The 283,787-nt window shown below is 43.4% G+C and overlaps 9 protein-coding genes, 2 non-coding genes and 2 pseudogenes across 45 annotated transcripts; 9 read left to right on the top strand and 4 right to left on the bottom strand.

Annotated features, from left to right (window-relative positions):
* The first annotated feature begins 7,265 nt into the window (after positions 1–7,265).
* Positions 7,266–43,415, top strand: Galnt6 (polypeptide N-acetylgalactosaminyltransferase 6). Of its 4 annotated transcripts, none has more exons than XM_020161954.2 (12): positions 7,266–7,438; positions 16,471–16,567; positions 21,293–21,887; positions 23,559–23,731; positions 31,325–31,474; positions 32,495–32,729; positions 35,888–36,005; positions 37,437–37,637; positions 38,180–38,311; positions 38,892–38,993; positions 40,481–40,633; positions 41,600–43,415. In XM_020161954.2, the coding sequence occupies exons 3-12, from the start codon at positions 21,397–21,399 to the stop codon at positions 41,711–41,713; spliced, it is 1,869 nt and encodes a 622-aa protein (XP_020017543.1). In that variant the 5' UTR covers positions 7,266–7,438; positions 16,471–16,567; positions 21,293–21,396; the 3' UTR covers positions 41,714–43,415. The 4 variants fall into 4 exon arrangements, with proteins under 4 accessions (XP_020017543.1, XP_073939512.1, XP_073939511.1 ...); XM_074083411.1 differs by lacking the exon at positions 7,266–7,438 and adding an exon at positions 9,295–9,388; XM_074083410.1 differs by lacking the exon at positions 7,266–7,438 and adding an exon at positions 9,318–9,388 and having other exon boundaries at positions 16,353–16,567.
* Positions 43,416–46,189: 2,774 nt separating this feature from the next.
* Positions 46,190–61,573, top strand: Cela1 (chymotrypsin like elastase 1). The gene is made up of 8 exons (XM_074083405.1): positions 46,190–46,434; positions 47,110–47,192; positions 48,366–48,466; positions 49,965–50,093; positions 51,701–51,837; positions 52,927–53,072; positions 60,319–60,468; positions 61,339–61,573. Exons 1-8 carry the CDS (start codon positions 46,395–46,397, stop codon positions 61,354–61,356), a joined length of 804 nt encoding a protein of 267 aa, XP_073939506.1. The 5' UTR covers positions 46,190–46,394; the 3' UTR covers positions 61,357–61,573.
* Positions 61,574–64,412: 2,839 nt separating this feature from the next.
* Positions 64,413–95,143, top strand: Bin2 (bridging integrator 2). 5 transcript variants are annotated; one of them, XM_074083400.1, is made up of 13 exons: positions 64,413–64,567; positions 73,646–73,726; positions 80,551–80,605; positions 80,864–80,958; positions 81,558–81,653; positions 82,386–82,493; positions 82,793–82,878; positions 83,459–83,534; positions 84,339–84,421; positions 88,498–89,263; positions 92,072–92,152; positions 93,853–93,927; positions 94,685–95,143. In XM_074083400.1, the coding sequence occupies exons 1-13, from the start codon at positions 64,487–64,489 to the stop codon at positions 94,712–94,714; spliced, it is 1,713 nt and encodes a 570-aa protein (XP_073939501.1). In that variant the 5' UTR covers positions 64,413–64,486; the 3' UTR covers positions 94,715–95,143. The 5 variants fall into 5 exon arrangements, with proteins under 5 accessions (XP_073939501.1, XP_020017555.1, XP_073939500.1 ...); XM_020161966.2 differs by having other exon boundaries at positions 92,072–92,161; XM_074083399.1 differs by having other exon boundaries at positions 88,495–89,263.
* A 3,787-nt stretch (positions 95,144–98,930) lies between these two features.
* Positions 98,931–99,036, bottom strand: LOC141426044 (U6 spliceosomal RNA). The gene has a single exon (XR_012451156.1). It is a non-coding gene; the product is annotated as a U6 spliceosomal RNA (small nuclear RNA).
* Positions 99,037–100,260: 1,224 nt separating this feature from the next.
* Positions 100,261–122,067, top strand: Smagp (small cell adhesion glycoprotein). Of its 4 annotated transcripts, none has more exons than XM_074083403.1 (5): positions 100,261–100,412; positions 101,344–101,405; positions 103,147–103,278; positions 119,114–119,197; positions 119,863–122,067. In XM_074083403.1, exons 2-5 carry the CDS (start codon positions 101,372–101,374, stop codon positions 120,039–120,041), a joined length of 429 nt encoding a protein of 142 aa, XP_073939504.1. In that variant the 5' UTR covers positions 100,261–100,412; positions 101,344–101,371; the 3' UTR covers positions 120,042–122,067. The 4 variants fall into 4 exon arrangements, with proteins under 4 accessions (XP_073939504.1, XP_020017559.1, XP_073939503.1 ...); XM_074083402.1 differs by lacking the exon at positions 100,261–100,412 and adding an exon at positions 100,434–100,597; XM_020161970.2 differs by lacking the exon at positions 103,147–103,278 and having other exon boundaries at positions 100,268–100,412.
* Positions 122,068–122,633: 566 nt separating this feature from the next.
* Positions 122,634–126,513, bottom strand: Dazap2 (DAZ associated protein 2). The gene is made up of 4 exons (XM_020161969.2): positions 126,360–126,513; positions 125,245–125,363; positions 124,214–124,459; positions 122,634–122,904 (listed from the first exon to the last, which is right to left on the bottom strand). The coding sequence occupies exons 1-4, from the start codon at positions 126,370–126,372 to the stop codon at positions 122,776–122,778; spliced, it is 507 nt and encodes a 168-aa protein (XP_020017558.1). The 5' UTR covers positions 126,373–126,513; the 3' UTR covers positions 122,634–122,775.
* Positions 126,514–142,268: 15,755 nt separating this feature from the next.
* On the top strand, positions 142,269–170,303 carry Pou6f1 (POU class 6 homeobox 1). Of its 8 annotated transcripts, none has more exons than XM_074083373.1 (11): positions 142,269–142,565; positions 151,055–151,147; positions 152,477–152,672; positions 157,092–157,213; positions 158,005–158,230; positions 158,748–158,998; positions 159,637–159,765; positions 160,375–160,578; positions 163,283–163,424; positions 164,090–164,258; positions 165,230–170,303. In XM_074083373.1, exons 2-11 carry the CDS (start codon positions 151,094–151,096, stop codon positions 165,573–165,575), a joined length of 1,839 nt encoding a protein of 612 aa, XP_073939474.1. In that variant the 5' UTR covers positions 142,269–142,565; positions 151,055–151,093; the 3' UTR covers positions 165,576–170,303. The 8 variants fall into 8 exon arrangements, with proteins under 8 accessions (XP_073939474.1, XP_020017560.1, XP_073939473.1 ...); XM_020161971.2 differs by having other exon boundaries at positions 158,745–158,998; XM_074083372.1 differs by having other exon boundaries at positions 150,991–151,147; positions 158,745–158,998.
* LOC109685234 (ATP synthase peripheral stalk subunit d, mitochondrial pseudogene) lies at positions 146,368–147,253 on the bottom strand (annotated as a pseudogene).
* Positions 170,304–170,563: 260 nt separating the features above from the next.
* Tfcp2 (transcription factor CP2) lies at positions 170,564–241,081 on the top strand. 9 transcript variants are annotated; one of them, XM_074083385.1, is made up of 16 exons: positions 173,042–173,180; positions 173,619–173,752; positions 212,032–212,183; positions 212,961–213,037; positions 214,082–214,187; positions 218,390–218,496; positions 220,140–220,292; positions 221,619–221,729; positions 222,268–222,356; positions 225,431–225,479; positions 225,971–226,064; positions 234,063–234,153; positions 236,080–236,204; positions 236,602–236,744; positions 239,215–239,266; positions 240,356–241,081. In XM_074083385.1, exons 2-16 carry the CDS (start codon positions 173,631–173,633, stop codon positions 240,391–240,393), a joined length of 1,509 nt encoding a protein of 502 aa, XP_073939486.1. In that variant the 5' UTR covers positions 173,042–173,180; positions 173,619–173,630; the 3' UTR covers positions 240,394–241,081. The 9 variants fall into 9 exon arrangements, 8 of the variants coding, with proteins under 8 accessions (XP_073939489.1, XP_073939485.1, XP_073939483.1 ...); XM_074083390.1 differs by lacking the exon at positions 173,042–173,180 and adding an exon at positions 175,767–175,953 and having other exon boundaries at positions 173,238–173,752; XM_074083388.1 differs by lacking the exons at positions 173,042–173,180; positions 173,619–173,752 and adding an exon at positions 170,564–170,727.
* A 6,669-nt stretch (positions 241,082–247,750) lies between these two features.
* On the top strand, positions 247,751–264,853 carry Csrnp2 (cysteine and serine rich nuclear protein 2). 3 transcript variants are annotated; one of them, XM_074083380.1, is made up of 5 exons: positions 247,751–248,658; positions 253,572–253,796; positions 254,789–255,048; positions 259,834–260,130; positions 261,546–264,853. In XM_074083380.1, exons 2-5 carry the CDS (start codon positions 253,646–253,648, stop codon positions 262,467–262,469), a joined length of 1,632 nt encoding a protein of 543 aa, XP_073939481.1. In that variant the 5' UTR covers positions 247,751–248,658; positions 253,572–253,645; the 3' UTR covers positions 262,470–264,853. The 3 variants fall into 3 exon arrangements, with proteins under 3 accessions (XP_073939481.1, XP_020017546.2, XP_073939482.1); XM_020161957.2 differs by having other exon boundaries at positions 247,752–248,558; XM_074083381.1 differs by lacking the exon at positions 247,751–248,658 and adding an exon at positions 248,767–251,393.
* A 699-nt stretch (positions 264,854–265,552) lies between these two features.
* Positions 265,553–275,191, bottom strand: Letmd1 (LETM1 domain containing 1). 8 transcript variants are annotated; one of them, XM_020161962.2, is made up of 9 exons: positions 275,055–275,191; positions 274,379–274,530; positions 272,306–272,421; positions 271,590–271,672; positions 269,369–269,555; positions 269,144–269,245; positions 268,892–269,044; positions 267,608–267,704; positions 265,553–266,710 (listed from the first exon to the last, which is right to left on the bottom strand). In XM_020161962.2, the coding sequence occupies exons 1-9, from the start codon at positions 275,174–275,176 to the stop codon at positions 266,640–266,642; spliced, it is 1,083 nt and encodes a 360-aa protein (XP_020017551.2). In that variant the 5' UTR covers positions 275,177–275,191; the 3' UTR covers positions 265,553–266,639. The 8 variants fall into 8 exon arrangements, with proteins under 8 accessions (XP_020017551.2, XP_073939492.1, XP_073939494.1 ...); XM_074083391.1 differs by having other exon boundaries at positions 274,379–274,502; XM_074083393.1 differs by lacking the exon at positions 272,306–272,421 and having other exon boundaries at positions 271,590–271,638.
* Positions 275,192–279,269: 4,078 nt separating this feature from the next.
* Positions 279,270–279,376, top strand: LOC141426008 (U6 spliceosomal RNA). Its single transcript, XR_012451122.1, has one exon. It is a non-coding gene; the product is annotated as a U6 spliceosomal RNA (small nuclear RNA).
* Positions 279,377–283,497: 4,121 nt separating this feature from the next.
* LOC141410594 (small nucleolar RNA SNORA42/SNORA80 family) lies at positions 283,498–283,639 on the top strand (annotated as a pseudogene).
* Positions 283,640–283,787: the final 148 nt, after the last annotated feature.

Raw genomic sequence — 283,787 nt, 5'->3', positions numbered from 1 at the left:
CAGCACAAATACACCAACTCCCTGCCTGGCAGTGGGTTCCAAATCTGAGAAAACTTATACACATCCCTATTGTGCCTACTATTTTACCCACTATCACAGTTGGGGGTTTATAAAACTTTGCTGATAATCAGTAGCTCTTCAAAGAGTTCCCATAAATCCCTGATTTCAAACAATAAGATCTATTTTGGTCTGCTCTCAGAAAACAGCCCACATTCTATTCATGGAGAAAGACAAGGTTATCCTAGTTTAGGGCTTCCTTTTCAGCCTCTCCTGCTGATTTCTAGATACAGATTGGGAGAAATCCTTGAGCTCTAGGCTCTCTGGACACATCCACAGGCCTAGCTAGAAAAAAACCCTGGAGAGGGAGAAAGGGCCGAATGCCTCCCACCATACCTGGGAGAAGGACCATTTTGTATCTACATGCTGCCTTTTGACAGTGCCAACATTTTTCAAAGGCTGCATTTAAAATCAGACAGCTAGCTGATGGCAGAATCAGAATTCAATCCAGGTCTCACTCCAAAACTATTTGCATTTTGCCAAAATCATATGCTGTTGGGCTGGAGGTATAGTTCAGTTCTAGAGTGTTTGCTTAGCATTCATGAAGGCCTGGATTCCTTCCTTAGCACCATGGTGTGTGTGTGTGTGTGTGTGTGTGTGTGTGTTAGGGGAATCATATGCTGTTGAAATATCTGTCTACCTAGAAAACTCAAAAGAATCAACTGGAAATCTATCAGAGCCATAAACAGAGTTCAGTAATTTGGTTGCTTTAAAAATATCTCTAGCTAGGCACACATCTGTGGTCCCAGCTACTCCAGAGGCTAAGGCAAGAGGATTACTTGAGCCCAGGAATTCAAATGTAGCCTAAGACAATATAGTAAGAATATCACCTCAAAAAAAAAAAATCGGAGAATACAAAGGAAAAAAATTGCTTAACATACTTGACAAAATCAGGGTGACTTTTCTGCATTATGTTCCTAAAAAGAATAAGAAGAAATCAGCAACAATGGCTGTCATCAAGGCAGGAGAGAAAAACTAGGTAGCCAGTGACAGGAGTAAGAGGATGACTTACATTTCACTATACTTTGGAACTTTGGTGTGTTGCGCCATATGCACATATGACCTAGTGAAATAAGTGAATAAGATTCCATGAGATTTAGTAATGAGGCACGGAGTCTTTGCTCCCATTTCCTGTGTGGAAAACAGGAAATGTCTCTCTTTCTCTCCCCCTGACCTTGTTGCTCTCACTCTAGAGATAACCTGCTATCAGTCTGTTGAAAGTGTATTACTTTTCTAATAAACTTTACTATTACTTTTACTGAATGAATCTTTTTGTCTTGCTTGAATTCTTCTCCTGCCAGATGCAAGAGCCAAGTTACATTTTCAAAGCCAAATTTTCAGGGCCATTTTTCCAGTAACATATTTGGTGCCCTGACTCAGATACTAGATCTCACGTATAAGAGTTTGCATCCTTCTCTAAGGCATTTACAACCAAGCTCCAAAAAAATGTCTCTAGCAGATATCTATTTCTTAAACATTTATCTATTTACATATTTACTATCATAGGTTTTGTTTTGTTTTTTCCTTGTAAAACTTTTACCTGTTCTCTATTGAGAAAAGTTTGGCATCTCTGTCTCCATTTGGTATCTGTTGTCCTTTGCTCTGAGCTGTTCTCTCCTGCAGCCACTTTGGAATCAGGGAAGGACAGAAATGATCAATAACATCTTTATGACAAGGGACTGAAACTACTCCTTAGGAACAATGGAGGCTTGCAGGACAGAACACCCCTCCAAATGAAGACAATTATCTATAAGGATGAGGCTGATGTCTGGACCAGGAGCAGTCATGTCTGGAAAATTAGATTACTGCCCTCAAGTGATGACAGCCATAACAGCTTCTCCAGAATCCTCAAAGAACAAGGACTAGGATAATGGTCAACCAGGCCCCAATAGACCACCGAAACACACCTGTGACTGGGACTGTTTAACTATGCATACCTTTTACCCTCTGCCCAAATTCTTGGTCCATTTAAAGCTAAAGCTCATCTCTACACCTCAAAAATGGCTGATGATGGGTTGAGTGCTTATTCTGCCTCTTCCTACGGTGTGTCCCAAGCTGTGTAACAAATCTCCTTTCTCTACCCTTCCAAAAAAAAAAAAAAAAGTAATGAGGCAAAGCTAGGCACTAGTGGCTCATGCCTGTAATCCTAACTCAAGGTTTGAGACTAGCCCCAGGCAAATAGTTCTTGAGATCCTATTTTTTTTTATTTATATGTGCATACAATGATTGGGTCATTTCTCCCCCCTTCCCCCCGCACCCTCCCTTACTCCTCACTTATTCCCCCTTTACCCCCTCTAACCCCTTACTACCAGGCAGAAACTATTTTGCCCTTATCTCTAATTTTGTTGTAGAGAGAGTATAAGTAATAATAGGAAGGACCAAGGGTTTTTGCTAGTTGAGATAAGGATAGCTATGCAGGGAGTTGACTCGCATTGATTTCCTGTGCATGTGTGTTACCTTCTAGGTTAATTCTTCTCGAACTAACCTTTTCTCTAGTTCCTGGTCCCCTTCTCTTATATTCTGAAAAAAAAAAAAAAAACCTTCACAAAAAAGAGCTGGTGGAGTGGCTCAAGTGATAGAGGGCCTACTTAGCAAGTGTGAAGCTCTCAGTTCAAACCTTAGTATCAGAAAAAAAAAAAAGTCATGAGGCAAAAATACAGGATATTATATGTCGATTCATTGCAAACACCAATTAGTTATTCTTTTGCCTCTTCTCTACTTTCAACCCAAAGCAATATTAAATGATATTCTGATGTTATCAGATAGATTTCAGCCATTTCTAATGAACTTTGTAATTTCAAATATCTGAGAAGGCTTTGCTTTTAGCTGGAGGATACTTTGCTTGGTGGGATAGTTTATTACCTCTTACATTACTCCACCTTGGGCAAAATGGTAGTCAGATTGAGATCTAATTAAACTCAGAGGGTTAAACATTCTTTCTTATCTTTTTTTTAAAAAGAGGGATGTTTTCTGGGTATAGTGGCCCACACCTGCAATCCTAGCACTTGTGATCTGGAGTTTGAAGCCAGCCTGGGCTGCATATTAAGACCCTGTCTCAGGGATGGTAGCATTGGCTTAAGTTGTAGAATGCCTGCCACACAAACACAAGGCCCTGAATTCAAACCAAGTGCTACCCAAAAAAATAAAAAAGGACCTATTACAAAAAAATAAAAAAAGGGTTGCAGGCATGGCTCAAGTGGTTGGTAGAGCATCTGGCTAGCAAGTGAGTTCAAACCCTGGTACCACCAAAAAAAAAAAAATCAAGGAGGGATATTAAACAATAAGAAATCATAATTTGGGGCAGAAAGTTCTCTCAGCAAAACCTTCAATTTAAACATTTGATTCATCGCAATTATGAAATTCTTCTTCTGCAAAAGGTATACACAGATCTTAAGCTTCTTGACAGCTTTTAAAGAGATGATTTTGTATAATAGCAGATCCCAGTCACAGTTTGCCAGTTCCATGTGTTCCCCAAGAGAGAAAAAATTACTGATTGCATGATATTAGGAGACTTCTGTTATATACAGCAAAAATGACCAAGATTCTCTTGGAATAAGTAATATTTACAACAGCAATCAACATTTACAAAAACAATTCCAAAGAATCATTTTAACAAGAATGATTCAGCCAGGTGTGGTAGAGCATGACTATAAACCCAGCACTTAGGAGGCTGAAGCAGGAAGATCAAGAGTTTGAGGCCTGCCTGGGCTACATAGTCATGACTTTATCTCATAAAACCAAAAAATAAAAAGAATAATTCTCTCTCCCCACCATGCAGATTGGGAAGAGAGAACACCAGAACTCTTTTCTGAGCATCATGAATTAGAGACTTGAATAAATGGAAAGGTTTGCAGAAAGTACTGGCTAAGAGCTGAAACTCTGCCATCATAGGGACCTGCTGTGCTTTTAAACTTGCTTGTAAAAATGGGGTATTCAGTACCTACTGTAGTATAAAGCAACAGAGAAGTGCTCATCCTACCTGGGGGCTTCATGAAGAAAAAAGACACCAGCATTTTCTGTAGATGGGATAGAGGCCTGAACAGTTTGGGCCTAAACTAGTGACAAGCTCTCTTTTCTAGTGCAGTATCCACTATGAGTACTTGTCCAGCATCCATGGTCTTACCTCATGCCTGGCCACTGCATTAGTCAGAGTTCCCTAGAGAAACTAGAACCAGTGGGCAGAAAGTGGGAGAGGTAAATGGGCGCAGGGGGTGGGGGTGGGAATTCATTTTATGGCTCACAAAATCATGGTGACTGGCAAATCCAAAATGGTAGGGCAGGCCAGCAAGCTAGGAATTCAGGTAAGAGTCTTGAGTCCAAAATCTTCAAGACAGACCAGCAGGCTGGAAACTCAGGTAGGGTTTCTATGCTGAAGTCTTGAGGCTTCATTCTTCCTCTGAATGCCTTTAACTGATTGGGTGAAGTCCATCACATCTGTTTTACTTAAACTCCTTTGATTATAAATGTTAATCATGTCTACAAATACCGTCAGAGTAACATCTATAGAGTAGTGTTTGACCAAACAACTGGATGGCACTACCTAGCGAAGTTGACACACAGAATTACCATTACAGTCACTTCCCAGGGCCTTCTGGACCTTCCACTCAGACTCTCTCTCCTCCTATTCACCTCTGGGGAGTTAGTATGCTAGGCATGCGCTCCACCACTGAGCTCTACCCTCAGCCCTCTATTCTTTATTTTAGAATTTTGATCTTTGTTCATCAGATACATTAGCATTATTTTTATGCTTTTTAAATATTGTATTAAAATATTATTAATCATGATTACTGGGTATTTTGGTGTCCCTTAAAATTTGCACTCAAGGCAAATGACCCTGAGGGGTGGTGTGATCCTAAGTCGGGATCTAGCATGACCTGAGGTAAGTAGCCTCAGTTCTTCCCCAGGGCAGGCTCATGACCACTGAGCCCAGCCTACAGCTCCTGAGAAACTGTGGCCAGTTTCCTAGTCCTGTCCCTGTCTCAGTCAGAACCCTTTTTACATTTATCAGCCTCCCCTGATTGCCCACGGGGGTCCAGAGGCTTGTCTATCCTATTTCTGTACATCTGACCCAGACCTCGCAGAGACTAGAGCTTCTACAGTATTTAAAAGCCAGGTGTGGTGGCCCACATGTGAAATCCCAGCACTCAGGAGACTGAGGCAGAAGTACTTGAATTCAAGACTAACCTGACCTCCATAGCCAAGACCTTGTGTCAAAAACAAAACAAACCAACAACAGAAAAACCAGTGTTTAGTTGAAGGAAGAAGGAAAAGTTGATGACAATGACAAACTTTCTAACTTGTACTTCCTGGAGTGTTTTATAGTATACCAGGTACTGGGTTAAACACTTGGCTTATTTAATTTAAGAACCCAATAATTGAAATAATATATCTATTTTATAGATGAGGAAATTGAGGCACACAGAGGTGAGTAAGTAATAATGCACAATGACTATAGCAGAACTTGGAGCACTTCTGCCGGAATTCCTAACACATCTCTTGCTTGGACTGTTTCTCTTCTGGGCACAGGAATGAGACAAGGAGGAGGAAGTGTGAATATGGAAAGAAAAGAGCGGAAAAAAAAAACAAAAACCCAGAATTTAGAAGAACTGAACTATCACTTTCACATCAGTTATCTCACTTAAGCTTTATAACAATCTTAGGCAGCATCACCCCACTTTGAAGATGCTAGGAGGTTAAAGGGACTGCCCAATGCCATGGGGGGGGCGGGTGAAGTGAGGGGAAGAGGTAGGTGTGGGGTAGGCCAGCTGGCTCCCTCCTGGCCTCCTTGGCAAGCTGGTGGCATCCTCTAAGTGGGGAGCTAAGTAGGGCCAGCTCCTCTCCCTGCAGGACAGGTCTTTACCTCCTTCTGTCCCAGTGGGAGTCACCACACTGGGGACTGGGAGTGGGAGGAAGAGACTGAGGTCATCAGCCCCACAAAGCTGTCCTTGTCTCAGCTCATTTCAACTCATCTCCTTTGCACCATGTTTCCTGCCCTGTGGTGGGAAAAGCCTCTAAAGCACACTAATGTGAAAAGTAAAATTCAGAACACCCAAAACCAGAATCTAAAATGGCCAAGAAATAAAACCAAAGTTGTGAGAAAAAAATAAATTCTCAGCCAGGCGCCAGTGGCTCACGCCTGAAATCCTAGCTATTTAGGAGGCAGAGATTGGGAGGATTGCAGTTCGAAGCCAGCCTGGGGCAAATAGATCATGGAAAATATCCATCACAAAAAAAAAGGCAGGTGGAGTAGCTCAAGATGAAGGCCCTGAATTCAAGCCTCAGTACCAGAAAAAAAAAAAAGAATTCTTAGGACTTCTTGAGAAGGGGTTGTCTTAGGTCTTTGCAGCTAGGGAATCCAGTCATGTCCTCAGAAGCCCTTAGTGATGGAAGAGTTTTGATGGTGAGCATGCATAGAGGATTTCCAGGTCTAGGGCGGCAGGAGATGGCGCTTCCATTGCATAACTTTTTGTAATGCCTGACATTTTTCTTTCTTTCTTTCTTTTTTACCATGTGCATATATGGCCTTGTCATTTAAAGAAAACCATTTTCTAAGTGGCCTGCCACCACTGGAGGCTCATCTCCAGACCTTCCTGAAACAGTGAGAAGGGCACCCAAACATCCTTCCTGTTGGAAGAGAGCAGCTCAGTGCATGACACGTCAGGGGTGAATTTACTGCTTGTGCCTCCAAATCAGGCAACTAATCATTGTGAGGACTCAAAGTCACATTTAAATTCAGAGTCCTTATGGGCTGGAGGTGTTGCTTAGGCAGTAGAGCACCTGCCTAGCAAGTGAGTTCAAACTCCAGTACTGTTTAAAAAAAAAAAAAGTCAGGCGCCAGTGACTCATGCCTAGCGACTTGGGAGATAAGGAGGATCAAGGTTAAAGGCTAGGGGTTCAAGTGGTAGAGTAGCTGCCTAGCAATAGGGAAGTCCTGAGTTCACACCCCAGTACCATCAAATAAATAAATAAATAAATAAATATACATATAAATAAATTCAGAGTTGTCTGAAGTAAGATGGGATGAGTAATTTAATGCTTCTAAAATGTGAGGCACACAACAGACTGATGCTGCTTTGTGAGAAATTGGCCAGTTTCCCAGGAGCTCTAGGCTGGGCTCATGGGCCTGCCCTGGGGAAAGAACTAAGGCTACTTACCTTAGGTCATGCTAGGTAATGACTTAGGATCACACCACCCCTGAGGCTCACAGAGTGATGTGAGCAGGAGGATGGAGCAAAGGCAGTAGGTCAAACCTGTATAGAAAGCATCCCAAGAAGAGAGAAATGCGGAGCAGCATCTCATAATCTTTCCCATTAAAGATTATGGGATCCTGAGAAAGAGCTGTGGAAGAAGGCAAGCAACAAGAACCATGGCAGCTGGAGCAGTGAGTTAGCATGAGCCCTGAGGGTCTGTTAAGGGGCTATAAGGGGTCACCAACAAGGCTCTGTAGAACCTGTCTCTTTAGAAGCTCAAACCCCCATCCTAGTCCTTAGCATGAAAGGAAGGGAGCTGGGAAGGAGGAGAGGGTTTCTGAGCTGCTAAGAGTTAGGGGAGGTGGGTGGCCATGCTAAGAGGGAGTGATGCTTTCCTTTCAAAGCATCACCTCCTGAGGATGCTGTCCTTCACTGTCCTCCCTCACCTAGTGTAGCTGTGTGGGGAAGCTCTTCTTCCTTGCACACTGCCAGCCTTCTTTCAGACTCCACCACCCAACACTTCTGGCCTCCTTCTGAACAGCACAACCCTACCATGGGGTCTAGAAAACAAGATTACTTTTTTTTTCTTTTGTTGTTGTAGTAGTACTGGGGTTTAAACCCAGGGCCTTGCACTTGCTAGGCAGGCACTCTACCACTTGAGCCATGCCTCTAGATAGATTTTTGAATATTTGCACAAATATTTTACTCTTCCTTGCCAGAGTTGTCATTAAAGAGTTACAAAGTAATTCCTTACTGTTTTAGAAATTATTTTCTTACTTGGGTTCAGTGGGAGGCTTTGGTGTAAATTTAAGGCCAAACTAGAAGATAGCTAAAGGTTTTGATTAGAAATGGAGTATCTATGAGGCTTGAAGAAAAGAAGTGACATATTTTTCTTATTTTAAATATTTGTTATTATTATTACTTTTTTGTTACTGGGGTTTGAACTCAGCACATTGTATTTGCTAGGCAAGTAGGTGCTCTACCACTGAGCCACACCTCCAGTTCACATTATTTATTGATTATTATTAGGTTCTGACTAGTTCTTTTTCTTCTACCAAAAGATTTAGGTTTGGGCTGGAGATGTGTCTCAAGCGATAGAGCATATGCCTAGCAGGCAGAAAGCCCTGAGTTCAAACCCCAGCATGCTCATCCCCCAAAATAGATTTCATGTAGTTATAAATGGGCAGTTTATAACTACTCTAGAAAAAGTTGTAACACTAGAACTTTTTTTTTTTTTTTGAGACAGGGTTTCACCAATACAACCGCGGCTCGCAATTCTCCTGCCTCAGCCTTCCCAGTGTTGGGATTATAGACGTGAGCCACCACACCAGGCTTAGAATTTACATTTCTAAAATTCTCAGGTGAGGTCTGTTGGCATGGCTCGAGTGGCAGGAGCGCCTGTCTAGTAAGCGTGAAGTCCTGAGTTCAAATCCCAGTACCACCAAAAAAAAAAAAAGCCCATTCAAGTGAGGTTGATGCTGTCGGTTCGGGGACCACACTTAAGAAAAACATTCTCTAGCTGTGTGCTCAGTCATATCCCACCTGTACTGCGGACAGTATGAGGAATGTGCTTAGGCTGGGTTTTAGCTGAGACTTGGCACTGGGCTGGTGGCACCCCGCTTCTACTAGCTCTTGCTGCAAGGGGAAAGGGGTTATTAGTCCAAGACCACCTCTGCCCACTGAGGCAGAGCCTCTGGGCCCCTCATCGCCCCGCCGCGTTTCCGCTCCAGCGCGGGGACTCCGGGCTCCGAGCGCTCCAGCCACTCTGCCAGCGAGCCGGCCCGCAGCACGTCTCGGCTCCCCGCGCTCGCCGCCCGCAGCTCTAATGCCTCCGGCCTTTAGGGTGACCAGGAAGGACCCTCCAATCTGACAGTCTGGCCACGGAGACTGCACGTGAGGGTGGGATGGGGTCCGGAGAGGCCGGGTACCCCTCCATCCCGCCGCGGGGATCTCCCCGGCCCGCATCAGGCGTCGCACGAGGTTCGCTGCACCTGGTCCGGGAGGGGCGGGGCGGGGCGAGGCGCCGGGCCTCCTGACAGGCCACGCCCACTGCCACGCCCCCTCGCCACCCCCCACCCCCGCGTTGGGAAACCCGCGATCGGCGCGGCGGCGGCGGCGGCGGCTCTGCCTGGAAGCTACAGGTAAGCAGCAGCAGGAGCCCATGACTTTGTCCCTGACCTCGGAACTCAGAGCTTTCCGGCTCCTCCCGAAGTCCAGGCCGGCTCGCTCCTGCCATGTCCTCGCTGCCCATCACCCGCTCCGCCTGCCCTCCTCTCTCCTTCCTCCCCACCAGCCCCCACAGTAAAATGAAGGGGCCGGGCCAGACTGGTCCCTCCTGCTCTCGCCTGTCGCGGTGCCCTCGAGCTCCTCCTTTTGTAGGACCCCCTCCACTTTGGGGTTTAAGGACCTAGCTCAGGGATTAATGGGGAATCCAGATCTCTGGAACTTGGAAGGTTGAGATGACAATAGCCCTCCCTCCAGGGCTCTTAACCCTCTTCCTCTCACCTACCCATGCTTGGCATTCCTTCTCCCCAGATTGGGCCACCCCATTTATTTCGGTGCAGAAAGTTTTTCAGAGGTTCCCTCCTGCCAGTGCCACGTCACTCCTGAGCAGAGGAGAAGCCTTGCTGGTGGGGGTCCCTGCCTGGTTGACCTCCCCTTGGAGGCTTGGGCCTTTTGGGGTTAGGGAGGGAGTTGCCTGGTATTGCGTGGGAGGGGTCTGATGGGTGTACATGATTATGACTGTCACCAACTTCCTGATGTCTCAGCACTTGTTCCACGATGACAGATAGGAGAATCAGCTTGCAACCCGTCCCCTCAGGGCCAGTCATCCCAGTCCCAGACCTCTGCAGAGAGTAGCTCGGGGCTCTCCTGCCTGTGTGGGTGCCACTGGTGACCAGTTTGCTAGCAAAGCCAATAACCCATTGCAGTGGTCCCAGGAAGGGCTTCCACACTGTGTTTGTTCTCAGCTCACCCCGAGATCCGTGAATGCGGTTTACAGGCACTGGGTGAGGTTGATGACTCCAGACATACCAACGAGCCTCCAGGGCTTATGCTCATTTTACCCAAGACTGGAGTACACTTCGCAGACCCCATTCTCCTCTCCAGATAGGTGAACTGTATCACTGCCCATTAGAGAAAGGGTAAGAAGGATGAGATGGGCAGTTCATGAGATGACCAGGAGGGAAGACAAGGGTTTTGAGATACACCCTCGTTCATATTATCCAGCATAGCCAGTATCATCATGGGCACTCCCCTGTTCCAGCTCCTCAACGATGGCATGCACTTTAGCAGCCTAGAGCAGGAGAAAACTGCTTCCAGGGAAACAGGAGACTAGATCAGGACAGGCCTGGGAAAGGGAAAAGGGAAGTCTAGAGCTGGGAACCCTGAAGGAAGTGGGGTTCCCAGCTCTAGACTTCCTGCTGAGTAATCACTACCCACGGTTGCTTGGCAGGACAGCTGACTTCTTCCTGCAGCAGCACGGAAGAGCTCAGGCCTGAAAAGGGGAGGTCCCGATGTGTGTCCGGTGCCCTCTGAGATCCAAAACATCTTAACCCAAGTTCAGCTGAGAGAAACCTGGACAGGAGATGAGCCCATAGGCTTAATCCATGCCACCATTGCCCAGAACAGAAGTCAGGACTGGGAGGGGCAGCTCATCCTTGGGCTAAGGGCTTCTTAGGCAGGGAGACAATGGTATAATGAGGGCGGCAGGAGGCTGACTCAGCTCTGTCACTAAATTAGCTGCATAACCTTGGCCAAATCACATAAACACTCCCTGGGTGGGGAGCAAATGAGAAGGTGTATGTGAAAGTGCTTTGGTGGAACGCCAAGCATCAGCCAAGTAGAAGACAATACCGTATCATGGTTAAGAGAGCAGGCTTTGGACAAATTCAGTCTCTGTTACTTCCTGTGCAATCTTGTTCATGTTCCTTAACCTCTCTGAGCTTCATTTTCCTTCTGTGTAAAATAGTAAAGATACCTGTAATTTGATTTGATGTGGTAAGTAGAAATTTTAAAAATGATGGTAGTCAGGCACAGTGGTACATACCTGTAGTCCCAGCTACAGGCTGAAGCAGGAGGATCACAAGCTCAGGAGTCTGAAACCAACCTGGACAACATAGCAAGACCCCATCTCAAAAAAAAAAAACAAAAAAAAAATGGGGATAGTATTGTCCTAAACATCCTCTGGCTTCCATGAACATATTTCAACATCTCTAGCTTAGAAGTGAAGATGAAGGTAAGAGTGGACATCTACTTGCCAGAGGGACCCAGTGAATGGCCATGTCAGAGCTTGATGAACTTGACTCTTCATATAGCCTCTGCCCCTCTTCTGGGAAGGCCCAAAATGTCCATTCTCACTTGATGGGGATGAGGGTGAGGATTGGAATAAGCAGGAGGTCAAGTGCAGGGCAGTGCCTGTCTCTGTGTCAGCTCAATGCAGTAATTGTGCTGTGTAAAAGGCTTGTGTGGTGAACAAGGATGTGTTCAGTCAGGGAGAAAAAGGGCTTTTAGAAGATTCTTTCCTGGCACCTGAGAGCCCTGTGGGGTCCGGTTATTGTCTAATACACTGCTCACCCTGGTCCTGAGTCCTAAGTAGAGATTTGAAGGAGAGAAGAAACCCAGACCTCACTCTCAGCTCTGCATATGATAGAGAACAAAGGACAGACATCCAGGAAGTGGCCTAGCCACTTACCTCAGGACAGAGGAGTGCCTTGGGGGATCAATCACAACAAACATTCTGGATGCTGAAGTTTGGGGACCAAGATTTAAAGATTGAGAACGTGAAGGAAAACAGGATTGAGCTGTCTGGGCCTGTTGGCTCACCCCTTCTATGAAATCTAGTGGGAAGTCCCACACAAGGCAAGCATGAGTAGTGAGGAAAACTTGGAACCAATAAACACACCTAGATACTAAAGGCAGTGAGACTACATGCCCTACGTAGTCTAGGAAGGCTTCTTGGAAGAAGGGTTATAAGTAGGAATTTGAAAGGACAGAAACATGGTCTACTTAGCAGGAACATAAGGGCAAAGCTTTGAGGAGGGAGAAACAGCCAGTGCTAAGCATCTGGTCAGGCTAGAGGGTGAAGGCAGACAGGAAGCAGACAGTTCCTTCGCATTTCTGACATAATCAAATAGCGCTAAAGGAACATGAAGGCGGCTGTTGTAATTGTGTAAAGGAAGAGAAACCTAGGCAAAGGAGGCTGGCTGGCAGCTACTGTAGGTGGCTGCTCATCCTACAGGTGCTGGGCTGGGTGATAGGGCACAGTTTCAGATGATGGTTTTGAGAGTGGGGAGGGAGAGGAGGATCCAAGAGGCAGGGAGTAAATCAGCAGGACTTGAGAGTGAGTGTGGGGTGAACCCCACATTGAGAAGGGATTAAACCCTACACAGTTGAAAATGGGCCAGGGCTGGGGAAGAAGTTGGAGAGTCTGGATTTCCGTGCTTCTAGGTGGGGAAACTGGGAAGGCCAACTCCCTTAGGGTTCTACGCGAAGACCTTTAAGGCAGGCTGTGGCAGGTTGAGTATCCTGTTGCCATCCGTGAAAGTTCAGTAACCGAGGATAGACCGGAGGGAATGGGGGTGAGGAGAAAAGGAAAGAGCTCAGTTGCACTCTCTCCCTCGACCCTCTCATCAGAAGATTGGCCCCATCCTTCGGAAACACCCTTCCTGCTATCCTCAGATCTTGAACTCCCCCGCCCTTGCTGTAACCAACAGATGGTAAAACTCAATTCACATTCCTTTTTTGGGGGGGGAGGGGGATAGAGGGGCTTTTCTCAATCCCAGGCTAAGAAAATCATTCCTGAGTGATTAGAGACCCCTCATCCCTACCTGGGGCCGTCCTTCATTCCTGCGGTCCTAGGGATAAATAGTGGCACACCTCTGCCTCACCTGGCAGAGCCTAGAGGTCCTCCAGAGAAAAGCTTGTGAGCTGTTGAGCTTCCTACTTGACCACCTATTATTTTGATTTTCAGTGATTTACTCTTGGAATAGATCAAAAAAGACTTAGTGAGTGCCTGCTAGTTGCCAAACACTGATCTGGGTGTACAGGGGTGAGCAAAATTGGGGTTGCATTTTTAAGTTGAAAAATCCATATTTGGATAACTCCAGCTTGCTATCTTAGGTAAACATAAAATGAACCTAGATATGCTGGGAGGAAATTTGATAGACTGGCTACAGAAATAACTTTCAACACATCTTTCTGGGAAAACAAACCACAGTAACAGCAGCTCCGGTCTTAGGGAAAAGCTGAAGAAGTGTCTTGCCAATGTAATTATGGGGGAAGTGAAAACCTCCCAGCATTTCTGTGATCAAAAGGGTCAGAGGTCGGAGGAGAGCTTTGGAGGAGATAATTTGCTCCTCAGTTCACAGCAGGACTGCTGAGGATGTTAGACAAGTGCTGTGCTTGGTATGGAGAAAGTATTAGAAAGGACACCCAGCCAGTGATGGTGGCTCACACCTGTATTCCTAGCTACTCAGGAGGATCTTGGTTCGAAGGCAGCCGGGGCAAATAGTTTACAAGACCCTATCTGCAAAAAGCTCATCACACAAAAAAGGCTGATGGAGTGACTCATGGTGTAGGCCCTGAGTTCAAGCCCCAGGACTGCAAAAAAAAAAAAAAAAGGGAATGAAAAGAAAGGACACCCATTGAGCCAAACAGCCTTGCTCCCCCAGTCGGAGCTTGAAATTGACCTGTCCCCTTCGCAACGTGATGTCCAGCTCCACACACCTGTGCCTCAGTGAGAGTACTGATAGTCATCACTTTTCCCTTTTGGAAGAGACCCGTAGTTGAGCAATAGTCTAATTAACTTGAGCAAACGTCCCTGTGTGATGGTGGTGACAGCAAGCTTCCTGGCTGCCACGTTTCTCCCGGAGGTGGGAGGTGAGCAGCTCATTTGATAAACAGGAAGAAACTTTGTTACAAAGAGGCCACCTGGCCAGTGAGGGTGTGTTCTGGGTGGCTGACCCTGGCTTTCTCATAAGCTGAAACTTTGCCTAGGACTTGCCAGTTTCAGCATCTTTTAGCATTTCAGTCCCTTGGGTGGGAGCTAGGTGAAGACCAATGAAGACTCTAAGAGAAGAGTGGGATGTCAGGAGAGCAGATTCAGGAAAGCCAGTCCGCATGTGACCTCCAAGGGGGAGGTGAGAGTCTGGTGAACTGAGTGGTAGTCTGGCAGGTTCTCTTGAGAGCCACTAGCTGTGTTTCCAGCGAAATCACCTAATTAAGTTATCCTTACCCTTAAAATGAGGAGGCAAGACGGCAAGCTAATTGTAACAGCAGAATATCACTAACTCAAATATATGTAGTAAGTGCATTCAGAGCATCATTTCACTTAATAAGAGTTTCTAGACACCTGCTGCGTACAAAATATACCTTAGACTTTGCAAGTGATAAAAAGGAGGAAACAATGTCACCTTTCAGGTCCAGAAGTTCAGGTCCCAGGAGGGAGAAGAGCTGCCTTTGATATAAGATAGGCTGTGATGAGGCTTAAGTACAAGTGAAAGAAAACGGGAGGCCAGGGTGGGGAATGTGACCTGGTGATAGAGCACTTGCTTAGCAGGCTCAAGCCCTGGGTTTGATCCCCAGCACTGTAAAAACAAACACCTCCACCACTAACAACAACAACAGAAACCCTAAAACAAAACAAAGAAACAGGTAGCTAAGGGAGTAAGGTGGGGGAGATCTGAGAATGCTCCCTGTAGGAGGTGAGGGTATAAAATGGAGAGATTAGACTGTATCACTGACTTTTAAATTTGTGATTTGTGAAGAAAGACATGTGACAAGACCTAGTACTCACATATGTTAGACAGGATAGTCCAAGAGTCTAAGAGTAGTTTTATACTTTAGTAACAGCAGAAGTATAAATTATATAAAATAACTTTAAAAATCACTTGAAAATTTAATCAATTAAACTTTTATCTTTATTTAGTTTATAAATTTTGAATAACACATTTTTAGGTTTTTTTGGTTTTGTTTTTTGTGGTGCTGGGGATCAAAACCAGGGCCTAGTACATTCTAGGCAAATGTTCTACCACTGAACTATATCTGCAGCCCTAAATTTTTAAGTTTAATTTTGTATCAGGCAGTATTTGTCATCTTCAATAAATATTAAAATAAAATTTGTTTATTCAAAATTCGTAAAAGTCAAGGTAAATCATGTGCAGTGGGATATATCTGTAATCCCAGCATTTGGGAGGCTGAGGCCGGAGGACTGAGAGTTCCAGGTCAGTCTGGGCTAATACCACAACCCTGTCTCTCAAAAAAAAAAAAAGAGAAAAAAAGTAAAAAGCTTTCCAACATTGTTCTTTATTAAAATGTAGTACTTATACTTGTAAAGTTATTAAAACTGACAACTGCACTAAGACTTTTGGTACTTTCTATTTATAAACAACTGAAATGAAAATTTAATAAAACAGTATTACATTACATGTGATGGAATTGGATATTTCATTTTTCACCCTACTCTAGTCTTTTGAAGAATTTTTTTCATGCTGGTTTGCCACACTGTAAGGTTATTTTGCAATAATGGGTTGTAATCCGTGCTTGAACAGGGCCTGGTCTCTGTTCCTTACATCAGTAAGACAAGTTAAGTCATGCTTTTGCTGGTAGGGGCTATGAAGCTCGACCCATTTGATCTGTCTAGGAAAAGAGGATCTCTGGCATCATCTCAGCCCTGGCGTCTGATAAGTTGCAAGTCCAGGGGTGGCTGAGAAAGAGGACTTGGGAACCAAAGCTCGAAGCAGCAGGAGGAGGATGCCTGGATGCCAGGCTGGGGGGTCCCCAAAAAGGAGATCTTCAGGACTTGCTGGGGAACAAAGCAGGGAGGATTCTACCAAGCCCTGCACCAAGTACTACATTAGGGACTATTTCTTCTCCATGGTGGGTGGAGGGACAGGGTGACCTCCCAGCCCTTGCTAACCACACTTCTGGGAACTGTCTGCTAAGTAGAGAGCAGGAGTCCTTGATGCCACAGCCCTGTGGCTCCATTGGACTGTGCCTCTCTTCTGAGGGACACTTCCCTATTGCCTGTATGTGGACGGAGCAAACACACTACAGAACCAGTCCTTTACTGCCAAGCCTAATCACAGGTGTCTCGTTTCATTTCAGGATGTGGTTAGCACCTTGAGGAACTGCAGGGTCCAGAGAGAAAGCATTAAACAGCCAGGTTGGATTGAGAGAGCAGATGCCTGGAAGGAACCGTTTAACTCCACATCTCTTTCTCCAGGGGAAATAAAAGGAAAAGGACCACCCCTTCTTCGAGGGACCACAGGCAGAGCCCAGACAAAGAGAGTTGGAGTGACTTGAGTGATTCCCATAAAGAGGTGAGTCCTGAGCACTGGCTCTTGCTAGTAGCTATGGTGTTACCATGCCTGTTTCTAGCTGGGCTCTCTTGCTGGAGTGGTAAGGTAGACAGAAAATAACCAAAAAAAAAGCAGCCTGCAGGTAGTTCAACACCACCCCCCAGCCCCCACCCACCATTCTGCAGCCTTCTGTCTGGGCTTGGCTGTTTCAAATTGAGATTCTAGCTCGAGAGAGTCCCTTGTGCTGGCCCAGCATAGCTCAGCCCCTAGGACAGGAAACCACCTCCACATGGAACCCCATTTCTCCCTTGAGACCATCATCAGACCTATAAGGAACGCCTCCTTTCTCAGCTTGACACTCACCAGTCTGTGCTATTGTTCCGTTTTCATTTATTAACTGTCGAATAGGTAAGGCAGCCACGGTCCAAAGTACAAAAGGGTATTCAGTGAAAGGCCTTTTTCCTGTTCCTTCCTCCTCCCGGAACAGGTGCAACCCGAACCCAGTGCTCCTACTTTATGTTCTCCAGTGAGACGTTCAAATCCCTTGGGGAAAGGAATGGAGTCTCACACCCCTTTGTGTCCCTCTGTGTCCCACCCTATCACCCAAAGGAGCTTTGCCAAAGCACTACATGCCCCCTCTGCCATCAGTACTGCTAGGGTCTTGAGTCAGATCCCCAAGGCCCTTTCTAACTGGCCATCCAGCTACCAAGCAGGTCCATGTGCTCCACATCCTCCACCAGTTGTCCTCGTGCTGTTCGTTCCTGCAGTGCTGGGCTTCTGGCTAATCCTGAAGCCCAGCATTCCTTATACCTCAGGACAACAGCAAACTCCACAGCATGGTGAACACGGACCTGATGACTTGGCTTCATGCGCTACTCCAGGGTCATCTTCTGCTGCTCCTGTCAGATTTCATATTCCCACTTTCCTCCTGCTCGAAGTTCTCTGATTGGCCATGCCATCTCCAACCCCTGGGCCCTGGCTTGTGCTCCTCTCTCTGCCTGAAATGTGCTCACCTCACCCAGGTGACTCCTGCTCTCACATTGTGACCAGCCCCAACTTTTTCTCCTGTGGGACTTCTTTGCCTTCTCTAGGTTGCTGAGTTTCTTGTACCCTTCCTCCTTCAGCACTCAAGGGAACCATTCTAATGCCGTCTTCTTGCTGAGTATTCTCTGTTTAGAAGCTGCCTCCCCCAACTGGGCATCCCTTGAGGGCTTGCTCACCTTTGACCTCGCCACATCTTGCAGAGCCCCTGGCAGACAGCAGGTATTCCATAGATATCTGCAAAGTGAACAAATCTCTCATCTCCTAGACAATGATTAATACAAAGTAGATGCTCAAAGAAATTTATTTCATTTTTGATGAAATAAATCTGATGTTATAAAAGAAATTACCTGCCCTCCCCAGTCTATAGTGTACCCTGCCCCCCACTGAGATCAAGATGGCTACATACTCCCCAAATGTAAGCCACTCCTGACACCAGGCTCCCCACAGACAGGAGATTGTGGGTTAATGTAACAGCGTTAACTAGCTCAACCAGAGTCACTATAAGCAACCCAAGGGGTGATGAGGTTGGCTTTGGCCAACGAGATGCTTCAGGATAATTGCTGGGAGGCTGAACAGGCATTTATTAATTATGATAATGAAATACTTGATACTATTCATTGAGGCTTAGTGAATGGCAGGCACTCTGCCGAGTGTTTCTCATACATTATCTGACTTAATCTTCAGCACAACCCTGCAAGTTAGGTATAAGTTACCCCCACTTTATAGTTGAGGAAATTGAGGCTTAGAGGGATTAAGTAAATCACCCAAGGCTCATACATGACTAATGATAAAAGCTAATGCTTTTTGAGAACTTACTGCATACAGAGGTTGCCAAACTTTCTCCATGAATATTTTTTCATACTTAATCCTATAACAAACCCTAGGAGGTAGGCGCTATCACTGGAAGGGACAGAACTGGGACAAGTGCCCAGGTCTATCACCACCAACGTCTAGTACTCAGTCATTGAGACTTACCCTTCTACAGCTCCCACAGAAAGCTTTGCACACATTCATCCTCCAAGCTGGTACCACAAGCCTGGGGGTAGAGGCTGGTGGGTCCCCAGGCCTGTTCTGCCTGGAAGGTGTCATAGAATCTTAGATTTACCAAATTTATTAGAGAATACTTGCTTTACAAGTACGAAGCCCTGAGTTCAAATTCCAATCCCATTCAAAAAAAATTATGAATAAGTAGTTTCAGAAAAATATAGTTGATCCCTGGACATGAGTTTCTACTGTGAGGGTCCACTCATAAGTGGATTTGGGAGGGGGTAGATATTCAACAATTTGAAAAAAACTGAAAGATAAACCTGAAATATTGAAAAAAATTAGGTATGTCATGAATACATAAAATATATGTAGATAACTTTATCGCTAGCATAAATATATACAAAGCTGTTAGTAAAAGCTAAAATTTATCAGAATTCATGCACACAAAGACCACCTGTAGTACCACTTGAAGTTGAGAGGAATGTGGTGGATGAAGTAGTCAGTCATAACTGAGGGCTGAGGGAAGCACAATGATAAAGTATCTGGTTAGTGTGTACTAGGCCCCGTTTTCAATTCCTAGCACCAAAATATAAAAGGAAATAAATCATAACTGCATCAAATTAACTGTAATACATAGTATCCAACTATAATTACTTCATAGCCATCTCCTGTTTCTGTCATGGTGAACCCAAGTGTTGGGAGCATCACCTTAAAACACTGTGCAATGCTAACCATCTCCATATGAGTTCACCTTTCCAAAAATGCAAGTATCCCAGTAAAAAATGCCCTTCTGTGCTTTGCGAGTTTTTCACCGTGTATAATGCATACAGCATACTAAATGTGTACTAATTGTTTTTTTTTCATTTATCAAGGAGTTAACTTTATTTTTTTTCAATAAAAATGCATTTTTATTTTATCTTGATCCTGTACTTGGTTAAGACTTTTTTTTTTAATTCATATGTGCATACAATGCTTGGGTCATTTCTCCCCCCTCCCCCACGAATTGATTATTATCAGTGAGTACAGAGGTTGGCAAACTCACCAGTTAACAGCAGGCTAGGAGTAGTTAAGTTTTAGAGGAGTCGAAGTTGTATTTTCAGTTCTGTAGGAAGTTGGCACCTCTAAACCCTGCTTTGTTCAAGGGTCAACTGTATTTATAAAATGTGTGTAGGGTGGGGTGGCCCATGCTCGGAATGCCGGCTACTCAGGAGGTGGCAAAAGGAGGGTCAAAGTTCAATGTGACCTCCAGCAAACTTAGTGAGACCCTATCTCAGAAACAAAATAGGGAGCAACCTGAAAGGGTGAGAGGTATGGCTTGAGGTAGAAAAACACTTTATTTCTAAGACCACTATTGTCCATCTGTAATCTGTACCTTTTCCTCCCTCTTTGGAAACTTCAGTTTTTATTGTTCCTTTAGGTTTTTTGTTTTCTTTGTTTTGAAATCAAGTCTCCCTCTGTAGCGCAGGCTCATCAGGCTCACCTCCAGCTTGCAATCATCTTGTATCTGCTGCCCCAGTGCTAGGATTACAGGCATGTGCCACCAAACCCAGCGTGTTCCTTTGGCTTCTTTGTAGCTTTACCCATGTTTGTAGCCACAAACAGCATGTTTAGTTTCAGCAGGTCTTAAACTTTTCTGTCATTGGAATCACATGTGTCTCTCTGTTCTCCTCACAATATCATGTCAGCAGTGTTGCATGGGCAGGTGGTCCACTCTTTGTGTTGCCACAGAGAGCGCCATGGTCCATACCCTCTCAGTAACTTCATGTGTTATTATTCATTCTACAGCTGATGGACCTGTAGGTTGTTACCAGTTTGGGGCATTTTATTTTATTTATTTATTTATTTACTTATTTATTTTGGTGGCACTGGGGTTTGAACTCAGGGACTCACACTTGGTAGGCAGGCACTCTACCACTTGAGCCATTCCACCAGCAGTTTTTGGCGTTTTAGTCAGTGCTGCTATAAACATTCTTATCCGGTCTTCCTGGTTTGCATGTACCGAGTTTATACTGGAATATAGAAGTAGGAGTGGGCCAGGCATGGTGTCCAACATCCGTAATCCCAGAACATGGGAGGCTAAGGCAGGAAGAGCATGAGTTTGAGGCCAGCCTGGGCTACATAATGAGATCCTGTCTTAAAAAAATAAAACAAAAAAGAGGCCTGGGGGTGTGGCTTAAGTGGTAGAGCACTTGCCTAGCAACTGAAGCCCTGAGTTTCAATCTCCAGTACTACAAAAACAAAAAGAAAAACAAAATGAAAAAGAAACAACAAACATTGAGTGTGGTGGTGCCTGTAATCCAGCACTGGGAATCAAAAGTTCAATGCCAACAAGAGCTACACACCTAGACTTTGTGTTAAAAAAAATAAAGAAAAAGAAAACTAGGAGTAGTAGTTCTGGTTCCTGCAGTGTGTTTGTTTTAAATTTTACTTGTTAGTGCCAAGCTGTTTCCCACAGTGGTTATGTCATTTAACTCTCTTCATACAGAGTCTCAGAGATCCTTACCCTAGTCCACTAGTGTCAGAACCCTAGGGCAGGAGCGGAACACTGAATCCAGTTTCCTCAGTTTACAAATGAAGGAAATTCAAGCCCTGAAACATTGTCACTGTGTGACGGTGATGTCACCATTCAGACCAGAACCTGAATGCACCCCTAAACCCCTGATTTCCTGCCTGCTCTGGCTTGGCTCATTTCTCTCCCATCCCTTTCCTTCTCAGGCTGAGGCTCCAAGGTGTGGGCCCCACGATATAGCCAGCTGATTTCACAGTCAGGCCCGGGACTTGGAGCTGACCCTGCTGAGGTCTCCGTTGGTGGGTGGAGGATGAGGCTCCTCCGAAGACGCCACATGCCTCTGCGGCTGGCCATGGTGGGCAGTGTCTTCATGCTCTTCCTCTTCATTTGGCATAAGGACGTAAGCAGCAGCGATCAGACCATGGAGAAACCATGGTTGCAGTCCCTGGTGGGCCAGAAGGACCACGTTTTGGACCTCATGCTAGGGGCGGTGAACAACCTTCGAGACTCAGTGCCCAAGCTGCAGATCAGGGCTCCAGAGCCCCAGCAGACACTGGTCTTTGTAAACCAGACCTGCCTCCCCGGGTTCTATACCCCAGCTGAGCTGAAGCCCTTCTGGGAAAGGCCGCCACAGGACCCCAACAGTCCCGGAGCAGATGGGAATGCATTTAAGAAGAGTGAGTGGACCCCTCAGGAGATTCAGGAAAAAGAAGAGGGCTATAAGAAGCACTGCTTCAATGCCTTTGCCAGTGACCATATCTCCTTGCAGAGGGCCCTGGGGCCAGACACCCGGCCTCCTGAGTAAGTACCACCCAGCATCCCTCCCTGAAAGGGAGACCAGGGCTTTCCCAGAGGTGTGACTAGAAGAGCTATGACCACAGACCAAGTGCCAGGGTCAAAGTTGAAGGATATTTGAGAATGTAGGCAAGGATTTCCTTTAAGCCTCCTTTTCTTTTGCTGACCAATTGCCATGATACCAGGGGCTGAAATTGAGGAATATTGTGGTCAGGTTAGAGGCCCACAGAGACCTGTGAGAGTGAAACACAGCTATGGAGGTGACAGGATACAGAAGGAAGTCAGAGCTTGGGACCAGAATCCTACACAGGAGCACCTGGCCATGGTTTCAGCAGCCTTGCCCTCTGCAGAGGTCCACTGCAGAGACTGTTGGGCTGTGATGCTGAGCTTCTGGGAAAGGGGACATTTCCTGTCTGCAAACCACCCAGTCAGGAATATCCACACCCCAGCTGGTTTCCTCCATTGAAGGCCACAAGACCAAGAAGTCATTCCAACCTTGATTTGAAGCTGCCCATTTTCTCAGTCTTAGACAGGGAAAGCAGCACTTAGCTCTTTGAGCTGCCGCCACCTCACTCTAATGTGGCCATGGCTGTGTTCACCCCATCCCCAAGTTAAAGTTTTTGTGTCTTCCCATTTAGCCTTTGTCTTTTTCAACTCAGGATAGACACTTCTTGGCCTTTTTTCTTATGGCAGCCTGCCCTCCCTTCCTCAATTCATGATTTTCTTTTCCTTTTTTTTTTGAGACAGGGCCTTACTAGGTAGCTCAGGCTGTCCTTGAACTCACCATCTTCCTGCCTCAGCCTCCTGAGTGCTGGGATTATAGGTGTGCACCACCACACCTAATTAAAATTCATGGTTTTTTTTTTTTTTTTAGGATTGTGAGCCTGGGATTACTCAGGTTTGAACCAAGTATTACAGTCCTAGAACAAGGAGCCACTTGAGGTTATCAGGAACTCTTCAGCTGAGGAGGGCATTGGCCTGGGGGTAGCCATTGGAGGAAGGTGCAGAACCTCCCTGAAGGGCCCATGAGAAATCACTCTCACCAACTAAGAGGCTAGAAAGGTGCTAAGCCACATGGTCACAGGGTCTAGGCGGTAGTGTGGCTAAGTGCTGCAGAAAGCCTGCAGGAGTGGATGAGGGTAGAGACAAGGTCACAGGAAGTTGACTGTGAGAGTAGAGTCATATTGCAGAAAGTTAGTGAGGTAATGGCTTGGAGAGGAGCTGTAGTTTGGAACTGTAAATTGGAACCGTGAAGGGAAGAGCATTTTCCTCATGTTGAGTGGAAATTGTAGTCACTTTTCTCAGGTGTCAGATTTGCCCTTTATTACTTAGCCCTCTGGGATCTCAGATTGGATTACACTTTATTACAGAGGGAGAGTCCTGGGAACTCCTAGCCTGATGGTAGTGAACAGATGAGGGAAGGGATAGGGGATCCTGAGCATCACAACTGGGGCCCCAAGCCAGCTCTGGGGGGTGGGTTTTGGAGTGGCTGACTAGAACCTGTGCAGAGGCTCAGAGTAGATGGCAGGGAGCAGCTGTTCCCAACTACAATAGGGAATGTCAGCTGATGGTTCAGAGGTATGTGGAATGGTTTAGGGGGGCTTTAGACAGACCCCCTCCCCACTCCTGGAACTCCTGGTGACTTTGAGAGCTGTACCCATACTTTCATCCTTCCAGGTGTGTTGATCAGAAGTTCCGGCGCTGCCCCCCTCTGCCCACCACCAGCGTCATCATTGTGTTCCACAATGAAGCCTGGTCCACGCTGCTGCGAACGGTGTACAGCGTCCTACACACCAGCCCTTCCATCCTGCTGAGGGAGATCATCCTGGTGGATGATGCTAGCACAGAGGGTGAGGCCGGAGGGGCCCTAAGGAGGGGTGGGGCACTCTGAGAAGGAGGGCAGGTTCTGTCAGGGCATTGGGCCTGTTGCCTCAGCATCAAGGGGGAACAGGAGGAAGGCAGGTGGGGGCAGGGGACAGGTAGACCATATTCTTAGAGCCTGGACTTTATTAACACTTCACCTGGAGAGTTCCAAGAGGTTTGAAGCTTTGGCCTCCAAGATTCCCTGAGAGGGCTGTGAGTGTAGCTCAGTAGTAGAGCACTTGCCTAGCATGTGCTCTGGCTTCAATCTTCAGCGTCACACACAAAAAGAGTCTCTGAATGCTCCCAAGCCGAAGTCCATTCTGAAATACTGGGAAAGGTCAGGACCAAGGGCAGGGGGAGGTCTTCCCTCATGCCTTGCCTGCTAGACCACTCTCTTCTGCTGTTCCACCTCAGAGCCATTTTGCTCTTAATGGTAATAAGTTAATAGGTAAAGCAAAATTGCTCACTAAACCCACCCTCCAATCAGTTCCACAAACATCCACTGAGGATTCTGTACCTGGCACTGACCCAAGCATAGTGGGCACCATGACAAATAGACCCTACCCTGAAAAGGTTAATGACTCATAGGTCAGACAGCTATACGGCCATAACATTCCTCTAACAGATGTGAAAGGACATGAGCTGGAAAGGGCATCACCAAAAATTCAAATCCTAGCTCTGATTCTTCCAAGCTTTGTGACCTTGGGCAAGCACTTAGCCTCTCTGAACTTCAGTTTCCTTTTCTAAAAACAAGGACAGTGGACTCCTTCATGTGACAAGTAAGGGATCTGAGTTAGGTGACAAATGTGGTAATTCAAGTGGCACAGAGTATTTGGTATCACATAAGAACTACATGAGCACGAGCTTAGTTTTGTTCATCGTATGGGAACAGTGCACTAGGGGCATATGTACCCAGGAAGCTTTATTTCTTCTTGACATGGCTGGGGTTGGTCCACAGTGAAGGCCAGATTAGGGTTAGGCTAGAAAGGATGAGGGTGCAGGGAGGCAAGTGTGAACACTGGGTATCCCTAGCAGACTCCAAGAGATATGAATGTGCTTGGTGGGGAGATGTGGTGTGATTAAGCTTAGATTTATTGTGGGAAATGAGACTGAAAGGATGTTGAATTGACATTCATGCCAAGCCAAGTGCATTTGCTTAGGAGGAAATGAGGAGTCCTTAAAGGTGTCTAAGCTGAGTGGGCTTATTTCAGAAGGAGACACCTTTGGAGGAGGGGAACTGACAGGAAGAGAGGCAGAGGACTGAGTCTGGAGAGCAAGTTGTTAGAACCATTGAGAGTGAGATGATGGGGCCAGAACTAGGAAAGGGGCTATGGGGCTGACATGGATAGGCTGGAGAATGTCCAGAGCCAGGCCCTCCTCCCAGGTGGCACGTGGTATCTGTGGGCTCTCCCGAACTGGTTTCCTATGCTCCCGTATCAAGGGCAGTAACCAACTCCTCACCTCCCAGTGTCTGCCATGGGCCACTCTGGTACATCTGTTGCCTCTTCTTACCTTCCCCAGCCTTCTCCTGCCCACTGGCTTAGGGGTGATGCTAGAAGAGGATGAGGGCAATGGAAGGAGGGGCATGCTCCCTGAGTGTGCTTCAGGGAGTTCACGTTTTCCCAGAGAAGACAGACACGTGGCAGCACTTAGAAAACAAAGACAAGCAAGCATCAGGGATGCAGAGAGAGGGCCTGGTGGACAAGGACTGTATAGACTAGGCTTGTGAGAAGGAGAGACAAAAGGTTTGGCAGAGATGGGAAGGCTTGGGCGTGGCCTCCAAGGACTCTTAGTAGCAATGGAATGATAGCAAGTGTTATTGTTGCCTTCCTCTCAAAGTAGGCCCTTCAGGGCTGGCGGAGTGGCACAAGTGGTAGAGCTTAGCAAGCATGAGGCTTTGAGTTCAAGCCCCAGTACTGCAAAAAACCAAAATAAAACTGGGCCCTCCCTTTCATTACTCTGTTTTCCAGCCCTCTGCTACCCAGCCCTGAGAGGCTCCTCCCTTGAGCCACATGTGAGGGGAGTTCTAAACTGCTTTCACCACTGCCCCAAACTCTGTGAGGTACAAGTGCTCAGTTGGGCAGCAGCTCTGACTAAGCTGAACAAGTGACACAATGCCTGCCTGGCACAGGCAGCATCTGAAGGGCAGAGCAGCCTATGCCTGGTAGGATGGACCTTACAGTAGCCTCAGGTGCCCCTTCAAAGCACCTGCTCCTAAAAGCCAGCAGGTGTGTCATGTTTTGCTTCCCTTTGTTGTCCTGTACTCACTCCTCCTCTGTACTGGGGTTGAATTCAGAGCTTCACTTTTGCTAGGCATGTACTCTACCACTTGAGCCACTCCATCAGCCCATTGGACTCACTCTTAATGCCACATCTAGCATCTTAAGTCACCTGCCTGAAAAACCTGAACCTTCTTATTTTTCTGAGTCCTGGCCTGCTTTGAAAGTCTGTTGAAAACTATCCTCTGATGCAAGCTGTGGTGGCATATGCCTGTAATCTCAGCACTCAGGAGGCTGAGGCAGGAGAATCACAAGTTTGAGACCAGCCTGGGCTACAAGGCAACACCCTGTCTCAAAAATAAGCTATCCTCCTCTCCCTGAGTAGGGCCTCAATTGCCCGTAGCAATTACACCAGCACATTTCTACATGTAATTCCAGGGAATTTGGGCACACTAGAATAAACACCCCCAACCTGAGGGCTTTCAGACTCTATAGATACTTTGAGCTCTGTTCAGTTCAGTGGGGAAAGGAAAAAATCCTCAGATCCATGATCAGAAATCCACAGCAGGATAAAATTTCCTACACATTTGGTTGTTTGATCAGATTAACTGGCTCCTGTTACACATACACAAACAAGGGCTGTGTCTCTGAAAGACAATGTTCGCACTCTCTGTCCTCCCAGCAGCAGCCCTGTGACCTTGATAGACCCAGAGCCAGGCTGGGAGACTTTTTCTTCCCCACCACAAGTCAAAACAAGGGCCCAGACTTCACTTCTGAGTGGAGTCTTGAAGCTTCTTTTTTTAGGTGAAGAGCTAAAAAAAAAAAAAGTTTCAGATAGTAAGTGCTGTGAAGAAATTACATACAGGGAAAAAAGAACAGAATGCAAGGTAACGGACTAGTGACCAATTAGGAATCTGCTTTAGCAGAGGTTGGACAGGCCACTCTGAGTGTTCCCCATACAAAGAACAGCTGGTGCAAAGGCCCTGAGGTAGGGCATTATAAAGGACCAGAAAGCAGTCCTGCACAGCTGAAAGGAAGTGGGCAAAGAAGCAGAAAGAACACTGATACAAAACGAGTTTGGAGAAGTGAGAGTACACTGAAACCTTTGTAAATGATGGATTACAAAGGTGTTTGGATTTTTTGTGTGCTGAGTGAGTAATATATACATAACATAAAATTTACCATCTTTGCCAAGTGCTGGTGGCTCATGCCTGTAATCATAGCTACTCAAGAGGCAGAGATCAGGAGGATCAGTTCGAAGCTAGCCCAGGGCAGATATTTCAAGAGACCCTGTCTTGAAAATGCCCAACACACAAAAAAAGAGCTGGCAGAGTGGCTCAAGAGGTAAAGCACCCACTAAACCCCAGCTCTGGATCCTTCCTATCCCTCACCCCTGGCAACCACCATTCTACCTTCTGTCCTATGAATGTGATTCCTTTAGTTACCTCACATGGTGGAATAATGTATTTGTCCTTTTGTGACTGGCTTCTTTCACATACCATATCTTCAAGACTCATCCAAAGTCCTGTTGGACTTTGTTGCTGAAGTAACAGTCGGGATGGAGAGGGAACTGGCAGTGCTTGCTGATGGGCTGATGGTGGAGTGACAAAAGGATGGTGGAGTGAGAGAAAAGGAAAAGACCTGGGAGCATCTGCACATAACCTTCCATCCCCTCCCCTTTCCTTTTCTTAACTTCCTTCCTTCCTTCCTCCTTCCTTCCTTCCTTTCTTTCTTTCTTTCTTTTTTTTTTTTTTGTGGCACTGGGGCTTGAACTCAGGGCCTTCACCTTGAGTCATTCCACCAGTCCTTTTTTGTGAAGGGTTTTTTGAGATAGGGTTTTGAGAACTATTGACCCAGACTGGCTTGGAACCACGATCCTCCTGATCTCTGCCTCCTGTGTAGCTAGGATTACAGGTGTGAGCCACCAGCACCCAGTCCTCCTTCCTTTCAATAGCATCTTGCTACGTAGCCCAGGCTGGCATCAAACTCACGCTCTTTCTGCCTCAGCCTCTCAAATGCTGGGATTATAAATGCATGCCACCATGCCCAGCTACAAATGGTATTTCAAACAACTGGACTGAATGAGGCATGTATGTTGGGGGTCACCATGGTCTTGTGGACTCCAGTGCTAAGGAATGAAGTCAGACTGCTGAACCTAAATTAAAAGGAATGATGTCTCATCTGAGGGACATGAGAAGAAATGGATGGGCTTGCCTGTCTCCATGCTTAGTTGTGGTATCCCTTCTGTGCACATATGCAGTGCACTCAGAGGTAGGACAGGTGAAGGACTATTGGGAGACATTTCTTAGGGGAGTTGTCTAACTCCTCTAGTAGGGCCTGAGGCCCAGAGCTGGGAGCCTCTTAGGCTCAGAATCCCCATATTCAACCTGGCCACCTGAGCCTGGAAGGAAGGCGTGGGAGAAGAACTTTGTAGAGCTCAGACCTCCCTGACGGTCACAGCTCAGTGCTTCTCAGTCTCTTACCACAAAACCCACTTCCTGTGATGTTTTGTCTCTGGGTTATCTCCACTACCACTCCTGTGAGCATAGTTAAGAAAGTTCTCAGGGGATAGTCAGTCACACTGAGAGGGTGACACTCCTGGTTGGAGTTCCTCCCTCCTTCCTGTCAGAGCAGCACTTGGGGCTGTGGTTGAGTTGTGAGTCTGTGAGCTCTTTCATGGCAGGCCCTCCCTGTACAGGTCAGTGTCTGGCCTTTAAGCAGTGTGTTAGAAGGTGTTTGCTAAGTGACTGTTGGGCTAAAGCTGCCACATGAAGCTCATTTTGACTCATGAGGTCCTGACACCAGAAGCAAACAGCTTTACTTACTCTTTTTAGAAGTATTCATTTATTTTTGTAGTAGTAGAGTTTGAACTCAGGGCCTCACAATTGCTAGGCAGGCGTCCTCCCATTTGAGCCACACACCCAGCCCTTAATAGCATTTTTTTTTTTGGTTGAACTGGGGTTTAAACTCAGGGCTTCCCACTTGCAAAGCAGGTGCTCTACCCCTTGAGCCATACCTCCAACCCTTATTTACTTTTCTTAGAATAAGATTCAGCCCCCTTCTCAGGTGACTGCCTGCACAATTTCATTCACAAGGGTACCATGTCAGGAACACCTGTCTATCCAGAAGAACTGAAGAAAAGAGAAGAGTTGAAGTTCCAAATTATAGTTTTCTTCCCCTGGGTTCCATGTAGATGTCTTGGAAAGTGACCAAAAGAGCAGCTCGACCAAGTTCTTTCTCTCCTGGAGTCTCACATGGGAAAGTGGCAAGGTCTTACATGACTGGAGGCTGCAGAGACCACCTTAAAAACCAGTCACATTAAGTCCTGGATGAGTGGCCTTGCTGCTCCTGGAGGGGGAGGTGAGAAGTGTTCAGATATAGACTGGTTAGGACCCCACTGCTGTCCTTCGCACATGCTGTAACCCTGGGATCATTGCTTCCAGTCCTAGTTTTCCTTCTAGTAACTATGGGGTCAGTGCTTGCTTCCTAATCCACAGAGTTGTAACCTTCATAGAGAAGATTCAGGAAGGAAGTCAACATGAAAACACCTGGTCAGTGACTGGCACAGAGTAGGTGCTCAAATGTTTGGATATAGTGCATGTGTGTGAGTATGTGACAGAGAGAGAGAGAGAGAGAGAGAGAGAGAGAGAGAGAGAGAGGAGTAGCAACCCATTAAATTGGTTTTAGGACCCACAGTTTGTAAAACACTGTTCAGAGCAAGGCCTAAGAACCACCATCTGAAAGACAAAGGATGCACACATTTGTTTCAGCTTCCTCACCTCTGACACTACAGGCGACTCCACTCTGCACAGCCAAGAATGGAGCAGAGGCATAGATAAAACAAAGTAGCACTTAGTAACACATAAGATTCGGAGTGTATTTCAAGATGGATTCCTTCAGAACAGAGCTATTATTAATGCCCTGAGGATTTCAGGTGAAATGCCAGAGTCATTAGAGCTCTTTTAGTCACAGTAGCCAGGAAAGGCCATAAAGGGAACAGTCCTAGCAAAGGCCCCGAGGCCTGGCGTGTACTTGGGACAGAAAGAAGGCCAGCATGGCTGAAGGGAAGACCACACGAGAGAAGCAGAACATCTCCTGGGAAAGAGCCAGCGGCCAGCTGAGATCTCCCTTCAAGAGGCTTTTCCTCAAAATCTGTCCTCAAATCTGGAATGGTTGGCTCTTTCCAGTCCGCGCTACTCTGCAGATCAGTGATCACCTGCCCCATAACCACCTGTTTGATAGTTGGCCTTGCTTCTGCCATCATACTTCCGCTGTAGCACTAGTTCAGGGACTGGCACAGAGCAGTGTTCAAGTGTTCAGGGATAGCGCATGGATGTGTGCACGTGTGAGGCCCCTGATCCCCAGGGCATTCATGCACAGTTTCTTTCTTCCTTTTTTCCTCCCTCCCTGCTTGCTTGCTTGCTTTTTTCTTTTTCTTTCTTTCTAACATATATATAATATATATGTATATGTGTTGTGTGTACATATGTGTATATATATATATGTATATGCATGAAAGCAAGTGTCCTACCACTGAGCTACATCCCTAGCCCCCCCCTTTGGGGGGTACTGGGGTTTGAACTCAAGGCTTTGTGCTTATCAAGCAGGTGCTCTACCACTTGAGCCACACCTCTAGCCCCACCCCCAGCTCTTTTTAAAATATAATTTAAAAACTGCTTGGCATGTTTTCATCTCCTTAAATAGTTCCATATGCAGAGGAAGAAATCAAGAGGATTAGGGCTGGGGGCGTAGCTCAGTGATAGAGAGCTTACCTGGCATGCACAAGGCCCTGGGTTCCATCCCCAACACTGAAAAAAAAAAAAATCAGAGTAAGATTTCTTGCTGCTGATCTAGCAAACGAGAAGTCAACATCTATGTGTGCATGTATTCTGCCAGTTGAGTTAACTGTGAAAAGTCTGGGTGACAAGAAGTCACAGACACAGAAAGATGCTGACAGCACCCACCATGTGGAAGAGCAAAGAGGCCTGGATTCAGCTCTGACAGAGGAGAGACTGAGTGAGGCCTCTGAGAGCCCTTGTCAGAAGTGTGGGCTCAATTTGAGATCAAAGAAACCCAGCTCTGAGGTGCTATCTTGGTTGACAGAGAAGACATTAGAGAATACAGCAGACACAGCAGGGCAGAGCCATGGCCTACTGGGGGCCTGGCCAGAAACAGGGCTTCCTTCTTTCTCCTGCTCTCTTCCCTCCCCCCTTGTGTACAATGAATGGCTCCCTGCAGGCTTGTGGGAGGGTTGACATTCAGGCCTGTTGGAACCCTGGGAACACCAGGGCTTGGTGCCCACAGGGGATTAGGTTTGCAACAAAGTGGCCAAGCTGGCAACAATGGCCTTATTCCTTGCAGAGTACTTAAAGGAGAAGCTGGAGCAGTATGTGCAGCAGCTCCAGATTGTGAAGGTGGTGCGGCAGAAGGAGCGGAAGGGGCTGATCACTGCACGGCTGCTGGGGGCCAGTGTGGCACAGGCAGAGGTGCTCACCTTCCTGGATGCCCACTGTGAGTAGACACAGGAAGCGTGGGCCACCTACTTCTTCTTCCCCTGGTAGAAATGAAGGGTTGGAACTGTCCTCTTCTATTGTTCTAGGCATGAAGAGGCTTGTGACCACCTTCTATTTTATTCCTTACCGCAATCCCAGGGATGTTATCAGGAGGCACAAACAGCTTAAAACAATTGGTGACCCCAAATCCTGGGAGTGTGCCCTGGAGCCCTATTTCTGCATCTCTCTCCCATTCCCCCATCTATACCTGATTCTGAGCGCTGCCCCTCAGAGAGGCCTCCTTTTACCACTGGGAATAGGCTTGGGAAGAACTTTTCTGTAGGGTTTTATGGAGCCAGAAAGACAAAATACCTCCCCACTGTTGTGTATGTTGGGGGAGGAGGCGTGGTAGAATTGTTCCCTGAGAGCTGTGATAAACACTGGGGAAAGCAGCAGACGTAGAGTCAGAAACCCTAGTTCCTATTATGACTCTGTCACTAACTGAGCCCAGTTTCCTCATTTGTGAAATGGGAATGAGGAGACCGCCTACTCACCTAACAAAATTAGTACTCTGAGGGCCAAATGAAGTAATGTGTATACAGAAGTTCATTGAAAAGTTCAAAAGGCTAGAAAAGTAAGAGAGATTCTTGTACAATTGGAACAAAAGCTTGATGTGCTGATACCCTGGGGGAAGGGACACTCCCTTCCGAAATCCATACTCGGATGAGGAGCTGGTTCCATGGGTAAGGCTGGAAACCCTGAAGAGCTCCATCCAGGTTCTTGCATCTTTTGAGTTGAGTATGTTACTCCCCTGAGACCTCTGTTCTCCCTTCCAAAGCTACCTCCATCTTTCAGGGATTGAGGTAGCTTTTTCAGGAGATTGTTCCGTGCTCCCTTCAGCTGTGGAGCTTACTGGTGTTTCACTACAAGTAATAAGGGAATGGGGGAGGTCTTCTGATTCTCCTGTGTCTCCTAGAAGTGTTGGGGGGGAAAGGTGTAGAAAAACCACTAATAGCTACCTCCTGGTCTGGGTGTGCAGGTGAGTGCTTCCATGGCTGGCTAGAGCCCCTCCTGGCTCGAATTGCTGAGGACAAGACAGCAGTGGTGAGCCCAGACATTGTCACCATCGACCTTAACACTTTCAAGTTCTCTAAGCCCGTGCAGATGGGCAGAGTCCATAGCCGTGGCAACTTTGACTGGAGCCTGACCTTTGGCTGGGAGGTTCTACCTGCACATGAGAAGCAGAGACGCAAGGATGAGACCTACCCAATCAAGTAAGAACCACAGCCTGGTGAGCCCCAACCTAGCCTCCACCCACTCAGTTCCTATAGGTGCTGTATCAAACACTTGACATGTTTTATTTCATCCTCTGTCCTTATGATGTAGTTGCTGTGATTAGCCCATTTGACAGGTGAGAACACTGAGACCTGTAGTGATAAACAGGTGACCTCAGATCATGCAGCTAGAAAATGGATGAGCAAGGACACCCCTCCCTGTGTGACCAAGGCCTTAACAGGGTGCCACACTGCCTCACATTGTAACAGCTTGCTCTTATTCACCCTTGACTGTGACATACTTCGCCTTATTTATTACTCCCTATCCCTAAAAGGTCATGATTGGTGCTTACACAGCAGAGAGATGGTGGGTGGAGGCCATTGTTGAATAGGCTTGTAATAAGTAGTAGTGGTGACTGAGAACATATTTAAAAAAAAGAAAGAAGAAGTAATTTTGCTGCAGTTGCCCTGTCCTTTTTCAATAAAGGACCAGATAGTAAAGCTCTTAGGCTTTGCCAGCCACATTTAGTGTGTTGCATGTTCTTTGGTTTTTGATTTCTTACACCCTTTAAAAATATAAAAACCAGGTGGGGGCATGGCTCAAGCAGTAGAGCACCTGTCTAGCAAACCCCAGTACCACCAAAAACAAAAAAAAAGTAAAAACCAATCTTTGCCACAGAGCCTTATGAAAACAAATAGCCACCACCTCTTGTCCACGGGCTCTAGTTTTTTGTTTTGCAGTGCTGGAGGTTGAACCCAGGGCCTTGCACATGCTAGGCAAGTACTCTACACTCCCAGCCTCAGAGGCTCTAGTTTGCCAGTTCCTGTGCTATAGGATAGAGAACTGGAAGTTAATCTACTCTTTAAAGCCCAGTTGGGCTTGCCTCCCTCACGTGCTGCCTGCCCTGACCTCTGCAGATCACCTGCTGGAGTTTTTGGGGGACCAGAGTATATTTTAACCATTGTCTCAAAACAAATGAGTTGGGAGTAACTTTCAGAGCATCCCTTGCTTTTGGATTATGAGTGCCATTGTTTTTCTGTTCTGGCCAGGGGACTTAAGGCTCAACTAAACACACATCAGGGCTGGAAGAATGGGGAGGCTGGGGATGCAGTAGCCAGAGATGAGGGGGGAGGGTTTGAAAGGAAAAAGTTGAGCTTCTGCCCTCTCCACATGCTCAGAATCCTAAGAAATGCTGCTCAGAGTCTCAGCTGAGAGGGCTTAAGTGGCCGCCATATGGAGAAATCCCAGCCAACTGCTCTGTCTCCATTAGAAAGAGAGAAAAGAGAAGGCAGGAGAGAAAAGAAATCACAACTCTCTACTAATCCTTTGCTTGTTTCATATAGATGCCTTTTGTTTGGTGTGGACAGCAATAAATCCCGCCCTCAGATTGGGGCCAGGCACCCAGAGGCACGGTCAGGGGCAGGGCACCTGGCCCCCACCCATCACTGACGTCGGCTCCAGTGCCCAAAGACCGTACTAGAGAACAAAGCTCCAGTGTTTGAGGAGCGAATTTGCTCCTTGGTCCAAGTGTCCGGGTAGCGTGCCTGCTTTGCCTGAGGCACTTCATATGGTGGTCTACCAGGAGGACCACGAGCAAGACTTTGCACTCTCCCTTTCAAGCCTGGTGGGAGGCTAAGAGATGAAGTAGAGAACCCACGGGGTTCCAGGAAGTAGGCCAGAAATATACAGTGTTGACTAGAGGCTGCCTATTGATGGCAGATCTACGGTGAAGTTCCCCATGGAGGGTTTTATCCTCATAGCTAACTTGTCAGTGACTTCTCAGACTGAGAGGCCTGTCAGCATAGAGACAGGCCCCAGTGTGAACAGGTTAGCTTCAAAGTGCTCATCTGTAGCTCCAGGACTCTCTGAGCCTCTCTGGTCCTTCTTGGGCTGGCTTTTGGATGCCTGGGAGAGGACAGAACCAATAACAGGAAGCCAGCATTAGCAAGAGGGCTTCCCAACTGAAATTCCTTCCAGAAAGAGGTGGCAGGAGCCAATGTCAGGGAAACAAGAGCAGTCACAGGATAGCATCAAGGTCAGTCTCCTATGAAGTTCCTTGATAGATAAGTCCGGTGAACACTGGCTGGGCCCTCACTGTGTTTAAGGCACTTTATAAATTCTGGGATTACAGAGGTTTCGGCTTGGTTGTACTGTACGAAGCCACCCCCTGAGGGCAGCAAAGCCCCATCCAAGCCAGTCTGGTCCAGGCACAGAAGCTGACAGCTAATGGTTACTTGTTCCTGCTCCTGCCTCCACTGACCTTGACCCCTGCCTTCTATTTTGCTTCTCCTTCCCTTTGTCCACTTGGGTACCATACGCCTTAGCCTAGCCCCTCTTATAAGCAATCTGGTCCCTAACTTCTAGGAGGAAATGTTTTTGTCAATTTATGTTAACTTAAGTCTGTGCCTCCTTGCCTTTGTCTGGAAGCCAGATCTTTTTATAGTCTTCTAAATTCTCCCTGTAGTCCAAACATTGAGCTTAATCTCAATGTCCTCCCACCCTGCTTCCAGGAAGGCCCTCTTATCAGTGTCCCCTGTTCAAGGCAACTGCCCACTTTAACCCAAAATTTAAGTTTCTCAGGCAGTCAGTATAAAATGCCACGGCTAGGCTCCTAATACTGGGGCCTTAAGAGTCCTGAAGGGTGAAGGACCCTGACACAGAATGGGGTTAGGCCAGCCGATAATCTGCATTCACTCATTCATGGTTTGAATCTTGCCTGTTTTCAAAAGCAGTTTCACATGGCTCCTGCAAATTACGCATCTGCTCTGCTCTAGTCACATTGCTGTCAAAAGGTGAGCCATGAAGCTCTTCCCCCTGCTGCCAGACCACGAGCTCAAGAATGGGTTGTCTTTGTCAGCTCCAATGCCCACCGGGCAGCACAGGCCCTGGTGCTGGGGTTGCGGACATCTTGGTTGAGTGAATGAATGAGTGAATGCCTTTTAGAGGTGCTCAATAACCTGTTCTAAAAGGGGAAGAGGCCATAGTCAAATCTCAGTAAGCAAGTGGCTTAGCAGAAGAGGCTGCATGACCTGAGAAGGAGGAAAGAGACGGGGGTAGGCTAGGAGGATTCAAGCCGAGTCTGCAAGCAGCTTTCCTCACCAGGCACCCGCTCCTCCCCATGCAGAAGATGCACATACTTCTCCCTCTGTCTCTCCAGATCCCCGACGTTTGCTGGTGGCCTCTTCTCCATCTCCAAGTCCTACTTTGAGCACATCGGTACCTATGATAATCAGATGGAGATCTGGGGAGGGGAGAACGTGGAAATGTCCTTCCGGGTGAGAGTGACGCTGGCTTGGGGGAATCACCACATCCTAGGGGATAGCATGAGGAACTCTCTCTTGAATAGTGACAGCCACAGTAATGTCACATCTGGACCCAAACTTGAAAGGGTGGCTATTTTCTGCCTTGGCTCCACCCTTCTGCTCCTTTCCCTGTCCACAGCAGTGGGCTCTAGCAGTCACACCACTTGAGACAAATAACTGGGCAGAACTTCTCAGAGGGAAGGGTTACCAGGGGTGATCAGGGCTGGACTTCTGTGAAATCTGTGGGAAAGGGTCAGGGTAAAAGTGGAAACAGATTAGTAACCAGTCACCATCCTTTCTTTTTTCTTTTTTTTTTTTTATTGGCAGTTCTGGGGTTTGAATTCAGGGCTTTGTGCTTGCAGGTGCTCAGGTGAGCTAAGCGATACCTTCAGCTGGGCCACAGTCATTTTTGGGTGCTTTTTTTTTTGTGATACCAGGGTTTGAACTCATGGCATTTCACTGGCTTAGGCAGGTATTCTACTGCTTGAGCCATTCCTCCAGCCCTGAGTCACCATCATTTATTTTTTTTTTTTGGAAAAATCAGGCTCCCTTCCAAGGTCAAAAGACACACGCCCTAGCAGCTTTTGGGTTTTCCCTATCAACAAGCTCTTCATAAATGTGGGACAAGGGCTCGACCCCAGTTCTGGTGGACGAAGAATTCTGAGGGGTTCCAAGCATTAGGCAAAGCAAGATTAGGTCAGGAAGAAAGGATCGCCTCTATGGGAAAGTAATCACAAAGTAAACCAGCTTGTTCACGATGTCCCCTCACAGTGTTTCGCACATACTAAGGGTGTGACTGACATCTGTCACTGTAACTATGATTGCGTACTTCTGTTACTGACACACTAAAATGAGTAACATGTGTCTCCCAATATAAAACCCAGAAGAAGAGACCAGTGGGAGGGATATCTTAGAAACATCTTCCCTGGCGTGGAAAAGCATCATCAGCCAGTTACCGTAACTCCCGACATTCTGATTCATGCTTCTCCATGAGCCTCTGACCCTTGTGCAGTCTCTTTCCAAGAAAGCTAAGGACCCAGGTGACTACCACAGGTCACCTGACAGTTGGTTGTCCTTGCAATTAACCAGTGCATTGATTGTCCAGTCTGGGTGAATTAGAGTTTCCAGTAACCCCTGGGTGAACTGATAAAATCACATTTCCAGGAGATTCTACAAACCTCCATTTGTTTAAACTACAGTGAACTAACATCAGAGAGCCTGGAATTGTGTGGTCATGACCTAGAAAGAAGCCGGGTCAATGCCCTGTTTTCCAGGGAGAAAAAGAGCCTCATTTACCTAAGTCCTTGGGCCTGGGGTCTGGTGTCCTGAGAACTGAACAGAGCTGCTTGGGAGTAGATAGACCACCACACCCTGAAGTCTCCATCTTATCTCTTCTTGTGTCAGGTGTGGCAATGCGGGGGCCAGCTGGAGATCATTCCCTGCTCTGTGGTAGGCCACGTGTTCCGTACCAAGAGTCCCCACACCTTTCCCAAGGGCACAAGTGTCATTGCTCGCAACCAAGTGCGCCTGGCTGAAGTCTGGATGGACAACTACAAGAAGATTTTCTATAGGAGAAATCTGCAGGCAGCAAAGATGGCTCAGGAGGTGAGAGGAAGTGGCACTTAGAAGGTGTTTGGAGGGAGAGAAGCACAGAATCTCATGCCTAGCCAGGAGCCCCAGGGCAGGGCCACCCATCTCTACCTTTGGGCTTCCCTTCATCCCTCAGCTCTGTGAGCTAGAGCCCAGAGGATGCCCCAGGACACACAGAAAGCTAGAGGAGGAGGAGAGAAGACTTTGTTGTCCCTACTTGGAGAGTCCCAGCATCACTTAGGAGGGGAGGGGAGGGAAGGGAAAAGTTTTTGTGAGGAACCTCTTACAGGAGGAATGGTTCTGAGAGGTTTAGAATTGAGGACCCTGAGGATTGACTGGGGAGTCAGAGGACATGAGGAGTGGGGGAATTATGAGGGAGTCCTCAAGTCAAGACAGGGAGTCTAGGATTGGGTGTGAGGCTGAGCCAATAGCCCACCTGCAGGAATGAGCAGATGACAAAGTAGCCTCAGGAGCTCCATGCTGTCTGAGCTGCTTCAACCCAGACAGGAAGGTCAGGAGTGTGGAACTGATCCTTAGGGGGTTGGTTTGGTTGACAGAAATCCTTTGGTGACATTTCGGAAAGATTGCAGCTAAGGGAACAACTACACTGCCACAACTTTTCCTGGTTCCTGCACAACGTCTACCCAGAGATGTTTGTTCCTGACCTGAATCCTACCTTCTATGGAGCTGTAAGTTTGAGAACGAATCCACTGTACCTTCTAGAGAAGTTAAAGGTCACCCACCTCACCAATGGATGACTGTTACTCTCCACCCTCCTTTATCCAGAAGGAGGATAGAGAGCCCACTTTGGACTTCCTGAGATGGCTTCAAAACCTGAAAACGGGGGAAAAACCCTTAAGCAATGGTTCTTACATATTCACATACATTGAGTCACCAGGAAGAAGAGCTAAAACACAGACTGCTGAGCTCTGTCCCCAGAGGTTCCCATCCAGAGCTAGGGTGGAAAATGAAACTCTACATTGCTCACATGTCCCAGCAGCTTCCTCTCTGATCCTAAGAGAACTCCCTTGTGCTGGGGGCTTCCTCAAGGGACCTGGCATCCTGAGAGGTTGCCCCCATCCTGCCTCACAGAAGGTGTCCAGTCCTGTTCTTCCCAGCGTCAGGGGTTCTGCACCTCACCTTGATATTAACTCCAGACGTCTTGGTTGATGAGCAGAGAAAATAAGCAGAGGGGAAATTCCAGTTGGGCCCCATATCACACACTAGGAAATGCCATCCTGGTTTTCCTCTCTGCTCACCATTCTGCAGATCAAGAACTTCGGCACGGATCAATGCCTGGATGTGGGAGAGAACAACCATGGCGGGAAACCCCTCATCATGTACTTCTGCCACGGCCTTGGCGGTAATCAGGTAGACAGCCCACCAGGCAGGCCCAAGAGAAACCAGGCTCCAGGCATCCCAGAGGCCTGGGATGGAGGAAGTGTGGAAGGAGGAGGGGCTACCACCTCTGGCTCAGGGAGCTCCCAGTCTGAGGTGGAAGGCAAAAGACAGTCTGATGTCTGGACTAGGGACTGGGAGAGAGCACTGGCATCCGTGCCAGGTGCTGGAAGGGGATGAGAGGGAACACTGTCCATCAGAGAAGGCCTGGGTGAGCACTTTCCCTAGCCCACACTCAATTTTTACCTTCTGTGTCTTCCCTGCCCAGAAACCTCTACTCTTCTTCTATCTACCCCTGCCCCCCAAGCAGTGATCTTTCATACGACCACCTACTGACATCTCACAGTTACCCTGGGAATTAATCCCACACCCTACAATGTCCCAGCACATCCCTGAGGAATCACTAGTAGCCTCCCATCCGCCATCCCTCAGCCTACCTGGGGATTGAACCCAGGGCCTTAAGCATGTCAGGTGAGCACTGTACCACTGAGTTACATCCTCAGCGTGTAAGAGGTACTTTAAACAGAACTGAAACAAAGAAAGGAGGGTCTGGGACACTGAATAGGCTGCTGTTACATGCAAATGAAGACAAAGCCATTCGAAAGCAGTCTCTCACTCCTGGCCTATAAGCTAACTTTAGGTGGTATATCTGAGCATTTTTTATTTATTTTTAACTTTTTTGGTGGTACTTGGGTTTGAACTAAATCCCTTTTGTTTTAGCTTATTTTTCAGATAGGGTCTCCTGTTTTTGCCCAGGACAGGCCTTAGACCTTGACCTTCCTACCACCAGCTCCTGAGTAGATGGGATTACAGACTGTACCACCACACCTGGATTGTTTTTTGAGATGGGGGTCTGCTTTTTTGCCTTGGCTAGCCTGGACTGAGATTCTCCCATCTTTGCCTCATCTGTAGCCGAGATTACAAGTGTGAGCCACCATACCTGGCAACATTTTTTTTGATGGTATTGGGGTTTGAACTCAGGACTTCACACTTGTTAGGCAGGCACGCTGCCACTTGATCCACACCTGCAGCCCATTTTTAAAATTTAAATAGTAATCTACTAGCAAAAATAGAACTAGCAGCTGATTGTGGCAGTGCATGTCCCTTAAACCCAGAATTTAGGAGGCTGAAACAGGAGGATTACAAATTCAGGGCCAGCACAGGCTACATAGGGAGAACCTGTCACAAAAAAAGTAGAATTAGCATATGTAATGCATGTTTCCACAGACGGTGCGTAAAATGAGGCTAAAATAAACTTTTAGTTAGTTTGAAGGTTACATGTATGAACTATTACTCCAGTATAACCCAGATTTGGCAGAAGTCATGAGGGCAATCCATAAACTACCAAAAGTCTTGGCATAGCCTTGTCCTCCCCAGGAGGCCATTTGATTGGGTGGCTTTGGAAAGAGGTGGGCAAAGGCCCAACCTGCTCCTCAGGGTGTCCTTGTCTTGACTTGCAGTACTTTGAGTACACAACCCAGAGGGACCTTCGACACAACATTGCCAAGCAGCTGTGTCTACACGCCAGCACCAGCACACTGGGCCTTAGGAGCTGTCACTTCACTGGCAAAAACAGCCCAGTGCCCAAGGATGAGGAATGGGAATTGACCCCGGTGAGTCAGTAGCCAGAAGGGAGGGAATTGAGAATCTGCATCTTCCACCTGAGTCACCATGGGTAGATCAGAGCCTCACAGAAAGGGAAGCGAGTGGGGGCTTGGTCACAGCAGGGCTCTCCATGATTTGAGGAATGTTCAGTGACAGCTGGTTCTAGCTGATATAAAATGAGGCCAAAGTATGGTCCATGGCTAGTTCTGCTATAATTTAAGCTTTTTAGGATGAACCCAAGTAGATGAAAGGGTCACTCATGGCTCCCGTCTGCCTCTGTGTGCCAGGCGCAAAGCAAGGCACTCACAAACAGGGCTTGGTTAATCTTTCAGGGGCCCTTTCCCAGTAGACACCGCCCCCATTTCAATAGATGAGCCAGATGAAGCTCAACAAATTTGCCACAGGCCCAAGACCCATCACTAGAAAATGATAAGACTAGGATTTGGGCCTAGATACTGGCTCTTTCCATTGTACCACATTGCGCCAGTATATATGATGTAACTTCCACATCACTAAGTCCAAACCCCACCCCACTGCAGTCCCCCTCAAAAAAATCAGGAAAAGAGGAACATAGCCTTGAGGATGCAGGGAAGGGAGGAGTCAAAGTACAATCAAAGGCAGGAAATTGGTGATTGGGCAGCAGTGGGCCTCGGTCCTTCAGCCTGACTAACTAGGGGAGGGGGAGGCCCTTGAAAGCATTGTATTTTTCTTTTAGCCCATGGCCTTGCTTTCCTCTGTTACAGCCACTCAGGCTAAAGCCAGGGATGGGGAATGGGCACCAGACACAGAGGGGGAAGAGAACGCATCTCATCAGCGTTTACACCCCAGGGAAGGAATTGGAAACACCCTCTTTGTGCCTTGTTGGGTTTCCTTTGCCGTTTATCAGTTGTTCCCTGTCCCATTGCCGCCTTCCCCCCTCCCCCATGAGTTAAAGGTCTGTGCCCGCGTTGACCCTTTGCTGTGTCATTTTTTAGGATCAGCTCATCAGGAACTTAGGATCTGGTACCTGCCTGACATCCCAGGACAAAAAGCCAGCCATGGCCCCCTGTAACCCCAGGGACCCCCATCAACTGTGGCTCTTTGTCTAGGCTCCAGTTGTCCCCAGGGCCAGCCCTGCCACTCCTTTCAGGAAACAGGATTACCAGACATCTGAAAATCTGATCACCAGCTCCTCTGCAGGCCTTAAAGATGGATCTTTAAGTTCAAAGGATGTCAAAGCAGGAACTTCTTGCTCCTCGCGACATCGGGCCCATTTTCTTTCCTCCACATTGATGGAAGAATCTGAGGACACATGATTCAGGCCTAGGGTTTATCTTCTGTCCTAGAAACAGAGGCCTGCAAAGCAGAGAAGGCAGCTGGAGGAGACCCAGGACAGCAAGGAGGACCTTGGCAGCTGTGTCCCAAAGCCCCAGGCATCCAAAGCATCTGCAAAATCTAGCAAAATTGTGTGTTCTGAGAGAGTAAGCCTCCCTTACTGTGTTACCTGAGCGAATAGAAGGCCATTTTGTAATTTACAGAAAGTGCCCTGCCAGGTGTCCTCTATCTTACTTCATTTGCACAATAATCCTGTGAGAAAGAGAACAGGAACCTCCATGCTGTATTACAGATAAGACAGCTAAGGCCGGCTGGAACATAGCTCTGTTGGTAGAGCACTTTCCTAATGGCAGTGTTCCCAAGATTCCAAAAAAAAAAAAGAAAAAGAGAGGCAGGAAGTAAGGAAAGGGGGAAGAAAGAAAGAAAAGGAGGAAGAAAGCAAAGACAGATATAAAGGAGCTGGTCTGTAGCCGCACAGCTCTGGGTGGCTGGAGCCAGAACTGAGGCTCACTCAGTCTTCAGTGCTGAACCACGGCTCCTCTGCACACCACAAGAATACTAGACAACCAGCTGCCACCTTGCCATTCCCTCTCCATCCCATTCTGATCATTTCTAGCTGCCTGGCCTCCATGAAGCCAGGGAGCCAGGTAGGAAGAGACCACATTAGGAATCCTGAGAAGCAAGAAGCTTGTGGAAGCAGTGGTTCTCAATTTAAGTCCCAGGACCCTCCCCCACCCTTTTTTTAATAGGCCTTCTATAGAAGGTAGATAAAAAGCAAAGTAGCGTGGTGAAATTGAGGGAGGGGAAGGCCATGCCTCCAGCCCACAATCTTTCTTCTGTAAGTATAATTTGAAAGCTGGTATTTTGGTCCAATCCTTTAATTTCATATTAGGAAACAGGCTAGATAAGTGAATTTGTCCAGAGTCACTCAGCAAGGTATCAGCAGCCCTGAGGCTAGACCCCAGATAAAGCCAGCCAGAGTCCTGGCAAATGTGAGTCAGAAGCAGGGACAGGGTGCTGTGGAGCGTGACTGCAGGATTGACCCACCTGCTGTGCTTGCATGAAGTCCCCATGTGGAACAGACCTGATGTGCATATCAGCTCTTCTCCAAGCAAGTTGGACCCCACTGCACATGGCTATATTCCCCGAGGTAGGAAGCACCCCCTGCCTGGAGAAAAACAAGCTCTGTTTGGGAAAGCTTTTTTGGACTTCAATAGTAGGCTGCCACCACACGAGGGTGCCACAGGACCACAGCTGCCTCCTGTTTCCTGCACCTCAACAATGCTAGAGGCCACCCAGGTCCCTGGGAACTTACACAGGACGCCATAGAGAAGACATTCTGGGGTGCTCAGACAAAGGGAAAGGAGAGGGTGACCAGGCTTTCCTGTGGGGTGGGGAAAGGGAAAAAAATTGGACATGAACATGGCATCAATCCCAGTGGAAATAAAGGTTTTATGGAATTGGTGAGGAATTTTATGTTGGCTCTTCTTTCCCTGTATTGTCCCTTAGCTGAAACAGTTATTTGAGGCTGGGAAGGACCACATTCATTTGAAAAGCTTAGTTATAGCCATGTCTCTTGTCCTCATACATCCCAAATCTAACCCAAGTATTGGGTGTCAAACAGGTAAGATGAGGCCCTTCTCCCACACAGCTCCCACTCTAAATGCAAACAAGTCACAACAAGCTTGGAGATGTCCAAAAATGTGCTAGGTGAGTTAGAAGGAACTCTAACTCCCACCCAGGGAGATCAGGAAAGGCCTCACAAAGATAGTAACATTTGACCTCATCAAAAGATGACTCCTTAGGTGGGAAGGACTCAAGCAGGGATGTCACACAAGCAATGATCTAGCATGAGCAAAACCACAGAGGGACAAAGGCAGAAGTGGGTCTGGGAAATCCAGAGGGCAGCAGAGTGAAGGAGTGATGGATATAGAAGCTGGAGGATGAGGGTCACATATTGGTTTTGGTTGGGTTGGTTTGGTTTGGTTTTTTGAGATAGTTTCTCACTGTGTAGCCCAGACTTTTTCTCAAGTTCTCAGTCCTCCTGCCTCTACCTCCCCAGTGCTGGGATCACAGGCATGTGTTACCACACCTGCTGGGCACAAGAAGTTTTTTGTGTTTTCCTTGCGGTCTGGGGATGGAAACAAGGTCCTAAGAGCATGCTAGGCAAGCTCTACTACTGAACTACATCCCAGCTCTGAGGGCTGTGTTTTGACTTTATTGGACTCTAGCACTTTTGTCTTTATAGGACCCTTGCTCCATTAAAAAATAATTATTTTATCACTGCGTTGGTATAAAGGCAGATATCCAGATTCTATTTATTTCATTTCTCCTGATCTTATAAGAAACTAAAAACTGGGTGTCAGTTCCTCATGCCTACCTACTCAGGTGCTTCCTACCTACTCAGGAGGCAGAGATCAGGAGGATCTTGGTTCGAAGCCAGCCTGAGCAAATAGTAAGCGAGACCCTATCCCGAAAAAACCCTTCGCAGAAAAGGGCTGGTGGAGTGGCTCAAGGCCCTGAGTTCAAACCCCAGAACCACCCAAAAAAAAAAGAAGCTAAAACATTTCTGTAGGACCCTGAAAGTATTCTGTGCCCTAGGCACTGTGCTTGCTGTCTATGTCTGCCCTATAGAAGAATGGGTTGGGGCCCAATTGAGAAAGGCTTTGAATGCCATGCTGATAAATGAAGTTAGCCATGAGAAGTCAGAATCACTAATCCTGCACCCACTTCTGGTTGCATTAAACATCCAAGCAGCACTTATCAGGTATGGATTATTTATCTTTTATCCCAGAATCCCTCATGGTGTCTATAGCATCAACTAAAATTTCCCCAAGCCTTATCATCTGGTGCCCAACCAAGGTGCCCTGACTGGTGCCAAGTAGCTTCCTCATGCCTGCCCAAAATAGCGGAGCATTTCCCTAGAGCAGCCAGCTAAGAGTAACTCACAGCAAGCAAAAGACGTGGCAGGAAGGGAAGGGAGGTGGTCAAGAAGGAAAGGGCACTAACCAGGTCATGGAAGGGCTAAGAAACCAGCTCCTTGGCCTTCCTCTTAGCTCACCCCTGAGTTCTTTCTTAAAACCTACTCCTGACCATTCTCAGAGCTAACCAAGGGCCTCTACCTCTTCAAACCTGTTGCCCTGTGCAACTATTTTCTGACACCTGAGCACTGAAAGCACTGATCCCTTTTGGGAATCTGTTTCCCATTTGAAGAGTATTGCACCATTGTCAAAAATAGCTAACTATCCTAGATTTTATTCTTGTTTTTAATTAAAAAAGAAATATGGTACAGAAAAGTGAAATAATACAGAAAAATGTAAGGTTAAAAAAGTAAACATGGTGTCTCAAGTCTATAAACAGTTCTTGAGATTCCATCTGATTCAAAACTGGGCACTATGTACATGCTTGCAATCCTAGTACTCAGGAAGCATAAATAGGAGGATCATCATCCAGGTACACCATGAAACCCTACTTGAAAAACAACTAATGCAAAAAGAGCTAAGGTCATGGCTTAAATGATGGAACACCTACTTAGCAAGTTCGAGACCCTGAGTTCAAACCCTGTCCTGCAAAAAAAAAAAAGTCCTGTGCTTTGCTGCCACCAACGGTCTGGGGCCTGCAATGGCTCTGATCACCTCAAGGTGCACTGCACTTTCCTCCTTCCTCTATTGACCTTGAGTGTCCAGCTCTTCATCTCCTGCAGGACCTGCCTGTCTTTCCTTGCCTCCTGTGCCCTTTGCCCTCCAGCCTTATGGGCTCAGCCTGCCTCCCTGTCCTGAGGGTTCCCTCTTCTACCCTGTCCTTCCCTCCACCCCCCTCCCCCACCCCCGCCAAATTTTCCTGCTCTTTGGAGTGCTCCATTTGAGAATCAGCCCAAACCTGGTTCTCAGAATTCTCTTCACAGCACCCACTTTGCTTTGGTCTCCCGCTCTCACACCTGTGTGTCCGTGCTGGGCGTGACCCTATCTCCCTCTTTGGACAGGGAGAGAGAAGCCATGTGCCTTCCTTCCTCTTGCTAACCACTCTCCCCTTCTCACCCCTCCTCTTGCCTTCACCTCCTAGTGCACAGCACTGGTCTCTGCATTTATGGTGCCACTGAAGGCAGTGAGACAGTGACAATGAGGGTGGGATGATGAGAGCTGCACCCTAAGAGAAAGATCATCCTGGCTCTCCATTTTATTTCTGAAAAAAAAAAAAAAGTTTGTTGGATGCTTTTCAACTAAAAGCAGATGATTAACTGAGCTCCGACCTTGTTCTGTCTTTGAACAACAGATAAATGAGTTGGCTTGAAAAAAGTCTTTTCATTTACACTTCCATGTCACCTGCGATTTTCCCTGCCTTCCACCCACAGCCCTGGCAGCAGCAGGAAGAAGGTCAGCAACACTGCTGATAAGAGGAGAATAAAGAGGCTCGGCTCATGGCAAGGGGGCATTGGTGCACTCTACAGACATCAGCATGCTGTGCTTCCTGGTGTTCGCCACACTGGTCATTTGTGGTAAGTGGCTCATTTGGCAGAGCTCTCTAGGGAGGGGGGTTGGAGCAGGAGGGTCGGAAAGCCTCCCCTAACCAGGCCAGCTTCCTATCCCAGAAGAGGGTGGGACGCTCTGCTGTAGGAGTCCAACCAAAACTTTTTTCTTCTGAAGTGCAAGACAGGAAAGAATCAGGGCCACTGGCAAACCTTGCAAGACCCTTCTGGGTGGCAGATTCTTGAGCCATGAAGCAGAAAAAAGCCCCCTCCAGGAGAACCTGGGCTTCCCCATCACCCCCCCTTAAAAGGAGGCTATCCTTAGGTGTCTGGCTAGATGTGCACTGCTGTCCCTGCCCTGAGAGACTTCTGCAGAAGCCTGGGGTGTTCCCTCAAGTCAAGGGGTGACCTTAAACAAGCTAAGACCACAAGGTGCCTCTGGGACACTAGCCTGGTGGTTTTGGCTACGTCTTTCACAGCATACCAAAGCTCCAGGACACCTGGGGGACGCAGATGGCTCTTAGACACCCCTGCTTTCCAGAGGGGCTCAGAGAACTCATGGCCGGGCCCCTCCTTTGTCAGGGGAGAACTGTGAATTTGCAGACAAGGCTGCAAAATTCCTCAAAGGACAACTGCCACTCCCCACCCCCATCCTGGGCTGACCCCATGCTTAGTCATCACTCACTTCTCTTCTGCCCCACAAAGGACACAGCACGCAGGACTTTCCAGAAACGAATGCACGGGTAGTTGGAGGGGCTGAGGCCCAGAGGAATTCCTGGCCCTCTCAGGTGAGTGTTCCTTCACAGCCAGGCTTTTTCACCAGTACAGGAGTTGCCGTGTGCCCATGAAAAGCACCCCGGGTATTTTGTATGTCCTTATCAACAGGCAGCTCACCAACTGCCTAGGTCCTGGATTTTCAAGTTGGATGGGGAAGGCTAGATAGGTCTCTAAAGGCAAAAGGCTTGGAGGGCAGAGTTTACACACCAACCACACTCTCTCGGGCAGACGCCCAAACTCAAACTGCTTTTTCATGTGGTCTGGGAATCGATCCCAGAGCCTTGCCTGTGCTAGGCAAGTGCTATACCACTGAGCTACATCCCCAGCCTTCAAACTACTTTCATACTCCCAGCTCTACCTCTTGTAAACACTCACAAGACGATGTGGCCCCCACATGAAGCTCTACATACCTGAAACACATGTGTTCTCACCACTCTACTCTGTGTCACACAAGTGTACCTACACACACACACACACACACACACACACACACACACAGCATGTCGCTTATTTGGCTAAAGAGTTTCCACATTCCTAACAGGGCAGCTGGACACTAATTTAAGTAAATTTGAATGTTCAGAACTGGCAAGTTAACTAGTCCCACTTTGACAGGCATCCCTGTAATCACGATTAGATTCAATTTATAACAGTTTGGACCCCAACTTTCAGGAACAGAGCTTCTGTGCAATATGAGGAAACACAAACTAATACAGATCAACATTCCATTGGCATTCTAGGTATTCCTGGAAGCAGGGGGACAGGATAGTTCTAGAAAACATGGAGGGAAAGCTCTGGAGACCTAAGCTTGTGGGGTTCAGATGTCTACATTTCCTTTCCAAGAGTGAGCAGAGGCAAAAAGACCAGGCTTCTAGGCCCATTGCAACAAAGCAGAGTGAGGGTGCCTAAGACACCACGCCTTTACTGCCCCAAATATCCCAAAACAAAGGAGCACAATTTCCAGCTGACCCCAGAGGCATCTACACACCTCTTCTCAGCAGCCACTCCTAGTAGCTACTATCAACCAGTTCCTAGCAAGTGGCAGGTCAAAGGAGACCGATTTGCTATTCCCAGTCCAGAAAGTTGGAGAATGTTTTGAAGGATGTCAGGAATTTAAGGAGATGTGTTTGGGGCAAAGCCTTTTGGGAAATGCCAACCTGTCCCTTCTTTCTTCCTTCCCTATCTAGATTTCCCTCCAGTACTCTTCTGGGGGGTCCTGGTCTCACACCTGTGGAGGGACCCTCATCAAACGGAACTGGGTGTTGACAGCTGCTCACTGTGTGGACAAGTAAGGAAAACAAAGATCAGACTATCTGAGCCCCTGGGAGAGGGAGAAGCTGGCCCTTCTAGAGGAATATGTGATTTTGACTTCTCAGGGCAGGCTTTAAGGGGGGCGATGGTTGTGAGACATCACCCAGCCCATTTGTGTTTGGGGGCCAGTGAAGGGGTAATACAGAGAAAAGTACAAGTTTTGCAGTCAGGCACCTGCAGTCAGGTTTAAATCTCATTCCATGTGTTCCATGGGTTGGTGGAGTGGCTCAAGTGGCAGAGCACCTGCCTAGTAAGCGTGAGGCCCTGAGTTCAAACCCCAGTGCTGGAAAAAAAAAAAAGAAGGACAAGGGCTGGCAGAGTGGCTCAAGTGGTAAAGCACCTGCCTTAGCAAGCATGAAATTCTTCCTGAGTAGCTAGGATTATAGGCGTGAGCCACTGGCACCCAGCTAAGCATGAAGTTCTGAGTTCAAACCTCAGTACTGCCAAAAAAAAAAAAAAAAAGGTAGAATCTTGTTCCACCATGGTCTAGCTATGTAACCCTGGTCAATTTAGCTTCTCTATCTCCCACTCACTTAACTCTACGATGAGGTGGTAATACCTCCTTGGTAGAGTTGTTGTGAGGACTGAGTAAATATTTAAATGCCTAGTCAATATAGGACTGCTAATTATTTTCATATTTGTAATAAGTGGTTCTCAAATTTGACTGTGTATTGGAAAAACATGAAAGGTACAGATCTCTGGGCCCCACCCAGCAGTTTCTGATTTGGCAGGTCCAGCATAAATGATTTGTAATTTTTTTTTCTTTTTGCAGACTAGGGCTTGAACTCAGGGCCTACACCTTGAGCCACTCTACTGGCTCCTTTTTTGTGATGAGGTTTTTTTTTTTTTCGAGATAGGGTCTCTCAGAACTATTTGCCTGGGCTGGCTTTGAACTGTGATGCTCCTGATCTCTGTCTCCTGAGTAGCTAGGATTACAGACGTGAGCCACTGGCCCCGGGCTAATGATTTGCATTCTTAACAAGTTTCCAGGTGATGCTGGTCCCAGGACTATGCTTAAAGAATTACTAGTCTAAACCAGGCATAGTGGTTGGCTCTCTTGAGACCGAGGCAGGAGGACCTCAAGTTCCAGACCAGCCTGGCTGGGCTACATAGGAAGATCCTGTCTCAAAAAAAAAAAGAAATTTTTTTTAAATGACTAGTCTAAAAGCATATGGTTTCCCTTAGTTGGGAGCCATCATTTCACTAATACTCACCACCCCTCACCCAGGTTATGAGATATTCAGCCTGTGATGTTAGCTTAATATACTGTGAAAATGAAGCTGATAGTTGTTTCTTCCATGCCCACAAGTTAGTAAATTAGGGAATGAGAGAATTGTTCCTTGCTTATTTTTGAGGGTCTTTCTTCCTCCTCTGCCTGGGTCAAATAAGATGGGTTTTTGTCCTAAAGATAGCTTATAAAGTGGCTTTCCAAGGACAAGAGAGTCCCTGGATCACTCTGGGCTTCCTTCTTTCAGTAGCCAACTGACCTTCCGTGTGGTGGTTGGAGACCACAACCTGAACCAGAACGATGGCACCGAGCAGTATGTGAGTGTGCAGAAGATCGTGGTGCATTCAAACTGGAACAGCAACAATGTGGCTGCCGGGTAGGGACAAGACTGGGCTGGCCTGGGCAGGGAGGTGGAGGGCTGCCTGGCCAGCACGGGGCTTGGCTTCCTTCATGGGTGCTTCCTGTTCGTTACAGGGACTGTGTCACATTAAACTTGGCCTGTGGTTCATGGCCTGGCCTTTGGCCGAGGAGCAGGTTAGCCTGACAGAGGGAACCTTGTTTTGCAGAGAGCAATGAATCTGAGACCTTCTGAGGATATTTAGGATTTATTTGATGTAGGCAGGTTTGCAAGCCTGGATTACCTGAAGCCTCTTCTCTAAAGCTTAATGTTTTCTGTTTTTTTTTTTTTTTTGGGGGGGGTGGGGGGGGAAAGTTGGGAGAAGAGGTTGGTTTTTATTGTTGTTTATTTTACACTTTATGGAATAGACTCCATTAGTAAAAGGAAATTTCCTGTTTTGTTCTCCGGTGCTGGGGAGACACATCTAGACAAATGGCCTACTACTGAGTACACCTCCAGTCCAAAGGAATTTTTTTTTTTTTGCCATACTGGGGCTTGAACTCAGGGCCTACACCTAGAGCCACTCCACCAGCCCTTTTTTGTGAAGAGTTTTTTTGAGATAGGGTCTCACGAACTATTTACCTAGGCTGACTTTGAACCATAGTCCTCCTGATCTCTGCCTCCTGAGTAGCAAGGATTATAGGCATGAGCCACCAGCACCTGGCTAAAGAAAATTTCTTAAAGTGAATCTTACACAGGACAGCGTGGTATGGTGTGCATGCCTATATTCCCAGCTGGGCATGTGATGGTGATCCCAGCTACGCTGGATGCCATAGGTAGGAGATCAAAGTTTGAGGCTGGTGGGGGCCAAACCATGAGACCCTATCAGAAAAATAGCTAAAGCAAAAAAAGGCTGGGGGCATGGTTTAAGCGGTAGAACACCTGCCTAGTAAGAGCAAGGCCTGACTTCAAACCGAAATACTGCCCTCCCTGAAAAAAAAAAAAACACAAAAAACTACACATGACTACTACAAGGCCAAGTTGTAAACTTTTGGAAATGAAATTATATATATATATATATATATAAAACACTTTTTTGTTTTGGTGGTACTGGGGCTTGACTTCAGGATGTCATGCTTGCTAAGCTCACTAGGCAGGCACTATACCACTTGAGCCACTCCACCAGCCTTTGAAAAGGAAATCATTAAAATGGTTGTCAGGCCCATGGCAGAACATTTGCCTAGCTTGTGCAAAGCCTTGGGTTCAATTCCCAGCACTGGACAAAACAAAAATAGCTGTCAATTCTGTAGTGTGATGGGATGGCGTCAGGTAATTGGAGTATTTGTGCAGAGCGTTCAGAGCCACACAATCTTTTGCATCTTTCTGCTTCAAGAATTCTGCCACCAAGATCACTGGGTCTGCTCTTTTTTGATTCTGGATTCTCCACTTCCTGAGTTGGAGAGCGGCACTAGGCTACAATACCAATACTCTACCAGCAGGTGGTGCTGTTGAACACAGAATGTCCTACAGTTAACTGCTTAGCAAGTTAGCCCCCTCCCTCAAAGTCATGACATGGAGGGGCCCTGCATGTGTTGACCTGAGGGAAGGCCTGATTCCCCAGTGAGCTGTCTCCTTTCCTCCTGCAGCTATGACATCGCCCTGCTGCGCCTGGCCCAGAGTGTCACCCTCAATAGCTATGTCCAGCTGGGTGTTCTGCCCCAGGAAGGCACCATCCTAGCTAACGACACTCCCTGCTACATCACTGGCTGGGGCAGAACCAAGAGTAAGTCATGAACAATTGACACTGTCCACCACTGGGATCTTGATTGGGTAGCTGAGCTTTTAGGTCCTATTTTTCTGTGGTCCTAGATGTGTACAGCCAGACAACCAACAAACTAAGGAACCACAGGTAAAATAACTGATACATTAAACCAAGCTAAGAGTAGGCTGTGGAACAGTCAAGTCAGAGATTCATGGAGTCTTAATACTAACAAAGAGGAAAAAACTTACCAAAGAGAGAGTTTTACCAGTCCCTTATTTCATACATGCAGAAACTGAGGCCCAAAGAAATTAAAGAACTTGATCACATGACTAGTTAGTGCAAAGATGGGCCAGAACCCAGGCACGCTGGCTCTCACATTGGTGGTCATTACAACATTGTGTTACCTCCATAGACCAACACTGGGCTGACTTGGAATGAACAGATTATCTTTTTGAGACAGGGTCTTACTACACAGGCCAGACTAGCCTCAAACTCATGATCCTCCTACCTCAGCCTCCTGAGTGCTGGGATTTCTGCTGCATGCCACCACACCTGGCTCAAGAAATGGAAACGGGGGCTGGAGACATGGCTCAAGTGGCAAAGCACCTGCTTAGCAAGCATGAGGCCCTGAGTTAAAACCCCTGTACCACAAAAAAAAAAAAAAAAACATGAAGAAGAAGAAAGAAACGTAAATGGGATCACAGCTACTCAGTAGGCTGAGGCAGGAGGATCTTGAGTTTGAGGCCAATCTGGTCTACACAGTGAGACTCTGCCTAAAAAAAGGAAAAGAAAGAAATGGAAACACACGTTTACAATGCTAGTTCTACTTTGTGGAGCTGACAATGTAAGGAACAGAACAGGTAAGTTACCAACATACAAGACCATTTTAACTACTTAACTAAGTTATCCGTGAGGGGAAAAAAAAGGAGTAGGACTGGTGGTTTAGGGCCTGGAAACAGTAAGGAAGAGGCCTGTAGCTGACACCCAACACACAGAGAGAAGCTTGCCCTGAGTTCAGGTTTCACTGCTTGGAAAGGTTTGGCAGGGTGGGAAGGACTTTTCCTTGGAACAAATCTGGGGCTGACTTCCAATGCTGTCTGTCCTGTTCAGCCAATGGGCAGGTGTCCCAGACCCTGCAGCAGGCTTACCTACCCACCGTGGACTATGCCACCTGCTCCAAGTCTTCCTACTGGGGCTCCACAGTGAAGCAGACCATGGTGTGTGCTGGTGGAGATGGAGTTCGCTCTGGATGCCAGGTGAGCACACACAGAAGGTATTAGAAGTCCCACCCCGTCTCTCCCTTTTGACCCTGCACCTGTGGTACACCTACTCTGGCACCCATGTACAGACTCAACTTTCTACTTTGGCGTCTGAATGAGAATGATTCTGTGCTGGTAATTCTATTCTCACAGAATCTCAAATGGAAAACAGCCTCAAAATTTGTCTTGTTCAATGGCCCCATCTCAAAAGCCCAACATTTGTGTGTAGATAGGTGTGTTTTTTAGAAGTTACTTTTTTTTTTTTTTAACCTTCCAGGCCATGACTGGGCCTGTAAAGGTCATTGTAATTAATTGTATGTAAGGTAGCTCCAATCCCATCAATCCCAACTTTTCTTGGATTTATTCCACTACTGTGCCTTTACAACAGTATTTACAGCAGTAAGTACAGATGAGTACAGTAGGGGGACACACAAAGCAATTTTATAACAGCCTTTACATAATAGAGAGATTTCTCTACTTAGACAAGATTGATTAGACAGATTGCTTAACACAGTTCAACGAATGCTCATTGCATGTCTGCTGTCTGCCAGGCACTGTGCTAGTGCTTGGGTAAAGATGGATCCAACACTAAGCGGAGGAACAGAGGAGCAGACACATAATTAGGATCTTCTAACACCACCTGGCTAGCTGTTACAATAAAGATGTACGTAGAACGACACAGGAGCCCAAGGATACACACTACTTCCACCTGCTAGAGTTGGAAAGCCTTGTCTCCCCCCAAGAAAGAGGAATCTGCAGTGAGTCCTGAATGTGAAATAAGAAGTAAACTAGTCAAAAAAATAAATAAAATAAAAAACCAGCGATGGAAGAGGCAGGGAACAGCATGAGCAAAGGCATCAGGCCAAGAAACCACTTAGAACACACAGAGAAATAGTGGGCATTCCCTACAGCTAGAGCAGAGCAGAGGTTGGAGGCCTACACACCACATCCAGCCTGCCGGCTGTTTTTCTATGGCCCACAAACTAAGAATGGTGGTTACATTTTGAAATGATTAAGAAAAAAATTAAAAGAATAATATTTCTGGGCTGGGGGCATTGCTCAAGTGGTAGAGTGCCTGTCTAGCAAGCACAAGACCCTGAGTTCAACCCCCAGTACCGGAAAAAAAAAAAAAAGACAGTATTTCACTCATTGAAAGTGACAAGTATGTGACACATGCTTGTAATTGTAGCAAGAGGATTGTGAGTTCAAGGCTAACCTGGGCAAGAGATAGGGCAAGACCATGTCTCAAAAAATTTTTTTCATGACATGTGAAAAATGTCAAGAAATGTCAAGAGGGCTGGGGGTGTAGCTCAAGTGGTGAAGTGCTAGCCCTTAGTTCAAACCCTAGTACCAAAAAAAAAAAAAAAAAAAAAAATATATATATATATATATATATATATATATAGAGAGAGAGAGAGAGAGAGAGGGAGAGAGAGAAAGAGCAGCAGAAGCCACATGACTTGGTGCTTCAAATTTCAAATGTCATGTATGTACATGATCTTCATCTCATAGGCATGGAAATCATTGAAGACTTGTAAGCAGAACAGTAAGATTAGACTCACCTGTTAGGCTTTTTTTGTGGTGGAACTGGGATTTGCACTCAGGGCTTCACACTTGCAAAGCAGGAGCCCTTGAGCCACACTTCCAATCCATTTTACTCTGGTTATTTGGGAGATGGGATCTCAAGAGCTATTTGCCTGGGGTGGCCTCAAATCACAATCCTCCCAATCTCAGTCTCCTAAGTAGCTAGGATTACAGGTATGAGCCCTCAGTGCCCCACAATTTAGGCTTTTTGAGGAGGGCAAGAGAGGGAGGAAGACTGATCAGGCAAGAAATTTACAGCCTGAATTCAGGCAGTGGTATTAGGAATTGAGAGGAGGGAGAAAAGGAAGAAGATCTGGAATGATTTCCAGGCATCTGATTTAAGTGATTTGGGGTCAGGAGTTTCTGCCTCCAATGAAACAAGATTTGTGGGATTTGGATTCCCAGGTATAACTAGTCAGTAAGTAGTTAAATATAAGAAAGGAGCTGTAGGGGAGAAAGCTGGGCTAGAGATACCCTTGAGAACAATGTGATTTCCCACCCCTTTCCAGGGAAATGATGAAGAACGAGAAGAGAGTGGTGGGTTGGAGATGAGCTATGGGAGGGAACATTAATGCTTGAGTTCTTCAGGTAGGGAACAAAGAGCCCCTAGGATCTAAGAAAGGGCTGCTGGAGGTAAGAGGAAAAACGTGCCATAAGGATTTACAAAATTTCAGAAAATAGGTGATCACATAGCATACCCAGAACCCCGGTGGATAGAAACTGAAAGTGACTACTTTGGCAACTGGTGAATCGCTGTTAGTCATGTCAAGAGCCATGTCTGTAGAGTGGAGAGGGCAGAGGCTCAATGGACGAGTAAGAGATACAGAAGCAGTAAAAAATGGTAAACAGTGTAGATTACTTTTCCAAGAATCTTGGAAATCAGAGACAAAAAAAGTCTGGTGACTTTAAAGACTGTAAGTCATGGAGATGGCTGCATGGTTAAAGTGAAGAAAGTTGAGTGCATCGATAGACAGAAAGGAAAGTACCCTGTGGAGCCACAGAGAGGGAATAATGGATTGTACAGATCCCAGAAGAGATGGAAGAGGTGGGACCTAGAGCTCAGGTAGAGCTGGGTTTCACCAGGAAGAGGGATACCATGTGTGCACAGGGATGTGGAAGAGTTTGCAGGTTGAGTAGCTGAAAGTTGACGAGAGTTCTGAATTGCTGCTTCTGGTTACTCATGAACTAGGAAGCAGCAACTTGACTGCAGAGAATGAAAGTGCAAAGGTTGCGTGTGTCTGGAATAATTAAGGTGAATGGGAGAAGGATGGTCCTCCAAGGTGCCGAGGTGGGAGACCAGGCCGTAACCATGTGGGTGTATTCATCAAGGACCAGGGTGTTGGGAATGGTTTGACTGAGCGCTGGATTTTCCTACACACCTGCAGCAATAGGATAGGATTACAGATCCACTGCAGGTCCAAGACATGTGGAAAAGAAGAGAAGTTCTTTGCAGGAGGCTGCTAGGTTGGCCAAAATAGTAAAATGAAAGGATTAAAGGGATTTTTGTGAACCCAAAGAACTATGGAAATGAGGTGACCAACTCTTCCCAGTTTTCCTTTGTTAAAACTTAAAAGTCAAGAGACAGAAGTAGGATATGGTGATATTTGCCTGTAACCTCAGCTATTCAGGAGGCAGAGGCAAGAGATCGTGAGTTCAAAGCCAACCTGGGAAAAGTTAGCAAAGCCCTATTTCAAACATAGAATAAGAACAAAAAGGGCTGGGATGTGTGACTGAAGTGGTAGAGGACCTGCCTAGCAATGGAGAGTCCCTGGATTCAATCCTTAACAAGCCACAAAAAAAGGGGTGAGAGGGGGAAACTGACAGAGTGACAGACAAATGCATAGTGCAACCTCTTCCAGGTCCTTCTCTGCCAGCATCGCTGAAAACCTCCTAAGGTTTAGCCTTTCTGAGTTAATTCACATCCCTCTGCTCTCTCAAAGCTTTCAGGTCTGAAAAACTAGAGCACTTTTCTTCTAACTGCCACTTCAAACTGATAACACTCTGAGACAAATTTGTCTTGGGTCCCTTCCCGCTGCAGTGTCCAAAATAGCTGGTCTTAGGGGTTTTCAGAGGTCTGAGCCCTTTTCTCCTCAGAGTAAATTATCTGGGCCTCTCCCAGTACAATCAACCCATTCCCACTAAATTCTTTTCCAGCTCTTCCTCTGCCCTAAAATTCCCATTCATGCTTCTACATCTTTTAGTCATGGTTTCTTTTTAGATCAATTCTCATGAGACAACAATATCATGTACAACTCAGTTACCTTCCATCTCTCTAGCTCTGAGATGCTCTGAAATCCTCATCAGGATATGAGGAGAAAAGTTTTAGGTTGTCTTGCTTTGAAAACAATAATTAAAAAACAACCTTTTCAGAAGTACTTGGGATGGGGTATGGCCAGTTCCTCTTTAAAAGAATTACCTCCAATTTGAACTTTTGGTCTTTTTCCCTAGTTCTTCTTTTTTAGGTTTTATTTTTATTGAAGCTATACTTATTAACTTGCTGAAATTAGCAAATCTGACTATGGGGCTCAACAGTGGAGCAGTCTTTGTATTCTCTCTACTCCTCTGGTTCTCCTAGAAGTACTAGGGTTTGAACTCAGGGCCTTGCACTTGTTAGGCAAGCACTCTACCACTGGGGCCACTTCCCCAGCCCTTTTCTTTAGATTTATTTATTCATTCATTCATTCATTTATTTAGGTGGGACTGGGGCTTGAACTCAGGGCTCCCAGCTTGCATAGCAAGTGCTCTACTGCCTGAACCACACCTCCAGTCCATTTTGCTCTGATTATTTTGAAGATGGTGTCTCGAGAACTATTTGCCCCAAACTTTGATTCTTCAGATCCCAGCCTTCCAAGTAGCTAGGATTACAGGCATGAGTCACCAGTGCCTGGCTGGTTTAGTTTGTTTTTGGTAGGATCTTGTGATTTTGTTCAGGCTCCAGCTTCAGACTGCAATCCTCCTACCTCCACCTCCTAAGCAACTGGCATTCCAGGAGTGTGTCACCACACCATACCTGTTTTTTAGAGTCTCATCAACTTTTTGTCTAGGATCTCCTCAAACTATGATCCTCCTATCTCTGTCTCCCAAGTAGCTGGAATTATAGGCATGAGCCACCATACGGGTTTTTTTTTTTTTGAGACAGGGTCTCTGTGTAGCTCAGGCTGGTCTTAAACTCACCATCCTACTACCTTAGCTTTCTGAGTGTGTGAGCCACTATACTCAGTTTACACTCAGTTGATCTTTTTCTTCTTCTTTTTTTTTCTTGGCAGTACTGGGGTTTAAACTCAAGGTTCTGTGCTTTCTAGGCAGCCACTCTATTGTTTGAGCCACACCTCATACCTCCAGTCCTTTTTTTTTCTGTCTCTGCTTATTTGGAGATAGGGTTTCACTTTTTGAGTGGATTGGTGTAGACTGCAGTCCTATTTTATACGTTCTACCAGAGCTGGGCTGACAGGCATGTGCCACCCTACCCAGCTTTCTTTCCATTGAAATGGGGTCTCATGAACTTTTTGCCTAGGCTGGCCTACAGCTGCGATCCTGACATCAGCCTCTGTGGTAGCTAGGATTACAGGTGTGAGCCACCAGTGCCTGCTCAGCTACGTTTCCAGGTCTGTCTCCATACCTTAAAATATATATATTTAGCATTGCTGCTTCTTTTCTAGTCCAGGTGTTATGGGAGATATGGACCTCTCTGTGCATACATGTCTGAACCCACCCAAGCCCAGCATGCACTTTTCCCATCATCTCCTCAGATAATTTTGTTTCCACTAACACTCAGTGTTGATTATGATTGCATAAAATACTATTCACAACTAACTCATGTAGTATCTTAGTATTACTTTTCCTTGCCTGCTTATTCTGTTTTCCCTGGAATTAATAATTACATTTTTCATTAGCTTATTACATAGTCAGTTCATAACTAATTCAGCTCCACATTCTCCACTAACTTGTAAGTGACTTGCTTCATCTTCCTTTGTCCCTTGTGGTCTGTCTTGGTGGGGTCAATTTGCATTCATCGTGAGGACACTTAGTGGGTTATTTTCTGTCTGGAAACTCCAGACACTTAGTTCTGAAAATGTTATTTGTTGATTATTTTCTCCCTGTCATTTTTAGCTTTCTCTTTCTAGAATTTTTTTCAGTGCTGGGTGTTGACCCCGGGGGCTGTGTGCATGCTAGGCAAATGCTGGTACCAGCCCTCTTTCTAGACTTTCTCTCGCCTCCTGGTCCTCTTTTCTATATTCTGTTCTACTTTGTGTTCTAATTCTTCCAACTCTTTATTTCTGCTGTCAAATTTATAATTTCCAAAGACTCTTTCTGTTCTCTTCGTGTTCTTGTAACATGGATTTTATAATATTAATGCTGTTCTTGTATTGTGGATATAATATTAATCATCATCTCAAACTCAAGATCTTCCTCCCCAATGCTGGGATTACAGGTGTGCACTGTCACACTCAGCTCTTAATTATAGTTTTATTTCCTCTTCCTGCGTAGACTTGGTTGCCCTCATTTTTTTTTTCTTATTACTTGGTCTCTTTGTTTTGATCTTTATTTATTTTTTGTAGTGCTGGGGATTGAACTCAGGTACTCATGCATGCTAAGCAAGTGCTCTACCACTGGGCTATAGCCCAGCCATGATCTTAGTTTTTATATTAGAACCTTATGTTGGATGTTTGGTGACCCTTGGCCATCTGCTCTTATTTCAGTGTGGGTGGTAAAATGCTGTTTGGTAGTGCTGAACCTTAGGTGGAGTTCATCATTATGGATGTTTTTGTCAGGTGGCTGGCTAGGCCAGTGTCAGTATCTTTGCATCTTTCCACTTGGCTGGTCAGATTTTCTAGAGAAGTATCTTCCAGTCTTATGACTGACCTCATAGACCTGTCATTCTGAGAGCTGAATAAGAATGGTGTTGAGCTCATATTCAATAAAGCCCACTTTAGCTGGTACTAAGCCTGAGTACATAACCACTACCCACATCACTTTCGCTCTTGTCACTCCAATTACTTTAACATGTGTTGACTACCTATTCTGACTCTAAATACTTGATCTAATTAGACTCACTGGTGTCAATGCTGGGATAAAGGAATTATTAGAACTCTATACTCTTAGGTCCGTAAGAAGTGTTGAATTTAAGATGTTAAAGTTCTGTGCTTAGCAGGTATGGTAGTGCACATCTGTAACCCTGGGACTCGAGGAGGCTGAGGCAGCTTGATGATGTGTTTGAAGCCAGCCTGGGTTACATAGCAAGACCCTGTTTCAAAACTCAAAGTTCTATGCTTGGACTAGGCTGCACCTCGGTGGCAGAAGTGTATGCTTAACGCACAAAAAGCCCTGGTTCAGTCCCCAGCACCACAAAAACAAACAACAGCAAAAAGGTTCTATGCTAGCATTGTGGAGAGGAAAGATATTAGCAAGACATCATAGAAGCTCAGAGAGATGTGTGGGAGGCAAAAACAAATTATGAAACCAAAATACAAGGCAGAACACAACAGCACTGCAACAGAGAGGAGGAAGAACTGTGGTTATTTAGAAAGGAAGAAGAGATTCGTTTTGATTATGGTGACATGAAGGAAGTGCAGATTTGCATTAGACCTTTAAAACAACAGGATTTCACAAGTAGAGATGGGGGTGGGCTGGGGTTTTAAGACTGCTTCTCTTCCTGCAGGGTGATTCTGGAGGCCCTCTCCACTGCTTGGTGAATGGCCAATATTCTGTCCATGGAGTGACCAGCTTTGTGTCTAGCCTGGGCTGTAATGTCTCTAAGAAGCCCACCGTGTTCACTCGGGTCTCTGCTTACATCTCTTGGATCAATAATGTGAGTCTTCTCAAAGGATAGGTGAGGCAGGATGGGTTAGACAAATAGAGTTGGGCTGGGAAAACAACTGTCCTCCTTCTCTGTTCATGGGTTTATTCCTTCCCTTCCCTCTCAGTGTACGTGCCCTCAATAACCTGCCCTTCGAATACCCACTGAGCAGATCTCACCATGTTACCTACTGCTAAATAGCAGCTGCAGATCTGAACTAGTGCTGTCCTAAGTGAAAGCCAAGGGAAAAAATAACTTCAGAAAGTTCTGTTTCCTGAGCATTCTCCTCTCCCTCAAGGTCTAAGACACCGTGAGAATTTGCTTTAACTTTTGAAAGAAGTTTTATCACCTAAACAATGCTTGAGAGGCTGGCAGAGTGGGTCAAGAAAGTAAGAACACCTGCCTTGTAAGCATAAGGCCCTGAGTTCAAACCTCAGTGCTGCCAAAAAAACAAACAATGCTTGAGAGTTAGGTGAGACTCTGCCTATACTGACCTATCAGTAGAGCCTCACTACTGAAGAGCCCTCCAGACACATTCTGGAGCCTCGTTGCATGAATTTTGGTTCACAGCCATCTCAAGGTCTGTCCTTGTCCCTGTGTCCTGGGTATGCGCCTATAATATTGAGACACATCAGAGACCTACTTTCTGCCCCCCTTCCCATAAACTCAGTATGTGGTTGTACTTAACTGGGAACCCTGAGGAAATAAGGAGATGGACAGAGGTTACTGACTGTGGACCAGGGCATAGCTCAAGTGGTAGAGCACTTACCAAGCAAACAGGAAGCCCTGAGTTCAATCCCCAGAACTGCCCAAAAATGAAAGAAAGAGGAGCTTTAAAAAAAAAAAGTTACTGACTGTGAATATAACTATCTTTTCTTTTAGGTCATTGCCTCCAACTGAACATTTGCCTGAGTTTAATGGCCTTCTCAAGATGGCTCTTGAACCTGCAGTAGGACTTGAGGTCAATAAGAAAAAAAACAGGGCTGAGGGTAGCTCAATGGTAGAGTGTTTGCCTAGTATGCAAAAAGCCCTGAGATGGGGCAGAGAGTGGGGGGAGAAAGAAAGAAAAAACTACTGAACCAGATATAGAAAAACAAATAAAACTAAATGTATATTATCATACTGTTTCTATTTAAAATCAAGCCCTCTAGAGGAAATGCAGTTATAGGACCCAAGCTAGATTTCACTGCATCTTAGTCTGGTTCTTCCCTTTACTGCTATCTTTACCAGTCCACAAACTAGGCTCAGTGGAGTGGTTTTACATTATCCATTCTGAGTTATTTTAGGATCTACTTATCCATTAATTTGTCCATCTGCCCACCCTCTCCTGTGTATATCTGCTGTAGTCAAAGGCACAGAGAGTGCTTTAAAAACTTCCTCTGTGACTAAATGTGTCCTAACTTTCCAAGGTAGACAGTGAGCTTATTCTTCTTTTGTTTCTCCCCTTCAGTGCCTAGAACAAGGGCTCACTCCAAACTCCTGGGAGATAGGTGCTTCTAGGATACCTTAGAGATAGGAGTGTAGGATTGCAAAGTAGGTCAGATGCCAGCAAACTAAGGAAGTGACAAATTAGAAAGGGGGGGGGAGCAATAGAAAAAAGGAGAAAAGAAGATACTAGACAAAGAAAGGAAAGGGTTGAGAGGAAGAGACAGAACAGAAAGGAAGAGACAGCAATAGATACAAGCCTCAAACTAGTGTGAATCAGCACTGTAAGGCTGTGACTAAAATAGGCAACCGGATCCAGAGTTTATACACCACAGGGAACTGGGAGGCTGATAATTCCGCTCTATCCTGACCAGAGTTCCATTTGTTAATAGTGGCCTAGGAGAAAATGAAGGGGAACTGAAAGAAGAAGTCTAAGCAGATGAGAAGCAGCTTTTCATAGCAAAAGCTAAAGACCAGACAGGAGGGGCTAGGGTCTGAAACATCACAGCAGGAGAAATTGGCTGAGACAGGCCCTAGAATTGATCCTACTGCATAGCAGAGTCCTCAAACATGGGATATAATAAAGCGGCTGGGGCTCGAGTTAAGACAACTGCATTCCTGTCCCGAGTCCACCAGTGAGGGGCGGGGTTACCTTGGGCAAATTATCAGCCTTTTCTGTGACTCGATTTCCCTATCTAGTTAACTTTTAAGGGTTGTTCCTGTTCTAATACTACATAACCTGGTGTCCATCAATTTCAATTCCCAAGGTATTATACTAAAGAAGGTTTCTTAGGAGGTAGTGACTAAGATGCATTGCTGAGGGTGCTGTGGAGCCCTGGGAGTGACACAGGTACCAGCCTCCTGCCAGTGACACACCAGTTGTCATTGCCATCTTCTCTCAGTGTCCAACAGTACCACTGTCCTCTGGGTTTCTTCCACTCCTTTCCATCCAACATGAAGTCCTTCCATTTTTTTTCTACTCTGCCTCTTCCAGACCATCACTAAAGTTAATATTCAGAATAAATCCCAACTACCTGTTGCCTGAAAAATTTGCATTTGTTGCTATAAATGAATTAAGAATATTACAGTATAACCATCTGGTTAGCAGCCTAGCTCTGCCTTTTGCATGTTGAGGTCAGGGATTGCATTTTATTCATTCTTGACATCCTAAGACTTTGCAGTGCCTGGCACACACTTCACCTTGAGTGCATCCATCTATTTTGGGAAAAGAAGCAGAAAACAATGGTAGGTAATTTTGTGGCAGGTCTCTAGTTTCCCTCTGCAAGCCATAGGAAGTATCTTTCCTTATTGAAGGAATTTTACCTGCACTGTAAAACCCTTGAAGGCAGCTCCAGCTATCCCTTCTAACAGGTCAGGATGAAACTTCCATTTGGAGACCTTTTCCCTAGAGAAACAATAGTTGTAATCTCAGTAGCCCCGCCCCAATTTGCACAATCTATGTCTGAGTTCACATTCTACTTATCTAGAGCACTGTCCTCCCACTAGAAAGCATGCTCCCCACCCCCACAGGCTTTCCTGCTCTCTTCAGTGCCTTTTCAATGAGCTTATCTTGCTGAAGACCCCTGCTTCTCTCTCCAGCTGTTACTCCTCCCTTTCAAATCCAGGTGGAGAGGTCTGCTCTCTTTCTGCACTCTACCCCTACCAGTTCCCCTACCAGGTTGAGAGTCAATCTCTCTGACTGTGGCTAAGCTACAACCTGGCGAAGAAAAAAAAAAAAGTTTCTTTGGCCACTCAACATCAATACCCCTAGAATTAAAAGTTGTGTTCTGATTCAATAAACATTCTCAGTAAGTGGGACCCAACTCTGTCCTCTGTGTCATTTCAGTTATTTCCAGTGCTGGTTCAGTAAGATAGAATTTCAATTCCCAGCATAGTGGTATTAAAGAGAGTTTCTTTGGACATGGTGGTGGGATGCATTGCTGAGGGTGCTGGAGAGCCCTGGGAGTGACTCAGGTGCCAGCCTCCTGCTAGTGACACACCAGTTGTCATCACCATCTTCTCTGTGTCCAATAGTACCACCATCTTTGTTTCTCCCACTCCTCTCCTTCCAACATGAAGTCCTTTACTCTGCCTCTCCCAGGTCATCACCATCTGGTACTAATGAGTCTTGGCTCACATTTGAAGAGCCTGTTCAATGGGGTTGCTGTTACCCTACCACAGGGTGGAACTGGGAAGTTGGCTTAGAGTGAGGCCAACTTAGAGTGAAGGCAGGTCCAAGTCCTGACCCTCCCACTGGCCTCCCGGGAATAGCCCAGCCCTCCCCCCACCAGCTCCAGATGTGCTCATGAGCCCAACCTGCTGCTCTGGGCTGCACCTGGAGCCTGAGGTGGGCCTGGAGGAGGAAGGAGGCGGTACTGCTCTCTGGGCCTGGTGGGGTGGCCCATGTAGACCTGAGCTCGCAGTGGGTATCAAGGCAGTCCTCTGGGTGGTCCTTGGGTGGTCAGAGAGGCCTGTAGGGCGAGGGAGGCGTGGCCCGCCCCCCAGGCCGGATGCTAGGCATGCTGGGAGCTGCACTTCCTCCTCAGGGGACTCTTAGAAACCACAGAGCACAGCCCAGGCCAGCCGTCCCTGGGGAGGCGGCAGGATGGCAGAGGGCAAGGCAGGCGGTGCTGCCGGCCTCTTTGCCAAACAGGTGCAGAAGAAGTTCAGCCGGGCCCAGGAGAAGGTAGGCAGCTGGGGGGGCCTGGGCTGAAGACGGGAGGTCTTGGCTGCCCCAGGAGTCCAAAGGGAGGAGTAGGTCTCCATGAAAACTGGTGGATTTAAGGAAGAACCGAGAAGCAGTTGAAGAGACAACGATCTCTCAGGAACAGCCCTTAGGCTGACCCAGAAAAGGTAGAAGAAAGGTACTAACACTGGCAGACAACTATGTAGCAGGCTGTCCTAGCAATACAGTCACATCACGTCTCACAGATGATGAAACTGGAGGGTAATTTACCCAAAGTCAAAGTCAGTGACAACCAGCTGTGATGCCATTGAGTACTGCCACTTAGCTTGGGCTGGGAATCCACTGAGAACTAGAATAACTCTATGTGGTTCCCTCGGTACCTACCCCTGCCTAGCCGCTGGGTGTGGTTTAAAGCTGATATAAGCAATGGGCCCTATCTGCTTCCTGGACTTTCCCTTTGACATTGGCGAGTACACAGCCAGGATGACGAAAGAGCATCTCTCTTCAGTTTGTGCCCTGCATTAGTGCTGGGTAGTACTATTCAGCATCATTACCTGGCCTGCCTATCTAGGTCATGCAGTCACTCTCTACACATTTTAATGGCATTTTTGTTTTTACCTGTCCAGAGTGTTTTCTTCGCTTTTAACCTCCGCCCACCAATACCTTAGTAAATAAGGTGGCATGGAAAGAGGCATAAACCAGAAGAAAAGAAGGGAGGGAGGAAAGGGCCACAGGTTTGGGCTGGACTCCTACAATCCCAGATACTCTGGAGGTAGAGGTTGGGAGGATCAAGTTGAAGTCCAGTCAAAGCAAAAAGTTAGGGAGATCTCATTTCAACAAAAAATCTGGGTGTGGTGATTCACACCTGTAATCCCAGCTAGGTGGTATGCATAGGTAGGAGGATCATGGTCCCAGGCAAAAATGAAAGACCCTATCTGGAAACTAAAGCAAAGAAAAGGGGAGAAGGAGAGGAGGAAAGAAGAAGGATTTCAGAAATGGAATTGGTAACAATGAAAATATTTGTATTATCGTCTGAAGGTGGAGCACTGACTTGGGCCCTGGAAAGGATTAGGGGCCACCAATTCTTGAAAGTGGGATTACGGAGGGAAGTCAGTGGAATGGAGGGGTACTTCCCAATGTTAAGAGGCCACATAGATGGGAGGGGCTCCACATACTCTATGTTTGTTTGTTTGTTTGTGGTACTGGGGATTGAACTCAGGGCTTACACCTTGAGCCACTTCACCAGCCCTTTTTGGTGTTGGGTATTTTCAGGAGAGGGTCTTGCGAACTATTTGCCTGGGTTGGCTTCGAACTTCGAACCGTGATCCTCCTGATCTCTGCCTCCTGAGTAGCTAGGATTACAGGCGTGAGCCACCGGTGCCCAGCTTCCTTCTATCTTTTGAGGTCATATGAAAAAGAGGAGAAAAAGGGAGAGACTTTGTGTGACCAGGCTTTGTTACTTCACTTACCCTAACTTCACAGTGGTCATTGTTTCAGCCTCTGTGATGTCTAGTTAGAAATCTAGAGACTGGGAGCAGTACCTATGAGAAGTTCTACTTAGAAATAGCGTGGGAGAACAGGAAGTCCCTAGAGAAAGCTACACTGGGGTTAAGAAAAGTAGAGCAAGACTCCCAAAAGACAAAGAAAAAAATTCATGAATAATAGAAATTTGGGGGGGAGGGGTCCTTATTGGGAGTGTGAACTCAGGGCCTTGTGCTTGCCAGGAAGATGCTCTACCACTTGAGCCAGGACCCCGGCCCAATAATAGCAATTTTGTTTTGTTTTGTTTTTTGGCTGGGACTGGTATTTGAACTCAGGGCTTAATGCTAGCAAAGCAGGTGCTTGATTGCTTGAGCCACACCTCCAATCCATTTTGATCTGGTTATTTTGGAGATGCATATTTGTGAAATATTTGCCCAGGCTGGCCTTGAATGGGGATCTCCTCATCTCAGCCTCTCAAGTAGCTAGGATTATAGGCGTGCCACCAGTGCCTGGCCAATCAGCAATTTTTAAAAGCTATACTGAGAGCTGGGAATGTACCTCAGTGGTAGAGCACTTACCTAGCATGCACAAGGTTTTAATCCTCGCACTGCAAAAGTTAAAGTAAAATAATAAAAATCAAAAGGCATACCAATTGATTTTTGCTTGCCTCTTTCACTCCCTAACTTCATCTAGCCTGTCATCACACCATGTCTTACTTTGGGCTTTCTCCTTGGTAAGCCTGGACTCCAAAGCCTTAGGTAAATAAGATCCTGCACGTGTAAAATAAGAGGGTTGATGCGTTCTATGAAACCCAGTACAGCAAGACCAAGTTGAAAAGGGGAGAGAACCCCTTGAACTTTGGAGTCAAATATTCCCAAGGGAAAACTAGCCAGGAGGGTAGCACCCTGTCCTTCCTGCCCTGAACCCTGACAAGGTAGGGTGAGAGCAACAAATGAAAGCCTGCCTTGTGGAACTCCGAGGTTTGAAAAAAAACAAAAACAAAAACAAAAAAAAAACGTGAGTATTCTGACACAGGAACAGGCAGGCATTCATTGAACTTGAAGCAGTACCTAGAGGTGTCTGGATGTGGGGAAGATTGACCTGGAATGAGGAGGCTAGCTTAGCTTAGAATCCTTGAGTCTTGAAGAGTTATTGTGGCAAGGTAAAGAGGGAGAAAGTTACAGAAGAAGAAAGAACTCCCTGGAACACTTTCCAAATTTTATGAAAGCAACTGGCACGTAATCTTCTGAGTAATACATAAGAGCTGATGTGGCAAATGCTCAAATGTGATAGAGGCCAAGTGCCACGCTGGTCCAGATACAGGACTGTAAGACATGGCCTTTCTCTCACAGAGCCTCTAGAGGTATCACTTCATCTCTTCAACACATTGAGCAAGTTGTTAATATTGACATTATTTTTTGGTTTTTTGGTGGTACTGGGGTTTGAACTCATGACCTCATGCTTGGTAGGCAGGCACTGTTACTGCCTGAGCCACTCTGCCAGCCCAAGTTGTTAGTATTGAAACCCAAGTTTTAGGCCCCAGGCTCAAACTCCTGGGATTCCATATGTCAGGTCCAGTCACTTGCCCCTATTAGATAAATAAAGAGACATGGTGAAGGGCAGAGAAACCTGGGACCATGGGAAGAGGCAAAGTAAGCACTTCAGACCATCTTTGGGGTACAGACATGAACTTTAGTTTAAACAGAGGAAGACTTGGGGCAGGGGGAGAGAGGTATGCATAATTTAACAGTCCTGGTAACAGAGTGGCCTGGTTGATCATTATCTTAGATCTCCTTCTCTTCTGGAGAAGATGTGATCGCTGTCCTCACTTGAGGGGAGCATCTGATTCCCATGAGATGATCACTCCTGCTCCAGGGTGCAGCCTCATCATTATTGGTAATTGTCCTTATTTGGTGAGTGGGGGTGGTCTGTCCTGCAAGGCTCGCTGTTCCTTAGGGATAGTTTCTGTCCCTTTCATAAAGATGTTATCAATCAGTCCTGGCCTTCCTGGAACCCAAGGTGATTGCAAAGTGACTGCAGAGAGAATGGCTTAGAGCAAAGGCAGATACAAAATGGAGGCAGGGATGCCAAATTTTTCTCCTGGTTTTTCATAAGCCCAAGTAAGGAACCAGTGCTTTTCAACAAAAACAGTCTAAGTTCTGTTATAGTATCCTCATTTTATTTTATTTTATTTTTTGGTGCTGGCATTAAGCCCAGGGCATTATGTATGCCAAGCAAGTGCTCTGCTACTGAACCACATCCCTGAGCCCTAGTATTCCAATTTTAGAAATAAGGAAAGAAATTTCAAAAGAAATTTCAAATGACAGAACTATTACTGAAACCCAGGTGTCCTGCCTTTCAATCTTAACCTCATGCTCCCTTCGCAACCTTCCTGATAAGCCACTCAGACATCTGTGTCTCCCCTCCCACATACACACTTCCTGCTAATTCTTTCTCAGAAGTTGCAAGTAAGCAGTGCACTCTTTTTGCACTGGCTCATCACCCTCTGAAAAGCTGGGGGTGAAGATCTGGTGACTGTTAATAGAGATGAAGCATTCTTCTATTTTTCCATTTCCCACCCAAACCCAGCACGAGACGAGGCTTCCTTGTATTTTTACAGTGTGACACATCCTCACATTTCAAACTGCTGCTCCCACCATCTGTGATTTCTCTGTGACAGACCTCTCAGATCTCCCCTGAGCAAGGGCATTTTTTTTTTAACCACTCCTTTGTTGGTCTTTTCCTCTGTTGACTTTTACTCAACTTATATCCCCGGAGGGTTTAATTCATCAAATATTTACAGAAGATTCCTTTGTTCAGGAGGCTGGGCTGGGTTCTGCAGGGACTTTAGAGATGAATAAGAGGGCGTCTAGCCTGCCGGAAGCTTACAATCTAGTAAAAATAAAGTAAAAATAAGTGACCTGAGAGATAGGCTGTCTGTGGGAACTGAGGACAGAAGGATGGTGGAGGCTGTACTTGGGAATCATGGATGCTGAGGAGTTCCTCAGGCAGGTGTGAGACAGCATCCCCGCTGAGGAGTGCCAGCAGGAGCCAGGCAGAGTCTGAAAATCCTTTTAGGCAGAATAGTGACAAATGCAGCTGAGCTGGAGCCTGGGCATGGGTGGTGAAAAGGCTGGAAAAAGGATATTGAGACCATATTAAGGAAAGCTTACTTTAGCACACATCCTAAAGACTTACATAACCACACAAAAAATTACTGCATCTAAGGAAAAAAACGACCAATATTACATAATATCATCTGACATCCATGGCCCTATTCAAATTACTCTGACTGACAAGAATTTGCTAAAATGTAATACATAATCATGGGGGGGAGGGGGAGAAATTATAGCCACCAAAGATGTAGGCAGTGACTTTTTAAAAGTTTTATTCCCTCCCACCCCAATTTACAAAGTTAAAAAAGAATAGGCCAGTGAACACTGGAATATTTTTCACCCATTCACCAAGTGTTAACATTTTGTCACATCTACTTACTAGCCCTTGCTCTTGCAATCTGAGTATCTGAATTCTAACTTCTGGGACAGAACTCTCAGAGCAGGACTTTAAGGATTGGCATTACATGGACTTTCATTAGGAAATCCAAAAGCAGAATTAATTTTTTTCTCAAGAAATATCTGTTGAACATGTATACATACTGTCTCCTCAAGGGTCTCTATATATGTAGTATAACACCTATATGTAGTATAAGGACCTCAACACACAGACCTATTGTTTATGACAACAAATGACTTTGGATGCAGCGAGAGGAGAAATGTTTCAGGGTGATGACAGTCACCTTTTCACGTTCAGATTTGAAGGTCGGAAAGTTCCCTCTGCCTAACACCCCTCACTCCCTCCAAGCCTGGAGCCTTTTGGGGACTGGGGAGATTGTCCTGCCCAGTCACTCTCCACTGACTCTAAAAGAATCTTCTCTCTTTTCTACCTCTTCTACTTAAGAAGAACCAAGCCCTAGGCAAAGGAAGGGAGGAGTTGCAAAAAGGAAGCAAGAGTTGTACTTACCACTAACAAGGTGGTTTTGCAACTTTCTGGTAAAGAACCATGTTTTCTTGGGGTGTATAAGGAGGAAGGGATGACAGAGTCTGCACATCCAGGGAGGGGGTGGTGAGGGAGGTGGAGTTAGAGACAAACAGACATGGCTAAACTGAAAAGGAAAAGGAGCATTTATACTCAAGGGAGCAAAAGTAGATTAAGAATAATGGCTATGTACTGATTGCTCACTGTAAGGCAGCATTAAGAAAAATTTAGTGCATAATCTCATTTAACCTTCCCAAAAATTCCAGGAGATAAATATTGTCTTAATGAAGGAAAGAAAGCTCTGGAAACTGAGGCTCAATTTTAAGTGACTTGCCCAAAAGCTTATAGCCACTAAGTGGAAAGGCCAAGATGGAGTTAATATCTGATCCCAAAAGCCCTGGCTCTTAACCACTGCAGAGAGAGCATCTGAAGTCACAGGCCTGACCCCACCCACCAGTAAGATTGGAGACACTTGGGTCAGAGTCTACCCAGAGCCTTCCTCACTGCCCAAGCCTGGGCACTCTTGCATGTAATTTAAACCCTTTCATGAGACTCCAGTCTCCCTCTCTAACTACTCCCCATAACACACTACTCCCCATAACACACCCTAAATGAGCCTCGCCAAACCCTCCCAGGAAGCTGTGGGAAGATACACACTCCCAGGACTTGCCGGAATGCTCTTTTCACGTTCACTTTTTTTTGAGGGGGAGGGGTGAATGGGAGGTACTTGGGTTTAAATTCAGGGCCTTGCATTTGCTAGGCAGGCACTCTACTACCTGAGCCACACCCATAACCCTTTTTGCTTTAGTTATTTTTTGAATAGGGTCTCCAAATTTTTGCCCGGGCCAGGCTTTACCATGATCCTCTGATTTATGCCTCTCACACATCTGGGATGACAGGTGTCCACTACCATACCAAGCTTTTATTGGTTGAGATAGGGTTTTGCTAGCTTTTTCCTGGGGCTGGTTTCCAACCAAGATCTTCCTGATCTCTACTTCCCAAGTAGCTGGAATTGTAGGAGCGAGCCATTGCACTCTGCTCCACTCTCACTCTTTAAACTCTATTCCAGTCTAGCAAAATCCTACTTCAAAATCCTAGCGGCTAGTCCTCTTTTGTATCAGTCTCACTCTCCCTTGTTTTAAAATTACTAAGTATCAATGTGCTGAATAACTGAGAGATCTAAATAAGGAAGCATAATTTATAATAATAATAAAAAAAGAAAACATGAAATGCTTAGTGGAAGAAGGGAGTTATAAATATCAGTATATCTCATGACAGTAAAACTATGATGATGTGTATTTTCTTTAAATTTTTTTTTTTATTATTGTTGTACTGGGGGCACATTGTGACATTTACAAAAGTTCTTACAATATATCATAGTTGAATTTACCTCCCTCATCATTCTCCTTTATTCCCCCTCCCTATTCTGATCAGTTTTGTACACTTTCATTTCATAACATTAAAGTGAGACCAAAGTGAAAAAAAAAAAAAAGGAAGCAAGTATCAAATCCCTAAAGAGTAACAGTTTGGGAAACATAGGCAAATGGATACTACTGCCACTAAAAACAGCTGGGTGCCTGTGGCTCCATCTGTAATCTTAGCTACTTAGGAGGAAGAGATCAGAAAGATCCTGGTTCAAAGCCAGCCTGGGCAAATAGTTCTCTAGACCCTATCTTGAAAATACCCAACAAGAAAAAAAAGAAAAAAAAAGGCTGGTGGAGTGGCTCAAGGTGAAGGCCCTGAGTTCAAATCCCAGTACTGAAAAAAAAGAATTAGATGTAAAGTACCAAACTTGCAAGCATTTAGGCGTGATTAACTTTAATGGAATGAAGTAAATATGGAGAAATGTTATAAAGGAGTATGAACTGGATTTTTTTTTTTTTTTTTGATATTTGCCTGGCAGACGAAGTAGGAAAAGGCATTCCATCTTTTTTTTTTTTTTTGGTGGCACTGTGGTTTGAACTCAGGGCCTCATGCTTGCTAGGCAAACAGACAGACACTCTACCACTTGAGCCACTCCACCAGCCCTGGAAAGGGCATTCCAGAAAGAGGCAACAGAGGTGTGGTTCAAGTGGTAGAGTGCCTGCTTTGAAAGCGCAAAGCTCTGAGTGCAAATCTCAGTCCAACCAAAAAAACACCTAGAAAACAACAGACAGAGGGAACAACATCTATGACAAATAACTGTGTGGCTTATTCAGGAAAGGAAACAAAACCAACAAACAAAAAAACCTGTCATGTAGGGAGACCTGAGGAGGAGGAATAATGAAAACTAAACTTAACAAAGGGTCCCCTCCTTGGGACCATTAGGACTAGTATGCATGCTAGTGTTTGAGTATGACCTAATAATGGGTCCATAATGGGTTTTTAATAAAAATGGAGCCCATGACTGAGGAACCATTAGAAGGTTTTAAGTGGAAGACCTATTGCCGAAGGCCAGGGAAGAAAGTATGAACACCTGGACTAAGGTATGGCAGTGAGACCAGACATAGGATGGTTCCAGAGATGGATGTGGTGCGGGATTCAATGCGGAAGGCAAGGGAGAAGTTGAACCACCTTGGGCCTGGGGCATGATGGTGCCTCTTTCCAAACTAGGGGTTACAGTAGAAGACTCAGGTCTTTCTTGCCACATGTAATTACTTGTTTATGAGTGTCCCCTGTGAGGACAGAGACTGTGTCTTCAGCATTCTCCTATCTTCGCATTAACACTGAGACCAGTACAATGGTTGGCTCTCATGTTTTGTCATTGAGAGGAGACAGACATGGACAACATTTATTTCTAGCTGAGTTTCAAAAATATTATATCCAGGCTTCTCAAAGTTTTCCACAAGGGCCCTCACGACAGGAGAGTCTCTTGCCCACCTCTCTATGGCGAAGAATTGTGACTCCAGCTGAATGAATCTCTTAAGTGAAAAATGTCTGGAAGGTTCTCGTTTTATATTTAAAAGCTATGCATTTTACATTGTTCTCATTAATTCTTGTTTTAATGTAACACTTCCTCTCTTCTCCCTTAAAAAAATCACTTTAAGCCTGGTGCTGGTAGCTCACGCCTATAAAACCCTACCTACTCAGGAAACAGAGATCAGGAGGATCACAGTTTGAAGCCAGCCTGGGCAAATAGTTTGAAAGACCCTGTCTAAAAAAAACCCATCACAAAAAAAGGGACTGGTGGAGTGACTTGAGGTATAGGCCCTGAGTTCAAGCCTTAGTACCAAAAATAAAAAATCAATTTAAACCTAACTTGTTCAAGGCTCTGGATTCAATCCCTGTACCCAAAGCAAACAACAACTGAATAAAACACATGCTTTAAATAACGATGAGATTCCAGAAGGAGACATCGTATTTATTCTGAGAGACAGACAGATTGATCCTTGAGCGCCCTGCTGCATACCCGGTTACTCCAATTTGAGAAGAACCACCAAACATGATTGTTTTTGTTTTCAAAGCAACATATTACATTCCTAGTTCTACTGGGTGAATAGTTGTACCTGAGACTCTGAGTGAGGCTGTACGACTAAGAGAGACTTGACTTTGACCTTATGGCCTTCTGTCTTACATCCCCAGGTACTCCAAAAGCTGGGAAAAACTGTGGAAACCAAAGATGAGCGATTTGAACAAAGTGCCAGCAACTTCTACCAACAACAGGTAATTGGGAGGGCGGGGAAGGAGAGAGCTTGAGAAAGAAGACATGAGGATTGAGTGGCAGAGGAATACAGGTTCTGCAAACCAACAAGCATCCTTAGCAGCTCACCCTCCCCCCAGGGCACAGGACCGCAGGGTGACCTGTTGCTTATCCTTCCCCTAGGATTTGGGGGACAGAGGGCTGTTCTTTTTTTCTTAGTGGTTTCCCTGAGGACTCCCAAAGTACAGTCTTTAGACATCAAAGTGAGCCCCTGGCAACTTAGTTTTTGGCTTCACCTTCCCAGGGTGCCCTTCCTAGCCCAGGTCTCCTCTCATTTCAACAGCCCCATGTTTTTCTGATGCCTCTTTGTCTACTGTGTCTGCTCCACCTAAACCCTTTATTCCAGAATAATCCTTCGCTCTTACGTTTGTCATTTCTACCAGCAGATCTTCTATTCTCATCACTCTTTTATCTCAACAGAGAATTATAGGTACTTTCATGTAGAATATTTACATTTTAGAGTTAAGATGTGGATTACAGTTGGACATGGTGGCTCATATCTATAATCCCAGCACTCAGGAGACTGAAGCAGAAGGATCCTGAGTTTGAAGCCAGCCTGGGTTACACAGCAAGACCCTATCTAAAAAAGAGTGAGAGAAAAGAAGATGGAGGAGGAGGAGCAGGAAGGGGAAGAAGAAAAAGGAGAGGGAGTAGAAGAGTTGACGATGTAGCAGAATCATCCAGAAATATTTGAAAATGCAAATTCTCTGGGAGTAGGGTCTGGGAATCTATTAAACTTTATTGTTTGGTTTGTTTCTGAGGCAGGGTTTTGCTGTGTAGCCTAGGACAGCATTGAACTTTTTTTTTTCTGTCTTGTTTACTTATTTTTGCATTAGTGAACTGAGAGCCTTGTATTTGCTAGGCAGGCACTCTACTTCTTGAGCCATGTCCCCAGCCACTTCAAAATTTTTTTTTTTTTTCGGTAGAACTCAGGACTATGCACTTACAAAGCAGGTGCTCTTGAGTCCATTTTGCTTTGGTTATTTTGAAGATGGGGTCTCATGAATTATTTGCCTGGGCTGGTCTTGAATGACGGGTCTCCTGATCTCAGCCTCCCAAGTAGCTAGGATTACAGGTGCGAGCCAATGGCATCTGGCCGCCTCAAACTCTTGATCCTCCTAAGTGCTGGAATTATAGGTATACATTACCACACCTGGCTTTAACTTTTTCAGTGGAAAATATCAGATACATATCTGACAAGAGAGATTTGTATAATTAATCCTCATGTACCCATCACCTAGCCTCAACAATTTATCAACTCCTGGGCAATTCTGTTTCATCTATGTGTCTATTTACTTTTCTTCTATTCTTGATTTTTATGAAGCGAATTCCAGGTATCATTTCATCCATAAACATTTCATTTCCTGTCTCTGAACAGGACTGTTTCAAATGTAGTCACAATATCATTATTATACCTAAAAATGGTTTTCTATAAAACATTTACTTATTACAGCAAATCAGAAAGTACATCAAGAAAAAAAGAAAGAGCTGGGTGCCAGTAGCTCATGCCTGTAATCCTAGCTACTCAGGAGGCAGAGATCAGGAGGATCATGATTCAAAGCCAGCCCGGGCAAACAGTTCATAAGACCCTACCTCAAAAAAACCTTCACAAAAAATAGGCCTGGTGGAGTGGCTCAGGTGTAGGCCCTGAGTACAAACCTCAGTACCAAAAACCAAAAAAAAGAAAGAAAATCAACTTAAAAACAATAACGACTTTACACTTCCTAAGCCACATCCACTGTTGTTTTATATCCTTAAAATTATTTTGCTATGTATGTGTATGGTATATAAATATATCCATAGTGATATAAAAATCCATAATAAGTAAATGTGAAGGTATTTCAGTTTTGTTGTTGCTGCTGTGTTTGGGTTTGTGTATGTCTGTGTGTGTGCGTGTGCGTGTGAATTTTTGGGGGTGGGGGAGGAGGCAGGGTCTCACTATGTAGCCCAAGCTGGCCTCAAACTCAGGATCATCCTGCCTCAGCTTCCTGAGTGCTGAGATTACAGAAATGCACCACCATACCTGCCTACATCCATATAGTTTTGCAACTTGCTTTTTTCCCTTAATAACATACTATCTTTGCAGATAATTCAGATTAAATATTCTACCAAAATGTAAATTTTAGGCCTATTGGAGTAGTTCAAGTGGAAGAGTGCCTGCCTAGCAAGTGTGAGGCCTGGAGTTCAAACTCCAGTGTCACCAAAAAAAAAAAAAAGAAACCCACTGGAGATGTAGATCAGTGGTAAGTGCTTGTCTAGTGTACATGAGGCCCAGAGTTTAATCAATAGTACCACAAATAAATGTAAGTTTTAGTACTATCTAAAAAAATTAGCATCACTCCTTTATATCAAAATGTCCAGTCACCAGGCACCCATGTAATCCTAGCTACTCAGGAGGCAGAGATAGGAAAATCCCAGTTCAAAGTCAGCCCAGGCAAACAGTTTGAGGAGACCCTATCTCACAAAAACCCATCACAAAAAAGGGCTGGTGAAGTGGTTCAAATGGTGCAGCACCTGCCTAGCAAGTGTGAGGCCCTGAATTCAAACCCCAGTACTGCCAAAACAAAACAAAATGTCAGTCAAGGGCTGGTGATATAGGTCAGTGGTGGACTACTCCCCTAGCATGTGCAAGGTTCTGGGCCCCATTCCCTCAACCCCTGACCAAAAAAAGAAAAGAAAAAAAATCCAGTCTAGGGGATTTAGCTTAGTAGTAGCATGTTTACCTAGCATGTGCAAAGTCCTTGGTTCCATCCCTGAACCACAAAACAAACCAGCAACAACAACAAAAATCATTCAATGTCCAAATTCTCCTCACTGAATCACCACTTTTGTTTTTACAGTTTAAGTCAGCTCTTCACTGACATGTTTACACGTCCTTGATCTGAAGGCAAGTCCCTCAGTCTCTACACTTCCAGTCCTTCCCCCCTGCAGCCTACACGCTGATAACCCCGCTTGTCCTGCAGTTCATATTTCGCTGACTGAATGCCCATGGCATTGGTTCACGTGTTCCTGTCTCCTGTATCTTCTGTAAATCGGTAGATTTAGCATCTGGATGAGATTTAGGTTTTTGTTTTTGTTTGTTTGGGTGGCAAGAATACTTCCCAGATGTTATTCTATTCCTCCATCAGAAGGCACACAATGTCAAGGTCTCTTTTTTCTTGTGATGTTAACAGCCACTGGAGATCATTAACTATGGGATCCATGTTTTTTTATGGTACTGGGGTTTGAACTCAGGCCTTGTACTTGTTAGGCAGAAGCTTTACCATTTGAGTCGTGCCCCAGCCCTTTTTGCTTTTTAGGTATTTTTCTAAGAGGGTCTCACTTTATGTCCAGGCTGGCTTGGACCAGGATCCTTCTCTTTGTGCCTCCTGAATAGCTAGGCTAACAGGTATGAGTCACCACACCCGGCTTTTATTGGTTGAGATGGGTCTCACAAACTTTGCCCAGGCTGGCCTAGAACCACAATCCTCCCAATCTCTATCTCTTGAGTAGCTAGGATTACAGGTGTGAGCCACTGCACCCAGTTCAACTTTTTATTAGTAGTTTCTATTACTCCCAACTCCCCAGTTTGGTTTCAAGGTCTTGCCACTTGCCTGATTAACTTTCCATAGGTAATTCTGAGCTCTGCTCTGCTCAGTCCCCAGCTCAAAAAATATTACATAGGAGGAATATGTAATGTTCTTTAATCTCTTACTTCTACTACTGACATTTACTTCCGATTCATTCTTTTTAAAAGCCACATCTAACAATCTAGCTTCATCCTTTCTTCCTGGATGAACCTCCATTAAATCAAGCTTTTTTTATTTTTATTTTTTTATTCACATGTGCATACATGGTTTGGGTCATTTCTCTACCCTGCACCCCTCCCCCTCTTCTCCCCCCTCCCCCGCCAATCAAACATTTTTTTCCTGTGGTACTGGGGATTGAACTCAGGGCCTAGCACTTGCTAGACAGGTACTCTACTCCTTGAGCCATGCCCCAGCCCTAGAGTACTTGCTCGGGGTTTGTTCATGCTGTTCACCCTTGTCTGACTGAGTGTTGGGTTTCTCAGAATCCATTTATCCATAGCACATAGGGAACCCCAGACAACCTTCTTCTCCAGCCTCAGTCCTCCATTCTCTTAGGACCTAGCCCTGTCTAGCTGACTGCTTAGGCAAGCACCCTGCCACTGAGCTATATCCCCAGCTTACCCGACTGCATAGGACAAGCCTCCACAATGAGTGGCTCATTAACTGAGGGCCGGGACTGTGTGTCTGAAGGGTGGGAAGGACTGACTCAGACCCTTTATAGCAATGCCAAGCATTTGGCAAGGTTTCAGAGAGCGGAAGTGATAAAATCATCAGATCTAGAGTAGACATGGCCTTACCCTGCATTTATAGATGAGAAAACTGAAGCTGGAGAAGTAGAATAACTTGCTAGTGGGGAGCAGAGCCAAATACTTGACTCCCAGACAAGAGAGGACTTAAACACTGAGTCACGTGTCAGGAAAGGAGAAGATGCTGGAATTAATCAGCCTGGAGACATTTTTCAGGGAAGGATGGACAGGTCAGAGAAATAAAATGACACCCAGGGCTGATCTCACCACCCTCTGCAACCATAACCACCTCCAGATCCACTCTCAATATGATATCTGAAAAACTAAGACTTTCATTTATAGAAATTACGTGAAATGAACTGAGTGTAGTGGTATACACCTGTAATCCCAGAACTGAGGAACATGAGTTTGAGGCCAGCCTGGGCTTCAAGGAAGACCCCGTTCAAAAAAAAGCAGGAAGGAAGGAAGGAAGAAGGAAGGAGGAAGGAAGGAAATTATGTAAGATAGTTTAGCAGTTTTTATTACTCAATTTTTTTTTTTGTAGTACTGGGGCTTGAACTCAGGTCCTCCACATTGAGCTACTCCACCAGCTTTTTTTTGCGTGTGTTAGGTATTTTTAAGATACAGTCTCCCAAACTATTTGCCTGAGCTGGCTTTGAACCATGATCCTCCTGATCTCTGCCTCCTGGGTAGCTAGGATTACAGGCGTGAGCCACTGGTGCCCACCTGTTTTGTTTTATTTTTTTTTTAATCAAGTTTTCATAGTGAAATAAAAAGTTATGTCCACATTGCCTTCTTTCAAGAAAAAAAAGAATTTGAGCTGGGCGCTGGTGGCTTACGCCTGTAATCCTACTACTCAGGAAGCAGAGATCAGGAGGATAGAGGTTCAAGGCCAACTTAGGCAAATAGTTCATGAGACCCTATCTAGAAAATACTCAACACAAAACAGGACTGGTGGAGTGGCTCAAGTGGTAAAGCACTGCCTAGTAAGCATGAGGCTCTGAGTTGAAACCCCAGTACCACCACCAAAACAAAACAAAACAAAGCTGGAATGTAAAAGTCTTGTTAATGACTACAATTCCCAAAATGCTTTCAAAGCTGTTTAGAACCTTGATAATCATATACTCAAAACTTGCAAACTTATAACTATCTCCCACATCCATGTTACTTATTTATTTATTTGTTTATTTAGGTGATACTGGGGTTTAAACTCAGGGCCTTATGCTTGCTAGGCAGGTGCTCTACCATGTGAACTGCTGGAGTAATTCAAGCTGTAAGAGCACCTGCTTAGTAAGAGTGAGGTCCTGAGTTCAAACCCCAGTGCTGCCCCTCCAAAAAAAAAGGCAGTTCGTCTCTCTGCCCCTCTTAAAATTTTTATTTATTCATGTACTTATTTATTTTGCGACAAGATCTTGCTATGTTGTCCAGGCTGGCTTCAAACTCCTATGCTCCTGTGATCCTCCTGCCTCAGTCTCCCATGTAGCTGGGACTATAGGTACTTGCCACTGTGTCTGGCTCCCCCTCTTTATTTTCGGGGGGTGGGACTAGGATTTGAACTCAGGGCTTCATGCTTGCTAAGCAGGTACTGTATCACTTGAGCCACTCCGCTAGCCCCTCCTTCTTTTTTAAAAAAGAGAGACTTACTCTGCACTCAGGAGTTGTAGCCTAAAAAAATAAGAATTCAGACACAGGAGCAAAGATAGAACAAAGAATAGATAGAACTATAGGTGAAGATGTTGGGGAGGAACAGGAGAGTCTAGCTACATGGTCCTTGGAGAAGTATAATGCAGGTAAGCGATGGGAGGGCAAGTGAGGCAAGGTAAAGAAGGGTGGCATGGATGAAAGGAATGTCTGTCTGATGATTCAGAAAAGGAAGAGGCCTGGTTCCTGCAGAAAATGGTAGACTTTACCCACAGAAGAAGGTGTGAGCCAGAGCATCACATAGACACTATCACACAGAGGACATGTAAATTTCAATAGAAGAGCTTGGGTATAGGCTCTCATTTACTGAAAGGAGAACAGACAGAAGACAGAAGGCATGCCAGGGAGCTCTAGCAACCCCCAACTTAAACACTGACCCCAAGGAGACAGCCTACAACTGTTGCTAAAGACAGTAAATGCAATTTATAACAATCCTGACCATTTGAAGAAATTCCAGGAGTGAATTGTGTTTAACCTACTTTTCTTTTCTTTTTTTTTTTCAGAACTGGGGTTTGAACTCAGGGACTACAACTTAAGTCACTCCACCAGATCTTTTTTTGGTGTGTGTGTTGGTTATTTTCAAGAAAGGGTCTTTGTCCAGGCTGGCTTTGAACCCTGATCCTCTTGATATCTGTCTCCTGAGTAACTAGGATTTATAGGCGTGAGCCACTGGTGCCTGGCATTAACCTACTTTTCAATGTTGGCTTCTGGAGCATGAAGTATCTTTTAAAATCTATCTCTTTAGTCACCAAAGCTATTTTTCCTTTTCAGGCAGAAGGCCACAAGCTATACAAGGACCTGAAGAATTTCCTTAGTGCCGTCAAAGGTGGGTATTCAGCACAGAAAATCATGGGGGCATTTATGAAGAGGCTCGGGGTGGACAAAACAACCAGACTGTGTTTCCTACCCCTTATTCTGGGAACTTGATGAGCCTAGGAGTGATTTTTTTCCTATCCCAGCCCCATCAACCATCCCTCACTAATAACCTAGCCTTCTGAGTTTGGCCTTCTGACTTGGACCCACCAACATGTCACCCAAGAGATCACATCAAATTTGATGGTAGGACTGAGTTCTCTTCTTGCAGTGATGCATGAAAGTTCGAAGAGAGTGTCTGAAACCCTGCAGGAGATCTACAGCAGCGAGTGGGATGGGCATGAGGAGCTGAAGGCCATCGTAGGGGTAAGGGCAACTTGGATGTCTTGGGCCTCATGACTCTTCAACACACACGTGGTCCTCAGCTCAGCTCAACTGGGCCTCCCCATCCAAGGAAACAGGGACACAAAGAAGCCACTTCACACTGTCTAGTGGCACAGCCTCAGTCACAAGGTAGTGACTGCAGGTAAAAATATTGCAACTCTTAAGGACATACAAATTTTCCCCAGTCTCTTGATTTCTGTGGTTTTGAACCTCTTTCCCATCTTGAAGACATTATAGAAGTCTTAACCTCCTAAAAATGAGTTCTTTCTGAAAACTAACCTTATGCAGCTAAGTATTCCCAATCTCCCCTATGCTCTAGGCTCTTAAGTCCTGGCAGAATGGGTGTTTCTATTCTCCCCTCTCAGTCTGTTCAGTCTCCTGTAGAGTAGTTCCTCTTTTCTTTTTCTGGCTCTTCCCCAGAATCTAACAATCTATTTTAAGCATATCATATAACTTTGTAGTCCAAATACAATGCTACAAAAATGTTCTCTTTTCTTTTGCAGGGAGACTTTGGGTATTTCCCCTGGTAGGCAGTAGTTGAGAAGTGGGGCCCTCACCAAGCCTCTGCCTCTATCCCACAGAACAATGACCTCCTTTGGGAAGACTATGAAGAGAAACTGGCTGACCAGGCCGTGAGGACCATGGAAAACTATGTGGCCCAGTTCAGTGAGGTTAAGGTATGTGATCTACAGAGTCAAGGCTAGGTGGTAGATGGCCCATGCCAGTTAGAAAATGTATCAGGTTAAACATTACAAGTAGAGCACTTGGTTAGGAATGAAGTTGGGAAGCTGGGAGCCAGTGGCTCACACCTGTAATCCTAGCTACTCAGGAGGCAGAGATCAGGAGGATCTCGATTCAAAGTCAGCCCAGGGAAATAGTTCACGAGACCCTATCTCAAAAAGACCCTTTACCAAAAATAAAAAATAAAAAATAAAGGACTGGTGGAGTGGCTCGAGATATAGGCAAAGAGTAAAGTTGGGTAGATCAGCAGAAGGATTAGGGTTGAGGGTTAGACAAGAGGTTAGGAAGGAAGACTGGAGGTAATGTGGAGATTACATTTAAACTTAGGTTTCAGTGAGCTGCATTTGGGCCCCGTGGATCAATGAATCAGCCAAGTCAAGGCCTCAGCCCCCGCCCTTCAGTTTAGACTGTTTCTCCTGGAGGCTGAACCAGTTTATAACGGGCTCTTAAAACATAGTGAAATTCCCACGTGCTCTGTAGCGTTGCCTCTTGCTCTAGCTCCGCCTGAGAATCCCCATTCTTCTAAGATAGTGAAGGAAATCCCTGGGGGTATAAAACCCCTATAGAAAGTAAAATTGTATAATAAGACCCAAGAACCTTGCTTCTCTGCTTGATACTCTGTTTCGCACATCCTGGCCACTGACAAGAAAATACCACACTCTGGTTAGGAAAGAATTGCCAAACGGGGTCGGAAACTTGTGGACTATGACAGTGCCCGACACCACCTGGAGGCGGTGCAGAATGCTAAGAAGAAAGATGAGGCCAAGACTGCCAAGGTAACAAAACAAACCTGGTAAAATCTTCCTGTTCTCCCTCCTACTGAGTGATGGCAGGTGACTGGGCCAAGATGGGTTCAGGAAATGATAAATTCAACATCCAGTGAACTGAGGGAAATCTGGTTTCTTCTGACACTGATGTAAGGACAGTCAGTCTTGAGGCTGGGAGGGCACAGATCTGGGGAAGCAGAGGAGGGGGAATGGTTCCAAATAAGTCTCCTCCCAGAAAAAAATGCAGAGCAGCCTCTAACCTTGAGTTCAGGATGGAGGGGGATTGTCGTATCTCTCTTACCACTTAGGCGGAGGAGGAATTCACCAAGGCCCAGACTGTGTTTGAAGATCTGAACCAGGAACTACTGGAGGAGCTGCCTATTCTTTATAATAGGTAACAGCTGAGACTCAGAGAGGACGGCCTGGCAGCTCACCCTAGGGCACCTGATGTAAAGAGCCCTGATCCAAGAGTGGGATGGAGCCTCAGCCCTGCCACTAACTTGCTAGCAAGCCACCTTATCTCCTAGGCCCAGATTTCTTCACCTCCAATACAAAGATAACCGTGCTTGCCCTGCCAGCTTGTCTGGGTCTGAAGACAAAATGCTTCTTGGGTAGGAGAGATCTTGGCAAGTAATGGCCTGTCATGCACACTGCAAGGATCTGTGGTCCTGCTCAAGTGTGTTTTTTCAAAGAGCTTTGTTCATGAGTATCCAGATTTACATAGATGATTAGCTGGTCATTTGCATTATTGAAAGTGCCTTGCTTCACACTAGATGAACACGTTCCAGATTTACATTTTCCACATGGGAGAAAATCTGAGCAGAAACTCCATTTGTATTCCATTTTCATTGTACAGTTCTGTTTTCATTGTACAGAATATGCTTTAATGCATACAGAAAATACCTACTGGTATTTTGAACAAAGACCTCTACTATCCCTGACCTGTTTGTGTTTGTTGTTTTGCCTCCTGATAGTCGTATTGGCTGTTATGTGACCATCTTCCAAAACATTTCCAACTTGAGGGATGTCTTCTACAGGGAGATGAGCAAGGTGAGAAACACTTTAGTGGATTTTTTTAGTAAATGTAAAGATAGCTCTAATTTACATAATTTCTTTAAATATCCATATTGACCATACAGATATTGACTTTTATGTCATGATTAAATAACAGCATTTGATTGACTGGGTTGAACTATATCAAAGAGCCTATGTACATTATCAGAGGGGCCTCTCCATTTCCCCTAACTACTGCTTAAAAGCATCTGAACTCAAGCTTCTACATGAATAAAGAGGTTAAGCCCTTTGGAAGACAAATGGAAATGGGGTTGTAAAATCTCTGTTTTTTTCTGGGGAGTGGGGAGGGCAGTGTCTAAGTAGAAGTCAGTTTCTCAGGTGGTTGAACTTGAGTAGCACCAGTTCTGCCAGTGACAGGCAGCCATGTCACATGATCTCATGAGGTCTTTGCTAGTCTGAGATTCTTGCTACTCTAATATATTCACACACAGCCACACATATTCCTTCCACAGTTTCTTTGGCTAAATAATGATTTGCCTAGTTAATATTAAGCTGAGTTTTCATTCCCTGGATCACGTAAGAGAAGGTGGAACCTCAAATCAAACAGTTATAGACTCTGCTTGGACAAAGCTGCCAGGCTGATAGAAGCGGTAGACTTCAGGGCACCATGAAGCAAAGAAGGGGTGGTGGGATGGGCCCCTGGAGGCTAGTGCTTAGGGAGATGAGAAGGAATTACAGGTCAGAGTGGAAGGGTGAGAAGGTGCCATTTGGGAAAGCTGCCTGGAGGACAGTTTGGGGTTTCCATTTAGCCAGCAACCCCTTCTTTCTTGCTGGCTCTAGCTGAACCACAATCTCTATGAGGTGATGAGCAAACTGGAGAAGCAGCATTCCAACAAGGTCTTTGTGGTGAAGGGACTGTCAAGGTGAGTGACTTCCTTGTTCACTTGTCCTGTGTATGAGCATATCAACATCCTCATCTCCAGTTCAAAATCCAGGCCTTTCCTTTATGTTCATGGTCATTGTGCTTGCTGTTTGTGATATGCCCCCTATCAGTTATTTTTCATTTCATTAAGTATTTCAGACATAACTAAAGGTATAATGAATAATACAAAAATTATCTACATACCCACCACCAAATTGAAGAAATTAACTCCTGTAAATGTAGTTGAAGCTCCCAGTGTCCTTCACTTACATTCTGTTGCTGTTCCTACCAAAGGTAACTGACATATTATATTTAGTATTTATTATTTTCATGCATGTATTTTTACTTTTATTTTACACATTAAACATTGTTTTGCATGTTTTTACATTTTATATAAGTTGTCTTATACTGTAGGTATTTTTCTGCAACTTTTTGGGGTTTTTTTTGAGACAGGGTCTTGTTATGTAGCCCAGGCTGGCTGTCTCTGTCTCTCTCTCTCTCTCTCTCTCTCTCTCTGTCTTTCTCTCTCTCTCTCTCTTCTCTTTCTCTTCAAGGTTATCAAAGTTTAATGGAGGAGACAAAAAAGTAAAGAGGCAATTACAACTTGGGTTGTGGTAGTGTTTGCAAAGCATGAGGCCCTGAGTTCATTATTCAGTACTGGGGGGGAAAAAAGACAATTACAAAAGAAGGATAAAGTACTTCGATTGGTAAGTACTTTTTTCCTTGGGATAAACCCAGGAAAAACAGAAAAGGAACACTTGATCCAGTCTTGTGGAATCAGGAAAGATTTGCTGGAACAAGCCAAGTTGGAAACCTGACAAATGCACAGCAGCTGGCCAGGAGAGCAGACAGACAGACCTGCCACTGATGCAGTGCAATGCTGGGAAAGTGGGGAGTGGCAGAAATGGGGAGCCAAGTCACTGATGACCTCCTTACAAGTCATGGAGAGAGCTTTATTGTTTGCTGTGGAAAATGGGAAGCATGAGAAGGTTTTATTGTTTTTATTATTATTTATTTATATTTATTTACTGTGCTGGGGATTGAACTTAGGGCCTTGAGAGGGTTTCATAGGAGAATGGCATAAAGAGATTTGCCTTTCAGAAAGATCATTAGCGTTGCAGCAAGGGAAAAGAGATCAAAAGAGGACCAAAATAGAGGAGACTCATTAGGTTATTTCAGTAAGCAAAACGTTGGCTTTGAATTCACAGTCCTACATCAGCCTCCCGAGTCTGGGATTACAGTCATGTACCACACTCCCGACCCCCCCACCCCATAGGGTTTTACTGTGTTGCCCAGACTGGTCTTGAACTCCTGGGTTCAAGTGATCTGAGCTCAAGTGATCCTCCCCTGTCAGCCTCCCAAATGCTGGGACTATAGTGTAACTTCTTTTGTTTTCTTAGTATCTCTTGAGAAATTGCTCTTTGTTGCTACATGTTGCTAGCTTTGCTTGAAGTGTTATTGATGCTCTTGTGTGCCAAGTCATGATTTATTTATCCCTGTTCCTGCTATTGGGCATTTAGCTTATTTTCCAGTTTTTTTGCTATTTCAAATATGTTGCAAGAAGCATGTACGTTTCTCCTCGTGAATATTACCCTGAGTTCCTTTAGGTCTTGATCTGGAGTGGAACTGCTGTCAGACTGTCGCCGGCTTCATCAGCCTTACTAGACATTGCCAAATTGTTCTTCCAAGTGACCGTTCCAGTGACGAACACAAGCCCACAAGGTTCCACCTTCTTGCTGTGTGTGAAATTGTCACACTTCTTAATTCTTCCAAGCTATGGATAGGAAATGGAATTCTTTGCAGTCTTAAGCCACAGCTCAATACCCTCCCTGCGTATCTTTTCATGTTATTGGTGATTTAAGGTCCCCGCAATTTTCCTAGTTTTCAATCGGGTTGTGAGCTTTTTTTTGGAAAAATTGGCTTATATGAGGGGTTTTTTTTTGGCATTTCTAGGTACTAATCCTTTACTTGTATGCATTGCAAATGTCTTTCCCCAATCTGTTCTGGCATGCTTTCTCTACTTTTTTTGTGTGATGTCTTTTGCTTTGGGACATTCTTCACACTGGAAAGTGTCATCAGTTCAGTGGCCCTGCAGAATGTGATGCTTTGGTCATTCAGAAGCTTTTGTTCAGGAAGTTTCTTCAAGCTCCTTCTGTGTACAAGGTCTTATGATGGGTCTTAGGGATCCAATAACAAGGGAGACTTGACTTTTCCCTAATGTGACTTACAAAAAGTTTCAAGTTTAGAAAATATGCTTAAGGAGACAAGGAAGAAAGGAGATAAGCTTGCACATGCTAAATGCCAGAGACCAGTAGGAATTCCAGAGAGGTAAGTAACTGCCTACATGTGGATGGTTAGGGAGGGCTTTCAGCAGGTGGTGAACCTGAGCTTGGGACTGGAAAGAAGACTAGGACTCATTTGTTGTTTGCACTTCTCATTTAGCAATTAGTTACAAACTTTTTTTTTTTTTTGGCAGTACTGGGGTTTGAACTGAGGGCCTCACACTTGCTAGGCAGGTGCTCTACCACTTGAACCACTCCACCAGCCCTAATTACAGACTTAAAAAAAAAAATTTGCTGTAGAGTCAATGTAGACTTCTTAAAGAAATTTCTTTTTGTTCAATTCCAAAAGCTTCATTTCTCCTGTCTTGTAGCACTGAAAGCCAGAGTTCTCTGTAACTTCCTTTCTTTCCAAACTTACCATCACACTGACATGTCCAGAAATTGGATTTTTTGCTTATGTCCTTCTAAACTTAGGGACTCTTGGAATGCTTGTGTTAGAAAGAACCTGTCATGCCTCATATCCCACATCAGAAACTCCCACAGGGCTTGACCTAAGTTTCTTGGCTCCCATCTCCATCCTTATGCCCAAGACAACAGCACATAGTTGGAGCCTGTCAAGTACATATTTGTGGGTTGCTTAATCCATTGGTGGGCAGTACAAAGGAGGCACACAAGGAGGTGAAGGAGGAATCAAGCTGATGTTGGCTAGAGAAATACTCAACACAGTACATAGCACACAGTAGGTACTGGGTAAATGTCATAGTTGATTTGTGTTTTTCATGGTGATTAGGTTCGATAGAGTTGCCATAGACATAAATACTAAACCATTGCCATTCAGAAAACACGTTAGCTGGGTGCCAGTGGCTCATGCCTGTAATCCTAGCTACTTAGGAGGCAGAGATCAGGAGGATCCTGGTTCAAAGCCAGTCCAGGCAAATAATTTGAGAGACCCGATCTCGAAAAAGCCTATCACAAAAAAAGGGCTGATGGAGTGACTCGAGGTGTAGGCCTTGAGTTCAAAACCCAGTACCACACAAAAAAAAAAAAAAAGAAAGAAAGAAAAAACAGTGCTAAGATTCTATAAGCCTCCAGTCACATTTTAATCAACAAATCAGTACATAACCTTGTTTTATGTGAGTGCTTAAAGACATTATTTCATAGAGCCGTTGCTTCTTTAATATTTGAACTTACAGCCAACAGCACCATAACTCATGCCTGAATGAAGTTTGCCTAACTCACACATTTCCTCTGTAAGGCACTCACTTCAGCTTGGCCCCATTTTAAAAGCAGTCACCCCAAAGAAGCACAAAAATGCAAAAAGCCATGATGAAAGAGCTAGTTGTTTACAGTCTGAGAGCTGAAACAGAAAGACAGATGGTTGCCTTGTTAAGTCTCAGCTGAGACAGTGCGCATCAGGTGAGCCATTTTTCACCATTCACACATGTCCACGAATGACTGGGAAAGCGCCTGAAGTATTGACTTGGGGCTGAAATAAATAAGTAGGTGAATTCACAAATAGAAAATCTGTGGATCATTGTTCTCTTCCCCGGAGGAAATATTTGTTAATAACCTGCTGTTTCTCTTAGTCTCTTTTCTTTACATATTTTTAGATAATTGAGATCATGATACAGATATAATTTTGTATTTTTTTACATTATTTTATAACATAAGCATAATTACCAATTACCCTAACATCATTTCAAGTTGCTTTATTCTGTTTTATTATTGTGTGCATGCATTATTGCTTCAGGACACAGGTGATTTCTGAATCCAAGTGCCCTTCTTTTCTTAGCAGCAGCAGGCGCTCTTTAGTCATCTCCTCCCCAGTTCGAAATTCTACTGTGACCAGTCCTCTGACTTCACCTACCAGTCCCTCTGCAGGCTGCTTGATCAGTGAGAGCGAATCCATCCCAGCAGCTGAAGAAGAGCTGGCCCCTGAGGCAGCACAGGGAGAAGACAATTTGGAGACCAAAGAAGAGCCCTCAAAAGATGAGGAAATGGAGGAGGATGAGTCCGAAGCAAGCTCCTCTGAGGAGGAAGCTGAGGAGGAAGAGCCTCTTCCAGCCTGCAATGGCCCAAACCAGGCCCAGCCACCTCACGCTGGCCAGGGTGACAAGTCCCATCAGGAAGTTCTCCCTTGCTCTCCAGCCCCGCAAGCAGGCAAAACCCTGACCTCTTCAGAGGAGCCACCATCTCTCCCAGAAGTCATCCTCCGGACCCGCACTTCTAGTGAAGGTGCCGAACAGCCAAAGAAGAAAACCTCTACCCAGAGAACCTCAGCACCCCCCAGTAGGCCTCCTCCACCCAAAGCCCCTCCAAGTCCCAGGCCCTCTTCAGGGAGTATGCCCTCCAGCCCTCCAGCCTCTGGAGGGAGCTCACCCACCAGCCCCAGGGCCCTCTTGAGCCCTGGGACTCCAAGTCCCAGGGCCTCCTTAGAGGCCTGTCCTAATCCAGAACCCCCAGAGAAGCCTCTGAGAACTCCTGAGGCCAGAGAAAAGGAAAACGGGCACAATCCGAACCCAGAAGAGCTTTGCCCTTCCCCCTCCTTGAGCATCTCCCAGGTAAGAGAGGGTCTGCTTGAGTCTTTCATTACCCACTTCCACCCTCCCCCTCCCCACAACATTTTTTTTTTGCAATACTAGGGATTGAACTCAGAGCCTTGTGCTTGCTAGGCAGGTACTCTACCACTTGAGCCATGCTCCTAGCCTTTTTTGTTTTAGTTTATTTTTCAGATGGAGTCTTGATTTTTGCCCTGCTTTCCTCTCTTGCATAGTTGGGATTACAAATGTGAACCACCATGCCCAGCACCCTTTATTCTCTTTTACCCTCCATGTAGGGAATCATTAGGATACCCCATAGTTGATGTCATTATTTTACGGTCTCAAAAATACTCCTGAAGCCAGTGACTCACAGCTGTAATCCTTGCTACTTGGGAGACTGAGACTGGGAGGATTGTAGTTTGAGGCCAGCCTGGGTAAATAGTTCATGAGACCCCCATCTCCAAAATAACCAGAGCAAAATGGGCTGGAGGCGGGGCTCAAACGGTAGAATACCAGCCTAGCAAGAATGAAGCCCTGAGTTTAAAGTCCAGTCCCACCAAAAAAAAAAAAAAAAAAAAATTCCTGGACCCTTTTTTTTGCCTCTGAGGATTGTTTCACGTCTTCATAGCAACTAATTATAATAATATAATATTTGGGTAATTGGCTTCTATAAAGGGCTTGTCTCTAATATTATTATGAGCAGATTCTTACTCATTTCTGTTTTTTGATTCAAGATCTGGGAGTTCCCAATATAAAGAATGTACATCTTTGGATACCAAAGACTTTTGGATACCCAAATGTACAGTCTTTGGAAACCAAAGACCAAAGACTTTTGGATACCAGAGTTTTCCCTTTTAAGCCGGGCACTGGTGGCTCACACCTGTAATCCTAGCTACTCAAGAGGCAGAGAGCAGGAGGCAAATAGTTCTTTAGACCCTATCTCAAAAAAAACTCATCTCAGGGCTGGCAGAGTGACTCAAGTGGTAAAAGCACCTGCCTAGCAAGCATGAAGCCCTGAGGTCAAATCCCAGTGCTGCCAAAAAAAACCCAAAAAAACAAGGAGAAAAAAATCAGAGTTTTCCATTTTCTTTTTGTTTTGTTTTTGAGACAGGGTCTTGCAATGTAGCCCAGGCTTGCCTCTAACTCATGATCTTCCTGCCTCAGCCTACTGTGTGCTGGGATTACAGACAAGCACTACCATGTCCAGCTCTCTCTCTCTCTCTCTCTTTTTTTTTAATGGTTGGTGGGGGAGGGTATTCCTTCAGTTTATCATATTGTGACTATGGTAAATAGACTCTGAGAAAAATTGCAGTGGATTTCCAGGGTGTATCTTTGATGAGAGGAACCTAGAAGCATAAGTTCATGGAGGTCATGAAACAAAAAGAATGGCCTTTTGAAAGGTGAGAATTTAGATGAGAAAAAAATGAAACATCAACCCACGGAAGAACAACTAGTTCTATTAGGATCTGGAAATCATGTCATGTTCTAATTCAAAGTATATGGAAAGGCTGTCACATAGAAGAGAGATCTGACCTATTCTTTGAGAATCCAGAGGACAGACCCTAAAGATTTTAAAAGATAAAAAGATTTTTTTAAAAGATACATTTTGAATCAGTAAAAGAGGAACTTTCAATAGGCATCTCTGTTTAAAATGGAAAACATATGTGAGAGAAAGGGAGAGGGTATTGTGGGGTCCAGGAGGGCCACTCCAGGGGCTCTTATCTTCACCAGGCTTAGGAATAAGCTCACAAGACACAGATTGTGCAAACATAGGTAGATTTATTAGAAAAAGAAAAGGGTGGAGAGGGCAGGGGGCAGGGGGCAGGGGGGAGAAATGGCCCAAACAATGTCTGCACATATGAATAAATGAATAAATATACCAAAAAAACATAGGGTGCAGCAGAGCCCGGAAACCGGTGGCTCCCTGCTGAGGCGAAGGCTGGGGCTTTTTATGAACACTTTAACTCTGGGTTACGGTAAGGGTTAGGTGGGTTCTTTCCCTTGGTCGTGGATTCGTGCACACAGGCTCTCTTCGATGAGCTGATCTGTTTGCCCCTTATGGGGGTAAACAACCTTGAGAGCATCCTGTCTGTCAGCCCTGGGGCAGATTTATGAGACCATGTGTCTCCTCCTCAGGGTGCAGGAATGCAAACTTATAACTCCTCTTCAGGGTGCAGGGCTCATAGTGCTCTCCATGGGGGATGGGCTACTGACTCACTCATCTGTCCCTTAGGTTCCCAGACCCAACAAGAGGATCCAAAGATCTGACTCCCCCCTCCCTACCACCAATGGGATGGGATAGGTCACATTGAAAAATAGTTCTTTGATATTAAAAGCTAAGGATATGTGATCTGTGCAGGTGGAGAGGATCATAGGGAAATTGCCTGACCAAATAGCACTAAGATTCACTCATTCATTGCAGTCACTGAGTGAGCCCTGCTCTATGCCAGGTACTTTTCAGACGAGGGTTATGACAATGAGCCTCCTGGAGCTTATATTCTAGGGGAGGGAAGACAGATAAGAAAGCATAAATAAAATTACAATCTAGTGGTAGTAACAGATATGAAGAGTGGGGGCTGAACTGCAGTTTTAAACAGAGTGGGCAATAAGGAAGGCCAGGACATGAACCATGTGGCTATCTGGAAGAAGAGAATGAGATTTCTGGTACCCCTCAGATCACACCACCCTACTATTGCCCATACCTAACTGAAGGTTGACCAGACTACCTTCTGAGCCATCTGCTAAGAGGAGTGACATGCACAAAGAGTACCAAGGGGTGGCAACCAGCTTGTGAAGGTGTTATCCTACATTGTTCACCTTGATCTACAGGTTTCTTCAGCACCTGGAGAGGTAAGGAAGATGGAAGGCAAAGAAGAGGACAATAAACTTATCTCCGCTGACTCTCCTGAGGTACTAAATGTAAGCCATCCACATTGTTATGCCTTCAGTCTTGGCTCACTTGATGCATTGAAGGCTCTAACAGAGCAAGATGTAAAACTTGCCTGTGGCTGGTTTCTCGGGAGCAGGTATGTGACTGAGACATGTGAATACGCCCAGGATCCGGGCAGGTGAGGTGTAGCCACGTCTCATTTTTTTCTGCACTGAACAGGGTAACTCAGGGTTAGGGGTATACTTCATGGTAGAGCACTTGTCTTGCATATGAGAAGCCCTGGGTTCAATCCCCAGCATTGCCAAAATAAAAGAAATCCAAAATTAATTTCTATTTGACTCTGTATTGTATTTTAGTATGGAGATTCTGTTTGGCTCTGATGAATGATGAAACAAGTTTGTATTCTTGGAATAATCTTATTGTAAGGGAGTCAAGATGCCCTTTGACCATTTTGAGGAACAGTCTAGTGCCACAGTCCCTCCTGGGAAGGAAGTACAGCACACAGACTCCCCTTCAGATGTCTTCTTTACTTTGAGCCTCTCTGGTAGGATTGCTTTGGTCATCAGCTAAGAACACATTTTTTTTTTTTCCTGTGAAATTAAGCAACTAGAGCATCTTAGGTCCCAGCTTGTCAGTGCCACCGATCCACTGAGGCTATGTCCTACAAGATGTGCTCACTGGAGATGCACCACAAATCATATTTTCTCTTAAGCAGAATGATCATGTGTCATAACGTGTAAAATGAGTAAGTAAAAATGTAGTTAGAAAAAAAATCCTGTTCTAGCATTTAACTTTCTGAGAGATAAGGAAGGTGTTGATAATTTTTTAGGAAGCACCTTTGAGCTCATTCATGGCCTGGAAAGGAAAGAGGAAGAAAAAGAAAAAATTCTTTAAGTCTCAGAATTTCAAGTGGCTGACAACACTGTTAGTAATTGGTTCTATTTTCTCTTTTTTTTTTTGGCAGCACTAGGGCTTGAACTCAGGGCCTCACACTTGCTAGGCAGGTGCTGTACCAGTTGAGTCTCTTCAAAAGCCCCGGTTCTATTTTCAAATGATGAATTTTATGGTATGCAAATTAAATTTCAATTTAAAAAACTAAAAAAAACATTGCAGTGCTGGGGATCAAGCCTAAGGCCTTGTTCAAGCACCCTACCGCTAAGCTACATACATCCCTAGGCAATAAGTTTGTTTTAAACCTTAGAGTGCTAGCGTCTTCCTGGTATAGAAGTTCTTAGATAGGGCTTTCCGCACCGTGGGTTCCCATTTCAGAACCTAGAACTTTTCCCAAAGAAACCATTATGCCTCTTACCTCTCCTAACTCCTTGTCATGGTTTCAGATCACTTACGTGTGAGAACACAGTGCATTCCTAAGGAGGCTTAGTCAAAAAAGTAGCAGGTAGTGATTTGAAGACCTCACACTCCCACACAGATCCATCTGCAGATACATATCACACAAATCCCAAGGTGTCAGATCACAGAAACAATGCTAGAATCCAAAGATCTGCCTTCCTATGCCAGCAAATCATTTCACCCTTTAGATCTTGGTTTCTTCTAGGTGAAAGAGCAGAGAGGGAAGCCTTGCCTGATGCTTTGGACTCAGAGAACCAATGCATGTTTGTCCTTTGTATTGTGTACAACCTTTGAAAAGTGTAAGGCACAGAAGACCCTATGAAGCTGAGAGGTCCAGCCACCTCTCACTGGAGAACTCTTGTCTTTGTAGGGCCAAGACCTTCAGCTTCCTATCTCTGCAGATCCAGGAGAAAACAATGTCTCAGCACCTGAGCCTCAAGAAGAGGTAAGACCAGATATCCAAAGAACAGGATGGGTGGTAAGATTGAGCATTTGATGAAGAGGGGTGTGTGGCTACAGACTGGAATGTTCATTGTGGGCTCCAGGAGTAAGGAGAATCCAGCTGTGACCAGGGTCAAGCAGGTGGGAGCTATGGGAAGCAAGAATGCACTTGACCTTAAACTAACCTTATCTCCTAAGATTTATAAGTATTTATTTAATTATGTCTGCACTTACTTCAAAGCAGAGCCCAGTTAAACAAAAAGCATGCAAAAACTTCATATACATCTCATATATATGTACTATGCTTACACTCATGCAATGTAGCACAGTAAGTTTGTCACAGAATGGTGACATCACTGAAACCATGAATTAGGCAAGTACAAAAAAAAATGCATTCTAGAAAATAAACTTGCTAAGGATGAGCCACAAAATTGGTTCCAGACTCTCCAACCTCTAAGAAGAAAAACACCTGACCAGTTCACCAGGTCGTGGTGCCTGTCCCTTAGGAAAACAACAGCTGCTGTTACTTAGATTGAAAAGAAGTTTCTCCTGTGAATCCTAAAAAAGAGGCAAATGATGTAATGAGCAATCTGCCACAAGTCCTTACAGCAATCTCAACAACCAGTTTCATATCACCACCCACAGTAGAGGCCAGTGGCATTCCATGAAAATGGATGCAGGAGAAAGTAGTTGAGTTTGTATCCTTCTTGAGTGGTTGGTGGAGGGTAGGAGCATCTGGTGCAGTCATGTTTACATTCCAGGTATCTACAAGTCAAGACACAGAACTCTGAAGAGAAACTGCCAGGACCTCCCAGTCACCCGTCTCCACACATCTTCCTGAAGAAGCTCCTCAACCCGAGGGGAAAGGTCAAGGGGCATAATGTAGCATTCACTTCCAGGTTCTCTGGCAGGCTGAATGCTGGAAGTCTATAAAGGCCTGCCATTAATGGAGGCCGAGGGAGGGAGGGTGGCAGGCTTGGGGGAGGAGAACATTAGACTCAGGGAGTATTTTAATCAGGCTTAAACATTATTAGTAGACTAAGAATAAATATTAAAGTGAGGCCGTAATGACTAAAGAGCAAAAGTATCTTGTACATGCAGACACACCACACACACAGGATAGTGGACATCTGTGCCTTTGATTTATCACTCATTTGGCAAGATTTAAAGCCAAAAGAACAGATTATCAGATTGTTCAATAAAGTGTGATTTTGACTAGATGTGGACTCACTGTTTGACATGGGTTGTTTCTGCAGCTATCTGTTTTCCATTTTGATAAGGTTATTAATTTTACTCCAGGTTCAGAAAACTTCAGTCATATCCCTGACTCCAGCCTACCCTACCTCCTGGCTGCAATTCCTTTATGGTGCCTCTCCTCAATCCAGATACATTATTACATAAACCAATACTCTGGGGAAGGGGTTGTAGGTCAAAGCTGGATCCAGTGGTTATGATCTAGTACTCAGTGTGAATAAGGATCTGGGCCCCATAGAAGTAGATATGAAACTCCAAGTAAAGGGAAGGGATACAAAGTATAATTGTATAGTGGAAATGGCATTAAGTTTGGGTCAGAAGTTCTGGATTCAAGTCCTACTCTTCGCTTTCTATGAATATTTAAAAGTAACTGATGTCCTGCCACCTTGGTAAACACACACACACACACACACACACACACACACACACGCAAATGCCCTCCCACATTTGTTCTTGTTTATGGGGGTGATGATGTCACCATCAGTCATTCATAAGCATGGATTGAGCACCTTCTCTGTCAAGCACTGAGTACTGGTACTAAGTACTAGAGAAATACGATGAGGGAAGAAAGAAAGATCTTTAGGAGGTGGTGAGAATGTTGAGCAGAGAGCAGAATGGGAGGATTTAATGATGGGTTAGAAGGGGACACATGACCAACACTGAGGTTTTAAGGAATTATTCTAGGTTAGGCTTCAGAGACTGGAATCTGGTGGTGTCATTTCCTAAAACAGTGACAACAGAAGGAAGTGCATTTATTGGGGCCCTCTGGTTGCAAGAAACACACTGCCAAAATTAAGCAATAAGGGATATGTCAGAGGGCTAACACTGCAAGAGCCAGCCCAGGGATGTCTGTAGCTGGCTCTCTGTGCGCTGTTGCTCCAGGAAGCTGCCCCTAGAAGACAGCCTCAGCTACCTCCTGCTACTGTGCCCTTCCTAGATCTAAATTCCCTGGAGAAAGAATCTGACCAGCCCAGATTGCATGATGCATCATCCCATGGCTAGGGAAACGGGGAACTGTAACTGGCACGACTTGGGGGCGGGAAGGGCAGGACATGACATGCTGGTGTCTGTAATGATAGAAGGTTGAGGGAGGAGTGAGGAGGGTGGCTTACAAAAAGCACAGAGCAAGTTTTAGGGATGATAGAAATTATGTACCACCACAATTATTATTACGGGGATAGTTTAATAAAGCATACAGTAGACCCTTGGTATCCGAGGGCATATGGTTCCAAGGAGACTGCAGTTGAGGAAAAAAACCCCAAATGCTCAGGACGAATAGACTTTAAATGCAACTGACGATAATACTGGACCAACTGAGCGCTCCCCTGGCAACTGAGCTGTGTAATGTTCACGTGGGAATTTTTTTTTTGACCCCTCTTGGTCAAAACAGCATGTACTAAACCTGTGAATAAGGCGGGCTTATTGTACATATGTGTCAATGCTTGTCAAATTGTAGTTTATTGTGCATTAATTTTGCCTTGATGTTATAAAAATAACCCTAGGGGTCTCCTATAAGCGTTGGGCACAGGAGTTTGAGGTACTTGTAGGAGATGAAAGTATATGCTTATATTTGGGAGTTGTTTTTCTACTTTGTTTTTATTAAGCATTATATAACACACTGCATAACCATCTAGCAAGGACAGATGACAGTAACTGAGTTCGTTTCTCATCAATCAGGAAAATGTTTCATTAATCAATGCTCCCAACCCTCTGATATGGAGTAAAAATGAAATCCAGATGCATCTGTCTCTTTCCCTCAGGCTCCACTGATAGGGATAATGGGTGGCCCTTTTTTCCTTGCCCATTAGTCAACTTTTGGATGTATGAAGTGGTCACTCCCAGGAGGAGCAAGCCCACACCTATGAATGGCAAGTTCAGGGAGAAGTTGAAACCACATCTTGGTTATCTGCACCAAAATCTTTTGCAGTCATTTTTTCTAAAATTTAACCCTGTTACTCTGGTTTAAAGAGTAGCCTTCCCAAGCTCTCCACTATGTGCATCAGTACTGAGCAGGAGAGTGCATGCCTCTCTAGAGAGAAGGGATTTTCAAAATATAAAAGCCTTACTGCCTACTTATAACAGCTCTCCTAGAAAGCATGCCCTCTGGGATTGATTCTGGGATTCAGAATTGTTGTTGGGAGGAATGCTCTAGGGGTCTTGGAAGGGTAGAGAAGATGCTGGGAAGGCAGACAGCTCTCTGTGCAAGGCCCGCTACAATCTTCACACTCAGCTGGCAAAACCCTCTTCAAAGGCTTTGCTGACCCTCAGCTCCCAGGAAACAGATCCTCCTTGGAGAGTGTGCCAGAGAAGACTTGTAGGGACTTATGGTCTGCTGGGAAGAGAAGCAGTAGCTGTCACAACAGAGGCACAACTGAAGTGGAATTTTTGCTAAATTGTGAGATGGCACTTCATATCCATGTGACCCTTCTAAAGGCCCCAAATAGGCAGAGGAAAGGCTGCCCAATTGCGGACTGTCTCCATTAGGAACCAAACTATTTTCCCTGATTTACAAAATGGCAAAGTTCTCCAGGGGAAAGGCTATACTGCCATCCTAGCAGCAGCATAAGACAGGGCTGACAGCCAGTAAAAGCAGGTGCAGATGACTCTGTTGTCACTGCCCTGAGGTCCCTGGAGATCTGTTGACAAAAGGTTGGCTGCTGCAGTTTCTGAAGCTTAGCGTTTCATCCTTGGAGAATGCTGGAGACTCACCCACCACCTATCTGTACACATCTCTATGTAGAACTAATTGCAGGTGCATCATCTAGTTCCTGCACACCTCCCCCCCATATGAAGGACAATATTGACAGACTGGGTAGGAATACAGAGAACTCTAGCTGGGTGTGGTGGTGCAGGCCTGTAATCCCAGCACTTGCAAGGCTGAGGCAGGAGGACTGGACATTTGAAGACTGGACTCCTCAAAAAATTAAAAACAAAAAACCAAAAACCCCAACACTCCCCCCCCCAAAGAATTGTAGCAACAAGACATATCAAAGATATAGGATACACCAAAGACACACATGCAGACTACGTACAGAATTTTTCCTTTCATGCCAAACTGGCTGCTTAAGAATGTGCATATGGATCCCATTTTTCTGTAAGTTTATACTTTTTTGGGGGGCAGTACAGGATTTGATTCGGGTTCTCACAGCATTCTACCACTTGAGCCATAGCACCAGCTCTAAATTTATACTTTTTAAGATACTTAAGTGAGAAGGGAATCATGTATCAGCAGATGCTCCAAGGTTGTATTTTAAAGAGAGAAAAAGATGCATAGGAGAGGCGATGGATAACCATCAAATGAAATTGCGAAAGTGGCCAGCAAATCAGCAGGGAGTCAGTGGGGCAGGAGCTCTGAGGCTGTGGGTCTAACATTTCATCACACTGGAATATGGGGTTGGTGGAGTGGCTACAGCGCCTGCCTAGCAAGCATGAGGCCCTGGTTCAAGCCCCAGTACCGCCAAACAAAACAGAACAACAACAACAACAAAATACTAGAATATGCTAGGGGAGACAGACCTAGACACAAGAAAGATCCCAAGCTAAAGTAAATGCAAGCAGTGGTCTTTCTTTGGAATCTAGCCTTTAGGATTTGAATTTCCTTTTTTCTCTTGGATATACCCTTCTCTGAGAACTGGCTAGATTGAGTTTTATTAACTAACACTCTTTGTCTACATGCTTTGCCTTTCTTGGGTAGATTGGCAGTTTCCCACTCACGAGCTTCTGTGTCACTGGTATTGTTTTGCCTTTTTTTTTTTTTTAATGGAGTGCTTCACGAATTTTCATGTCATCCTTGCACAGGGGCCATGTAATCTTCTCTGTATCATTCCAATTTTAGTATATGTGCTGCAGAAGGGAGCACTTGCCTTTTAGAAATATAAACAAAGTGAATTTCATCAACTTTTCCTGGGTTTTTTTTTTTTTTCCTCCTCTGGTTTTATCAACTAACATTTTAGAAATGGAGGCAATTACTCCTGCCTTATCTGTGGCTTTTGTTCTCTTACTTTTGTGGTTCTTTTCACTTTCTCATATGAACACCCCAAATCTGATAACACCTGTCTATCAATGTATATAAATACTGATTTCCAACCCACAGAGCTCAGAGGCATTAAGAAGGAAGCACAGATATGCGTATCACTGAGATGGAAGGCAGAGTCCCTCTAAGAGGTCCAACCCTAAGTAGACAGTCAAGATAACAGTCACTAGCATTTACTGAGCACTTAGTATGTGCAGGTGAGATTCTAATGTTTTCTAGGTATCAACTCATTCCATCCCCACAGGAACACTACCGTAGAAGCCCAGGAAAGAGAAATGAAACAGAAGTAGCACATCCAAGATTGCACAGCAGAGCCAATTCCAGGGCCTGAGTTATATAGAATGACATCCTCTTAGTCATTGAGTTCCTCTGTTTAATTTGGAACCATTTCCTGTCACCAAGAAGTGAGTCAAGAGGCAGCTAAAGAATGGCACTCATTAATATTTAAATTGAGGTATTTACCATGTACTAGAACCATAGTGATGAAATGATTTAACAGGCAATATCACTTTCAATCCCTTAGTTTAGAGATGAAGAAACAGAATTAAGAGGTGTTAAGTAATTTGCCCAAAGTCACAAGCCAGCAAACAGCGGAGCTGGGGCTTTGCATCAAGTCCAGGCCGACCAGGTGGTGCCTGTTTCTCTCCCCACCTCGCCTCGTGCCTCACAACCGACAGATGTGCCCACTAAGGGAGCTTGCAGTCCAAGCTTTGGGTCACCAGACCTACTTGTGCAAATCCAGGTACAGGTAACCATGCGCTTTTGCTGAAAGTCAAGTTTCAGCCACTCGGGGTGGGAGGAGATCGGACGGCCGGGTTAGCCGGGGTGCAGGTCCCGTCTCCTCTGAGCCTCTGGGCGAGGGAGGAAGCGGCTCCGGATGGAGAGCACAGTGACCACTGGCGAAGGGAAGGCAGCCTTTCCTCCCGCGGGAGAGGGGACCTGCAGAGGGCGGCTGCTCTCCTCTTTCCTGTCCCACCCAGGCCGCCTGTCCCCAACCCCCACTGCTGCGGGCCTGGGCCGCTAACTGCGCGCGTCGCTGCGCTGCTGGCTCCAGCGCGGTGACCCTCGGCCTGGCTCCGTGTCGGGCTCCGGCGCGGCGGCTCCGGGCCTCGGCGAATCTCGGCCGTTCCCGCCCCCGTCGAGTTCAAAAGGACGCGCGGAGCGGCGTCGGGCCCAGCCCCGCAGCCCGTCCGACTGGAAAGGTGAGCACACGCGGAGGAGGGGACCTGGGGCGGGCCGGGCGAGCCGGGTGGCCCACACGCACACGGCAGCCACCGCGGCCGCGGCAGGAACTGAAACCGAGAGCGGCCGCAGCTCGGCGCCCCGGGACCGGGACGGGGACGGGGACAGCGGCCGGAGCGCACTAGCGCAGCGCCTCCGTGTACCGGTAACGCAGAGGACTCCGGGTGGGGACCCAGGGACCGCCACCCAGCCTGACCCGTCAGCCGTGCCAACCTCGACGGCCGCCGAGCCGCGCCGCGGGGGGGGTCCCCGGGCGCCCCTGTACAGCTGCGCCAAGTGGGGTTCCGGGGGGCGGGATCCGTAGGCTGTGCGTCCTGGACAACGAAGGGACTGAGGGAAGCGGGCCAAGCCGGGTGTCTGAGACCGGTCAGAAGGCCCCCGGGAGCCCGCACCTTGTGTCTGCGTTGCTGTCCCCGGCCCCCACCCCGTACCCGAGCCTGGGCACGGGTCCTGACCTCCCCCGCCCTCTCCTGACACCTAGTGGATGGCTCCGCCCCAACTCCCGGCCCCCCGGGAGCACAGGGAGCCCAGGTAGCCCAGGCACCTGGACCGCCCTTTGGCGAAACTGTGTTGGTTACCTTTGCCCAACTTTCTCATACTTTGAGAGATCTAAGTAAACGTGGTGGTCCAGTGAAAGGGTTGTAAAAGTGACACACCCCAAATACACTCGGGCTCAGATCTGCTACTGGGGAAGACGCTGGCGTCTAGATCCTAAGGAGGCTCCCAGGGAGACCCAGAAAGGAGTCCTGAGGATGAGCTTAAAAGGAAAAGAGGAAGTGGGGAAGGAACTCAGGAAATCCGGACACCAGAGATCAAAGGCTTTCTGGGGACCTCAAGCCCCAGGAGCAACCCTCCCCCACTTCATTCCTGTCTTTGTCCTTCTTCCTGCAGATCTGCCCTTCCCTCGAGGTGCTCAACAATGGCCAGCATCCCGATCACACTTTCTTCTGGAGGTAGGTGAAGACCTTACCTAATCCAAAGGGACAGAACTCTTCAACTTCCTCCAGACTTGTCCTGGAATTCTTTGAGGCCTCAGTTCAGATGGAAGACCCTGCCCCTCCCTGCCTGCCTCACACAGGACAGGAGCCTGAAGGGAAGCGTGTCCTTTAGTACGGTTTTATTCTCAAGCCTCTGGACCCAGCCAATTCCTGCCACTACCACTTAAAGCTTTGTAACCCTGGCCTATAAAGTTTTTTTAATAAGCCTAAAGGATGGCTTCACATTCACCTTTCTAATAATTCGTAGCTGTGGCGGAGTGTGCCACAACCCCGACAATTAAATATGGAAAAGGAATCTTCCAAAGATAACAGGGAAATAAAAATGTGAAAGTATGTGCTATGACAGGGCTTGGCAGTACACGCCTGTAATCCTGGAAAGGATTTTACTCTCTAATTTCACTCCTGATGATACAGATCCAGCATCAAAACCCCATTCTTCCCTAGAGGTAGGCCAGGCAGGCCCCAGCTACCTCATTATGCTAAGGTTCTCACCTTTCATAAGCAGGTGGGGCCAAACTATCAGATATTTACGTGATTGTTTTCAGCTTGTGCTAGGCAGGGTGAGAGGAACAAAGCTTTGGCTGGTCTGTATGCCTCTGTTTTCATATGCACAGTCTCATTTGTCATTAGAACTAACAGTCCCTGCTTTATTGATGTGGAAACAGGTGAGTGACAACCCTGGGCAAGTCTCCTGTGACTAGTGATGCACACAATTCAGACTGTTGGTTGTCTGGCAGAAGAGATAAGAAAGGGAAAGAGCAGACATCTAGAATGGTAGACACAGGTCTCCTGAGTGGGAAGGGATGGGACACTTACCATGGAAGGCGGAGGTGTACACAGGCGGAGGAGGGAAGAACAGCAGCATTGGCTAGGTGAGGGTAGGCCCCACTGTGAAGCCACAGAGACTGGGTTTACTCAGGAAGGTGGGGAGGAAAGGGCACAGGACTTCCAGAATAAACCTGCTTGCAGGGAAAAAGAAGTGATACTTGGGCACTGGTTCAGTGTTAACACCTGGGCAAAGGACAACCATGTATATCTTTGTTTTCTTTTTAAAAAATTTGTGATAAAATATACATATCACATATTACAAGTCTTATCATTTTAACCTTTTTTGAGTGGTAGTGGGATTTGAATTCAGGGCCTCCCACTTGCTAAACAGGCACTCTACTACTTGAATCATGCCCCTAGCCCTTCTTCACTTTATTTTTCAGATAGGGTCTCACTTTTTGCCTGGGCCAGCCTTGAACTGAGATCCTCCCTGTCTCTGCCTCCTTAGTAGCTCCTATAATCTGGGATTACAGATGTGAGCCACCACACCTGGCCCATTTTAACCGTTTGTGGTGTAGCGTTCAGTGGTATTAAGTACATTCACTTTGTGCTGCCATTGCCACTCTTCCCAGAACTGAAACTCCACATTCATTAAACATTAACTCCCCATTCCCTCCTCCCCAAGCCCCTGGCAACTTTGACTTCCTATTTCTATGAATTTGACTGCTCAATGTACCTTATATAAATAGAATAATATGATATTTGTCCTTTTGCCTCTGGCTTATTTCACTTAGCATAACACCTTCAAGATTCAGCTGTGTTGTAGCATATGTCAGAATTTCGTTCCTTTTTAAGTCTGAGTAATATTCCATTGTGCTCAGACCACGTCTTGTTTATCCATTTGTCTTGGGTTGCTTCCACCTTTCAGCTGTTGTGAATAATGTCGCTGTGAACATGGGTGTGCAAATATTTGCCGAGTCTTCACTTTCTTTTTCTACATCTTCTTCATTGGTGTCCGGGAGGGAGAAGAGGGGATGCAGACTCTCACTATGTAGCCCAGGTGAGCCTTAAACTCTCGCTTCTCCTGCCTCAGCCTCCCAAGTGCTGAGATTACAGGAATGCACCACCACATCAACATGTCTCTGCTTTTACTTCCTTTGGATCTATATCTAGAAGTAGACTAGCTGTGTTAGGTGGTAATTTTATGTACAAAGGTTCCAATTTCTCTGCCTCCCTGGCAACACTTGTTATTTTCTAGGGTTTCCTGGTGGCAGTGTCCTAATGGATATGAAGTGATTTCTCCTGTGGTTTTGGCTTGTGTTTCCCCGGTGCTTAGTAATGTCCATCATTTTCTCATGCTCTTGTTGTCTGGATGTCTTTGGAGAAGTGACTGAAGGTTTGCCCATGTGTTTTGTTGTTGTGCATTTACATTCTTTATTTTTTTCTTTTTCTTTTTTCAGTACTGGAGTCTGAACTCAGGGCCTACACTCTAAGCCACTCCACCATCCCTTTTTTTTTTTTTTGTGATGTTTGTGATGGTTTTTTTTTTTTTTTAAAGATAGGGTCTCTCTCAAGCTATTTGCTTGGACTGTCTTTGAACCACAGTCCTCTTGATCTCTGCCTCCTGAGTAGCTAGGATTATAGGCGTGAGCCACCAGCTCCTGCATGTGTATTTACATTCTTGACCCAATGAGTGACACAAGTGGAGTGGCATTTCAGGACATATCATATGGTCCTCTGCCCACTGGGTCCAGGCAAATGTAAGTAATATTTATTTGATCTAAAAATTGATTTTTTTCTTCTGATTTTAAAGGAAATTAAAATTATTAAAATGCACATCATTAAAAACATTTTCATAGGTCCCTAGAAGAATTGGGGTCCTTAGCTACTAGGCCCAGGGTGCAGATCAGCCTTGGAGGTAAGGCAGAGTGGAACCTTGCCTTGTGGGCTCTGCCCACCCCACCAGGAAAGCCAGTGTCTTTGGCCTAATCAGCACGCTGGCCTGGGAGAACCAGGTTGTTCTCACCATTGTCAGACACTGCATTTTTCATTGCACTTCCTCATCACAACCCTAAAAGTGGGTTTTATTTTCATTTTGCCAAAGCAAAAAAAGGTTCAGGGGACATAAGAAATTTTCAGTAATTAAGAGAAATTTCCAAGGTACAGGGAATCGTGGCAGAGACAGGATTTTGAACCAACTGTGACTTACTCCCTAGCCTGTGTCCTTCCCATCACAGTCTACTGCTCCCAAGGTCTCCACCCCGCATCGGGGCACATGAAAGAGAAGAAAGGAGAAAGGGGCAGAATTCCTGGGCAGGTTCCCACAGAAATGAGAAGTGGGAGAGCTGCCCTGTGCTGGGAGCAAATAAGTAGGTTGGCAGCCTCAGGTGGCAATGGATCTGATGCCTCTTGATAACAGATTTAGCCCAACCTGGGGACGAGGACCACAAAGAAACCAGCCAGGATCTGGGTCAACACAAAGAAGGGGAGTGAGCAGAATAGATCTGAAGTTCATTGGTGTTGGTTAGGATTTGGGTGGCACCTTTAATCTTGTTGTGGTCCCCTGCCCTGGTTTCCCACCTAGAGTGAAAATGGCACTACGGTCTTTCCAAACTTGAGAGGGGAATATAGAGGGAACATTAGTATTTCTTTGTTTGGACAAGTTGACAGGAAGGAACTGGGTAGGATCAGGAGATTATGGTGGATAAGTTGAAATCCACCCCCCTTCCCTTTTGTGTGTGTGTTGTGGGGTGCTGGGTATCAAACCCAGGGCCTTGCACATGCTAAGCCTGTGCTCTACCACTGAGCTACACCCCCAGCCCCATTTCCTCCCTTTTCGTACCAGGCTTCCTGAACTTACCTTGTTTGTTGTCTGTTTTTTCATTTAAAAAAAAATACCTCGCTGGGTGCCAGTGGCTCATGCCTGTAATCCTAGCTGCTCAGGAGGCAGAGATGGGGAGGATCACAGTTTGAAGCCAGCCCAGGCAAATAGTTTTCAAGACTTTATCTTGAAAATTCACATCACAAAAAGGGCTAGTGGAGTGGCTCAAAATGAAGGCCCTGTGAGTTCAAGCCCCAATACTGCAAAAACAAAAAAAAAATCCTGACTCTCAGGGAATAGGTAGCCTTCTAGACTTTTCCTATGTACATACACGTGTTTTTAGGTTTGGATTTTTTTTGTTTGTTTTACAGTTCTGGGGTTTGAACTCGGGGCCTCATGTTTGCTAAGCAGGCTAGCCTCAAACTCTAGATCCTTCTGTTTGCCTCCCCCGTGCCAGGATTATAGGCATGTACCACCATGCCCAGCTATGCATGCTTATAAATTTTTTTAATGTACTTTTGTTTTTTACAGAGTTGTAATCACACCACATATATCACGTTGCTTTGCGGGGGAGTAGGGTGTTGCTATTTTGCTGGCTTTGAATTCTTGATCCTCCTTCCTCAGCCTACCAAGTGCTGGAATTACAGGCATGTGGCATAAGGTCTGGCATATTTCCTTTAGAATGGTATATGTCCTGTCCCGGAAATTCAGTGATATTCCAGATATGCCACATTCTCTCTCTCTCGCTCTCTCTTTTTTTTTTTTTTGCATTTTTTTTTTTTTAATGCAGCATTGGGTTTGAACTCAGGGCCTCACAATTGCTAGGTAGGTGCTCTTACCACTTGAGCCACTCTACCAGTCCTTTTTTGGGGGGGTTAGGGTGGGGTCTCACTAGGCTGATCTTGAACTTTTTTTAATCCTTTTTGGCAGTACTGGGGCTTAAACTCAGGACCTCATGCTTGCTCTGCAGGCGCTCTACCACTTGAGTCACTCTGAATTCTTGATCCTCCTGCCTCAGCTTCCTGAGTAGCTGAGATTACAGATATGCACCACCATGCTCAGCCTACCACATTTTAAACAACTGTTTAATGTTTCCAGAATGGATAGGTTGTAATTTATTTCAGCATTCCTCTACTGATAGACACTCAGGTATGTGTCACTCTTGCAAACTGCCATGATGAGCACCCTTTCCATTCTGTAGTAAGACACAGAACTCAGTCAAGTGGACATGTTAAAAAAAAAAGTAAAGCTAGACACAAAACAGGGAGCTTGAAGCAGATACTCTTCTGCTTGGAGTGTAGAGAAGGAGAAACAGATAGGTCTAAAACCCTGCTTAGCTAACTATTGAGTAACCCAGGGCTGGTTGATTCAGCTAACTGATCTTCTTTGGTTTTCTGACCTGTGCATTCTTGGGTGAGGGGTGGGGAGATAAAATAACATCTGTTTAATAGACTGAAAATCACAAGTATTGATTATAATGCCAATACTTGAACCTGAAGACCCTGGCTCATAAGCTCCCAGGACACTCTGTTACCTTTAACTTAAGAAAAACTCTTGTGCAGGGTCCAATTTTCTTTCTCTCGTTCTTTTTTTTTTTTTTTTCGCAATAATGGGGTTTGAACTCAGGGCCTACACCTTGAGACTTTCCACCAGCCCTTGCTTGTGAAGGGTTTTTTCGAGATAGGGTCTCTCAGAACTTTTTGCCAGGCTGGCTTTGAACCGTGATCCTCCCGATCTCTACCTCCTGAGCAGCTAGGATTACAGGTGTGAGCCACCAGCACCTGGCCAAATGTTTTATTTTATTTATCTTTTTGGTAGTACCTGGGGTTTGAACTTGGGACCTCACCCTTGCTAGGCATGCTCTCTGAACAGTGATCTTCCTGATCTCTGCCTTCTGAGCAGCTAAAATTACAGGCATGAGCCACTAGCACCCAGCAAATTTTTTATTTTTCTTAAACATTTCATTTTATTTTACTTTATTCTACCCTACTGTAGTTTACTTTACTCTTCAGTGCAGGGAATAGAGCTCAAGACCTCATTCATGCTAGGCTATTAAGAGCTCTACCACTGAGCTATAAACTTAGGCCCAAACATTTTATTTTTTTAGAGAACTTTAGATTTACAGAGAAGTTGCAAAATAGTAGAGGTCTCATATATCCACCCTCCAGTTTCCCCCGATGTCAGCATCTTATATGAGCATGTGCCTGTGTGAAAACCAAGAAATTTGCATTAGTACAAGACTATTAAACTACAGACTTTGCTGGGTTTTTACCAGTTGGAAAATTTTATTTTGAAGAAAACTCTGATAGAACACTTCCAATTTATAAAAGTTACAGAATTGAAGTTGGGCATAGTGATACATTTGTGTAATCCCAGGACTCAGGAGACTGAGGCAGGAGGATCGCTGTGAGTTTGAGGCCAGCATGAGCTCTACGGCAGGTTTCAGAGCAGCCTTGGCTACATAGTGAGGCCCTATCTCAAAAAAACAAAACAACAACAAAAAGTTCAAAAATGAAGTCTGAAAAGCGGCCTGACGGCCAGCTGTTCAACTACTCACCCTGTGCTAGAATTCTTTCAGTAACTTGTGACCTTTTGTCTAATTTTTCTCTTCTGATGGGCAACATCTGTCTTCTCCAGTTTCTGCACTTAGTCCTCTCCTATAGGTCACTCCTTGGCCTCTCAGAAGACAGAAGTCAAGTTCCAGGCCTCACTGCTTCTCCTCCCTGGGCTCTCTGACCTGATTTGCCTGCTCACCTCCAAACCGATCCTCACTGGAACTCGGCAGTCTAGGAGTGTATAGAGCAGGACTGCACGTTGCCACCATTACTGGAGACCATATTTATATGGATGGTACCTAAAATAAGAGATTTTGAATTTGTATGACTATAAAAGTAATTTTCATTGTAAGAAATTTGGAAGATGAAGGAAAACCTACACAAGAAAATAAAAATCATTCAGAATTCTGCAACCTAGCTGTGACTCCTGGGACTATTTTGGGGCTTATCTTTCCAGTGTCAGTAGCTTTCTGGGGATCCCCTGTAAGTCCCGTATATACACTACTGCTAGGCCATGGCTTTCCCACGTTTCATTTATGAGTAATTGGTTTCCCAGACCTAAGAGCAAGGAATTTGCTTGACGTCAGACTCAGGGCTAGCTCTCCAGTCGTTTGACATCTATCTCTGCTTATTGCTTACTAGGTACCTTTAGCGTAGACAAATTTGTCTACGTCCAAAGGTCATTGAGCCCTTCCACACTAAGCCTGTGTGGAAGGCACCAATAAAATGGAATATCAAAATAAAAGATCATGCAAGAAACTGGTATTCAATATATTTTTTTAAAAGTCTGTAATTATGAGCAGGGCACGGTGATGCATGATGTCATACCAGCATTCTAGAAGCTAAGGCAAGGGGATCAAGAGTTCAAACCCAGCCTGGGCTATACAGTGAGACCCTCTCTCAAAAAAAAGTTTTTAAGGAGGCTGTAATCATTATTCTATAAGGAAAAAATCATGTTGGATTTTCTTATTTCCAGTTTAGTAATTTTATTTTGAATTACATAATGCAAGGTCTTAATTTGGCCCTGGCATGGTAGGGTATGGTCATGTCAGTTTAAAAACAACTAAGGTCAAATCTCAGTGGGAGAACCGCTACCTACACTGGCATCGCTCCACTCTTTGACAGCCTGTTTGTACTGCTGCCTTTTTCATTAATACCTAGCCATGTTTGTGTTTGGGGATCCTAGAAATAGTCCTACTGAATTTTTGAGATTTGTAACACCTTCAACTTTCCTTAATCCCCTCCCATCCTCATTCTCACCTGATTATCTTGCATCCTGTCTCTCTCTCTCTCTTTTTTTTTTTTTTTTGCTGGTACTGGGATTTGAAATTGGGGTCTGCTTACTAGGCAGATACTCCTACCCATCCTCTCTTTTTGAACAAATTTAAATTCTCAGAAGAGAGGTGCCGGACTCGTGGAGTGGCTTAAGTGGCAGAGTGCCTGCCTAGCTAAGTGCTAGGCATGGAATTCAAACCCCAGTACCACCAAAAATAAAAAAGAGCTCTAATGCCTGTAATCCTAGCTACTCAGGAGGCAGAGATCAGGAGGATTGAGGTTCAAAGCCAGCCTGGGCAAATAGGTTGCAAGGCCCTATCTGGAAAAACCCATCACAAAAAAAAAGGGATGGTAGAGTAGCTTAAGGTGTAGGCCCTGAGTTTAAACCCCTGTACTGGGGTGGGAGGGGGGTAAGAAAGAGGTGCCAAAGGCTCCAACCCCAGTCTCCTCACTACCTGTGCCCATGTGATTACAGTGGATTGACTGTCTCTGCTTCTGTCTACAGCCAAGCACTCTATCTGCAGACTAGATCCTGTAGGATGTGGTTTTAAGCCACTGTCCCCTCTTGTGCATTATCATTCATTCCCTCTCATCTGAGTCACTCCTGTCCACACACAGGTGTGCTGCATTTCTTCCATCCTAAAAACAAAAACAACTCCAACTCCTGACTCCCTCTAGTCACACCCCTGTTTCTCTGGCAGTTTACAGAAAAAGTTCTTGTAAGAGTTTATGTTCTGTCTCCTTCCATTTTTTCTTGAACACACCCTAAACCACAGTTTTATATTCAGCACTTCTCTTTCTTGTCTTCTTTTCTTTTCTTTCTTTCTTTCCAGTGCTGGGGGGCGGAGGATGGAGCCCAGAGCCTTATACATGCTAGGCAAGTGCTGTTCCACTGAGCACTGAGCTATATTCTCAGTCCAGAATTTGTTTTAACATCTGCACTTGGATAGCCAAGCAATTGTGTCCCTTCCCTGTCTGATCTTCCCGCAGGCTTCCTCATCCAGTTTCTCAGACCCAAGTATGTCATCCTTGACCCCATCCCACAACCAGTCCTATCCTCACTTGAGAATAGGTCCAGATTTTTGCTGCTTTCTTTTTTTTTGGCGGTGGGGGGGGGAGGAGTGGTACCAGGGTGTGAATTCAGGGCCTCACTTTTGTGCTCTATCACATAAGCCATGACCCCCAGGCCTTTTTGCTTTTTATTTTTCAGATAGAATCTTGCACTTTTACCCTGGATGGGCCTGGGACCTCAATCCTCCTACCTCTTCCTCTTGAATTGCTGGGATCACAGGACTGCACCACTGTGCCCAGCCATATTCCCAAAACTTTATCACTGGTCTGCTTCTAGACTCAAGACTTTTGTGCAAATTAGAAAAAGCCCCACTGCGCTATCCCCAGTGCAGTAGGAGGGATCCTTTGAAATCAATAGCCTTCCATTATACGTTGCTGTGTAACAAGCCACCCCAGCACTTGGTGCCCTAAAACACTGGCAGTTTGGCTGGGGATGTAGCCCTGTGGGTAGAGTACTTGCCTAGCATGCTCCTGGCCCTGAGTTCAGGCCCTGGCACTGCAAAACAGTTCATTTCTGAACAATCTGCAAGTTGGCATTCCTCTGGTGACTTCACCTGTGCTCACTCATGTAGCTGGAATCTTTGGGAAGATCCAAAAATGGCCTCCCCCACATGTCTGGCAGAATTTCAGCCCCTCTCCCCCCACCCCCAACCTCAGAACTACTGAATCAGTCAGAGCCTGCATTTTAACAAGCTCCCGGGAAGTCGTTATACACAATGAACTTTAAGGAGCATTGCTTTAAAGTATAAATCTCACTAGTTCCTGCTTCCCATCTCACCCACTGACAAAGCCCAAGTCTTCCCATGGTCCACAGGGCCCGTGTTCTACGGCCACTTGGCTCCATCTCTTCTTTCTGTCCTGCTGTTCCCTCCCTCCAAGTGGCCTCCATGCTGTGCTGTTAATTAACATGCCAGGCATGCTCCAGCCCAGGTGTTTCTCAGCATTCTGGGCAGCCCGACTATGACCTTGCCCTTCTGCCTAGTGTGTTCCTCTCCCATTGGTTTGCATGGCTGCCTTCTTTATGTCTTTTATTCAAGTCACTGCCCCAAGAAATCTTTCCCTACCTACCTTACTTTATTTGTGGTGCTGGGAATCAAATCCAGGTCCTTGTACATGCTAAGCAAATTATCTCTAAATTGCAATTCCCATCCACATCCCACCTCCCTATCTCCTTTCCTGGTGGTTTTTCCACATAGCACTAATCTTTAAGAATATAAATTGTACACTGGGCACTGGTGGTTCACACCTGTAATCCTAGCTACTCAGGAGGCAAAGATCAGGAGGATGGCAGTTCAGAGCCAACCCAGGCAAACAGTTTGAGAGACTCCCATCTCAAAAAAAAACCTTCACAGAAAAGGGCAGATGGAGTGGCTCAAGATGAAGGCCCTGAGTTCAAGCCCCAGTACCACAAAAAAAGAGAGAACACCTGTCTAGCAAGCATGAGCCCCTGAGTTCAAACCCCAGTCCTACCGGAAAAAAAAAAAGAATATAAATTGTAAACTGGGCATGGTGGCTCAAGGCTGTAATCCTAGCTACTCAGGAAGTACAGAATTGTGGTCCAAGACCTCTCTGGGCAAAAAGTTCCTGAGACCCCATCTTAACCAATGGCTGGGTGTGGTTGCATACACCTTTTATCCCAGATATATGGGGAAGCACAAATAGTAGGATTGTTTTCCAGCTGGCCTGATCATAAAGTGAGACTGTATCTTAAAAATAACCCATGTAAAAAAGGCTGGTGGTGTAACTCAAGTAGTAGAGTACCTGCCTGTCAAGCATGAGACCATGAGTTCAATCCCCAATACTAACCCCCCTCCTGAAAAATATAAATTGCAGGTGGTGGTGCACATCTGTAATCCCAACCCCCTGAAAGTTGAGGCAGGAGGATTTCCAGTTCAAGGCCAGTCTGACTATAAAACAAGTTTGAGACCATCTTGACCACATAGAGTGATACTGTCTCAAAAAAATAAATAAATAAAATTATATATAAATTGCATGAAGAGAGGGTTTGGAGGGTTTTGTTTTGTGTGTGTGGGGGGGGTTGGTTTTTTTTGAGACAAGGTCTCAGTATGAAGCCCAGGTTAGTGTCAAATCTTGATTCTCTGCCTCTTCTTCCAAGTGCTGGAATTACAGTTACATGCCACCACACCTAGCCAGAGAAGGCTTCTTTATCGTGTGTGTGTGTGTGTGTGTGTGTGTGTATGTGTGTGTGTGTGTGTAACCCAGGGCCTTGCCCATACTAGGCAAGCATCCAGAGCTACCTGCCAAGCTACCCTTTTTTTTTTTTTTTTTTTGCAGTACTGGGGCTTGAACTCAGGGTCTCACACTTGCTAGACTGGTGCTCAACCATTTGAGACACTCCACCAGTCCTTTTTTGTGTTTCTTGGGTATTTTCAAGATAGGGTCTTACGAACTATTTGCCAGTGCTGGCTTCAAACCTTGATCCTCCTGACTTCTGCCTCCTGAGTAGCTAGGATTGCAGGCATGAGCCACTGGCACCAGGCCCATTTTAACCTTTTTTTTCCTCACACAGCTAGTAAGTGAAAATTTAACCATTTTTAAGTGTAGGTCCAGTGGTAGTAAGGACATTCACCATCACCACTGTCCATTCCAGAACTCTATCATCATCCCAAACTGAAACTGTCCCATTGTCCCTTTCCCAGCTCCAGCAGCTCCATCTACTTTGTGTCTCTATGAATTTGATTAGGTAACCAATAGAAGTAGGATCATACACTATTTCTCTTTTTGTGTCTGCCTCATCCTCATTCACCTAGCATGTCCCTCAGGTTTACCCTTTTTTCCTTTTCCAATATTGAGGGTTGAACTCGGGGCCTCGCTCTTGCTAGCCAGGCTCCCTACAGCACTAGTCATTCTGCCAGTCCATTTTTTGTTGGTTATTTCTGAGACAGGGTCTCGCTTTGTGCCTGGGCCCAGTCTGGACCATGATCCTCTGATTTGTGCTTCTCTTGTAGAGGGATGTCAGGCACATGCCACCCAGCCATTGGTTGAGATGGGGGTCTCACTAATTGTTTGCCCAGCCTGGCCTCAAACTGCAGTCCTCCCAAGTAGCTAGGATTAAGTTTTGAGTCACTGCACCTGGCCAGCTTCAGCTAAGGTGTAGCATGTGTCAGAATCTTGCTTTTTAAGGCTGAATAATAGTCTGTTACACATAGTTGCCACATTTTGTTTCTCCATTCATCTGTTGGTGGACATTTAGATTGTTTTACCTTATGACTATTGTAAATAATGCTACTGTGAACATTGGTACACAAATACCGATTTAAGTCCCCTGTATTTCTCATGTGTATACGCAAACATAGGGCTGCTGGGTCATATGGTAATTCCATTAAATTTGTGAAGGAACTGTTAAGGTAGGGGTTTTGCCTGTTTTGTTCACTGCTCTGTGTCCCAGAGCCTGGCACAGAGGATGCATTCGGTAAAGACTCATCTACACACCTGGAATCTCAGTCTGAGAAGGCTGCATGGTCTGCCTACCCCAGCCTGCTCTGATTGCTCCCATGCTGACTCCTACTGCTTGCTGTTTTGACTTCAAGGCCCTCACAGTAGGTTCTAATAACTTGTTCCAGAATTTTCCTGGGGAATCTCATCAAGCACATCAGATTCTGTTGTTTGCAGGATCCCACTTTCTTTCCACAGTCCTTCAGCCTCAATCCTTGGCAGCCTATACCCTGGGCATGAGTTTCTATTTTTTTTTTTTTTTTTTTTTGTGGTGCTGAGGCTTAACTCGGAGCCTACAACCTTGAACCACTCCACCAGTCCTATTTTTGTGATGGGTTTTTTCAAGATAGGGTCACTTGAACTATTTGCCCCAGCTAGCTTTGAACTACGATCCTCCTGATCTCTGCCTCCTAAGTAGGTAGGATTACAGGCGTGAGCCACTTGCACCCAGTTGAGCTTCTCTTCCTTAGAAGCTCCTAAATCACCAATGGAGATCTCATTTCCAAATTCTGCCAGCACCCTTGGTTGGTATTTATCTGGATCACGTTTTAGATTAGTCTGGTGCTTTCTGGATTGTTTCCCTCCCCCTTCCTTCCCCCTCTTTTTCCTTCCTGGTACTGGGGTTTGAACTCAGGGCCTTGCATTTGCTAAGCAGGTACTCTACCACTTGAGTAAGGCCTCAATCCTTTTTATTTTAAGTTCTTTTTGACATAGGTTCTCGCTTTTCTCCCCTGGCTGGCCTGGACCAAGAAACTCCTACTTATGCTTCCTGAATAGCTGGGGTTACAGAAGTGAACCACCACACCCAGCTTATTCATTGAGATAGAGGGGTGGGGCTCACTAACTTTTTGCCCGCCAACTTCAAACTGGATTGCAGACGTAAGCCATCAAGCCCAGCCTCCCTTCTAGCTTTAGTAGGAAATGATCCAGGAGAATACTCTTCCTTTTGTTTCGATTTTTGAGACAGGGTCTTGCTATGTAGCCCAAGCTGCAATCAAGCTCAAGAACCTCCTGCCTCAGCCTCCAAAGTGTTGGGATTACAGGTGCTGGCCACCATTCCTGGCTCAGCTTCCCTTCCCTTGAGCTCACTCTCCCTTGTTCCCAAGAGTCCTGGTGGTCCTTAGTACAAAAATCATTCTCTTTGATAGGAGACAAGAGGGGGAAAAAAGGGCTGGGGGAAGTCAGTCTTCTCTTACCTCCAACCTGACACCCAAATATCAAGTCTAGTTCTTTCCTAGCTTTCCAAATATAACACCTTTCAAATTTGCTTGTGACCTTGAGCTCCAGAGAGTTGTTCTTGTAAGTCTCTGGCTACTTCTGTTGTAGGCATGTCTGCTAGAATCTTTATGTGCATTTTTAAAAAGACTCATATTCTGAAATAACATTATTAAAAATAAGAGATCGAGGCAGACCATGCAACACTTACGAACTTTGTACCCAGAGCCCTAATAAACGCAGTAACAACCCCAATAAAAATATTGGCAGAGTTAAATGTCCAGTAGCATTCAAACCTCGAATCCTTTGCAGCCTAGCCCCTGGGGTGTGCACTGCCTACTTTTGGATGTGGGTTCCAGAAAGCTTTCACTTCTAATAGAAGTCAAAAGTGAAAATCTAAGTGGGGCGCCAGTGGCTCATGCCTGTAATCCTAGCTACTTCGGAGGCAGAATTCAAACCCTAATACTGGGGAAAGAAAAAAAAAATAGAATGACCTGGAAAAGTAAAACCAAGGGCTTTCTTCTGCCATCAAGATATATCAGAGAACTGGGCACCAGTGGCTCACGCCTATAATCCTAGCTACTCAGGAGACAGCTCAGGAGGATCAAAGCCAGCCTGGGCAAATAGTTCTCAAGACCCTATCTCAAAAAACCATCACAAAAAAGGGCTGGTGAAGTGGCTCAAGGTGTAGGCCCTGAGTTCAAACCCCAGACGTATCCAAGCCAGTGTCAGTGGTTCAAACCTGTAATCCTAGCTACTCAGGAGGCAGAGACCAAGACAATCTCCATTCAAAGTCAGCCCAGGCAAATAGTTTGTGAGGTCCTATGTCAAAAATACCCAACACTAAGAAGGGCTGGTGGAGTGGTTCAACAGGTAGAGTGCCTGCCAAGCAAGAATGAGGCCTGAGTTCAAATCCCAGTACTGCCAAAGAAAAAGGGTAAAAATCTGAGGTACAGTCTGTCTTCTTCATTGCCCATTGTTTTAGGATTGAGGCTAATTTCTTTGTCCTTTTGTCACCTGCACATACTGCTTCACCAAATGACTTAACATAGTAGAAACCAGAAATAACTGCATCCAAAGAAGACATTCAATTAGTAAACTAAATTTTTGTGGTACTGGGGTTTGAACTCAGGGCCTGGAGCTTGCTAGGCAAGTGCTCTACCACTTGAACCACGCCCCCAGTACCCAATTTTGTTGTTGTTGTTGTTGTTGTTAAGGCCTTCCTTTATTACTAAAATGTTCTCTAGTTGTGAGAATGCTTGTTTCTGATCCTATAAAATATGGTGGTGTATGCCTGTAACCAACATGATTTCCTCATTACACTGTCGTCCATTTACGCATCGTCTATGAGCAAGTTCATGGTAAAGGAGCCCTAGTCTGTGTTAGTCTGCAGTCATTTGCTTTCTCTTCTACCGTAATCTGCACCTTTTAAATCCGGAACGTTTTGGAAGCTTGTTGTGCTACCTGTAGTTATCTTCCATTACTTCTTCCTCTTTTCCCCTATTGGAACAGAAAAGGACAGTAATAGGAAGTTTAGCGGGAGTCAGAACTTGCATGGGCTTTGAATCAGGCAGCCCTGAATTCAGAACTTGGCCCAGCCAGTTACTTCATGTGTGATCGAGTCACTCCACTTAATTCTTCTTGGGCCTCAGGGTTCCCAATAGCAAACAAAAACTCCCACTTACAAGTGATGGCTGTTGTAAGGGTTAATACTGATGTACGTAAAACACCCAGCCCAATTCAGGCCTAGTGAATGGCACCTGTTATAGTCAGGATTGTTTACAGAACTTCCCAACCAGGAACCATCTTCCTCCCCAAATTCTCTTTCCAGACACTCCGTGTATCTGTTCTCTGACACTCTAAAGTGCAGATCCATGATGAGGTCCCCAGGAGAGACCTCACAGCTGCGTCTCCAGCATCTCGGTCAGAGCTTCTGGCATGTGGTGTGTGCAGAGGATATTGTCATTGATTAACTGAATTACTCATCTTTCCATTTAAGCTTCTGCCGTACGTTAATCTTCTAAATACTTTGTAGAGCTTTAAATTCTCAGGAAGGTAACTAGGAGTCACCTCACAGTATTCCGGATTGATGGTGGGAAGATGGAGAGCAGGGTTAGGAGAGGTTGAGGGGAGGAAAGCGTGACTGGTGGGAGGTGGCAATCTGAGGTAGTGACCTGGTACTTAAACTTCAGGGCTTTTCTTTGATGGAAGTCAGTGTTGGATAACTTTATCTTGGAAGTGACGTCCCATCGCTTTTTGCCATAGTCTGTTAGAAGCAAGTCACTGGGCCCAACACACACACACACACACATGCACACACACAGAGCGAGCGAGAGAGCAGGGGAGCCCATACAGCAGCGTGTTAGTACCAAGAGATGAGTATCATTGAGAACCATCCTAGAAGCTGCCCAGCATGCTCCCATCCCATTCCCCAGATCAAGAAACTGAGATTCGGAGAGAGTTCATAACTTCTAGGTCACTTTATTCAAACTCAGAGCAGCTTTCCCTTTTAATCACTAAGCACATAAATAGAGTCACTGTAAGTGTTTTTTTATGAGACAGGCTTTCACTATGTAGCCCAGCCTGGCCTTAAACTCAGATCCTTCTTCCTTAGCCTTCTGACTGCTAGGATTACAGGTGTGCCTGGCTCATAAATGATATTTTAAGCAATGCCTACTATATGATACTTAGATGTTCTCTCTCTTTCTCCCCCCAACCCAGGCCCTTCTTATGTGGTGTGGGGAATCCAACCCAGGCTCTTATGCATGCTAGACAAACACTAAACCACTGAACTACATCCCCAGCCCTTAAGGTGTTCTCTCATTCAATCCACAAAATAACCTTGCAGAGCTGGCTAGTATAATCTCCATAGAGAACAGATGAACGAATCAAGGACAAGAAGTGGCTGAATATACTACCATTCATAAAAATAGAGTGGAGAAGGGTTGAGCCTACCCAGGCCAGGGAGGGAGAGCACCTAGGCTGCCCACTTCTGTTTCCTGTTGTAGGACCAGGTGATTCATGAAGTTCCTGTTGGCCTGTGTGAAAGACCTCTCAATACCACGGCCTCTCTTGGCACAGGCTCTCCAGACCACTGCTGGTCATTTTGTTTCCCTTGCCCTGCCAGGAAACCTGAGCATGGCAGGAATCACACTGCCACTCTGCTTCTTTGATCCAGGCTCTTCTCTGTATAGACTGTGTCCCATCCTTGGTGCCCAGTAACTTCTTACCCCTGCTTCCGCTCCTAGTGCCTTGGGAAGTCACTCCTGGCTAGAAGATAGATCAGGCCCCTCTGCCACATGCTCTTCTCAGGGTGGAATATATTTCCTTTGTTGTGCTTTTTACAGTTCAGAACTGTGTAAACTATGGGGTGTGGTAGAGGGTAAAGTTTGTGAAGTTGCCTCAGTCCCCAAGGTGTCAAGTGTAGCGCCTGGCAAAGTGTGGGCAGACCATGAGTGCTGAGTGATTCCCGGGTCAGCCAGCCTGTCTTCCTCAGGACACCTCTTGCCTCCAGTGACGTCTACTTAATTGTTACCTTTTCAAACTGTTAAATCAAACTGCTAATTAAAAAAGGGTTGAAGGGCTTCCTGACTTCCTATGGAAACACTTAAAAGGGATGTTGGGAGACCACAGATTTGTAATGCCCTGGTCCTGGGCAATGACCTTGACTGGAGCTTCGGGCTCTGAAGGATAAACAGACCTAAACAGGAGGGGTTGCAGATATGTTTCAGGGTAGCAGAGGATTCTTTCAAAGTCTTTCAAAGTGTAGGGTCTGTCCTGGAAGTAGAGACAATGGTTTTTGAAAGGGAAGAGTATGTAAGAACAATGAAGAAAATAATACATGCTATTTGATGCTCTGTATGATATATATACATACATATGCTCATCATTTGATCTCATTTATGTAAAAATATGCATTCCTACTAATGACTCATCGTTACTGTTGCTTACTATGTCATGACAACCCTCTAGAGTAGGTACTATTATTTCCTGTTTGCCCATGAAATAACTGATGCTTAGAAAAGTTAGATTATTTTCCCAAGGTCACATAGCTAGTAAAAGACAAAGTTCACATGGGGCTCTAGCTACTCAGGAGGCAGAGATCAGGAAGCTTGAAGCCAGCCTGGGCAAATAGTTCACCAGACCCTACCTCGACAAACCCATCACAAAAAAAGTCTGGTGGAGTGGCTCAAGGTGAAGGCCCTGAGTTCAAGCCTCAATACCACAAAAAATAAAAGTAAAAGACAAAGTTCACAAGTGCAACTCAGTCAGGCTCAAAAGCTCCTACTCATAATTACTATATTAAACAGAGAGAAAGCCACCAAAATGCTGTTTAGAGGAAATAGTTTATTCTTTCCTCTTTTCTCCATGTTTCTCTGTTTGGATTTACTGTAAGGGCTGAATGATAAACTTTTGATTAGGGAAGAAGGTGATGTGATGGAATTTGAATTGCTGTAGAAGATTTCACCCTATTTCCTTTTCTACTTTTCTAAACTTTCTAGAAGAACTGATGACCACTCCAATTCTACAGGCTGCTGAGACCCTGTCCCCAGAAGCTGAAAAAACCAGCACAGCACTCATTGCAGGTAATGAAGGCACTGCACCAAATCCAAGGAACACCCTGAGATCAGGGGTGTCTTGCTTCAGAGACAGACTGGGAACCAGTGTGACAATCCAAGATGCTCCCCATATAGTAAAAACACCACATCAGGGACCAAATGCATTACTGGGCTCATTCCCCCTTCTGGCATGTAGGCAGAAGCATGCATGCACACACGCACACACAGCCAGTAAATGATAGGTTAGGAGGTAGCCCTAAAAACATATTGCTGCATATGACATTACACTTAAGTACATGAGTCAGGATGAGACATGTGGTTTGTTGAGTGCATAAGGAAGAGGGACCAGAGAAACCCTCATAGGAAGCTATGGATTTTAAAAGTTTTAATAAGCTCTTCCTTATTTCCTTCCTTTCTGTTTCTATCATAATCATCAGGACCTGGTTTGTAAGGGAGTTCAGTTTTGTCAGAAATGAAACATTGTATCCTTAGCTTAGGTACCAGAAAACTCTGGATACCATGTCCCATAGAAACTGGGCTTGGTGGGGGAACATGGATTTGGAGCTGGATGCTAATTAACCCAAGAGGATCCTTATGAAGAGTGAGGAAATGGTCTAATGCAGGTGGCTCAATGAATTCCTGAGACATCCTCAATCCTGAAACATGTCTCCATTTTCCCTTTCCTTTCCAAGCTGTTATCACCATGGTCTTTCTCACCCTGCTCTCAGTCGTGATATTGATCTTCTTTTACCTGTACAAGAACAAAGGCAGCTACGTGACCTACGAACCTGCAGAAGGCGAGCCCAGCGCCATCCTCCAGATGGAGAGTGACTCAGCCAAGAGCAGAGAGAAGGAGGAGTATTTCATCTAACAATTCCCAGGCCCCCAGGAGTTAATTCCTGGCTCTGGCGCTAACACGCTGTTTAATTTATTAGGTGAAAGTTTTATTAGAAGCCAGTGAGTGGTATTGGTTGATATGGGCAAATCCGAGCTCCTTGTAGGACACAGGCCCAAATGCCTGCCATCTCTGACTCTAGGGACCAGGGACATGGAGAAAGCTGCTGATTCCTTAACCAGGCCTTGTTAAAGAGCTGGTGTTTGTGACTAGCCAACAAAGTGGGGCGATGCTAGGGATCATTTTAAGTATGTGCCTTTATGGGGGAAAAGGAATGAGCATTGCTAGCTGCTCTGCTCTGTCCCCTCCCTGGTCACCTAGTGATAGCCTCAGAAGAGATATCCTAACAATTTCTTCCCAGAGGCTAGATAACACAGTAAAAGGCCAGGCCAGGAAGAATAGGAGACTGGGGAATCTTACCTCCTGATCAATGTGCCACATCCCTTTAATCCAAGCCCTTCCTTTCCATATTCCCCAACAACCTCATACTTACGCTATTTTTATCCGAATTAAACTTTTTCTTGTGCAGGAACTACCTTTATATTTTGCCTTATCTTCACTTGAATTTTTTTTTTTTTTGGTATTTTCTTTTCCTTACCTAACTCCTTTGCATAAGTCTCCCAAGCAGTAAGAATTCTAGAAGTTTCCAGAACTATTAGGAGTTTAAGACAAAAATGACCCAGGAAGCTTGACCTAAAGGAGCATCATCAGAAATGGACCCTGGGAGATGAGTTGGTTTGGCCTGCATCCTGGCAAGGGTCAGAATTCCCCAGATCCCCTATGTATGTACAAGGGGAGCCAGGAAAAATCTGCTTACCTCCATTCCCCATCAGTGTCCTCAGAATCAATCTAAGAAGCTTCTTGTATTTAACTTAGTCCCCAGAAGAGGTGTGTTTAAAAGGTGCAGTGCCTTGGTATAAACTATTAGCTCCTCAGGAATTACCCTGGAATTAAGCTAGCTTTCCTTGAGGTCTTAATGTATTGCTTTGTTATCCCACCTCAAGCCCACCCAAGGCAAGAGGCAAGAGGCAAGAGCCGAGGAATCCATCTCAGCAGCCTAGATTCCACAAGTTTCATTGTTACTCCACAGAGAACTTAAGAAACTGACAGTCACCCTGAATGTACACAGATTACTTCTCTAAGACATTTTCCTCAATGTAAACTTTAGAGCAAGTGAAGGGAACCAATTGTTCCTTTACTTCTAAGTTTAGGCTCTGAATTCCAGAATCTGAAAGTTTGGTATACTTTACCATCTAAAGTGGAACTCATGAAAACAATCAAATCTTAGCTTTGTGCTCCTGCATTTATTTCAAAGCCTTCATTAAAGAAAACTGAACAGCAGCACTTAGCTGAGTATCCAAGATATAAAAGATATATGCAAAGGAAATCTAAAAACAAGCTAAATAAAGAACACTTAGAGTGAGGTGTAATGCAACTTCATCACTTTATTCAAATCTTCAAAATAGTCTTTATTCTACATTTTTAGTATAAAAAATCCACAAGTTAAGTGCACCACAGTGTAGAGAGAGACATACAACGCTGAACTTCCATAACAGTCAATGGTACAGTCAAACATCACATGTACAGAACACAAAATTTAGATGAACTGAAATTATAAAATAAAATAAAATCCAATTTCAGAAAACAAAAAATATTAAGGATCCCTGAAATGTTCTTAACCCTAATGAGATTTTGCTGGACTCAAGTTATTTTATATTGAGACATACACAATATGACTCTATTAACCCAGTTTAGAAATTCTTGGGAGCCATGAGTGGCAACATTGGACAGTGACAAAAAATGGTGAGCAATTATTGATCTGAAAACTCGCCTTAATTTGGCTCTAATGTCAAGCTTTTGAAATACATGCTTTTCCTTGCCTGTCATATTTTAAACTTTTTAATGGGACAGTTTACGCTGATATCCTATGTTCAAAAAGCTCAGTTTTTCTGGCACCAAAGCAAATTTGGATTAGGATCATGTATGCAGAGACAACCTATGAGGAGGGTCCAAAAAGCACCCTCCACTTTTGCCTGAGGAGATACAAAAACAGAAGAAATGGGAGCCTGTGCTTAGGGCACAGAGGGTTCAGAGGATCCTTGTGAAAGACAAGTTTAAAGATGGCAAGTGGGAGAAGTGCAAGGAGAGAAGGAAATTAGTCTGACTGGCTTTCTGTCCTGCACCACTGATTCAATGAAGACTGGCTGGAGGGCATGGAAGACTAGGGATGGAGATGGCATGGGGACAGGGCAAAGGATGGAAAGGAAAAGGCAGACAACTAGTGCGTTTCATTTAACAGGTAAATCAGACTTAAAAGAGATTAAAGACCAATCAGAATAATTTGGCAACTTTAATTCTTAGGAAGATCAAAGTTCCCTCCAAACTTAATTTGATATTTTATTACTAAAAGCAAAGACCAGTATGGTAGAGTATTACTCCAGAGGAATTAAAGGAAGATCCTTGGGGCTGTTTCACCCACATTCATTTTATGAATGGATACCTCCCCTACCTCAAAATGCTTTAGGGAGGTACTGCTACCATCACATGGTTCCTTATTAAATTTGAAAAGTGCCTGAAAGTTTGGGCACCAAAAGACACCCCAACATGTGTCTAAACTGCAACTTCAGGTTAATATGACTAAAGCAGTTACATTGTGAGAAGTGCTGAAGGTATGTGATGTCTTTCCCGGCAGAGAGGTGGCCTTGGTTCCTCACCAGATGGTGTAGCCACCATCTGAGCCACCCATGAAGAAGTTTCCCTTCCGCTGAGTTACGAGGACATTGGCTCCCTGCATGACTGCAAGCTGAGCAGCATTGGGAGGGCATCCAGGAGGTGGAGGCTGAAAGGAAAGGACAAAGAGATAAAATGGGCACAGGGCAGCTGATGCAAGGGAAGGAGACATTTGTGAAGCAGAGCTCCTGTTAGGAAGATGGCAATGTGCCAAAGAATATCACTTTAAGGAACAATTCTGCCACCAATATGAGTTCTAAAGCAGGTCTGTCATCTCTGTAAGCCCAAAGACACAAAATTGGAAAAGTAACCTATTGCATTCAAAAGATCTGGTGTCCATAGGCTCCAAGATGAAGTCTATGGCTACCAGACCCACAGGCATGTTCAGGGTAGCAAATTCCTTCCACTCACATTCCCAAAGCAGGGACAAGGTGCCAGGCCCAGACTAAATCCCACAGGATTGTTAGGTGGTTGGTTGGGGGTCCTTTTTTTCCCCCAGGGGTAAGGGTGGATGGCTGAGAGGTGCTTTTGCACAGGCTCTACCACTAAGCTATACCCTCAGCCCTCCAGTTATGTTTTGATTTGTGATACTGAGGTTTGAACTCAGGACTTCATTCCACCGTTATCAGCCATGCCTCCAGCCCTTTTTGCTCTGGTTATTTGGAAATAGGGTCTCCCTTTTTGCCTGGGCTGGCCTGGAACCTTGATCCTTCTGATCTCAGTCTCCTGCATAGTTTGGGATGACAGGCATATGGGACTGGGCCAAGCTATGTTGAGATGGGGGTCTTATGAGCTTTTTTCCCTAGGCTGCCTCGACTGTGATTCTCCCAGTATCAGGCTCCCAAGTAGTTAGGATTAGAGGCATAGGCCATGGTGTTCAACCTAGTTTTTAAGTAGACCACTGGATTACCTAAAGGCTCATTAATGACACTATTGCCACTTCATCTCTAGCATATGGTTCCTGAGTAGATGGTCTTAGCAAGGACTATGTAGGCTCTAAATCCCATGTAGTGATGAACTAAACAGAAGACACTGATAATGAAAATTCCTACTATCTTTGTAGAAGCTACTTACAAGGGATTACACATTCTACTTTTTTAATCATCTGAGTTCTTAGTACAATTCCATGCTTATGGCAAATATTAAGTGTTTATGGAATGAACAAGGGGCATCACCAGACCAGTTAATTATACCAAAATGAACAGGAAAAGCAGCAAGCAGGACCCATAAGGGAGAAAAACAAAGGAATCTGGTTAACTCAGATCCCACTGAATGTGCCAGGTGCACTTCACCTGCCACACTGCTTCTATCCCCTTTCTGCCTATGAGATGACAACTATTGTCCAGGGATGGTATGAAGTAATTTCAGGAAGTTACAGTACACAAGGGCTGAGTTTCTTCTGATAAGGACATACTCACAGGAATGTTGCCAGCAGCAGCCCCAGCTCCAAATCTGGCACCTGCATCATATCCTCCTTCCACCAGCACTGTTGAACCAGGCGGATAGATGGGACCAACTGGATAGTAAGCCATGGGGATTGTGGAACCTAAAGGCCCAACAGCCACAGACTGGGCCATGGGAAGATACAGAGAAGTGCCAGGAAATGCAGCTGACATGGTGGGGACTGTGGCAGCCCCTGGGTGCACAAAGCTTGGACGATATAGCTAAAGAGGCAGAAGAAAAGGTAAAATGTTACTTTATGATGTTCCTATTTGAAATTTCTTTTAATGAGTCTATTCTTTCTTTCTTTACGAGGGCTTGAACTCAGGGCCTGTGAGCCACTCCACCAGCCCTTTTTTTATGATGGGTTTTTTTGAGATAGGGTCTCACAACTTTTGCCTGGGCTGGCTTCAAACCACTATCCTCCTGATCTCTGCCTCCTGAGTAGCTAGATTACAGGCATGAGCGACCAGCACCCAGATTTGTTTTTGAGACAGGGTCTCTATGTAGCTCAGCCTGGGCCTCAAACTCAATCCTCCTATCTTAGCCTCCTGAGTGCTGGGATTACAGGCATAGGCCACCACACCTGGCTCCCTGGGTCAATTTTTTTGTTGTTGTTGTTTTTTTTTTGGTGGGACTGTGAACTTTGGTTGCAAACTACTTGAGCCACACCTCCAGGCCCATGAGTCAACTCTTAACTCTTGTGCCTATTACTTACACTTTTTTTGTGTGTGAGTTATACAAATTTCCTTTCCACTGGCATTCAGTATTCTCCTGGATCATTTCCTGCTAAAGTTAATATTAAGTTCAAGGCACACAAACTCATCTTCATATCCTCAGTTTGTGCTGAATAACAAAATCAGACAATGCATTCTCAATTCCAACAGAAATTACTAAACTTATATACTGTTAGATTTTTCATGTGAGCACTCTTGCGTTTGTGAAGTCAGACTGAAAATGTGGTCCAAGAGTACTCTCAACTAGTTCAAGTTTTGCAAACTGACAGTACCTCTGAGTAGGCAGGTGGAGCATCAGTATAGGGTGAAGCCTGAGGAAGATGCAAGGTCTGAGGGTATACTGGATTCCCAGGGGGCTGCACAGGGTAGGTTGGCTGCGTTGGGTATTGACCTGGAATACAAAGGGAGGGAAAAATGCAGGTTGCCTACTGAAACAGAGCCACGAAAATGGGGCAAGACACATTAAGTAGCTAACTTGTTGGGAGCAAGCAAAAGGAGATTTGCAGACCCAGAGGGCCTGATTTCTGGACCTAAGAAAACAAGCATTGTGTCTGTATCCTTATAATGGAAGGTGCTGGGTTCTGCCTGGACAGGAAAGGCGCTGTTCCTTCCCACTAGCATACTGATGTAAGCGAAAAGTCTAGCCTGACCCAACCTCCCTTCGGAATGCAGGACAGGTCTAGGGAGCTGTTCTGGGCTGCTGATGTATCGAGGGTGCTTCGGCTCGCGCGAGTCTCCACAGGCTGAGCTGTAAGCAGCCCGGCCTCTGTGGGTAACAGTGGTTCTGATTATTTACTCCTACTCAAGGTCGACTGCCAAATAGTGAGTGAGTGAACTAAGACACTGGGGAGAGGTGAAAGGGATGGTGTCCTGACAAACACACTGGCACAATCGCAGGAACGGGAAGGAATTCCAGCCTTGCCAGGGAAAGGGCGAGGAACGAGAAGGGCACGACGAACGAGACCTCGAAGCCCGCTCCAGTCCACCAGCCCCGGCACCGCAGTAGTTAAGCTCGGGGACCCGGCCTGTTGTTCAGCAGCGCGGCGCCCCGCCTCCTCCGGCCCTCCATTGGCCTACCTAAATCCCTGCTCTAGCTCCCCATTTGCTCCTGTAGGTGCCCATCATGACAAGGCCCCCACACATACACCCCGAGCCCCACGGCTCCAAACTGCGCCACAGAGTTTAGGGGGGAAAGGGCCGGGAGGGAACGAGCAACCGTAGTTAGAGGATGACGAAGGCATCAGGTGCAGCTCCCAGAACTGCGGCCGGCCCAGAAGCGCGGCGTAACCCACCCCAAGCCTGGCGTTTGGTGACCCTGGGCTCCGAACCCGCACACTTCGGGCCAGCCCTACTCCCCCGACCGCCCCAGCCACTCCCTTGTCCTTGCCTTTGCTGTTCATGGTGGCTGCAGGTCCCGTTCGACTCGGCGTCGCGGACGGTTATTTTTTTCGTCCTCTTCCTGTACGGAGTCACTTCCGTGTCACGTGATGATCAATCCGCCCGGCGTCACCCGACACCCGAGTGAACTGCCGCCGGAAACCCCGCCCCTTCGTCCAGCCTCCAATAGCTACAAGGGAACGCCCGTGTGGTCCGCCCACTCGCGTTGGCTCCGCCCACTTGCCCTTATCCTCCACCCCACCCCTGTCTCTCAACTGAAGGAAAACCAAATACGTACAGGTATTGTCTGAAAACTGGGTTTTTCCTCCGTGTTGGACGCTCGAAGGCTGACCTTTTTCCACCTACACTTATTAACTCAAGGTCACCTCACCTTGGCAGCAGTCTTTTTACGAGGGACGTAGATTTCTGCAACTTTTCCAAACTGCCTAAAATGTGATCCCCAATTCTTGGTCTATCTCGCGTTCCTGTACTAACCAAGCTCAACTTAAACTTCAGCTCCGCAAAGATTTTTTTTACCAATCCAGTTCACATCTGTTCTTTCCTGAAATAGAGTGCTCGGAGGCTTTCGCTGCCCTGTGCGTTCCTGCGACAGACTGTCAGTAGTTCCTTCCGCGTCCCTGTCTTTCTCACGCAAAAGAGGAGGTCGTTTTCCTGTGCCAGCCACAACAGCTAGCACTAGCATTGACATACTCGAGGCTCTCACGGAGCGCTGCCCGTGACCTGTAACCGGTGCCCCTGCGGACATTTTCTTTGTGAACCACTTTCCCTCTAACTTAATTGTCCTCAAGGATAAAAATGGCAGCAATTAAATTCTTCCCTTTCTTCATTCCACAGTATCTGCTGAGCACCTGTTAGGCACAACTGTGGGGATGGAGGTAAACAGAATAACCCAACACTGTATTCTCACAGAGTTTACTTTCCACATTATAGTAAGAGTAGGTGGGCAAGCATCTAAGAAGGGAGGGCTTTGGAGAGAAGAGCTCTCAATAAATGTTAGATAAATATTTGCTGAATAATCAATTAAACCACTAAAAAGACCCATACTCACTTCAACTCTGTAGTGCCTTGTTTATGTCTCCAGTACTGTATTACAGTAAAAATGCACAATCTCATCTGGTCTTCACAAGATCTTCACAACAGCCCTACCGAGCAGGCATGGCTTAAACGGTCCTGTTTTCCAAATTAGAGAATTGATCAAAAGAGATTTGCCCCAAATCATGCAGTAACAAACATACTTTTTGTCTGGACTCCCAGGTTCCCAGGTCAGTGTTTTCTGTTTTGTTGTTGTTTTGGTGGTGGTACTGGAATTTGAACTCAGGGGCTCACACTTGCTAGGTAGGCTCTCTACCACTTGAGCCACTCTGCCAGCCCTTTTTTCTGTTGGATTTTTTGGAGATAGGATCTCACAAATTATTTGCTCAGGCTGGCTTCAAACCATGATTCTGCTGATCTCTGCTTCAACACCTGGCTTGTTTTGTTTTGTTTTTCTTATCGATGTGCACTGCCTAGCATGACTAAAATACTCCAAATGTCTGATAGTTCAAGATGTTTTTGGAGTTCTTTTAGGTTTTTTTTTTTCCTCTTTGAGTATATTCACATTATTAATCTGAGTCAGGCTAACATTAGCATCATAAAGTCTATGATACATACCTTTTTCTGAATTTCTGACTCAGGGCCTTGAGCTTGCTAGGCAGGTGCTCTACTGCCTGAGCTGCAGCTCCCAACCTCACAGTGATGTACTTTAAATCATGGCCCAACACATCTATAACCAAATATAACTGAAACAAAATTTTACAACCCAGTACAGTGCACTGTGATATTTCCTATTGTTTCTTTTTTCTTTCCTTTCTTTTTCTTTCTTCTTTCCTTTTATTCTTTCTTTATCCCTTTCTTTTTTTCTTATTGTGATTTCACATCGTACTAACAAATCAGGACTCACAGCCTGAAAAACACAGTCTATACTGGATTGTCATCCATAGGGCCTTGCACTTTTCTTAGCATGGAGTTTGCAATCAGTAACTGGCAAATAAATTAATGAATAACTCTTTGGAGGGCAGATCAGGCAAATCTTCTTGGGATTTGGAGTAACTTTTCCAATCAGATTCTAAGAGTGATTCCACTCCAAGTCTGAAATAGGAGTGATCACTAATCTATCCCCATCCCTACTCAGTGTTCAAGACCTCAGAAAATAAAGGGTGGGACCTAAGAAAGGAAACTACCTTTATGCCTCCTTCTAGGAGCTCAATTACAGCCCCTTAAATTGTGTTGACCATAGTAGTCCATGTCAATAAGAGTTCAGGAGATAGATCTAAAATCAAGACAGTAGCTCTGCCAGGCACAGTAGTGTATGCCTGCAGTCCTGGCTACTTGGGATAGTGAGGTGGGAGGATTGTTTGAGTCCAGGAGTTCAAGGACATCTTAGTAAGACGCTGTCAAAAAAAAAACAACATTGGTTCTAGTCTTTGCTTGCTGCTAATTAACTGACCTTGATCCTCAAATTGATCCTTATCTATTCAGTTCCCACTTCTTCCCTACTATGTATGAGTGAGACACTGTACCAGACACTTCCATTTAGTGTCTAGCAGACTCTGAGGAAGGTGCCAGTAAGGGAACTAAGTACTACTCAGCTGCAGAGCCACCATTCAAACTCAGGTTTCTTTGATTTCACAAGCCACTCATTGTTTTTAATCTGTTACCTCCCAACAGGCTCAGTTTCATCATTGGCCAAAGAGTCCACACAATCTTATGTCACCTCTAACTCTAAATCTAGAGGTGAGGTCTTCAGGGACTGGTAAGAGATGAAGCTGAAGAGACAAACAGGAGCCAGACCAAGCCAAGTAAGGTCCCATATGAACATAATGGAGTCTGTCCTAAAAGCACTCATTGATTAGCCACTCAGGAGTTTTATGCAGGACAGTGACATGATCATGTTTTTGCTTTTAAATCCCTCCTGCTACAGAATGTAAGATTAGAAGCTTGGCCTGGTGGCTCACGCCTATAATCCTAGGTACTCTGGAGGCAGAGATCAGGAGGATCTCGGTTTGAAGCCAGCCCAGGCAAATAGTTCGTGAGACTCTACCTGGAAAAACCCTTCAGAAAAATAGGGTTTGAGGAGTGGTTCAAGGTGAAGGCCCTGAGTTCAAGTCCTAGTACCGCAAAAAAAAAAAAAAAAAAGAAGGGGCAAGAGTAGGAGGCCATTAGAATCCAATGGAACCCTGGAAGTGAGTGGTGATGACAGACTGGCCTAGGGAAGTGACAGTAGGGAAGAGAGAAGTGGGGGAATTCCAGAAACATTTAGAAGGCAGAAACAACTGGGCTGTTAGGATTCATGTCCAGGATTAATTAGCAGGAATAATGTCAGGGTTGAAAATTCCATAAAGTCAAATGACAAATGGCCAATTGGAAGTATATATTTGTAATTCATATTACAATTGAATTATATGCTAGTCTCCATGCATGTAAAGAACACGTAGAAATCAGTAAATATATAACCAACATTAGGAAAGATAACAAATGACATTTACAGATAGTTCACAGAGAAAGGAAAACAAATGGCGTCCTAACAGATGAAATGATTTCAACCTCAGATATACTAAGAAGGCAGTGAATTAAAACCACACAGATACTACTTTGAGATTGGCAAAAATCCAAACGTTTGCTAACATCATTCTATTTTCAGGACTGTGGATAAACAGACAGACATTCTAATTTGTTGATGGCAGGAGTGTAAATTGGTACAGCTCCTATAGGGTTAATTTGGCAATATCTATCAGAATTGTAAACATATCATTACCACTTCTGGGAATGATTCCTGCAGATTTATTTACACTCAGGAAAGACTGTATGTGTAAGACGTAAGACTGCTCATTACAATATTGTAATAGCAAAAGATTTAAAATAGTCCATATGCCCCTTACTAGGAAACTGGTAAAATAAATCTTAATATATACATCCAGCAGAATACTATGTGGTTGTAACAAAGAATTAGGTCATTATCTTAGAGATAATTCTTCAAGATATTTTTAAATGAGAAAGGGAAAGATTCAGAGCAGTGTGCTTAGTATGACTTTTTTTAGTGGGGGGCAGTACAAGAGTTTGAACTCAAGGCTTCATGCTTGCTGGGTGTGTACTCTACCACTTGAGCCACTCTGGCAGCCCCAGTATGATATTTTTATGTCAAAGAGTAGGAAAACCAAGAATATTCATTATTGTTTCAGTAAAGAAATTCTGAAAAGACATACAAAATACCTATAAAAGTGGTTACAGACTCACATAGGAGAGAGTGGGATGGGAGGCAGAGGTGGGAGTGATACTTTTCACTATACAGGTTTTTAAAATTTAAAAATATTTTTGGAACTGAGTATAGTAGTATATACCTGTAATCCCAGACTCAGGAGACAGGAGGAGTTCAAGCCCCAGAAACGCAAAAAAAAAAAAAAAAAAAGCATAGTATGTAAAGGATTCCATTTACATAAAATTCAAGAAAATACAAACAAATGTATATGGATAACAAACTGACCAGGATTGCCTATAAAGAGTAGGAGAAGAGGAAAGGAAGGAGCTTACAAATGGAGTCTAGAGAACTTTTGGGAGTGATGAATATCTTCATCTTGACTTCGGTGATGGTTTCATGGTATGCATATGTCAAAATATCAAGTTCAGCCAGGCGTGGTATGGCATGTTTGTAATCCCAGCACTCAGAAAGCTGAAGAAGGAGGAACTAGAATTTGAGGCCAGCCTGAGCTACATAGTGAGTTCAAGACCATCCAAGGCTACATAGCAAGACCCTATCTCAATACAACAAACAGAAAAGGGAAAAACAAAATGAAAAAATCAAGTTGTATATTTTAAACATTTACAGTTCATTTTATATCAGTTATACTTCAGTAAAGTTATTTTAAAAAGTAATGGCAGCTACTCAAGAGGTAGATATTAGGGGGGTGGGGGAGACAGAGTGGGGGAGGGGAGCAGGGGAGAGAAATGATCCAAACAATGTATGCACGTTGAGTAAAAAAAAAAAAAAAAAAAGAGGTAGATATTGGAAGGATCATGGTTTGAGGTCAGCCCAGGCAAAAAGTTAGTGAGACCCCATCTCAGCCAGAAAGCTGGGTGTGATGATATACATCTACGATCCCAGATACAGCAGGAAGTGTAAGTATGAAGATCATGATCCAGGCTAGCTCAGGCAAAAATGAGAGACCCTATCTGAAAAACAACTAAAGCATAAAAGCCTGGTGGAGTGGCTTAAGTAGTAGAGTGCCTGCCTAGCAAGCATGAGGCCCTGAGTTCAAACCCCAGTACCAGCCCCCCCCCCAAAAAATATAATATTGGCATAGACAAGAGGAAAAAGCCAAAGATGATGGCTCATGTATCTTGGGACAGATAGATTCTGAATGGAAAATTACAGCAGAACTCAGCAAATGCTACATTGGAGATGAGTAAGCTATGACATGAGGGCTCTGAAAATGAAGGTCATTGCTGCGGTTTGGGTGTGGCTTATCCTCCAAAGGTTCATGTGTTGGAAGTTTGGTTCCCAGTGTGTGAGTTGGGAGTGTAGGAGGTAATTTTGATGGGACACCAGCCTTGCACAGAATCAGTGCTGGTCTTGTGTGACTATATTCGTTTTGTGTGTATTGCTATAAAGTGAGTCCACTACAGGTGCTTGACCTCTTCAGAATGCAGTCAGTTCCCTTTCCACTTCACCAGGTTATGAGTAGTCAATGAACCCTTAGCAGGACACTGGCACCACCCTGTTTGGATTCTCCAGCCACCAGAATCATGAGTCAAGCAAACTTTTTTTGAAAGTTACCCACTCTCAGGTAGTTTGTTATAGCAATACCAAATGGATTTAGTGACTTCATACTGGGCTTCCTAGTCTCAGTTAATTAGACTGATTAGAGTTGGTTTTTGTTTTGTTTTTTTTAAGTAATTTTATTGACCACCGACAACATTTTGTGCTCTTCACTTATATAAGTGAAGAACAAAACAACGTCCTATTTCCCAGCCCAAAGAGGGAGGCTGGAGCTTTGTGAAAGCATCCAGTCATGTTCCTTGAAGAACGCTTTTCAAAGCTTTGGCTGGTCTTTGTGTAACTAAGGGAACAGCTATTATAAGATATATGGTTCAGAAATGGCACCTCCTTTCCTATTCCTGGTAAGCCATTTTAGGAAAGGCCCAGACTGCTCTGCATAATACATATATAAAGCACCAGCTCCACTGTGGCCCACAGTCTAGTAAATCATGGGGCAGTCGCTTCCTTTCAGTCTGGGCCAATTTTCTTCCTCTCTGTGAAATTCCAACCCACATACATTAGAATCATTTAGGGCTTACCAAAAATGCAAGTTAAATGGAGTGATGCTAATGCATACTGAAATTTGTCGGGTTGGGGTTTGAGATTTCACTTCATTCTTAGGGTGCTCTGTATGTGTGTGTGTGTGTGTGTGTGTGTGTGTGTGTGTGAGAGAGAGAGAGAGAGAGAGAGAGAGAGAGAGAGAGAGAGAGAGAGAGCCTCTTCTGCATCTCAATGTGGCCAGGAGACTGGAAGAGTTGAGACTTAGGTACCAGCCTCCCCTAGGCAATTCCACAGGATGGGCTGGGCACCAAAACTCATTCCCACGAGGCCATTGCAGCATGTTTTCCCTAGCACATGCGTGTGCGCGCACACACACACACACACACACACACACACACACACACACACACAAAAAACCTTCTAGCCCTCTCTACTATACCTATACTAAACTGTCAGTTTCAGGAAATACCTTTCTGGGGATAGTTGAGGAGCCAGAGGGGCAGTGTCTGAAGTTTGAAAGAGGAGCTCCTGGGGAGGGAAGCAGACCTGAGGGGGAAGACAGCTTAAAGTCTGAGGTCCATCCATGGGGAAGGGATATGACACCCCTAATAAAGGTTGAACTTCCAGGTTCTTCTTCACTTTAAAGTTAAGCCCAAAGTTTGAATGCTTTCCATTATTGCAATTTTCTGTTCTCTTTTTTTGGTGGTCCTGGGGTTTGAACTCAGGACCTAGTGCTTGCTAGGCAGGCACTCTATCACTTGAGCCACACCCTCACCCATTTTTACTTTAGTTATTTTTTAAGAAGGTCTAGCATTTATGCCCAGGTCAGCCTGGACCTCAGTCCTCCTATTTAGCCTTCCATAGTAGTTGGGATGCCAGGCACATGCCACCACATCCAACTATTGGTTGAGATGGGGTCTCATGAAGTTTCTGCCCAAGCTGGCCTCAAACTGTGATACTCCCCATTTCTGCCTCCTGAGTAGCTAGAATTCTAAGTTGGAGTGTAGTTCATACCTATAATCCCACCGCTTGAGAGGCTGAAGCAGGAGGATCTCCAGTTAGAGGCTAGCCTGGACTGTATAGCAAGACCCTGTCTCCATAAAAAAGAAAAAACCCTAAAATCAGTTGTTCATGGTGGGAAGCATCGTATTCAGGGAATGGTGGCTTTTACCATTCAGAGCACTTAGAAAGACAGAATGTGAAGAACATAAGTCCCTTGTGAGTTTCAGTTTTCTCATTTTCTCATTAATTTTCCAAGTCTCGGGTTTTTTCATTCCAAACATTATTTCTACCTGACAGACTTGGTGTGGGGTCAACTAAAAGATAATGAAAATACTCCTTCAACTGCAGGATGCCACCAGTCTGTTAGTTACAAGCAGTAACCCTACCAGAGTGGCTGCAGCTGCTCTTTTGTTGCACAAAAGGGCACCCCTTTGGCTGCTCCCTGGGCACACAGCCAGTGGAAGCAGGAGTCAGGGGTCATTATCCAAGTTTAATGAATGGTGGTTGATTCTGCCAATTTATTTCCTACTCCAAGCTTTCATTCCCTCTATACACCTGCATGTCAGGAATAATTTTTCCCTATGATACCATTTTTTTTATGGAAACTTCCAGACTTATCAGAGGGGAGAAAGGAAGGAAGAGGACAAAAGCCCACATTTCTCCAGCATTTCAATCAACAACCTCATTTTCTTCTAACAGTTGAAGTGAACTTCTTATGAATAATGGATGATAGCCTGATGAATATGCACACGGCCTATTATGCCTGTGAGGTTTGGTAAATAATTTATGAGCTAAAATGTTCCTCACCTTGTTACTGTACAAAAACTTAAAAAAAAAAAAAAAAGCTATATTTACCCTTTGAGCTGGTAGGGTGATCTGTCACAGACAGTGACAGCAGCTCAGCAATACAGTTTTATATCACTGCTAAAATTAAATAGAATAAAATCCAGTATTTGCATTTCAGGGTGGGAGGTGGAGGTATATAAAAAAAATGGAGCACACATAGCTATACTCCTTGTCACATATAAATTGTCCAAAACTCTGGCTTCTCACCTTAAAATATCCTTGTATTGTAAATAGCACTCAGGGACCATTCGTTCCTCCATGGCTCAGTCTCCTCACAGGAGACCAGCCAAGACAGAAAACTGCTTCCTTGTCTTATGAAAACTGGCCTTGGAAATGCATTATTACTTTTTCTCTCTTCACAGAGGACCAACCTGAGCCACTGATGTGTCATCCTTCAACTCTTTCCTACCTGCCCTAGCCTTTGTCTTCCTTAGTTCCTTAGCAACTGTAGTGTATGCCTTTGACCTGGTGACTAGGGGCAGGGAAGATTGCCTGTGGTGCTAAGTAGGTATCTGGGAAAACATGTATGGATCCCAGTAGAACGTGGCTACTATATGACAAGTTTTAAAAGACCTAAAACTGGGTCAGTTCTCAGGCTAGAGAATTTGGAACCCCAGGCTTTATCTGCTAAGATTCCAGGAGTTTTCTAGGGACAGTGCCAGGGAAGATTTTCATTCTCAGCAAAGCATCTCTTACATGCTGGGTGCTTGAAGAAGATCAAGTGAAAAAGGAAACGTAAGACCCGGTACTTCACCTCTTAGTTAAAACATACATTCTCATGAAACAGTAAGTGAGCCGGGCGCAGGTGGCTCACGCCTATAAGCGTAGCTACTCAGGTGGCAGAGATCAGGAGAATCGCTGTTTTAAGCCAGCCCTGGGCAAATAGTTCACAAGACCCTATCTTGAAAAAATCCAACACAAAAAGGGGCTGGTAGAGTGACTCAAGGTGTAGGCCCTGAGTTCAAACCCCAAGTACTGTAGGAAAAAAAAAAAAACAGTAAGTGACCTAAAAACTACAAATTGTATGATGAAGTTATTGGAACAATGGTATAACTAAAGTAATAATTCATTAGAATGACGTGGTATTCAAGAAGACGTCTTAGAGGAGGTAAATCTTGAGTAGAGTTTGTAAAACAAAAAGAGACCTAATTAATCAGAAAGAATACAGGGGCCAAGACTTTCTGACTTGGGCTCCACCTACGTTGCCAACCTCATTTTGTGCAACTCTCCCCCATCACTACCTTGCTATAGATTGAATGTTTATATGTCTCCCCCAAATTTGTATATTGAAATCCTAATCCCCAGTGGGATTGTATTCGGAGACAAAGCCTTTGGGAGATCATGAGGGCAGAGCATTTGTAAGTGGTATTAATGTCCTTTTATAAAAGGCACCCAGGAGAGCTTCCTAGTCCCCTCTATCACGTGAGGATGGATGTTTATGAAGGAGGAAATGGGTCCTCACAATATTAAATTAGCCAATGCCTTGATCTTGGACTTCCCAGCCAACAGAGCTGAGAAAAATACATTTCTTATTTATGAGTCATCCAGTCTATAGTAATTTTTTTTTCATAGTAGTACTGTGGTTTTTAAACTCAGAGTCTGGCGCTTGCTAGACAGGTGCTCTGCCACTTAAGCCATGCCCCCGACCATTTTTGCTTTAGGTATTTTTCTAATAGTGTTTCATATTCATGCCTGGGCTGGCCTGGACATAATCCTTCTATTTATGCTTTCCATATAGCTGAGATGACAGGTGTCTCCCAAACTTTTTGCCGAAGCTGGCCTCAAACTTCGATCCTCCAGCTCTCTGTCACCTGAGTAGTATTTTTTAATAGCAGACCAAATGGACTAAGACAACTGCAGTGATCTGTTTTCAGTTTCTTGAAGCCCAGGCTCTTTCCTGCCTCTTCTCTAATGCCTATGATGTTCTGCCTACCTCTTCCTTACCTCATCTTCCAGGACTTACCTTATCTAGGACTTCCTCAGAGAGGCCTTCCCTTCCTTCAGTGTTGTGCTCTCTCAAATGGCCTTCTTGTAATCTTAATCACCATGTGCAGTAATCTATTTATGTGGTTTTTGTTTCATATCTGTTTACCAAGTCCACTATAATTTCAAGAGAGCAGTTTTGTTTTTAGCACCCACACCAATGTCTGGAACATAGTAAATAATATTTGTTGAATAAATGAAATCTCAGAAGGCATGGGAGCCAGGCACTGATGGCTCACGCCTGTTATCCTCGTTACTTGGGAGACTGGGATCAGGAGGATAATTGTTCAAGGTCACCCTCATCTCCAAAATAACCAGCACAAAATGGACTGGAGTTGTGACTCAAGCTGTACAGCATCTGTTTTTGCAAGTGCTGAGCCTTGAGTTCAAACCCCAGTCCCACCAGAAAAGAGTAAATAAACAAGAATTTTTAAAAAGGCATGGAAAGTCAAAGTGAAGGCGAAAAAGACAAAGAGCTGAGCTGAGGATCCTATTGAAGAGTTTTACTTGGAGCCAGGAGCAGGTGGCTCATGCCTGTAATTGTAACGTCTCAGGAGGCAGAGATCAGGAGGATTTCAGTTCGAAGGCAGCCTGGGCAAATAGTTCTGCAGACCCTATTTTGAAAATACCCAACACAAAACAGGGCTGGAAAAGTGGATCAAGTGATAAAGCACCTGCCTAGCAATCGTGAGGTACTGAGTTCAAGCGCCAGTACTGCCAAAAAAAAAAAAAAAAAAAAGCTAACCATGTACCCCAGCAATTCTACTTATGCTTCATGCATAAGAGTCAAAAATAGGAAACAAATCAAAAGTTTGTCAACAGCAGGATGGATGAATTGTGGTGTAATTATGCAATAAGATACTACACATCAATGAAAAATACATTGCTGCAACACTGAACAAAATGGATAGACGTCAAAAACAAACATTGAAGCCAGGCACTGGTGGCTCACATCTGTAATCCTACCTACTCAGGAGACAGAGATCAGGAGGATCACTGTTCAAAGCCAGCCCGAGTGAGACCCTATCTTGAAAAAACACATCACAAAAAAAAAAAAAAAAAAGGCTGGTGGAGTGGCTCAAGGTGTAGGCCCTATGTTCAAGCCCCAGAAATGCAAAAAAAAAAAGAGAAAAAAACCACATTGAGTTCCAGGAGCCAGATACAAAAGAAGAGTACGTTCTGTCTGATCCCATTTCTATGATGAAGTTTAGAACCAGCAAAACTAATCTGTGGTGATGGAAGTCAAAATACTTGTTACAGTGGGGGTTTCTAGACTGGTAAGGAGCACCAGTGAATTTTCTCAGGTGTCACAAAGGCTCTGTATCTTGTGTGGTTTTTGTTTTTGTTTTTTTGAGGCTTGAACTCAGGGCCTACACCTTGAGCCTCTTCACCAGCCATTTTTTGTGATGGATGGCTTTTTTTGAGATAGGGTCTGGTGAACTATTTCCCTGGGCTGGCTTTGAACCGAGATCCTCCTGATCAGCTAGGATTCCAGGTGTAAGCCACTGGCACCCAGCTTGTATCTTGTTTTGAGTGGTAACTGCAAGGATGTATAGGTAAGAATTTGTCAAGGTGTTAAGATTTATGTACTTTAGAAGGACACGATAAATGTTTGAGGTGATAGATGTGAGTTACCCTGATCTGATCATTACACCTTGTATTGAAATGTTATACTGTACCCCATAAATATGTACAATTACTATATGTGATTTAAATATAAAGTCAGGTGGTGGCTTATGCCTGCAATTCTAGCTACTTGGGAGGCAGAAATCTGGACGATAGTGGTTTGAGGCCAGCAGGGACAAAAAGTTTGTGAGACCACCCCCTACCCCCCATCTCAACCAATAAGAGCTGGGTGTGGTGGAATGTGCCTGTTATCCCAACTACACAGAAAACATAAATAGGAGGATGGCAGTCCAGTCTGGTTCAGGCACAAATGGGAGACCCTATTTGAAAAAGCAAAAAGGGATAGGGGTGTGGCTCAAGTAATAGAGCACCTGCCCAGCAAATGCAAGGCCCTGAGTTCAAACCCCCGTACCACCATAAATAATTAAGTAAAGAAATAAATAAACATACAGTTTTAGGGCTGGGGGTGTAGCTCAGTGATAGAGTGCTTGCCTCGTATGTGCAGTCCCTGAGTTCAATTCCCAGTGCCTGCCCCCACACAAATAAGTAAATAAACAATAACAAAAAGATTTGTGCACTTTACTGTTATGAATGTTATATTCTAAAAAAAAATTAAAGAAAAAATATGTCCTTCAAATATTTAAGCAGTGTAGAAGTGCATACAATGAACAAACAGTAACAAATGCTGGGGAGGGTTTGGGAGAATGTAAATTAGTGCAGCTACTGTGGAAATCAGTATGAGGGTTCCTCAAAAAACTAAAAATAGAATTACCATATGATCCTGCTATACTACTCCTAGGCATTTATCCAAATGAATGTAAGTCAGCATACAATAGAGATAGGTGCACACACGTGTTTATAGTAGCACTATTTACAGTAGCCAAACTATGGAATCAGCCTAGGTGCCCACCATCTGGTGAATCTATGAAGAAAATGTGGTCTCTACACACTATGGAGTATTACTCAGCCAAAGAAGAATGAAATTATATCATTTGCAGGGAAATGGATGGAACTGGAGATCATCATGTTAAGTGAAATAAGCCAGACTGAGAAAGACAAATATTGCATGTTCTCTCTCATATGTGGAATCTAGACCTAAGGGGAGAAAAATGAATGACATGAATGTAAAATAGGGAAGGGGAGAGGTTTGGCGGTGGGAACTAACGGGAGGAGGAAGGCTGAAAAGAGGCTGAAAAGGCTGGGTGCCAGTGGCTCACGCCTATAATCCTAGTGACTCAGGAGACAGAGATCAGGAGGATCACAGTTCGAAGCCAGCCTGAGCAAATAGTTCAAGAGACCCTATCTCAAAAAACCCTTCACAAAAATAGGGCTGGTGTAGTGGCTTAAGATGTAGGCTCTGAGTTCAAGCCCCAATACTACAATAAAAAGGAGAAGGTGAAGGGGGGTGAATATGGTCAAAGTACTTCTGTTCATATGAACAGAATAATGAAACAATTTTAAAATGGTTTAAAAAGGGAGGGAGGGAATAAGAGAGGGAGGGAGAACCTGATCAAAGCACATTATGTGCATGTATGACCTATCACAGTGAAGCTCCTTTGTACAATTAATACATGCTCTTAAAAAAAAATCTTAATAAGTCACAAACTGGTGGCTCACACCTATAATCCTGGCTACTGAGGAGGCAGAGATCAGGAGGATCTCAGTTCGAAGTCAGCCCAGGCAAATAGTTTTGAGAGAACCTATCTCGAAAAATCCTATCACAAAAAACTGGGCTGGTGGAATGGCTCAAGGTGAAGTTCCTGAGTTCAAGCCCCAGTACTGCCAAAAAAAAAAAAATCTTAATAAAAGGCTGGGGTCATAGCTCAAGAAGTAGAGTGTTTGCCTAGCAAGATAAGGCCCTGAGTTCAAATTCTAGCACTGCAAAAGAAAAGAAAAAATCTTAATAAAAAAAATGTATACGAAGTGAATTAAAGGTTTCCTTTTCTCATTGAAAATCATTATTCCAGAGGATGGGGGAAAAAAAAAACAAAAGAAAACCACAATTCCAGAATATGTTGTGTGTCTCCCTGGGGCTCTCCAATCACATCCATATGTTCTTCAGCCTATCTCTGATATTCATGTCATCCAGAGATTTGATCTACCAATGTGCAGCATCAAACCAAGGCAGTAGAATCAGGAATTTCTGCCCTCATGAGACAAAGTTCAATAGAATACCTTGCCCCTTCCTCAGTTAAGGATCGGTAGGAAATACAAAGATGTGAGTCGCAACCAGTATGCTTGAAGAATTATATCCAGAGGAAGGGATCCCAGGCTCTACACCAAACACTGCAAAGAGCTACAATACCATGCCATGCCGTATTTTAGAGGTCCTTCAAAATGGGTTCAAACTATTGTAAAGGTAATGATACTTTGGACTGTATAAAACTTACGTTTTCTTTTTCTTTCTTTTTTTTTTAAGGGTAGATTCAGTTTATTAACCAACTAGAGAAAATAGCACAAAATGACCATGAAAGAACAAGAAAGATGAATAGAACTTACATTTTCTAAAGTTTTTCTCCCCCACATATAGGTTCACAAGTTTAACCCTGTGAAGCAGTCATTGTAATAACCCTCTCTCTTTTTTTTTTTGTGGTATTGGGTTTTGAACTCAGAGCCTACACCTTGAGCCACTCTATCAGCCCCCTTTTTTGTGATAGGGTTTTTTTTTTGAGATAGTGTCTCGCAAACTGGCTTTGTACCTCAATCCTCCTGATCTCCACCTACTGAGTAGCTAGGATTACAGGAATAAGCACCAGAACCCAGCTCTTTTTTTTTTTTTTTTTTTTTTTTTTTGAGACCAGGTCTCACTTTGTTGCCCATGCTGGCCTGGAACTCCTGGGCTCAACCATAGCTGTGGACACAGCAAGGTGAAATCATGTGAGCTTTGCTGGCCAGGCCAATGATGATGCCAGGCCTCAAGAGGCCAGCTGCTATGAGCAAAACCTCTAGGTGTAAGCAAACTCCAGGTCACCTTCTGTATCCAAGGTCAAGAGCTGCTTGGTGCTGCACTCCCCTCACCTCTGCTGTCCTTCCCAACCCTACATCGTGTCCTTTTCACCAGAGGGACTTAAGAGACAGTCTGGAGAGGACTCTAGTCTTTGCTTTCTCTTCACACTACCTCTTACTCACCTACCTCAAGGTCATCATAGACCACCAAATGTGTTTGAGGGGGCGGGGGGCAGGGTTTACAGGGGAACACACAGCTGACAGCAGGCTGCCTGGATGTTGGAATCCTCCCTCCTCCCCAATTCTTCGTTTTTTCCCTCTCTCCATTTGGTCTTTCTCTTTCATTTATCCACTACTTTCCCAATTTGCTTTCTCTTGCCCTTCTCTACCTTCAAAAGTCAGTAGATAAACCAAACACTCCCCACCCGTGGCCACCAAAGCAGAACGTTTTTTCTTACTTCAGTCCACTACACTTTGTTTCTTTTCACATCTCCTTGTCTACTTAGACAAGAAGGCGGGGAAGCTGTCTTTACACAACACAATCCCCAGCCGCCCCTGGGGTGAAGGTTAGGAGGTTGGAGGGAGCATTCAGGACCTCGGGCGCAGCTGCTCCGGACGTTCCGTGCTGGCTGAACGATTTCTGAGTCCCCTCTCTTTCTGGGGCTGGGAAACAGACACTAACTTGACTTCCAACGTTGAGAAGGGCAGTTGAGAATCTTGAGAGGAAAGGCTGCGGCTGGGAGTCCCTGTCGTCACCACCCCAACCCTCGGTTGGAGCAAAAGTGACATAGGGTCCCCAGTACAGATGCCAGCGATCCTGCTCCTACGCCTGCACATTGCAAAATGGAACTACCTCCGGTGGCATCCGGAGGGAGCTTAGTGATCAGCCCCAGCGACCTCCATTCCGCTCCTCGGGGACAGCCTTTGGGGCCTCTCTGCTGGGCAGTGGCCCGAGGGTCCCTTCCCCACCCCCTACCTCTTGCTTTGGGCTCCCCAGATCCCCTCCCTTCCCGGACCGCCCGCCCAGCCCGTCGCCCCCGGCGGCTGGCGCGGGCGGTGCAGCATGCGGCAAAGCTCTTTGCATAAATTATGCTCATGACGCAGCAGCTAAAAAAATCCAAGTAGCAGAAGGAGGGAAAGGGGGGGGGGGAAGGAAAAAGAGGGGGGGCCGTGGAAGGGGGGAAAGCAGAAAATATATATACCTGACCGCCCCCCCACCCAGCTTTCCCTTCCCGCTTCCTGGCCGTGCCCCTCCGCCCAGCTCAGCCCACCGAGCCCCCTTCGCCTCTGCCCAGCCCTGGCTGGGGGCCCGGGGACAGCGGCGGGTCCCGACCGGCTCCCGGGCCGGGCCGAGCCGAGCCGAGCCAAGCCGTTCTGGCTTCTTTGTCTGCGGGCGGCGTCTGCCCCGGCCCCGGCCGCGGTCCCCTGGTCCGGGCTGTGAGATGAATCTCTAATCGGTGTGGCCTCCGGGCACCCGGGGCGAAGGCGGCTCGGGCTCGGGTAAGTAGCGGGGTCCGGGGCGGGGAGGGGTTTGCACGGAGGGGGAGGGGGCCGGGCAGGGGAGGTTTCGGGTTTGGTTAATATGCAATGCCCGTAATTAGCATAATTTATATATTTATGATAAAGAGAGAAAAAGCCGCGGGGGCCAGGGCAGCGGGATGCGGGGCCCGGGCGGTTGGGAGCTCCGGGAGTGGACGGCGCGCGGTGCCCACCTGGGGCGGCAGGACCCCCGGGGCCGCGCCCTCGCCGCCCGCGGCCGGATTGCACCCGGACCGAGGGGCGGCCACCAGGTGCACGCGGTGGGCCCCCTGGTCCTGGCCCCTCCCGTCCTGCGCCTGGAATCCAGGTGGGCTGCGGACCACTCGGGAGGCTGTAGGCACTGACCCCGTGGCGGCCGGGAGCGGATCCCTCCTTCCAAGAGAACCGGACGTATGGGTTCCCGGCGACTAGGGCCACCTGAGGCAGACAGGGCGGCCTGTCACAATTCTCCCGAGCGATCCTACTGGGGCAACTCCGGGTTAAAGACCTGGGTGTTGCCAGAGGGTGGACCGGGAGTGGTGGGAGGGTCGCCATGGACTTGAGCATGAGCGCTTCATAAATATTTAATCACAATATTATTAATAATAATAGTCACCAAAATGGGCCCAATATGTGCTCCCTGGGCATTCGCACCCGGAAAGTCCAAGGGCGCCCCAGGGTGCCCTCTAACCTCCGCTTTAGCGTTGAGATCTCCCACTGCTGTGATTGAAGCTGGGACTGCTGAACTGGGGAGAAGAAAAAGCTGTCACGAAGCTTTACTGGACCAAAGACAAGAGGCGCTTTGCAGACATTGTAGCCTCATCTACTCTTCCGGATTCCTTGTTCCCAAAGTAGAGGGCTGGTTCATACGTGTGCCCCTCCTTCCCTTATCTTGGTAGTCTAGATCAGCCTACGTAGACTGGCAAAGGCCCTCTGAGAAATAATCCCATGTATTCCATTTTGATTGCAGCCCTGGTCCTCAGGATGATGTTTCTGTGATTGGGACCTCCTTACATACTGCTCTAGAACTTCATTCATTCCTTCATTCTTTCTGCAAAAATATCCATCAAGTGCCATACTCTGAACAATTCACAGGAAGCCTTCCTGTCTGGAGTTTACATTCCAGAGTGGGCAAGGACATACATAAATGTGAAAACAAACCAGAAAATACCATAGAGCGAGTGTGTGTGTGTGTAGTGAGCAATTTTTTTTCTTCCTGGAGGCACCACCTAGCAATTAGGGAAACTGAGGCTGTGTTGCTCAGTGGTAGAACATGTAGTATGTACAGGGCCCTGGGTTCAATCCCCAGCCCCACATTAAAACAAACAAACAAACAAACAAGTGGGGTGCTGGTGGCTCACACCTGTAATCCTAGCTGCTCAGGAGGCAGAGATCAGGAGGATCAAAGTTCTAAGCCAGACCTAGGCAGATAGTTCCAAGATACTATCTCGAAAAAGCCCTTCACAAAAAAGGGCTGGTGGAGTGGCTCAAGGTAGGCCCTGAGTTTAACCCCTGGTAGCACCCAAAAAAAAAAAAAAAAAAGAAAGAAAAAGAAAAAGTGAACAAATGAAAGAAAAAAAAGAAAGAAATTTGCTCTTTCAAGGACTCTCTGCTTTTTTTATTATTATTATTATTTTTGCAGTACTGGGACTTGAACTCAGGACTTTGTGTTTGCTAGGCAAGTGCTTTACCACTTGAGCCATAATCCCAGCCCTCTCTGTTTTGTTAAAAAACCTGGAAACAGCCAGGTGCCAGTGGCTCATGCTGTAATCCTAGCTATTCAGGAGGTAGAGATCAGGAGGATCGTGATTCGAATCTAGCCCAGGCAAATAGTTTGAGAGACCCTATCTCATCAAAATAAAGGGGCTGGTGGAGTGGCCTTGAGTTCTGAAAAAAAAAAATCTGGAATGAGATTGCATACCCCTCCCCAAGATTTAATCAGTATAAAATTACAATAGGACCTGGCACAGTGGCTCACTCCTGAATCCCAGCTACTCAGGATGATCCATGTTTGAGGCTGGCCCAGGCAAAAAGTTAGCGAGACCTCCATCTCAATCAATAAACTGGACACGGTGGACTGAGCCTGTAATCCCAGCTACTGATGTGGCATAGGTAGGAGGATTACATCTAAGGCAGACCACAGCAGTACCCTGAGACCCTATCTGAAAAATAACTAAAGCAAGAAAGGGCTAGAAGTTCATAAAAGCACTTGCCTAGCAAGCTTAAGGCCCTGACTTCAAACCACAGAATGACTAAAACCAAACAATATTACAAGTAGTTCTGGGGGTATTGCTTAGTGGTAGAGCATTTGAACATGGTCATGTTCAACACCCTGGGTTCAATCCCCAGAATAAACAAATAATTAAATTATTATAATGATCATCTATGTTTTTATAATGCTTTACAAATTTAAAACATGATATATGCATGCTTTACTTAAAAATACTGAAATTGGGCTGGAGGAGTGACTCAAGTGGTAGAGCACGTGCCTAGCAAGTGCAAGGACCTGAGTTCAAACCCCAGTACATCCAAAAAGATTAAATAAAATATAATAGCAATAATAATAACACTTATATACCAATTCTAAGTGCCTTATACAAATGTTACCACTTCACAGTTGGATGTGGTTGGTTTACACCTGTAATCCCAGCCCTCAGGAGACTTTGGCAGGAAGCCAGCCCAGACTACACAAAAAAAAAAAAACCCTGTAATAACTTGTGAGGTGGGCACTATCTATAATTTAGCTCCACTTTACAAATAAGGAAACTTTTTTGGGCAGGGTTGTGGTGGGGGCAGCACTGGAGTTTAAACTCATGGCCTCACGCTTGCTAGGCAGGTGCTCTTACTGCTTGAGCCACTCCACCAGCGCTTAGGTAAGGAAATTCCCACCTGTGATAGAAGCCGTACTTAACCTGGGTCTTCCACTTTAAACCTGATGCTCCGCGAGGTGGCGTGGCCCACTGTAGTCCCAGCACTTGGGAGCATGAGGCAGGGAAGTATGTTGAGCCCAGGAATTCAAGGTCAGCCTGGATGGTATAATAAGACCCCATTTCAGATAAACCCTACACTCTTCCTGAGTCATAGTGAGAGTCAGTGACCCTGAAGAGGAAGGAGGACCCAGAAGAAACTGGCCAAGGGAGAGAAGGCTGAGGACTGAGGAGTTAGACCAGCACTTCAGGAAAGGGTTTGTAATCAGGGTTTTCCAGAACTCAAATCTGTGTTGTTGACAAATTTTTTTGTTCATTTATTTAATTTTTGCAGGGCTGGCGATCAAACTGAGGGCCTCCCACATGCTAGGCGAGTGCTCTACCACTGAGCTACCTCCCCAGCCCTGAAATCATTCTTAAGTAGCCCCAGTACTGGGAGTGGGCAAAACAGTTGGAATAGGATGTTTGGGGGAGAAAACAGAAATCTGAACAGGCTGAGTGCTCTGGCTGTGTGACTTAATGTCTTACTGGGTGTTTTCAGCTGTGTTCAGAACCCCTGTTACACACTAGGCACCACACTGGGTACGAGGGACAGGGTGATCAGCTTAAGTGGTCCCTGCTCTCGTGGAGCTTACAATCTAGTGGGGAGCTGGGCGGTGGTAGCTCATGCCTGTAATCCTAGCTACTCAGGAAGCAGAGAGCAGCCTCTGTTCAAAGCCAGCCTGGGTAAATAATTCTTGAGACACCATCTCCAAAAAACCCATCACACAAAAAAAGGGCTAGTGGAGTGATTCAGGGTGTAGGCCCTGAGTTCAAGCCCCAGTACCGCAAAAAAATAGAAAAAAATCTAGTGGGAATGTCTGTTTTTTATTTTTCACTTTTCATGGGCACCCTTCACCCTTTACCCTCAGTCCCTTTGAACACAAGGGAATGGGGACAGAAGAAACCACATCTAAATGTGCCTGTATGAAACCTTTACTATTTCACTTCAGGTGTCTAAGATTACTAATGGTAGGCTGGAAAGGGAATTCACTTGCTCACTACTGCCTTTGTTTTTTTTTTTTTTTGGTGATACTGTGGTTCAACTCAGGGCCTTGTGCTTGCTAGGCAGGTGCCCTACCATCTGAGCCATGCTCCCAGCCCATTTTCTTTGCTTCGTAGTTTTTTTTTTTAATAGCATTACTTTTATTTTTATTGTCCAGAGCTTGTGTAATGTAAGAAGCAGAGCTTCCTCCTGGACCCAATTTCATTAATTCTCAATTGGCTGGGGAGGCCAATAGGGATATTTCTTGTCTAATTTTTTTTCTGGGAAGACTTCAAGTCCTCAATGGTCATCTGGTCGAAAGGAATTATGGTCTTCATTTTCTCCAGCTGTTTGTTATATTCCGCAACCCTCACTTTTGAAAGAGACACCAACTCAGCACACTCTTTCACATCTTCCTGTTCTTCAGCATCCACCAGGGCAGTATATTTATCCTCTAGCACAGGAATCGTTAGGGCATTAAACTTCTCTTCAAAGACATCCACCAAGCCTGCCTTCACCACATTGGCCTTATAGTACAACAGTCGATAGCTGGTGGTTTCTCAGGTAGTGTAGCCAATCTGGAGCTGAGGGTCTCATTCCAGGACTTCAGAGAGTTAGCAAGAGCCTTTTGGTTTCGGGGTATGATCTCCCCCAAAAGCTACTATCCAGTCAGTGGCTTTTAGAGTAAATTTGCACCCAGCCATGTTGGGATCCTTCACCGACCTGTAGTTTTTTTTTCAATAGTGGCTTTTTTTTTTGCCAGGGGCTAGCCTCCTGTCATGATCCTCCCACCTAAAGCTACCATTTTCTAAGCACTTAGTTGGTGCCAGGCATTGACGTAAATATATTTTTTGTTTTTGCTAATTGTTTGTTAATCTATTTAATTCATTTTTTAAAATCTATTTAATTCATTTATTTTTGAGACAGGGTCTTGAGGCCCAGGCTAGCCTCAAACTCATTTGGGGTTTATTTATTTATTTATTTTTCCTTTTTTTTTGGCCTCAAACTCAAAAATCCTCCTGCCTCAGCCTCTGGAGTGCTGGCATTACAGGTATGCACCACCACACCCAGTCATTGTAAACGTTGTACATGTGCAGTTGCCTTGTTTTTTTTTTTTTTTTTTTTGGTGTTGGGGACCGAACTCAGGGCCTTGCACTTGCCAGGCAAGCGCTCTTCCACTGAGCTAAATCCCCAACCCCTAAACTTTGTACATGCATGAATTCATTCAGTCTTCACAATAGCCCTAGGAAGTTGCAGCTATTTTTTTTCCATTTTTACAAATGAGGAAACTGAGGCATGGAAGTTAAATCATTTGTCCAAAGTCCCATACCTGGTAAATATCAAAGCTGACATAAGCACAGTCTGCCTCCAGAGTAAGCTCTTAATCCTAATACTATGTGTGAAAGAAAGGCCTGGGTCCCATAAACTATCAATGACTACTATTCTTCAGCTAGTAGGATGAGAAATTTGTGTCCCAGGGCCAGGAATGGAAAGAGATGGAGGACATGAAGAAAATCCACTGGGCCAAGACACCGTGAAAGAGCCTGGAACAGGGCAGATAATACTTACCTGCAAGAGGGGGCATACTAAAGCTGTGTGGACCAGGTGGTAGCAGTAAGAAGGGGGAATACCCCATCTACTAGCACACAGAGCCAATAGGCTTTGCTGAGGATGCCAATGGAAGATGGAAGAGGAGACGGCCACAGAGACTGCGAGACATCAATGGAAGATGGAAGAGGAGACGGCCACAGTGACTGCGAGACATCTGTGGAAGGCTGATGTTGCCGTTTGCCGAGATGGGGAAGGCTGCAGGCAGAGGGAGCAGTTTTGGGTAGAAGTTGGGAGTTTGGTTTTCACAAGCATATGAAGTGATTATGATCAATCAGTAGGCAGTTGGATAGTCTAAAGTTTCCAGATGGAGTCCAAATGACTCCAGGTGTTTAAACAAATTTGGGTTCTGTAGTTGTCAGACTGGGTGAGATCATCACCTGGGGAGGGAGGAATGGAGAGTGGACTGGCTACACAATTCACCTCAGTCCTGATAGCAGTCTCAAAGTGACACTTGCCACTGCTTAATGCTCCTTGCATATGGCCATGGCTAGTAGCAAGGAACCAGAGGCTACAAGACTATGAGCGAAGCTTTTGGTTCCTCTACAGCAGATACAGCAGTGATGCTCCTGCCACCTTCCTTCCAATGGCCTCCTTTAGAAGTGGAAATTCCTCTCCCATGAAATGTACATATCAATCTATCACAGACCCCAATTCCCTTTCAATCTTTGTCTCTGCCTCTTACTTCAATTTGCAAATGACTTGTTCATTGGCTTCTGTATATAATGACTTTCATAGTTCCTCTCAATTCCCAACCAGAGTGGTGGTAAATTGCCAAGTTCTCCGAAAAATTCAGGGAAGACTCCCATGATCAAAATCTGGGAAGGACATAACTGGTACTGCTAGAGCCCCAGTGAGGTAGGCAGATACTCACCAGTTCTTCCAGAAAATTCCTGTGCCCCACTGTACCCCCTGGCCTACTGAAAATGAAAAGATCACTTACTCTGCTTTCAAATGATGAGGTATCTCGAATTACATGTTTTTTCCTCCACCGCCTCTCTCGGAGTGTTGGGAAGGAGAAGAGAAGGAATGTCCTTGCCTGGTTGACCAGGGAACATTCTGCCCAGTGAGTGAAGATGTTAAAAACCCCAGCAACTCCACTCCTAGATACATACTCAAAAGGCTTAAAAACAGGCGTTTAAACAAGTTGTACACAAATATTCATAGACATACTATTCACAATAACCAAAGGTAGCAACAGCCCAACTATCTATCAACTAATGAATGGAGAAACAAAATATAGTAGATCTGTACAATAGCTATGAGAAGGGATGAAGTTTTGATACATACTCCCACATGGATGAACTTGAAAACATGCTAAGTTAAAAAAAAGGCCATGTATTGTACAACTCCATATATATAATATCCCAAATAGGTAAATTCATAGAAAGAAAGCACATTAGTTGTTAGGGCAGGGAGGCAGTTAATAGTAGATGGGGGAGTGTCTATTAATGAATGTGGAATTTCCTTTAGGGTTAATGAAAATGTTCTGGAATTAGAAGTGGCAACGGCTGCACAACTCAGGAGACAGAAGTCAGGATTGAGGTTCAAAGCCAGCCTTGGGCAAATAGTTTGCAAGGCCCTATCTTGAAAATATCCAATATGAAACAGGGCTGGCAGAATGGCTCAAGTGGTAGAGTGCCTGCCTAGCACATGCGAGGCCCTGAGTTCAAACCCAGTACTGCAAAAAAATAAAGAAGAAAATGAAACAAAACAGCAAACATCTTAGGGAGAAAGAAGAAAAGGAAGAGATAGGATCCATAGCATCTTTTTTTTTTCTTTTTTCCAGTTCTGGGGCTTGAACTCAGGACCTTCACCTTGAGCCACTCCTCCAGCCTTATTTTTGTGAAGGGTATTTTGAGACAGGGTCTTATGAACATCTGCCCAGGCTGGCTTTGAATTGTGGTCCTCTTGATCTCTGCCTCCTAAGTAGCTAGGATTACAAGGCGTAAGCCACTGGCGCCAGCTCAGAGCATCTTTCTAAGTTTAGTTTCCTTAACTGTAATGTGGTGATGACATGTCCCCACCCCCCAAAACTGGCACAAGTGTTATATAAAATGCTTAGCCCACAGTAGGCACTGAAATGAAATGCTCATTGCCCTTTCCTGTGTAAATATCTAAACCCATTTGCCCCTTTATTTCCCCTATTTTTCCTCTGTGGTTTGTGGCTCCAGTCAGACAACCTGTCCTCACATGGGGTTCGGCCACTCCTTCTTACTACATGTGGCAAGCTGATCCACTACTGAGGATGTCCTATCTCCTGTGGACAGGTTGCTGTGGTCCTTGGACCACTGCCACAGAATCACCTGAGAGTTGATTCTGTGGAACCCACCCACTGAATCAGACTCTGGACTTGTAGGGGGAGGGGCCTGGGAACTGCATTTTTAGTAAGTACTCCAGAGGAGGATCATGCATATTAAAACTTGAGACCAACGGTTAATTTATGACTTTACTGTCTCTTTTGAGAAGGCTGACCAGATTACACCTCCACCCCCATCACCACTAAGCACTCCTCACCTTTGTCTAAGGTTCTAAGTACCTGTCATATTCACCATGGGCACTGCAGGGCATGCTGTGCATGGTCCAGGAGACATATACACACTCCCCCCCAACCCCCACCCCTACCCCCGCTCTGCCCCAGAGACAGATGCCTGGTCCTGCCTTTTCTGTTTTCTGTGGGTCACTGTACACACATATGCTCCTGGCTCCTCCTGAGTGCAGGTTCTCCTGGAATGCCGTGCGGACTGAGACCCTGGTGTTCTTAGAATCCTGTTTCCTTTGCTTCTCCAGACTCTTGGGAGAGCCTAGCTTCTCTGTCCTCCTATCATTGTATTTCTGACTTTTCTAGGTGGTCTGGGAATTATCTTGCCATGTCACATTAGCCTTTGCTTTTCCAATTCCATCTCACCCAGGATGCTCTAGGTGTGGGCCAGCCCCCACCCCACCCCGCAATGACCATGGATCCTGGAGCCGGGTCCGAGTCATCTCTGACTGTCAACGAGCAGGTATCTTCTTGGGGGAGAAGGGGTTGGGGTGGTGAGGGTGTTGAACTGAGGGCTGTGGGCAAGGGAAGAAGACTCCACAGAGTCCCTCACTGTCAGTTTCTTACCAAATTTCAAGGTCGCTTTACCTGTCCAGAAGGAGTTGCCAGCTAAAGTTTCTCAGAGGCTGAGTTTGAGAATTTAAGTTGTGACTTTAAAATTGAAATTAAAATACACATTATGTATAAGTTTATAGAATAAAGGTTTGGATATCAGGTAGTTTACTTTTTTTCATCTTGCTTACATGTATTTTCTAATTTTTCTGCAGTGACTTTATTCCTTATGTCATTTTAAAAGGAGAAAAAAAGATTAACATCCCTTAAAATATAATTGGATTCGTGAAGTCCCTCATTAGTCAGGCTTGAGTTGGCCAAGGGAACTGGTTTGGGGAACTTATTTTACCCCTACTCTCCTAATGGGTTCCACTGTTCCCTTTTCCCCTTTCCGAGAACAACTTCTGGCTGGATCCAGTTTTCTGGCTTCAGGAGTATGTTCTGGGAGTGGTTTCAGGCACAGGCCAAGTTCACAAAGCTTTTTAAAATACAGAGATCACCTCGATTCTTGAATGGCCCAAATGGCAGTATGTCAGCACTGTGGCTGAAGAACTGAGGGCAGGTCATGTGAACAAAGGCCCAGGGAGCCCTGCACCATGTGTCCTTCTGGTCTGAGCATGCCCACAATGGAAGGCCCATAGGACACCAAGCTTGGCCCAGGACAGGGCAGAGTGAGGCCTGAGAGACTGCATCTTCAAGATTCCTGAACCTTCTTTCAGGAAGTTAGCTCACATTCTGACCCTTTACCCCAGAGTTTTGAAAGCTTAACAGTTACTCGGCATTGTGGAGCATTCATTTTCTACCCCTTTATCTTTGGGGAACTTCCAGATGGTTTCAAGGGAAGCAAAGATACATTTGTGTCATGGCTCATCCTAAGCTGTGGATACTGTGCGAGGAGCCTTCAAAGCCACATTCCAGTATAATAGCAGCCAAGAAGATGTCCTTACAAGCAGTGGGACAGGCCATTGCCTGCTCCCTGAACTGAGTTCAAGAAGGAGAGCAAATAGGAATATCCCCCACGTGATTTGTTCCTCTCAGCTTGCATCAGTCACCCAGGCCTGATTTCTTCTAACAGCTCCTTCTCTGGAATCAGGACGCTGCAGCTTGGTCCAGGCTCTCCCAGAGCACACTTTCTCTGTCTAGGAAGTCTGCATCTTGAAGTGGCCTCCCCTCTCTCCCTCAGCCACACCCGGAGCACTGGCCCTTTCCCCCAGCAGTGTCCCCTCTCTTCTGCTTGCAGGTCATTGTGATGTCAGGCCACGAGACCATCCGAGTGCTGGAAGTTGGAGTGGATGCCCAGCTCCCTGCTGAGGAGGAGGGAAAAGGACTGGAGGGCATGGCCACAGAGGGCTCCCAGAGCCGAGGCCCTGCTGAAACCAGTGAACCTGCTGGTGAAACTGGGTCAGACAACCCAGACCTCTCTGCAGAGGCAACTGGTATGAGAACATTGCTCTTATCTGGTATTGCTTCCGTTGAGTCCCTGCTGTGGTTCCCTGGTGAGCCAGCCTGGACCCAGGTGGCATTAGGGTCTTGTGTTTCTGTCCACTGGATAGCCTGTGTGTACAGTCTGTGCTTCTGACCAACTTCCAGGGCTGGTCTTCCCTGCTGGTTTCTGGAATGTACATCACTCCCAGGCCTAAACTGGGGTGGGTTGGGGCGAGGTGGGAGGAGATTGGCAGGGCTCAGCCTAGAGGGTCGAAGAGGCTCCTTGGCCCAGAACAGAAGGAACTGGATCCTGCTGGCCTTTGCAGCTCAGTCTTTTTTGTGGTAGATACCAGAGATCTAGGAGCTGAGGATGGAAGGGCATCTTACTTTTCTCATATTATGGACGCAGATTAGATAGAACCCTGCAAATGCCTGCTCCCTCCTCTCAGCAGGTTTATGGGTGAGATCCTTCTCCAAAGATAACCTCCAGGTGTGACCTGGCTGCTCCTGCTGTACAGCCATGAGAGAACCAGGGCTGCTTTAAAGGCTGAGCTGTGGACCCAGCACTGCTCCAACCATGAGCCACTCTTTCACTGACTTCCCATACCAACACCTTGCATAGTGGTGTTTCCATTTGCAGAGAGTCTTGGGCCTCCTTTGTCAGTTCTGAACACCATCATTCTCTCCGTTTGCCTTCTGCTCTGCTTCACCCTTCCCTAGACTGCAGATCTGGGCTTGTGGGGGCAGTGGGCCAAGAGCAGCAACCAAAAGAGAGTAAAGGACAGCAGGTGAACTTCAGAGAAACAGCAAGTCCTTAATGAGACAACTCCATGACCTCATGACACTTGTTCTTCCTGCACACCAGTCTTGGAACCCTGTGACCTTATTTTTTTCCCCTTCATAATAAAGCCAATGACCATTTTCCCCTAGCCTGGAAGTGCTCTTCCTCCATGTTGAGGCCAGGATGGGTCCTTATTGTGCCACCCTTTCTACTCAGCAGAGCCACTGTGGGGATGAGGCCCTTTTTTGAAAAACTCAGCAAGTTTCTTGGGTTTATCTATGGTGCCCCAACTTCCCCCTTTTCATGCTTTTATCCATCTTCTATATCTCATTTTTTTTCTTGTGCCTTAATTCTGCTCTCAGAAATGGATCCTAAATCAGTTATTTATACCTTAGTCTGAGTGTTTATGGTAGGGTGCATCTTTTTCCAGAGGTTTGTATATTTAAAGCTTTCACAAAAGACTTCCTCTTGGTAAAGGAATTTTAGCCATTGTCAAGAAGGTAAGGAGGAATTGTGATGCTTACATTGAGGGATCCGTTTTAGGTATGCAATATTAAGAAGCAGTCCCTCTTATTAAAACAAAAGAAAAGGTAATAGGAAAGTTTTTCAAGATGAAAAAAGAATCTAGTGATTTGTGTTACTTACTACCCAGTCCTTGTCGTACACGTACATTTTTATACATGTGGCCACAGAGGTATACTGTAGAGTATGCCACCATATTATTTCATAAACTCACAGACTCACACACCTATTTCTGATTTGGGTCACTGTCAAACTGTCTAAGTTGTTTGTTTTTGTTTTCTTGGGGGGTGGGTATATTGGGTTTGAACTCAGGGCCTACACCTTGAGCCACTCCACCAGCTCTTTATTGTGATGGGTTTTTTTGAGATAGGGTCTTGAGAGCTCTTTTGCCCCAGGTGGCTGCAAACTTCGATCCTCCTGATCTCTGCCTCCTGAATAGCTAGGATTATAGGCATGAGCCACTGGCACCTGGTTGTTTTTGTTTTCATAAACAGTGCTGCTTTAAATATCTTTGGTCCTTAAACACTTTTTTTTTCCTTTGTGGTATGGGCCACAGATACTCCTTTTGAGAAGAAATCAATTGTTGATATAGGAGGAAGGCATCTCAGGGAAAAATTAAAAATCTTGCTATCGATAATAGGAAAAGTAATTGACCTTAAGGCACTGCATACCTCTTAAGCCAGACAATGTACAGTGATAAAACCTCAACTGGGTGGTACTGTGGAAACAGGGCCCTTGGTGGTAATCCTGAGAGTGGGTTTAGTCTTTCTGCAAAGCAGTCAGTCAGGAACTGACAAAACTCCTAAATAGCTGGGCACTGGTGGCTCACACCTGTAATCCTAGCTACTCAGGAGGCAGAGATCAGGATGATCAAGGTTTGAGGCCAACCCCGGGCAAATAGTCTGTGGGACCCTACATTGGAAAACAAACAAACAAAAACCCGTAAAGCCTAAACATATGTAAACCCTTGGGCTCTACATTTCCACTTTGGAAATACTGTATGTCTTAATAAGATGATGTTTCATTCCTTTAGATGGTAAGCTTTTACCATTAACATTTGTCACAGTACCATTTTCTCACTTTCCTTTTTTGTTTCATTCCATTTTACCTCACAAAATTCTTTTAAACTTTCATAAGTTCAGATTATCTTTATCTTCTCTGATTTTTTTCACTAGTTAAAAATGTATCTTTCTGCTACAAAAAAGATAAACCTGTCATTTGGTTTTCTTTTGTTATTTTGTAAGGTCTTTATTTTTGTGTGTCTTTAGTTCCTTAAACTTTCTGGACAGTAGAGCCCTGTGTTAGGTTGATGTCCTTCTATATAAAAACATGGGTTGGGACTCGAGGGCTGGACAGACCCTTAAGGTCATCTATTTCAGTAATTTCCACTCAGCTGTGTGCTGTATCACAAGGCAGCGTTAAATTCCAAAAGGGAGAGAGAAGAGGTTTCTGGCCTCTGCTCTTAGACATTTTGATTCAGTAGGCCTAGATTAAAGACTAGAAATTCATGTCCAGTCACCATTAAGAACCACTGATCTGTCAACATCTGTCACCCAATACCTAGACTCTTTTTAAATGTCTGACTATATTTGAAATTATAATCCCTAGCCAGGCATGGTGTCACACATCTGTAATCCCAGCACTCGGGAGGCTGAGGCAGGAGGAGCACAAATTCAAGGCCAACTTGGATTATGTAGTAAGACCCTATTTTTAAAAAACAAAGGGAAAAAGAAAAGAAATTATAGGCTGGGCACAGTGGCTCATGTCTGTAATCCCTACTCAGTAACCAGCGATCAGGAGGATTGAGGATCTAGGCCAGTCCAAACAAAACGTTAGTAAGACCCTATTTCAACAAATAAATTGGGCTGGGCGAGGGTGGCTCACACCTGTAATCCTAGCTACCTGTACTCCTAGCAGAAATCAGGAGGATTGTGTGGTTCAAAGCCATCTTGGGCAAACAGTTTGTAAGACCCTATCTTGAAAAAAACCCATCACAGAAAAGGGCTGGTGGAGTAGCTCAAGGTGTAGGCCCTGAGTTCAAGCCCCAGTACTGCAAAAAAAAAAAAAAAAAAGTCCTGACTCCAAAATACCCAACACAAACAAGGGCTGGTAGACTGGATGAATGGGTAAGAGCATCTGCCTAGCAAGCTCGAGGCCCTAAGTTCAAACCCCAGTACCACCAAAAACAAAACAAAAAAACCCCAAATAAGTTGGACGTGGTGATGTCTGGCAGGAGGCACAGGTAGAAGGTTTGTGGTCTGAGGCTAGCCCAGGCAAAAAAACCATGACACCTCATCTGAAAGATAGGTCTTTTGACTAAAAGAAAAAAGAGCTGAGAGTGTGGCTAACGTGGTAGGACTTACCAAGCTCAAGGCCCTGAATTCAAACCCCAGTACTCCAAAAAAAGAAAAAGAAATTATAATCCTTGTCTATACTGTCATGTGACTGGGATGAAGTTTCCTGGTGGGGCACCCAATTCCTGATGAAAAGATCCAGTTCATGAGAGGCTCCTCTGGAAACTCATAGAAACGGTTCTTCTTAACTTAAAATCTCAGGGAATGGCAGAGAAAAGCTAGCTGGCATGCCAAGCTCCTGTGACCCTGCAGCATGGCAAAGACATGTCCAATTCTCAGAGACTTTGCCCAGCACTACCCCTGTCCCTTTCCCAACCCAGCACTTTCACATCCCCAAAGTAGCCTGACAGTGGATAAAGAGCGATTCAGGTGCTGGCTAAGCCATGCATAGCTGCTCTTGTTAATTCTAGCTTTCCCTTCCTGACTCATGTTTGCCCCTCTGTTGCTTACATGACAGGAAGTAGTGTCCTATAGAGCCAGGAAATGAGGGGTTGATACCAACTGCACAAAGACTTGCATTTTTTTCATGGAAATGTAGGAAGAGAGTGACCTTCCCTCTTCATCTGGGGCAGGACTCTTCAGCCTCCTTGTCACTCCAAGCAGCACTGGGGAAGCTGCCTCATGGGCCAGGAAGGCCAACAACTGATCTTGGGTTATTCAGAAATTCCATAAGGGGTCAGCCACTTCTGGCTGCAGATGTGATATTTTATTCCATTCATCCCCCCACTGACATTAGGCTCACTCCTTCTTCTTTCTCTCAATACCATGTGAAGTGAAGTCACTCGCGGGGATCCCTCCGAGTCCTGCTCCTGCCATTGCCACCTTCAGCCAAGCCCCAAGCCAGCCTCAGCCATCGCAGACTCTGACGCCCCTGGCTGTCCAGGCTGCCCCCCAGGTAAGGGCCACCCCAGGGAGCTGGACAGAGGGCAGTGGGCAGGAGCAAGGCATGGAGGAACCATGGGACCTAGGAACTGCATGAGGCAGCACAGGGAAAGGGCTGTGGTTAGAGGAAGGGAAACACCTACTAAGCACCCCTGACTTTCCCCTGCCCCAGATGAGGCCCACTGGAAAACAGGATCAGCATTTGCTGGGCAATCTTCTAATGCCAGAGTTTCTGTTTATCTAATGATGAAATGAGTGAACACCCTTGTCGGCCCCTCCAGTGGATGCCTGGACTAATTAATGGATTGTTCAGAGTCCTCATTTAGAGTTAGAAGCAGCCACAGCACAGCAAGAACCCTGCAGGCATACAGAGCCTGGGTGACCTTTGCTCCATGCAACTGATCTCCAAGGCATGCAGTCCAGGGTGTCCTCCACCAGAGCTTCTGGGAGGCGCCTATGCACCCTTAACCACTCCATTGCAGCCTCTGTTCTCTATTCTCTCGCCACAGAGTACTGGTCCTGTGGACAAGGGCCCAGGGAAGGTTTGGGAGGCAGTAGACTTCAGGCTGGTCCCTGTCCTGTTTCAAGCGACTTCTCTGCAGGCAGGATAGTCTGGTCCAGGCACCCCTCAGGGTCAGGCCTCCTGGTAGGGCTTGGCCCTACTTGCCGTCCTGTGGCCTTTTTCCCCACTGCCCTCAGAATGCTTGTTTGTGCTCAACTGGGTCCAAGAGACCCAGTGTTTGCGCTGTCGATGTTGATTTTTTCTTTTTTCTTTTCTTTTTGAAATCTTGTTTGCTTTTGCAGGTCTTGACTCAGGAAAACTTAGCCACAGTTCTGACAGGAGTTATGGTTCCAGCAGGGGCAGTTACTCAACCTCTTCTTATCCCCATCAGTATTGCAGGTCAAGTGGCTGGGCAGCAGGGGCTGGCCGTGTGGACAATTCCTACAGCAACTGTAGCTGCCCTCCCAGGACTGACCGCTGCTTCTCCTACGGGGGGAATTTTCAAGCCACCTTTAGCCGGTCTCCAAGGTAACGGCAATTCTCCCCAGGACTGCACCAGGCCCCCTACCACCCCTGCACATGTGTGCTTACCATGTTGGACTCAGAACCTGCGGCCCACCCAGGGCAAGAGCCCTGGAGTCTGGATCCAGTGTCCCAGGCGCCCAGCCACAGAGCCACCGCACCACCTCGGGACTCTAGGCCAGAACACCAGGCTGGCCAGCAGGCCTTTCTTCCTTCAGCCAACTGCCTGAGACTGTCCCCTCCCCAACGCCAGAATTCACCCCTTGACCAGTCTCCTGAGAAGGACTGCAAGAAGATTCAACATCTGGTTCTTGAACCTACACTTCTACTGGCCCAAGGGAGGGGGGATGAGAGATGTTGGCATGTGTCAAACCTTCAAGCATCAAGGGACTTGCAGCTGCCTGTCCCCATGCCCACTGTCCCAGCCCCTTGTCATTTTTGTGCCAGATCCCTTGGGATTGGAGCCGCTCTGGGCTGTGGCTAGGCATTTGAGCACCTCTGTCTCTGCCTTGCTCCGTAGCAGCTGCTGTGCTGAACACCACCCTCCCGGCACCTGTACAAGCTGCCCCACCAGTCCAGGCTGCCTCACCAGCCCAGCCCCGGCCACCAGCCCAGCCCCAGACGCTGTTCCAGACCCAGCCGTTGCTGCAGACCACACCTGCCATCCTACCACAGCCCACTGCTGTCACTGCCGCTGCCCCCACCCCTAAGCCAGTGGATACCACCCCACAGATCACCGTCCAGCCTGCAGGCTTCGCATTTAGCCCGGGAATCGTAAGCTGCTGCCCTCACCCAGGGCTAACCAGGGATGGACCAAACCTTGGGCCAAGGGTGGAACTAACCCTTCCCACAGTGGAGGACCAGCCCCTTGATGACAGCCTTTCCAACATCAGCAGAGATGGGCTCCCTCTGAGGTCTTCTTGCAGCTGTCAGCCCATCTGGCCCAAACAAAAGTCGACCATGTCTGCCAAGAGGCCTGGGGAAATTCTCCAGAACCTGAACCACTGGCCCAGCCTTGGAGGGTTGGATGTCTAGGGATTACAAATTTGTGAGCCACCCCTAAGCTATGGCTGGAGGTTCACAGCTATATGCCAGAGTCTATTCAGTGTGGCTCCTGCTTGGGAGTGGAGCTGTCGGATGTGACTAAGAGCACATCAGCCAGTACAGTCTGGCTCTTCTATTCTTCCAGGCCTGGCTGGAAAGATTAACCAGGGTTACTGTTCCATGACCTTGGCCCTACCCTTCCCTACTGCCCCCCCCACAACTGCCCCTACCTAGCACTGAATATTCAGGTAGTGGACATGGGCCTATAGCCCACATTCACATCTACCCACTCCAGTGCCCTCACCCTTTCCTCTGTCTGGGTCTCCTTGCCCTTTAGCCTCTGAGCAAAGCTCTTCCTCCACCCACAGATCAGTGCTGCTTCCCTCGGGGGACAGACCCAGATCCTGGGCTCCCTCACTACAACTCCGGTCATTACCAATGCCATTCCCAGCATTCCAGGGATCAGCAGTCAGATCCTCACCAATGCTCAGGGACAGGCAAGTGGTCAAAGTCAGGGCTGAGGGGGTGGGTGCTGTGGAGCAGATGGCCAGGAGGGGGCCAGGTCTTGGGCTGAGAGTCACAGAAAGTGAAAACAGGGCATCTGGTTGCTTGCTGTTCATAGCTCCCTGGGGTAGCTCTGTTGATCCTGAGGATAGACAGGGTTGTAGCCCTAAAGGTGTTCCTTCTAGTTGGGCAATTTCATTTATGGAGCACATGCTGTATGGACAGGGTTTGTACGAGGTGCTTTCTCATACATTATCTCACTTTGTTTTGAGCACATATGTATTAGGTGTAGATTTTTATCTTATAGGAAGGGACAAGATTCAAAAATATTAAGCCACACAGCTAAAATTGGCAGAGGACTGATTAGCATCCAGGTCTTTGGTTCACAAATACCTTCTTCTGCTCCTTTCAGGTCTGGGGACAGAATAAGGGAAGGAGCCCTAGAGTGTGACTCCTTCACTTTGTTGATGAGAAAACAGAGACCAGAGGGGTTAAATAATTTGTCTAAGTTAGTCTCTTCTCCTGCCACTGTAGGGATTTGGTTTGGGGGTAGAGCTGGATACTGCCCTCACACTCAGGGTCCCTGCTTTATTTCTTCCTAGGTTATTGGAACACTTCCATGGGTCGTGAACTCAGCTAGTGTGGCAGCCCCAGCACCAACCCAAAGCCTGCAGGTCCAGGCCGTGACACCCCAACTGTTGTTGAACGCCCAGGGTCAGGTGATAGCGACCCTAGCCAGCAGCCCCCTGCCTGCACCTGTGACTGTCCGGAAGCCAAGCACGCCGGAGTCCCCTGCTAAGAGTGAGGTACCAGAGCTGAGGGTGCAGGTGTGGGGACAGGTAATGCTGTCTGGCATGAACTGCCTTCCCTCCAGACTGCCTGGCAGGACAATATTTTCTGAAACTCCTGGGAGAGCTGGGCATCTCCAAAAGTGAGGGAGGCCCCAAAGTAGAAGGTCTATGGGAGCCCACACATACCCTGGGTCAAAACCCAGTGGGCCTGGATCAGTTTCAGAGTGAACCAGCCCCAGGATGTTAGTTTTGATTCCTCCCTCTTTGTCTTCCCTCTCCCCTCTGCACTGGGGCTTTGATTATTCTTTGATTTGCTAATTCCAGAGAACCTACTATAGTTCAAGTGCTAATGTACTTGCTGGTCTTAGCTCAGTGGTGATGATTACAAGTCAATGTGGTAAAGACAAGATGGGGGGGGGTGCGGTGAATAGATGCTTGGGGACCCAGAGAAGGGAGTTCTGACAGACCAAGGCTCAGGCAAGGCTCCATAGAGAAGTGGTTTTGTTTATTTTATTTATTTTGCTGTACTGGAGTTTGAACTCAGGGCCTACACCTTGAGCCACTCCACCAGCCCTTTTTTGTGATGGTTTTTTCTGAGATAGAGTCTCATGAACTATTTGCCCAGGCTGACTTCGAACCTTGACCCTCTGATCTCTGCCTCCTGAGTAGCTAGAATTATAGGTGCCAGCCACTGGTGCCTGGCTAGATTATTATTTTTGGTGTTTGTGATACTGAGATTTGAACTCAGGGCCTCACACGTGCTAGGCTTGCTAGGCAGGTGCTCTACCACTTAAGCCACTCCCCCAGCCCAGAGAAGGGATTTTGAGCTACTTTTTAGATTAGAAGAGTTGAATGTGAGAGCGTTCTGTCTCTGGAGAAACTAGAGCAGGCATTAGTAGGCTAGAGAGCAGGTTCTCAAACCAGAATCACCTTGGGGCTTGTTGGAATCAATAGGTCTGAAGTGGGGCCCAAGAATGAGCTAAGTTCCCAGATGACATTGAGGCCAGTGTTTCTCAAAAGCATGCTGCTTCCAAACTTTGTAAATAACCACTTAGGCTCATCTGTAAAATAGGGATTGTAAAAGTACCTACTTCAGAAGGTCATGAGTGTCACATAAAAAGCTCTTGAATAATGGAAGTTCTTACCATTATTACTATTATTGGGTAATGGGAAGCTGCTGAAGGATTTTAACACAGAAATGGCAGATCACATGTGTGTTTTTAAAAATCCCTTTCTTATAGGTAGGTCAAAGAATGGGGCTGTTGTGAGACTTGAATCCTTGCCACCTGTCATGAGGCAGTCTAAGCAGTTCTAGTGAGACAAGGAACTCTGATCTTAGGCACAGGCCCTAGTGACAAAGAAGGAACAGATCTGATGACCAGCACAAGGTCGAATCTAGGGAATAGGACATCCTGGAGACACCTGCATTTCCTGGAAAGCTTTTTTAAAAATCATATTAGCAATACTAACTTCATATATTTATAGTTTCTTCTGATTATAAATAAGATATATGATTTTTATCAAATTCCAGTAGTTTGTGTCATATAAAAAGTAAAAATTCCTTGTGCTGGGGATGTAGCTCAGTAGCAGAATGCATACCTACCATGCATGAGGCCATGAGGTTGGTCCCTAACCCAACCAAAAAAAAGAAAAATCCCTTTTAATTTCACCCCTAAAGATGATTTCTGTTGACAGCTTACTTTATATGCCTCAAGATTTTTTTTTTCATGGAAATTCATATGTATTTTTAAAGGCATTATTCCATAACCACCGTTTTCACCTTTTTTTTTTTTTTGGCAGCACTGGAGTTTGAACTAAGAGCTTCATCCCTGCTAGGCAAGTGCTCTTCCCACTTGAGCAACCCTGCCAGCTCTTTCTTGTAATGGTTTTTTTCGGGATAGGTTAGGATAGGGTCTCTTGAAGTATTTGCCCAGTCCACCTTACTTTTTTTTTTTCTCTTAGCACCGTGATTCAGAGTAGTTAAGAGTTTTTTTTGCACAGTGCCAGAGTTTGAACCTAGGGTCTCCTGCATGCTGGGCAAGCACTCTGCCCCTAGGTCACATTCCCCAGCCCTACTTAATTATTATTTTTCTTTCTTTCTTTCTTTTTTGGTGGGACTGTGGTTTGAACTCAGGGCTTTGTGCTTACAAAGCAGGTGCTCTACTGCTCGAGCCATACCTCTAGTTCATTTTGCTATGGTTATTTTGGAGATGAAGTCTTATAAACTGTTTCCCGTGGCTGGCCTCGAACTGTGATCCTCCCGATATCAGTCTTCCAAGTAGCTAGGAACACTATCTTTCATTGTAGGGAGGTTCCAGAACTTATCTACAGGTTCCCTGCTTATGGATTTTTGAGACCTGGGAGGCAATAAAATAAGGTTTAAGTTTCTCCCTTGAGGGCAGAGATATGAGAGTTATCACTAGGATGAGCACTTGTTGAGACTTTGACCAAGTTCACTGAACCTTTCTCAGCCTGTCTTCTACCTGGGTCACAGGTGGCTACAGTTTGGTGGATCATTGTTGTTCTCATTTAGGAGGTCATTATCATGGGGGAGGTGTTATAAGCAACTTCTAGTCTTGCTTTTTTGGTAGGGCACAAGTGAGAGTGTGGTGGGTAAGTGAGGATTTCATGTGTATCTCTGTCCTGCCTTTCATCTACCCAGGGTCCCAACCCCCTGAGTTGGGTAGTGGGCAACAGAGGCTTATCTCTTTTCTCATAGGTGCAGCCCATCCAGCCCACACCAGCGGGTCCCCAGCCTGCTGTGGTCATCGCTAGTCCAGCCCCAGCAGTCAAGCCATCTGCCTCTGCTCCTATCCCAATCACCTGCTCAGAGACCCCTACGGTCAGCCAGTTGGTGTCCAGTAAGTGGCTCCTGGAAGAGGAATGTGGAATGTGGGCACCCCAACCCCTCAAATGTTGCTTTCCTTACTAAACTTCCTGGAGCCAGAGTGCCAGGCATGCACCTGTAGTCCTAGCTACTCCAGAGGCTGAGGCAGGAGAATCACTTCAGCCTAGGAGTTCAAGACCATCCTAGGCAATGTAGAGACCCCAAAATCCCACTTGCAGAGTCCAAAAGGGAAGTGCAGAGGCCCATAGTGACAGGGTTGGCTTTCTTATTCCTATTCTAGTTGAGCTGGATTCTGGGTGTATGATAGTGGAAGCAGCTCAGCTGGCTGGCTGGCTGCTTCTCAGAGAGGCCAAGTCATTGACTGTTTCTGCTATGGTTTATCACCCAGTATTTGAGGAATGTGGATGGCCAACTGTGTGCTTGCGCAGGACTAGGGAGCCTCAGGGAGGGTCAGTAGTTAGAGCTGGAAGAACGTGAAAATAGGGCTTAGCCGGAATAGGTTGGTCCAGGGCCCTTTCCCGTAAGTCTTGTTGTCTTGTGGGGGAAAGGGTTATGAGGGTATTAGGGTGTAGGAGCCTTTTGCTAGGTGTCCTCACCTGCACCAGTTCAGACCAAGGGGTCAGATAAGCAGTGATGATTCGTATCGTACACACTCATCCCTGGTCCCTCCTGGCCTAGAACCACATACTCCAAGTCTGGATGAGGATGGGATCAACTTAGAAGAGATCCGGGAGTTTGCCAAGAACTTTAAGATCCGGCGGCTTTCCCTGGGCCTTACACAGACTCAGGTGGGCCAGGCTCTGACTGCAACAGAAGGTCCAGCCTACAGCCAGTCAGCCATCTGCCGGTGAGTAAGGTGGCCCTGGGCAAGGTCAGGGCCTTCTCAGTGCCTGCTGCCATTTGGCACTCACCAGGACCAGGGTATCCAGCCCCTTTCCATATGATCCCTTGCTTCTGCCTCTTTCCAGACAAGGAAGCCTGGCCTAAGGGTGGATGTGAACAGCTGGAGTAGCCAAAGACTCACCCAGCCTTTCTAGAGCCTGCTGAAGTTTATCCTCTAATTCTGAGTATTTATATGGTCCTTTTAGGGGAACCCAGACCCAAATCCATTCAGGAATCCTAGCTTATAAAATTAATCACAAAAATAGGAACTTCAGAGCTGTCTTGGCCTTCAACTGTACTGTACCTGTCACACTACACCTTCCCCTCATATAAGGTGTAAGTAGAGTAACAGAACTTGGTTTTCTGTGTGCAGTTTACAAATTGACTTCCATGTCAGAACCAGAGGAGGGAGAGCGAGAGTTTCAAACAAGAGTAAGTTCATTGGCTCATTGATGGCTGAACGGTTTCGTCTGCTGCCAACTCCATAGATAAGACTAAATGACAAATGGAGTGCATTGCCAGCAGGCTCAGCTGGAAGGAGCAGCCCAACTTGTTATTGATGCCTCTATGACAGTGCAGTGGAAGGAAGATGACACTGGTGACCTCTGGAGGCTACTTAGGATGACTCCTCAAAGGACTTTAGTCTTTGAGTGTAAACATTCTGGACCTGTTGTCTAGGGCACTATTGTCACTGCTCTGCTGAGGTCCTAGTCATGATGTCCCTGTTAGGAACTGGGATACTGGAGAGTCTGAGGAGTCTGGACTTGGCCGAGCCAGAAGGGTGGTTGTGGAGGTGGTGAGGGGACACTAGGTAGAGTCTCACCAGTCCTGAGAGGAGCAGCCCCTGAGGACATCTACCCAGATGTACAGGTGTAGGGTGTGCTGAAGAGACCGAGACACATTTTCTGTCCCTTCCTGAGCTTCTGTGGCTTACAGGTTTGAGAAACTGGACATCACACCCAAGAGTGCCCAGAAGCTGAAGCCGGTGCTGGAGAAATGGCTGAATGAGGCCGAACTCCGGAATCAGGAAGGCCAGCAGAACCTAATGGAGTTTGTGGGAGGTGAGCCCTCCAAGAAACGCAAACGGCGCACCTCCTTCACCCCACAGGCCATAGAGGCTCTCAATGCCTACTTTGAGAAAAACCCGCTGCCCACAGGCCAGGAGATCACTGAGATTGCTAAGGAGCTCAACTATGACCGTGAGGTGGTGCGGGTCTGGTTTTGCAATCGGCGCCAGACACTCAAGAACACCAGCAAGCTGAACGTCTTTCAGATCCCTTAGGGCTCAGCCCCCAGCCCTGTGCTCCAGCACTTAGTACTCTTCCCTTGGCTCCCAGTTGTCGCCAGTACTGCGACAATACCACGTGCAGCCATGCCCTAGGTCGTGAGACTCTACCGTGTGCATGTGTGTCAAGACCTCCCTCTTCTCCCCCACGTTTCTCACATCCTGGGGAGGCCAAAAGGGCAGCCTGCATGGGAGCCCTAGGCTCGGGGCTGGGCATGTCAGAGGGATTTGTGGTATCTCTTAGAGAAGCACTTTGATCATATGGTTTCTGAAAAGTAAATTCTGGTTGAGAACCAGAAATGTCCCATCTCTGGGGCAGGGCTGTACAGCTCCTGGGGACCACTGGCCATTAGCTTTTGCTTTTGATGGTATTCTCTTTCTACTCACTCCTCTCCTTTGGTCCTGTTATTCTGACAGACATGGCAACTTATCCAGCCTCTCACTGTCCTTCCCCACTTGGCGTACAGGCACACACTGAGTATCTGAAAGGACCCAGGAGATAAAATTTTAAGAAGTGTGATGTGCTGCTCAGAAGGTCAGACTCAGGTTCTGCCTTTACCTCAAGGCCAGAAGACTCCTAAAGTTCTGGGGCCAGACCATGTGAGCTCCTTTTCCTGGTTCCTTTGGTGGAGGAGACTGCATTAAAGCAGAACCTTTCCTTTTGCATTCCATGTTGGAAGGAAACACCAGTAAACTCTACCTGTCCTGGAGTCCTCTGCTACAGGCCTAGAATTGAGTAAATAAGGCCATTCTCCCAGGTTTTAACCTAATCTCTGTTGATGGCCATCCACCCACAAAAAGTGTGTGTTGGGGGGAAAAAAAAGTCACACTTCCCAAGTAACCAGGCAGCTCTGGAGAAAAGTAAGGACAGGAATATTGATTTTCTCTCTTCCCCTACCCCTATACCCACCCCAACTAGTACCGAGGACTTCTAATCAGAAAGCAAGACACTGGGGGAAATGATAACAGCCAGAAAGAGCTGATGGCAGCCCAGGGAGGCCTCTTGTAGAAGCCAACTTAACTCTGATTTTCTTTGTAACTTTAAGCCTTGGGTATTGGATAAATCTCACTTTGACCACGTGTGTAAGCAATCCTTCTCAGTGCTCCTCTGAGTCAAGAATGCCCCAGAGCAGGATACCCCTCTAGGAGGGGTAGCCATGGGGGGTGGGGAATGGCATCTCATCTAAGCTGTTAAGTGAGTTTTTCCAGCCTCACTGCGGCTGGACAGCCCTTTAAATGAAGTATGTGGACTGGGATGTAACTCAGGGGTAGAGTGCTTACCTAGCATGTGCAAGGCCCTGAGTTTGATCCTGAGCACTGCAAATAATTAAAAAACTCAGTATGCAACTTTAGGATCTCAAGAGATAACTAAGAAATTTGCTTGGATGAGCAGATTTGCACTGCATACTGTCCCAGTGGTCAACCACCCTCTCTTCACTACTTTTATCCTAACAGAGGCTAGTCTCTAGCAGCTGACCCCAGTGTACCTCAAGTGATCTACTCTGAGGGAGTGACCATCAGGCATCACTCTGTTGGTCACTGGTGCAGAGCCACCCTGGCTTTCTCTGGTTCCTTTGGTGCTGTGTTTCCTTTCCTGCTTATTGCTGGTCTTTCCCAGGCCTTGTAATACCAGTGTCTTGCAGTGAGAGGAGGTTGCTGAACCAACACACACACACACACACTGCATTGAGAGCAACCAAACCTGCCAGTGAGGGGAGACTCCATACTCTAGGTTCCGGTTATCAATCTCCCTCTGTGGCCTGAGGCACTCACTTGGGAGGGGTGTCATGCACAAGTTTTCAGCAGGAATGGCTACAGTACCAGAGTTTGTCAAGGACTTGGTGACTCACACTTTAGTAAATTAGAGATGCAAGTTTTCATGCTCAACACCTGCACTCAGCAGTGCTTTCTTTTTTTGGGAGACAAATGGGTCACAGCTGGTGTCCTGAGAGTAGCATATAATACAGGGTGTGGACATGCAAGAAGACACCATCTGTCCTGTGGCATGGCAGGAAAAAAAAATCATGCACCACTTGGTCTAAATTAGGCTTGGTCACACTTTCTCAGCCCCTCCCTGGTCTTAATCTGTCTTCGCAAGGCTGGGCTAGAACTAAACTGTTTCCTCACCTACTGGAAAGATGGATTGGTCTTTCAGAGGAACAATCCCAAGGCCTGGAATATTCATAGGCAGAGGGGTGCAAGGTGTGCCTGAAATGGACCCAAAGCTGAGCTCACTGGCCTATGATCTCTGCCCTTGCTCCCCCATACAACTCCTAGAAAGTAGCTGGAGCCTGGCCCACTCACCTGAGGCCATTTTTGTTTTTGGCAGCATCAGGCTCTGAAGGGAATTGATATAAGTTTTATTTTGAAAATATCTTTGTGCACTTAAGCCAGCACTCAGTGGCTCCTTTGTTATGGAAAGACAGGAGAATGGGCAAAAGTGGTTTAACTATATGGTTTGCTTGTTTTAAGTGAGAACAGACCAAAACTTTCTATGGCCTGCTGAATCAGCTGGGGCCTTTGACCCTGCTCTAACCATGGAATTTTATCCAGGCAAAGTCCAGGAAGAATTTGGTCACAGAATTAAGAACACATGAGTATGGAATGAGAAAGTCTGATGTTTTGTGTTCTTGGAAATCCAATCACCTTCCCGTGCCCAGATTCTTTTCTTGCCACTTAGGCCAGGTGCTGGAGTACCAGGCTATGTCTCCTGAAGGCTGGAGGGAAGGATGGGGAAGGGAGAACAGGGGAGAAGCACTTGACGTAGTTGTGTGGAATAAACAGTATTTTTTTCTTTTGTACTGGTCTGCCTGTTTCTTGGTCATCTCTCAAGGTAGAATATAAGGGAACCACTCTGCTCAGGCCCTCCAGTTACAACCCTCCCTGTAGGGCTGAGTGCTTGCAGGGTCAAGAGGATATTCCCTTTCTCCTTGTAGGCCTGGACCAAGACTAACCTTCAGGGCCAAGAGGGTATGCCCTTTCTTCTAGACTACTAGCAGGGTAGCCTATTTCAAGCCCACTCTTAGACCCTGCTTCTCTGAGTCCCAAGACAGGCTATGTTGATGGTATGCACACTTGCAGGTCTAAGAAGTGGCTACCTTTGGGCTGCTAAAACAAAATACTTTAGGCTAGGTAGCTTATAAACAAGAGAAATTTACTGCTAACAGTTGCACAAGCAGGGAACCAGCAGATCAGGTGTCTGGTGAGGGCCCTCTTCCCTACAGGTAGACATCTTTTTGTTTTTCTTTTTTTGTTTGCTGGGGTTTGAACTCAGGACCTACACCTTGAGCCACTCCACTAGCCCTTTTTTGTGATTTTTTTTGTTGTTGAGATAGAGTCTCGTGAACTATTTCTTCGGGCTGGCTTCGAACCTTGATTCTCCTGATCTTTGCCTCCTGAGTAGCTAGGATTACAGGCATGAGCCACCAGTGCCCAGCTAGATGGATGTCTTTACATGGTTACCCCATGTGCTGGAAAGGCAACTGAGCTCTCTCACAGGCCTCTTTTTTAAGGGATCTGATCCTGGTCTCAAGGGCTGTACCCTCATGACTTAACCTAGGTATATAGAAGACTATAACATTAATAGTTAGCTTAATTTATACAGTTCTTTGTTTTGAGGTTTGAACTCAGGGCATCTACCACTTGAACCATGTTCAAGCTCTATATGGTTTGTTCGTTTCATTTTGTTTTTTTGTGGGCCTGAAATTTGAACTTTGGACTTTGTGCTTGCAAAGCAGATATTCTCCAGTCCATTTTGCTGATTACAGGTGTGAGTCACCAGTGCCCAGCTCGTTTTTGTTTTTTGGGTTTTTTTCTTTTTTTGGTACCACTGGTGTTTGAATTCAGGGCTTTATGCTTGCTAGGTAGGTGCTATGCCACTTGAGCCACATTTCCAGCCCTTCTCTCTCTCTTTTTTTTTTTTAATAAAAATGTAGCTATATGATAAGTGGATCTTCATTTGTATTCTTCTCCAGGCCTGAAAGTGTTAGAGGCAGGCCTGTCACCTGAGTTTAGAGCTGGGAAGAGTGTAGCTGTCACAAGGGTCTCTCTCCCATCTTATCTACCTCCTAGGCATAGGGTTCCTACCATCTTGCTTGCAGTGCCCTCACCCCCCACCTTCCTGGTATTGATGAGGTCTAGGTTGCACAATCAACTGGCAAGAGCAAAGCTTCCCCTTTGATTCCACCCAACCAACATTCTGTGCCAGACCCTGTGCTGGGTTCTAGATGTCATACCATCATCCAGCCACAATGTTCAAGACTCTGACACAAGGCTTGGACACCAGAGGAGCTTTACAATACTCTGAAATACTGGGGCAAAATATCAAATAGAAGCCAGCACTTACCCCAGCATAGATCCCACAACGCTGATATTAACTATCCACATTGGGCTGGGCTGTGACTCAGCACACAGGTCAGGGGCACATGATAAGTGCTTGATAACTGTCAGATGGATAACTGAGTTCCTTTCCTCCACTGCCATCAAGAAAATAATGAGAGCTGAGCCCCAGACTTCAGGCTACTGGGAGAGAGCAGGGGCAGATATTGTGTAGCTATGTCAGGTTTGGACTGTGAAATGTGGGAGTGAATGGAATCTGAACAAATAGAGCCAGAGCCAGCAGCTCCCCGCAGGAGCTGATATCTCTGGCTCCAACCAGTTGAGTGTGGTTCCTGGCAGTAGCCCCAGAAAGGTTTTAAAGGAAGGGAGGTAGGTTTGTGGAAGGGCTGCTGTTTTTATTCCCAGGCCTGGGAAGTTCATTGCTCTGTGGATGGTTTTGGTGGGAGAGTCTCATTCTTTATGAACTAGAGGAGATATGGGTTGGTTTCTGGACTAGAGTCAAGGGAGGAGGAGAACCTGAAGTTTCTTAGAATTGCATGGGTATGAAAACTTCTGATTTCATTTCCTTTCAATTTCAGGGTCCTTCAGAAAAGATGAGTGGGCCTTGAGGCTCCTTGGGTGGGCTGTGGGAAGATGGAAGACGGTAAAAGTGAAGGCTAGATGGATGGTCAGTCCTCAGAAAAGCCTGCTGGGTCCTGGTTTCTTCCAGGAAAATGCCAGGGATTGACCTAGAAACTCAGCAATACTGACTGACCTGAGCAATTGAGTGAGAAGGGAGGATGCTGACCCAGGGAGCACAAGTCCTCAAGAGGTAGGTGAGTGCTACAGCACACCTTTTGTCAATAATAATTGCTGAGCACCAGTGGCTCACACCTGTAATTTTAGATACTCAGGATTACAGAGATCAGGAAGATTGCAGTTTGAAGCGAGAGATCAGGAGGATCATGGTTCAAAGCCAGCCCAGGCAAAATAGTTGGAGAGACCCTATCTCAAAAGAACCCATCACAAAAAAGGGCTGGTGGAGTGGCTTTATGTGTAGGTAAAACCCCAGTACTGCAAACAAAACAAAACTGGAAATAGCATTAATTGAATCATTACTTATTTTGTGGTATTTCTGGCACCTTATTTAATTTGTACAACAACTTTAGAAGGAGGCATAATTTCACTAATTTATGGGTTAAAATGCTGATGCTCAGAGATGAGCGTTACTTGCCCAAGATTATGCAGCTAGTTATGGAGCTATTGTTCAAACAAGGCCTGGCTCTACCTAATAGATGTTTTAAGATATTCTGGATACACTGCTGGATTACAAAGGATTTTTGAGCCTTCAGATCTCCATGTGGCATTTCTCTTTTGGTGTCTGAGCCCAGAACTCATTCTTTTACTGACAGGCACACATTTGGAGATAAAATTGGTACCAGGGAAGAAAAGTGGATTAGAGAGACAACGAATGTCCCTGAGACTTGGATCTCAGGGCTTAAAGGAAGAAGATGGGCTTCAACCTAGTGCCCCCATAAAGAAACCTATGGCTGAAACTGCCCCCTTGTTGCCAACTTCATGCCAATCTCTTTCCTCATTCTCTTAGTCCTTTTTCAATTCAATGGGCATTTTTTATTATTGTTGTACTGGGGGTACATTATGACATTTACAAAAGTTCTTACAAGATATCATAGTTGAATTCACCCCCTCCATCATTCTCCTTTATTTCTCCTCTATTCATTCCTGGAATAGTTTCAACAGGTCTTTTCCATTTACATAATATGTACGTAATATTTCCACCATATTCACCCTCCTATACCCTTTCCTTATATCCTCCCTCAATAAGCATTTTAAATAGTCCTATTGAATGCAGGAACTAAGTAGGAGATATTTATACACAAGGCTGAAAAAACCCTATTCTTTTTTTTGAGCATAAGCAGCAGAGATTTTTTAAGCAGAGAGGAAAAGAGAAAAAAAGGCTCCAGCCCTTATGGGAGGGGTCTCAGAAAGGCTGAGCCTCTCCTTTTATTTATTTATTTATTTATTTATTTTATTTGTAGCTCAAATTGCCATGCAGCTCAGGTTGTCCTTGAACTCATGATCTCCTGCCTCAGCCTCCTAGATGCTGTAATTACAGGCGTGTACCACTAAGCCCAGCCTATTTCTTATTCTTTAGGAGATCACTGTCTAGTGAGAGAGGCAGTTATATACAAAAATACAATTCAAGACAGATTGTAAAAATATTCAGTGATGGAATACAGTAATGAACCAGTACTTTCGCATAGGCAATTCGGTGAGTGAAAAATGCCAGTTTAGGATGCCCTTAGCCTACATCTTATTGGAAAAATGAGGATCGTTATATTTACCTTTAGAATTCTAATTACAAGATTGTTTTGAGGACTACTGATAAAATAATGATGCTCCTGACATATAGTTGGTGCTTAATAAACAATGGCCAAAATTAATTCCCAAAGGAGAGAGGTAGAGGCAGGTATATTTATCTCTATTTACAACCGAGGAAACTAAAAATCTCAGTGAGTTTAACCGACTATTCTGATGTCTCCAATCTAGTAAGTGAGGACGCCAGCCCCAACTTTGATCTTCAGATCTTTTAAGTCCTAACACTCCACCACAACCTTTAAAAAAGCAACGATAGTTTTTACCAACCTCATGCTTCCCTGTGCATTAGGGAGAAGGCGGAGGATAAAATGAGTATCAAGGGAAGTGGATCTTAAGCAGGGTCTCGATTTCCGGAGAGGTGGGTTTAAGAAGACAGGAGCATGAATAAACGTGCGCGTATAGGGAACGTCGAAGAAACGAAGCCCCGCCAGGGGTGGGAGTAGGTTCAGCTAGAAGGACTCCTCGTTAAGCCTTATGGTGTGGACTTGATACACAGGAGACACCATAACTCAAGTAGCGGCAACAAGACGCTCTAAATCCAGACTCAGGACGCCCCGAGAACACCCAGCCTATCTCCGGGAGTGGGGAGGCCTACAGTAGCCAGCCTATCATCGCTGCGGAGGCCAATGAAGTCTCATTTTCATTGGCTAGCGTCGGGATGATGTCATGTTTTCGGGACGGCGAAGGAAGAGGGCGTCATGATTGGTTGGGGCTGGGGCGGCGGGCGGTGGAGGAGCCAGGCGAGTCTCGACCCTGTAGTGGACTTTCTCGGTTCATGTTTCCTGGCCGTGAGGGGCTGCAGAGGGCGGGGAGACGATTCAACAGAAACCTGGATTTGATTCGAAGAGCCGTAGGGCTGAGAAGGGGTGACCGGAAGTGCTTTTGGTACTGACCGGAAGCGAGGCCTGGAGGGGAAAGAGCGGGTCCCGGGAGGGGAGGGGAGGGGGCTTCGAGTAGAAGGGGGCAAGGGTAAAGGTACAAAATCCGCGCACGGGGCTGGCTGGTTGTCGCTGCTGTTGGTTTACCTGGAAGGCAGTGAGCGGCCAACGGCGAGCTCCAGGGGATAGCCTCAAGCGTGGGAGTGCGGGAGTCAGGGTCGCCTCGGGGAAGTCAGGAATAGTTGAGGAAACAGAGCCTCGCGCTCCAGAGGGCTGAGCAAGAGGGGTTTCTAGAAACCCGGGTACCCGGCAGCGAGGGTGCAACCAGTGCGGGTCAGACTCGGGGTTGGGCACTGCGCGTGTGATTTGGGTTGTAGTCTTGCCCCTGTGGGGTGGAATTAAGCTCAGCGCCTTTGTACAAGAAACGGTGTCTCTTGGGGGCCAGAAAGGAGCCAGGATGGCCTGGGCTCTGAAGCTGCCTCTGGCCGATGAAGTGATTGAGTCCGGGCTGGTGCAGGATTTTGATGCTAGCCTGTCCGGGATCGGCCAGGAACTGGGTGCTGGTGCCTATAGCATGAGGTGAGTGAGATTTTCCCAGACCCTACCTCTGAATAGTTAAGGCAGCATTAAGAAAAACTGGGTGGGGAGTGGGTGGGTATAGAGTTTAAAAAGCTGTCTGCAATTAGGGGAAAGGGACTTTTTTGTTGGAGTATTGAGTGTTGTGCAAGAAATGGAAAAAAATTGTAGACAGTGTGGTCTGTGCAAGGCTGGTGGGACAAGGAAGAATGGCTCTTGATTAGCAACCAGATGTACGTTGAGAGGCTGTTGTGCCAGTGTGGGAGACTTGGAGACTGATGGTATGGGTGGGTACGTTTGGATTTGTGTGAGCAGGTGAGGGATGTCTAGGAAATTGGGGAGTTGGGAACTTTGGCTTGATGATGAATATTGGAAGAAACGGGAGCTCTTGCTGAAGAAGTAAGTCCACACAGTGGAGTCTTATCAGTAGCCTGCTCTAAGGCTTCAATTACCTCGAGGGCTTCTGATTTCTGAAACATTGGCTGTGAAATGAAAAAGTGACAAAGAGAACTTTTAGATGCTTCTAGACCTTCATGTATCAAGCTCGTTGCTGATAATAGATTAAAAGTATCATTTGAAAGCAGCATTACTTTTTGTGTCACTTACTGGCATGCATTGGTTACTTCATTCCCCCATTTATGGACGTGTGGAAGTGTTAGGTGGACTGTAATTAGGTTTTCTAATGCAGTATAAGACTTCGTCTAAATAAGTGAGTCAGGAACTTTAGAACTTAATACTTTAATTGGAGTTATATGTTTGTAGGGGAAAGTTGCCTTTTATGGGGAAAGTGGGCAAATTTTTCATTCTTGTGATAAAATCCTGTGAGAGTTCCCTTCTTTATCCTGCCTAATTCACGGTGGACTGAAGGAAAATTGTGAGTTAGAACTTAACACTTTAGCATCTTTGCTTACAGTTAAAATAATAAGCTCTCTATATAAGTATTTTTGTGAATTTTGGGGGGAATTTGTGTTTGGTTATGCAGTGCTCCTAGTCTTGAGAAATGTAGCTTAGTTTTAACTAGGCCTGTTGGACCATAAACAGAGAGATTAATCTGTTCATTTGGAAGTGAGTGCCCTGGCCCTGACCTTTCGCATCCGCATTAGACATAATATTTGACGTTTTGTGCTGTTCGTATCAAGATTTACCTCAGCAAAAAACTTGACTTTGTTTGTTATCCAAGTTTAGGATGGAAGTAATTAAATATCACTCTACTTGTAAAAGTAGTCAACATCATAACATTATCTACAAACTTTTGATCATCGACTGTGTGTACTGCTGCATGCTTCCCTACCATGTGACCTTACAGTTAAGAGGGCTTTCCAAATCATAACCTTGTGTGGTCTCCACAGACACCGGAATGGCATATTCACACATTTAGAGATTTTTTTTTTCCAGCATCAAACTTTTCCCAACAGTATTCAAACATCACGTTAAGTTTTCTTGAGAGTACAGCAGTATTTATTTGCTTTTTTTCACCTTTTTTTCATGTATTATACACTTGTCTTTTTTTTTTTTAATAAGTGATCCTTTAATATTCCCCTTAACGTTTTTCTCTTACATTTTTATGCATAGCACAAACTTCTGGTAAAAGTAATTTCCTTAAGAACATGCTGAGCAATCACAAAAGACCATATATATAACAAATGATGTCCATTTCTATGTCATGTCCAAATCTATAGAGAAAGTGGATTAGTGGGTTCACTAGAGCTGTGGGGGGAAGAGGAAATGGGAAGTGACTGACTGCTCTGGACATGGAGTTTCTTTTTGGAGTGATGCAAATGTTCTAAAATTGTTTCTGGTGAAGATTGCTCTACTCTGACTAAAGACAATTGAGTTGTACAATTCAAATGAATTGTATGCTATGTGAATTGTATTTCAGAGCTGTTGTAAAAGTCTTAAAGAGTTTAAGTTTTATGTTTAAAACTTTTTCTTTTCCATTTTTTAAAAGTTGAGGTAAAATAAAAGCAACCCTTTAACGCTTTTTTTTTTTTTTTCCGGTACTGGGGCTTGAACTCAGGATCTACACCTTGAGCCACTCCACCAACCCTTTTTTGTGAAGCATTTCTTCAAGATAGGGTCTCTTGAACTATTTGCCTGGATTGGCTTTGAATTTTGGTCCTCCTGATCTCTGACTCCTGAATAGCTAGATTCCAGGCATGAGCCACCCGCGCCCCACCTCAGCCTCCTGAGTGCTGGGATTACAGGTGTGTACCACCATGCTCAACTGATAAAATGAACCATTTTAAAATGAACAATTTAATGGCATGTAGTATGATGATAGTGTTGTACAACTACCACCTTATTAGTTCTAAAAGGTTTTCATCACTCTTAAAGAAAACCCTATGCATTTCAAGCAATTGCTCTGCATTTCTCCTCCTCTGTTCTGTCCCTAGTAACTACAAATCTGTTCTATCTCTGTGGATTTACTTATTCTACATATTTCCAGTAAGTGGGATCATATAGTATGTGTTTTTTTGTGTCTCACCTCTGTCACTTAGCATAGTACTGCTTGAGCCACACTTCCAGTTCTAGTATAATGTTTTCAAGGTTCATGTTGTACATGTATCACTACTTCAGTATTTCTTTCTTTTTTTTTTTTAAACGGTTCTGGAGTTTCAACTCAGGGTCTTACACTTGCTAAGCAGGCACTCTACTACTTGAGCCACTCCACCAGCTCATTTTTTGTGTTGGGTATTTTCAAAATAGGGTCTCTCCATCTATTTGCCTGTTCACCTAATGGTAGACAGGAAGCAGAGAGGGACTGGGAGCCTGGTGTAACCTCAGGGGCACAGCCCCACTGATGTAGGCCTTCCTCTTAAAGTTTCCATGACCTCCTAAAACAGTGCCACCTGCTAGGGACCAAACAATTCACTACAGGAGCCTGTGGGAGACATGTCATAGTCATAACAGGTTGTTACCTTTTGTCTATGAATAATGCTGATACGGCTTTATATTTTATCTTAGACATCTTCAAACCATTGTAAGAGATACCTGAGGTAATCAACTTATATAGAGAAAAGGGTTATTTTGACTCACAGTTTTGGAGGTTTCAGTTCATGATCAATTGGCTCCGTTGCTTTTGGGCCTTTGTTGAGGCAGCAGGTAGCAGGGAAAAAAATGTTCACCTGATGGCCAGGAAGTGAAATAGAAAGAAGGGTCTGGGGTGACAATATCCCCTTCAAAGATTGCCTCCAGTGACCAGAAAACCTCTCACTAGGCCCTACCTCTTAATGTTTCCATCACCTCCCGTAAGTGTCAAGCTGGGGCCTAAGCCTTTAACACAGGGATCTTTGGGGGAATTATAGATCTAAACTATACCATGTTTATTTAAAGGAAATGACCATAAAATATTTGTAAACCATTTGTTTACAAGACGTGATTTCTTTTGGGTATATATAATATATTTTCATTTCTTTGGGTAGATATCTATCTATAGATAGATATCTTGGAATTTTTGGTAATTTGGCAAGTCTATGTTTAACCTTTCGAAGAACCACTCAGCTGTTTTTCAGAGCTAAACCATTTTACATTACTTACAGTATTGTTTAGGGTTCTTGTTTCTCCACATCCTTACCAACACTTGTTACTTTTATGGAACCTTTGTTCCATTAAAAAAAAATCATTAGAGCCACCCAGCTGGGTGGGAAGTAATATCTCATTGGGTTTTAATATACGTTTTTTAATGGCCAGTCATGTTGAATATCTTTTCATGTGCTTCTTAGTTATTTGTGTATATTACTGGAGATGTCTCTATTCTTCTTTTTTTTTTTTTTTGAGAAGTCTATTCTAAAGACCTTTGCCCAGTTATTATTTTTCCTCCCATGGTGCTGGGATCAATCCTATGACCTTATGACCTCATGCATGTTAAACAAACACTCTACCATTGACCTGCACCTCCTGCCCAGGTTGTCATTGTTTTTGCTGTTGAGTTGTAAGAGTTCTTATAGTCTCTTTGCCAGACCCTTATCAGGTATATGGTTCGCAAATACATTCTTTTTGTTTTGTTTTTGTTTCTTTGAGACAGGGTCTCACTATGTAGCCCAGTCTGGTCTCAAACTGGCAATCCTCCTGCCTTAGCCTCCCAAATGCTAGGAGCAAATGTATTCTTTCTTTAGGTTGTCTTGCATGCTCTTGTAATGTCCTTTGATGTACAAAATTTTTATGAGGTTCATTTTATCTATTTTTCTTTGGTTGCTTATGATTTTCGTGTGTCTGGGTAATGGCTAGCCTTATAGAATATGAGGAAATATTCCCTTCTCTGATTTTGGAAGGAGTGTGAATAGAATTGTGTTAATTCTTTAAATGTTTAAATTCACCATTGAAGCTCTCTGGTCCTGGACTTTCCTTTGTTAGGTTTTTGATTATTGATTCACTCTTCCATTTGCTATAGGTTGTTGAGATTTGTATCATCTTGAGTCAGTTTTGGTACTTTATTTTTAGGCTTTTGTTTCATTTCAGTTATCTAATATGCTGGTGTATAGTTGTTCACAGTATTCTCTTAGAATCGATTCTTACCATAAGAGCAATAGTAGTACCACCCAGTTTTATTTCTGATTTTATTTGCATCTTTTTTTTCTAGTCATTTTAGCTAAGAGTTTGTAAAACTTCTTAAAATTTTTTTTTTTGTGGTGGGATTTGAACTCAGGGACTACACCTTGAGCCACTCCATCAGCCCTTTTTTGTGATGGTTTTTTTTTTTTTTTAGAGAGGGTCTCACAAGCTATTTGCCCTGGCTGGCTTTGAACTGTGATCCTCCTAATCTGTCTCCTGAGTAGGTAGGATTACAGGTGTGAGCCACCAGAGCCCAGCAAACTTGTTGACCTTTTTTTTTTTTTAATTTTTATTGTTTTAATATTCATATGTGCATACAATGCTTGGGTCATTCCTCCCCCCTGCCCCCACCCCCTCCCAAACAACCCACTCCGCCCCCTCCCTCCCCCCCATACCCGGCACAAACTATTTTGCCTTTATCTCTAATTTTGTCAAAGAGAGAGTATAAGCAATAATAGGAAGGAACAAGGGTTTTTGCTAGTTGAGATAAGGATAGCTATACAGGGAGTTGACTCACATTAATTTCCTGTGCATATGTGTTACCTTCTAGGTTAATTCTTTTTGATCTAACCTTTTCTCTACTTCCTGGTCCCCTTCTCCTATTGGCCTCAGTTGCTTTTAAGGTATCTGCTTTAGTTTCTCTGCGTTGAGGGCAACAAACGCTAGCTAATTTTATAGGTGTCTTACCTATCCTCACCCCTCCCTTGTGTGCTCTCACTTTTATCATGTGCTCAAAGTCCAATCCCCTTGTTGTGTTTGCCCTTGATCTAATGTCCCCATATGAGGGAGAACATACAATTTTTGGTCTTTTGGGCCAGGCTAGCCTCACTCAGAATGATGTTCTCCAATTCCATCCATTTACCAGCGAATGATAACATTTCATTCTTCTTCATGGCTGTATAAAATTCCATTGTGTATATACCACATTTTCTTGATACATTCGTCAGTAGTAGGGCATCTTGGCTGTTTCCATAACTTGGCTATTGTGAATAGTGCTGTAATAAACATGGTGTGCAGGTGCCTCTGGAGTAACCTGTGTCACAGTCTTTTGGGTATATCCCCAACAGTGGTATTGCTGGATCAAATGGTAGATCAATATTTAGCTTTTTAAATAGCCTCCAAGTTTTTTTCCTGGAGTGGTTGTACTAGTTTACATTCCCACTAACAGTGTAAGAGGGTTCCTTTTTCCCCACATCCTCGCCAACACCTGTTGGTGGTGGTGTTGCTAATGATGGCTATTCTAACAGGGGTGAGGTGGAATCTTAGTGTGGTTTTAATTTGCATTTCCTTTATTGCTAGAGATGGTGAGCATTTTTTCATGTGTTTTTTGGCCATTTGAATTTCTTCTCCTGAGAAAGTTCTGTTTAGTTCACTTGCCCATTTCTTTATCAGTTCATTAGTTTTGGGAGAATTTAGTTTTTTAAGTTCCCCATATATTCTGGTTATCAGTCCTTTGTCTGATGTGTAGCTGGCAAATATTTTCTCCCACTCTGTGGGTGTTCTCTTCAGTTTAGAGACCATTTCTTTTGATGAGCAGAAGCTTTTTAGTTTTATGAAGTCCCATTTATCTATGCTATCTCTTAGTTGCTGTGCTGCTGGGGTTCCATTGAGAAAGTTCTTACCTATACCTATTAATTCCAGAGTATTTCCTACTCTTTCCTGTATCAACTTTAGAGTTTGTGGTCTGATGTTAAGATCCTTGATCCATTTTGAGTTTATACATGGATCCAGTTTCAGATTTTTGCAGACTGCTAACCAGTTTTCCAGCAGTTTTTGTTGAAGAGGCTGTCTTTTCTCCATTGTATATTTTTAGCTTGTTTGTCAAAGACAAGTTGGTTATAGTTGTGTGGCTTCATATCTGGGTCCTCTATTCTGTTCCACTGGTCTTAATGTCTGTTTTTGTGCCAGTACCATGCTGTTTTTATTGTTATTGCTTTGTAATATAGTTTGAAGTCGGGTATCGTGATACCTCCTGCATTGTTCTTTTGACTGAGTATTGCCTTGGCTATTCGGGCCTCTTGTGTTTCCATATAAGTTTAATGGTAGATTTTTCAATCTCTTTAATGAATGTCATTGGAATTTTGATGGGAATTGCATTAAACAAGTAGGTTACTTTTGGGAGTATAGACATTTTTACTATGTTGATTCTACCAATCTATGAGCATGGGAGATCTCTCCACTTTCTATAGTCTTCCTCAATCTCTTTCTTCAGAAGTTTATAGTTTTCCTTGGAGAGGTTGTTCACATCCTTTGTTAGGTTTACACCTAGGTATTTGATTTTTTTTTTTTTGAGGCTATTGTAAATGGAATTGTTTTCATATATTCTTTTTCAGTTTGTTCATTATTAGTGTATAGAAGTGCTAATGATTTTTCTATGTTGATTTTATATCCTGCTTCCTCGCTATAGCTATTGATGATGTCTAGAAGCTTCTGAGTAGAGTTTTTTGGGTTTTTATGATATAGGATCAAGTCGTCTGCAAATAGGGATATTTTGACAGTTTCTTTACCTATTTGTATTCCTTTTATTCCTTCTTCTTGCCTAAGTGCTCTGGCTAGGAATTCCAGTACTATGTTGAATAAGAGTGGAGATAATGGGCATCCTTGTGTAGTTCCTGATTTTAGAGGGAATGGTTTCAGTTTTTCTCCGTTAAGTATAATGCTGGCTGTAGGTTTGTCATATATAGCTTTTATAATGTTGAGATACTTTCCTTCTATTCCTAGTTTTCTTTGCACTTTTATCATGAAATGGTGTTGGATCTTATCAAAGGTTTTTTCTGCATCTATTGAGATGATCAAGTGGTTTTTTTCTTTGCTTCTGTTAATGTGGTTTATTACATTTATTGATTTTCGTATGTTGAACCACCCCTGCATTCCTGGGATGAAGCCTACTTGGTCATGGTGAATAATCTTTTTGATGTGTTGTTGAATTTGGTTTGCCATTATTTTGTTGAGGATTTTTGCATCAATGTTCATTAAGGAATTTGGCCTATAGTTCTCCTGTTTGGAGGTGTCTTTGCCTGGTTTTGGGATAAGTGTAATACTGGCTTCATAAAATATGTTCGGCAGTTTTCCTTCCCTTTCTATTTCGTGGAACAGTTTAAGGAGGGTTGGTGTCAGTTCTTCTTTAGAGGTCTGATAGAATTCAGCAGAGAATCCATCAGGTCCTGGACTTTTCTTTTTGGGGAGACTCTTGATTGCTGCTTCAATTTCATTTTGTGTTATAGATCTAGTCAGGTGATTAATTTCCTCAGTTTTGGATGATCATATGTATGTAGAAATCTGTCGATTTCTTTAAGATTTTCAAATTTATTTGAATATAGGTTCTCAAAGTAGTCTCTGATGATTTCCTAGACTTCCAGGGTGTTTGTTGTTATCTTCCCTTTTGCATTCCTGTTTCTCTCCTCATTTTAGTCAGGTTTCCCAGGGGTCTATCGATCTTGTTTATTTTTTCAAAGAACCAACTTTTTGTTTCATTAATTCTTTGTATGGTTTTTTGGTTTCTATTTCATTGATTTCAGCTCTTATTATTTCACTCCTTCTGTTTGTTTTGAGATTTGCTTGTTCATATTTTTCTAGGAGTTTGAGATGTATCATTAGGTCATTGATTATCTTTCAGTCTTTTTAAAATATGCACTCATGGCTATAAACTTTCCTCTCAGGACTGCCTTTGCTGTGTCCCATAGGTTCCGGTAGGTTGTGTTTTCATTTTCATTGACTTCCAGAAGCTTTTTAATTTCCTCTTTTATTTCATCAATGACCCATTGTTCATTAAGTAATGAGTTATTCCGTTTCCAGCTGTTTGCATGGTTTTTGTCTTTACTTTTGTTGTTGAGTTCTAGTTTTATTGCATTGTGATCAGATAGTATGCATGGTATAATTTCTATTTTCTTATATTTGCTGAGGCTTGCTTTGTGCCCTAGGATATGATCTATTTTGGAGAAGGTTCCATGGGCTGCTGAGACGAATATATATTGTGTAGAAGTTGGATGAAATGTTCTGTAGACATCAAGTAGGTCCATTTGATCTATTGTATATTTTAGATCTTGGATTTCTTTATTGATTTTTTTTTGGATGACCTATCTATTAATGATAATGGGGTGTTAAAGTCTCCCACAACCACTGTGTTAGAATTAATATATGCTTTTAGGTCTTTCAGGGTATGTTTGATGAAATTGGGTGCATTGACATTGGGTGCATACAGGTTGATAATTATTATTTCCTTTTGGTCTATTTCCCCTTTTATTAGTATGGAATGTCCTTCTTTATCTCGTTTGATCAATGTAGGTTTGAAGTCTACTTTGTCAGAGATAAGTATTGCTACTCCTGCCTGTTTTCAGGGGCCATTGGCTTGGTAAATCTTCTTCCAGCCTTTCATCCTAAGCCTATGCTTATTTCTGTTGGTGAGGTGGGTCTCCTGTAAGCAACAAATTGTTGAATCTTCCTTTTTAATCCATTTCGTCAAGCAGTGCCTTTTAATGGGTGAATTAAGTCCATTAACGTTAAGTGTTAGTACTGATAGGTATGTCATGATTCCTGTCATTTAGTTGTCTTAGTTGTTTGAAGGTTTGAATGGGTGTACCTAAGTTGAGGTTACTCTCTACTTTCTTGCTTTTTCTTTTCCTGTGGTTTGGTGCTGCCTGTCCTTTCATGGTTAAGTTGGGTTTCACTTTCTGTGTGCAGAATCCCTTGAAGAATCTTTTGTAGTGGTGGCTTTGTGGTCACATATTGTTTTAGTTTCTGCTTATCATGGAAGACTTTTATTGCTCCATCTATTTTGAATGATAGTTTTGCTGGGTAGATTATAATGGGGTTGAAGTTATTTTCATTCAGTGCCTGGAAGATCTCACCCCATGCTCTTCTTGCTTTTAATGTTTCTGTTGAGAAGTCTGCTGTGATTTTGATGGGTTTACCTTTGTATGTTATTTGTTTTTTCTCTCTTACAGCCTTCAGTATTCTTTCCCTAGTTTCTGAACTTGTTTTAATGATGATATGTTGTGGGATAGTTCTATTTTGATCTGGTCTGTTGGGTGTTCCGGAGGCCTCTTGCATCTGTATGAGAATATCTTTCTGTAGATTTAGGAAATTTTCTGTTATTATTTTGTTGAATATATTACACATTCCCTTTGCTTGTACCTCTTCTCCTTCTTCAATGCCCATGGTTCTCAAGTTTGGTCTTTTGATGGAGTCAGTGAGTTCTTCCATTTTCTTTTCACAGGTCTTGAGTTGTTTAATTAATAGTTCTTCGGTTTTTGCTTTAGTTACTAGTTCATGTTCGTGTTCTGAGATTCTGTCTTCTGTTTGTTCTATTCTGCTGGATTGGCCTTCCATTTTGTTTTGCAATTCTGTTTCGTTTTTTTTTCTGAGGTTTTCAATATCCTGGGTCGTTTCTTCTTTAATGTTGTCTATTTTTGTCCTGAGTTCATTTATCTGTTTATTCATCGTGTTCTCTGTTTCACTTTGGTGTTTATACAGTGCTTCTATGGTCTCCTTTATTTCTTCTTTTGCTTTTTCAAATTCTCTATTTTTGTTGTCTTGGAATTTCTTGAGTGTCTCCTGTACATTTTGGTTGACCCTATCTAGTCTCATCTCTATAAAATTCTCATTGAGTACCTGTAGTATGTCTTCTTTTAAATTATTCTTGTGGGCTTCATTGGGTTCTTTGGCATAGTTTATCTTCATTTTGTTGGAGTCTGGATCTGAGTATCTGTTTTCTTCGTTCTCCTCTGGTTCCTGTACTAATATTTTGCTGTGAGTAAACTGGTTTCCCTGTTTTTGCTGTCTTCCCGTCATTGCCCTTGGTGGTGTTATTGTCCTTGTACTGTGTGCAATTGAGTATTTTCTGGCTTGTAATAATAGCACTAGTGATATTTAGAATGGAAGGGTGAGAGTGGATGGAAAGCAAAGAAGTTAAAGGAAAAGGGAAAAACAATGAAGTAGAAAAGAAACCAAAACAAACAAAAAATGTTTCAAAGATATAAACAGGGAGAGACAGTGTATAATCAACTGTAAGCTGAAAAGGTATTCGAGAGAGAGAAGATTGAAAATAAAAAATAAGAATAAAGATATAATGAAAATAAAAAATAAGTAAATGAAAGAAAAAATATATACATATAAAAATAAAATAAAAAATAAAGAAAAAAAACCTCCAAATTCAAATGCAATGAAGTTTCAGTCTTAATAATTTTGGTGTTCGTCCCTCAGCCTCCAATCCTGGAGATAGTGCCTAAGATGTTCTGTAGTTGTTCATCAAAGGGGAAACATAAAGTAGAACAAAACTGCACACACACACACACACACACACACACACACACACACACAAAAACCCACAAAGTGTCCCACGTTCAAATGCAATACAGTTTCAGTAAGTTTTTCAGCATGCAGGTGTAGTTCGGTTGTTTTCTCATCAAAGGTAGGGAGAGAGAGAAAAAAAAAAGTGTGGAGACAGGTCTGTGAATGGCTATCTGCGGATGTGGCTTGCCTGCCTGCTGCTGTCAGCCTGCTGTTGCTGGCGGCGTTATTTATGCAGTTCTCTGAGGTGAGCTTAGCACTCACTCACTGCTCCCCCCCCCAAGCAGGCTTTGTTTACCCAGAGTTCTCCTGTGCACCAGCCGCTGCTACAAGCTTTCCCCGTTCCAAGCACACTGGGGGAGGTGACACTGCACCCGCTTTCTCAGGCCTGTGTGTTTATTTATTTACAGTTCACATGGGAAGTGGGTCTTTTCCCCTTCCTGTGGAGTTTTCCTCCCACCTCTGCTTTTACAAGCTTTCCTGCTCCTGCTTGCTGGGCGTGTGCTGCTGCTCCTGCCCGCTGAGGTGTTTGTTCACAGCTCATGTGGGAAGTGGGTCTTTCCCCCTCTCCTGTGGAGTTTTCCTCCCTCCACCACTCTCACAGGCTTTCCTGTTCCTGGTTGCTGGGTGCACACCAATGCTCCTGCCCTCTCTGGCCAGGCCCAGTTTGTGTATTTACCGTTCTGGGAGAGAGTCCCCTCCCTCCCATTCAGGGCACTCAGGGCGCCCCATCCTCTTTGCTACTTGTCTTTATTGTTCTTATTGCTTATTACTCAGTTTCTCTTTTTTCCCTGGATGGGGGTCGGTCTGTCCAGGGGGCTATGCTTATCTGGCTTAGGGTTGTCTGTGGACATACCGTGTACCGCTTAGTTCACCTTGTCCTCGTCTTCCCGAGCCGTCTGGGTTCGGGCGACTGGCGGCCCGGGCCTGTCCTGGTTTCTCCGTTTAACATGAAGTGGAGATTCTCTGCACGGGCTGGAGGTGTGGAGCGGTCAAAATTTTGCCTCTTCTTGGTGGCCTTGCCTGCAAGGTGTGTCTCCAGCATCTCTCCAAGATTTCACTTTAGGAGGCATGCTTTCTGCTTCCTCCCTCTAGCCGCCATCTTGGAATCTGGATCAGTTAAAAAGTTTTAAAACCCTTTGGGTACTGAAGTATGGCAAATCTCAAGCTGAGTAAATAAAAAGAAATCTACACTGAAATTCTTTATAAGTTTTTCTTCTTTGGTGTCTGAGTTTCCCCCATAATATTAAAAGCAGCCAGGGAAAAATAAGTCCCCTAGGCGAGGGTCCGTACCACCCTGATGACTGCAGAAAGCCACATTTGCTGCCACCTCTGCTCGCAACCCCAGCTCTGAGTTGTTGTTCTTTTTAAAGAACCCAACTTTTAGGATACATATTATGGTGCATGCCTGTAAGCCTAGTGTTCAGGAGACTGAGGCAGAAGGATCTTGAGTTCCAGATGAGCTTGGGCTATACAGGGAGACCCTCTCTCAAAACAAAACAAAACAAAACAAAAACCTACCACCAGCACCACCGAAAGCAAAAACCCATATAACCCAGCATCAAAATAAAGCAAGCCCCCCATCCACCCAAAAAAATGTAACCTCAAATTTTGAAGGTCAATACCCCTATTGCTCATTGTAGCACCAGTAAGTTGCAAAAGAAATTTGGGTCACTGTCTCCACAGCTCTCTGCCATTGGGCTAGGAGCTGGAGGGTGATAGATGGTATGCCAAATGCTGAAATTTACTAAAAATTTCAAGCCTTTTTTTTTTTTTCTTCTGGCAGTAGTGGGGTTTGAACTCTGGGCCTCACACTTGCTCAGCAGGCACTCTTACTGCTTGAGCCACTCTGCCAGCCCTTTTTTTGGTGGTGGGTTTTTTCCAGATATGGTCTTGGAAACTGTTTGCCCTGGCTGGCTTTGAAGTGTGATCCTCCTGATCTCTGTCTCCTGAGTAGCCAGTATTACAGACGTTAGTCACTGGTGCCCAGCTTTATCAACCTTTTTCTTCATTAAGCACTTTCTTGGATGCTATAATACGTGATTATACTCCAGACTTCTAATGTAGTTGCTTCAAGCAGTCCTTGTCATTGGAATAGTTGTTTTGGTGGAGAGACCAATTCCTGTAGTTTCCCGTCATCTTCCATGACATCTGTTCCCAATTTTCAACGGTTTTTTATTTAATCCAATGCTGCTTCTAACTTAGCCTTCGTGTGTGCCCAGGTACACACACACACACACAGACCCCTTATCCATATAGTTATTCTATTCATAGAAGACTTTATAAATGCCTATAAGCTTTGTTCACTTAAATAATTTCAGGGGGTGCTGGTGGAGTGGTTCAAGTGTTCAAGTGCCTGCCAGCAGTCATCAGACTCTAAGGTCAAACCCCAGTGCTGACAAAATAAATAAGCTTCCTCATTTCCAAAAATAAAAAAACCAAAATATAACAAACAAAGGCAGAACTGATCTGAGGAGATCAGGTATAGCTGGTGGAATTCAGTCTTAAAAGATTTGAGAGACCCAGGAAGAGCCTTTATGATACAAATGTAAAAGGACATGAATAAAAGATTTTAAAGGGCTGGCATAGTGGCTCAAGTGGTAGAGTGCCTGCCTGGCAAGCATGAGGCCCTGAGTTCAAATCCCAGTACCACTAAAAAATAATTTCAGGGGCTGGGGATACAGTTTGGTGGTAGAGTATGTGCTTATTAGCTTAGGGCCCTGAGCTCAATCCCCAACATCAAGAAATAATAATAATAATAATAATAATAGTGATTTAAAAGAGGATTCTGAGAAGACCAGGTAAACACCAGAATTCTGTCTTCTCACCTGGACAACATTTGTATTGGCAGAAACTGTATGCTACAACTATTTGGGAACACTGGTTTATTGAAGTCTTGTACTTGTTGGGGGAATTAACCACTATTTACCCAAGAATTAATTTTCACCAATATTGGTCAGTTTCAGTTCTTAGCACAATGGCAGCTGTGTGTCCCCCAGCCATTAGCCTCATGGCAGGCCGCTGTGCCTGTGTTCCTGGATCAGCTTGCTGGACATGGGGTAGACAAAAAGAGCCCTGTGCTCCAGAAGTCGGGGAATCTGTGGTCTGATTATGACTTGCTTCTGATCATAGAGGTGCAAAAAGGCTGTGACTGTTGTTGCACCCCCATCTCTTTGTTGCAACCCCCCCTCCCCCAACCAGTGATATCTGGGGAATTTAAAGGGCTAGCAGTCTCCTTTTTTTCCCCCTTTCATTTTTCTCTTTTTTTTCCCCTTTTGTGAGCCAGACATTGAAGACTAGAACAATCCAAAGCAACCACATACATAGGGGAAATTAAGAAGTTATTGTGAGGCCACGCACGGTGGTTCACACCAGTAATCCCAGCTATTCAGGAGGCAGAAATCAGGAGAATTGCAGTTAGAGCCCAGCCCAGGCAGTGAGACCCCCATCTCAATTAATAAGCTGGGTGTGGTACAAGTCTAAGAAGGCTATAGGTAGGAGAATTGTAGTCTCTCATCCAAAACTTCAAGACCCTCCTTGAAAAAATAGCAAAAAAAAGGTTGGGGGCATGATGCAAAAGGGTGTTTAGCAAGCACACAAGGCCCTCAGTTCAAACCTAGAACTGAAAAGAAAAAAAAATTACTGTGCGTGCCAGGGGAATGCACAGGCTCAGAAAAGATCTGAGATGTTTAGTTTACACTTCAGACCAGTCCTTGCCATAGAGGAGCCAATAGCAATCAAAAGCAAAAACAAACAAAAAAAAAAGCCAAACCCCAAGGAATGGAGAGAAACTGATTTGCAGGATTACCACATTAGTGGATTCAAATATCCAGTTTTCAACAAACTAGCCACAAGACATACAGAGAAACAGGAAAGTATGGCCCATTCAGAGGGGAAAAAAAAATAAGCCAATAGCAGTTACTCCTAAAAAAGACCTATGATGGGTCTACTGGGCAAACACTGTAAAACAAATGTCTTAGAGATATTCAAGAAAGACGAGCAACGGTGGCTCACTCCTATATTCCTAGCTACTCAGGAGGCAGAGATCAGTAGGATCAGAGTTCAAAGCCAGCCTGGGCAAATAGTCTGTGAGACCCTATCTGGAAAAAACCCATCACAAAAAAGGGCTGGTGGAGTGGCTCAAGGTGTAGGCTCTGAATTCAAACCCCAGTACCACAAAAAAAAAAAAAAAAAAAGTTACAAGGACCAAAAGAAGACATGGGAAAAACGAGTACAGTATATGAACAAAATGGAAATATTAATACAGAGAAAGCCTAAGAGAAGCTAAAAAGAAATTATGAAGCTCAAAAGGACAATAACAGAAATTAAAAGTTCACTATAGGTATTCAGAGGCAGATTTATGCATGTAGAAGAATCAGTGAACTTGAAGATAGGACAATGTTAATTATTGAGTCTGAGTAACAAAAGGAAAAAAGATTGAATAAAAGAGTTTAAGAGACCTGAGGGACACCATCAAGCAGGCCTATGGATGCGATGTGGGAATCTCCAGAAAACAACAGGAAAATAGGGAAAGACAGCATTTGAAGGAATAATGACCCTGATCGTCTCAAATTTGATGAAAGATGAATATAACCATTCAGGAAGCTCACTGAGCTCCCAGAAGGATGAACTTAGATTCACACTGAGACATATAAACTGTTGAAAGAGAATTGTGAAAGCAATATACATTTTATGTATTTTACATTTGTATATTCGTATTTTTGGTACAAAACGAACCCAGAGCCTCCTACATGCTAAGCATGAGCTCTACGACTGAGCCACATTTTTCAGCCCTCAATAAGATTTTTCAGTAAGAAACTGTGGAGGCCAGAAGGCAATGGGCTGATACATTTAGAGTGGTAAAAGAAACAAAAACAAAACAAAACAAAAAACCTGTCAACTAAGAATTCTTAACCAGCAATCAAGGCCCTGAGTTCAATCCTCAGTACTGTTCTTCCCCCTTCCCCTCCAAAAAAAAACCCAGTTAAGAAAGATACCACAAATAAGCACAAGCTGGGAGTGAGGCCATATTGTTACTACTAGACCTGCCCTGAAAGAAATGCTAAAGGAAGTCTTGCAGGTTGCAGTGAGAGGAACTAGATAGTAACTGGATGCTCTATGAAGAAATAAAAATCCCAGTAAAGGTAAATACATGGGTAAATTATAAAAGGTAGTTGTTGTTGTGGTTACTTTAACTCCACTTTTTGTTTTCAACATGTTTTGAGACCAATAAATTTGTTCAAATAAAAAAATTGTTAATCTACAAGCAATATGATTGTAACTCCTGTTTTTTAATTTCCATGCTTCATTTTCTATGTAATTTGAGAGTAATACATTCAAAATTATTAGTTTATAATTTTGGACACACAGTATAAAAATATACAATTTTCTGATAACAAAAAAGCATAGAGACAGAACCGTTGAAGGAGCAAAGTTTGTTACTGAAGTTAAACTGGTATAAATTCAAATTAGTGTTTTAAATTCAGGATATTAATGCTAATCCCATGATAAGCACAAAGAAAATAGCTAAAGAATGTGCACAAAGGAAAAGAATTAAACATTTCACACAAAATGTAAGACAATATGCAGAAAATGAGGGACAAAAAGCTATAAGAAAAAGTCCAATTTTATGCTGTCTATTAGAGACTCATTAAGATCCAAAAGCACAAAATGGTTGTAAGTGAAAAGGATGAAAAAGATATTCCATGAAAGTAGTAACCAAAAGAAATTAGGAGCAGCTATACAGATAGTAGACAAAGCAGATTTTACACCAAAGCATATGTAGCTGGTGTTGGTGGCTCATGCCTGTAATCCTAGCTAGTCAGGAAGCAAAGGATCTCGGTTTGAAGCCAGCCTGGGCAAATAGTCCATGAGACTATCTTGAAAAAAAAACCATCCCAAAAAAGGACTAGTGGAGTGGCTCAAGACCCTGAATTCAAACCCCAGCACTGCAAAAAAAAAAAAAAAAAAAAAAAAAGCTTATGTGTCAAAGTAGGACATTGTATATTTGTAAATTCTTCAATGCAATAAAAAGATATAACAGTTGTAAACATTTACAGACCTAATAACAGGTCATCAAAATATATGGAGTAAAAATGAAAAAAAAAAGTAAAAGTTGACAGAATTGAAGGAAGTCATAGTTCTACAATAATAGCTGTGGAGATTTCAGTACCCTTCTCAATAATGAATAGAACAGCCAAACAAAAGAGGGAAATAGAAGACTTGAACAAAACAATTAAGCAATTAATCTACCAAGCAAGCAGAACACTCTACCCAACAATATACCTTCAAGTGCACATGGAACATTTTCTAATATAGAATATATGTTAGGCTACAAATTACATTTCAATAGATTTTAAAAGATATCATGCAAAGCATATTCTTATATTCTAACATGAAGTCAAATCAAAAATAAAAGAAAAATCCACTAATTTGTGAAAATTAAGTAACACATTCTTAATCAGTAGTTTAAAGAAATCACAAGGGAAATTAGACAAATGAAAAGAACACAAAATGTGAAAACTTACGTGACACTGAGAAAGCAGAGCTTAAAGAAATTTATAGCTACAAATACTTACATCATAAAACAAAGCCAGGTACTGATTGCTCATGCCTGTAATCCTGGCTTTGAAAGGCTGAGATTGGGAGGATGGTGGTCCAAAGTCAGCCTGAGCAAAAAGTTCACGAGACCCTATCTCAACCAATAGCTGGGTGCAGTGGTGTGCCTGTTATCCCAAGTTATGCCAAAGGCTGAGATCAGGAGGATCACAGTTCCTAGGCCAACCCAGTCCTGGAAGAAAGTTAGGCTCTTCAACCAAGTAGTAGGGTATGCCTGTAATCCCAGCTACATGGAAAGCATAGGTAGGAGGATGGAGGTCCAGGGCCAGTCTCAGGTAAAAAATTCACAACCCTATCAGAAAAAGCACAAAAGGGCTGGGGGTATGGCTCAGGCAGTAGAACACCTGCATAGCAAGCACAAGGCCCTGAGTTCAAACTCTAGTACTGCCAAAACACACACACAACAAATAAGATTGGTGTTCATGGTTGCACACACACCTGTACTAGCCCTTGGAAGGTAGTCAGGAGATCCTGTAACACAAAAAACAAAACAAGACAAACACAAAAAATCCCATGGAGTTCAGTCAACAATCTATGACTTACAGAATCAGAGAAAGAAGCACAAACATCACAAAGCTAGCAGGACAGGAAAAAAAATTAGAGCAGCGAAAGAGTAGAAAAGCAGTAGAGAAAACCACAAAGCCAAGAGCTGATTCTTGGAAAACATTACCAAAATTGACAAGCCTTTACCTGGATGGATTAAGAAAAAAGATTCAGATTACTAAAATACTAAGGTAGAAGTAAAAGCAGGGATTTTTACCAATAGTTCTATAGAAATAAAAAGGGTTATAATAAACAATTGCATGCCAACAAATTAGGTAATAAATGCCTAGAAACACAAAACCTACCAAAGCTAAACCACTAAGAAACGGAAAATTTAATCAGACACATAATAAGATGGACTTAGTAGTTAGAAGCTTCCCAACAACAGTGGCTTCACTGGTGAATTTTATCTAGTTGAAGAATTAACACTAATCCTTCTCAAAGTTTCCCAAAACATTGAAGAGGAAGCAAATTTGCAAACTCAATGAGGTCTACATTATACTCTACCAAAACCCTACAAAGATACTACAAGTAACTGCTGCTCATCCAAGTCCTGGACCCCAAAGGTTGGAGGAGTGGCTCAAGTGGTAGGGTGCCTGCCTAGCAAGCGTGAGGCCCTGAGTTCAAGCGCAGTACTGCTCCCTCCCCTCTTCCATACCACCCCCCCCACCCCCCCCACCCCCGGTAAAAGCTTGGACTGCTGAATCTAGAGTTCTGATATGCAAGGGTAGGCCTCAGCTGATTGGATGGTACATATCTATCACTGAATCCATCATTGATGGTGAACTTTTCCCCACTCAGTCCAGCAACTGACAGGCCAGTCTTTTCCTGAAACACCCTCACAGACAAACCCAGAAATAATGCTTTTCCACCTTCCTAGGTATCCCTTGGTGCAGTCATGTTGATCATCACTCCATATGCTCCAGTATCCCACTTCTGGGTATATACTTGAAAGAATTGAAAGAAGAGGCTCAAAGAGATATGTATACACCTAATATTGATAGTGTTATTCACAATAGCTAAACTGGGGAGGTGTCCCAAATGTCATCAAGGAATGAATGGATAACCAAAATGTGGTATATATACAGTAAGATATTAATCAGCCTTAAAAAGGAAGGAAATTCTGTTATGCTGCAACATGTGTAAACCTGAGGACGTTGTGCTACATAAAATATGACAGAAATGTATAGAGTCAAATTGATAGAGACAGAGTAGAATAGTGGTTACTAGGGATTGGGAGAAGGAGAGGGTGTGGAGGCAACTAATTGTTTAATGGGCACAGAAATTCAGATAGGAATGATGAAAAGGTCTGGAAGTAGACAGTGGTGATGGTTCCTCAACAATGTGATTGTACTTTATACCAGACAACTACACACCTAAAGATGGTTAGAATGGTAAACATTTGTATTACATTTATTTTACTGCAAAGTTTTTAAAGGGAGAGGGGAATACAAATAGTTCCCTTTTGCCCAAGTTCCAATCCACCTAGCTGACAAAACATCACCATGAATGATAATTGCTGGGAACTACTGGTTGTTTAAGGAGTGTAAGAGTTTCAGTTTTGCAAGATGAAAAGAGCCCTGGAGATGGACAGTAGTAATGATTGCACAGCAGTGTGAACATGCTTAATATCGCTGAACTGTTCACGTAAAAATGGTTTAAGTGTGAGCTTGGAGTCCCAGCTAGGGGGGTGCTGAAGGCAGGAGCATTATTTGAGCCCATGAAGGGGAGACTAGTATCAGCAGCATAGTTTTTCCTTGCCATATATATATATGTATATATATATATATATATGTATATATAATATTGTGTTACATGTATTTATTTTTCCACAGTAAAAAATTGGGGAAGATAATTTCCAGAAGATTTTCATGAATCCTAAGATGAATTCCCTTACCTAGATTCCCCAAACGATAATACTACTTCACTGTATTTGTTTTATCTTTCTCCTCTTTCCTAGAACTTCTTGTGCTACCCATAATTATTTTAGTTTTCTGAACAGCAGATGTGATGCCCCTACTATCTAAATACTTCAGTATGTTTTTTTGTTTTCGTTTTCATTTTTTTGGTAGTACTGAGGCTTGAACTCAGGGCCTTACACTTGCTAGGCAGGCACTCTGCCAGCCCTGTTTTGTGTTGGGTTTTTTCAAGATAGGGTCTCATGAACTATTTCCCTAATCTACCTCATCTGTGTTTACAAAGTAGCTAGGATTAGAGGTGTGAGCCACCTGTGCCCAGCTAGTATGTATTTTTTTAAATAACAAATTCTCTTATTTAGCTGGCCTAAGCTAAAGACTATTTGAAAAGTAAAGCAAAAACGGATGTAGGTGAGACTCAAGTGATAGAGTTCCTGCCTAGCAAGCAGAAGCCCCCAAGTTCAAACCCCAGTATCACTATCAAAAAAAAAAAAAAAAAAAAGATGGCTTCTACACAGACACTTTTTGAAGTTAAGGTCTTATTGAGGCTTATAGTCCTGAGGTACTGTTAATAGTGCCCTTCACTCCCCAAAGTGTCCTTGATTCCATAACAAATTATATGATTACCTGCTTCAAAATGTACTTCAGATCAGGTCACTTTTTGCCTGAAAACACACTAATGGTTTCATATCTTCCTTTGAATAAAAGCCCCCAGGTCTGTCAAGGTTCCAGTATGGTGTATCCTCTGCCCATCTTGTTTGTGTCTACTTTCCATGTGGCTTTCTGGGCCCCAGCCACATTTAGCCTTCCTACTCCCCTACCTCAGAATTTCAGCATTTGCCTTTTTTTTTTTTTTTTTGTGGTACTGGGGCTTTAACTCAGGGCCTACACCTTGAGCCACTCCACCAATCCCCCCGCCCCCCTTTTTTATGGGTTTTTTGAGATAGGGTCTCATGAACTATTTGCCTGGGCTGGCTTCAAACCTCAAACGTCCTGATCTCTGCCTCCTGAGTAGCTAGGCTTATAGGCATGAGCCACTGGCACCTGGCACATTTGCCATTATCCTTGAAATATTCTGCATCCCTCACTTCCTTTAAGTTTCTGCTCAAATGTCAGTTTTTCAGAGGCCTTCTCTAACCACCTTCACATAAAATAGCAAGCATCTCCTTCCCCTCCCCAGCACTTCCTGCTTTCCTACTGTGCTTTATTTTTCCCCAGCATCTGATGTGTTGTTCACATCTCCCCAAATAGAATAAATGCTCCATGATGGCAGGGACTTTTTGTTCTCTGCTCAGTCTAGAATAGTGGCTAGTAACCAGTTTGTGCTTATTTGTTGAATGAACTGAACTCACTATCTCCATTTTGTTGGAAAGGCAAGTAGAACAAGCAGTTCTTGAGGCAACTGCCTCTCTTAAGGCACCCATCTCTTCATCATGTGTGATTTTTCTCTTCTGTTTGTTGTTTTGCAATGCTTCTTTTTCAATACCCTTTTCCTTCACATTTTCCCATTCAGTGATCATCTGTAGGTCTTCAGATCTTCCTCTTTCTTTGTCTTGGAGTTGTCCTGTTGTTACTGACTGTTGTTTACTTTCCCTTTCATTCTGAGGCTCCTGGGATGGATAGTATATAATGAGATTCCTGCCTTTGCTACAGAGGTCATCCACTATTTAATTAAAGATGACACTGCTGTAAAAATACAAAGAAACAAATAATTATGAGTAAGATCAAATTCAGGATACTGTTGCTTCTGGGAGCTGGAGGGGGACATAATTGGAGGGCTTCAACTGTTAGTTCTTGAATCCTTAAGCTGGGGTGGAATGTACACAGGTATTTGCACTGCTTTGTCTTTTATTTTTAATTAATTAATTTATTTTTGCGGTACTGAGGTTTGAACTCAAGGCCTACACCTTGAGCCACTCCACCAGCCTTTTGTTCTGATGGGGGTTTTTGAGACAGGGTCTTGTAAACTGTGTGGTCAGGCTGGCTTTGAACCTCAGTCCTCTGCTTCCTGGGTAACTAGGATTACAGACATGAGCCACTGGCACCCACTGCTTTGCCTTTTTTAATGTCTAAAATACAGCATAAATCCAAGGAACAAATGTGTCTACCCCATAATCTATTTCAGGCTGCCCTCTTCATCTTTTCTTTTGGTGGGGTTTGGGTGGGGGGCTTGAACTCATGGCCTTGCAATTGCTAGGCAGGCACTCTACCATTTGAGCCACTCCACCAACCCTTTTTGTGTTGTTTATTTTAGAGATAGGGTCTTGCTTTATGCCAGGGAGTGCCTGTACCAAGATCCTCCTCTTTGTGTGTCCCTGAGTACCTGGGATGTAGAAGCATGTGCCGCTGTGCTCAGCCATTGGTTAAGATGGGGTCTGGAGAACTTTTTTACTCTGGTTGACCTTGAACTGTGATCCTCCCAATCTCTACCTCCCAAGTACAGGTGTGACCCAGTATGTTCTGCCTTTCATCTTTTTAAGTTATGCTATCATTCATTTCCTTTTTACTGAAAATCCACAGATTTTTCTTTGCTTTCTTATATTTTTCAGAGATGTTGCCCTCATTATTCTTTGAAAATACACTACAGTAACCTCCATTTGAATTTTACTTCTTTTTTTTTAAATAAAAATTTTTATTAGGATATAATCGTTATAAAGGCAGGGATTCATAGTGACAATTACAATTAGACTTATGTTGCACATTAATTACATTGTCCCCATCGTCTCTCCCCATGAACCCCCTCCCCACCCCACTTAAAACATTTGCAAGAGGTTTCTTAGTTCTATTTCATATGGGTATATGAAGTCCATCAAATACATACTGTCACCTTAATCTCCTTCCTTCACCCTCCTACTAGTACTCCCCCATCCCCACGCTACCTATTTTACAGTCCTGTTGTTCATTATTAATATTTAAGTTGATGTTCCAAGGGGTTTTTCAATGTATGCCTGCTGTGCGTGTGCTTTACTTTGGTCCATTCAACCCCTTTCATTACTCTCACTTACCCCTTTACCTCCCCCTGCCCATTTTCAACAGCTTTCAATACATATCCTTATATTCCTAACCTTTACATCTTATGTTTTACCATATTACTGATGCTCTGTCATTTTCTTTTCCTTTCCCTCTTTCCCTGAGTTCCATACAGTAGTTCCACTAGTACAATCATGTTCTACATCTGAGCTTGAATATGGTCATGCTCATTTTTGTGTATATGTTTATCTTTTGGATCTGTCTTCCATGTATGAGAGTAAACATTCAGATTCAGCCTTTGTGTTTTTGAGCCTGGCTATCTTCGCTTAACAGCATGTCCTCTAATGTATTCATATACCTTCAAACCACATGTCATTATTCCTTATGGCTGAGTAAAGCTTTCTTACATTTTTCTTGCCTTCCTCCTGTTTTTATGGAAGATGACCTGCAAAGCAACAATGTTGCCGTTCCTTCTACTTTGTTGCCCTCTTTCTTTTTTTCTACCTTCTATCCTGACCTTTTTTATCTGTCTTGTTTGTAGCTAATCTTTGACTTTCACTATACCTCAGGGTGAGAAGCTGAAAGAAGGATATATTTGGGACTTTGAATATACAAATTAATGCATTCCTGATTTTCCTTTTCTAGCTGATTCGTGTATTATATGCATAGTAAGTCCTGGTTGATGTACTCAGTCATGCAGATTTTTTTTCTTTTTCTTTTCCCTTCTCTTTTTGAGCATGGTCTTGCTATGCAACTCTAGCTGGCCTGAAACTCACAATGTAGTCTAGGCTGGCCTTGAACTTGTGATCCTCCTGTCAGCACCTCAGTTGTACAGATTTCTATTGGCTTATTCAGTAAATATTTGAGTGTCAAGTATGTGTCAGATTGCACAGTTTGAGTCTATATATTTGAATCTTCCCATAGGTAGGTGCCATGTCTAGATAAATAGTTTCTTGCCCTTCAGTATTTTATAGTGAAGTACAGAGGATAACACATGTATAAAAGTAAATATGATACAGGCTAGAAATAGATGCTAAAACCATAGATAAAGTGCTATGGGAGTTCAGAACATAGAAATACTGATTATTTCTTTAGGAGGTATCCAAAAAACAAGGGTAAGATTTGGTCAGGTAGAGAAGATGTATGAACAATGGACTCACTGGCTTATGGGGCTGATGCATCTTAATGTTAATGTAAGCTAACTTGTCTTTCTGGTATGTTTGTTGAGACAGAGTATCACCATGTAACCTGGGCTGGCCTAAAACTCATGCTGCTCCTGCTTCAGCCTCCTGAGTGCTGGGGCTATAAGTGTGCACCACCACATTTGGCTTGCTTTCCTGATATATATGGGGTTTATGCTTTAGTTCTGCATCCTAGCTGATATCTTATTTGGTCAGTGTTTTAATTTTTTTTTGTCAGCCTTATAGTATTTTATTGTGGTTTTAATTTGCATTTTCTTGATTTCTTATGAAGCCACATACCTTCTCATATATTTATTGACCTTTCATGTTTTCTCCTTTTTTGGAGGAGAGAGGAAATGTGTGTATTCATTTTTAGGAATTTTAAGTATGTTTTGGATATTTATCTTTTCCCTATTGTGGCATGTTATTTCACTATTTTTATATGTCTTTAGTCCCAAAATTCTATCAGTTATACTTTATCAGCTTTTTCTTTTATGATACAATTTTTGGCAGAACTGGGGTTTGAACTCAGGGCTTTATACTTGCTGGGCAAGTACTCTGCTGGTTGAACCACACCTCCAGCCCTTTTTGCTCTTGATATTTTGGAGATAGGGTCTTGCTTTTGCCCTGGTGGACCTGGACTGTAATCCTTCTATTGTATACTTCCTGCCATGGCAGGATGGCAAGCATGCACCACCATGCCCAGATTTTTCCATTGATATGGGGTCTTGCAAACTTTTTTGCCTGGGCTGGCCTTACACTGAGATTCTCCCAATCTCAAGTAGTTAGGATTACAGGTGTGAGCACCAGTGCTCAGTTTGTGTAATTTTTATATCTAAGAAGTTCGTGCTTATTCTGAGGCCATAAAGATAGTCTCTTGTATTGTCTTTTTTTTTTTTTCGGTGGGGCTGGGATTTGAATTTAGGACTTCGTGCTTGCAAAGCATGTGCTCCACCATTTGTGTTACTCCTTCAGTACATTTTGCTGTAGTTATTTTGGAGATGAGGGTCTTACAATCGTATGGATCTCGGCCTCCCAAGTACATAGCATTACATGCATGAGCTACCAGCGCCCACCTTCTTTTTTTGGGAGACAGGGGTAGTATGGGGTTTGAACTTACAGCCTTATGTATCCTAGGCAGGTGCCCTCCCACTTGAGCCACACTTCTAGCCCCAAAGTTCTTAATAGGGTATTTTATTTTATCAAGTACTTTTGAGACCCTCTCAAAAAGCAAAGTAAAATGCAGTGATAGTAATAGTACTCTTACCTTATAAGGTTGGTATAAAGAATAAATGAATTAACATGTAAAGTTAATTGGGATGTTGTCAGGCATGCAGCAAATGCTCAGTAAATGCTAGTACTTACTACTTGATTTCAACTCTAGTTAATAGTCCAACTCCAGAGCCTGTTTCTCTCTCTCTCTCTCTGTCTCTCTGTCTCTCTCTCTCTCTCTTTCTCCTCTCTCTCTCTCTCCTCTCTCCTCTTTCCTCTCTCTCTCTCTATTCTTTTTTGTGCTAGGATGGAACCCAGGAGCTCACACATGCTAGGTAAGTATTCTACCACGGTGCTACATTCCAGCACAAGCCTGTCCTCTTTAATTCTTCTCCACTGCAGAGGTAAACCCCAGATATAGTTTGTATAGCTCTTGCTAATGGACATGAGGCTAAGGAGACAGGAGCAATTTCACATGCCTCCTTAAGTTCTAGTTTGAGCATTTTGATGGATACAGTTGCCTTTTACTAAGAACGCTGGGCAAGTTTGGAAGAAGATCAAGAGTTCTATATGGGACCTGGTCCATTTCATGTACCTGAGAGTCATCAAAAGGCGATGTTAGATAAGTATTTAAATAGGCAAATGTGGAATCTTATATAGAACTATGGACCTGGTAGACATATTAGTGAGTCACCAGAATAAAGTGGTGTTTAAATATATGAGAACTAATGAGATCATCTGAAAGTGTGAAAATGAAGAGCCAGAATCAAGTCCTAAGGATTTGCCAAGGAGGATGGGCTGCTACAGGGGCATTGAAAATGCTGTCTGTGAGGTAGGAGGAAAATTAGGAAAGAGTACTCAGGAGGACAGAGAGAACAGAGGGGAACACAGTGATAGCTGTGTTCAATGCTCCTGAGAGTAAGTAGATGTCAAGTGATCCCTGAGAGGTGATCATTGAGTTTGGCCTACATTGTCATTGGTGACCATGACAAGCACTTTCCATGGTGTGCTGCAGGGAGTGCCTGTTAGGGTTGGAAGAATGAACCAGAGGTAAGGAAATAGAGACTGTTTCATGATGTTATGAAAGGTACAGAGAAATAAAGCAGTAGTTGAAGGAAGGCATGGGAAGATTTTTAAGGTGAGACAGTCTTCAGCATGATGGTATGCTAGTGGGAGTTATCCAGTGGAAGAAGATTGGTACAGGCATTAGGACAATTGAGGGCGTAAGGTTCTTGGGAATTGAGAAGAGACTGGATCCAGTCTGTGGGTACAGGTCAGCCTTTCCCAGGAGGAGAAACTTTGCCTTCATTGTGCATCAGCAGCAAAAGAAAACATAGTTTCAAGGGTAGGTAGGTTTGTAGGTTTGGTAGTAGAAGACACTTAAATTTATGCAAAATTTAATGAATTAAACTGTGTGGAGAGTAGAGGCAATTAGAAGCAAGTAACATAGGAATTCTGAGGAGCTCTTCACAGGGGTTGTAGACAACCAAGTGCTTAATATAGATTTGATAATAAATGATGGCAGAATTTTCTTGACTATTCATCCACATTTGTAACCTGGCCATGTTTGCTGATAGCCTAATTATAAAGACCCAGATTTTCTAATGGGCATATTATGATTATTTTAGTCTTTGTGTGTGTATGTGTTGTTTGTACTGGGGATTGAACTCAATGTTAGTTGCTCTACCTCCTTAGCCATGTTTCCAGTCATTTTGTTTTTGGTTTGTTTTCAGATAGGGTCTGGAACTATTGTGATCCTTCTATTTCTACCTCCTGAGTAGCTGGGGATTGCAGCAGGCATGTACCACCATACCTGGCTTTTTTTTTTTTTTTTTGAGATAGGATCTCAGTAACCTTTGGGCTGGCCTAGAACTTTGATCTTCCTGTTTCTACCTCCTGAGTAGCCATGCTTACATGAGTAAGCCACCATACCTGACCTATTTTAGTTATTTTATTTTATTTTGGTGATACTAGGGTTTAAACTTGGAGCCTCATGCTCGCTAGGCAGGGATTCTTACCACATGAGCCCACTTTTGTTATGTTTTGTTTTTTGTTTTTGTTTTTCCCTGAGATAGGGTCTCATGAGCTATTTGCCCAGGGCTGGCATGAAACTGATCCTTCTGATCTCTGCCTCCTAATTAGCCAGGATTATAAGTGTGAGCCATCAGTACCTACTTATTTTAGATATTTTAAAAACTGTATGTACGAGTACCTACCCTGGCCAGACCTTGTTAATGCTAGGTGACAAGATGAATAAGATTCTTGCAGGAGTGTATCTTGCATTCTTATAGGGGGGAAATAGAAGAGAATACAAACAGGTAAGGAATTTTCAGAAAGAAGTGCTGTAATGAAAATATATGGGATCTAGTTTAGGTCAAGTGATCAGTGATGTTCTCTCTGTAGAAGTCACACCTAAATGATAAAAAATAACCATGCAGAAGTCTAATTATTCATCTTCTGGCCAGGAGGCTCTTATCATTGCAAAAGCTTTGAGTCCTTTTCAGGTTCATTTTGTGAAGTCAATTGATTGGTAGTTACTTGATACATTTTCAGACCATTGAATGGGAGCTTTGGATTGGTTTTAAATAGGTGCTGCTTTATGCCAGACACTGAATGATGATAAAGAAGGATAAAACTTGGATATAATTTGCTTATTTTTTATGTTTTCCCCCTGTTTAAAATGTAACCAAGCCCTTAAATGCTCATGAAGTTTTGAATGGATTGAATGGGTTACTAGCTGTGTAACCTTGAACACATTATTTAATATTTCAAATAATTTAAGCCTCAGTTTCTTCCATTGGAAAATGGGGAGAGGGAGACAATTCCCCCTATTTGGCAAAATCATTATGTGAATTCAGTGTCAACTTATGTGTAAAAAGTGAATGATTGGGTTGGGTTTGAAGCTCAGTGGTAGAGCACTTATGTGGCATGCACTAGGCCCTGGGTTTGATCCCCAGCACTGAAAAAAAAAAAGTGGATGTTAGTAGTTGAGTGGGTGTAGAGGACAGCTGGAGGGAGTTTAGGGAAAGGAAACTTAGGTGAATTTTAAAAGAGAGAGAAGTACAGTGAGAAATGATACTGAAAAGGTGAAGCTTTATAAACAGAGAAGTGACTTTTTAGGTTAATAGCTTTTTTTTTTTTTTTTTTTGTGGGGCTGAGGCTCATGCATACTAGGCAGACACTCTGCTGCTGAACTATACCCTTAGCCTTAGATTGCATGTTTAAAAAGGTTACTGTGGCTAAAGACTAGAAGACGATGATAAAAAGCCAGTTTTCATGCCTGAGAGGGTTGAAGCTTAGTGAACTTAATAGCATCTGCTGTGTATATCCTTAAAAATGCAAACCAAATCTATTTTCTGTCTGTCTATCTATCCACCTACCTGTCTGTCTGTAAAGACAGGAGGCAAATAACAGTTCTGCTTTGATTCATCATCAGCTCTAATTGGGGATATTTCTAGGGCATACGCTGGCTATTTTAGAAGAAAAGGAGCCTTTATCAAAGGTAGGGTCAGAAGGAGGAAAAATTTTCATAAGCTCTACCATTGTGAGCTAAAAGGGGGAAGGGATACCCAACGTCTATTTACTAGTTCATAGAATTCTGGTGCTTTCAGAATTTTGTCAAAAGTCAGCAACAGCAAAGCCTTTCACCAGAAAAGTGTCTGTGCTTGTCTTTTCGTGCTGGGAGGATTGAGGACTAGAGAGATTGTCCTGCTTTGAAACTAGGCTTGGAGTGAGGGATGGGATGAGCAAGACAAAGGAAACTCAAAGGATAGAGAGGTGATGAGTGATGCTTGAATGGGGAAGCCAAACTGCAAGGGGGTGGGATGGGGGTGGACATGAACTGGTAGACATTTTGGACCTAGAAAGAAGTTTTGAGGCTCAGCACTATAAAGGGTTAAGTGTGGGTTCTCTTAGTCACAGGAAAACAAAACCAGGAAACTTACTAGTGTTTCTTTAATTCTGTTGTTCTATTGTGGTAGATACCATATCTTTGTGTACTGAAATGATAGTTTACCTTCTGTATCAAAATTGTCAGAATTCTTGGAATATGTAACCTAGTATTGTTGGCAAGTCGCCATTTTGGTCTAAACTGGGAAGTCGGTGATTTTCAGAAACTAGTACTAATGATGCCACAGGTGATGTTTTCAATTAGCAGTGATTTAATGAGATTGGTAGGCTGGTAAAAGCTAATCCTATAGTGTATGGAAAAAACCTGAGAATGCAGGCCTATATCTGGCACATCTTCTGAAGTAGGACTTTGCTAATTCAGATTTCTTTGATTAAACTTTTAATATCTTATGAACACTCTGGAAGTAAGTTTGTATTTGAAGTTGGATACTTTTAAGCTTCCAAAATAAGTAAGGTTGGCAGATAGATTTGAAATTAGAGGTTTTTAGTGACTTTCTAAACAAAACAAAAATAAAAGCACATCATTTACAAAACCACTCTTTTTTTTTTGGAGCAGGGTGGAATGGGGTTTGAACTACGGTCTTCACACTTGTACTGTACCACTTGAGATACTCCACAGCCCTTTTTTTTTGTGTTGGGTGTCTTCTAGATGGTATCTTGTGAATTATTTGCCCAGGCTGGCTTTGAAACGCAATCCTCCTGACATCTGTCTCCTAAGTAGCTAGAATTACAGGCTTTAGCACATTTCTTATAGAAGCAATAAGTGGTAATTGGCCAATAATTCAGCAGAGTAGAAATATGGGAGATGCAAAAACTAGCGAAGGAAATAGAGATATTTGCTTCATTTTTTGGTAAACTTTGAGATGCACATAATGAATGTACATCTGGTATTTCATAACTAATGTAAGCCAAGCATGATCTAGCACTCTATATTCCCAGCACTTGGGAGGTGAGGCATCTTGAGTTTAAAACCATCCTGGGCTATACAGTTCAGACCCTGCCTCAAAAAGAAAAATGCAAATAAATAAAATAATTGATTCAAATTGATCTCATAACTATGCTGAAGAAATAGAATGATATATACCCTCAAAGCTCAAAATTTTTTTTTTTTTAGTACAAGATATGGCTATTTAACTCAGGTTGCCTCCACCTTCCCAGAACGAGGATTATAGTAGTTAAAGCTCTTCATTAAATGCTTAAAAATGTTAAACACAGTTTTGAGATTTGGAAAAAAATGTTACAGAAATAGTATACCTAAAGGAAGACTTTCAGACAACCAATATCTCTACCAGGGGCAGCATAAAATCCAGATATGGTGTAGTTTTATCTACTTCTCATTTGTGTTTTGGCATCACACTCAACAGTCTATGTTCCAGGTTTGAAGTTGGAGGGGGTAGAATTAAATTACCTAGGGCAGAATTGTGCAAAACACCCACTAGAAACATACTAGACCCTTTTTGTAAGGAAGAAGGGATTTATTTGGACTCATGGTTTCAAAGGGTTCAGCCTGTGGTTGCTTGGCTCCATGCACCTAGGCAGAATATCTTGGTGGTGAGAGCAGGTGGCAAAGGAGCTCCTTCATCTCATTGTGGAAGTCCTTTTGAGTTGGATCTTTTTGTTTTGGTTTCATTTTTCTTTCCTTTTTTTTTTTTTTTTTTTTTGGCAGTACTAGAGTTTGAACACAGGGATTGCACTTGCTAAGCAGATGCTCTACACTTGAGTGACACACCCAGCCCTCCTCACAGCCCCTTTTTTTTGTGACAGAATCTCAAAATGTAGCCCAGGCTGGTTTTGAACTCTTTGATCCTCCTCCCCCTGCTTCACTAGTGTTGAAACCTGGAAGATCAAAGGAAAGAAGAGAAAATAGGAAAGAAGGGAAATATGAATAATTTTATTTGAAGTGGTAGGTAGTTTTTAGTACTTAGAATAGTTCCAGGTATTAGTAAGTATTTAATAAATATTTGAATGAATGAAGTTTTGTTTTCAGAAAGGGAATTATCAGTACTTCAGGAACTTCATATTCCATTTACTCAGTTAGGTCATAGACAATTTAGAAGGATGCGTTTCGAGAACAGAGTTCATTATTCAGAGAGCATGGTCCACCTTTGGCCAAGTGGATGTTCATAGGATGTACTTTTTACGAATTGAACCTTTTTGTATTTTAACTTTAAGTAAGAATACCACTTTTAGGAGTTGTGTTAGAAAAAACTATACTGGTAGGTCTTTTGTATTTGGCACACAGAAGATTTAATATGCCTAGATGTTACCTATGCCTTTATTATAACTTATCTAGTTCTTGTTTCATTATGCCAAATGCACAAAAGTAGAAATGAAATTTAAAAAATAGGATCAGGTTTGGTGGAACATGTTTGTAATTCCAGCTATTCAGGATGTGAAGATAGGAAGATCACCATTTCAGGCCACCTTGGGCAAAAAGTTAGTGAGACTCTCATAAAACTGGTGTGGTGTTACATACCTATAATTTCAGCTACTTGAAGTAGTTATGAAGATTGTGATCCAAGGCTGTCCTGGGCAAAAAGTGTGAGATCAAATATTAAAACAAACTAAAACAAAAAGAGGATTGTGGCTCAAGAGGAAGGCCCTGAGTTGAAATTTCAATATTGTAAAAAAAAAAAAAAATTAAAAATAAATATGTTAAAATATATGACAGTTTATAAGCCAGTTAGTCTAGCCAGTGTACAGGTTTCTTAATTACCACTTGGCTGGTGCCTTCAATAGTAGATGGAGAATATGCTTTGGACTCTAGTAGCAGTGAACAAGTGATATTTCCTATCTATTAAAAGGCACTATATACCAATTAGTATTTTCAAATGATAAATAAGATCTTTAGACCCATCCCAACATAGCCTCCAAATCCTGAGTGGGGATAGAGATGTAGCTTAGTGGTAAAACATGAGCTCAGCAGGCTCTAGGCCCTAGGTTCAATCACTAGCAGCAAAAAAACAAACACCCTGAAAAGACTGAAAGCATTTAGTCATTTTAAAAACATTATAATAGAATTGATTTAGAGGGCAATTTTATTTATTTATTTATTTATGCATGCATACAGTACTGGGTTTGAACTCCGGGCCTTATGCTAGATAGGCAGACACTTTATCACTTGAGCCGTGCCCCAGCCCTTTTTGGTTTTAGTTTTTTTTTTTGCTTAAGGTCTCCTGCTTTTTGCCTGGGTGGGCTTCAGGCAGAGATCCTCCACCTACACCACCTGTAGATGTGCAATGCCTAATGTGTTTGTTAAGATTGGAGGGAGAGTCTGTCCTTCCAATCTCTGCCTCCCAAGTAGCTGAAATTGATTACAGGAGTACACTACCATGTCCAGCCCTAACTGCATTCTTTAGGTATAGTTATTTGTGGAGCTGCTTAACTTTTACAAAATTTGTATATATTTTTACTCTAACAGGATGCAGTGCTGAAACCCAGATATATTCCTATAGTGGTCCCTGGTCTGACCATATGAAAACAGGAAAATGGAGTTAGTTTGGTTATGGCTTTTAGTGATCTCTGATGCTAGTTTATATTCATAAACTCACTATTTTTGTTTGTTTGTTTTTGTGGTTCTGGGGATTGAACCCAGGCAAGGGCTTTACCACTGTTCTGAAGGTTGCACTCAAGACATCATGTAGGTGTTCTATCCCTTGAGCCATGGCTACCAGTCCTTTTGGTTTTGGTTAGTTTTGAGAAAGGATTTTGCTTTATGCCCCAGCTGGCCTGGACAGCCATCCTCCTATGTGTGCTTTCCCAGGAACCTGGGATGATAGCCATTGATTGAGATGAGGTCTCATGACCTTTTTTGATAGGGCTGGCCTCAAATCATGGTCCTCCAGATCCCTGCCTCTGAGTAGCTTGTATTACAGACTTAGCTATCAGCACCTGGCTTATTTTTTTTAATAACCTGTCTTTAGTCTTGCTTGGAGTTCATGTCAGATCACTCTGGTGTATAGTATGGGGCATCTGCTCATTGTCTCTCTTTTTTTTTTGCAGTACACCAACACTTTTTTTGTGTTGGGTATTTTTGAGATAGGGTCTCACAAACTCTTCACCTGGGCTGGCTTCCAACCTCGATCCTCCAGATCTCTTCCTCCTGAGTAGCTAGGATTATAGGCGTGAGCCACTGGTGCTTGGCAGAAGTGTGCATTTTTAACATATAACTCAACTTATCCTTTTAACAGTTAAGCTTGCCATACTTTTATATTTGATCATAAATATAGTAAGATACTAAGAACAAAATGACTCAATGTATAAATAGAAGTATAAATCGTATCAATAATATTTACTAAGCACATACAAGAGAATTCATCCCTTCAAATACTTTGTTTCATTGAAATGAATTAAATACATGAAGTAATTGGAGAATAAATAAAATGCTAAATTATACATTGGCAGCAACTACTTAGAATCTGTCAGAGCAGATTTTTCTGATCTGTACCCAGTTTACCTCTGAGAAAAGAGATTTTTGTACTTCCAAATTGGTTCTTCTTGAATGTGGTTTTTTTTTTTGGGGGGGGGAGTCAGGGTGGGGAACAGGCAGGGGCCTAGAGCTGTATTTACCAGTTATCTTTGCCTCCATCTCTGTGGAACTGAAGGTTACTCTTTTGCTCCCGCGGTAGAGTAGAAATGAAATGCAGCAAGAGCATGGATAATTTAAATATACTTGAGGCTTATATATTTAAAAATCTCTAATGAGGAAATATAGTCTTATGTGTTTGGTTTGGCTGTACTGTTTTGAGTTAATTTTAGAGCTAACTTTTAGAATCAGTTTTAGTCCTGGAGGCTTAGGTGTAATGCTACATGATGCTGAGACTGAAAACTGATGCTATATATTAGCCTTGCTAGGCAGTGACATTTGAGAAGAGAAAACAAAAACAAAAAAACAAAACACAAAACCCTACAATAATAAAGGTTGAGCTGTTACTATGTTGCAAAATCCTGTTTGCCTTGATTCTTGGTAATCTTCGCTAATCTTTCAAGGAATCATCAGATGTGATGTATTTGAGGATGATACAGCAATAAAGTCTTCCAAAGATTAGCACTATGTTTTTTCAGTTTTGTGGTATTTTGCTTTATTGTCTATGCTATTTATTGCTGTGGGAACTGGTAGCTCCCTGATTTTGAGAGGTACTGGGACAACATACTGGAAAACTCTGTGGTTCTGAGTTTGTAACAGTCTCCAAGGAACAATAGTATGTTTCACCTGAAAAATTAATATAGAATAGGAAGGATTTCCCTTTTTTTTTTTTTTTTCTTTTGCAATACTGGGGCTTGACCTCTACCAGCCCTTTATCTGAGCCACTCCACAAGCACTTTTTTGTAATGGGTTTTTTCAAGATAGGGTCTCTCGAACTATTTGCCTGGGATGACTTTGAACTGTGATTCTCCTGATCTCTACTTCCTGAGTAGTAGGATTACAGGCTGTTTCTTTTTTCATTGTTTTTGGCAGCACTGGGGTTTGAACTCAGGACCTCACACTTGCTAGGCTGGGGCTCTACCACTTAAGCCACTCTACCAGCTCTGTCCCCACTCTTTTTTTTTTTTCTTTTATTATTCATATGTGCATATAAGGCTTGGGTCATTCTGTCCCCACTCTTAATCACCCAGATGAGCCTTTGCAGTATTTTTTTTTTTTAGCCACTATGGATTATCTAATAAAAACTGATTTGCAATGTTAAATAAACAAAAATGTCTTTTTTTAAAAAAATGTAAAAATAGAGAACAGCAAGGCAAAACAGATCCTGTCTGGGGGGGTTGGTACCAGTGGGAAGGGGGAGGATATAAGGAAAGGGTGTAGGAGGGTGAATATGGTAGAAATCCTATGTACAAATGTATATAAATGGGAAAAAGAGACCTGTTGAAACTATTCCAGGAATAAGGGGAGTGGGGATAAAGGAGAATAATGGAAGGGGTGAATTCAACTATGACATGTTATAAGAAATTTTGTAAATGTCACAGTGTGCTCCCCAGTACAATAATAATTTAAAAAAAGAGAAAAAAATACTAATTTGCAAACCAGGCTCATTTAGTATGTGTGAGGCCCTTAATTTTATCTCCAGCACCGTGAAATAAATAAAAACAAAGATTTATGTTTGTCAACATGCTAACACATCTACAATCCTAGCACTCTGGAGGCTGAAGCAATAGGTTTGGGAGTTTGAGGCCAGCCTGGCTACATAGCAAGACCCTGGCTCAAAAAAGCAAAACAAGGGGCTGGTGGAGTGTCTCAACAGGTAGAGTGCCTGCCTAGCAAGCTTGGGGCCCTGATTTCAAACCTCAGAACCACCAAAAATGAGCCAGGCACTGGTGGCTCATACTTGTAATCCTAGCCACTCAGGAGGATCTCGGTTTGAAGCCATCCCTGGGCAAGTAGTTTGAGAGACCCTATTTTGAAAAAACATATCACACAGGGCTGGAGGAGTGACTCAAGCAGTAAGAGTGCCTGCCTACCAATGTGAGGCCCTGAGTTCAAACCCCAGTCAGTGCTGCCAAAAAAAGAAAAGAACAAACCTAAACCTGATTTGCATTCAGGCTAACTGTATCCAACTAATCATATCTGTCCTTCCTATTTAGACATTATCAGAAAAGAAAGTTTCTTTATCTTCCCTCCTCCCTTTTTTAAGTGTTCATACCATTAAATTTGTACAGTATTATACTTGTGTGTGTTAGGCCAATAATCATGACATTTGCTGTTTGTTTTGTTTCCCAATGAGTATTTGTAAAGTCTTGAAAATTCTTGGACTAGTAGTGTAGTTCAGTGGTAGAATGTTTGCCTAGCAGGCATGGGGAAGCCCTGGGTTAGAGCTCCAGCACCATGAAAAAACAAAAAGATTCACTTATCTACTGGGTGTGGTGGTATGCACCTGTAATCCCAGTACTTGGGAGGTTCACAAGTTAGAGGTCAGCCTGGACTACATAGCAAGACCCTTTATCAACAAAAAAACCATAGCCAAAGATTCACATGTTTCTATCTCCAGCACTGTCTAACACCCCCCCACACACATACAAAGTGCACATTGAAATATACATTGAAATGCACAAACTTAAACTGTACAGTTCTAACACCATTGTTCTCTTTATCTTTACAGTACAGTGTTAGAACTGTTCTAACACCATTGTTCTCTTTATCTTTAGTTTTGCCTGTTTTAGAATGTTGTGTCATGCATTATATGTTCTTGCCTGTTTTAGAATGTTGTGTCATGCATTATATGTTCTTTGACTCTAGCTTTTTGTGTGTGTGTGAGGTTTTTTTATCTGTGAGATTTATCTGTGTTGTTGCTTTCCTTTGTTTTCTGAGGTGTAGTCCGTGGCATGAATATAAGCATAGTTTGTGTGTCCATCCTCTTAATTGTAAACTTACGGGTTCTTTCAGTTTTGCTTTAATGCTGTGGTATTTTCATTTCTCTTGGATGAATACCCACAAGTAGATTGCTGGGTCAATGGATAGACACATGGTTAATTTGAAAAACGACTAACCCTTTTTCTAAAGTCATCATTTTACATTTCTATTGGCAAAGTATGAGTCTTGCTGCTTCACTTTCTTGCCAATGTTTGGGTTGTCAGTCTTTTTAATTTTAGTTGCTCTAGCGAGTACTTACACATGTTCCAAGGAAGTTAAAATATATTTCAGTTTGAGAGTTTTATGGCTTGAGATAATTGGAGTACCCTATAACGTGGTGTATTTCTTAAGTGTGTGCATTTTGAAAATTTTGAACTAGAGTGAATGCTAATCAGGATTCAGGATAAGACCCAGAATATCCTTGCCCACTAATCCATGTAGATGAAGGAACGAAGACTCAAGGGAGCTTGCCTAAGATTTGCCTAAATTTGTAGGGATTGAAGCTTAGGACTTCTGACCTAGTCCAGTATTCTTCCTCTAGCACCTCACAATGGATGTGTGTCTTTGGTTTACAAGTTTAGGAGGGCCATCTCAAAACTAGTTGTATTCCACAGAATGTTGTATCACCTTGCAATATTTGATTTTTCCTTTTCTTGTGACTTGTTTTTTATTTATTTTGTCAGAGTTTTGCTCTGTTGACTAGAAGTTTCAATTCTTCTGCCTTAGCCTCCCCAGTAACTGGGATTATAGGCAAGCACTCTTGCGCCTGGCTTTCATTTGGCTTTTATGGAATTCTAAAAGCTGTTTTAGTCCTTATTGTAGATCAGCTAATGTTGCTATTATAGTTTCCTTTTTTAGAACAAATACATTACAGAGTGTAATGGTCCATTTTGTGTTGCTTTAACAAAATACCTAATACTGGGTAACCAGTAAATGCTGGTGATTGAGAGCAGGGCACTGGCATAGGTTCAACTCTGTTGAGGGTCACTTGATAGATGGAATCACCTGATGAGGAAGCAGGTGAGAGTGATGAGAAATGGTTTTTTTTTTTTTTTTTTAGAGAGATGGGGTCATGCTGCAATATTGCCTAGGCTTGTCCTGAACTCCTGGGCTGAAGTGATCCCCGTCTCAGCCCTGGTGCTTGGGTTACAGGCATGAAGCACCATGCCCAGTGAGAAATGCATTTAGAAGGGAGATTAAGGAGAGATGCTAAACACTCTTATAATAGCCCTTTCTCTCAGGAGCTAATCTAGTCCCATGAAACTTTCATTCATTCACTGCCCTTTTGATGGTTGGTGCCCCCATGAGTGAATTATCTTCCACTAGACCGCATCTCTTCAAGAGGTCACTGCCACACTGATGACCAAGCTTCTAGCATATGCTTTTTGGGCAATGCACACAAACCATAGGCAAGCAATAACCCTGTGTGTCCTAGATTTGCATTTTGGAACTCTGCACATAATTTCAGAGTCCTCTCAGGAACCCCTGTCTATGATTCCTCAAATAATGTCTTTGGACAGGTAGGTGGTTAGCAGTGAATATCCGTCATCACCTACATTTTTTGTAGTCAGAGGGACTACATCACTGCAGGTGATCTGCACTTAATGGTTTGGATGAAGCTCTGCCAAGGTAAATAATGTTTATGGCTTTCCAAAGCAAATTGCAGTGACATTTTTTTTCAACAGTGAATCTGCTTTTGCCCCATTGTCAGATATCCGTATAAGTCATTTGTTCGTTCTATTTTAGTGATGTCCTCGCACTGCCCATTTTTAAGCAAGAAGAGTCAAGCTTGCCTCCCGATAATGAGAATGAAATTCTGCCTTTTCAGTATGTACTCTGTGCTGCCACTTCTCCAGCAGTGAAACTCCATGATGAAACCCTGACATATCTCAATCAAGGTTAGATGCTTCCTCATTCATTAGTATTATTGCAGACCTGCTGGATTTGTGACATTTGAGCAGGGACACTTACATGTAAAAGGTTAGATCTTTCAGTGGGATCTGCAAACTAAAATCCTTACTTCAGAGATTTGAGTTTTAATGCTGAACTTGATATATATTACTGGCTCCTTTTGTCTACTTACCTCCCTCTTTTTATTTCATGTTTCCTGTATATCCCCACTGGTTATTATCTCAGAATTGTTAAACTATCCAGCTCTGCTGTTTACCAGTTAAGTGGTCTTGAATAAGTTGTTTAAAGTCTTTGTTTCAGTTTCCTTTTTTTTTTTTTAGGCTTTATTTTATTTGAATTGACACATAATTATACATATTTATGGAGTACATTGTGATATTTTGATATATTTCTACATTGTGCAATGATCAAATTAGAGCAATTAACACAGCCATCACATCTAATATTTATCATTTCTCTTTTTTTTAATTTTTTATTTTATTATTCATATGTGCATACAAGGCTTGGGTCATTTCTCCCCCCTGCCCCCACCCCTGTTTCAGTTTCCTTATCTGTAAAGATGGGATTGATAACACCTTAGGAAGTTGTATCAGTCACATGAAGTAATGTATGAAAGTACTTAGCACAATGTCTGGTGTCCAGCAGAGGTCATAGTTGTTACTAATAATGTTACCTTATATCTTCAGCCAACTCAATTTTATCCTTTCTGAATCTAAGTAAGTTAATTTGTGACAGGTATAATTTGTAACTACTTTTTCCCCTAGGACAATCTTACGAAATTCGAATGCTAGACAATAGGAAACTTGGAGAACTTCCAGAAATTAATGGCAAGTTGGTGAAGGTAAAAGAAAATGAATAAATCATTCTTCTGTACAATATCTAACTTTTTTTGCTTCCATAAAGGTATCTTTTTATTTTTTATTTTTTGTGCTACTGGGGTTTGAATCAGGGCCTAGGGCTTGTTAGACAGGCATTCTAGCTCTTGAGCCATGTCCTCATCCATTTTTATTTTTTTTTAATAGGGTCTTGAAGTTATGTACAGGGTAGGGGGAAGCTGAACTGCAATCCTGTTCGTGCTTCCTACATAGCTGAAATGACAGCCACATGCCATCATGCTCAACTTTGTATTGGTTGAGATGAGGTATTGAGGACATTTTGGTGGACTGACATTGAATAGCCATTCTTCTGATGTCTATCTCCTGAGTAGCTAGAATTGTAGGTGTGAGCCACCATGCCTGGCTTAAATGGTATATTTTATCTGCCAAAATTGGCTGGCTATTAAAGTAAGAATAACAAAAGGAAAGTTGTTGGAAATGGGCCCTATGAACCCTTGAGCGTTTATAGGTACATGGTAGGTTAGCAAGCAGCAGATGTGTTTCACATATCTGAAGTGCTGAGCCATACATTACATAGTATAATAGTAGAAGCATGTAAAAATGTTTCACATAGAAGTTGTATAATGAATATAAGTCAGAGGTGGTGCTGCATGCCTGTAATCCCAGCATTTAGGAGGCTGAGGCAGGAGGATCAAAGAGTTTGAGGCCAGCCTGGGGTACATAGCAAGATCCTGTCTGAGAAAAAATAAAAATTACAGACTATAGATGATCCCAGCCCACTGTAGGTTGATGCAGGAGGATTATGAATTCCAGACCAGCAAGCTCCTGTGCACCACCCCCCTTCCAAAAAAAAACCCCAAACCAAGAAACGCCCAAAACAAACAAAGATTATATATGAATGAGCTTGGATGGCACTTGTTTTAGAAGGAAATAGGTTCTAAATAATTTTAGGATTGTGTCTGGAAACTAAGTGTCAGTGACTCTTCTAGTTTTCCTTTTCAGCACTGATTTCAAGGGACTTTGTTAATAGACTTTGTTGTTCTTTTCAGAGTATATTCCGTGTGGTATTCCATGACAGAAGGCTACAGTACACAGAACATCAGCAACTGGAGGGCTGGAAATGGAACCGACCAGGAGACAGGATTCTTGACATAGGTGAGTTAAGATAACATGTTGGTTAGGATGTACCTTTAACTATGGACTGAGAATTGGTTTTCTTTACTTGACATTTACCTTGATTCATATGCTGTAGATGCTCAATTAGCATGAACCTTGAAGTGATTGTTTTTCTAAGCAGAAAAAATTACTTGTAAGTAATCAGAATTGAAGTAACAAAAAGGAATATTGCAGTTCCCTAGCAATTGCATCCATTACTTCAGAGTGGCTTTGTTTTGTTTTAAATTGTGGTAAAATATTATTATTTAAGCTTATTTATTTGTTGAGTGAGTGAGTGAGTGAGTTAGTCATACTGGGGTTGGAACTCCGGGCCTTACGCTTGCTAGGCAGGCACTCTTACCACTTGAACCACTCCACCAGTCCTTTATTTTAGCCATTTTTAAGTACTATGGTTCATACTATTAAATACATTTACTTTGTGCAGCCATCACCACCAACCATCTCCAGAACATTTTTCATCTTGCAAAACATACTCCATATGCATTAAACTGTAACTGTTCATTCCCCATCACCCCAGTACCTGGTAACCTCTTTTTTGTTTCTATGAATTGGACTAGGTATCTCATGTAAACGAACTCATACAGTATTTGTCCTCTTATGACTGGCTTCTTTGATGCAGAATAATGCCTTAAAGTTTTATCCATATAGTTGCATGTATCAGAATTACCTTCCTTTTTAAGTTTGAGTAATATTCCATTGTAAGTGTACACTACATTTTGTGTAACTGTTGATGGATACTTAGGTTGCTTCCATCTTTTGGCTATTATGAATAATGCTGCTATTTCTTTGGGTCTGTGCTGTCATTGCTTTTGGATATATATGCACAAGTAGGATTGCTACATCATGGTAGTTCTATTTAAACATTTTTTTGAAGAATGATGTATTTTCCACAGTGGCTGCACATTTTACATTTCCTTGCCAATATTTTTTACTTTCTTTTAAAAAATTATTTTCTTTGTGCTGCTGAGGGTGGAATCCAGGGCCTCTTACATGCCAGGCAAATGCCATACCACTAAACTACAACCCCAGCCCAAATTTCTATTTTTTTTTTATATATATATAATAGCTATTCTAGTGGGTTTAAAGTGGTATCTCATTGTGTTTTGTTGTTATTATTGTTTTGTGGTGGGACTGGGGTTTGAAAACTCAGAGCTTTGCACTTGTAGAGCAGGTGGTCTACCACTTCAGCCATACCTCCAGTCCATTTTTGCTCTGGTTATTTTGGAGAGGGAGTCTTTCAAACTGTTTGCTCAGCTGGCCATGTACTGTGATCTTCTGGAGCTCACCCTCCCAGATAGCTAGGATTACATGCTTGAGTCACCCGGCTAATTGTGATTTTGATTTAATTTTCTCTGATGATTAGTGACATGGAATATCTTTTCATATGCTTATTGACCATTTGTATACCATTTTGGGGAAAATATTCAAGTCTTTTGCCCATTTTTAAGTTACTGTTGTAGGATATATATATCATATGCAAATATTTTTTGCCATTCTGGGGATGCCTTTTAACCATGTCAGTAATATCCTTGATGCATAAAAGTTTTAAATTTGGTGGTCCAATTTGTCTATTTTTTAAAATTTCCTATGCTTTTGGTGTTATATCCAAGAAATCATTGCCATGTCTAGTGTTTAAAAGCTTTCCCTGTATGTTTTCTTCTAAGAGTTTTATAGATTTAGGTCTTACATTAATCTGTTTTTTGTATATGGTATAAGGTAAGGGTCCAACTTCATTATTTTGCATGTGCATGGATATCTCAATAGCATTTGTTGGAAAAGGTCATTCTTTCCCATTGAATGGTCTTGGCACCTTTTTTTTCTTTTTTTGTGGTACTGGGGCTTGAACTCAGGGCCTACACCTTGAGTTACTCTACCAGACCCTTTTGTGTGTGTGTGTGTGTATGTGTGTGTGTTTCGGGTTTTTCGAGATAGTGTCTCAAGAACTGTTTGCCTGGTGTGGCTTCAAACTGGCTTCGATCCTCCTGATCTCTGCCTGCTTGGTAGCTAGGATTACAGGCATGAGTCACGAGCTCCTGGCACATTAGACTATATATTTTTTGTTGTTTTGTTAGTTTTTTAGATGGGGATCTTACTATGTTGCCTGTGTTGCCCAGGCTGACCTCTAACTCTTATTTATTTATTTTTTTGGCAGTATTGGGGCTTGAACTCAGGGCTTCACGCTTGCTAGGCTTTGGTCTATCACTTGAGCCACTCCAGCAGCCCTGTTTTTTATTGGGTTTTTTTTAGATAAGATCTCACATACTATTTGCCTCAGGATGGTTTGGAAACACATCCTCCTCATCTCTGCCTCCTGAATAGCTAGGATTACAAGTGTGAGCCACTGGTACCCTAGCTCACACCTCTAACTTTTGATTCTCCTGCCTCTGTACCCCTTATAGCTAGGACTATAGGTGTGTACTACCACATTTGGCAGTATGTCTACCTATGTGCCTGTGCCCACTGCTTTGATGACTGTAGCTTTGTAGTATGTTTTAACATCAGGAAGCATGAGTCCACCAATTGTTCTTTTTCTATTTTATTTTGACTATTGGGCTATGATATTTCGTTTTGAATAGTATGTAAAGGGGGCCAGATTTTTTCCCCAACATGCTGAACGTTCCTTGATTTTACTCATGCTTGAGGACCAGATTAATTATATGCTTCTACCTAAAATAGGAATTCTGGGATTAGAATATGATGTCTCTTGGTTTGCGGTTTCAATTTTTTCCTACTACTTTGCTTCATAGAATAGAATTTGCTTTTCCTAAGTAATAGGATATAAGGAAAGGATCTTCATAAATACACATGCAGTCTCTTTTCCTGAATGTACTTTTAATCCTGGCATCTATGAGTTTGATCTCCAGTTGGTTAATATTTCTTACCAGTAAGCACAGTTGTTAAATAATTTAAGTACTATTAACTTTACCTGACAAAACACTGGTTCTCATAGATATATTCTAAAATCCGTATGAGGAAATTGGCCTTTGGATGAACCCAACACAATTACTGTGGAGTGGGACCTACTTACTGCCTTATCATTTGAATAATTGATGCCAGAACAGTAGTGTAGTAATAGCACAGTTATGATAATAAATAATATCACCTAGGCTTATCTCCCCAGTTTGAATATTAATAGAAGAAACTAGGGAATGGTATATGAGTATCTGCCATGTGATATACAGAGCAAGGTTCTACCAAAACCCATTAAGTTTTGCTTCCCTCTTGAGTGTGAAATTTGTCACTATGTTACAGGATTAGTTTATGATTTGGTAAGTTAACATCAATCTTTGTGTTAGATTTTTCCCTCTTCTGTCTGTGATATATTTTCTCCATTTAGCTTTCTGGAGGCTGGGGTAGCAGGATTGAGAGTTTTGAACTAGCCTGAGCTATGTAGCAAGACTCTATTTAAAAAAAAAAAATTACAGTTTTCATGATAGTAAAGCTAGTATGTTGACTTAGTCCATTTTTAAATAGAATTTTGGCATTTGAAAGGAAACTGTCTTTTTTTCATTTTTATTAGCTTATAGTCATTGTATAGGGCATTCATTGTGCCAATTCCCAATAGTCTTGCATTGTACATTGTTAGATCACCCCCGCCATCTCCGGCAACCCCCACCCCGCCCCAGTTAAAGCAATTGCAAGAGGTTTCATTGTTCTAATTCATGTATGTATATGAAGTCCACCAACCATATTCCCTCACCTTCATCTCCTTCCACAAATAGCCCCCTTCCCTCCCCAGGAAACTGTCTTTTAAATTACCTTATTTAAAAAATAAACAACTTTTTTTTGTGATACTAGGGGTGAACCCAGTGACCTTACACATGTAGGCAAGCATGAGCTTTAACACTAGCCTTTTAAAAATGTTTAAACTTGAAGAAAACGTACTCAGAAGAAGATGCTTAAGTGAATTTAACTCTAATCAAAACTTTTTCATTGGCACAAAAGAAGTTTAAAATGAGGTATATAAAAATCTTAGTAACTGTGGGTGAACTTTCTTACTTAAAACCAAGTAGCCATTGGGTATGGTGGCATTTGCCTGTAGTCTCATCTACTTGGACTGTTGAGGCAGAAGGATCGTTTGGATCCAGAAGTTTGAGATCATCCTAGACAATATAACCATCTCAAAAAATAAAAACCAAAGAGCCTCAGAATTGTTTAGTGATTATGATTTTGTTTCTCAGATATCCCAATGTCTGTGGGTATAATCGATCCTAGGGCTAATCCAACCCAACTAAATACAGTGGAGTTCCTGTGGGACCCTGCAAAGAGGACATCTGTCTTTATTCAGGTAAGCCATTGCAGATGGCATTCCAGTTTGTTTCTTAAAGGAGAAGATGTGTTAAACTTGAAATCTTTTTCTTTTTTTTTTTTCTTTTGCACTGCACTGGAGATCAAACCCCGGGCCTTGCTCCTGCTAAGCATACATTATACCACTGAGCCACTAAATTTGAAATGTTTTCATGGTTCTAGCCTGTCAAGTGCAGACACCTCAACATGTGCCTGGGCACTGAGGAATTTTTGAATTGCTCTTCTAATTTCCCCAGTTTGTCTTCTTGTATCTTTCCAAGTGTGCTAATGGCTGCATAATATATCATTCTGTGGTTTTATCATAACTTAACTAATGTTTATTTAGCTTATAAATTGTTCTAATTTTTCACTGTTATCCATAAAGTTATTTTGAACATCTGCATGCTTAACATTTGATTTATATATCCTTTGGGGATTTTTAAAAAATCTTTATTAGTAATATGATTGCCAATAGTTTATTGAGTACTTAACATTTAGATATTCCCTATGTTAAGTAAACACTTTGTATGCAGATTTTAAGACTATGAACTATAGTCCTGTGAAGCATGAATAGTCTTTGAGGCTTGGAATGATTAAGTAACTTAACCCAAGCAAATAAGTAATCAATCAGACAGGGTTCCACTATTTAATTCACTAGTCTTTTACATACTGAAAGCTGTTTAATAACAGATAGTAGGAGGAAAAGTGTAAGAGAAAGTAATAAAGAGGGTTAAACTGACCAAAGTACAGTATATTCCTAGCTGAGATATATTGAGAAATGCCTTTCAACACTGACTTTGGAATTAAAAATGAAGGAAAGGACCATCATAAGTCCTATGATGGGGGTGGGTACTTGTGGCAGGGAGAAGTGAATGGAGAGAATAAAGGAAGGCGAATATGGCAGATGGCAATGAAACCCTTTGCAATTGTTTTAAGTAGGGTGGGGAAGGGAGATGAGGGAGAAAGATGGTGGGGGGAGGACAAGCCTAACTGATGTGCAGTGTAAGCATATTCAGAAATGTCACAATGAATCCCCCCTGTACAACTAATGTATGCTACTAAAAATGCTTTGAGGGAGAAAAATCACCAGTCTTAGACTTTAGGCAGTAGTCATGCAAATCACTGCCCTTTCTCTCTTCCTGCCCACTCTACACATCTGTGAACTTTAATATTTACTATTTTCCCAGCACGTGTTGTGCCTCCTGTTTCTAAAATCTACCTTAATGGCAAAACTTTACTAAGAGAAACCATTTCTCTTTATATAACTATATTTTTTGAGGCAGCAAATAAATTTAGTTCCTCATACTAGCTTTCATAATATTAGATCTGTACATTTACTGTGTTTGCATTTGTAAATCATTTAAAATTTTCTCATTTCATTCATTGGATTGTAAGTTCTTCAAGGTCAAAAAGAGGAAACATTTTTTATAGTATTCATAGATGCCTACTAAAAATTTTGCTGTTAGTAGTTGCTCAAAAAATATCACTGACTGGACTGGCAGAGTGGCTCAAATGGTACCTGCCTAGCAAGCATGAAACCCTGAGTTCAAACCCCAGTTACCACCACAAAAAAAAAAAAAAAAAAATCACTAGCTGGTTTGGCTTGCTAGCAGTACTGATGCTTTGATGTTGTATTATTTTCAGGTACATTGTATTAGCACAGAGTTCACTATGAGGAAGCATGGTGGAGAAAAGGGGGTGCCATTCCGAGTACAAATTGATACCTTCAAGGAGAATGAAAATGGGGAATACACTGAGCACTTACACTCAGCCAGCTGCCAGATCAAAGTCTTCAAGGTATTCCCGGTCCTTGAATCCTTTTTCCTTGTTATTCTATTTTAAAGTAAGTTACCAAGTTAGAAAGTCATCTTATCTTTTTGCAAAAACTATGCAAATTCTTTCTAAGCTGGAGTTATTGAAATATTTGCTAAGATGCTTGGTAAAGTAAGTTGTGTGGAGATGGGCATGGGATAATGGGAATTGGGAAAGGAGGCCAAAGACAAAATCATGTATTCTCATTGAAGTCTGGTGAAGTTATAAGCTCTTTGAAAGCTCACAAAATTATGGAGAGTTGAATTTTTTGGATACATTCATAATTGATCTTCTTTCCTTATTTTGGTCTTTATTTTATTTATTTATTTATTTATTTATTCACTCATTCATTCATTCATTTATTTATTTTTGTTGGTACTGGGTGAGGTTTTAAACTCAGGGCCTCATGCTTGCTAGGCAGGTGCTGTACCACTTGAACTATTACTCAGCTCTTTTTGCTTTAGCCATTTTTTTTTATATAGTGTCTCACCACCATGCCAGGTTTGTTTGTTGAGATAGGGACTTACTAACTTTTTGCCTGGGCTGGTCTAGAACCACTATCCTCCTAATCTCTCCCTCCTGAGTAATTGGAATTACAGGCATGTACCACCATATGCAGTTTAGGTCTTTATTTTTATCAGAATAAATATATTCTCATTGCAAGAAATTTAATAATATAATAGTATTCAGAATAGAACACTAAAATTCCCTCACTTAACTCTTACCCTGATTCCCTAACCGCACCCCAGAGGTAGCCATTGTCATAACTTGGTAAGCATGCTTCTGGTCACCTTCTGTGCTTTTATGCACATGCATAGGTATATGCATATTTCCTTTCTTTGAAACATACATGGGATTATACAATATGAATTGTTTTGACTTTTTTTTTCAGTTGAATATGTACTTTAATGATCTTTCCATCTGTCTTTTTTTTTTTTTTTTTTAATTTTCTGTGGTGGTAAGGAGTAAACTCAGGGCCTTGCACATACTAGGCAAGCATTCTACCCCTGAGCTACATACTCGCTCTTTTTTATTTTACCTTGAGACCAGGTCTCATGATGTAGCCCAGGCTGGCCTTAAACTTGCAATGTTTTTAGCTTCTTGAGTAGCTGGGATTGTAGGTGTGTACCACCATGCCCAGTCTGTCATTGTTTTCTAATTCCATCCATCATTTAAATTTTCTATTTTCAGACTTAGATGGGGTGATACACCTTGTCTTTGCATCATTGTGCATAAATGTTTGTTTCATATGTGAATGTTTATGTTTTTAAAAGGGTGAGTACTTTGGTTTGAAACAATTTCTCATTTCAGCCAAAAGGTGCAGACAGAAAGCAAAAAACAGATAGAGAGAAAATGGAGAAACGAACACCACACGAAAAGGAGAAATACCAACCTTCTTATGAAACAACTATTCTCACAGAGGTAAAATGATTTCTTTCCTTTCTTTTTTATTTATTTATTTATTTTTTGTGGTACTAGGGCTTGAATTCAGGGCCTACACCTTGAGCCACTCCACTAGCCTATTTTTGTGATGGGTTTTTCGAGATAGGGTGTCACAAACTATTTGCCCGGGCTGGCTTCCAACTGAGATCTTCCTGATCTCTTCCTCCTAGCTAGGATTATAGACATGAGCCACTGGTGCCCATTGTAAAGGGATTTCTTTTGGTGACAATTTCAGTCCATAATTTTAACCTTTGTTATTGTTGTTGTTGTTGTGCTGGTAGGCAGGCACTCTTAACAACTGAGCTACATTCTGACCCCTTAATTTTCGCTCTTAGAATAAAAAATCTACTACTTCCAGCCTAGTTTAAATTTCCTTCTGTACATATTCTCTTTTGCTTATATAGACACCTGAGGAGTTAAGATTTACTAATGAAGATGTGTTATTCAAGTAACAATATTTTAGTGGAACGCTAGAATGAAATGTTTTGTCATTATCTAAGTTATCCTTTGTTTTTAGTGTTCTCCATGGCCTGAGATCACATATGTCAATAATTCACCATCACCTGGCTTCAACAGTTCCCATAGCAGTTTTTCTCTTGGGGAAGGGTAAGTCTGGGAAATGAATTTGGCTTGTGTTTACATAAATATGCATTCTTTCATTGTGTTTCCATAAAAAACATATTTCCAAATCAATAACTACTTGTGTTTGGTCAGTCTGATGAATTTTATTAGCTGAGGTTTGGATTATCTTCAAAAGAGACTGAAAGGGGGTATAGCTCAGTGGTAGAGCATTTGACTGCAAAAGAGACTGAAAGAGTTTCTTTGTCCTCCCCTTCCCTCCCACCATCCTCAGAAATAGCATTAGTTATCAGAGCATTATGGTCAGTTTTTAGCAACTGAGAGATTATTATCTGTGTTTCTTGATTTGGCCTTTTATTGTTCATCTTGTGATTATCTCATCACCTTTCATACTTGCACCTAGGAGTGGTCAGTCATTGAGAATTGGAAGCACAGTTGTATAGACACTAAAACTTCTTTTATTCCTTATTCAGAATAGTCCTCAGGTGTTGGGGGTGTAGCTCCATGGCAGAGCACTTAACCTAGCATATTAAAGGCCCTGGGTTCTAACCCCAGCACTGCATAAATAAATGAATGAATGAATGCATGCATGCATAATAAATAAAATAAACTTTCCCAACACTTAATTATTATGGATCTTTTTATCATTAGGGAAAGGAGGTGTAAGATGATGGCTAAAATAAAATTTTAGATTTTTCCCTGGGATTCATTTAATCTTACCTTATTGTCATTTGCTATCAGAGATATTTATAAGTTGGTATAGACATCTCCAGTTTTATTTATTTTATTTTATTTATTTATTTATTTATTGTTTTATTATTCATATGTGCATATAAGGCTTGGGTCATTCCTCCCCCCTGCCCCCACCCCTTCCCTTACCACCCACTCCGCCCCCTCCCTCTCCCCCCCACCCCCTCAATACCCAGCAGAAACTATTTTGCCCTTATCTCTAATTTTGTTGAAGAGAGAGTATCAGCAATAATAGGAAGGAACAAGGGTTTTTGCTGGTTGAGATAAGGATAGCTATACAGGGAGTTGACTCACATTAATTTCCTGTGCGTGTGTGTTACCTTCTAGGTTAATTCTTTTTGATCTAACATTTTCTCTAGTTCCTGGTCCCCTTTTCCTATTGGCTTCAGTTGCTTTTAAGGTATCTGCTTTAGTTTCTCTGCGTTAAAGGCAACAAATGCTAGCTAATTTTTTAGGTGTCTTACCTATCCTCACCCCTCCCTTGTGTGCTCTTGCTTTTATCATATGCTCAAAGTCCAATCCCCTTGTTGTGTTTGCCCTTGATCTAATGTCCACATATGAGGGAGAACATACGATTTTTGGTCTTTTGGGCCAGGCTAACCTCACTCAGAATGATGTTCTGCAATTCCATCCATTTACCAGCGAATGATAACATTTCGTTCTTCTTCATGGCTGCATAAAATTCCATTGTGTATAGATACCACATTTTCTTAATCCATTTGTCAGTGGTGGGGCATCTTGGCTGTTTCCATAACTTGGCTATTGTGAACAGTGCCGCAATAAACATGGGTGTGCAGTTGCCTCTGGAGTAACCTGTAGATATCTCCAGTTTTAAAGAGTAGCTATCGTTTTTATTTTTTTGGTGTACTGGAGTATGAACTCAAGGCCTCATGTTTGCTAGGTAGGCACTCTACCATTTGAGCTACTCTGCCAGCCCAAAAAAGTAGCTATCTTATAGTCCTACCATTTAGCACGTATTTCATATTATAGCTATCCTGAAGCTTGGAAATAGTCTACCAAATGTGAGAGCATATTATTTGACTGTAATGTTTGTTTTTGGATTTATTTAGGTTCTGTGTTTGATCTACTTCTCAAAGGAAGTAGTTAACTATTTAAGTAAGGTGGCTTAAATATTCAAAATGTAACAATTAAGAATAAAAAGATGTAGTAGTTGTAGAAGGAATATGTGTTACTAGAGCCCTAGATAATTTACTAAATTTGAATTTTGCAGTTAAGGATAAAAAAGATAGAAAAAGATAGATAAATTTTATTTATTTATTTATTTTGCAATGGGATCTGGCTGTGCAGCTCAGGCTGACCTTGAACTATTGGACTAAAGTGATTTTTTTCTGCTTCAGCCTTCTAGGTAGCTAGGACAGCAGGCATGTATCACTGCACATGGTTAAAAGATAGCTTTGGAAAAAAATTTTTTTTCTTACTGTCCACAAAGATGATACAGTCTACTTATAGGCAATTTAAAATATTTCACATAGTTTAAAGGGATGTGTTTTTAAATGTTTCTCTTTGTCCTGTACTTCATTATTAAGATGCAACTTTTCCTCTCATATAAAGGAAGTAGGAATTAGGGAAGGAGGCTGTCCATAGACAAAAAAAAGTAAGAAAGCCAAAGATGTGAAGATATCCTTTGGATCACAAATTAAATAGCATTAATATTTGAAGCTGGTTTAAAAATAATTGTTTTTCAAGGCTGGGGGCATAGTTGAGTGATGGAACACTTTCCTACTATGAACAAAGCCCTGGGTTCCATTGCCATTACCACAACAACAAAATTGTTTCTCATTGTACATATGTGATCATACTGCATTGCATACATTTTCTTACAGTATTTTCTTCTATATGGATATGTACATATTTATATATTTAATATAATAGTGAATATATAGTAGTAGTAACAGTAAAGTAGTAATACTTTTATATCTTAATATTTTTCATTCTGATAAATTTCTTGTAAATACTCTTTTTTAATTTTAATTTTTTATGGTGCTGGGGATTGAATCCAGGGCTTTATCCATGCTAGGCTAGTGCTGTACCACTTAGCTCCATTATGCCATTATCTCATCAGTTTCAACTTATTAAAATTTTGATATTTTTCTCAGTTTCCTCAGTAATAAAAAATGTTGCAAAGGACATAGTTTCTCCCTCCTCCCCTAAAGTTTTTAGGTTAAATTAACACATAACTGAAATACTAGGTCAAAGAATAAGAATGTTTTAAGAGAGAGTACAGATTCTTTTAAATCTCTAACTTAAGACTTACTATAAAGATGAAGAATGAGATAATGAACCCTACTGTGTGTCATGGGCTCATCCTTTCATTTTAAATGTTTCTTTAGAAATGGTTCACCAAACCACCAGCCAGAACCACCCCCTCCAGTCACAGATGTAAGTCTGAAGCTGAATGTCAGTATTTACGATTCTGTACAAATACCCACTTTTAGGTAATATATTCATTCATTTGTTTAACATTTCTTGAATTTTGACTCTGAACTAGAAATTATGCTGGAACCTGGAGATAAGAAATAAGTAATGCTGGACCCATGATTTTTTTAAAATTAGTTAATTATTTTTAGGTAAGAGTCTCACTATGTTGCCAAAGCTGGTCTTAAACTTGTAGACTTACATGAGCTTCTCTTCTCAACCTCCTGAATAGCAATCAGCAGAGGGACCCTTGAATTTGAAAAGCTTATAGTGTAGTGGGAAAGATAAGGATGGAACTCCATGGGTATCTTTCATGGTTAAGAAAGGAGATTGATGTGGCGTGAGCAATTTCTAAACAAACTAGGCCTGTCTCTGGGGGGCGGGTATTTGGCTATGTGTTATCTAATGAATCTGTTTAACTACTAAAAAAATAAAAAATACTTTCTCCCTTTCAGAACCTTTTGCCAACAACCACACCTCAGGAAGCTCAGCAGTGGTTGCATCGAAACCGGTTTTCTACTTTTACAAGGCTTTTTACCAACTTCTCAGGTTAAATTTGCTTTTATTTTTGCCTTCCCTTCCATGGGATATTCCTTTGCATTCTAGGGCCTCCTGGTATCCATGTGATATGTGGATGTATTTTGTGTGTGTGCGTGTGTATATAAAAGTGCATCACCAGCTACAATTGTATTATAAGATATTAAAAGCACCTCTTAGTTTGAACTCACTTTAATTTAAAAATTCCATGGAACACATTTTTTTTTAATTTTATTATTCATATGTGCATACAAGGCTTGGGTCATTTCTCCCCCCTGCCCCCACCCCATCCCTTACCACCCACTCAGCCCCCTCCCTCTCCCCCCGACCCCCTCAATACCCAGCAGAAACTATTTTGCCCTTATCTCTAATTTTGTTGTAGAGAGAGTATAAGCCATAATAGGAAGGAACAAGTGTTTTTGCTGGTTGAGATAAGGATAGCTATACAGGGAGTTGACTCATATTAATTTCCTGTGCGTGTGTGTAACCTTCTAGGTTAATTCTTTTTGATCTCACCTTTTCTCTAGTTCCTGGTCTCCTTTTCCTATTGGCCTCAGTTGCTTTTAAGGTATCTGCTTTAGTTTCTCTGCGTTAAAGGCAACAAATGCTAGCTAATTTTTTAGGTGTCTTACCTATCCTCACCCCTCCCTTGTGTGCTCTTGCTTTTATCATATGCTCAAAGTCCAATCCCATTGTTGTGTTTGCCCTTGATCTAATGTCCACATATGAGGGAGAACATATGATTTTTGGTCTTTTGGACCAGGCTAACCTCACTCAGAATGATGTTCTCCAATTCCATCCATTTACCAGCAAATGATAACATTTCGTTCTTCTTCATGGCTGCATAGAATTCCATTCTGTATAGATACCACATTTTCTTAATCCATTTGTCAGTGGTGGGGCATCTTGGCTGTTTCCATAACTTGGCTATTGTGAATAGTGCTGCAATAAACATGGGTGTGCAGGAGCCTCTGGAGTAACCTGTGTCACAGCCTTTTGGGTATAACCCCAAGAGTGGTGTTGCTGGATCAAATGGTAGATCTATGTCTAGCTTTTAAGTAGCCTCCAAATTTTTTTCCAGAGTGGTTGTACTAGTTTACATTCCCACCAACAGTGTAAGAGGGTTCCTTTTTTCCCACATCCTCGCCAACACCTGTTGTTGGTGGTGTTGCTAATGATGGCTATTCTAACAGGGGTGAGGTGGAATCTTAGTGTGGTTTTAATTTGCATTTCCTTTATTGCTAGAGATGGTGAGCATTTTTTCATGTGTTTCATTTGAATTTCTTCTTTTGAGAAAGTTCTGTTTAGTTCACTTGCCCATTTCTTTATTGGTTCATTAGTTTTGGGAGAATTTAGTTTTTTAAGTTCCCCATATATTCTGGTTATCAGTCCTTTGATGTGTAGTTGGCAAATATTTTATCCCACTCTGTGGGTGTTCTCTTCAGTTTAGAGACCATTTCTTTTGATGAACAGAAGCTTTTTAGCTTTATGAGGTCCCATTTATCTATGTTATCTCTTAGTTGCTGTGCTGCTGGGGTTCCATTGAGAAAGTTCTTACCTATACCTACTAAGTCCAGAGTATTTCCTACTCTTTCCTGTATCAAATTTAGAGTTTGGGGTCTGATATTAAGATCCTTGATCCATTTTGAGTTAATCTTGGTATAGGGTGATATACATGGATCTAGTTTCAGTTTTTTTTGCAGACTGCTAACCAGTTTTCCCAGCAGTTTTTGTTGAAGAGGCTGCTATTTCTCCATCGTATATTTTTAGCTCCTTTGTCAAAGACAAGTTGGTTATAGTTGTGTGGCTTCATATCTGGGTCCTCTATTCTTTCCACTGGTCTTCATGTCTGTTTTTGTGCCAGTACCATGCTGTTTTTATTGTTATTGCTTTGTAATATAGTTTGAAGTCAGGTATTGTGATACCTCCTGCATTGTTCTTTTGACTGAGTATTGCCTTGGCTATTCGTGGCCTCTTGTGTTCCCATATAAATTTAACGGTAGATTTTTTCAATCTCTTTAATGAATGTCATTGGAATTTTGATGGGAATTGCATTAAACATGTAGATTACTTTTGGGAGTATCGACATTTTTACTATGTTGATTTTACCAATCCATGAACATGGGAGATCTCTCCACTTTCTATAGTCTTCCTCATTCTCTTTTCAGAAGTGTATAGTTTTCCTTGTAGAGGTCTTTCACATCTTTTGTTAGGTTTACACCTAGGTATTTGATTTTGTTTGAGGCTATTGTAAATGGAATTGTTTTCATACATTCTTTTTCAGTTTGCTTATTGTTAGTGTATAGAAATGCTAATGATTTTTCTTTGTTGATTTTATATCCTGCTACCTTGCTATAGCTATGGATGATTTCTAGAAGCTTCTAAGTAGAGCTTTTTGGGTCTTTAAGGTATAGGATCATGTCGTCTGCAAATAGGGATATTTTGACAATTTCTTTACCTATTTGTATTCCTTTTATTCCTTCTTCTTGCCTAATTGCTCTGGCTAGGAATTCCAGTACTATGTTGAATAGGAGTGGAGATAGTGGGCATCCTTGTCTGGTTCCTGATTTTAGAGGGAATGGTTTCAGTTTTTCTCCATTAAGTATATTGCTGGCTGTAGGTTTGTCATATATAGCTTTTATAATGTTGAGATACTTTCCTTTTATTCCTAGTTTTCTTAGAGCTTTTATCATGAAATGATGATGGATCTTATCAAAGGCTTTTTCTGCATCTATTGAGATGATCAAGTGGTTTTTTTCTTTGCTTCTGTTAATGTGGTTTATTACATTTATTGATTTTCATATGTTGAACCACCCCTGCATCCCTGGGATGAAGCCTACTTGGTCGTGGTGAATAATCTTTTTGATGTGTTGTTGAATTCGGTTTGCCATTATTTTGTTGAGGATTTTTGCATCAATGTTCATTAAGGAGATTGGCCTATAGTTCTCCTTTTTGGAGGTGTCTTTGCCTGGTTTTGGGATAAGTGTAATACTGGCTTCATAAAATGTGTTCGGCAGTTTTCCTTCCCTTTCTATTTTGTGGAACAGTTTAAGGAGGGTTGGTATCAGTTCTTCTTTAAAGATCTAATAGAATTCAGCAGAGAATCCATCAGGTCCTGGACTTTTCTTTTTGGGGAGACTCTTGATTGCTGCTTCAATTTCATTTTGTGTTATAGGTCTATTCAGGTGATTAATTTCCTCTTGGTTCAGTTTTGGATGATCATATGTATCTAGAAATCTGTCGATTTCTTTAAGATTTTCAAATTTATTTGAGTATAGGTTCTCAACGTAGTCTCTGATGATTTCCTGGACTTCCATGGTGTTTGTTGTTATTTCCCCTTTTGCATTCCTGATTCTACTAATTTGGGTTTTTTCTCTCCTCATTTTAATCAGGTTTGCCAGGGGTCTATCGATCTTGTTTATTTTTTCAAAGAACCAACTTTTTGTTTCATTAATTCTTTGTATGGTTTTTTGGTTTCTATTTCGTTGATTTCAGCTCTTATTTTTATTATTTCTCTCCTTCTATTTGTTTTGGGATTTGCTTGTTCTTGTTTTTCTAGGAGTTTGAGATGTATCATTAGGTCATTGATTTGGGATCTTTCAGTCTTTTTAATATATGCACTCATGGCTATAAAGTTTCCACTCAGGACTGCCTTTGCTGTGTCCCATAGGTTCTGGTAGGTTGTGTTTTCATCTTCATTGACTTCCAGGAACTTTTTAATTTTCTCTTTTATTTCATCGATGATCCATTCTTCATTAAGTAATGAGTTATTTAGTTTCCAGCTGTTTGCATGTTTTTTGTCTTTACTTTTGTTGTTGAGTTCTACTTTTACTGCATTATGATCAGAGAGTATGCACGGTATAATTTCTATTTTCTTATATTTGCTGAGGCTTGCTTTGTGCCCTAGGATATGATCTATTTTGGAGAAGGTTCCATGGGCTTCTGAGAAGAATGTATATTGTGTAGAGGTTGGATGAAATGTTCTGTAGACATCAAGTAGGTCCATTTGATCTATTGCATATTTTAGATGTTGGATTTCTTACTGATTTTTTGTTTAGATGACTTATCTATTGATGATAATCGGGTGTTAAAGTCTCCCACAACCACTGTGTTGGCGTTTATATATGCTTTTAGGTCTTTCAGGGTATGTTTGATGAAATTGGGTGCATTGACATTGGTGCTTACAGGTTGATGATTATTATTTCCTTTTGGTCTATTTCCCCTTTTATTAGTATGGAATGACCTTCTTTATCTCGTTTGATCAATGTAGGTTTGAAGTCTACTTTGTCAGAGATAAGTATTGCTACTCCTGCCTGTTTTCAGGGGCCATTGGCTTGGTAAATCTTCTTCCAGCCTTTCATCCTAAGCCTATGCTTATTTCTGTTGGTGAGGTGGGCCTCCTGTAAGCAACAAATTGTTGGATCTTCCTTTTTAATCCATTTTGTCAAGCGGTGCCTTTTGATGGGTGAATTAAGTCCATTAACATTAATCGTTAGTACTGATAGGTATGTGGTGATTCCTGTCATTTAGTTGTCTTAGTTGTTTGAAGGTTTGAATGGGTGTACCTAAGTTGAGGTTACTCTCTACTTTCTTGCTTTTTCTTTTCCTGTGGTTTGGTGCTGCCTGTCTTTCCATGGTTAAGTTGGGTTTCACTTTCTGTGTGCAGAAGCCCTTGCAGAATCTTTTGTAGTGGTGGCTTTGTGGTCACATATTGGTTTAGTTTCTGCTTATCATGGAAGACTTTTATTGCTCCATCTATTTTGAATGATAGTTTTGCTGGGTAGAGTATCCTGGGATTGAAGTTATTTTCATTAAGTGCCCAGAAGATCTCACTCCATGCTCTTCTTGCTTTTAATGTTTCTGTTGAGAAGTCTGCTGTGATTGATGGGTTTACCTTTGTATGTTATTTGTTTTTTCTCTCCTAGTCTTCAATATTCTTTCCCTAGTTTCTGAACTTGTTGTTTTAATGATGATATGTCGTGGGGTAGTTCTGTTTTGATCTGGTCTGTTTGGTGTCCTGGAGGCCTCTTGCATCTGTATGGGAATATCTTTCTTTAGATTTGGGAAATTTTCTGTTATTATTTTGTTGAATATATTACGCATTCCTTTCGCTTGCACCTCTTCTCCTTCTTTGATGCCCATGTTTCTCAAGTTTGGTCTTTTGATGGAGTCGGTGAGTTCTGGCATTTTCTTTTCACAGGTCTTGAGTTGTTTAATTAATAGTTCTTCAGTTTTTCCTTTAATTACCATTTCATCTTCACGTTCTGAGATTCTGTCTTCTGTTTGTTCTATTCTGCTGGATTGGCCTTCCGTTTTGTTTTGCAGTTCTGTTTTCTTTTTTCTGAGGTTTTCCATATCCAGTGTGGTTTCCTGTTTAATGTTGTCAATTTTTGTCCTGAGTTCATTTATCTGTTTATTCATCGTGTTCTCTGTTTCACTTTGGTGTTTATACAGTGCTTCTATGGTTTCCTTTATTTCTTCTTTTGCTTTTTCAAATTCTCTACTTTTGTTGTCTTGGAATTTCTTGAGTGTCTCCTGTACATTTTGGTTGACCCTCTCCAGTATCATCTCTATAAAATTCTCATTGAGTACCTGTAGTATGTCTTCTTTTAAATTATTCTTGGGTTCTTTGGCATAGTTTATCTTCCTTTTGTTGGAGTCTGGATCTGAGTATCTGTTTTCTTCATTCCCCTCTGGTTCCTGTACTAATTTTTTGCTGTGGAGAAACTGGTTTCCCTTTTTTTTCCTGTCTTCCCATCATTGTCTTTGGTGTTGTTACTGTCCCTGTTCTGTGTGAAATTAAGTATTTTCTAGCTTGTAATAATAACAATGGTAATATTTAGAATGGAAGGGTGAGCTGAGATGGAAAGCAAGAAGTTAAAGAAAGGGGGAAAACAAATACATAGACTGGAGGGAGAAAACAGAACAAGGTATCAGACAAGAAAGTTTCAAAGGTATAAACAGGGAGTGTTAGTGTACTAATTGACAGTAAGCTGAACAGACATTAGAGAGACAGAGAGAATTGAAAATCAAAAATAAAAAAAATAAAGATAAGAATAAAAATAAAAAATAAATGAAAGAAATATCTATATATAAAAATGAATTAAAATAAGATGAAAAATAGAAAATTAAAAAAAAATACAAAAAACCAAAAACCTCCAAGTTCAAATGCAATGAAGTTTCAGTCTTAATAATTTGGGTGTCAGTCTCAGTCTCCAATCCTGGAGATGGTGCCTCAGATGTTGTTCTGTAGTTGTCTCATCAAAGGGGACGCATAAAGTAGAACAAAACTACACACACACACACACACACACACACACACACACACACACAAACCCACCAAGTGTCCCAAGTTCAAATGCAATCCAGTTTCAGTAAGTTTTTCAGCATGCAGGTGTAATTCGGTTGTTCTCTCATCAAAGGTAGGGAGAAAAAGAAAAAAAAGAGTCTTGAGACAGTTCTGAGAGTGGTATCTGCAGCTGTGGCTTGCCTGACCGCTGCTGTCAGTCTGCTGTTGCTGGTGGCGTTATTTATGCAGATCTCTGGGGTGAGCTTAGCACTCACCTGGCCCTGCAGGCTTTGATTACTCGGAGTTCTCCTGTGCGGGAGCCTCTGCTACAAGCTTTCCCCTTTCCAAGCACACTGGGAAAGGTGACACTGCACCCGCGTTGTCAGGCCTGCATGTTTATTTACAGTTCATATGGGAGGTGGGTCTTCCCCCCTCTCCTGTGGACTTTTCCTCCCACCGCCACTTTCACAAGCTTTCCTGCTCCTGCTTACTGGGCGGTGCTGCTGCTCCTGCCAGCTGCCATGTTTGTTTACAGTTTATGTGGGAAGTGGGTCTTCCCTCCTCTCCTGTGGAGTTTTCCCCCCTCCTCCACTCTCACAAGCTTTCCTGCTCCTGGTTGCTGGGCGCATGCCCCCGCTCCCTCCCGAGCCTCTCTGGGCTGCCCGGCTTGTTTATTTACAGTCCCGGGAAGGATTCCCTTCCCCCAATCTTCAGCGCTCAGGGCGCCCCACCCTCTTTCCCACGTGTCTTTATTGTTCTTGTTGCTTATTGCTCAGTTTCTCTTTTTTCCCCGGGTGGAGGTCAGTCTGTCCAGGGGGCTATGCTGCTGTGGCCCAGGCTTGTCTGTGGGAGTACCGTGGTACCGCAAAGCTCACCTGGTCTGCGTCTTCCCAAGCAGTCTGGGCACGGGCGACTGGCAGCCCCAGGGCCCTCCTGGTTTCTCTGTTTAACGTGAAGTGGAGATTCTCTGCACCGGCTGGAGGTGTGGAGGGGTCAAAGTTATGCCTCTTCTCAGTGATTATGCCTGCAAAGTGTGTCTCCAGCATTTCTCCAAGATTTCACTATGGGAGGCTCGCTTTCTGCTTCCTCCCTCTAGCCGCCATCTTGGAATCTCACCCGTGCAACACATTTTAAAATGTGCCTTCCATATAATATTTTATCGAAAGGTTGAAATTTCCTCCTTGATATCACAATATTGTATTTTATTTATATAATCTATTTTTATTCAGCACCTTCAGTGGTAGTAGGAATACACAAGTGGATCAGGCATACTTCTTGATCAGAGAACTCATTCATAATCTAGTATAAAAAAAAATCAAAATAAAACCCCAGTGGATAAGTGCTCCAACAAAAGTGTGTATGAAGTGAGATGTTCAGGGAGGGTCTTATGTTAGGGAAAGTGTACTACATGTGAGGTGAATCTTGAGTGATAAAGAGAGGAGTCTTGGTCAGATAGTAGGTATTTCATACAGGAAGAACAGTGGTCATTCAGCACCATCCATCTAATGGAAAGAATAAGGTTAAGTGAAGAAGTTAGTTGGATGACAATTGAGACATTAGAGGAGGCAGGGGCCAGGGCATGAAGGGTCTTATGTTCCATGCAAAAGAGTATGAACTGTAACATAGTGGTGCTGAGGTGTCATTGTAATGGAGCCCATTTTAATAGTCATTAATGAAGAGGATCTTTGCCTTTATCACCAATTTGCTTACATTCATTCCAGGTGCAGATTTATTAAAACTAACTAGAGATGATGTGATCCAAATCTGTGGCCCTGCGGATGGAATCAGACTTTTTAATGCATTAAAAGGCCGGTATGTAATTACTGTTAAAATTTCAATGAGGTTGAATAAGTGAATTTCTTCACAATACTCTGTACAGCTAAATATATCTTCTCATTTCATTTTTTTTTTCTTTTTTTGGTGGTACTGGGGTTTGAACTCAGGCCTCACACTTGCTAGAAAGGCACTCTTACCTATTGAGCCACTCCACCAGCCCTAAATATGTCTTCTTTAAAAAAAGGCAGAAGTAAGATTGAAGGTATAGAATAGTCAGAATATGGTCAGGAAAGAACTCTCTGAGGAGGGGGTATTAAAGCTGAGTTATGGGAACTGTGAAGCTGTAGAGTCATATGAGGAAAAACATTCTGGGCAGAGGGAACAATAGGTGCAAAGGTTCCTCGTCAATATCAACTGGGGGAGAGTTCATTCTAAAGTCAGGTGAGAGAGAATTCCTTATATGCCTGCTTGCAAATGTTACTTGTCTTAAAGAGTAATTTGTAATCCTTTTGAGATTTACAATATTTGTGTGTGTGTGTGTGTGTGTGTGTGTGTGTGTGTGTGTGTGTGTGTGGTGCTGGGCATGAAACCCAGGGCATTGTGTGTATGCAAGGCAAGAATTCTACTAAGCTCCACCACCAGCCCCAAGATTTACCATGTTATTTGTTTGTTTGTTTGTTTGTTTATTTATTAATGAAAGGTTGGGTCTTAAGCCCCAGACTGGCTTTGAACTCTTCATCCTCTGTGCTGGGATTGGGGATTGGGGAGTGGCTCAACTGGTAGAGCACTTGCCTAGCAAGCACAAAGCCTTGAGTTCAAACCCTAGTACCACCAAAGTGAAAAAACAAAATCTATTGCCTAAATGCTGAGATTGCAGGCATGTACTACCACATACCTGGATAAGATTTACGATTTTAAATAAATAGTAATATTGCTGAAAAAAAATATACAGGTCAGTGGCAAATATACAGGTCAGACCAAATAGTAAAACAAATTGTGAAGGAGTTTTATTTGGATACTTCATAAGAGAAATTGAATTGGATTGACTATAGTTTTAGAAAACTTTTAGGAAAGAGATGAAATTCTCTTTTTTTTTGACTTGGGGAAAAAAAAAATCTTTTAAAAGCTGGGGATGTAGCCCAGTGGTAGAGTATTTGCCTAACATGCCCAAGGCCCTGGGTTTGATCCTTAGCATTGCAAAAACAATTTCAATATAATGGGAAATAGAAGCAAGAATTTAAAGTTTAAGAATGTGTCTTTCCTTTTTAAGTGTATTTAAGAAGCACCCTTTAGAAATAATGAATAGATGACTAGATCAAGAAGTAATTAAGAATTTGACTAGAAAGTAAGAGGAAACAGATATGGGCATGCCGAGTGGCTCAAGTGGTAGAGCACCTGCCTAGCAAGTGCAAGGACCTGAGTTCAAACTCTAGTACTGCCAAAAAAAGAAGAGAAAAAAAAAGCAAGGGAAATAAGTTTCTCCAGTTTGTTGTATTAGCATTTTTAAGTAAAAAAAATCTCTTGAACCTAACCCATAAAATAGTGATGCGTATATTTAGTGTAATTCTAACCTATACACCAAAGCCCACACACTCAAATGACTACAAGAGTAACATAAGTAATATAAAGGAATAAGGTTTTCCTAAAGAATGCATACAACATGTAAGAAGACGATTGTTTTCCTGTGAGAATGAGGATCCCAGATTGCACATACATCTAAGTTTTCAAAAAAAGCCAAAGTTTCAAGGTTTAGATTATGCCTCTTGTTGGAGCTAATTCACCTTAAATAAACATTAAAAAACTGTCACTGGGGAGCTAATGAAACATAAACAAATTACATTTGGATCATGAACCAGCAATTTTCAAATGCTGTTCTGTACTAGTAACATAGACATGTTCTCTCTTAAAATGTGCTTGCCATAAAAAATATGAGTGACAGCCCTTTTTTTCTTCCCCGATTAGGATGGTACGTCCAAGGCTAACCATCTACGTCTGTCAGGAATCATTGCAGTTAAGGGAACAGCAGCAGCAGCAGCAGCAACCACAACAGAAACATGAGGATGGAGACTCAAATGGTACTTTCTTCGGTAGGTTGTTCTGGGCAGACTAGAACAAATACGAAAGGTGAAAAAATGACTTACAAGCATGTGTGGTAGGAATTTATCAAATTGATTCAGCATTTGCTAGAAGTAATGATAATTACTCATATTTGTTGAGCTCCTAATATATGCCAGGTGCTATTCCCAATACTTTTTACATGCTTTAGTTTTTACAACTAATAATTTTTATTATAGATTTTATTGCCATCACCAACATTTACATAAAGAAAATGAGGAGTAGGGATGTTAAATAACTTGCCCTAGGTTGCATAGCAAAAGAGTAGCTGAGCCAAGAGTGAACCCAAGAAGTCTGATTTCTGAGTCTTACAAAGAAAAGTGAACATTCAGAGAACCTTTGTGCTAACTGCTGTTCCCCCTTTTGCAGTGTATCATGCCATCTATTTAGAAGAACTGACAGCTGTTGAATTGACAGAAAAAATTGCTCAGCTTTTCAGCATTTCTCCTCGCCAGATCAGCCAGATTTATAAACAGGGACCCACAGGAATCCACGTGCTCATCAGTGATGAGGTACATATTTCAATACAGTTGAATTAACAGATGATAATTTGTTAGGGCATGTAGCAAGAGCAAAATCAGGTCTACTGGGGCAGAACTGTTTTGTAGGCCAGAGGTTTCAAACTTTTTTTTTTTTTTTAATTTTCGTCATTTTTTTAAATTTTCGTTATTTTTAAGAGACAGGCTCTTGCTATGTTGTCTGGGCTGGCTCTGAATTCCTGGGCTCAAGAGAGATCCTTCTGCCTCAGCTCCTGAATAGCTGGGACTGTAGGCATGTACTACCATGCCTGGTTCAGACTTTTTTGCTTGCTTACTAACTTCTAAACAAATTTTTAAAAACTATATATATCCCTTTGCACATTTTTAGGTTGACTTAAAATTGTTTTAGGTTAAAGTAGTTGTAAAATATTTCCCATTTGGGGGAAAAAAGTTGTAAAAGATGTCTTTCCTGGGCATATATATTACATTTAAGAATTAGAAAGGGAAAAAAAAAAAGAAATAAAAAAAAGAAAGTAAAATAAAAATTAGAAGGTTATGTCCCTATTCTAATTGCATTCTACATAACCTAAATATAAGAGTTACTTTTTTTCTCAGTACTGGGATTGAAATTGCAAGAGTGATTTAATACAAATATTATCCAATTTAAAAAAAAAAGTGACTATGCTTTTCTTTATGAGTTAGAATTTTTGTATCATTCCTGTTTTTTTTGAAACTCATATATACATTCACTTCTCCTATAGACTTTTTTTTTTTTTCTTTAAACAGAGGCTCACTATACAATCCAAACTGGCCTTGAACCTGACATTCTTTTGCTTTGGCCTCCTGTGTGCTAGGATTACAGGCATGTACCACCATGTCTGACTCCCATAAACTTTTAGCATACATTTTTATTTTTCACCATCTTCTTGAATATCCTACCATTACTTTGAAACAGAAATTTGTTTTAATCAAGAAGTTGAAAAACTATTTCTTAATAGAATAGTCATTATAATTATATAACTGATTAAAAATAATACTTATATCATGTCTTAATAAGTAATTATTATATTAAACATTAAGAAAAGGGCTAGGTATAGCTCAGTAGTACAACACATGTTTAGCATGCACAAAGCTCTGGGTTTAATACTCAACACCTAAAAAAGAGAAAAAGAAAAAAGATTATTACTCATCTATTAATGAGGTCAATGGGATTGTTCCATTCCTTACCCCCATCCTAGCACGTGATTAATTTGTAGGTGAGTACTGCCTATTCATAACAAAAATGACACAGAGTTCAGCATCAATTCCATCCTCTTTTTTCGCCCCTAGGTATGAGTTCTGTGGAACCTAATTCACCTAAATTAATAGATAGGAATGGATAGAGTTTTGTTATAATGACATCATTGGATTTTGTGTGTGTGTGTGTGTGTTTTTTAGCTTCTGGGTTATATACTAAAAATTACATAGTGATGTTACCAAAAATTATTTTGAGTCATCTATCATTTGGCCATTTGTGATTAGGTCACTCTTTAATTAAAAAGCATGTGATTCATAGAAGAGTTTGTTACCCTGTTATTAGAGTTCACCTTTGTAGCTCCATTTTGGCACTAAGGCTTTTATACCCCAGGGCAGGGCACCTTAGTAGGAGTCTATCTTCTTTCTTTTATTTCTATTTTTTAAATTTTTTATGTTGCTGGGGATCAAACCCAGGCCTTGTGCGTGATAGGCAGGTACTCTCCCCCTGAGCTACATCTTCATCCCTTACTAGGATTCTACAATTGTGAAACTTAGGCATTTAGTTTATATAAAGGGAAATGTGGTTGAGAGGAGAAAGTGGGAAAGGAAAACTAAATAGATTTTAGGAAATAATAGATGTGGAAGTTGAAGACTTAGAAGTCTTTATATCTCTTTCTAAGTCTCAGGGTTAATCCAGGGAAGCGCATATTCTACTTTGTTTTTGTTTTTGTTTTGATAAGGTCTCACTATGTAGCCCAGGCTAGTTGAACTCTTGATCCTCTTGTCTCAGCCTCCTGAATGCTGGGATTACAGGTGTGTACCACTATGTCTGGTGTATATTCTGCTTTTAAAACCACTGTTATAGATGGCTCAGTTTTTAAAATTTCAAAATCAAACACAGGGGAAAAAAGAAAAACAAAAATAGGCTTGTAAAGCAGACTTTTGAAAATTTGGGGGAAAATATTTATGATTCTATAGGAATTCATGAAATACTCGTGGCTGTAAAGCCTCTCATAGATGTGGAGTAGTTCTAAGAAACACAGAAGGGTTATTTTTTACTTAAAGCTAATGTAATGAAAACCCCCCTAGTCAAATAAATGCAGCAAGAGCTGGAGGTGTGGCTCAAGTGGTAGAGTGCCTGCTTAGTGAGTGCAAGGCCCTGAGTTCAAACCTCATCCCACCAAAAAAGTAAAACAAATAAATACATAAGCAAATGCAGCAAACCAAAGTTTTTAATAATCAGCAATTTTTTAAAAAATTTTTTCAGATGATACAGAACTTTCAGGAAGAAGCCTGTTTTATTCTGGACACAATGAAAGGTAATAAAACAGTAAGACAAATATCTTTTTGTAAGGAGCTTAAAAACTTCTTTCAGGCTGGGGGCATAGCACAGTGGTAGAGTGTGTGCTTACTATGCATAAAGCTAATGTATTCCCTGCACCAAAAACAACAACAAAAAGCTCTTTGTGTATTTTGCTTCCTTTTTTTGTTGTTGTTGTTTTCAGAGACAGTGTTTCTCCATGTATCCCAGAATGGCCTCAAACTCACCATTCTCCTGCCTCAGCTTCTGAGTACAGGATTACAGGTGGTTATAAGTATGTACCACCATAACCAGCACCATATTCTATGAGAAGAGAGAAATAGGGAAGCAACCATATGTGTGATAGAGAAAGTGGTGTTATTAGAGATTGTTCCTTGTGTGAATTGGCTTCTTGCCATGGTCGGAGTAAGGGCTGGTGGAATGGCTTAAGTAGTAGAGTGCCTGCCTAGCAAGCCGGAGGCTCTGAGTTCAAATACCAGTACTGCCAAAAAAAAGAAAAATGCCAGTCAGAGTAGACAAAGAAAAACTGATGATGTCATTCTCTTCCATCTTCTATTGACAAATGAGGAAAGCAAGGCATGTTGTTTTTATAATATACATTTATTATAGATGCTCCTTGACTTACGGTGAGTTCACATCCTGATAAGCTCAACATAGTTGAAGAATACCAAAAATTGAAAATGCATTTAATACACCTAACTTATCAAGCATTATTGCTTAACAACACAGTACATTGTAGGGTATTAGTGTTTTGCCCTGGTGATTTTGTGGCTGACTGCAGACTGTGGCTCACTGACACTGCCCACATAACAAGGGTATCAAACTGCATGTTGCTACCCCAGGAATAGTTTAAAATTCAAAGTACAGTTGTATATGACTTTTGTACGATTGTAAAGTTAAAAATCATAAATGGAGTACTTGTAAGTCAGGAACTGTCTGTATAAGTATTCTGTGTTAATAAGTATTCTGTTCTTTGTCTTGCTCTGACTTTTTAATTCTCTCTTACAAGGACTTTAACATAGTTTTTTTTTCTCCTATTGTGTTTTATGGATGACTAAAGATTATTTCTCTGTCTCTCTTTTTACAGCAGAAACCAATGATAGCTATCATATTATACTAAAGTAGTAGTGGGGCATTCCACACTCAAGTGGCTGCCCTTCACCTCTTGAAAACTGTGCTCTAGAAGGAGACGTGAATGGAGATTGAAGGTCTGCAGGAACCAGACTCATCTGACTGTGGGGGAGGAGGGAATCCAGGCCCTTGAGGCAGAATCTCCACCCTCTTTGTTGGCCTAAATACCGCAGCACACACAGATTACTGCCCAACATGCAGTTCTGCAGCAGCGTTTTTAGTTAAACTTCTGGCCCCTGTTGTTGAATATAAGTAGGAACTCCATGTCTGTTAGGGTTATGTAGGGCATAGTGATGATGAAATTGTGTGATGTTTAATGGAAAGATGTTGAATTCTGTGATACGAAGCCTTGTAATTTTTCTAACATAAAAGTGATCATCTATATTCGTAAGATGAGGTCCTCAATCTCTTTTGCATCAAGTATATTTTCATCTCTGCTTTTTTGCTACAATTGGTCCCTGACAACTTCATCAACAAAGAGAAATACAGATAGAATTTTTCTTTGATTCGCCTATAATACTACAACTAATAGGAATTTTGGCTAATGTTTATTGAACCAGGCAGTGTGTTAAATTCTCTAAATGGATTATCTTGCTTAATTATCTTAATAACCCTATATGAAGTAAGCACTAACTAAAGATGAGGAAATCACATAGTACCTATGTAGCTTGCTAAATAACAAGCAGTTCACAAGCAGTGATGCCAAATCCAAATCCAGGCTGCCTGACCCTTATTATTTGCCATCCAATACCACCAACCCCACATGTATAGCCTGTGCTCATCATTGTTTCTTACTGTGGCTTTTTTTAGGGGAACTTAGGCACTGAAACAGAAAAACCACGTTTCACTAATGATAAACAAATCAAGAACTGTAAAATAATGACAACATGGTTTTTAAGTATTATCACTTATCAAAATCACAGAATTTGAGGTGGTAAAAACTTTAGATTATATTAGCTCCCAAACTTTGTTGTTCTTGAGTGACATTCTTAAGTTATTTATTTATAAATGAGTTAGGTAATCCCTACGTTCCTGACTCTGCATCTTCTCTTGGTATAGGAAGTTCTTTTACTCATGTAGTGTTCTTTTATATAAGCTTTACAAGAAATCCGTTCCTTCCCATTCACACTCTTAACATATTTTTGTTATTCCTTATAAATGATTGTGTGTGTGTGTGTGTGTGTTATGCTCCTGCACATGCAAAAGTGTTTTTTCACATGTAAAGTTTTATCCAGAAATCTCCTTATTGATTACATTGAGATGAACAAAGATAATGTTAAGAGATTCTGTATTGAATTTAGATTTGTTTGTTTGTGTGTGTTTTTAAAGCATTTGATAAAGTTTGAAATGTTTTTAATACAGAGATTTTTGTTCATTAAAATCAACCTAAAACATATTGTCATTTCTCTTGGTTTGAAACAAGTTGAAAACCTTGAAACCAGAAAATTAAGTCAATGACTTATTTAAAACTGACCCAGGCAACTTGATATGTGAGGCCAAAATGCTTTTTTAGTGAGTGATTGATTACCAGATGTCCCCATTTTGAGGTGACTTTCTAGTTGCATGTCTTTAGGACTGCTGCTCAGCTTCAGTGAAGTCAGCTTTCCTCTCTTTCGTAGGCTGGTATTTGGATGGCAAGTTGTGAGTGTTGGACTAGATGGCTTTTAAGGTTCCTTCCAAATCTATGTGTCTGTGATTTTCATGTACTGCATATGATACATAGAATTCTATTAATATGGTGATTAGTAAGTTATACTTACTAATTTTTTACCTGAAGTCAGAATTTTATTAGAGTAGTCTTCACATTTATGGAAATAACTTTATATAACATTGTAAATTACTGATCTTTAAACTTACTGGAAACTATCTTAGGCTATATATATATATATATATACATATATTATTTTTTGCAGTGCTGGGGTATGAACTTGGGGACTTGTGCTTGCTAGGCAAGTGCTCTACCACTTCAGGTACACACCCAGCCATAAATATCTTAGGCTTTCTTTAGCCCCCTCCGACAATTTATTGTGCCAGTGCTATATAACTGGTAAGAATTGGTATAGGAATCGGACATTGTAATTATTCCTTTGCTTTACAGAATTGCATATGTTCACTATTGATACTTTCATTTAAATGAGTTTTATTAATTTTTTTGTGGAACTGGGGTTTGAACTCAGGGCTTCACACTTGCAAAGAAGGCACTTTACTGTTTGAACCATGCCTCCAGTCTATTTTGCCCTGACTATTTTGGAGATGGGATCTGTGAACTCTTTGCCTGGACTAGTCTTGAACCACAATCTTCCTGATCTGAACCTCCCAAGTAGCTAGGATTACAGGTGTGAGCTACCAGTGCCCAGTGAGTTAAATGAAAAAAAAAAAAAAAAATTTTTTTTTTTTTTTTTTTTTTTTGCTACTGAGGTTTGAACTAGGGCCTCACAGTTAGTAGGCAGGCACTCTACCACTTGAGCCACTCCACCAGCCCTAAATGAAAAATTTAAACTAACTTTTTCATATACAAAATTATAAATTCTAACAATAAAGCAGGATATAACTTTTATTGCTTAGTCCCACACTAAAGGGGTAATCATTAGTGCTGGGCATGGTGGTGCATGCCTATAATCCTACCACTCAGGAGGATGAGGCAGGAGGATTGTGACTTTGATGCCAGCTTGGTTTCAATAGGGAGATCTTGTCTCAAAGTAAACAAAACAAAAGTTAGTAATCATTACAAGGAACTTTCCTTTATCACACATATATACATACAAATAATCAGATGGGCTCATGTTTGGCAATAATATGAACTTTGATTTTACATTTTTATTGAATATCTTTCCATATTAGAATTTATAGTTGTATGTCATTGCTTTTTTTTTTTTCAGATGGCCATTCTCTATGCATGCCATTTAAGTTAAATATATTTGAACACGCATCTCCATGAGTTTTTTTGTACATATCTCTAAATGTATTACTAGAAGCAAGATTTGTTGGATTTATCTTTTTAACTATGTGAGAGTTGATATTTAAAGTAAATGCTTTAATATTTCCATTAGCATGAGAGTGTCTGAAAAGCAGAATGGTTAGGTTTTAGACTCTTCCGAGAAGTGAAATAGCATCCTTTTTGACTTACTGTTGTCTCTGCTGTTCCCTTGAAGCATAATAGATTCCATCTAGAAAAATCTGGGGCTGATGGAATGGCTGATGGAGTGGTAAGAGTGCCTACCTAGAAAAATCTGTATAAAGACTTCATATTTAAAAGGGAGTTACTGGGAAATAAAAGGGGAGGGATTATTGCAGGACTCTTAACTAATAAGTATTAGTTACTAAATGAATTGTGCCTACTAAGTAATAAGATTGTCCAATATTATGGCCCAATAAGAATGTTTGCCCACATAAATGATTAAATTTAAGAAGCCGTTTAAAGAGAAGAGAAACAACGAAGCCTCATTAACTCAAGAGGTAGAGCGTCAGTCTCATAAAGGGAAGAGAATGGAGATGGGCTTGTTGGCTGGAAGTGACTGCAATACAACAAATAGAAGACAACCAAAGATCTGAGTAAGGGAAGGTTATATGAGGGGACAGATGTTCTGATTCCTGGAAGCCAGGCACTGGGTTCTTTGTGATGCGCACAGTGTGATACCAGAACTGAACTGGAGGTGCAAGGGAAACTTGGGAAGTGAAGATGGCTTGGAGTAATGGAGCCAGCCTTTTCTAATTTATACACAACGGAAGCGTGCTCTCAAAACACTCTATCCCCTGGTATTCTAAGAAAGTCTTTTGCATAGGTCCGGCTGCAGAGATTTGGATTTCCTTGCAAATCACCATTAGCCACATTCAGTCTTGAAAGTAATATACATTTACAATGCAAATATTTGAAGTCAGGACTAAACTTCCTCTTTTTTCCTCTGGTCAAAACTAATAATTCTGATTTGAAGAACCATTTTATCATTTTACTGAATCATTTGTCTGCTTCTTGGCCATGGATGGTTCTTAATACAGGATAATATAGAAATTTAATTTCTTAATGGCCTCTACTAGTCTGTTATGAGAACTCCAATTTCAACAGAAATGGCACAAATGTCACACCTAGCTATATCATTTATATTCTATTTCATAGAGGTTAATACTGCAACATTATTCTGTTTCTACTCTTAACTAAGGACTGGTGCAATGGCTCAGGTGGAGAGTGCCTGCCTAGTAACTGTGACGCCCCGAGTTCAAACCCCAGTACCACCACCACCCCCCCCCAAAAAAAAGAGAAAAAAAAATCGTATAACTGCTGTATTTTCTTAGTTAACGGTAAGGCTTTTCTGCCAGAATATTTACTTTTAGTTTGTGATTAAACTTTGGTTTCATTCTATCAACTCCAAGACTTAAATGAGAAAGAATATACCACCACTGTAGAATGGAAAAGATGCCCTATTTAACATGAACAATGTCACCAGCACCTAGTTTTGTTTGTTTGTTTGGTTTGGCTACATACTTTATTTCTCCTTCTTTCTTTTAATGACCTTGTGTTTAAACCTTTGACTTTGAACTTTCATCTGTTTCCACTGCTTCCTTTTTCTCTCTACATCTTTCCTCTTTACTTTCAGATTTCCTCGTTAGCCCCTCTGAACCTAGGTATAAACTAAAGTCAACAATATTACCTTAAGAATTGAAAGTAAGTCTAACATTTGCATTCTCAAATTCAGAGATTGAAAAGTTGTATATAGATGTTTTTCAGCTGGATTCATATCAATAATAAGGGAACTTGCTATTGAACATAATACTGTTTACTGATGTACTATTTTGTACTCTGATCTTTTGGGACATGAATTGTAACTGGTTTATTATGTGGATCTGTGTTTTCATATATTTGTTTAAGATGGGGTACACACTCTTCATTTTAACCATTGTAGATTCCTATTTCCTTCCTGTGTCCTAATGTCTTATTTTTTAAAGATTTAGTTACTTTTTTTCTCAATGTTTCTGTAAACTTCAGAGTTTTTCTCACTTCCTTGAGCTTATTAAGTTTGCTCTTTCTATGGTTGACACTATACTCAGTGGCAGAGTTTGCCTAGAAAGCACACAGTCCTAGCTTTGATCCCTAGTGCCACAAAAAAATAAAAATAATAAATAGGGCTGTAGAAGAGATTAAAATTATAAAATAGTTTTGTACTGAATATACCTATTGCTTGTTCAATAAAGTAAGGATGCTATTGGCTATAAGATCACCTCCATGTGCGGAAATAACTGCAAGACCAATGCCCAGGAAATGAACTCTGCCTTTGGCTTTCATCTGTGGCTGGTGTTTGCAGTGGTTAGTCTTGGTCAGCTCGCCTTGTTTTTTTCCTGTTCTTTGACTTTGTTACCCTTAACTGCCTGCCTGCAATTCACACATTCTAAACTAGATGGTACATATACTGTAGCATGCTCTGGAACAAAGCAGTAACATTTAGAATTTAACCAATGTTATTATTAACACAATACTAGCATTTCTCTCACTTTTCTTTGTAATTATTTCAAAGGCATAAAAGCTCTATTTCCATTCTGCCCTTGAGCTTTTTGAACAGCCGCCACCTTCCATAGGCCCTGCTTAGGCTGGAGCAGAATTGCAGTTATGGGTAAACTGGCACCACTGTGATAACTTACCCAATTTGGCTGTCTTCTGGATTGATGGCTTTAACCAACAAAGCTTGGGCATTGGGGCCGTTGGAACGCTGAGACATTTTTAAGTCTGCTCAACATGACCCATAGTCTGTCTTATTGTTACTCGGGCTCCTGATCTACAGAATGGGCTGGGGCCTTCTCTTCTGTATTTGGTATACCCAGGAAGAATAGAGCATTTTGAATAACTGAATAGAAAGCTTATTATTTAAAATAACATTTACATAGCACTTTGTTATAAACATAATCACTATTTAACCTTCACAAAACCCCATGAAATACATAGTGTGCCTCCATTTTGCAGATGAGGAAGCTAAGGTAGAGAGCTTTGCCCAGGGTCATACCATATTATTGAGTGGAAGGTTAGGGGTTTATATTCAGGCAATCTGGCTCCAGAATCATGTCATACTGCCTCTAAGTTCCAGCAGGTAGAGAGATGATCAGTGTGTGATACCTTAAGGATTGCTTTTTTGTTATTATTTTTTTCTTTTTCACTTTGCCCTGCTGTAGTGTCTCCTAGTCATTGAAGTCTCTGATATCACCTAGAGGAGAAAACTGGAATTCTTAGCATTTTTTTTTCTAAGCCACCCAACTCTTCAGTTCCTAAAGATGAGTTTGGCAGCCAGTGGATCTGGCTTCATAATTTCTTGGTTGCAGTGAAAAATGTAGTAGGATTTAGAACTAGCCTATCCTGCTGAGTGCCTGTGGCTCATGCTTGTAATCCTAGCTACTCAGGAGGCAGAGATCAGGAGGATTGTGGTTCAAAGTCAGCCCCAGGCAAATAGTTCAAGAGAACCTATCTTGATAAAAACCATCACAAAAAAGGACTGGCAGAGTGATGGCTTAAGCAGTAAAGTGCCTGCCTGGCAAGTGTGAGGCCCTGAGTTCAAATTCCAGTGCCTCCAAAAAGGAAAAAAAAACTGGCCTAACCTGAGTTGAAATCCTGCCATCTATCCATCTATTCATGTTGTCTACCAGGTTTTAGACTGGGTGCTAAGAATACAGTAAACAAAACAATTCCTTTGTCTCATGGAATTTAGCCAACTAAGAAAAGAAAGACAATGAACATATCAGATGGTAACACTTACAAAATATAAGGCAAGGGAACAGAGACTAAAGAGAAGCACTATTTTTAAAATGTGGCTAGCATCAGCACAGGGGGGCTGAGGTAAGTAGGATAAAGAATTCAAGCCAGGTGCCGGTTTACACCTGTAATCCTAGCTACTAGGGAGGCATAGATCAGGAGGATCATGGTTCAAAGCCAGCCTGGGCAAATAGTTTGTGAGACCCTATCTCAAAAAAACCCTTTACAAAACGGGCTGGTGAAGTGGCTCAAGGTGTAGGTCCTGAGTTCAAGCCCAAGTACTACAAAAAAAAAGTTCATGGTCAACCTGGGCTACATATTGTGACTCTGTCTCTAATTACATATATTTTATAGCATATGTATGTATGTATATACATATGTGTATGTATACATATATGGAAGCTCTCTGCTATGGAGATATTTGAGCAGATACTAAGTGGAGTAAGTATGTGTAGCTGGTGGAAGAGTGTTCAGGCAAAAAGGACCTGCGGTAAGAGCATGGCTGTCCTGTTGAAGAAACTCCAAGGGGGCCAGTGTGTTGAAGCAAAGTAGGGAAGGGCAAAGTAGAAGGAATCAGGATGACAGATTGCGAGGGGGAGGTTGGGGGGGAACCACAGAATGTCCTTAGATCTTGCATACTTCATAGGTCAAGGGACAGTCCCGAGATAAGGAACCAAGGCTGTGTGCCCTAGACAAGTCTCAACTAACTTTTGACTTCTTAGTCTTTATTTTCTCCATCTTAGAGATGGTTTACAAAGCTGTGGCGATCAAAGACCATGGTTAAAGATTTTTTTTTTGGAGGGGGGTGGGGGGGCAGGAGCCACTTAAATCAGTCCATAACATAAGCAGATAAGATACTGCTTGTGTTTTCTTTATAACTTGGGCAGGCTGCAGCAAGTCGTTTTGCTGAAGACATCCCAATGAGAGAGGAAGCTTATGTTCCTTGGGTATGGGAGTGTGGTCCTGGCGAAAGGAAGGGGAAGCGTTAGAGTAGAGCTCGTTTGGTCTTTGAAGACGTGTAGCTGAAGGTCTCTTGCCTTCCCCTTCAAAATGCTGTGGCTGCACCAAATTTGCTTTCTCAGGGTCCACTGCAGACACCGCCTAGCAGCCTGTTAGCCGGCGGGCTTCGGCTTTGCGGCACTCGCCGCCTCCAACTCCCGGCATGCCGTTGGGCGTGGGGCCGGTACGTAGACTCCATTTCCCAGCATGCCTCGGGGCTCGGCCAGGACGTGCCAGCGCCTATAAGAGCCAGAGCGCTGCAGCCGGAGCCTATTGTTAGCCGGAGCCGGGGCGGTTCTGGGCTTCTGCTGCGAGGGGTATCCGAGTTGCCGAGCCGCCCGCTCCTCGCCGCCTGCCGGTTGGCCGGCCCACCCACCTTCCCTCCCACCCTGATGCCCTGGGAGTTTCCCGGCCGTCGCCACGGGCCCTGGTACTCGGTCTCTCCTTCTTCCTTCCCAACCGGGCTGGGGCGACGGCGGCAGCGGGGGCGGCAGAGACCATCACGGGAGGAGGCAGCTGCGGCGGGGCCGGTAATGGGCCTTGGGGGTGCGGGGCGGAGGGTGCCGCCTCATCCTTTCTCGGGATCTGCCTTCGGGCGGCTATGGAGGAGTGGTCAAGCCCAAAGCCGTGCGGATGGAGGGGTCAGAAGTGAGGGAAGCTCGGACGGGAGCGGCCGGGGGGCGGGGAGCTAGGGCGCCGCTGGGAGAGACGTGGGAGCGAGGGGCACCGAGGACGCGGGCCCGGACTGCGGGGGCAGCTCGAGGGAGACGGATGGGCGGCTCAGAAGCCGGCAGGATTGCGGATGAGCGTTGAGTTCGGAATGGAGTGGGGAGTGATGTAGGATGGAGGGAAGTGAAGGAAGGGGAGGGGGTATCGAGGAAAATGAGGAGTGGTTGGGAATTTGTGAGTAGCAGGCAGGAAGGGATGAGGAAGGCTGAGTAGGGGCTGCAGAAGATTGGAATGAGCGGGAAGGAGTAGCAGGAATCGGAGAGGAATGGGTTGAGAGCTGAAGGATTCAGCAGTAGTGTTCATTAAAGGGAACTGGTGACCTGACATGTCCCTTCAGCTGCGGTTCCTGATGTCTCCCATTTTTCTGGCGTTGTGTGTGAAAATGAAAGCATCACTTGCCCTGGTTGCTAGCTTGATCTTTTTTCACAGGACCAAACACGTAGCCTACTGCCATCCATCCCTTTTAGTGCAGTGGTCTTGATTCATCCTTTTAAAAGGGTTTAGAGTGGCAGTATGACCCACAAACCGTTTTTCAGTATGAAAGGTTAGACGTTACCCCCCAGAGATGACACTGTCCCCTTGTCCTGCAGTTTGGAGTTTATGGTAAGTCCATAGTTGATTCAGCTTTTCCTTTACTGGCTTTCCACCTTGCAGATCTTCAAAGCAGGACGTTGGTGTGTGCCATAGCTATAAATGACAGAATATCCTTGAGAGTCGGTGCAGCATCATGTTCTACTTACCCCACAAGGGTCTGTATCTGCCCTACGATGGTAGTTTAGACATGGAAAACCAAATTCTAACCTTGTGTTAGTGAATAGGTAAAAACTGGGGAGTGGGGATAAGAAAGGGCTTTCTTTAAATATCTAGCTTAAGCAGTAGCATTTCACTTGAGTGCTTTTTAAGTTCATGGTCCTGGATCACAAAGACGCCTGGATCCATGAATTTCATAGTTTTTGAGAGGCAAGCATAGTATCTTGTGAAAAGGAAACAGAGAGGCCATCTTACTGAGGTTGCTAGCCTTTGCTTTTACCAAGCTACAGCTGGTAGCCCTGACCATCTTCCTAGAGATTTGGGTTCCTTGACCTTTAGCTAATGATTGGGTTCCAGTACAGTAGAGAGGCTTTCTCCTGTGAGATGTACCTTGTCTTATTTGGTTTGTTTTTTTTGGCAGTTCTGGAGTTTGAACTCAGGGCCTCACACTTGCTAGGCAGACACTATACCACTTCAGCCACTCTGTCAGCCCCCTTGTCTTATTATTTTAGACTTATTTAAGAGGTTTACATTACCTAAACTTAAATACATTCTGCTTCCACAGACTTTTTCCTGGGCTCTCCTTGGTATTTTCATATTGCTGGGTGTTTGGTTTGTTGTGGTAGTTACCCAAATCTTTATAGGTCTGAAAAAACCTTAGATCTAGTACTAAAATACACATTCTGGTTTTATTTGGTACTAGCCTAATGTCTTCTATATACTGTGGATCTGAACTATTTCGTGTGCCTTTGGGAAATGTTCAGCTTGAAACACTTGAGAAAAGATCGTAAGGCAAGTATCAGAAAGTATCAGTTGACCTTTCATCTCACTGGCATTTAAAAGCTTTTCTAGAGGGATGCATTATTTGTCCAAAAGCATTTGTTGTTTGAGTTGGTCATTTTGACAGTTAACTGTCAGTTATGACCTGCGTTTCAAGTCTCATCTTTATTTTCATAAGCGTTTCAGTGCTTCGGGTATAACTTGTAAGTGTATGTCTTGAACACAGGCATTGATCCTCTAGCAGTGAATATTTAGAAAGGTGAAAATGACTGGCTTCTAGTTCTGGTTGAAAGGAGATTGATTGGGTGAATTGGAAAGTGGAATCAGTTTTAGTGATTACTGTTGCAAAGAAAGCTTCTTCAGTGTACCATGGGAGTGCCTGTGTGGTTTTCTTGATGCCCAGGACCATCTCGAACAAGTCATGTTCTCATCAAAGAGTTGACAAGGAGAGCCCTATTGAAATGGAAACTTGTATTGGTTGTCAGGACATGGTAGATGGAATTTTAAAAATTTAAGAAATGAAGTTCATTTCAGAGAAAGTGATTCTAACAGGTAAAGCGCTAAAGCAGAAGAATATTCTTAAGGATTTTCCGGTGTCATCCAAGTTAATGGAAATCATTTTTAGTTTGTTCATATTGGTGGTGTTGGGCATTGAAGCCAAGGCCTCACACAGGTTATGCAAGCTCTGTACCACTGAACCACGCCTTTTAATGAAGTAGTTAGATCGTAGGTCAATATAGACATTATTTACCTATGTAGGTCTTGATTATTCTCAGATAGCTTAAGGAAAATATTTTTCCCTGAAGTTTCACATCTTTTTTTTTTTTCTTCTTTCCTGCTTACTTCCATCATTGCCCAGAGACCACTATCCCAGAAGTTGAAGTGGGGAAGATATAGAACAAAAGGAGGAGGAGATTGAAATAAGCAGCTAGCAATCCTTGCTACATTCAAGTGCACAAAAAATAACCTAAAGAGAAAGGATACTTTTTAAGGACAGCTGTGTTAGGTGAGTGGAGAATTTTATAATAAAGATGGTTTTAGACCAGACCCTAGTTTACAGGTAATAAGGGATAGTCGAAGGAAACCCATACTTCCTGAAGCAAAGGGACACCTGAGGAAAGAAGAGGACTACACATTTGCTTCCAGTCAGAAATCCTTGAGTGCTTCCAGGCTGAGGAAGTACCATTAACTCGAACTCAGTTAAAACTGAAGGGGGACTTAAGCTGTTTCTGAGAAGCAGATTTTCTGCTCAGGGACTTGTCATGTGGGTGATAAGGGGTTTACTAAGTGGGGAGGAAAAGTTAAATTCAGTAGTCAACGTTACTCTCTTCATCACACCCACGCGAGTGCTGTTACAAGGTTGTCCCCCACATGCGCTTCGCCCAGTACTAGGATGGAATGAGAAATTTGTTAGCTGGAAGGTGTCTTTGAATCCATACAAAATCCTTGTCACACTCTATTGTTACCATGTCCTAAGAATGTGACCTTTGGTACTTTGGACTCATTTTTAAGTTTAATTATAATTCTTATCAAGTGCTTGGTTACTTTTTTTCCCTTCCTGGCCAGATTTATTTGAGGAGCACGATTGGCTGAGACCGGTGATAGCTGGGTTTTCTTAGGGAACATCTTGAATGCAGAATGTGACTTGAATGCATGATCTGAGTAGATAGATAAGGAAATATCTTCTCTAAAGTACTTATTAGGTCTGGTTGACTTTGTATAGCTGATCTGAATTGCTTCCAAGAGACACAGTCCAGAAAAACAGCTCTGTAGCAGACATCTCTTGCCACCACAGTATATTCTGGGTAGCTGCTCTGCAGTAATGCAGCCCTGTCGTTCTGGGCAGTGTTGTTATTCCTGCTGCATAATTAGCAACTAGTGAGATCATAGTCTGGGGAGATTCTGGCATTACTGAGGCAAAGCAAGGGAGGCTTCATACCTCATCACACGTGGTTTTGGCTCTTGACAGCGTTTCTCCTGAGCAGATTCATGTCCTTCTGGAACTTAAGTCTAAAGGCAGAGAAGGAGAAAGACTTGAACCTGGGAAATAAATTCTTAGACTCTTTGGTCGTGTGACAGCATGTTGAAAACACTGCCTGCCATATTGATATAAACAGAATAAATTGTCACGTCTGCTGTCTGTTTTTCTCTTGCTGGTTTCTTTTCAGAGGGTAGGGATTGTAAAGCTATGTTTTCCTTTCACAGAGGATGATATTAGGCCAGTGTAAGATTGGGAAGAATCTGGGTTTTTGTTTTTTTTGTTGTACTGGGGCTGGAACCCAGCAAGCATTTGTGTATACTAGGTAAGCACTATACCACTGAGATACACCCCAGCCCCAGTTTCTGGGTTTTGATGCCAGTGCAGATTCTAATCTCGGGTCCTTTCTTTAGAACCAAATTTGCCCTTTTTAGGAGGCTGGCGAGATACTTTACACTTATGAAGATGTGGGTCAAGGGTTTTCCTGGTTGCTGATGTCCTTCAAAGTTGAGAGCCTGGAGCAGTATCTCCCAAAGTGTGTTCCAGCAATTATCTGCCCCTAACATACTTTGGAAACAGTGGGTTCCATAACCTTGTGAAACATTGCATTCTGTGTTTGCTCCCAGCCTTCAGCATTCTCATTAGTATATTAAAAACCTCTAAGAGGTTCTGCCATGAGCAGTTTTCTAAACTATTTTGACACAGCAGTCCTATTTTCAGGTAAGCGCTATTAATAATCCATGGAACTAGTATATTTAAGATACACACTTTGGGAAATGCCAGGCTGTATTATCACTGGGAAAAATAATTGGGTCTAGCTTTGACTTAGGCAAGGCCTAATTCTTCCTTTGATCCCCAGTCCCTCCCGTTTGTCCCTTGGAGAGTTCTCCTGTGTGATCAGAGAGCAGGAACTGTTACCCTGGGCTAATGATGCCTAAGCCCAGCTGGATTGGAACCCAAGGCCTTTCCTCCACTGGGAAGGGTGCTGCTTTTACTCATCTCATTCTAATAGGGACTGAGACGGCGGGGGGTTGCTGAAGGGAAACAAAAATAGGAGACTATTGGCCAGAATCAGTAGAGAAATGACCTGATCTTGAGAAGCCAGTGCTACATCAGATGCTTTCTTTCTTCAGAGAGCTGTATCTGTAGACTTGGGAGGAATCTGTCTTAGGATAGGAATGCTGACTCCTCTTTTCCCCTGGGCAGAATCCTAATGTACCTGGCTAGCTGGTGGTAAGCAGGGGCTTTGGGGCCAACGTGGTGGACTCCCCAAGAAACCAATGGATGCGTTCACGGGTTCGAGTCTCAAGAGGAAGTTTGATGATGTGGATGTGGGCTCGTCAGTTTCCAACTCAGATGATGAGATCTCCAGCAGCGACAGTGCTGACAGCTGTGACAGCCTCAATCCTTCCACGACCTCCAGTTTCACACGTGAGTGAGCCACTCCTCCCTGTCTGCACCCACGCTCCCCAAGCATAGAGCCTATTACAGCTTGAGACAGCTTCTGGCCGGCTTGGGGCTTTGCCCTTGTCATAATCTCTCCTTGCTCTCTGGAAGACTTCACTGCTCCAGTAGCATAGACTGAAGTCTGATTTACTCTAACTGCTTTTACTTGTGTTGTGGTTTGTGGGTCTCTAGAATGGGTTGAATTAGACTGAAGGAGTTCAGCCGACTCCCCTAGAATTTCAGGAAATTGTAGCTATGGCAGGACATAAGTGCTTACTGTCTGAACAACTGGGTTACCCTAAGATTTCTTCATTCTTATGGCTTATTTAGATCTTGGAGAGAACTTCTGATAATATAAATCTTGAGTTCTCCACGGGCCAAATCTGGCCGTCTGCCTATTTTTGTAAACAAAGTTTTATTGGAATGCAGTGATACCCATTGTGATTGCTTCCATGCTATGGCTGCAGTGTGGCCCTTTAGTGGGAAATGTGTGCCTTCCACTGCTGTACATCTGTACTGTCCAATAGGATTTTCTGTTATGATAGAAATGGGGAATGTTTCATATCTGCCTTGTCCAATAGTAGCCATTAGCCATATGTAGCTCTTGAACACTCAAAATATGGTCATTGTAACTGAGGAGCTAAATTTTATAACTTAAGTTGCCACATGTGGTCAGTGAAGCTATAGATTGTTAAAGGCTGAAAAGATCACCTAGCAATGCTCTTCCCAGCTGCTGTCTAAAAATAGACTTTGTGGTCATCTATTTAGGTGAAGTCAGTCTGGAGGCAGTGGTATGAACCAGCTGAGGTTCAAGCCCCTTCCAACTGTGCCTTTACGATTTGAAAATAATTAGAAAGTTCTCTGGGTTCAAGGAGGACATTTGGAAAGAAGAGTTAAGGGCCTAGCTGGGTGAGAAAGGGCGAGTGCCCTCAGCAGGGCTTTCCGGGTTAACCCCCTTGTCTGTGCTCCCTTCTCAGCCACATCCATCCTGAAGCGGCAGAAGCAGCTACGGAGGAAGAATGTACGCTTTGACCAGGTGACTGTATACTACTTTGCCCGGCGCCAGGGTTTCACCAGTGTGCCCAGCCAGGGTGGTAGCTCTCTGGGCATGGCCCAGCGCCATAACTCTGTACGCAGCTACACGCTCTGTGAGTTTGCACAAGAGCAGGAGGTGAACCATCGAGAGATTCTGCGTGAGCACCTGAAAGAGGAGAAACTCCATGCCAAGAAAATGAAGGTGACTGAGGGGTCTAGTATTTCCCAGATGCTTAGGCAAAGCAGAAACCATCTAGGCCCACTGGTGACTTATTTATGTTTTTTTGAGACAGAGTCTTACTATATATATCTCAGGCTGGGTGAAACTTGCTGCATAGCCCAGGGGGCCTCAAACTCATGATCCTCCTGCTGGGATTACAGGGTTGCACCACCACGCTTGGCTGTCCATTGATATTTTTTCCTTGTTTATTTTTATGCAGTACTGAGGTTTGAACTCAGGGCTTCACCCTTGATAGGCAGATGCCCTACCCCTTGAGCCATGCCTCCAGCCCTGTGCACTGATGTTTGATTTAACTATTGTTCTTGGGGTATAGAGATTCCAAGTTTTTCTAATAAGTCAGGTTTAGAATCAAATCTCAGTCTGAGTCTCCCTTCTTGTCATCTCTGCTGCGGGTATCTAGTAGGAATAGCAAAATGCCTCCTCCAGAGTTCCTTCTACTCACCCACTATCTTCCCCCAACATTTTTTTTAAGTTTAAAATGTGAATACTTGAAATATTTCAGGTCTGTCACCCATGGAACCCAAGAAAGTATATTTTTCTTTTTCTATCTTGAAGGATTTATTTCCAATTCAAAGTAAGCAAGTTTTTTTTTTTTTAAAGTTTAAAAAGTTTTAAGCTTTTCAAATATTATAGAATATTTAAGGCATTTAGTTATTCTGTATGCCTGTTATTTGCAGGAGTGTTTTGCCATAATAAAAAGGGGACAAAACCTACATGTCAGTCAGGCACCAGTGGCTCACGCTGTAATCCTAGCTATTTAGGAGGCAGAGACCAGGAGGACTGGAATTGAAGCCAGCTCCCCGGCAAATAGTTTGCAAGGCCCTATCTCAAAAAAAAAAAAAAAAACCAAAACACCATCACAGGACTGGCAGAGTAGCTCAGATGGTAGAGAGCTTGCCTAGCAAGTGTAAGACTGAGTTCAAACCCCAGTGCCACCAAAAAAAAAAAAAGCCACAAACCCTACATGTCAGCGAAAAGGGGAGTGGGTAAATGCTGCATCCTAATGATGAATATTATACTGAGGAAGCATAATTTTTAACTTCTTCTCAAATGACTCTCTTTTGCTCAGTTGCGTGGAATAGGTTTGGGATTTTTCACATTCTCTAAAAGCGTCCTGCTTACTGTTTTCTGTGATCCCTATCACTCCTAGATGACTGTTAGTTTTCCTGGTGCAAACAACAGCATCATTACCCAGTTACTCAGATTCGCATAATACCGTGCCTGCCATCTGCTGAAGCACCAGCTCCTCAGATTAGGAGAAAGGGACTGTGAAAAGACCCATCGCAGATAGCCCTGATTTTTATTTTTATTTAACTTAATTTTATTTTGGTGGTACTGAGGTCTGTACTCCGGTCCTCTTACTTGCTAGGCAGGTGCTCTACCACTTTGAGCCATGCCCTCAGCCTTTTTGCTTTGGTTATTTCTGAGACAGGGTCTCAAGTTTATGCTAGGGCTGGCCTAGACTGTTATCCTATCTATGCTTCCCATGTAGCTGGGATGACAGGTGTTTACCACCTCACCCAGCTTTTTTTTAACTGGTTGACATGGCAGTCTCACTAACTTTTTGCCCAGGCTGGCCTTGAACTGCTGTCCTTCCAATATCCACCTCCTGAGTAGCTGAAATTAGAGATGAGCCACCACTCCCAGCTCAGATGATTCTTTATAGCCACTCATTTGCTATCTTAGCCCTGTTTGCCATTCCATGGCCATAGTTTCTTCAAGTGCCCCCAAATTTCCCCAGGGCTGGGGTGTCAGTGGTGATAGAGCACTTGCCTAGTTTGTACAAGTGCTAAGTTCCATCCCCATCACAGAAAAAAAAAAATCTCTCTAGGTTTGTTTTGGCCCTGAAATATGTGGAGTCTATCAAAAGAGGTGGCTGCCTTATTTCCAGGGTTGTAGGTGAAACTCACCAGATAAGTTGGAGAAGTGTGGCAGAGGATGTAGGCTGACTAGATTTCATTCTTCTCTCTTTGAGGCTCTCTGCATACTCCTAAAGCCTTACACCTGTTTTTCTAACTGGAATGACATTCAGCCTTCCCTTTCTTCTGAGGAATTCCATCACTGACCCTGTCACCTTCCTGCTGCTATAGCAACAGCTGGCCAAATAAACTCTTCTCATCAATTCGAATGAAGGCATTCTTCCCTTCCTCTAGAAGAAAACTCCTCCTAAATCTGGGAGAGGAATGATCTGTAAAAACAGATACAATCCTATTCTGTGGGCCTCCTTATAGGAATTCTAGGAACACAGCCAGGCAATCCAAGACTGAAATATAGGGTTCCTACTTCTTAGCAGTGCTGGCATCTGATACAGTTTTTTTTTTTTTTTTTTTTTTTGGCGATACTAGGGTATGAACTCAGGGCCTTACCCTTGCTAGGGAGGAGCTCTACCACTTGAGCCACTCCACCAGCCCTTTTTGTGTTTGGTATTTTCGATAGAGTCTCACAAACTATTTGCCTAGGCTGTCTTCAAACCAAGATCGTTCTGATGTCCACCTGCTGAGCAGCTAGGATTATGGGTATGAACCACCAGCGCCTGGCTCTGATACATCTTGATGGCAGGAGAAAACCCTTGTTTTACTTTTCCAGGTCACTTACTCTTCTTTTTTTGTTTTGTTTTTGTTCTTTTGTTCCCCAGTACTAGGGTTTGAACTCAGAGCCTTATGCTTGTTAGGTAGGTACTCTTACCACTTGAGCAACATCCCCAGACCCTTTTTGCTTTAGGTTATTTTTTAGATAGGGTATCTCATTTTTGCCTGGGGTCAGCCTCAGACTGATATCTTCCTACTTATGCCTCCCACAGGATTACCAATGTGTACTACCACACCCAGCTTTTATTGGTTGAGATGGCAGTCTCAAACTTTTTGCTGGGGCTGGCCTCAAACCACAATTCTCCTGACCTCCATATCCCAAGTAGGTGGGATTGCAGGCACAAGCCAATGCACCAGGCTCTTTTACACACTTTTCTTAAAAAGTTTCCTTAAACTATAGTCAAAAAACAAATCAAAACAAAAATTAAATTTAAAAAATTCTGTCTTTAGCACTCCATAAGGGAAGCATTTTGGCAGGGAGGGGGTGTAAAATCTTTCGTGCCAACTAATGTTTGCTTTCCTTTTGTGCTATTCCATTTGCTGTTTAGTGCTCTGCAGCTTTCATTACTTCTACTTTTTCTAATATTTTAATTTTGTTTGTATTTTGGGGTTTATCCATATGGAATTCATGATCATAAATGGTATGAATTAGGAGTCTAAACTTTTCTTTCCCCAAGAATGTCCAGTTGTTCCGATGACTAGACTAGCAGACCTCTCACTGATTCGAAATGCCGTCTGTCATGTTCAATTCTCTTATCTACATGGGTTTCCTTCTATTGCATCTCTAATCTCATTCTTTTGAGATGATAGCAGATAGCAGGAGGGGTGCTTAGGAGGAGGCCAACGCTGGTGACACAGACAGGAGCAATCCTAAGGTCTACAGAAGGGCATCTTGTACCTGCCTGCCTGGTACAGAAATAAGAGACTGGGGACCCACAAAAGCCCCTTTCACGTCTGTCTCCAGTCCCCCCCCACACAAACCAACCAACCATGGGTGGAGGGGACTGCTCAGGTGTGTTGCATCACATCTCTCACAGGAGTTCTTCCTTTCCCAGCACTACTCTGCTGTCTGATGAAATAAACCAAAGACTCCAGTCATTTGGCTTTCATCCTGCTAGCATCGTCCAGAGCCCCAGGGACTGCAAGGCCTCATTTTCTTTACTTGGATTCTCTAGTGAGTTTGCAGAACTCATTCAGACACAGATTGTCTTCAGACTGTCCTGCCACAGATTCCCCTTTACTGGCTTTCTAGCTATCAGCCCAGAAAACCCAGATTCCTGCCCACAGATAGTACTCTGTCTTATTTATATCCCCCTCCCTTGAATGGAGCTTTTCTTTGAAGTCAAGTAAAGGATTTGAGAGAAGAAAGAATACAATTTTGGGGGAGAATAGAAGTGAGGGCTTTCTTTGATAGCTGTTCAATTTGCCTTTTTTTTTTTCTTCCTACCAATAAAATACAGTTCTTTGGGCACACATAGATAATTGTTCACACTGTGAGGATTCAGGTTCACTGATTCGGTAGGCTGGTACTATACTGTACCCTTTTCCCCTGAAGGTAGTTTTAGGTTCTTTGAGTTACAAGTTGAAGGGTGTTTTACAGGGTTACATATCCCAGGAACATCCTGTCATTGATGTACCTTCTCTTCCCTGTGTTAGAAAGCAGGCGAGCCAAAGATAGGGAACACATCTGGGAATGGAGGGAATGTTTATGAAAATAAGCTATCTTCTAGGAGGGAAGTTGAGACAGGGTTTTAAAACAAATTTTATGTGGGATCTCCCTCTGTTGCCCAGACCCACTGCCTTGGCCTCCCAAATAGCTGGGATTACACATGTGTGTCACATCTGGCTGAGATGGGTTTTGGGATGGGTTTCAAAATCCAGAAAGATTATGTCTATTGTGTTGACAGGATGATAGTAGAACCCCCATAAGATTCTTGTCTGCTTATTCTTGTTTTATTATTTTGATCTGTGCCATCCAATATGGTAGCTACCAGTCACCTATTTAAATTTAAATTTAAAATAAAATTTAAAGCTTAGTTTCTCGACCTTTACATTTCTAGTGCTTAGCTGCTGTGTGGGATGGCCATCACTGCAGTCCGAGCACTGTGAGGAAGCTTATGTTGCTAACACTCAGGGGCTGACCTTTGTCTCTTGGCAGCTGACCAAGAATGGGACAGTGGAGTCAGTGGAGGCTGATGGCCTGACACTAGATGATGTTTCAGATGAAGATATTGACGTGGAAAACGTGGAAGTAGATGATTACTTCTTCCTTCAGCCTCTGCCTACCAAACGGCGACGGGCCCTGCTGAGGGCTTCTGGGGTCCACCGCATTGATGCTGAAGAAAAGCAAGAACTTCGAGCCATCCGGCTGTCTCGGGAAGAGTGTGGATGTGACTGTCGGCTGTATTGTGACCCAGAAGCATGTGCCTGTAGCCAGGCTGGGATTAAATGCCAGGTCAGTCATAATTGGTCTGTGATAGTGTGTCTGCATCACAGGGGGGGTGTGGTGCAAGTGCCAATAAAAATGGAAGGCTGCCTATCCAGGGATAGAGGCCCCATGGCTTTGAACACACCCCAGTTCCACAACGCTCCTCAGCCAACAGAAAAACCAAGCATGACAAGATTCTTAGGCTGTGGAGGTACCAATTCTTTTCTGTGTTTCATACCTTGGAGGTGATAAGAAGCAGCTGTTAGCATAAGGGAGAACAGGGTTCGTATGTTTACCATTAAGTAACTGTTTCTTAGCTACTGACAGGTTCCTTGAGGTAAAAGAGAAATGAAATGGGCCTGTGGATTCTATCTCCAAACACTTACAGTACCTCTGCTCCAATTTTGTAAAACTCAAAATGGCTTTGAGACCCTGTAATTCAGGATCAGACCTGGGCTGGCAAAACTTAAATCCTTAAGTTTTTTTGAAAGAAAGGCTAATCCTCTTGTCAGCCTTCTGACAAGGGACAGTTTGGAAGATACATTTCAATGAAAAGTGCTAGTCCTATCCTGGAGAATGAAATGTATGGGCAACTTATATTCTCGTAACAAATCAGTCTGTTAATTCCCAGAGTTGGTGGGCCTGGAGGGGAGACTTCTGTAAGTTGATGTCATAGGAAGACATTTGTATTTATACATACTTATTTGCTTACTTGTGTTATTTTTAATTCTATCTTTTGGTGTGTGTTTTGTTGTCGCTTTCCTTTTGGACATGAAGGGACAGTACAGAGGTAGAAAGCATATCCTTTCCAGCTCTCCCTAGTCTGTGAGTCTGGGTACCTGCTTCAGAACTCAACTGCCCAACCCTTAGGGAAAAACAAAGAAGGGTAGTGAAAAGCTGGCCATTGTTTGAATCTTCATTCTAACACCTTAGCGAACTAAGGCACCTTTGTTTAGCTTCCCAGAATTTACTGCTTTGGACTAGCAGGATTATCCACTCACTTTCCCATGCCTGTCACTGAACAAGGCTGCAGGCTTGGGCCCAGCCTTTTGTTGTCTCAGTGAACCAGGTAAGTCCTAGACGTACCTGAGGCATGTAAATTTCTTCTCCTCAAAGCATTTAGAGAAGTATCTCTGAACTTACTAACTGGAAGGAGCCTCTGATGTGATTTTTGTCTACTTTTTATTTAGAAGAGGAAACAAAGCCCTGAGGAGAAATAAATGATTCTCTTGAGGTCACACCACTAATTAGTGGCTGAGCTGGAGTTCAGTCGCAAGTGGTCTGATAGCAACAGTCTAGTGCTTGTCATATTTTGAATTGGTTGCTTCTTATTTTAAGAAGTCCCCAAATCCCAACTGCCTGCGTTTACTAGCTAATGTCTCCTGTCTCCATTGTTAGATTTGTTGGTCTTATCACGCCTCACCCTCCTGGTGCTCCCCTAGGTGGATCGCATGTCCTTTCCGTGTGGCTGCTCCAGGGATGGCTGTGGGAACATGGCTGGGCGCATTGAATTTAATCCCATCCGCGTCCGGACTCACTACCTCCACACCATCATGAAGCTGGAGCTAGAGAGCAAGCGGCAGGTGAGCCGCCCGGCAGCCCCTGAGGAGGAGCCCTCGCCCACGGCCAGTTGCAGCCTGACGGGAGCTCAGGGCTCGGAGACGCAGGACTTTCAGGAGTTCATTGCTGAGAACGAGACGGCAGTGATGCACCTGCAGAGCGCAGAGGAACTGGAGCGGCTCAAGGCCGAGGAAGACTCCAGCGGTTCTAGCGCCAGCCTGGACTCGAGCATCGAGAGCCTGGGCGTGTGCATCCTGGAGGAGCCCCTGGCTGTGCCCGAAGAGCTGTGCCCAGGCCTCACAGCCCCCATTCTCATCCAGGCTCAGCTGCCCCCAGGCTCCTCCGTCTTGTGTTTTGCCGAGAACTCGGACCACCCCTCTGCCTCCACGGTGAACAGCCCATCGTACTTGAACAGCGGGTCCCTGGTCTACTACCAGGTGGAGCAGAGGCCAGTCTTGGGAGTGAAAGGAGAGCCTGCTACAGAAGAAGGCACAGCCTCCTTCCCTAAGGAGAAGGATGTAAGTGTCTTCTCCCTCCCTGTTACCTCACTGGTGGCTTGCAGCCCCACAGACCCAGTGGCCCCCTGTAAACAAGAGGTAGGGAAAGCACCCACTCTAGAAGCGCTCTTGCCCGACGACTGTGACCCTGAGGAGCCCGAGAATGAAGACTTACGACCCTCTTGGTCTCCCTCAAGCCTCCCCTTCCGCACGGACATTGAAGAGGGCTGTGGGGTGGAGAAGAGCTCTCAGCAGAGTGAGGACCGGCCCCCAGAAGATTCTGCCCTAGAACTCCCCCTGGCAGTGTGATGTGCGAGTGGAGATGCTGCCTCTTGCCCATTCTCTATTTATTCCCTTATTTTATCTAATGCCATTTCAAAACAAGACTGTAGAAGCAGCTGCTGCTCCCATGGTATTTTATTGGGGTCTGGGGATTGGGTGGGAAAAGATTGTTTGTACAAGTATTTTTTAAAAGGGAAACAGTACCAAGGAGACCAGGCCCAGCTTCATGTGGGGGTAGTGTCTAAGAGGAGGCCGCACAGTGCTGAATGAGCTTTCTGGACCATCAGAACAAAGATACAGATCTCACAGGAGGAGCTGAGGAATTCAAGCAGCTGTTCTTTACATAGGGACCAGAACAGGAATTTGCCTGGCAAAGCCCCTTCTCTCCTGGGCTCCAGGCAGGGTACAAGTTCATTCTCTCAGTCGTTATTCTGATACCCCGTCTTGGTGTATCATAGTCATACAGTTGGAAAGGTCACCTGGTTGAATCTACAGAGAAGAGGTGGAAGAGTCTGTTCCTGTACAAAACCTCCAGGATTTCTAAAAATTTAACCTGCCTATTTGGTAAATAAGTTAATATTTGACATGTTTGATGTTCTCTGACCTGCTCCCCACACTGGGGATTCCTGGTCTGTAACTTGAATTGTTTCTCACATGTTCTTAGGTACTAGAGTTAAGTCTGTGTTCTTTTCCTCCATCCTTTTTCCTTTGAAGAAAAAGAACTAGCTTGGCTGGGGATGTGGTAGAGAGTCTGAAACTTCTGCATGTGCCTAATACTAGCTCTGGTTGGCAGTTGCAGGCAGGACTCATCCATCCCACAGGAGAACAATAGGAAGCATTAACTATGTCCAAAGGAGGCCACAAGAACTGCCTGCAGTCTGGAAAGATGACTTTATGTCATGCTTGCTTTTTCACCCTTCTTTAAATGGAATATAAGATGTGGCAATCTAAGGTCACCAACTAGTTTTTTTTTCCCCCATGTCCATCTTTGTAGTCCCTCTTGAACATATAGGGTTAGAGTACTTATCTAGTCCAGTCCAACCCTAAGAATTGCAAATGCTTATCGAATACCTCCATCCTGATGATTTATAAAAATTGGAAGCCAAACCAAATCTTAAATGCCACATACACTCCCACGTTCAAAAGGATTCATTATCTGATTTTAATCTTTGAGATGTATAAAATGGGACTCACATTCAGTTCTTACCTGTCAGTGGTTCCTGTTCCTCTCACGCCCAGCTTATGTTCCAAGATTGGCTCCATTGAACACTACTGATTTTTTTTTATTGGCAAAGTCATCTTTGCCTGTTTTAAAGTAGAGATGGTAGGAAACAAAACACTATTCTTCTCTAGCATCCTTTATATCATCTTTCATTTCCGGTATGATTTATTAACCAGGAAAGAAAAAAAGCAAACAAGTTTTTTGGGGTTTTTTTGGTTGTTGTTGCTTTGGTGGGATAGTAAAGGCCCTGGCGTCTTAAAGTGAACTTCATGTATGTGGCAGCAGCATTTCACCTACAAAAACTCTGAGCCTGAAGGGCCTTAAACTTAATTTACATACAAGTTTTAATCCATTCTGCCTGTCCTCTTCATTCCTGATTTTGCTTAGCTTTATGTTTGGAGGAGAGGAGTTCTTAAGTACACTTAAGAGCTCATCTCTCCCTGTCCCCCAGCCTCTCAAAAGTTGAGTCTTAAGTACCTAAGATCTAGATGCTACTCCAAACCAAGCTACTATACTTCCTCATCTAGATTGGAACCCTCAAACACAACAGTTAAGCTTAATTGGGAAGTCAGCTCTATGGAAAGAAGAATCTTCTTGAAAGTTTGTTAGATGGGGAACTCTGCACATTCCCTCCTTAGGAAGGCTAGAGCTTAATTTAGGACATAGATTCCAAATGCTCATTAAGAAATACGTTAGCTTTTCATAATGCATATGATTATAGGAATTAAAAATTTTAATTACTAAAGTCATTTCCAACCCCAAGATATTTGATATTTCTGCAAAATTCTAGTTTCTTAATCTAAGTCCATCCCTTTATTAACTCTACAATTCTGACTCATACCCCAAACTTCTAACTTCTGAATGCTAAATATTAACATTTAGCATTAACTATTACCAAGCAAAGGGCCTTTTCTACAACTTAGTCAATCACATTTCTGGTGCTATCTGAGCTGGACAAAACTATAGCTCATAGTTGCTAGGAAAGGAAGGCCTCTGATCATAGAAGCAGATCACTTCAGCCCCACTCAGTCTAGGCCTAGGTAAAATAAATGACTCATTACCACAGCTCTTTATTATTTGCCAGTTTCCTTTCTCACATACTGTACACAGGTAGTATTTTCAATGTGAATCCAAAGCTTGTCTGGTTCTCTGAAAAGTTTTTCCCCCTTTAGGTTCTTTACATTGTGATAATGCTGTATTTAAAGAGAATATTTAAATGTAATATTAAAGAAATATTCAAAAGAATGGTGCGTTATTCTTTATCTTAGCAGACTGCAATTAGTTACTTATTACAGGATGCTTCTCCAGCTTTGTTTATAAAACTAATTAGGTCAGTCAGGAATTAATGTTAACAATAAAAATATTTTGTAATGGAAATACAGAATATTCTCTTTGGAGCACCAAGAGTCTGCTTGCCTCAGGTCCCCTTATGTACCTACCTCTTCAATGGAAGCAAGCTTGTTCTTGCACTTAGACTTTTGCCCTCTGTAGTCCCATTGTTCTCTATTCCCAGTTACCACCTTAAAATGTCCACTCGAAGATCACTTCAAATTGGTTCCTTCAGAACTTGCTTCCATCCCATCAGAAGGTTCTATTCTGAGCCAAACTCTGGGAGGCTGAAATTGGGAGGATTGCAATTCCAGACCAGTTTGGGCAAATAGTTTGCAAAACACCCATCTCCCAGATAACCAGATCAAAAATGGACTATAGGTGTGGCTCAAGCCGTACAGCACCTGCCTTGCAAGTGTAAAGCTTTAAGTTTAGACCTCAATCTGACCAAAAAAAAAAAAATTTCCAACCCATCATACCCCCATTAGTTAGGTTATGCCAGTGTTATAAAAGGAGTCTTAGGAAAATTATTAGAGAGTGCATAAGTAATCTCCATCAATTGGTTTCAGGCAGTCTTTACTTGGGTTTAAAAACAGTGCTTCATGCATTTACAGTAAGTTATTACAAAACTACAGATCTTAGATATATACACAAAAGCTAAACCCAACTTACTATCTTGGTGCAGATGTCTCCTGGTCTCCCAGGGCTGGGCAATAATTAGTACCTTATTGGTTTTGACCCACGACCCAAAGAAGGCAGCCACTGTTGGTTGCAGTTGGACTGCTGCAATACAGTGGACGTAGCAATGATTTTAAGATCCACAGGGCCTGTACAACAGCCTGGAAATTAAGACAATGGGGGGTGAAGGCTGTAACACTGGGGAAGGGGTCAATTAGTACTTCCTTTTTCTCTTTTCTTTACAATGTTCCCTTATGTTATTCCTTTAAAAACAAAAAAAGGTCAGAATGTTCAAAGGATTTTAAAAGGAAAGTTCATGGCAGGAGAGGAGGACAAAAAAAATTGCTATTTTTGGTCATAGCAGAAAGGATGGGAAAGAGCACTGGAGTACACGCAAGAATGTAATGCTCCAGTCTAAGTACTGCTGTTTTCACCAGCCAGGAATTCCTGAACAAAAAAACCAAAACCCCTCTGCTGTGAAGAGCATGGCAGTTAAACCAGGTGCGGTGGAGCACATCTGTAGCCAGCGACTCATGAGGCTGAGGTGGGAAGAGTCCTTGAACCCAGGAGTTCAAGGACAACCTCGGAAACAGAACTTGTCTCAAAAACAAACAAAAACCCCATGGCAGTCAAGGAATCTTAGGCCAAGTGATTTCCACCCCCGGCAAAATCTGACTTCATAGGACCTAACACATTACAGGAAAAGCCAAGTTCAGAGGCTGCTTCTCTAGCTTAGGTGCGGGAGATAAGTGACACCTCACATGGGCCCCCCTGGGAAGAGAGTTTGTTTTAGTTCAAGCTGTGATGGGAATGTTTGTAGTCCCCACGTGGGTATGTGCTGTGAGGCCCATGGCACATGCTCCTCTGTCCCACACCTAACAGTGCACACAGCCTGCTGACAGGCGCTGTTTGGTCCCACACTGCTATACTGTGCGACTGCAGACAATGCCGTCCACTCCATGGTTCACTCAGCGCCTTGTCCCAAGGTAGTTGGTGGAAAGCAGGACCACGTTGTGCAGCACTAGGGACAGCTCAGCTTCTGAAAACACCATCAATATTAGTGGTTTGTCTAGGGAACAATTTGCCTTCTAACTGCCTTGGTGCACAGGTCTTGAAAGTGGAGGCAGGAAGCCAAGTAGAGGGAGCTACGGCATTAGAGGCTATTGTTCTCAAAGTTCCCCTGCTTCACTCCAGCCCTGCAAGCATGCTTTCCTTAGTTTCCACTATATGTCCATAGCAACTCATCTCCATTTCTTGGTTTTCACATAATGGTGGTAGAAAATTCAGAGGTTGGTAATAGTAATAAAACCAATGTCACATTTGGATTCCTCTGGTAGATGTTGGTGCCATAAGGACATTTCTCAGCTTCAAGATTAGTAGCCCTCCCTGATATGCACAGGCCTAGAAAACATTAAGACCTAACCAAAGGTTCCAAACAGGAGACTGGCAGACCTAGTACCCATTCTCAGATACATTTTGTTTCGCCAGTAGAGTAGTTTTGTTTTAATGCCTTTAGACCAATACTTCTCAACTGGGACAATTCTGCCCTTCTCCCCTCCTCCTTCACCTCTAGACATTTAACAATGTCCAGAGATATACTGGTTGTCACAACTGAGGGCAAAGTGGTACTCCTCGCATCTAGTGGACAGAGGGCAGGTATATTACTAATATCCTGTGGTACACAAGATAGCCCTCTACAACAAAACATCAACAATTCCAACACTGATTAACTGCTTCAAATTAGTATGCACACCCTCTTGTTTTACAGTCTACTACCTGCCTAGGCATGGAGAAGGAGTATAGTTTGTGCCCTTTCAATTAGACATACATGTTAGAGAAAGGTGTCACAAGTACTCAATGACTCCAAAAATAATCTCAGAACAAAATACAAAAGTTATTTGAATTTCAGGAGTATAACCACAGAAATCTGTCTTACCTTTCAGGCTACAAGAAATCTGTAGCCATTCTCCCAGCCACGTTCTACACCTGTCTTCAGCAATGTGGGTAGAATTCAGCCCACGAAGATAACAAGCCTGTACCACTCAGAAAAGAAATGTCCTTAATAATCAGAGAACACCAGGAGATGGAAATCCACAAGTATTCCTAAATCTTTTTTTCCTAACTTGTTTTTTTGAGGAGGTTTCTCACTATTTGTAGCTCAGGCTGCCCCCAAACTCACAATTCTTCCATCTCAGCCTCCTAAACACTGAGATTACAGATTATGCCCCACCATACCGAGCCCTAAATCTCCTTTAAATAAGTTACAACCTCACCCCTGTAAGAAACTTTTCATCATGGGAATTTGAACTGATGGGTGAGAGGCAAACAGGCCTACTGCTATAGTTTGGATCTGAAATGATATGCAAAGGACCATGTGTTAAAGGCTTAGTCTTGAGCCAAGGATGTACCTCAGTGGTACAGTGCTTGCCTAGCATGCACAAGTCCTTGAATACTGTCCCCAGTATTGAGAAAAACAAAAGGCTTAGGTCCTTCCTTGGTGCTAATGGAAAGTGGTGAAAACCTGAAGAGGTAGGGCCTACTGAGAGGTCTTCTGGTCACTGTGGGCAAGTCTTTGAAGGGTATTGTAGGACAGCAGCCCCTTCCTCTTCTTGTCACTTACTTTTCAGTTGTTATGAAGTGAGCAGCTCTGCTTTACCACATACTCCCTGCCAGGATGTGCTGCCTTACCACAGGACCAAAACCAGTGGGCCAAGATGATCATAACTGAAATCTCCAAAAAACTGTGAGCCAAATATACCTTTCCTCTTTTTAAGCTAATTATCTCAGGTATTTGTTACAGTAATGGAAAACTAACATACCTATCCAAACTAAAACAGTAGACTTAAAGTACGGTGTCCTTGGTTTTCTTATTGTGGTTGCTGTCATTGTCTCATTTTGAAATAAGGACTCATTATGTACCCTAAGCTGATCTAGGACTTTTGATCCTCCTGCTTCAGCCTCCCTCCATCTCCCAAGTGCTAGGAGTAGAGCTGTGTGTCACCACACCCAGCTCAGTGTCCTAGGTTTTTGAATTACCAGTAGAAAAGAAACCAAAATCACTGTGGGCAATTCATTCCCACTAGTTAATTACATTGAGAAAAAAGACACAAATATAAGGTGAGAGAAGAGCCTGGGTTTTGATATAACAAACAAGATAAGGATCTCTGTAGGCTTCCAGTCCACTGTGGGATATGGTTTGATATTATAATCAAGGCCTTACCGATTTCACTTCCTGATCAGTCAGCTGGCCGATCCCCAGCTTTGCTAGAGCCCTGTCCAGCTGGTGAATCACAGTGGTATGAACCTTCAAGCGATGTCTTAACAAGGGAGGAGGCAGGTAAGGTGTGAGAAGCATGGCCCGGCTCAAGGCTTTCTGTCACACAGGAGGATAAGAAAATCAAACAGTATTGCCTTAAGCAAAGGTCTAAAATAAGGGGAAGCTGAGGAAAAGAGAAGGCCTCAAAGTGCTCACCATTTGCAAAGCCTGGAGTTGGTTCATGCCCAGAGGAGGGTTACCAAAACACTCTCTGAGAGCCAGGATTTCATGTACTGCTGGGTGGACACCATTCTGTATCTTGGGAGAGGTAAGAATTGGTAGATATTAGCAAGGTAGATATTAGCCCTCTTAACCTAGTTTCAGTGCACCTTGGACCTAACAAGATCCCTAGTTTCCAGGAAGGGTTAACTAGAGGAATACCTTGGTGCATAGGTCTGTCAGATGCCACCGAAGCCCTGTATCAGAAGTAAGAGGGATGGCCCTTTCTAAATAGCTAATGATTTCTGGGTGGGACTGCTTCCGGGCAGCATCATAGATATCTAAGAAATCAATGTGTTGTTTGGGGGTCCAGAAATGCTTGATTAATAGTTGCCTGGGAAACAGGTACCTAAAAGGAAACAGAATCACAAAGTCACTTGCAGAAACTGGCACCTTTCAAAGAGGGTTAAGCAAACATTTGGCAGACATGGATACTAGGAAAAAGGGATGGAGGGGCCTGAGATGTAGCTCAGTGGCAGAGCAGGTGCCTAGCAAGTGCAAAGCCCTGAGATCAAATCCCAGTACTGCCAAAAATATAAATAAATAAATAAGGGATGAAGACACTATTTCTCTACCTCAATATTCTTATACTTAAATGAGTAAAATGAGGTTTAAAGACACACTGAAACACAATTTCAAGAAATATGACTGAAATTTGATATGAGAGGAAGCAGTAGTAAAACAGCCTGGCACGCAGCAATCAGACAAAATGACTCTTCTTTTGAACAAAAGCATGTGAAGAACATGCTTTAGGCAGGGTTGCAGACAGAGTTGGACACTGTCTGTGATGTTGACAACCTACCTGTAGCACAGTCCCTCTATGTATACTATATAGAAAAAGCAGATTTGTTTTTTAATTCATCTATCCACATATGTGGTAATTACAAAACATGGCCAAAAATTCTCTAGCACTACTTTTATGGACAGATGACTTTATGTCCCTCCCTTGTTTTCAATCTGGGTGGCTGATTCAGCCAATAGAATAGAGCAGGAGTCTATGACCCCTAGACAAGGCTATCAAAGGTCATACATACTCTCATTCACTATAACACTCACTCTTGGAGCCCTGACAAGGCTTCCATACTGAAAAGACCCTATGTAGGCACTCCAGTTGACAGTTCTAGTCTTCCATCCATGCCTGCCAAGGTACCAGATATAAGAGTGATCTCAGACCTGACCTGAGTGTGGTACACACCTATAGTCCCAGTACTTGGGAGGCAGAAGTAGGAGGATTATAAGTTCGAGGTCTGACTGGGCTGAACAAATAAGACTCTGTCTCAGAAAAAAAGTAAAAATAAAGTGACTTTGGATGCTCCAGATTGGTCTGTTCACCAGCTAAATGTCACCAAGGAACCTCAATCAACATCACACAGAAGAGAAAAACCAATTACCTGCCTGAGTCCTGCCTAAACTATTTTATTTATTTATTTATTTTGGTGGGACTGGGGTTTGAACTCAGGGCTTCATGTTTATAAAGCAAATACTCTACTGCTTGAGCTATGTTTCCAATTCATTTTTGTTCTGGTTATTTTGGAGATGGGGGGGTCTTGCGAAATATTTGTCTGGACTGGCCTTGAGTCATGATCCTCTCAAGTTAGGATTACAGGCATGAGCCAGCAGCTCCTGGCTTCCTCTCCAAATTCTTAACCACAAAATCATAAAAGCAGTGGCTATTTTAAGGCATTAAGCTCTAAGTTTGTTTGTTCACAACAACAGACAATTAGAACAAAATGCAAGCTATTAGAAGTATCATCTTTGGAAATGAAGTAATAAAGAGACGATACGAGAATATGAAATGCAGGGGCTGGAGGTGTGGCTCAAGCAGTAGAGCACCTGCCTAACAAGCCTGAGGCCCTGAGTTCAAACCCCAGTGCTGCCACTGTGTGATTCATTATTTTCCTGAAGAAAAAAATGTGTCCTAATTGTTACGCCTCTCAGGGAGTGAAATGCTGATGCGAAGATAATAATCTTACTTAATATCACCCAGGGCAGCTAGGCCACCTACATCAACCACTGTGATATGTAAGCAACTGAGATGTTACTTAGTGGTTTTTATGAACCTTGGGATAAGGAGATTAGAGCATGAAGTTTCATAACCTCTGTCTAGTTTCTGGAATGAAAATGCTGCTTAGAATAATTTTTAATTTAGAACATATCCATGGAATTATCACAATGAAATCTCATATTATATTATTAACATAATTCAAAAATTTAAAAAAAGTAAAATGAATTTTCAAAAAAATCTAGGATGGGAGACATAGTTCAAGTGTTAGAGAACCTGCCTAGTAAGTGTAAGACCCTGAGTTCAAATCTCAGTACCGCCAAAAAAAAAAAAAAAACTATATATTTTCAAAATGCTAGAGAGATTCAAGTCTGTACTCACATTAGCAAGAAGACCAGGTAGTTGGCAAAGGGTGGGATGGAAATGATACCTAGGAAAAGAAACTTGGTGACATCCCGACGGAACTAAACAGAAATAAACATAGATGCAGTTTTAACCCAAGTAAGTTCTTAAAACCATGGATAATCCCTTCTTCCCACTGTGCAGTAAACTTCTATTACAACCCAGAAAAAGGACCAAGTTTATTTCTATCTACTTCTAGGTGATAAGTTCCTTGAAAAAAGAACCTCTGATTTGTTCACCTTTTGTATCCCAAATATCTAGTATAGGGCCTGTCACTGTATCAAATCCCCCAGTGAATTCTTTTTCATCTGCAGAACGATCCTAGATTCCTACTCTCAGCTTCAAACTTGCTCATCAAGTCACCGCCAAATACTACTTTCCTGCTGTCCTATGGCTCCTGGCAGATTTTCTAATGCTCAGAAACAATCTAGATTTTAGTGCTTACTGAATTTAGTGCTTTCTGAATTTTTATTCAGAAAGTGTACCAGAAACTCTATGGGTCTCTGCTACGAGGGCTACAATTCTGAATGAACCAAATTCTGACAAATAATTGGCTATCCTCATTCAATTCAATAATTTGATCTCACAGCAAAGGAGAAAGGCTTGATCCATGGTGAACAAGAAAGGAAAGAAAAAAATACTTGAACTCTTGGTTAATTGTAATTACCTCACCGTGAACTGCCCCTGGCCCATACCTGTCTCAAATGCTCCATCTCCCGGTATGAAAGTTGATGAAACTTTATATTGTGCTTCCTCATATTTGTCCTGATTCTTCTAGCCTTTTTGGCATCAGCCCATAACATCTGTAATCCTGCCTCAAAGGACAGATTAGAGGACAGTGTGATGTTATCCCAGTTCAATCTTGGCTCAGCTCCCTACTCCATGTTCACTCATATGCACACACATATGTTCCTCCCCAACATTATATAAAAGCTTTAAACTAGGTAACCTGAAACTCTTCTGAAGGCAAGTTATCCATCCCCCACCCCTCTTAACACATTACCTGTCTTCCAGCTAAGTGGGTTTCTGTGATTTGGAATGGCATCCCTCTTCTGGTTCTTTACTCACTCTGTTTTCAAACCTTACTGCTAACCTCAGGAAATCTTGTTCAACTAGCCTGTGTATTTTGCAGATAGATATTAATTTATCTCCTTTCTGGAATACTTTTATAACTTGTGTAATTCAACATATTTCTGTGATTGCATTTTAAATCTCCACACTATGAAAATTCTTTTCTGGGGGGGGGAACGGTGGTACTGGGGTTTGAATTCAGGGACTCACGCTTGCCAGGCAGGCGCTCTACCACTTGAGCCACTCCACCAGCCCTGTTTTGTGGTTTTTGGTTTTTGGTTTTTTTTTTGAGATAGGTTCTCGAGAACTACTTGCCCAGGACTGACTTTGAACTGCAATCCTTCTGATCTCTGCTTCCCAAGTAGCTAGGATTACAGGCATGAACTGCTGGAGGTGCCCTACTAAAAAGTCTTACATTTATCTAGGACTTTAGTTTTGGATGATTTTGTTTGAGATAGGCTCTATATAGATCAGGCTAGCCTTGAACTCAAGATTCTCCTGCCTCAGCCTGAAAGCATATGCCACCACATGTGGCAAACTTTTTTTTTTTTTTTTTTTTTTTGCAGTACTGGGGTTTGAACTCAGGGCCTACACCTTGAACTACTTCACCAGTCCTTTTTTGTGATGGGTGTTTTCGAAATAGGATCTCTTGAACTATTTGCCCAGGCTGGCTTTGATCTCTGCTTCCTGAGTGGCTAGGATTACAGGAGTGAGCCACTGGTGCCCAGTCCCATTTTTTTTTTTAAGACAGGGTCTTACTATGTAGCCCAGGCTGGCCTCCAAACCCAAACTCCTCCTGCCTCAGTTTCATGAGTACTGGGATTATAGAGCTGTAGCACTACATCTAGCTCTGCAAAGCAGCCATTCTTATCCCCACTTTATAGATTAAGGATAGTTAATTTTTCATGTCCATGAAACTAGTAATAATTATAATACTTAGGGTTGACAATGTGAGAGTTTCTTACGATTAGTGTTATGATAAAAGCATAGAGTATAATATTAATAGCAAACACTTATTAGGCACTATTCTAAGTACTTTATATATGTTGATTTACTTATTGGGCACTGTTCTAAGTACTTGACATGTGTTGATTTATTTCATCTTCACAATTACGTAGTTAATAGGTAAGTTCATTTTACAGATAAGATATGCAAAAGACAGAGAAGTTAAGTTCAACCACAAAACCAGGAAGTGACAAGCTGGGATTTGAATCATGCACATGCAGTCTGGCTCCAGAGTGGACATTTGTTTATATACATAAATAATTTTTTAGTAAGCAGATCTCCAATTTGAACCAAAGCATTCAGAAACCAATTATACATAGTGCTATTTCCACTACAACATGCTACCTAATATATATTTGTAACAAACAGCAGACCACATTTTCTAATGTGGCATGACAACGCATAAATCACAGGGCAGGTCTATAGAGCCATGGATCCCTGCCCTTGTCCAGATCAAGGAGATTCTAATATAGCCAGGAGCGTGGTTTGTTGTCATTTGTCTCTCCTAACATCTTCCTAGAAACATCTTTAATAAGTCCTAGTTTATAATAATTAAATGCTCAAAACATTTGTGAAAGAGAAGGCATCACACCTCACACCCCCATAACAGAACCTGCAAATTATCTTATTTATTCTAACTCTGACATTGCCCAAGAACTGGTTCAGGGATTTTCATTTAGCTTTGTTTTTACCTTTCATGAAGACTGCATACAGGACATAAAAGCGAGGAAAGTGACGACTCAAGAAACGATGGTATTTCCCATGAATCATTTTTGTCTTGGTCACCACGTAAGAAATCAAGCCCTTCGTATCTGCCTTTGGAGAAAGATGAAGTTTTGAAGACCTACAAGGAAGACCAAAGATACTATCTGGGAAGAAGTCCTAGAAGTCCCTCCCATCCATGATCCCTAATGTAAAATTCAAGTCTCAGAGAATGAATGCCAAGACTTGAAACTTCTGAAATCCATGAAGGATCTCAGGGTCAAGGAGAGAGGAGCTACCAGATTGCGAGGAAAAGCTCAGGCACAAAAGTCTGCAAGTGGTATGAGCCTGGGGAGAGTGCAAGGCCTGTGGGACTATTTAAATTGAAAGCCAAGACCAGAGCGAAGTGGGAAGAAGGTAGTAGCGGTAAAACCTGGGCCCAAAAATAATCAGGCTGAATGATGAGCTCAGGATACGCGGGAGAGTTCAGACAACATGGGGCACTGAGAGTCCAGGTCAGGAGCCAGGATCCTAGCAGGGGTCCTGCATAGAAGAATAAAATCCCGGGCCAAGGCACGGAAGAATCCCTGAGAATTAAGCAAGCAAAGTTGAGCGACTGGAAGGGTTTGGACTTCAAAAATGCTTTTCTCTTCCCAGGTCCCTCACCGAGGGGCTCCCCAAGCAAGGCCAGAATGACCAAGTTGCAGCCTCCGGGTGACAACGGGTCCAGGGGTGACAGCCGAACCCCATATAGCAGCCCGAGCCCAGCACACCCTGGACAGCGCCATCTTCACAGCAAGGGAGGCAGGAACAACGAGAGGCTGTCTCCGGGTCAAAGTTCGCCACCACAGAACGCATGCGCTTTTTCTGAATGCTAATTGGTAGCCATGCCCTCTTGGCTCCAATGCAAACCTGGAGAGGGAGGGACTCGAAGACTACGTGAAAAGAAGAGTCAGGATTGGACGCAGTAGTACTTCCTGGTGTGAAGACGCCGGAAGCGGGCTCTCCCCGAGGGAGCTTGGGTTTCTACTTCTGGCAGGGCTTGTGATCCCGAGGACGCTGTCTCCTTGAGGGCTCTAGTGCACTCTGCCATTCCTTAGGGCTTCCCATCGCTGCCCTTGAACTCTGCCTAGGGCGTCTTGGTCTTGACCGTTAAGTCAATTTGGCAGTGCCTGGGGCCCCGGCACTGGGGTGGGAAGGCCCGCGGCGCCCTCTAGTGGTGGTGGCCTGAGAGGCCGGGAACTGTCCACTTCCCAGTCTGGTGGCCCAGGGGGTCTAGGAGCTGCCCTGTGCGCACTCAGTACTGAATGCTTTTTTTTTTTTTTCCTTTCATTTGTCTTTTAAATATATATGTATTTTAATTTGTGTTGCCTTTTTTCCTTTTGTATTATTCCTACATCTGTGTCCTTGTTTGATTGGCTCTCTGAACCAGACTGAGAGCAGACACTTTTACCCTGTTCATTGTGGTATCCCCAACGCTAGGTGCCATACGGCATACAGTAGGTGCTCAATAAACATGTTTCCCCACTTTTTTTGTTTTTAAATAATTAAGAGTTGGAATTGGGATGGATTCTAGAAGTGGCATTTAGCTGCCTCCAAGAGTTAACAGTCCTGTCGGATACTTACGGATATTTAAACTCCATGGACAGTGGTAGAAAGAGTATCCCACTTGAAACCAGGAGACACTGACCTTTCCTTTAGTGTGTGACCTTGGACATGTCACTTTAGCTCTGAGCTTATTATTTCCTATGTAATAGTAATGGTCTTTTAAGAATTGTGTGAAGATCCAAGGAGAAAGTGGTTGCGAAAACTCCCACGTGTATCAAATGTTTTATTGGTTACAGAGCTGTTAAGCACAGACTGTTTTATGATTGTCACTCTGAGGGAAAATTCTAAAAGTATGGTCCTGGAGCAGGCTATATTCTATAATTGCTGGGTGGATGAGCAGGTGGGTGGGTTATAAAGTCGCCTTAACACCATAGTCTCCCGCCTCAGGCAGTTTGTAAGTCCACTCAACTACTGTGTCAACCAAGAATGTTCAGTTGTAAAATTCTACCACCTGAGCCATGCCCTTAGTCCCAGTTGTAAAATTCTAGAACACTCCAGGAAAAAAGGGGACAAAATCAGACAGTTTTGTGGAAGAAACTGCCTGGAAGGACACAGTAGAGGGAAGGCATTTCATGGTTTAAGACAATATGACAGGAACATAGAAATTCACTCATTCCTCAATTACTGGTTTAGTGCTTCTCTTTCCATGACACTTCACCCCGACACACACACAGCTTTGTGGCTCTACCTTCTAACTTTCTTCAATCAGCTTCTGTCTGTCTTTCCTGCCTCTGCCCTATAAGCAACCAGCCTGTGGTCTAGACTATTTCAGTAGCCACCTGATTGGTTTCCCTGCCACTTGTTTTGTCCTGCCTCTAGCCAGTTCTCCATGATATATGTAGCCAGAGAATGCTTTTAAAGTTGCAAATCTGATGGGCATAGTGTTTCATGCCTGTAATCACAGGACTCAGGAGGCTGAGGCAGTATGATCTCAAGTTTGAGGCCAACTTGGGCTACATAGTGAGACCTGGTCTCAAAAAAAAAGATTAAGATACATATTGATATAGTTCTTAATGGTTTTTCCTCTCTGATCATTTCCTGTCATTTTTAGAATCCCAGGCCCCTCTCTGAGTCAAGACAGTGGTAGGGAGACCCTGAACTTTTTGAGGGGAAAGGGCAAAGCCCCCTCTTCTAGTCTGCCTTGCCCTTTTCCATTCCCTAGCCCTGGCTTCCAGATTCAGAGATTGAAGATGAGCAGCCCAGCAGCAGTGAAGTCAGGAAGTCTGTTAACATCCTGTTCCCTCACCAGCATATTCCTCTACTCCCCAGGTCTGTTGGTGAAAGACTTGGGGTTAGGATTGTTTGGTTTTTTTTCTTCCCACCACCTTTCAACCTTTCCCACCCACCCCCATTCATGCAAGTGGAACACTGTATCTCCCCAGAGGTGTGTCCCAGCTCAGAGTCACACATTCCTGGTCCCTGATCCTGATGAGAGCTTGTGCTGGGACCTAGGTGAAAAGTGGAGATTTGGGAGTTCAGATTGTAGGGAAACCAGTGTCTCCCTATTCTTATTTCTTCCCCCTCAATATATGTACCTCTCTGGGACATTCCCAGGCTTTTCACACCAAAATGGAAAAACAATGTTACTTTTGGGTGCATTTTATAAATAACTTTTGTTATTAATATGCCTAGTAACCATTGTGTATGTTATTAAAGACAAAATATTGGGAAAAACAAAAATGAAATATTGAAAACCACCCCCCCTGCATTGTCAGCTCCTTCCCAGGATCTTCTTGTCCCTGCCCTCCTGGTCTGTGGACCTCCCTCCACTCTGAGCCCAGGAAGGGGGAAAAAGCCAGGGGAAAGAGTGGCCCTATGGACCTGCTCTGCATCCCCACCTACTCTCCCAGTGACAGGTTGGGTGGGGTGGCAGGTGTATTATGTAATTCTTGCACAGTCATCAACCTATGCAAGTCCCCACCCTGGTCCTCCAAGTTTCTGTACCTTTGGTCATTCCCCTTAAGCTACCAGGCTTTTCCATCCTCTCCCACTAACCACTAGAAATGGAGGTGGAGGGGCCACCTGTTTGGAATCAGCAGAATGTCCCTCTCAGGAGACCCTTACTTTCTCTGGGCCAGTCCTGTGTTGTTCATTGCCCACCAGGGTGAAAAACCCTGTCTGCCCCTGAGAGGTAATGAGGGACACCCTCACCCACACAGAGAGAGGCTAGAGTTGCTCCTACCCACCTGACAGCAGAGTGCAGGACACAAGCAGCCTCACTCTGATGGGCAGGACCCTGACCCTCCTACCCTCCCCTGCAGGCCTGCTCCATGATTTCATCCTGTTTACCACTTCTGTCCCCAGCCCTACTGGCAGAATCAGCTCTGAGTAACTGTATAGATTTTTTCACTGTTGGAGATTTATTTTGGGTTTGGGGGAAAAAAAGAAACAAAAATCATCTTTCTCTCTCTCTCTCTCTCTTTTTTTTTTTTTTTTTTTTTTGGTACTGGGGTTTGAAATCAGGGCTTCAAACTTAACCATCACTTGGGTCACACCTCCAGCCCTTTTTGCTCTTATTATTTTGGAAATAGGGTTTCACTTTTTTGCCCATGCTAGCCTGTGTCACAATTCTTCGGTTTTATGCTTCCTGTTATACTGAGATGACAGATGCACACTGCTGTGCTCAGCTGTTTTCCATTGAAATGGGGATCTCATTAACTTTTTTGCCCAGACTGGCCTGAAACTGTGATCCTCCCAATCTCAGCCTCTCATATAGCTAGGGTTACAGGCATAAGCCACCAGTACCCAGCTTTTTTTTTTTTTTTTTTTTTGAGACAGTCTCATTATGTAGTCAAGGTTATAATAGCCTGGAACTCGAGATCCTCCTGCCTCAGCTTCTGGGGTATTAGATTACAAGTGTGAACCACCACACTCAGCTTATCTCTTTTCTTATTCCTAAGTTTCGTATTATAGTCCATGATGTCTGATTTTTTAAAATATGGCATTTTGTTTTGAATCAAAGTACTGTTTGGAAAAGATGTGCTTGAAATAAGCTCATTATTTAAAAACACAAAAAGGAGGTAAAAGAATTTAGCATAGATTTAATGGGATTAGAACCTTATAGTTTCAAGTGCTAGATGTTGCTAATAAGCCTTTTACAAAGCAATAGGAAGAAGTTGTTTCGTGGAGGTCAAGAATATACAAGCAGAGCAGGAATTAAAAAGAAAACAATGGGCTGGGGATGTGGTACAGTGGTAGAGCATCTGCTTAGCATGTGTGAGGCCCTGGATTCGATCCCCAGCACCACAAAAATACATCAAAAAGCTATTTTCAGAGCTCACTTCGGCAGCACATATACTAAAATTGGAATGATACAGAGAAGATTAGCATGGCCCCTGAGCAAGGATGACACCCAAATTCGTGAAGCGTTCCATATTTTTGGAACTGGAGAACATCATTCTGAGTGAGGTCAGCCAGGCTCAGAAGACCAAAAATTGTATGTTCTCCCTCATATGCAGACTTTAGATCAAGGGCAAATGCAGCAATGTTGTTGGACTTGGATCACATGACAAGGGGAGAGCACATACAGAAGATATGGGGATAGGTAGAAAACCCAAAACATGAAAGCTTTTGATGTCCCCACTCCAGAGGAACTAATACAGAAACCTTAAAGTGACAGAGGTCAACATGATAAGGGGATCAGGAACCAGTGTAAAACTCAGAGATAAATCAACATGGGTACACGAAAGCAATGTTAGGAATCTTTCTGTATGGCTATCCTTAACTCAACTAGCAAAAATGCTTTGTCTTCCTTATTATGCTTGTGTCTTTTCTTCAACAAAATTAGTGATAAGGGCAGAACAGGACCTACCTGGAATTGAGGGGGGGAGGGGGGAGAGGGTAGGAGAGGGGGGCAGGGTGGAGAAATGACCTAAACAATGTATGCATATGTGAATAAATAAATCTAAAAAAAGCTATTTTCAAACAACTTAGATATATGTGAGAATGATGTATATTGGATTACTTCATATGTGTGGCTTGAGTAATGATGAAGGCAATTTGAATAACATTGTATTATAAAATCTTAGTGGAAAACATTATCTCTAAGTAAATATTTTATGTATGATTTAAAATGTGTTGCTAAATAACATTTGACTTTAATGCTTACATGAGGTTGACCAAAAACTCTTAGTTTTCTCCTTGACAAAATAGGAATTGCCTTATGGTACATTTAGGCACATATATTAAAATATGCAATGTATTTTATTAAGTATTTTCATTAGGTATGAGAGGACACAAAAATGGGCTGATAGGAACTTGATAGAAAACAGGAAGAAAACTTGACTGTAGTTCAATTGTGTAGCACTTGCCTAACATGCAAGAATCTCTGGGTTCCATCCCCAGCAGTGTTTAAAAATAATAATAAATTTAAACTAGGTGTGATGGCACACACTTGTAGTCCCATCTACTCAAGAGGCTAACACAGGAAGATCACTTGAGCCCAAAAATTTGAGCCCAGCTGAGGCAACATGGCAAGACTCTGTCTCAAAACAAAACAAAAACCAAAAAACAATGCCAGACACTAGTGACTCATGCCTATAATCCTAGCTACTTGGGAGGTTGAGATCGAGAGAATTGCAGTGTGAGGCCAACCCAAGCAAATAGTTCATGAGATCCCTTCTCTAAAATAACCACAGCAAAATAGACTGGAGTTGTGGCTCAAGTGGTAGAATACCTGCTTTGCAAGGGTGATGCCCTGAGTTCAAATCCCACCCTACCAAAACAAAACAAAAAAAGCAGAGTTGAAAACTTGGTTCAAACAAATAGATGCACATTAAAATAGTTTATTTACTCATTAATTCATAATTATTGAGCAATTACCCCAGGCCAGGCATTGTTTTGTTGCTTGGATAAACCAGAGATCAAAGATTCCAACACTAGTGTGTGGATACACCTTGATAAGGCTGCAGCCATCTTGAGTTAGAACTGCCGTGATCACCCTTGAGTAATACTATCTGGATTTTCTCCATAGTTTCCCAGCAAATCATAAATAAATAAAACCACTAGAGACATGTGGGGCTTTACAATTGGATCCTAGCTCCAGAGAGGCACCTCTTTGATATTATCTTAAAATAAAACAGGTACATTCTAGCCAGGATGAAGTCACTTTTACCCTCACCTACAAATCTGTCCTTTCTGACTCAAATTGCAGGGATTCAACTGGTGTGGCTGCCACCTAAGACAACATTTGTGTCAGTAAGTCTTCCAATAAATTGCAGTCTATGCAATCTTAGATCTGTCTGTCTCTCTTCAGTTGGGGCCATTCCTCATACCATTCCTCAGGCCATTCCTGAGTTGTTCTGAAACAATTGGTGCGCCATCTAGGAGAGCAATGAAATGGGCATGGAAAGGGAGCATGAGCACCTGTAGGGGGGAAACCCTGAGTTGGCCAGCTAACTCTATGTGGAGAGGAATGAAATGGTCTGTATATGAAATGCTTGCAACCTGTTGAATGAGGAGAGAGATACCCCAAAATTGACTATTTGGAGCAGCTGTTTGCTAAATGCTGCTTCTCTCACTGGCGTAAGGATTAACACAAGGTGCTGCTCCAGTGGGATGGCCATTGCTGTTGGCCATTGATGCTCAGCTGGGTGTGGCCAAGAGAGAAAAGAAATTAGAAGAAGCTGGGCGCTAGTGGCTCATACATGTAATCCTAGTTACTTTGGAGGCTATGATTAAAAGGATCACTATTCAAGGTCAATCCAAGCAAACAGTTCCCAGGACCCCATCTCCAAAATAACCAGAGCAAAATTGACTAGGGGAGTGGTTCACGATATAGAGCACCTGCTTTGCAAACACAAAACTCTGAGTTCAAACTCCAGTCTCACAAGAAAGAAAGACAAGAAAGGAAGGAAGGAGGGAGAGATAGAAGGAAGGAAGGGTGGGAAAGAGGGAAGGAGGGAGGGAAGAAGGAAGAGAAGTCAGAAGAGTTACGGGCTGGGTATGTAGCTCAGTGGTGGAGTATTGCCTAGCAAGTTCAAGGCCCTGGGTTCCATTCCCACCACAGCAAAAAGAGAGTTACAACTTGAAAGAGACAGATGTGTCTACCTCAATCTTAGCTTCTTACCTGGATAAGAAAGTAGAAAACTGTGGCACTAGGTTAAAACCTTAGTTTGCTGCTTTGTGCATCTGGAAGGGAAGAACTGGAAGAGGAAACAGATGCAAGTTGTTATCTCATCATCAAAACTGGGTGAAAAGAATTGGAGTCCCTAGGAGAAGGGTAGCAAGGAAGTGATAGAGAACAGGAATGCCCCTGTCTGTGAGCCTTGCTTTATCACTCCATCATTAATGCAATGCAAAGCAAAGGCACAGAATATCAGGTGCAGGGAGGGGTTCACATTCAAGAAACCATGTTCAGGACTGTGTTGCTGCAGAATTCTTAACTTGTAAATAACATGATGGCCTGACTGCTTGGATAATAAGACCCCGGGACACAGAAAGAGATGGCATTTCTGAAAATAAGCTGAAAAAAAATGAGTACTATTAACCCCTCACCTAGCCTTAAAGTAGTGTCTGTATAATGTATGAATGGGCTCTTGGGCATGAGAGAAGCATGACCAAAGGAGGGGGATGTGACAGAACAGGTACCCCTCATGAAAACCATTGAAGAAACCCAGGGTATATTGTGGGAATTGGGCATGTGACATGTCATTGACACACACATGTTTTTGGGACCTGATAAAGCCATTTTAACAGCTGGAACAAAACCAAACTATTGCAAAGTGACATGTCATTGACACACACATGTTTTGGGGACCTGATAAAGCCATTTTTACAGCTGGAACAAAACCAAACTATTGCAAAATGCCCCTTGGAAATGGTATGGTTCTTTTCTCTTCCTCTTCAATTCGATTGTCAAGTCAATGTGGCCCAATTAGGGTGCACCTTGTCACAAAGTCCAACAGAATAAAAGGGACAAATAAAAATGAAAGAGAAAAGAAATGGAGGGCAGTTTTCAATATCAAGAAGCAGATGCGGTGCTTGGTGTCCACACCCAGAATAGCTAAATAACCTAAGGCAATCATGGTAGCCTTGTGGAAGGAACGTAAGCCTGAGCAGCAGCTCCAACTGACCCCACCTATGGAGGAGGGCAAGAAAGTTCCATGCTCTGGCATTACTGGCTAGTCTGGGTGGATTCTCCCCAGAGAGTATGGCCAAGACTACCTGGAGTGAGGACCATAAATCAGATGCCTCACATGAAACTCACCATTTACTGGTCCTCTAAGAACAAGACCATCAGAGTAGAGTAAGTTTTGTTGCATCTAGGAATTGAGCTAGTGCCTTGCTCCATATATGGTACTAATCTCCCCAGTCCCTGAGAACACTGCAGGATAGGGATGGATTGTCTTTTAGCAAAGACATGGCAAACCTTTTTGGGGAAATTTAGACTCAAAATTCAGGTAATAAAAGCAATATGGGGGAGGGGAGCAAAATTGGACCCTGAGAGTCTTCCTGCCTTTAGGCAGGTAGTACATACCAGCCAGTATATGCTGCCAGTTAGACATGCTGAGTTTAGAGAGACCATAAAAAAATTAGATCCCCTTAGGTCTCTCATAGTGTACCATGCCAGAGTAAACTGTGATTCCAAACCATTCTCTGGCTTCTGCCTGTAGACTGCTGACACTGAAGTGGGTTGCACAGTAGAAAAGAAAAAACAAATGAGGAGAAAAGAAAAAAGAAAAGAGAAGAGAGGAGAAGAAAAGAAAAGAGAAAAGAGAAGAGAGGAGAATAAAAGAAAAAAGAAAATCTGGGCACCAGTGGCTCATACCTATAATCCTAGCTACTTGGGAG

Source organism: Castor canadensis, chromosome 8 (genome assembly GCF_047511655.1).
Source record: "Castor canadensis chromosome 8, mCasCan1.hap1v2, whole genome shotgun sequence".
Classification (NCBI taxonomy): domain Eukaryota; kingdom Metazoa; phylum Chordata; class Mammalia; order Rodentia; family Castoridae; genus Castor; species Castor canadensis.
The sequence above is the reverse complement of the archived record's forward strand: the minus strand, read 5'-3'. Positions and strand labels throughout refer to the sequence as shown.

Bases quoted from the DNA above. Each gene is read 5' to 3' on its own strand.
- Pou6f1 (XM_020161971.2), top strand. From the start codon at position 151,094: ATGACCATGGATCCTGGAGCCGGGTCCGAGTCATCTCTGACTGTCAAC. The intron at 152,673-157,091 runs GTATGAGAACAT...TACCATGTGAAG, and splicing joins CCTCTCTGCAGAGGCAACTG to TGAAGTCACTCGCGGGGATC. The intron at 164,259-165,229 runs GTGAGTAAGGTG...TGTGGCTTACAG, and splicing joins AGCCAGTCAGCCATCTGCCG to GTTTGAGAAACTGGACATCA.
- Letmd1 (XM_020161962.2), bottom strand. From the start codon at position 275,176: ATGGCGCTGTCCAGGGTGTGCTGGGCTCGGGCTGCTATATGGGGTTCG. The intron at 274,531-275,054 runs GTGAGGGACCTG...TCTTCCTTGTAG, and splicing joins CTTGCTTGGGGAGCCCCTCG to GTCTTCAAAACTTCATCTTT. The intron at 266,711-267,607 runs GTAAGACAGATT...TGGTGTTTTCAG, and splicing joins GATTTCTTGTAGCCTGAAAG to AAGCTGAGCTGTCCCTAGTG.
- Galnt6 (XM_020161954.2), top strand. From the start codon at position 21,397: ATGAGGCTCCTCCGAAGACGCCACATGCCTCTGCGGCTGGCCATGGTG. The intron at 32,730-35,887 runs GTAAGAACCACA...CTGTCTCTCCAG, and splicing joins GATGAGACCTACCCAATCAA to ATCCCCGACGTTTGCTGGTG. The intron at 40,634-41,599 runs GTGAGTCAGTAG...GTCATTTTTTAG, and splicing joins AGGAATGGGAATTGACCCCG to GATCAGCTCATCAGGAACTT.
- Bin2 (XM_020161965.2), top strand. From the start codon at position 64,487: ATGGCAGAGGGCAAGGCAGGCGGTGCTGCCGGCCTCTTTGCCAAACAG. The intron at 64,568-73,645 runs GTAGGCAGCTGG...TTACATCCCCAG, and splicing joins TCAGCCGGGCCCAGGAGAAG to GTACTCCAAAAGCTGGGAAA. The intron at 73,727-80,550 runs GTAATTGGGAGG...TTTCCTTTTCAG, and splicing joins GCAACTTCTACCAACAACAG to GCAGAAGGCCACAAGCTATA.
- Dazap2 (XM_020161969.2), bottom strand. The intron at 124,460-125,244 runs GTACTGTCAGTT...CTGCCTCTTTAG, and splicing joins CTCCACCTGCCTACTCAGAG to CTATATCGTCCAAGCTTTGT. The intron at 122,905-124,213 runs GTGAGTATGTCC...CTTTCCTTTCAG, and splicing joins CTGCTGCTGGCAACATTCCT to CCTCCACCTCCTGGATGCCC.
- Smagp (XM_074083403.1), top strand. From the start codon at position 101,372: ATGGCCAGCATCCCGATCACACTTTCTTCTGGAG. The intron at 103,279-119,113 runs GTGAGCCTTAAA...TAAACTTTCTAG, and splicing joins ACTCTCACTATGTAGCCCAG to AAGAACTGATGACCACTCCA. The intron at 119,198-119,862 runs GTAATGAAGGCA...TTCCTTTCCAAG, and splicing joins CAGCACAGCACTCATTGCAG to CTGTTATCACCATGGTCTTT.
- Tfcp2 (XM_074083382.1), top strand. From the start codon at position 172,954: ATGATGTCATGTTTTCGGGACGGCGAAGGAAGAGGGCGTCATGATTGG. The intron at 173,181-212,031 runs GTACTGACCGGA...GTTCTATTTTAG, and splicing joins GGTGACCGGAAGTGCTTTTG to TGATGTCCTCGCACTGCCCA. The intron at 236,205-236,601 runs GTAGGTTGTTCT...CCCCTTTTGCAG, and splicing joins CTCAAATGGTACTTTCTTCG to TGTATCATGCCATCTATTTA.
- Cela1 (XM_074083405.1), top strand. From the start codon at position 46,395: ATGCTGTGCTTCCTGGTGTTCGCCACACTGGTCATTTGTG. The intron at 47,193-48,365 runs GTGAGTGTTCCT...TTCCCTATCTAG, and splicing joins GGAATTCCTGGCCCTCTCAG to ATTTCCCTCCAGTACTCTTC. The intron at 50,094-51,700 runs GTAGGGACAAGA...TTCCTCCTGCAG, and splicing joins AGCAACAATGTGGCTGCCGG to CTATGACATCGCCCTGCTGC.
- Csrnp2 (XM_074083380.1), top strand. From the start codon at position 253,646: ATGGATGCGTTCACGGGTTCGAGTCTCAAGAGGAAGTTTGATGATGTG. The intron at 253,797-254,788 runs GTGAGTGAGCCA...CTCCCTTCTCAG, and splicing joins CACGACCTCCAGTTTCACAC to CCACATCCATCCTGAAGCGG. The intron at 255,049-259,833 runs GTGACTGAGGGG...GTCTCTTGGCAG, and splicing joins TCCATGCCAAGAAAATGAAG to CTGACCAAGAATGGGACAGT.